At 35.1% G+C, this 278,043-nt stretch overlaps 2 protein-coding genes across 5 annotated transcripts; both read right to left on the bottom strand.

Moving 5' to 3' along the window:
* Positions 1 to 68,997: 68,997 nt before the first annotated feature.
* Positions 68,998 to 190,046, bottom strand: LOC145297683 (putative serine protease F56F10.1). Its single transcript, XM_080143877.1, has 10 exons — positions 189,077 to 190,046; positions 175,864 to 176,045; positions 170,317 to 170,453; positions 169,116 to 169,211; positions 162,662 to 162,800; positions 157,966 to 158,080; positions 155,264 to 155,465; positions 78,432 to 78,525; positions 73,758 to 73,966; positions 68,998 to 69,540 (listed from the first exon to the last, which is right to left on the bottom strand). The coding sequence occupies exons 1-10, from the start codon at positions 189,311 to 189,313 to the stop codon at positions 69,431 to 69,433; spliced, it is 1,521 nt and encodes a 506-aa protein (XP_080000003.1). The 5' UTR covers positions 189,314 to 190,046; the 3' UTR covers positions 68,998 to 69,430.
* A 33,045-nt stretch (positions 190,047 to 223,091) lies between these two features.
* Positions 223,092 to 276,809, bottom strand: LOC145297682 (inositol monophosphatase 1-like). 4 transcript variants are annotated; one of them, XR_013870308.1, is made up of 11 exons: positions 276,699 to 276,809; positions 269,915 to 270,029; positions 267,731 to 267,864; positions 267,085 to 267,189; positions 250,415 to 250,460; positions 248,433 to 248,541; positions 245,945 to 246,050; positions 238,127 to 238,278; positions 233,652 to 233,844; positions 225,575 to 225,617; positions 224,568 to 225,074 (listed from the first exon to the last, which is right to left on the bottom strand). XR_013870308.1 is itself a non-coding variant. In XM_080143876.1 (9 exons), exons 2-9 carry the CDS (start codon positions 269,990 to 269,992, stop codon positions 233,738 to 233,740), a joined length of 837 nt encoding a protein of 278 aa, XP_080000002.1. In that variant the 5' UTR covers positions 269,993 to 270,029; positions 276,699 to 276,809; the 3' UTR covers positions 233,626 to 233,737. The 4 variants fall into 4 exon arrangements, 1 of the variants encoding a protein (XP_080000002.1); XR_013870306.1 differs by lacking the exon at positions 225,575 to 225,617 and having other exon boundaries at positions 223,092 to 225,074; XR_013870307.1 differs by lacking the exon at positions 224,568 to 225,074 and having other exon boundaries at positions 225,388 to 225,617.
* Positions 276,810 to 278,043: the final 1,234 nt, after the last annotated feature.

Here is a 278,043-nt window from a genome sequence, read left to right as displayed (position 1 = left end):
TGGAGGTTGCTGCTAGTGCTTGTGCTGTGCGCTTCGGCAAGTTGTAATCTGTTGCTGCTGCTGCTGATTATGATGATCCGTATTGAATCATTAAGGGTCAGCTTGTCACAGAGTATGATGATGATGATGATGAGGAGGAGGAGGAGGAGGAGGAGGAGTATTTGGAATGTAGCAAATATAGCTTTGTTGCTGTTGCAAAGTTTTGAACTTCAAGTTTAGTTGAATCGTAAACAGAACGAACATTTTTAATTGTTAAATCATATTTTCATTAAGGGAAAATTTTACTATTTAAAATAAAAAGAACTTTATTTACAAACGTTTTGCCTCTCCACAAGGATTGATTCGACACAGGGTCGGTTTTAACCAAGGGAAATCTAGTTTCCAAAAAACGGGCACTCTGGATAGGAATGAAAATTAAAATTTGCTCAATATAGAAGGATTTTTTCCTTCACTGACTGAGGAGTAGAAAGACGAAGTGTAATATGCTTGTAAACATATGATACGACCTCCCCACACTTTCTTAAAATAAATCTTTCCCTAAATGAAAAACCTTTTTTTTTTTAATCTTTCCTCACATAAAAAACCATCATGGAGAGACAAATAAGGATAGATTTATACAAATTTGTTGTTGTTTTGTTTATTTATTAAAATGTTTTGTAAATAAAACTATGTATTTTTAAGATTTTTTGGATTATGTTTATAAATAAATATCTAATATAACCTACCTATTCTTAAAATACATCTTTTCCTACATTAGAACCGACCTTCTGTTTAACTTTGCCCTCGTGAGGAGGCAAGAAATAGCAAAGTATTTTTTATAAGATTAAAAGTTGTAAAAAGATTTCTAAATAAAATTATGTAATGTTTTTTATTTAATTGTTAGATGTTGTATATGTTTTATTTAATATTTTGGTGTTTTGATATGTTTTATTTAATTGTTAGATGTTTTGATATGTTTTATTGAATTGTTACATGTTTTGATATGTTTTATTTGATTGTTAGGTGGTTTAATGTTTTATTTTATATTAAGATCTTTTGATATGTTTTATTCAATTCTTAGATGTTTTACTCGATATGTTTTATATAATTGTTAGGTGTGTTGGTATGTTTCTATTAAATTGTTAGATGTTTTGATATGTTTTATTTAATTGTTAGGGTGTTTGATATGTTTTATTTAATTGTTAACGTTTTGACCTGTTTTATTTAATTGTTAGTTGTTTTGATGTGTTTCTATTTAATTGTTAGATGTTTTGATATGTTTTATTTAATTGTTAGATGTTTTGATATGTTTTGTTTAATTGTTAGGGTGTTTGATATGTTTTATTTAATTGTTAACGTTTTGACCTGTTTTATTTAATTGTTAGGTATTTTGATGTGTTTCTATTTAATTGTTAGATGTTTTGATATGTTTTATTTAATTGTTAGATGTTTTGATATGTTTTATTTAATTCTTTCGTGTTTTGATATGTTTTATTTAATTATTAGATGTTTTGACATGTTTTCTTTAGTTGTAAGATGTTTTGATATGTTTTATTTAATTGTTTGATTTTTTTATATGTTTTATTTAATTGTTAGGTCTTTTGATATGTTTTATATAATTGTTAGATTTTTTATATATTTTATTTAATTGTTAGATGTTTTGATATCTTTTATTTAATTGTTAGTTTGTTTGATATGTTTTATTTAATTGTTAGTTTGTTTGATATGTTTCTATTTAATTGTTAGATGTTTTTATATATTTTATTTAACTGTTAGGTGGTTTGATATGTTTTATTTAATTGTCTGTTGTTCTGATATGTTTTCTTCAATTTTTAGATTGTTTTTTGTATGTTTTATTTAATTTTTATGTGGTGTAATATGTTTTATTTAATTGTGTGATTTTTTTATGTTTTATGCAATTGTTAGATGTTTTGATATGTTTTATTTACTTGTTAATGTTTTGACCTGTTTTATTTAATTGTTAGGTATTTTGATGTGTTTCTATTTAATTGTTAGATGTTTTGATATGTTTTCTTTAATTGTTTATGACTTTTGATATGTTTTATGCAATATTTTTGTGGTTTATATATATTATTTAATTGTTAGATGTTTTGATATGTTTATTTAATTGTTTGATATTTTGATATGTTTTATTTGGTTGTTAGATGTTTTGATATGCTTTATTTAATTATTAGATATTTTGATATGTTTTATTTAATTGTTACGTTTTAGATATGTTTTATTTAATTGTTATCTGTTTTGATATGCTTTGTTTTATTGTTTTATATTTTGATATGTTTTATTTAATTGTAAGTTTGTTTGTAATGTTTTATTTAGTTGTATGATGTTTGATAGGTGTTTTGATATGTTTCTAGTTAATTGTTAGATGTTTTGATATATTTTATTTAATTGTGAGATGTTTTGATAGGTTTTATTAAACTTTTAGAACTTTTGGTATATTTTATTTAATTGTTAGATGTTTTTATATGTTTTATTAAATTGTTAGATGTTTTGATACGTCTTATTTAATTGTTAGTTTGTTTGATATGTTTTCTCCATTTGTTGGAGTTATTCATATGCTTTATTTAGTTGTTAGATGTGTTGCTATGTTTTATTTAATTCTTTCGTGTTTTGATATGTTTTATTTAATTGTTAGATTTTCTTATATGTTTTATTTAATTGTTTGATTTTTTTATATGTTTTATTTAATTGTTAGATGTTTTGATATGTTTTATTTAATTGTTAGTTTGTTTGATATGTTTTATTTAATTGTTAGTTTGTTTGATATGTTTTATTTAATTGTTAGATGTTTTGATATATTTTATTTAATTGTTAGATGTTTTGATATATTTTATTTAACTGTTAGGTGGTTTGATATGTTTTATTTAATTGTCTGTTGTTCTGATATGTTTTCTTTAATTTTTAGATTGTGTTTTGTATGTTTTATTTAATTTTTATGTGGTGTAATATGTTTTATTTAATTGTGTGATTTTTTATATGTTTTATGCAATTGTTAGATGTTTTGATATGTTTTATTTAATTGTTAGGTTGTTTTGATGTGTTTTCTTCAGTTGTTAGATGTTTTAAGATATTTTATTTAATTGTTAGATGTTGTATACGTTTTATTTAATTCTTTCGTGTTGTGAGATGTTTTATTTAATTATTAGATGTTTTGATATGTTTTATTCAATTGTTGCTGTTTTGATATGTTATGTTTTATTTGATTGTTAGATGGTTTCATGTTTTATTTAATTGTTAGGTGTTTTGATATGTTTTATTAACTTCTTAGATGTTTATATATGTTTTATATAATTGTTAGATGTTTTGATATGTTTTATTTAATTGTTAGATGTTTTGATATGTTTTATTTAATTGTTTGATGTTTTTATATGTTTTATTTAATTGTTAGATGTTTTGATATGTTTTATTTAATTGTTAGATGTTTTGACATATTTCATTTAATTGTTAGATGTTTTGATATGTTTTATTTAATTGTTTGATGTTTTGATATGTTTTATTTAATTGTTGGATTTTTGATATGTTTCTATTTAATTGTTAGATATTTTGATATGTTTTATTTAATTGTTAGGGGTTTGATATGTTTTATGTAATTGTTAGATGTTTTGATATGTTTTCTGTAATTGTTAGATGTTTTTATATGTTTTATTTAATTGTTTAATGTTTTGATATGTTTTATTAAATTTTACGTTGTTTGATATGTTTTATTTAATTGTTAATGTTTTAATACGTTTTATTTAATTGTTAGGTGCTTTAATATGTTTCTATTTGATTGTTAGATGTTTTGATATGTTTCTATTTTATTGTTAGATCTTTTGATATGTTTTATGCAATTGTTTGGTTGTTTGATATGTTTTATTTAATTGTTATGTTGTTTGATATGTTTTATTTAATTGTTAGTTCTTTTAATGTATTTTATTTAATTTTTAGATGTTTTGACATGTTTTATTTAATTGTTTGGTGGTTTGATATGATTTATCAAATTATCAAGATTTTTATACGTTTTTATGGTTAGGTCAAAGTACAGAATATTAAAAAAAACGGTTCATATTCAGCATACGTACCTTCAAAATAATATTTATGAAGACCCTGAAAAAGTCACTTCTGGTTAATGTAAAATACGTAAAATATGCAGACGAACTTGGTTGTGTTTTTAAAATAATGATATATTTTCAAACTAGTGAATAATAATTAGAAGTGACTTTTCTAGGGCATTCAGCTGACGGAGAATATCAACAAAGATGAACGGAACATAATTATAATAAAAAAATATCACTAGTGTTAAAGGTACGTACAAATACAGACTGTTTGTTTTTTTTTAAATATTCTGTATTTTCACCTAATAATTTTATAAAAACATAGTGGGCGCCGTGGAATACATTTCATGCTCAGCATATTTTTTTTATTAAACTTGTGAATATGGATTATCTCCTCTTTTATAATCCAAGCTATAAAAGCTGTATATTTCCACTTGTAAAGTAGACGAGTAGTAAGATTTTTAATTGAATAAAAGATTACTAGCTGGAATCCCTTGTCCTGTTTTCATTACAATTTATTCAATTAAGAATGGAACAATTTATGTGATCAAAGCGACTTACCGTAAATCCAGAAATTGATTCAGCTGATAATTGCTGGAAACATTGGCAGAAGACATTTACAAATTTCGTCAAAGTTCTACATTCAGAAAGACTAGGACGTCCCATCAATAAGTGTGCACTCCTACCCAACTATCTGTCTCACACAGTCAACGAAATTATCTCAGATTGCATTACCTACGAAAAAGCAATTGATGTACTGAACGCTACATACATAAATCCCAAAAAGAGATATTTCTAGACGCCTACTTGCGACTCGCCAACAAGAATCAGGCGAAACATTGGACTATTTCCTTAAGAGCTTTCACACGCTGGGCAATGCTCGGGTAAGACCCTTACACTTCGAACAGCTTACAAGCAAGCCTATATTTTCGAATGTGCTCTAGTTCTTATTTACAGCCAGACACTATGGGCGCCACGCTAAACCCACCTGTTCCTACTGCCCGCCCCCAAGATGATAGTTAGATGAAGCTTCAAGAACAATCGGTCACTGCCACTTTAAAAAGGGACACCTGCTATTTTTGTGGCTTATCTAAACATCAACGAGTTTCATGCCCTGTTAGAGATACTCGTTGTCATAAATGTGGAAAACTTAGTCATTTTTCAAAGGAATGCAAGTCTTCTAAAACCCTATACAAAGCCACTTGTCAAAATACATTTGCAACTTTAGCCGCCTTCCCTGACTACCTTTCAAAAACTGTTGTAAAAGTGAAAAACTGGAGACCTATGAATGCTCTGCTCGATCCCGGGAGCTCAGAAAATTTTATCAAAGAAAGCTTGGTAAAAACCAACAAATTGTATTTTGTCCCCTCTCCCAGCAGGGTAACAATGGCACATGCATCATTGTCTACACAAGTAAGTGGTTATTGTTTGGTGGACTTACTATTCAATGATGTTTCCTATAAAACCACTAAAATATCAGTAATTAAAAACCTTTGTTACGAAATAATACTGGGACACGATTTTTGCAGCAATACTCACAAATTGAAATTCCATTTGGTGGTTTAATGCCCGCATTGAAAATTTGTGGATTGGTGACAGCAAAAATCCAGTAACCGTCCCTTTTCGAAAACCTAACTGAAAACTGCAAATCGGTAGTAATGAGAAGCACACGTTTTTCTTATAATAATAAAAAATTCATTGACTCTAAGATAAAAAGGCTACTCCAGGAGGGTATAATGTGTCCTAACAAATCACTCTGGAGGGTTCAGCTAATTATAACTACTTCTGAAAACCATAAAAAGAGAATAATTACAGATTACTCCCAAGCCATAAATAGATTTACTCTTTTGGACGTCTTCCCACTACTCAGGATAAATGAAATGATAGGCGAAATAGCCAAATATCGTATGTTTAGCACTCTGGACTTGAAACGGTGTGCCATCAGATCGCCATTAGACCTAGAGACAACCTATACACAGTTTTCAAAATGAACAGTCGATTTTATCAATTTCGCAGAATTCCTTTTGGCGTTATGAATGGGATAGCCAGATTCCAAAGGATAGTCGACCAAATCAAAGCAGATGAGAAACTGGAAGGCACATTTGCGTACATTGACAATATCACAGTATGTGACCATAATAAAAAGAAACACGACAAAAATCTCAAACAGTTCATGTCCACTGTCAACAAATACAACCTTACTCTAAACAATGACAAATACCAGTTTGGACTGGACAAAATAAACCTACTGGAGTATACCATAAGCAAAGGTTTTATAGCACTGGACGCAGATCGATTGAAAACTTTACTTCAAATGCCCGTCCCCCACAATCGGCCTTACCTTCGACGTGCTATGGGCATGTTTGCTCACTACTCCCAATGGATTGCATCGTTCTCAGAAAAGATACATCGATTGATACAAGTAGAGACATTTCCTTTGTCCCGTCAAGCTGTTGAGGCATTTAAGGGACTGAAAAAGGATATTGCAAAATCAGCAATTACAACAATAGACCAAAATATTCCTCTGGTTGCTGAAACAGATGTGTCAGACTGTGCTATTGCTGCTTCTTTGAGACAAGCTTTAGCTTTTTTTTCATGGATCCTCTCACTGGCTGAACGATGACACCTCGCAATTGAAAAGGAACCTACGCCATAGTCAAGACATTAAGAAAATGGTGACACTACCTGATTGGACGCCACTTTAAACTCATTACTGACCAAAAATTAGTTGCTTTTATATTCAACTCTAAGACTGCAAGCAAAATAAAGAATGAGAAAATAGTGAGGTGGAGAATTGAATTATCTTGTTTCTCTTTTGATGTCAACTACTGACCCGGCAAGGAGAACTTAACAGCTGATACATGGTCAAGAGTATGCTGCATGGCATCAAGCAGGGATGAACTCCGAACACTACATAACAGTCTCTGTCACCCAGGCATTACTCAAATGGTTCATTCTGTGAGGTGTAGAAACTTGCCTTTCTCAGTGGAGGACGTAAAAAGAATTACAAATTCTTGCCGAACGTGTGCTAAAATAAAGCCTCGGTTTTATAAATCCAAAATTAGCGTTTTAATAAAAGCAACACAACCATTTGAAAAACTCAATCTTGATTTTAAAGGATCGCTACCAAGCAAAACAAGGAACTAATATATATTAACTGTTGTCAACGAATATTTATGGTTTCTTTTTGCCTTCCCTTACTCAGACATATCGGCTACTGTAATTATACAATGCTTATGCTCACTATTCACCACCTTTGGAGTTCTTGCCTATAGACGTTCGGACTGAGGGGTTTCTTTCATATCAGAGTAAATTTGGCAATTTCTACAGGAATGAAGAGTAGCTATAAGCTGGACAACTCTCTACAACCCTAAATGTAATGGCCAATGTGAAAGATATAACAGTATTATTTGGAAGACTGTTTGATTGGCTGAATAAAATAACAGATGTTCGATTGATAATTGGGAAAATCTCCTTTGTCACATTATACGTCATTCAATCCCTATTGTGTACCATCATGAATGCCACTCCACACGAAAGGTTTTTACCTTTTCAGCGATGGAGTTCAGCAAGAACTTCACTTGGTTCTGTTGACCCAGTATTGTGTTTCTGAGATGACATGCACGTTATACCAAGAACAATCCATTGGTGGAAGAGGTAGAGCTCGTAGAGACGAACGCTCCAGTACGACATGCAGATAGTAGAGAGTCTAATGTGTTTCTCAGAGACCTAGCACTTGCCAGAGATGTACCAGGACCATGGACACCCCCTGAGGATAGACCAATTCCCACTGACACTGAAGCCCCTCTTCCAAAGGGGCTGAAATTGCTCCTGATATGTCATCTAATGACACTGTCTGCATTGGGGCTCAGTTAGACATTTCGGATGGGCCAACAACTGATAAATGAAGGACTAGCACCAAAAAAAACGTGTTCATCCAGAGACTGACTCTGTTGTGGAACGGCCTGCTCTTCTGAGAAGGAAGCATTTTGGAGGGAGGAATTTTAGAGCCCACAGACAGCCTCGCACTAAAGAGCCACCCTGTTTGAGTACTCCAACCCCAAATCATGGACTGCCGAGGCGGCCACTGCGAGCTCGTAGGGAGCCTGGACATTTAAGGGACTTTCTTCCCTATTAGCGAGAAATTTGGTGGGGTAGAATGTTGTGAATATGAATTATCTCCTCTTTGATAATCCCAGCAATAAAAACTGTACATTTCCGCTTGTCAAGTAGAGGAGTAGTAAGATTTTTAATTGAATAAAAGATTACTAGGCGGAATCTCTTGTCATATTTTCATTACAAAACTATTAGGTATTTAGGATAAATTATGAGATGAAAGTACGAAATAGTTTTTTTTTAAATCTCGGCTCATACTCTGCATAAGTATTTTCAGCATAAATGAAACTGTTAATCACTTACATAAAAATACAAAAAAATAGTGACACAGCAGTAATAATAGAATTAGTAGTAGTAGTAGTAGTAGTAGTAGTAGTAGTAGAAATCAACGATTAAACTTGCCCCAAAATATCTTACAGTAAGTCAATTGAGTATTTTTTTTGCACGAATGCCAGTAAGAGGCACAAAATTCTGTTTTATATAAAGAAAGAAATGTAGATTTATTTTGTTGAGGGCCTCCATTCGTTTTAGAATGTCATGAAAATGAATGGTGGAAAGGATTCACATGATAATTATTATAAAAACATACGGGTTATAGGCTATTTAAGAATGCGATTCCTATTTGAGTCATTTGTAATGGTGCAAATGTTTTCCTATAAACAAAGAATTATAAAAGAGAATGATACCATGTTGAATGTATCAAAATTATTTTGTCAAATGTTCGGTAAATCTAATGAATTAGTGAAATGCAAGCAGCCATCCAATGAAATTGCTGGAAAAGTAAGGAGTGAAAGAGTAAGAGAGCGGTTATTATTATGAATTGTATGAATATGAAATAATAGTGGTCGGTAACAACAAGTTCATACAAAAAATAGTTACACTGGTGAATTATGGGAGATTGAGAGGAGAAAATAATAATGAAGTTATCTTCCTACCTCCTGTTACTATGACTTGTTTGGGAGAAGTAAGCACGGCACTTTCTATCTATAATCTACCCATGGGTCGTGCATTCTAAGTAAAGGATTTCATTTCTCAATATCACTTACTAGTTGATACAGATGTTGCATACAGCATTTAGCCCCTTAAATGTTTTAAAGACAAATCTCCTGCTTTAGCGGTTGTACTCCAGGTTGAAAACTTATACCAATGTTTGGTCAAGTTACTGAATCATTATAGTTGCAACTACACATAAATTTTATGTGGATCTATAGGACAGGGACAAAAAAAGAGAATTTCTTTCTTTGTGGGTGCCTGAAAGCACTCTGCCTGCCTTGCAATTCTTTAATGGCATGTTTGTAACTCTCCAAAGATCCATTTGATGTTGCTATAGTCAGATTAGTGATCATGTGACCAAACAAACTCACTATGTTAGAGGAAAGAAATGTCAATGTTTATGATTGCTACAGAATTTTGATGAAGTCTAGCTAGTTGTTGATGATGATGATGTTGTTGCTGCTGCTGCTGATGATGATGACGATGATGATAATGATGATGATATTTTATAGTTTTAAATTGGATAAACTGTTTACTCCTACTGTTTACTGTATCATTTCACTATAGAGTTTAATTTTATAATCATTCATGTAATGATGTAAATTATCCACCACAATATTTTCTGTTTTTCTGATATTTTTTATGAACTTTTATGAATCAGAAGTCGGTCTTGGTGCATATTACAACCGGCACCTGACATCAACCACCGGAATATGCTGAGCACTGTGCAAATCTAAAAAATGCTAGAAAACAGAAAATAACATTTATCGGATACTAATTAAAATTTTAAAAAAATGGAAAACTAATAAATTAAATATAACACCAACCTACCGAAGCTTTATAAATAAATATTATTTTTTTGTGTGTGTAAATAAGTAAAAATATGTTTTTGTGTGTGTGTGATTAAAAGTTAAGGTACTTTTACACCTTACATGCTAGTTATTTGGGGAAGTGGAGGTTTAGGGGTTAAAGCTTTGCTTTTTTATTAGGGTTATGGCTTTTTTTGTTTTGAGGTTGGGGTTTAGGAATTGCTCTGGTGTCTGTAATATTTTATCTAGGCTAGCTAAATTCATTGTCATGTGCGCCATTGTTATAGCTGATTAAAATTAAAGAAGTTAATTTTTTTACTTCCAATTTATCAAAGTCGTTTGCTTCGCTCTGTATTGGCTAACCACATCTGTTATCGCTTTCTGATTAGCTTATCAGCAATGTGAGCAGTTTCCCGTCCAGCCATACCATGCATTTATGAGAAATCTGGTTCATAATATGCACTAGTACTCCTTTTAATCTGGTTCATAATATGCACGAGTACTCCTTTTAATATGGTTAGTAATATGCACGAGTACTCCTTTTAATATGGTTCGTAATATGCACTAGTACTCCTTTTAATATGGTTCATAATATGCACGAGTACTCCTTTTAATCTGGTTCATGATATGCACGAGTACTCCTTTTAATATGGTTCATAATATGCACGAGTACTCCTTTTAATCTGGTTCATAATATGCACGAGTACTCCTTTTAATATGGTTAGTAATATGCACGAGTACTCCTTTTAATATGGTTCATCATATGCACGAGTACTCCTTTTAATATGGTTCATCATATGCACGAGTACTCCTTTTAATATGGTTCGTAATATGCACGAGTACTCCTTTTAATATGGTTCGTAATATGCACGAGTACTCCTTTTAATCTGGTTCATCATATGCACGAGTACTCCTTTTAATATGGTTCATAATATGCACGAGTACTCCTTTTAATCTGGTTCGTAATATGCACGAGTACTCCTTTTAATATGGTTCGTAATATGCACGAGTACTCCTTTTAATATGGTTCGTAATATGCACGAGTACTCCTTTTAATATGGTTCGTAATATGCACGAGTACTCCTTTTAATATGGTTCGTAATATGCACGAGTACTCCTTTTAATATGGTTCATAATATGCACGAGTACTCCTTTTAATCTGGTTCGTAATATGCACGAGTACTCCTTTTAATATGGTTCATAATATGCACGAGTACTCCTTTTAATCTGGTTCATAATATGCACGAGTACTCCTTTTAATCTGGTTCATCATATGCACGAGTACTCCTTTTAATATGGTTCATAATATGCACGAGTACTCCTTTTAATCTGGTTCATAATATGCACGAGTACTCCTTTTAATCTGGTTCATGATATGCACGAGTACTCCTTTTAATATGGTTCATAATATGCACGAGTACTCCTTTTAATCTGGTTCATAATATGCACGAGTACTCCTTTTAATATGGTTAGTAATATGCACGAGTACTCCTTTTAATATGGTTCATCATATGCACGAGTACTCCTTTTAATATGGTTCATCATATGCACGAGTACTCCTTTTAATATGGTTCGTAATATGCACGAGTACTCCTTTTAATATGGTTCGTAATATGCACGAGTACTCCTTTTAATCTGGTTCATCATATGCACGAGTACTCCTTTTAATATGGTTCATAATATGCACGAGTACTCCTTTTAATCTGGTTCGTAATATGCACGAGTACTCCTTTTAATATGGTTCGTAATATGCACGAGTACTCCTTTTAATATGGTTCGTAATATGCACGAGTACTCCTTTTAATATGGTTCGTAATATGCACGAGTACTCCTTTTAATATGGTTCGTAATATGCACGAGTACTCCTTTTAATATGGTTCATAATATGCACGAGTACTCCTTTTAATCTGGTTCGTAATATGCACGAGTACTCCTTTTAATATGGTTCATAATATGCACGAGTACTCCTTTTAATCTGGTTCATAATATGCACGAGTACTCCTTTTAATCTGGTTCATCATATGCACGAGTACTCCTTTTAATATGGTTCATAATATGCACGAGTACTCCTTTTAATCTGGTTCATAATATGCACGAGTACTCCTTTTAATCTGGTTCATAATATGCACGAGTACTCCTTTTAATATGGTTCGTAATATGCACGAGTACTCCTTTTAATATGGTTCGTAATATGCACTAGTACTCCCACGAACTTCCGGTTCATACAATCAACCACTACTTCTTTTTTCATATTTCCTGTCTGTAAGGTTTTCATATCTATGACAAAAAATGTTTAATTATTACTCTGTAAGTAAATACTTAATATGAAAAAAATAATGAATATTGGTGAAAAATATTGTTTTATAAAAAGTATTAAAAATACTAAATTGTTAAGAATTCGTATAATGTTTACAGATCATCGAGGATGTGTATCTATTTCTCATACAATAAGGACAAGTTTTTTTTTATTTTTTACAAAGCTGTGGAGTAAATCCACTTTCTTCTGTTAATGATAATGAAATTTGCAGCAAAAATGTCCGTTTTCTGCGACCATGTAATTCTTATTGTTCTGAATAGTTGTTCCTATGAACACAGCTTTTAAATGTGTTATAACATCTAAATAAGCTTGATAGATAAACTAGCACAAAAAAGGCCGGGGCGGGGTAGAGCTCATGGACGCCATGAGAAAAGGAGAAAAGTTGAAGACAAGCTTGCAAATTCAATTGAAAAAGATTATTTTTAAGTGAATAAGACTGAATTGAGAATCACCATTCACTATGTTATTTAAGATGCATGAGAAATGAGAAGACAAACAAGGTATTACAATTGGTCACCCCTTGGGACTAATGAAAGTTAAAGAACATAAAAAGAAAAGTTTCTCCATACAATTAAAAAAAGCAAAATAGAAAAAAAAGTAACTGTGAATTGAATAAGGCTTCTTTGAAAAGTATTATTCAATGCATCCTATTAAACATATTAGAAGTGCAGAAAGGCTTCACAATGGAGCACAGGATGTGAGAAGAATAAAGAGAACCCATAAAGGTTAAGATTAAAAGAAAGTCTGTATCTAATATATAAAGTTATCCTATCAGATTTTTCATATTGAACTTGAATAACAATAAATCTGACAAATCAGTATTTGATTCTAACTGGCCATTTCTTCTCTTTTTATTCTTGCAGCATGTTCTTTACAGTAAAATATGTTATTCAATTCAGTTTCTTTCTGAAAATAATTATTCTAGAAAAAAAATGATTACAATTGAAACAATTTTAAATAATGATCTTAAGTGCTCAAAAGGAGATAATTCGTATTTTAACTTAAAGTTAAAAATATGAGTGATCTCCCTTACCTTTTGAGCTTTTTTCCATCCCTCCCTGACATACACGTTATCGTTTTTTTTTAAATTTAATTTTAAATAACTGACATTAACGGATCCCAAATTATGCCAGATATATACAACTAGTATTCAATCAACAAGATTGGACATTTTTAAGATGCGTCCATTCAAGATGCATGTTTAGTTATGAAAGCGATCTTTCAAATTTAAACAACCAATGAACAGAGTCATTTATATAAATGCTTCGATAAAAAGGATTGTTCAAACTGAAACATGACAGACTAACTGACAAAATTTCTCATAAAAATGTGACGATGAATCCCAACTAGTAAAAAAGAAATGTGCATAACATAAATAAAACCCATCTTTTAATGCATTATATATGATAATATAATATATAAAATAAAGTTAGTGCTTTTTATTTTTTGTCATCAATAGTTTTCTTCCTGTAAAATCATTATTTGATTTTGCTTTATCAGTTTTCCTCGTAGATCGTAGCAGCATCTTGTTAAGAAGAATAAAATGTAATTTGATTCAATTCTTTCCAGAAAATAGATGACATGATCTTTCAAAAGAGTTGTCATATAGAGTTATTTCCCTTTGATTGAAAGAACCAGCATAGTTAAAAAATGAATAAATAAATATTGCAAGTAAATACACTACTGGGCAATGCCAAGTCGGGACAGCTAGAGACGAATAAGATGGAGCTGATGTATCTGAATCAGAATCAGAGGACCAGAGGTCAGGCCAAGGTGAAAATGGATTAATTGACCGAATTATTTCAAGCTCTTCTATGTTGATACTGACAACCTTGTATCTTAAAAACGATATCCTCTGTAACGGTGCCTGCATGATGCACAGTGCATAGCGAAGCAAGTGTTGTATAATTTTCAAACTAATGACTCATATGTGCTAGTTAAAGTTTATATCATTTAATGTTTACATTTCTAAATTGTTTACTCATTAAATTTTATTTTAGTTCTTAGTTAATATTTAATCATTAATTGCTTAATCCTTAGTTATATTACACGACAGACCAAGTAGCACTTGACTTGAGCAAATTTTATAGTTTGTGTGGAAGACAGCCTTGAAGTTTATTACAAACAATAATGGAAAAAATAAATCCTCTAAAAAATTGTAGCCTGTGTCATAAGCGGTAATCTCTTGAACTTTTGAATTGAACCGTTTGTTAAATTAACTGGGGTCAATTGCTGTCATTCTGCATCCCATGTTTTTAAAGATATTTTGTATGTTTTATTAAGTTCCCTCATCAGATATTCCAACGTTTGTTTTGTTTTAATAAAATGTTACCGTGAAAAGCAAATTTATATCATTTTTTCTAACAACACTGAGTCAAGCAAGAGAGACAAATGCAAAACATGCCAGGATGAATGAAGAAGAATTTGTGTTAATTCTGAGTTTTCCTTCACGTAAGCTAGTTTCTCTGCGAGTTTGTCTACCTTATTATTTCACCTAGAACAAGGAGGAGGGATGGATTTTTAATGGAAATAATGAATGGAGTAAATAAGTTTCCATCTTTATTATAATTAAAGTTTAGTTGTGATCGATGCTTCATCTGATTCCATGAAATAATTAGATAGAATGTCAATTTGATTAAATAAGTAGACGATGACATTAAAGATTAACAGAAAATATCTTTTAATTTGTCAGTGCTGAAAAAGTACTAAAAACTGTCTATAGTCAATCTCTCTCTAAAAAAAAAAAAAAAAAAAAAAAAAAACCAGGTGGGGAGCAGATTGTAGATTTCATCCTGTGCTGGTGAGAGAAAAGCCAGTCACAGAAACTTGGGATCATATATATCTTAAATTCCAACCGCTTCAAAAACCGAAAAAGAAACAAATTGTGCTGCAAATAGTCCAATAAATTGTAGTCCTATATTAAGACATCTGATTGGTCAATGGGTCAATTACTCAGTTGTATTTGTCTATTTACATCAAGAGAAAATATTTCTCCATATGTCATTCAAAAAAAGACAACAGTAACAGAATACTCACAGTTGAAACTTTACAATTACAAATATATTTTTGAAGAGGAAATTGTCTCGTGTGTATATTTTTAAGTTTGTTCAAAAGTTATTATTCGCAGACGGTAAGTATTTTTAAAGGAATTCTTTTATTACGGAAATCTTGCATGACTGAAAACAAAAATTCAAAGAAAACTGTCCTTAATTAAAAAGTTACTTGGAGTCTCGGGCAAACATCGGTTTCATGCATTTATTCTTCTCTTTTCTTGTTTCTTCTTTTCTCTCAAGTCGATACGTCCCTTCAGTCTCAAATAGCCAATTTCTACCAATAAATTTTGATTGAATATTAATCTTGATCTTAATTTTTGTAACGTGACATAAAAGTGGTGCAAAACTGTTTGCATGCAATAACCATTATCCCCGAGTGGCTTCTGGGCCTTGATAAGTGGTGACTTCCATATGGAAAAATAAATAAATTTTCGCAATCCTGGGACGGGTATTCGTACAGAATATATTATCAAAAAATGCTGAAATCTTTATGTTTGGATAATTTTCTAAAAAAATATAAATACATTGATTTGTTTTGTTTACAAAGATTCCTTTCCTAAGGACATGAATACCAAACGCTAGCATTGTGGTTTCAGCCATTTGTTAATTTGGATGATTCAATGTAAACCGGTGTTTAAACGTGATATAATTACTTTTGACATGAAAATACAGTAAAATGATATCATCAGATCTTATACAGTAAGTACGTGATATACCATTGATCAAGATATGATCTTACAGCATAACAATGTGCGTGTTTTCTTTTGTGGGTTAGGATACAAGATAGCGTTTTAGTATATGTGAGTGGTTAGAATAGAAGAAATGAACGCGAGTCAATATCCAAGACAACCAACCAGCAAAAGTTATTTTTGTAGAGGCTGACGACTCTGTCCATTCTATGTTAGAAACAGTTCAATAAAATGTCCTTATTAGTTGAAGAAGAAACAGTAACATCAAGAAAACTGATTAATAAATTATAACCCTAATAAAAATAAACAATAAATAATAACCCCAATAAAACTGAATGATAAATTATCAATCCTAATAAAACTATATAAACTGATTAATAAATCACAACACTAATAAAAAGGAACAATAAATAATTGTCCCAATAAAACTAAATAATAAATACTAACCTCAATAAAAATGAAAAATAATTTGTAACTCTAATCAAACTGAATAATAAATAATAACCCCAATAAAACTAAATAATAATGTTGCAATATTTTTTATGCATTATGATCCCTCACAGTTGGGATATTCTATTTATAAACGATGTTGCTAGGAACTGACGAATCAAATTAATTCACGTTCTGCTACCAACCAATCAGAAACCAGAATTACTCCATAAAAATTAAACCTTTTCTTTAGCAAACTTGTGTCAACACGGGATAAATCTTTTGCTGTGTGGCTTCCAACTCAAGAACTGTCTACTGAAAACCAGTCACCTCCAGGACTTGTATAGAACAACTAACCATTGGAAACTGTTCTGAAACTAAACTGTGGCTTCCAACACAAGAACTGTCTACTGAGAACCAGTCACCACCAGGACTTGTATAGAACAACTAACCATCAGAAACTGTTTTAAAACTAAACTGTGTCTTTCAACTCAAGAACTGTCTCCTGAGAAACAGTCACCTCCAGGATTTGTATAGAACACCTAACCATCAGAAACTGTTCTGAAACTAAACATGGCTTATAACTGAAGATGTTATGGGCCCAGCGTGAAGCTTTATTTCAATGGTTCTGAATCAAAATTCGAATTGTGGCAAGTGAAATTTTTTAGGATATCTATGAATCCAAAAGCTACACAAAGTACTTCAGGCACAACCTGAAAACAGAAACGACCCCGACTTTATTGAAAAGAATGCAACTGTCTTTGCGGAATTAATACAGTGTTTAGATGACAAATATGAACAGGTAAAATTATAGAAGAATAAAAGGCCAATAAAATGAAGTATAGTTTGTTTAAACATTTACATTAAATTTAGCTTAAATTTGCAGATTTTTTTAAAATTACAAGTGCGGATTTTCTTTCTGCTGTCTGTTTATATATAATCTGAGGTTATTGTTTTCCATAGGTTAAGTAACCAATGAAGTTTAACATGGTTATTACAAAAGTGCTCAATCCCGAAGTAGAGCAAGGTATATACTTTAATTGTTTTTACATAAGCAGTAATATGTTGCTACACAGTCATGAGCATCTTTCAGTCAGCTAGTTACTAGTAACTAGAGCTCTTCAGGCGATAAAGCTTATACAAAAGCAAATCTTGCAATAAAAACATCAGGCCTCCTTTGCCACAGGAAGTTAACATCAAATGTTATGAAAAATAAGATTTGGTTGTATGTAAATAAGACACAATAGATTTGAGTCTGTGTTTGTATAAGAGTGAATGAGAAAGGATGGGAGTTTTAAGAATTGAGATAGAGGTAATGGATGAGTAGATAGAATAGTATTCGTATCTGTGTGTGATGGTCACCCTAAATCCTAAATATACTAGTGTGTATATATACTAGTGTTCAATCAGTAGGGGAATGTGAAATGTGAATTTGACACATCTATGTTAAAAGGGGTTTCAGATTTAATAGGAGTTATTCAATTATAAAAATGCTTTTAATTTGACTAGAAGTTTTTATGTAGTCAGAAAATGTACAATTTACGTTGCCCTCTTCTATATCCCCACTCCCACCACTATCATCCTTACATACATTAGTGAAGAAGTTTAGAGATAAAGAAGAAAAGGAAAAGACGCAAAGGGAGAAAAGAAGAAAAGAAAAAGAAAGAAAGGGAGAATGGAAAAAAAGGGAAAGAGGAAGAATGAGAAGGGGAAACCATAAATAATTTATTGGTGGTGATTCTAAGGCATGACTTTCTCCTTCCTACTACCAGTAACTAGCTGACCGAAACATGTTCATGACTGTATAATTAACATATTATTGCTTATGCAAAAATATATAAAGTGTTATGTATATAATGGTTTAATTCTACTTGTGCAGCTGCCATTGCACAAAGGCAGCATGCATACTACAGATTTAACAGACATAAGTCCCATTCAAACAGACAGAAGTATATAGAAGCCAGAAGTAACTGTAAGAAAGAAATAGCGACAGCTAAGAGAGAATTTGCTGAAACCACTAAAAACCGCATCAAAGCACAGAAATTAGGAACCCGTGACTTCTGAAAAATCTACAACAGTGTAGTAAATAATGGGCAATCAACAATTACCCCACTATCCAACAATCATGAGGTTGTTTGCTCAGCAACCGAAAAGGCTAACATGCTTGCCAGTCGGTTTGCCTCCAACTCCACACTGGACCCTACTAATCACACCCTCCCTAACTTTCCTTTGCAGACAAACGCCACACTAGACGATCTGAAAATAACCCCTTCTAAGGTGCATGCTATCATAAAAAATCTTGACACTTCAAAAGCATGTTGACCTGTCTCATCTCGGCCGTGCTATTAAAAAAGTGCTCCACCAAAGTAGCTCCTGTTCTCTCCAAACGTTACAACAAATGCCTTAAGGAATCTTGCTTTCCTGCCTGCTGGAAAACTGCTTCTGTGGTACCGGTTTTCAAGAATTCTGGGGAAAGAACCGACCCAGTAAATTACCGCCTCATTAGCCTCTTTCCATTTTTTGCCAAAATATTTGAGTCCATAATTAACCAGGCTTTGGTCCATCACCTTACAGATACTAAACTTCTGATCGACCAACAATATGGATTTAGGTAGGCCCGTTCAACAGCAGACATCCTAACTGTAATCTCTGAACGTATATACAATTCACTGGACAAAGCAGGGGAGGGTAGAGCGGTGGCTCTAGATATATCTAAGGCTTTTGATAGGGTATGGCATGAAGGTCTTCCCAGGAAAATCAGATCATACAGTATCACTGGAAAAATACTTAACATAATTAAATCCTTCTTAGATAAGAGAAAAATCCAGGTTGTTCTCGATGGTCGTACATCTAAATAATATGATATAAATGCAGGAGTGCCTCAGGGGTCTATCCTTGGACCTCTATTATTCCTAATAATCATAAATGACCTCCCTGACAAAATTGTTTGTAAGATGGGTATATATGCTGATGACACCATGCTCTATAACAGACACGACAGGAAAACAAATGAACACATATCTAAAGAATTGGCAGAAACATTAGAAGATGACCTCCAATCTGTATTGGAATGGGGACAAAAATGGATGGTCATATTCAATGCTGCCTAAACTTCGTCTTTCCTCCGACGGACGTACTGCCTAACATCACTGCCTAGCCCATTGAACTTGCTTTTCGCTAAATGCTAAGACTAAACTTGTTTCTTTCAATAATTACAAGAAACCTTCTCTACCACCAATAGCAATGGCCAAAGACTCTTTATCTGAAAGTACATCTTTTAAACTTCTCGGCCTAACGTTCCCAGAAAACATGAGTTGGAACAATTACATTGAGAGTATTGCCAGGACTGCTGCGAAGAAGGTAGATTCTCTCTACCGTGCTAGAAAGCTACTAACGCCCGAAAGTATCCTGTACCTCTATAAGGCCACCATTCACCCATGTATGGAGTATTGTTCTCATATTTGGGCTGGTGCATCTGCTACTAGTCTCTTGCGCCTGAGTAAGGTCCAAAAGAGAGTCGTCAACCTGATAGGTCCTAAACTGTCATTTAAGCTTCAGCCTCTGTCCCACCAACGAATTGTAGCATCCCTCTGCCTGTTTTACAAGTACTTTTACGGTGAATGTTCTGACGAACTACAAGCACTTGTACCCCCTCGATGTAAATACCCCCGACAGACCCGACAAGCAGCTAAATCCCAGCCTTTCACAGTAGAGATCCCTAGATGTAAGAGAGCCTTCTACTCCAACAGTTTCTTCCCCAGAACCGCTAGACTTTGGAACTCCCATCTTGGACCCTGCTTCCCCAACTGTACTGACATGCAGAAGTTCTAGTGTAACGTGAACCGACGTCTTGCTGCCCACCTCCCTACATAGTACCCCTGTAGCTTATGCCCCTGATAGTAGCCCCCTACATCAATGTGGCGATGTGCCTTGTTTGGGGTGAAAATGTTAATATATATATATATATATATATATATATATATATATATATATATATATATATATATATATATACATAGAGAGAGAGAGAGAGAGAGAGAAAAGTCAGAGATAGATTCCATATTGTTATAGAGTTCTTTTGTACGTGTCTTTAAGCAGATTGCATACACACACTTACACACACACACATGCACGCACGCACACACACACTCGCGTGCACACACACACACACACACACATTTTCAGCAATTCTAACTGTCAGCTCGCTATGCCTCGACCTTGTAAATTTCAGATAAACAAAAAATGCGTCATTGTGTCATTGTCGTATACAATACAGAAATTCAAAATGACATTCAATTTTGAGCCATATTTCAAAACATTCGTCACGGCTAAGTTAGTGAAGAGGAGGTGACTTTCAGCAGAAAAATCCATTCATCGTTGGCATAACCGTGTTTTTAAGAAAAACATCTACAGTATTGTTTAAAATCTATTTTATCACTAAACATTGTTTGTCTGATGGTGGTCTATAAACCTCACAGAATTGTGTCATATTTGTTAAGAAATCTCCTTGAGATACCATGTGAATTGTGGGGATGGGTGGGGGTAAAGATGTTAATATTACTACTTTTAATATTACTATTACTACTACTTCTGCTATTTAAAAGAAATCTACTCAATAGAATTGCACCATTTCTGGCCTGACGCACACACATTTAACCGGATGTATGCATCATAGAGTGGTCAAAATTGTGCTACTAATTCTATCTGTAATAATAATAAACACTTAAAACATTAAAAAATATTGGGCAGAATTACACAAAATTTAGCATGCAAACCCTCGGCATGTCGAGTGCGTCAAGAGTGCCAAAATGTCTGTTTGTTCACTAAGACAAACGGTTTCATTTCAACGAAATTTCGTATGCAAATAGTCTATGATCTTGAGAGTGGCGTAGCCTATGACTTAGTTCAACTCTGTAGATTATAATAGATCAAACATAAGATCAAAGAGGATATCATTTATTATAGAAATCGGTCTCCAATCAAAAAGATTTATTGATTTAAAAAACAAAAGGATCATCAATAAGTTTACTTAATTAGATGTATATTCTTGACAATGTATGGATAACACAATAGGCGAAATTGCTAATCTAATGTATAAACGGCTATATGTGTCTGTCTGTCTGTCTGTCTGTCTGTCTCCATATTTTCAAACTCCCCGAAACTAAAAGTCGCAGAGCGTTACTAGGGGCCTCAAATGATTGGATTTTTTGCGGATCATTCTTTCATGGGTCTTTAATCGGTTAAAATTGCTTTTAAGGGTCAAAAATGGGTCAAAATTGAAAAAAAAAACGTTAAACATTCATCTTAGTTTATTTTTAATTTTTAATTTTTAATCAGATTATACGTTGGTACATTTGTAACGTCACCAGCTTTGAATGCTACAGTTTCGGTTTCGATTCTAACTGATGGCACCCAAATACATTTTTTTTATTTTCGAAATCACGACTCTATAATAATAATACAAAATCTGGACAAATTAAAATATCATATTTAAGCATATTATATGCCCGGCAAAGCCGCGCTCCCTCTACCCCCTGCTAGTTATATAAAATATTTTTTAAATATACATTCTGTATTCGAATATATTAGAACCCTTTGTCGTTTCTGAAAATATATGGCAAAATATCTTCTCAGGTTTATATTCATAGCTGTGATATTTGTTGATTTGCGTTTATTTATTAGAAACCTATCTATCTATCTATCTGTTTATCTATCTATTTATCGTTTTTTTGTTTTTTACATAGACGTCACCACTTATCAAGGCCGATAGGCCACTCAAGGATAAGGGTTAAAGAGTGTAGAGTAGTCAAAAGGACAATATAGTAATCGATAGTAATGGAAGTTCGGTAAATTTGTTAACTTAAGTGGAACGGCTCATCAGAAACTTGTTCACGTTGGACTTGAAGACAACCATATTATAGAAAGCTGGAAAGCAGGAAAACGGAAGACAATTCCACAGGCGTGCAGTTCTAAGAAAGAAGCTTTGATCATGGAATCTATGTTTAGGTTTAGGTACAGATAAAGAGTGGGGAAAATTATTGATAATGTTTTCAGCTAGTCTAGTGTTTCTTGTGAAAGCTTGGCGAGGGGGGACCATAGATTAAAGCTCAGTTGAACACTTTCCATGAAAATAACGATAAAGCAGAGACAAACTCGCAACATCTCTTCTGTGAGACAGACGTTGCAGCGAAGAGAAAAGGACATCTCCCACCAGGCCACAAAGTCTATTTTGAACCCTATCAAGGCAGGACAAGTCTTTTCTAGCAGCTCCTGCCCATATGTGGCAACAGTATTCCATCCTTGGACGTATCTGGCTCTTATATAGATAGAGAATTGCATCAGCAGTGAGATATCTACTGGATCGATAGAAGGATCCCGCCATTTTTCCAGCGGCCTTGGCAACAGATTTGATGTACGTATTCCATTTAAGATCAGGAGTAAAGGTTAAGCCCAGAAGCCTGTCAAAACTTGAGGCCTCCCCAAGACGAGAGCCATTCATTTTAATTGATGCCAGATGGGGATCGGGACGTTGATGATGTAAAGATAGAAGCTTGGTTTTAGATGCATTAAAAGTAACCAGCCACTCCTTTCCCCATTGTACAACGTGATCAAGATCAGAGGAGAGAGAATCGGAGAGAACTTGGTCGTTTACTGTCTTAGATGTGCTACCATAGATGGTAGTGTCATCAGCAAAAATATCTACGAATGATGTAAGGATGTGATTTGGAAGATCATTAATGTAGATCAGGAAAAGAGTTGGGCCCAGGATCGACCCCTGAGGGACTCCAGCATTTATACTGTGAGCTTCTGATTTTTGCCCATCAACTACTACTCTTATGAACCTATCAAAGAGAAATGATTTAATAATTGAGAAGACATTTCCAGCAATACCATAGCTGGATATCTTGTGAAGTAAACCTTTATGCCATACCCTATCAAAGGCCTTTGATATGTCAAGAGCAATTGCCCTAGAAAGGTTGCCTTTGTCGAGAGATTCGCTAATCCTATGAGATATAACTGTAAGCACATCTGCTGTAGATCTAGCAGAACGGAAACCATATTGTGTGTCACTAAGAAGGTTATTTTTGCTGAGATGGTTGATTACTTCTCTATTTAACACAGATTCCAGCAACTTACTCATGACGCACAGGAGACTTATTGGCCTGTACTGAGAGGGGGATGAGCGATCACCTGAATTCTTAAATACAGGGCATACTGATGAGATTTTCCAGGGTGATGGGAAGCAATTTTCCTTAAGACAACGTTTAAACAGTTTTGTAAGTATGGGTGCTAGTTCTGGTTGAAGTTTTTTGAGTACTATAATTGGAATATCGTCAGGGCCGGTTGCTTTTCTGGAATCAAGGTTTTTGATTAGCTTGGCAACATCACATACAGATATTTGTATATCACATAGTGTGTTTTCTGATACAGGAGGAAATATTGGGGGTTGGCGGCCTTGGTCGCAAAGGGTAGAATTGGCTGAAAAGTTCTTGGCAAAGAGTTTGGCTTTGTCTGATGCTGACGAGATTAACTCAGGTCCATTGATGATAGTTGGGATGGAGCACACACTTCTGTTCAAGATTCTGTTTGCAATTTGCCAAAACTGGTGCTGCTCAGCTACTTTGAACTTGACGAACTGAGCATACAACTCTCTTGTTTTCTTTATTACTTTCTTACAATGGTTGCTGGCAGTCCTGAAAACGGCTTTAGTTTCCATACATCTATTACGTTGGAAGCAGCGGAAAAAGTGATTTCTGTGCGCAATAGCAGCAGCACATTCTGGAGAAAACCATGGCTGGCTGTTAGGTTTTTGCTGAAACTTTTTCGAGGGTATGAAATTATCTATACCTACAATTAACCATTCTGTCAGATCTGATACTATAGATGACACATCCTTTTTAAACATGGAACACAGAGGAAGATCCGATATAAATGTATGGAAACTATCCCAGTCAGCCATAATGTATCGATATACTGTACGATGGAGAGGTACGTCTGAGGACTTATTACATTTCATTTTTATCTTAATTAATACAACTGAGTGATCGGAAGATCCAAGAGGAGACAGAACGGAAACTGAACATAGTTCAGGGTAAGTTGTGAGAAAAAGGTCTAGGAGACTTGCATACTGGCCGTCATTGTCGGGCACACGGGTGGGTTCGTGAACAATCTGAGTGAGGTCATAAGCAATGGAGAAATCATGACAGAATCTCCCCTCATCATCAGTCTTGTTTGAGTGGGTCAACCATTCCACATTGTGAACATTGAAGTCTCCACATACGTGAATGTTAGCTGAAGGATATGCTGATAGAACTTGGTCAATTGTCTCATATATGCTTTTAAAGATAATAACTCCGCTGTTATAGGGGCGATAGAGAGTAAATATAAATGCCATAGTGTGAGCTAGTGCTACTCGGAAGCACATATAGGGTAAGTTAAGATCTTCTCTGGAGATGTCCCTACCACATGGAAAGCCATCTTTTATATAGGCACATATTCCATGCCCATGGCGATCTTGGGGGTCAGTTTTGGAAGTTAGGTTAGAGTATCCTTTAATTACAAACTCATTTAGGGAAATAGTCTGTCCAATTCCAGTTTCACTTAAAAAGAAAAGGTCTGGTTTAGTCTCCTGTAATTGGGCTTCAACCTCTGGAAGGTTAGAACATAGACCCCTGATGTTGGATCTATCTATAATAATAATATCAGTCAGTTAATCTTAGTAGTGAAAGGTGTCTTTGCATTAAGAAGTTTTTAGTGAAATAAAATCTTGTGCAATTCCCAACTAAGTCAAGTGGTAAGAAGAAAGTCAAGATAACCAGAAATAATGTCGGAATATGTCGGAAAATTTTGAGTTATTTTGAAATTTTTCCTTCTGGACTAGTTACTCTCCAAAGACTTAGGAATTTGGTCTTCTCTATTATTTCAGCAACTGTTTGAGATGGAAAATGCAGTTTCATATATATCATAGAGAAAGTGACTTTAGAGTTACTCCTATGTGCAAATCTATAATATCTCTAAACGACAATCCATTTACTAACCAGGGTCAACGTTGCTTAACTTTGGTGATTAGATGAGGACAAGCGCTTCAATAAGATTCAGCTGTAATTTCCTCAGCTGATTATTTCGTGACACAACACTTTTTTTTTTTTAATGATATGCGATCAAGTTAATGTTCCATTTTCTGATGAAATGAACTTTCTTATGTTTTGTCTTCCCAGGTCGTCGTTTTGAAGGTGGACAGAGGAGAGAGGGAGTAATGCGATCCCTCTTGTTCATGTTGTGAATAGCCAACTTAGGAAACGTTTTACCCATTTATCTAGCATCGGTGACAAACAAAGAGATCTTTAGAAAGATGAGTAGATCGTCTTTCTGGATGTGAACGCAAAGGCCGACTCAACAATAGATGCTAGGATCATTGATGAAAGGAAAAATGAGTGGGAAAGAAACTAAAACAGCACCTTAAGATGCGTCCACTCAATCTGTACGTTTTGTGATGGAAACAGTATTTCAAACTTAAGTGTTGAACAAAGATATTCTAAATTTATGTGCAACAAATCAGGATAGATGCTATGTGTGATCGACGAACGTTAATTGAACAGATCAAAGTGAACGGTATTTTAAATTTAACCATGACAGACCAACGTAAATGCTATGTATGATACACCTACAGAAATGATATTGCAGACTTAAGCATGGCCGACCAATGTAAATGCTACGTTTAACAGATCGATAAAAATATGACAAATCACACATAAATATGACAGATCAATGTAACTCTTCCGTGTCACAAACTAAAAAGAAATGACGTAAATGCTATGTGTGACAGGTCAACAAAAATGGTATTTTAAGATTAAGCATGACGGACCAACGTATGACAAACCAACGGAAATGACATTTCAAACAAATACTAGATATCCCTAACCAGCTATGCCCGGTTGTATTTTTATTTTATTTTGTTTTGCTTGAATTTTTTTTTAACTATGCAGTTTTTTTTTTATTTTAGCAATGTTTTAAAATAAAGTATGAAAGCTAAATAATTGAGGTATCGTCAGGTCACTAAATTATTAATTGAAACAAATTATTATAAAACTCAAACTAATTTTGTCAATTGGATCTTTATTCGATATAAATTGTTTCCAAAACTTTCAATCTTTTAATAAATGAGGATTTGCTAGGAATTTAAAAACTTACAAATATCATTCAAAATTCGTAAGGTCACAAAGTAATTTATTCTATTTTTTCTTTCAACAATTAACAAAATATTAAATGGTTAACTTGCTTACAAATAAACCGAAGTGGATTCGGATGGATTTCATTTTGTAATTAAATTTCCAACTCGTTTCCCTGACCAGCAAGAACAACATGCATCACTGTTAGATCTGTTCCTGACCACAGTCCCTGATGATTGCGTTACGAATGCCCACAGCCCACTTGGAAATGCTGATCATGTAGTGATAATAGTTGAAATCGCACTAAACTCTAGAGCCAAAACAGTAGAGCTATTACTCAAAACAACGAGATATTATAAAAAGGCTGACTGGGAAGCCATCAGGGATCTCATTAGAGACGCCCCATGGCGAAATATCTTCTCACTTCCTGCTGAACAGTGCGCACATGAGACCACTGAATGGCTCAAAACAGCAATTGAAGCACATGTTTTCATGTGGAAGTTTTAAAGCAAGCCCCACTCTCCGCAGATTTAACCGACATAAGTCCAGTTCAAAGAGACAGAAGTATATAGAAGCCAGAAGTAACTAAGAAAGAAATAGCAACAGCTAAGAGAGAATTTACTAAAACCATCAAAAAACGCATCAAAGCACAGAAATTAGGAACCCATGACTTTTGGAAAATCTACAAAAGTGTAGTAAATAATGGGCAATCAACAATTCCCCCTACTATCCAACAATCATGAGGTTGTTTGCTCAGCAACCGAAAAGGCTAACATGCTTGCCAGTCGGTTTGCCTCCAGCTCCACACTGGACCCTGCAAACCGCCCCCCCCTCCTTGACTTTCCTTTGCGGACAAACGCCACACTAGACAATCTGGAAATAACCCCATCTCAGGTGCATGCCGTCATAAAAAAATCTTGACACTTCAAAAGCATGTGGACTTGATCTCATCCCGGCCGTGCTATTAAAAAAGTGCTCCGCCGAAGTAGCACCGATTCTCTCCAAACTTTACAACAAATTCCTTCAGGAATCTTGCTTTCCTGCCTGCTGGAAAACTGCTTCTGTGGTACCGGTTTTCAAGAATTCTGGTGAAAGAACCGACCCAGTAAATTACCGCCTCATTAGCCTCCTTCCATTTTTTGCCAAAATATTTGAGTCCATAATTAACCAGGCTTTGGTCCATCACCTTACAGATACTAAACTTCTGATCGACCAACAATATGGATTTAGGTAGGCCCGTTCAACAGCAGACATCCTAACTGTAATCTCTGAACGTATATACCATTCATTGGACAAAGCGGGGAAGGGCAGAGTGGTAGCTCTAGATATATCTAAGGCTTTTGAAAGGGTATGGCATGAGGGTCTTCTCAGGAAAATCAGATCATACAGTATCACTGGAAAAATACTTAACATAATTAAATCTTTCTTAGAAAAGAGAAAAATCCAGGTGGTCCTCGATGATCGTACATCTAAATAATATGATATAAATGTGGGAATGCCTCAGGGGTCTATCCTTGGACCTCTATTATTCCTAATATTCATAAATGACCTCCCTGACAAAATTGTCTGTGAGATGAGTATATATGCTGATGACACCACTCTCTATAAGAAACACGACAGGAAAACAAATGAACACATATCTAGAGAAATGGCAGAGACACTAGAGGATGACCTCCAATCTGTATTGGAATGGGGACAAAAATGGATGGTCATATTCAATGCTGCCAAGACTAAACTTGTTTCTTTCAATAATTACAAGAAACCTTCTCTACCACCAATAGCAATGGCCAAAGACTCTTTATCTGAAAATACATCTTTTAAACTCCTCGGCCTAATGTTCACAGGAAACATGAGTTGGAACAATTATATTGAGAGTATTGCCAGGACCGCTGCGAAGAAGGTAGTTTCTCTCTACTGTGCTAGAAAGCTACTAACGCCCAAAAGTATCCTGTACCTCTATAAGGCCACCATTCGCCCATGTATGGAGTATTGTTGTCATATTTGGGCTGGTGCATCTGCTACTAGTCTCTTGCTCCTGGGTAAGGTCCAAAAGAGAGTCGCCAACCTGATAGGTCCTAAACTGTCATTTAAGCTTCAGCCTCTGTCCCATCGACGAAATGTAGCATTCCTCTGGCTGTTTTACAAGTATTTTAACGGTGAATGCTCTGACGAACTACAAGCACTTGTACACCCTCGACGTAAATACCCCCAACAGACCCGACAAGCAGCTAAATCCCAGCCTTTCACAGTTGAGATCCCTAGATGTAAGAGAGTCTTCTACTCCAGTAGTTTCTTCCCCAGAACCGCTGGACTTTGGTATTCCCTTCCGAATTCCTGCTTCCCCGACTGTACTGACATGCAGAAGTTCAAGTGTAATGTGAACCGACGTCTTGCTGCCCAACTCCCCATATAGTACCCCTGTAGATTATGTCCCTGATAGTAGCCCCCTACAGCAAAGTGGCAATGTGCCTTGTTTGGGCTCAAATTGCAATAAAAAAATGAAAAAAAAATATTTTTCAATAATTTTATTTTAATCTGTTTTATTATTACTATTGCATTTTTGATTTCAATTAATATTCAATTAATAGTAAATACTAAAATCATAATCTAATGTGTAATTATCAAAGTTACGTTGATGTGAGAACTACACATACACACACATGAATCATATTATTTAATATATGATATAATAATATAATTAATATAAAGACGAATATACAATTAAAATTCTATTAATATCTCATCAAATAAACTCCAAAAATATGCTTTTAAATTCATTCTCACTTTTATTTCTGAATTGATGAAGTGAATTTTTCATAATATAACACTCCACATTTACAATCCAATAAAATTTATTGTCGCACACAAACTTTATCGGTTTATTTATGCGCTGCACTTTCTTATACTTTGTTACCATGTTAACGCAATGTGGATTTTCAAAATATAACACATTTTTGCATGACAGCAATGCCTAATAAATATGTCATTTATTTACTCATGCATTCAAGACAACATTCTTTATAAGCATCCTACCTCTCTCCCTTATTATTATGGCTATTACTACCATCAACTCTCATACATGTCCTTTACATCTCTTCCTCCTTCCCCCCTCTCTCTCTTTCTTTCTTGATATATATATATATATATATATATATATATATATATATATATATATATATATATATATATATATATATATAAGAGCAAATAGTTAATAAAACACGTTAAAAACACTTTGAAAAAGAGTTAAAAAACATATTTAATCTGAAAAGGAAACACTTAATAAGTGGATAGTCCTTAATCCACGGAGTTTCAAAGAAATACTTTTCTTCTCATCAGAGGATAGGAATTAGCAAAATGCGGGATCGGATTTTGCATACAAAGTATTTGATGAAACTACAAGTAAGTCAAAGATCTTACTTGATGACAAAAAGTGAAGCAGAGGGAATTTGGTGGAGAAAAGGGTTATTACACGTGAATGGATAGTCTGGTGAAAGTAAATTATCCAATGACGGTAAAATCCAAAAATATAAATCCAAGAATGTTAATTGAATTTCCATTCGCACAAGTAAAATCCAAGGAAATCACGTAATTGGAAGATGGTCCAAAATAATCCAAAAGGCCGAAATCCATGGAATAATTCACAAATATGTACAAGGAAAACGGTGAAAATTCCAATAATATTAATAAAAGAAAAATAAGACACAGCTGCTGAGACATAATGTAATTAAGAAAAATCAGGGAAGAAGAAGAGAAAAAAATCAATGAAGAAGAAGAGAGTAAAAAATTAAATGGTGATAGAATTAAATAGAAAATAGAAAAGCAAATGTCAAAATGGCCCAGAGAAAATGATGTTAAAAGGCGCGAAAAATATAGGGCAAAAAAATAGGTCAACTGAAATGTGCAGGTTATTACTTAAGAAAATGTCAGCAAGAGTTTTTAAAAGACACTAAACGAAATAAATAAATAAATAATTAAAAAATAAATAATAAATAAAAAATATAAAATAAAAAATAAATTTTAAGGGGAGAGAATGGCCGGTATCTGCAAATTCCAGATAAAGCAAATAAGTATGTAAGTAAATGCATATAAAAAATATAAAATAAAAAATAAAAAATAAATTTTAAGGGGAGAGAATGGCCGGTATCTGCAAATTCCAGATAAAGCAAATAAGTATGTAAGTAAAAGCATATAGTAAAATATAAGTAAATTACATATATGAATGTCTGGGTAGATTGATATATTAGATAGATAGGAATATTTAAAGACTAAAACGGAAATTGCAGATAAAAAACCGGCCAAGCAAAGAAGAAATAAAGAATTAAAATAAAAGATTATTAAGTTATAAAGTATTAAGAAAGTATGTAGAAAAAACGATGATGTTAAAGAAAAAATATATGTCTATCTAAAAGTTTAAAGTAATAACTATGTAATTTCAAATTTACCATAATTAAATTTAGACTTATGTTTACAGAAAGAGATCAGTTCTTTTTTAGAATTTATTATATTGTTACTTTGAGGGGAAGTAATTATAGTTATAGCTTCGGTTGTGCAGAGGCGACATGACTTAGAGCCTGGAGTATAAGACTTAACTTTTTTATTATAGTCCATTTGATTGAGAAGGGGGTATTGTTAGAGTTAAGTTTTTTAATTAAAGTGGTTAGAGAAGTTCCTTGGTTATTATTAGAATTATGATTGTTAAAAGAAGAAATGTGGTTTGATATTCTTTTCTTAATTAATGTTGAAGTAGTGCCGATATATGTATGTACATTATTAAAAGCTAGAGATCTGATATTAATATTAATTTGCTGATTTGTATTAGTTAAATAGTTTGAATTTTGTTCATAGTGTTTAACAAAGGGTGGGACAATGATTGTACGAGGACTATTTTGGAGGGGATAATGAGTGTTGTTAGTGTTAGAATGGTTGTTAGGAGAAATATTATTATTCTTATTAATATTATTATTATTATTATTATTATTATTGCTAGTTGTATGATTGTAGATGGAGGGGCTGCTCGAATGGTATATTGGATTAGTAACTATATCAGATGGAGGATGGGAAGAAGGATAACTTGAAGACGAAATATTAGTGTCTGTTATGGGAGGATTGCGTGGGAGCTCAGTAATTGTGCAAGAATATATAACATCTTTATGGATGCAATCATTATTGAGTGGGCAAAGATGTTTGTTATTACAATTACAGTTAGCTTTAGGTTTAATTGGGAAAGGGATTTGTTGGGCTGATTTAATTTTTTTGATGTTAAGATTGGGCTGTTTAATTTTTATTAGATGTTAAGATTCTTTGTGCTAAATTAGACATTGTTGAATAAGAAATCCTGATTGAGTTTTTATTGAAAATAGATATCTGTGTGGGTATTTGAAAGAGTTTTGTACAATGTTGTTTATTATATATATATATAGAGAGAGAGAGAGAGAGAAATAAAAAGGAACAAACTGTATTATGTGCTCATCAACGTTTCGTCTTTATTTCGAGTATTTCGAGACTTCCTCTGAATGAAATAAACACAAAACGTTGATGAACACATAATACGGTTTATTCCTTTTTATTTCTCTATTTTGTCGGAATACTATTTCAATATTTCTCAATATATATATATATATATATATATATATATATATATATATATATATATATATATAAAGGAACTTTGTCTGTATGCACGTCTCTGTGTGTTTATGGACTCTGAAATGGCTGAGCTGATTTTTTTTAATTTCACAAAAATTTACTGTGCCTGGAAGTGTTCTGAGATGACTTTTATATCGGAATGCCTCCTATAAGTATCGATAATCGAAAAATCTAATTAAAGAAGGAACAGTCCGAATAAAAAAGGAACACTGCACATGCAGAATGGCCTGGTGTAAAATCAACAGAGGTTATTTGATAAGACAGGGGTGCATTTAAAATTAATGTTTCTGTTTAGAGCATAATTGAACCATGATACTTGATTTTTACATTTGAAACATTAATTCAAGCCATTATATCAAAAATAATTTTATGAAATCAACAGCAGGTTCTCTGTAATGCAATCTAGAATGCAATGTATTGTGACACAGCTTATAAGAGACATGTCTATTGAAAGAAGAAAAACATCAAAATCAAGACTTGAAAGACTTCATAAAATAATTATGCAACATATCATGGTTTAAATTTATTGAAATTCTTTTATGGTTAACTGAGATTTTTTTTAATTCTCTTTTATATATATTAAATATTTATCTGGTATGCCATTTGCATGTTTCTATAATAATGTTGTATGATAGTCGGATATGATGAACAATTTGTCATTGAGTGTTTGTTTAATGACGTACAAAGATGAAATGGAGATACATAATTAAATCTATAATATAAAGCTGAATGTGTGTGTGTGTGTGTGTGTGTTTGTGTGTGTGTGTGTGTGTGTGTGTGTGTGTGTGTGTGTGTGTGTGTGTGTGGTCACGAATAGGCTCCTATATGGTTGACTATTTCAAAAAACTGATCACATATAATGGTAGAAGATGTCTCAAGACACAGGAATGTTTGATCTGGCAGAACGGTGGTTCATAAAAATTGTGGGGGTCTGCTTTCGCACCTGGTCCACAAAGTATGGAAATAAAAAATTGAAAAATTAAAAAAAAACGTTTACAAGTGTTTTTGATATAGATGTACATAAGAATACTTTGATAAGTATGTTTAAACTTAAATAGGGATGGTATAATAAAATTGTGGGGTCTGCGTTCGCACCTGGCCTCCATAGAATGGAAATAGGCACAAACTTTAATAAAGACTTTTCATATCTATCTGGGTAAGTATACTTTGATAATTATGTTTCAGTTTGAAGAAATATGGTATAATAAAATTATGGGGTGTTCGTTCGCACCTGACCTCCATAGAATGGAGATATGTCACAAAGTTTAACAAGGTTTTTTATATAGATCCACAGAATATTGTGATAAGTGTTTCAGTGTGAACAGGTATGATATAATAAATTATGGGGTTTATCTATTTTATTTGTACTTTCATCTTATTTTGCTTTTATTTTGATACCCCTGAATTCGAAGCTATCTCTTTACAACCTTTCTTTTTCATAACCGGGCATTTTTGCTAGTATATATATATATATATATATATATATATATATATATGTTTTTATATATGGGGTTTATCTATTTTATTTTTACTTTCACCATATTTTGCTTTAGTTTTGATACCCCCAAATTCAACCCAAATTTACAACCCTTCCTTTTCATAACCTATCATACTTTCATAAATCATAGTCCATTTTCTGTAGGCTGTTTTTGAACCCAGTCAACGACGGGTACTTTTGCTAGTAAATATATAACTAAACATGGTGTATGCACTTATCGAAATTGTTTTATTGATTGTTAAAATTGTTAAAATTGCTAAAAAAAAAAAATGGAGATAATGAAATAAATATATAACTAAACATGGTGTATGCATTTATCGAAATTGTTTTATTGATTGTTAAAATTGTTAAAATTGCTAAAAAAAAAAATGGAGATAATGAAATAAATATATAACTAAACATGGTGTATGCATTTATCGAAATTGCTTTATTGATTGTTAAAATTGCTAAAAAAAAATGGAGATAATGAAATAAATATATAACTAAACATGGTGTATGCACTTATCGAAATTGTTTTATTGATTGTTAAAATTGTTAAAATTGCTAAAAAAATGGAGATAATGAAATAAATATATAACTAAACATGGTGTATGCATTTATCGAAATTGTTTTATTGATTGTTAAAATTGTTAAAATTGCTAAAAAAATGGAGATAATGAAATAAATATATAACTAAACATGGTGTATGCATTTATCGAAATTGTTTTATTGATTGTTAAAATTGTTAAAATTGCTAAAAAAATGGAGATAATGAAATAAATATATAACTAAACATGGTGTATGCATTTATCGAAATTGCTTTATTGATTGTTAAAATTGCTAAAAAAAATGGAGATAATGAAATAAATATATAACTAAACATGGTGTATGCACTTATCGAAATTGTTTTATTGATTGTTAAAATTGTTAAAATTGCTAAAAAAAAAAATGGAGATAATGAAATAAATATATAACTAAACATGGTGTATGCATTTATCGAAATTGTTTTATTGATTGTTAAAATTGTTAAAATTGCTAAAAAAAAAAATGGAGATAATGAAATAAATATATAACTAAACATGGTGTATGCATTTATCGAAATTGCTTTATTGATTGTTAAAATTGCTAAAAAAAAATGGAGATAATGAAATAAATATATAACTAAACATGGTGTATGCACTTATCGAAATTGTTTTATTGATTGTTAAAATTGTTAAAATTGCTAAAAAAAAAAATGGAGATAATGAAATAAATATATAACTAAACATGGTGTATGCACTTATCGAAATTGTTTTATTGATTGTTAAAATTGTTAAAATTGCTAAAAAAAAATGGAGATAATGAAATAAATATATAACTAAACATGGTGTATGCACTTATCGAAATTGTTTTATTGATAACTGAATAAAAAAAACAATATTCTTGTTGGTCCCCCGACAAATGGAGGGTGGACCTGTACATTCACCTTTATCTGTTCGTCCGTTTGTTCGTTTGTCTGTCCGCACTTTTCTCAATAACTTCGCCTTGGAATTTTTTGAAACAGAACATGTTTAACATGTTAAAGATGATATGAGTAAAAAAAGTAACGGATTTTGCAGGAAAAATTTACGGTTGCCCCACTAGGAGTGCCTTTCGGGTTAAAATGGCTAAAATTGATACTTTGAGCTTATTTAAAAAACTGATGCCTTGGATTTTTATAAAACTTTCTGAAAAGTTGTAACTAACTGATTTCTATATAATTTTTTTTGTCTATACTTCGCAATCACCTTTGGGTGTTCTCCTGGGGCTCTTTTAGGACTAATAAAAACACTCCATTTTTGGGATTATTTTACCATATTTGTCCAAAGTTTTCTGTGTATATCTATTTAGCCGTTTTGCATGGTGCTGAACTCAAATTTAAATATGTTAAGGCGTTGAGGACTTTGGGGGCTAAATAGGGGGGGGGGGGGCAAATGATAGACTTAGTCATTTCTTTTTTTTTTTTGAATGGTGCAAAACACAAATTTACATATGTTAAGGCCTAAAACTGCACTGTTTGTTCATTTTCACCAGAATTTGAAGTCCCCTGGGAACTTTGGGGGCTAAATGAGGGGGGAAAATGCTGAACTTAGTCATTTTTTTATGCCTCGTTCACTGTGCACTCATGGGGGACCAGGCATGCTTCACTTGTTACAATTAAATACAGCCAAAATATGTTGGACGCGATTTGCATTTTCTCATAATAATTCAATATGTTCAGATATCGGTTATTTAAATTAAGAACATATTACCAAATTATATCATAAAATAATCAGTCTCTTATACGTCTTAGCAAGTGAATGAGACAAACGAAAAAAAACTAAAAACCCTTATTATGAAAATATAACAGGATTTACTTGTGTTTAAAAATAATTCACAAACTATTTGTGCCTATCAAAGCATCCTAATACGTGGGTATAATGAAAGACGAACTTACCAAGCATTTGTTGAAATCTGGTCTTAAAATATACATCAACAGAACTGATATGATTTAAGAAATGACTGACTGCATATTGTGTTAGAAACACGTCCGACAGAATTGATCTGGTTGTTAAGTATCAATTTTTCCCTTTTTATTAACAACTTAAATTTCTTACAAGCATCTAAACCAGCACCAATATCTTTCAACATACATTAGCAATCATTAGCGATCGTTAGTTGACTTGACCATCATATATAATTACGAATTTATCAACATTATGGGAAGTAACATATGTTGAGATTTGGTCTCAAAAAGCAAGCCCACAAAATTGATTTGGATAGAAAAGAGACTGACCTTATGTTGTCTCAAACATGAGATGTGGACAAATGATGTGGTCACTCCAAAAAGGGGCAACTCGAGGAAGTGAAATTTTGAGTTATGCCTTTTATTTGTATTATTTGGACAATAGTTCTCATCTTGAATGTTATTCGCACAATGTTGCCTTTTATTTGTATTATTTGGACAATAGTTCTCATCTTGAGTGTTATTCGCACAATGTTGCAGACAATGTAACCTCCAATCTTCTTCAGGTTAATTTTTCTGTCAAGCTCGAGAATCTACTCAGAATTTTGTACAGAACCCTTTATTTAATCCACGGAGGTAACATGCTCTTGTCCCCTTAGCCATGATTGGGTAGAAGTCTTAAGTAATTTGCAATTGTATTCATGTCGTCTGTGCTGGGGATTGTGAAAATAAAACTCAAGATAAGAACAGTCGTTCAAATAATGTAAATCATCCAAATTATCCTCATCTCTAAAATTCAGAAATGAGTTTTATATTTAAGACCATGTAGCTCAATCAGTCAATGGTTGACCAATGAAATCTAAGACTTAACGTATGAGGAAAAAACATAACAATGTTAAAAATAGCAAATTGTTAAATATAAATTGTTGTAAGAATGTAGTGGATGAATTAAAAAAATAATTGTAAAAGAGATTTCAGCAATGCAGGATATATTTTTGTTCCCGAATCTAAAATTCACCAGACAAATATGGAGCAGCCAACACTCGCTACAATCACAGGCAGGAGCAAATTCACGATTCGAGATTTGAAATCCATTTCCTCCCTGCTTGTCTAATCACAAGCCAGCTCTCAATCACGTGACCGAGTACATAAAAGGTGAAATCACAAACCTTTCTTCCTCTTTCCTCCTGGCTTCAGCTGGCTGCACACGTTCAGCCTGAGGCAAAAGCCCCAGAACATTCTTTATCATGCTAAAGAACACACACACACACACACCCACAACAACACGTGAACACACTACCCTTTCTTTCTCCTTTAATCGGCTTTCTTCGTCTTAACGACTACTAGCTATATAAACACGTGTGGACTGAGCTGTTCTCTCCTCAACAAGCCGGCAATATATTAATTCTATCTTTACACAAGAACACTTCAACCTACGAACCCTTTCTCTCTTCTAATAAAGCTACTAACGAGGATGACAAATAAAGTTGTTTTTTAAATGTTAAAATGAGACTTCCTTTCGTTGTCTTCAATTTTTAACTAAAAATACTGGGGATTTTTTCCTTTACCTTTGCAAAACTCAATCATCTTCTGCAAAATCAGAAACAAAAACATGTATGGTTATAGTTTCCTATGATACAGTAAAAAAAAAATGACTGGAATTTTAGACATTTACTAATAACGAAATAATTCAATTGTTGTCGTCTGACAATATGTAAATAAATACACACAGAAAATTGTTAAAACTGTCACGGAAACAAGCCACCAACGGTGACGTGTGCGGCGCTCAAAATTCAAAACCCGACCGATAAGACACAAAAAGGTTACATATGCTCAAATTCGACCGTATCTTAATTTGCATATGTGGAATTCAAGCATACAAAAAGTCTGTATTTCTTTGATTGGAGAGAAATTTTTTTTTTTTTGCTCACTTAGAGTTATTTTGTACATATTTCGTATGTCAGTGGGAAAAAAAACAAATTATTTTTTTTGTACGGTTAATTCGCATGGCAGATGGAGAAAAGAACAGATTTTTTTGTACATGAAACGGTATTCGGCAGATTAAAAACTTAAATTTCAACACTTTAAGCTATTTCGGCTGTTATCATGGTGAAAATATGACTAAGAAGCGACATGATGAAGCCATTTACTGGCAAGGGAGACATAGTAGCATAATAACTGAATAAGTTAAGGTTGGTTGCGAAACTCCAAAAGATAGAGGATGTGGCAAGCCTATATCTGGAGGGGGATACATTGGCCGGGCTCCCCCTCCCCCTGCTAGTTATACAAAATATTTTTAAAATATACATTCTGTATTCGAAAATATATTAGAACCCTTTGTTGTTTCTGAAAATATATGGCAAAATATCTTCTCAGGTTTATATTCATAGATGTGATATTTGTTGATTTGCGTTTATTTATTAGAAACCTATCTATCTATCTATTTATCTATCTATCTATTTATCTATCTATAATAATAATATCAGTCAGATAATCTTAGTAGTAAAAGGTGTCTTTGCACTAAGAAGTTTTTAGTGAAAAAAAAAAATTTGTGGAATCCCCAACTAAGTCAAGTGGTAAGGAGAAAGTCAAGATAACCAGAAATAATGTCCGAATATGTCGGAAAAATTTGAGTTATTTTGAAATTTTTCCTTCTGGACTAGTTACTCTCCAAAGACTTAGGAATTTGGTCTTCTCTATTATTTTAGCAACTGTTTGAGATGGAAAATGCAGTTTCATATATATCATAGAGAAAGTGACTTTAGAGTTACTCCTATGTGCAAATCTATAATATCTCTAAACGACAATCCATTTACTAACCAGGGTCAACGTTGCTTACCTTTGGTGATTAGATGAGAACAAGCGCTTCAATAGGATTCAGCTGTAATTTCCTCAGCTGATTATTTCGTGACACAACACGTTTTTTTAATGATATGCGATCAAGTTAATGTTTAATTAGAAATGAGCGAGATTGATCAACTGGACATCAAGCGGATAGAGACTCGATTAAAGGAGGCATTCGCTGATGATGCATTCACAGCCTACAGGAAATTAACCATGGTGAAATGGGTTGGCGAGAAGGTGGACGTGTATGCAAACAATATCAGATGTTTGGTTGGACTGGCTGGTTTTGTGGGAGTCAGACTAGAACAACTTGCTAAACTGGTGTTTGTCACAGGATTCCCTGATGCCATTTCCATCAAACTCCAGCAGGCACCAAAAATTGAAACCCTAACCATGGGAGACCTAATAGCAAGAGCAAGGGTGTTTACATTAACCAGGGACCAAATCCTTCACATCATTGCACCTGTGAGTCCATCAAATGGTAAATCTGTTGTTCCTACCGAGGATAGCCCTGGCACAGGAGTAAATGGCTTTAAATGTGGCTGCAAGAGTCACAGTGAGAAATTGCCAAAGACTTGGAACCCATTGCTACCAACATGGCAAGATTGGTCACTAAGATCAGAATGTTTGGGAAACAAACAAGGGGACGAGGCATAAGCACCAGCCTACTTTCCTATCAAAATGTAAATGCAGCGCTCCCAGAATTGTCAACTATGTTGATGGAATGCTGTGTTCAGCATTAATTAACACCAGATGCTCACATACAATAATAGATGCGAATCGATGTAGATACCGGAAGACAGTAAAAGTGGACATCCTTACTATTGGTGGCTCGTCCCATGTATGCTGTGAAAGAGGAGAAGTCACTATTTCAACAAACGATAGTGACTATATTAAGATCGATGCTCTGGTAGTGTGTGGTGAACCACTGGGATTTGATCTGTTGTTGGGGATCGATGCGATAAAAGCACCAGGAGGCATCACTGTTGAACCTACGAGTGGAGTTTGGATCAGTGTCGGGAAAGTTTCTATGTGTGCGGCAATCTCCATCAGTGAACTAAACTTTATTGTTACATTTGATCATCAGAATGCTAACCTGAAAGACTGCATAATATCGAGTGGCTGTGGAGCTTCGACCAGAGTATGATCAAGAACTCTGAGCATGGATAGACAAGGATTGGTTTGTACTATACCCGGAAGACAGACTCGGACCTCTTAAGGGATTAATTCCATTGATGGCTGTGATGCAGTAGAATAAGGCAAAGGTGCGACCAGGAATGAACTACCACAAACTCAATCTTATAGATGCATTCATGGCAAATGCAGATGTTTGTGCTGCCAAGGTGTGCAAGTGGCACCAAAAGGTCACTGCTTGACCTTCGAAGAGCGTATCTCCAAGTATGAGTCCAAAAGACACTTTGGCCATACCAGACAATAGAGGTTGGTGGAAATAGATACTGTCTGACACATTTAGGGTTTGGTTTGAACGTTGCTCTCCTCATAATGAAGGCTATCACATAGCATAATGGATACTATCACAGGAGGAAGCTGTAGACCACGCAACATACATTATCGATGATATCCATCGCACAGTGAAATGGATCACGGCTAGGATGCACTACTCCATACCAGAAGCGGTATACTGTTACAATGTGACTCCAAAAGATGACAATTCATCTTTGACCTCACCAGCCAATACTGGTACAAGGTCCGGGGTGAAAGGAATTGATGTTATGCCACCAGTAGCAGGCCCCGAGCAGAGTCCATACCAAATTGGAAACAATGTATGGGTGAAGGCACCAGAGAGTCGTTGTACCACAAGATTTGGCTAGGGTCGGGTCACAAAGATAATCAGCCCACAGTATGTCTTGGCAGATAGAATGCCCCGATATGTGAAGGACCTGCGCCCCCAATACCATGTACTCTCCTCAGAAGAAGATTCCAATAGGACAACATCCTCAGAGAGCAGGTCAGAAAGTCTGATACCCATGACAAAACAGACTCAGACGATGCTCATAAAGCAGGTTTGGAAAATGCACGTGTCCCTGATGAATCCCACAGTTCTAAAGAGGTCCCACAATTGTGAAGAACCCCCGACAAAGACAATCGCTACCGAGATGCAGCCTATGTGATCATGAGATCAAGGAAGAGTGTGAAAACAGTCACAGAAGCAAGCAGCCAATGGTGGTGTGTGCGATGCTCAAAACTCAAAACCTGACCGATGTCAAATGTGAGCATATAAAAAGCCCGTATTTCTTTGCTTGAAGAGAAGATTTTTGCTCACTCAAAGTCATTTTGTATGTATTTCATGTGTCAGAGGGAGAAAAGAACGACGGATTTTTTTTTTTTTTTGTGCATGAAACGGTATTAGGCAGTTAAATTTCAACACTTCAAAAATAACACTTCAGAAACGATCGTTTTCTATCGAGTGCTATAGAAAAACAGATTCATATTGTGCACTTTTATTTTCCACGTTTAAAAGTAGTCTGAATATTAGTTGATTGGAAGAACATAATTGTGGCCATAGGTCATGTTTGGAATTAGTTACATGCACTTTGGATGTGACAAACAGCAAACAAAAAATAGGATCAAAAAGCAACATATTTAACATATGACGCACAAAATATTGAGATCGGGCTACTTTTAAGTGGTCCAACTTCAGCAATAGAAATATTGTTATTACATCCCAACTCTTGATTGGACAAAATCACTAATCAGCTAATCACAACATCCCAACATGAACAAGTTTTTCTTCCACTTTTCTTTCAGTCATAGCACTGGTGTATACACACAATCCAGTCATAGCACAGGTGTATACACACAATCCAGTCATAGCATAGGTGTATACACACAATCCAGTCATAGCATAGGTGTATACACACAATCCAGTCATAGCACAGGTGTATACACACAATCCAGTGTGAGAGTGAATGACACTTGACAAGCAACAGACACATAACAAGAAGCTTTCATGGACTTCTAAAGACAATACTTTGTGAAGCATACACACACCACTCAATGAATGCACATGTGTACAAGTTCATAGATATATATTGTTATGTGGACATAGGTAACCAACCCGGAAAATTCTACATAAGGAACCGAGTCACCAGATTCACCGGCCCTTTTTGAACAGAGACTTCTCCCTAAACGTTAACATGCTTTATTTGTCTCTATGTAAATACGTAAATAAACATTCTACATAAGGACCGAGTCACCGGATTCACCGGACGTTTTTGAGTAGAGACTGCTCCCTGAACGTTAACACGCTGTATTTGTCTCTATGTAAATACGTAAATAAACTTCTCTTTCAGTATTCAAACCACAGTGTATATTTATTTATTCCTTTCCCAGAATACTTTATCTTTGATTGTCCGTATAATAAGCCACCTTAGGACATATCACATATACTATCTTACTAAATACACTTTACTAAACGAATACATGTACACATTAGTCTATACATGCACTCCTCATGAAGAAACACTAATACACACACATACCTTCATGACTATTTACACACACGTTAACTTACACATTATGATCAGGAGAAGATTATAATGACTGCTAAAGATCAAGGATTGATGACTAATGCTTTAAATGGTCTCAGCAATGACAATAAGTGCAGGTTCTGCCAAACAGAAATAGAGAATGTGAGATGTGACATCTAGCTGTAAGGTTTTGTTGCGGGACAGCTACTATACAATATGACACAATGGAGTGTGTAAACTTCTCCACTGGACGATCTGTAAACAGGTGAATACCGAAATGCAGCAGCAAGTCCTCGGAACATATACCAGAAAGAACAGTTGAAAATAAGTCATGCACCATCCACTATGACTATGCAATTCCTACAGTTACGTACTTAGAAAACAGAACTATTAAATGTGACATATGGGACAAAAAGGAGCAACAAGAAGGAGTAAGATGTCCCAACCCCAGTCAGAACAAGATGTTAATAAAATTAACAAAACAAACCACCAAATGAAATGAGCATATGTAATTAATTTCTCCTTGCAGACAAACACCTTCCTTTCATCTGAAAATTCTTGGACTTTTGGAACTCTTCTCCTTTGCAAACACATATTTTACATTGTCAATAAAATTGAAGCAATTTTGTACAGAATTTATCACTCTTCCATTTGATATTGCCTTGCCCTCGAGAAATACATTTCTAAAACACTGAGAAATCAGATGATAAAATAAAGAAAATTTAAAATCTAGAATCCGACTATAAAATCATATTTTAATTGGAAGCAACAAAAAAAAAAAAAAAAAAAAAAACAATAGGCATGATTTTAGCTTGCAACACTTTTCATCAATTTGTTTGTGAGATTCATTCATATTTATTATTTGTATTCAACTTTGCGATTATGTGGGTTTGTACTTGTTTATAATCTTCTTATAGACAAAGAAGAGGCTTAGTAAAAGTGATGGAAAGTCGTTTGTAAGTGAACAATGCAGATTAGATGCATTGGAAACGATTTAGAATAGAATTAATTGCACAAGGCGATTTAGAAAAGAATTCTAAAGCATCATTTTTAATCGAGCAGCATATAAATATTTATAATGCAGAACATTCGTAAACAGACATTTTTTTTTATTAACGGCTAATTCAGACATACAGATTGTCTGTGTCTGCTAAGCCGACTGCTTTGAGGATACACAACAGAAAACCTTGAAAGTTCGTGGCTAACATGTCAAAGCTTGAATAGTTGCTGCTTATACCAGTTGAGGATATGTCCTCGACAATCAGTCTGACAATAGTCTTGCTTCTATCAGGCTGCTTCAGTTCAAGGAGATTTACCTTCTAAGGCTTTATCTTTTTTCTTTGAGTCTTGGGGTTAGTTAATGTCAATTGCCTGAGGCGCCCCTAACAAGGCATTTGGCGGGGAGTACATTTTCTCTAGTATCCATGTTTTTCAAAACCCCACCTGACTTTGTGTCTAAACTACTGACCAAGAGGTAAATAAAAGGTATGATCATCTACCTATGCAGTAATGCGAAGAAGTCTGGTGTCCTGAGGATGGTCAGAGCCAACTTCTTGATTGTACGCACCAAACACTCAAATATATAGGAAGAAATATTATGAGAAAGTTTGAATATGATTGAATGCCCTTCCACTCAAATTAGGATGCCTAAGATAACGGCCCTGTCACCTCCTTTCCCTTTGAATGTCACTGTAATTATGTATGTATATATATATCTTTTCCCCTCAAAAGGAAACTTTGGGGTGGGTGGAACCATCCAATGAAAAGTTTTTTACATCTCATGTCAACCAGAGTTAAAATGGAACAGATTCTGAAAATTTCAATTATTTTAAGACTTTCTTATGGCAGATAAACTCAACAAAATGAACACTTTTCTGGGCTCATAACTTCAGTCTGTTAATCGATGATTAAAAACCACCCGCAAAGGTTACGTCATCCAAAAATGTTAGCTCGCAGATTAAAATACCTTGTTGCTAAATAACTATCCTAGAGGTGTGACTACATTGACAGCAAAGGCAACATTTCAGAATTAGCATTTACAGGTGAATGTGTGGGTGTCACAAGTTATTATATAAACTAAAATTGAGATTGATAGTAAGCTGACGACTGAGTATAAGGAAACCACTCAGTCAATTTGTGTGCATCCTCTTTTCTCACTAACCTGCAGTCATTCACCACCACAACAATAATGAGATATATCATAATATTCTTACACGTCAGTAGTTGGCGTCATTCTTTAAGTGCAACAGAAGTACAACACTTGGAGATCATCGTCATTCATTGTCATTCATCATTTCACTGCCACTTGAAAGAGATGAAAAATATATTATATTAATGTATATAATTATATAATATACAAGGTGCCTTCAATAATTACATAATATACGAGGTGCCTTCAATAAGTTTCCTGACTTTTTCATATGTGCACACTTTTATTGATAGTACAAACATTAAACTTTAGTTCCCTTCAAAGTAATTTCCTCCGGCTTTAATGCACTTGTTGTACCATTCCAACAATTTCTGGAAAGCCCATGGAAGTTCTTTTGTATGAGCATCTCAATGACTCTCATCACAGCTTCTTTCATCTTCTAAATTTTCTTTGATTTTAGTGAATAACCAAAAGTCACAAAGCAAGGTTTGGACTATACGGAGGGAACTGTCCTGATACTCATGACAACGTCTTCCCTTCTGATCTTCTCTGAACATCCTTGGAACAATAATTGTGTGTACAGTTCCCACACTGACATCAAACTATGCAATTATTGTCTCTATAGACACATGACGGTTCTTATCCATTAAATTTTATATTTAGCCAACCAACTCTGGTTTTCTGACTTCTTTACTCCTCCCACACCTCTAATTATGACTTATAGACTCCCTGCTTTCCTTGAATCTCTTATGCCACTCAAAAACGTATGCTCGATTCATGCAAGATGGTCTGGAAGCAGTCTGAAGCATTCCATACGTTTATGTGGCATTTTTACCAAGTTTAAAACAGAATTTTATTGCATATTGTTCTTCTAAAGTGTCCTTCCACCCAGATTGCATTTTTGAAATTCACCAGCTGTGACAATCAGGGTGTATTCCAATTCCTGCTGTAGCTGTTCATTTGAACCTAAAATCATCAAAAATGGTCAGTCAACCCTGATACTCCTCCTCATCGTGTTATGTAATATTAAAAATGGTCAGTCATCTTATAAGATGTATAGCAATAACATACTGAATTTTCAAGAGCCTTTTACAACTTAAAATACTTGTACAAAAATGTTTGGAAACTTATTGAAGGCACCTCATATATAATAAGACTTAACCCTGATACTCCTCCTCATCGTGTTATGTAATATTAACAATAACATTCTACTGTTTGATGAATCAAATCGTTTGGTTTTATGTCTTTCCCACTTTTTTCCACTTAGAAGAATTTTTGTTTGCTTTAGGCATTTTATCATATTTAAATGTTAATAAAAATAAAAATTAAAAGTGAACAAATAAAAGCAATAAATAAAGCACAAATTGCTAAAAAATGACAACAAAGAAAACTTGTCACAAATTCACAAGAACTGCAAAAAATCTTCTTTTTTTCCTTGCATGCCTAGCATCAAACAGAATTTCCATGAACAGAGTTTCTTTCAAAATTTTCCAACCATGGAACACTTTACCATAGAGTTGCTTCCTGGTAGGCTATTACATGGTCGTTTTCAAAGCAAATATCAATAAATATGTGTTATAAAAGTGTGTTTATAATAAATATCAGTAAATGTGTGTTATAAAAGTGTGTTTATAATAAATATCAATAAATGTGTGTTATAAAAGTGTGTTTATAATAAATATCAATAAATGTGTGTTATAAAAGTATGTTTATAATAAATATCAATAAATATGTGTTATAAAAGTTTGTTTATACCAAATATCAATAAATATGTGTTATAAAAGTGTGTTTATAATAAATATCAATAAATATGTGTTATAAAAGTGTGTTTATAACAAATATCAATAAATATGTGTTATAAAAGTGTGTTTATAATAAATATCAATAAATATGTGTTATAAAAGTGTGTTTATGATAAATATCAATAAATATGTGTTATAAAAGTGTGTTTATAATAAATATCAATAAATATGTGTTATAAAAGCTTGTTTATGATAAATATCAATAAATATGTGTTATAAAAGTGTGTTTATAATAAATATCAATAAATATGTGTTATAAAAGTGTGTTTATAATAAATATCAATAAATATGTGTTATAAAAGTGTGTTTATAATAAATATCAATAAATGTGTGTTATAAAAGTGTGTTTATAATAAATATCAATAAATATGTGTTATAAAAGTGTGTTTATAATAAATATCAATAAATATGTGTTATAAATGTGGGTTTATAATAAATATCCATAAATGTGTGTTATAAAAGTGTGTTTATAACAAATATCAATAAATATGTGTTATAAAAGTGTGTTTATACCAAATATCAATAAATATGTGTTATAAAAGTTTGTTTATAATAAATATCAATAAATATGTGTTATAAAAATGTGTTTATAACAAATATCAATAAATATGTGTTATAAAAGTGTGTTTATAACAAATATCAATAAATATGTGTTACAAAAGTGTGTTTATAATAAATATCAATAAATGCGTGTTATAAAAGTGTGTTTATAATAAATATCAATAAATATGTGTTATAAAAGTGTGTTTATAATAAATATCAATATATATGTGTTATAAAAGTATGTTTATAATAAATATCAATAAATATGTGTTATAAAAGTGTGTTTATAACAAATATCAATAAATATGTGTTATAAAAGTATGTTTATAACAAATATCAATAAATATGTGTTATAAAAGTGTGTTTATAATAAATATCAATATATATGTGTTATAAAAGTGTGTTTATAATAAATATCAATATATATGTGTTATAAAAGTATGTTTACAATAAATATCAATAAATATGTGTTATAAAAGTGTGTTTATAATAAATATCAATAAATATGTGTTATAAAAGTATGTTTATAATAAATATCAATAAATATGTGTTATAAAAGTGTGTTTATAATAAATATCAATAAATATGTGTTATAAAAGTGTGTTTATAATAAATATCAATAAATATGTGTTATAAAAGTGTGTTTATAATAAATATCAATATATATGTGTTATAAAAGTATGTTTATAATAAATATCAATATATATGTGTTATAAAAGTGTGTTTATAATAAATATCAATAAATATGTGTTATAAAAGTGTGTTTATAATAAATATCAATAAATATGTGTTATAAAAGTGTGTTTTTAATAAATATCAATAAATATGTGTTATAAAAGTGTGTTTATAATAAATATCAATAAATATGTGTTATAAAAGTGTGTTTATAATAAATATCAATAAATATGTGTTATAAAAGTGTGTTTATAAGTCATCAAGCTTTGTTAATTCCATTCATCATTTTCAATCCGCCTTCATCATTCAACTGACATTTTATTCTTGAATAGCTTTTAGCCTTGATTAGTCGTGACTTACTAGTAAAAAATATCCATGTGTGTACGTTCAAGTATGAAAATACAACAAAAAGAACAAGTCATAAAATATAAATTCCTTCCTTTCCTTAAAAAGTAAAGTGCAGTATGTTTTCTGACGCTTCATTTAGTCCTTTTAGTCCTTAGTCTATGACGGCAATTCCTTCTAGACTAAGGCAATTAAAATTTTTGTTAAATCCAGATTAACTCTTTTTGGAGGTGTTGGATTTTTATCCATATTAAAAAATGACCTTGTGTCTCTCTCTGCCCTCGTAGGGAGGTACATAAACAGGAATTTAAAACGAAATCTCACTCGTTTGCAAATAAATTTACTGATGAATCCTAACCTTTTGTAAAAACAGTATTTTCATAACAGAAAACAATTTATGATTGGTTAGAATGGATGAGGCAAGAATTTGCATATTCAGCCTCTCTAAACATTTTCCCTATCCTCAGTGTTATCTTTCTTTTTTTCTGCAGAACGTTAGAATATTATGTGTGTTATTTACACAACAAAAAAGTAACATCAAGGACTTTTTGCTTGTTTTTTTATTTGGTTTCTTTTTTTTACAATGGAGTCATCATTTATCAGGGCCCAGGGGCCACTCGAGGATAAGGGTTACTGAGTGTACAGTGGTCAAAGGGAACATGTATCGTTAGTAGTAGAAATTTGATAAATTGGATTACTTAAGGGGATAGCTCGTTAAGAATTTGTTCACATTGGACTTGAAGACAACCATATTGTAGTCAGCTGGAAAGCAAGAAAACAGAACAGAGTTAAACAGACGTGTAGTTCTAAGAAAGAAGCTTTGTTTATGTAATCTACATTTAGGTTTAGGCACAGATAAAGAGTGGGGGAAATTATTGGTAATGATTTCAGCTAGACAAGTATTTTTCATGAAAGTCAGGACAAGGGTTACCATAGATTAAAGCTCAGACGAAGTACTTGCCATGAAAATAACGATAAAACAGAGACAGGCTTGCAATGTCTCTTCTGTAGGAAAGAGGTTGCAGGGAAGAGAAAAGGATATCCCTCACTAGGCTACAAAGTCTATTTTGAACTCTATCAAGGCAGGATAAGCAGCTTCTAGCAGCTCCTCCCAAATGTGGCAACAATACTCCATCATTGGATGTACTTGGCTCTTATACAGGTAGAGAATTGCATCAGCAGTGAGATATCTACTGGAGTGGCAGAACGATCCCACCATTTTTCCAACAGACTTGGCTAACGGATTTGATGTGCATGTTCCATCTCAAATCAGAAATAAAGGTCAGACTTAGAAGTTTGTCAAAACATGGAGCCTCCTCAAGACGAAAGATTTGGAGCAAAATGTAGTATCTCTCCTGATACTACATTTCATTTTATTAGTCAGTGAAGGAAAATCCTTTTAGATTGAAGCAATTTAAACTTTTGTCTGAATTCAACAAGTTTCTTTTTGAGGAGCTGGATTATACCCACACTAAAAACTGACTTTGTATCCAACTCTGCCCCCATAGAGAGGCAAGTAAATAGGAACAAAGGACAGAATTTGGTTGGTTGTTTTATTTTATGGCATATCAACCCTTTTATGGTTATTTAATGCCGAATTCAGTTATTTTGTAAAAAGTTTTATGCTTCAAGTTTTTTATATCTTCAAATATTTAGTCACGGAGGAACAGCTGTTACAACACATAAAGAAGTGTACTGGCAAGAATTCCACTCTGTAGGATAGAAGGAGGGGGAATCGATTACGGACTTCGTGGCACGACCAGTCACAAAATTCTGCGACTTTTCAGTGACTTATCCGAACACGATAACATGCGGTCGGAAAGTAAGCTACTCCAACGATATGGTAACAGAACAAATGGTGGCAGGGCTGGCAAACCTGGAGCATCAAAGTAAGGCGCTCTTGGAGGTTGTGACACTTACGACACTGGAAGTAAAATTCAACAGGCTTGTCAGCCTAGAGACCACAGACAAATCTATCTTTCATCTCCACAGTAGTGTATACCCTATTACAACAAGCATACAGAGGTCGGGCCGCAAGCAGTGGCCTCGGGAAAACCAGACTGTATCAACCCCGAGAGACACTGAACCCTGTAAATGGTGTGGGAAGAGCTCACACCCTGATGGCTCAGCAGCAAAGGTCACAATTGCGGCTTGACTGGACATTTAAAAAGGGTCTGACAAAAACCGAAGCAGGGGTCCAGCAACAGATCTACAGCGGGAGTGGTCGGAGTAGAATCCAGAACTCTCACCACCCAAAGACACAAAAAGGGTTGTAACTGGATGGACAAATAAAAAGGAGAGGTGAAGCCAACCTGACAAAACCAAAGCCATGCCGCACCTTATTTGGAACAAAAATAAGTTCCGAAGGGGTACTCCTGATCTAGCACCAACCCTGACAGTAGAGATAACTCCAATCCCAGAGGCCCATGAGGAATTCAGGCGCATCTCCATAGGACCAGCTGGCCTCCATACTCACCGGATTGATGTGATCGCAGATACTGGGGCACAGACATGCTCTAGCAAACCAGAAATCCAAAAAATTCTGAAGTTTCCAGAAAAATATCAAGTACCGACCAGTCACTAAATTCGGGGAATCACAGAAAACCTACTAAACATAAAAGGTGTGATATTTGCTAAAATCAGTGTAGGAGCACAGGAAATATATCAGATTATATATGGATCAAAAAATACATTAGATTTCTGCCTGTCCAAGTCAGCCCTAAAAAACCTTGTTCTGGTACCAGAGAACTTTCCAGACCCAACATCACAGCAGGACATGGCAACTAGCGGCGGCAGAAAGGCACCATGTGCATGCCCACAAAGAACTAATGTCCTACCTAAGCCGGACAGCATCATTTTTGCCCCTACGGAAGAAAACAGATCCCGATTGGAACGATAGATGAAGGAGCATTTTGAGCCGAGTGCATTCAATGTATGCCCACATCAACGGCTGCAGGCAATGAAAGGAAAACACATGGACATCATACATAAATAACTGCATCAAAAATGGTATTGTATTCAACCGCCAGAAATTTCACTTTGCAGAAAAAGAAGTGGAATTTGCCAGTTTCTTGATAACGGAAAACGGGATAAAACCCACCAAAAAAATGACTGAAGCAATACAGAATTTTTCGACACCAAAAAATATAACTGACATAAGATCCTGGTTTGGAATGGCATTCCAGGTATCTTACGCTTTTCCTCAGGCCAAAATAATGGACCTATTCTGGGAGCTGCCGAAGACAAAAAATCGAAAGTTCTACTGGGACAGCACACTCGATCGAATCTTCAAAGAGTCGAAAAGAAGGATCACAGAAGAGACTGAGAATGGTGTAAGAACCTTCGAAGTGAAGAGACCAACTTGTTTGTCAACGGACTTCAGTAGAACAGGCTTGGTATATTTTCTTTTCCAGAAGCACTGCAACTGTGTCACTGAAGCTGGATCGAAGTGTGGTAGGAACCACTGGAGATTAATCCTGGCTGGCTCCCGATTCACTAATGACGCAGAGTCAGATATGCATCAGTTGAAGGAGAGGCATTGGCATTAGTCTACAGACTGGAAGTATGAGGATGTTTGTTTTTGGGAATATTACCCTCAAAGCAATGGGAGAGCAGAATTGGCCATTAAAACAACTAAAAGGATACTTATTGATAGCACAGACACTTGCGATCGCCTATGCCATGACCGGGCAGCTAGGTCCCTACTGACTCATCACAATACCCCGGTACAAGACCTACATATGTCTCCAGCGATGATGATCTATGGGCGCATGCTCCAGGACCGATATCGATTGCATAAATGCTGGAGAGAAATCAGTTATTATAGGGAAACAGCGATGGCAAAAAGACACTAATGGAATGAAAGGGATTACAATCTAAAAAGTCACTCACTTCAGGAACAGAAAATTGGGGAAATGGTGCAGATCCAAAACCAAGTTGGTCTACACTCACGCCGATGGGCAAAGACGGGAAAAGTCGTGGAAACACTGGGTAACCAGCAGTATAATATACGCATTGATGGGAGTAATTGGGTAACCCATCGCAATCGCAGATTTCTTGGAAGAATAAACCTAGTGGTAGATACCCCTGGTCACTCGATACCTGAGAAGCCCCCGAGGAATGTTGAATACCATAGACAACCTAACAGGGTCCAAAATACAGGGAGAATGGTCCACCACAGAATATGGATCAACACCAGTCCAAGACATCTCACACTCTGCCAGAACAGATAGAGGTGGATGACACAGCATCCCCAGGGATGATAGAGGTTAAGGAAGACCAACCAGTGCATCGTAGCAAAAGGGTGATGTGACTACCCAGGAACCTGTCCCCACAGACATGGGGCACGTCGCACGAATACTCCAGAGCCTCAAAACATTAGACCACAACGCAAGTATCTTGAGGCCTGGAAGGAGGAGGGCGTGTAGATGTGGAATCAAACCCAAGATGCCCAGTTACAAGACTGGAGTGGTCTTTGCATCACACCCTCATAGAAGCAGACTCGCCTGCTTATATGAGAGGCAAGAGTGGGCTACTTAAACAAGACATTCACGGCAATGAGGGTGCTTTCAAATATACGTCGTCTTGCCGACACTTTACAGATTGGAGTGAAAGGTGAAGGAAAAATAGTAGCATCAATGTTTGGTGCATTAAAAATGGTCAGTAAAAATTGGACATGGAAATTTTTAGAGATGTAAAATATACTAATTTTAAACCAAATGTTAAATAGTGTCAAATCATCAAAAAGTGTCACTTCCACTGGCTCACTGGAGATATCATGTTATAAAACCACAAAAACAAGTTATTAGAGCTTAATTTGCACAATGGTTTCTTTGTTGCTTTGTTTAACTGCTGATGCATTGCAAGAGTCCCACTGCACAAGTGGAGTTTATTTTTTGTGATCGCACGCAAATTATAAATAAGCTTCACATTCTTGATCAAATCAACTCCGATAAAAACATGTGACAAATTAGTAATTCAATCACTGAAGGAAAGTTAAAAAGCATCAGGAGCAAATCTTTGCACTGACTGTAAGATCAAATCCTATAATATTTTCTAACAAAATGAATAGTCAAATGAAAGAAAAATAAAGTGGTTTTATAAACTACAATAATTTATTTGCGTGATCGACATGCAAATTCTTACTTCATCCCATCCACCCTAACCAATCATGAATTGCTTTCTGTTACAGAAAAAAACTGTTTTGACAAGAGGTTAGAATTCATCAGTAATTTGGTTGTGAAACAAGTGAAATTTCGTTGCCAGTTTCTATTTACTTGCCTCCCTACGAGGGCAGAGTGAGACAAAAGGTCATTTTTTAATGTGGGGAAGGTCCAGCTCATGCTCAATAAGTCACTCTGGATTAGGACAAAAATAAATTTGCCTCAGTTTAGAAGGACTTTTCTACTGACTGAGGACAGAAAAGACTAAGTGCGGCATCAGAACAGATACTTTACTTTTTTCCTAGACAAGGGTGTAAGGTGCGGAAAGTTAAGACAGTATCACAGTGATGGAAATAAGAAATTATGACTGCCAAAAGTATTTTCTTTGAACAGTATTGTGATACTATTGACATTCCCTCCACCCCAAGTGTTAGGAAATAAAAAAACGAGTTGTTCACCGAGTAACACAAAAGAAAGTTAAAATAGGATTGTTAATCAAAGTGCTGCAGTAACAGGAACAAAAGATCTGTCAATATATTTTAGAGTTAGTTTTACGAATGAGTTTGTGACAGTTGAGGAGATATTCCAGTTTTTTTTTTGTAGTCACCACTTATCAAGGCCTGGAAGCCACTCGAGGATAAGGGTTATTGCGTGTACAGTAATCAATGGGATAACATTGTGTTAATCGTTAGTAATGGAGATTTGATAAAGTGTCTTACTTAAGGGGGAGGTTTATCAGGAATTTGTTTATGTTAGACTTGAAGACATCCAAGTTGAAGTCAGGTGGGAAACAGGCAAATGAAAGAGAGTTCCACAGGCGTGCACTTCTAAGAAAGAAGCTTTGTTCATGGAATCTACGTTTTGATTTATGCACAAATAACGAGTGAGGAAAATTATTGACAGTGGTTTCAGCTAGACGGGTGTTTTTCGTGAAAGATTGGTGAGGCGGGACCAGAGATTGGAGCTCAGACGAGCACTTGCCATGAAAAATAAAACAACGACAAGCTCGCAACGTCTTTCCTGCGGAAGAGAGGTTGCAGGGAAGAGAAAAGGGCATCCCCCACTAAGACACAAAGTCTATTTTGTACTCTGTCAAGGCAGGATAGGCTGTTTTTAGCAGCTCCTACCCAGATGTGGAAGCAGTACTCCATCCTTGGACGTACTTGGCTTTTATACAGATAGAGAATTGCATCAGCAGTGAGATATCTTCTGGAGCGGTAGAAGGATCCCACCATTTTCCCAGCATCCCTGGCAACAGAGCTGATGTATGTGTTTCATTTCAGATCAGGAGTAAAATTCAAACCCAGAAGCTTGTCAAAACATGAACCTCCCCAAGACGAGAGCCATCCATTTCAATTGATGCAAGATGGGGATCAGAGCGTTGATGATGTAAAGATAGGAGCTTGGTTTTGGATGCATTAAAAGTAACCAGCCACCTCTTCCCCCACTGTACCACGCGCTCAAGATCAGAGGTGAGAGAATCAGAGAGAACTTTGTCATTTATGGCCTTTGATGTATTGCCATAGATGGTCATGTCATCAGCATATATGTCAACGAATGATTTAAGTATGTGTTTTGGGATGTAGATCAGGAAGAGGGTTTGGCCCAGGATGGACCCCTGAGGGGCTCCAGCATTAATACTGTGGGCCTCTGATTTCTGGCCATCAACCACTACTCTTATGAGCCTATCAGAGAGAAATGATTTATTGAGAAAACATTTCCAGTTATACCATAGCTGGAAATCTTGTGAAGTAGGCCTTTGTGTCATACCTTATTAAAGGCCTTTGATATGTCAAGAGCAATTGCCCTAGAAAGAAAGCCTTTGTCAAGAGATTCACTAATCCTATGAGATATAACTGTTAGCACATCTGCTGTAGATCTAGCAGAATGGAAACCATATTACATGTCACTAAGAAGGTTATTTCTGCTGAGGTGGTTAACTACTTTTTTATTTAATATGGATTCCAGCAACTTACCCATCATACATAGGAGACTTATTGGTCTGTACTGAGAAGGAGATAATTTATCACCTAAATTCTTAAATACAGGGCATACTGATGAGGTTTTCCAGGGTGTTGGGAAGCACTTCTCCTTAAGGCAATGCTTAAACAATTTTGTAAGTATGGGGGCAAGTTCTGGTTGAATCTTTTTCAACACTATAATTGGAATGCCATCAGGGCCAGTTGCTTTAATGGATTCAAGGTTCTTGATTAGCTTGGCGACCTCATGCACAGATATTTGTATGTTACATAGCGTGTTGTCTGTTATAGGAGGAAATATGGAGAGTTGATGGCTTTCATCATATAAGGTAGAATTAGCTGCAAAGTTCTTGGCGAATAGTTTGGCCTTGTCTGATGCTGATGAAATGACCATTGATGATGGTTGGGATAGAATGCATGGTTCTGTTTAGGATCCTGTTTGCTATTTGCCAAAACTGATGGGAACCAAACCGCAGCTCAGCTACTTTGAATTTAACGGACTGAGCATATAGCTAACAGTTGCGAGTTTAACACAATGGAATGCATGTCCTGGCTTAGAGCAGATCGAGATGAGTTGATGTCAACTAGTGAACAAGGCAACTATGGATCTTAGCGTGTAGAGAGCTGAATGTCTAGAATGCAATTGATATTTGTAGAGCATGTCGGAGTTTGTGCTTTGTTTTATTTTAGTTTTCATACTTGTATATGAAACTGTGTGCATTCCCCTGTGTGCATTCCATCTCAGTGTGAGATATGGCCAGAAGAGAAGATGACAGAGTAGACTACAGAAACAACTGTCGAGTATTGGAAACACATGGTATACCAGTATGTCCTCGTGAGGAAATAGCCTTGTTTGGTTTTCCACTGAACAGAGGCAGAGGAGATGTCTTTTTTGGTTGGTGCCTGGAAGTTCTTTGTTGACTGCTGTCTAAATCCTTCGGGATTTGGAAGTAATTCTTTAAAGGTCCTAAACAATTAATACACTGTGGAGTGTCATTGGTTGGTGTGTGACCAAATAACCTTGCATGGGCTACTCTCCACAAGAAGAAAGAAATGTTAACATTTAAATGCTAAATGGCGAGCATACACAAAAGCAGATCTTATCATCAAAAATGCAAGAATTTAGTTATGCATTGCATCTTTTCAGTGATGCCAAAGTTGCTCACTTGCAGCAAAATCTTTCCTGTTATTCTCTGCTAGTGACGCTGTTTGTTGAATGAAGTGTATTCGATCCACGATTTTTGTTGAATACACTTGTAGAATTACAAGAGCTAGGCATAATTATCAACATCATTATCATCAACATTATTTAGATACAATCAGAAATCTAACAAAGTGCCAGAGTCTCCACATAAAGCAAGACATTTATTTCCTGCCAACAGGATCTCGGAATGTGTGGAAATAATACCTCTTTATTTGCCACACAAATGAAACAGCTATTATATATTCACAAAAAAAACGACAAAGATAACGTGGAAATGTTTTGTTTCTAATTTAAAGCATATTATCAAGAAGCATAAAAACAAGACATTATAATATATATATATATATATATATATATATATATATATATATATATATATATATATATATATATATTCCAACAACTATATATTTATCCTCCAGTAAAAAGACAATTTTAATAGCTGTTTCTTCAATTGTTCAAAAAATCAAATTTCATTTCTTAATATTTGAAATGAGGAATGATTATTTGGATTCTTTGGACATCTATTCTCATCTTGAGTTTTATTTTCACAACATTTCAATGTAACCTTTGACCTTCTTCAGATGTATCTTGTCAAACTCGGGAATCTTTCTGTTGAACTCGGGAATCTGCACAGAATTTTGAACGGAACCTTTATTTAATCTACGGAAGTAACATGTTGTCATTCTATCAATCATGACTGAGTAGAAGTTTTAAATGATTGGTATGAATTTTAGAAGCCTTGAACCTATTTTGTTCTGTAGATGTACATCTTATTACTTAGCATCATATATCACTATTTATTGCTACACACACACATATACACACACGTATATATACACACACACACATATATATATACACACACACACACACACACACACACACATATACACAGTGCCTTCAATAAGTTTCTTGACTTTTTTCTATAAACACTTTTATTGATAGTACACACATGAAGTCCCCTTCAAAGTAATCTACTCTGGCTGCAATGCATTTGTTGTACCGTTCTAACAACTTCTGAAAAGAACCATGGAAGTCCTCTTGTGTGAGAATATTAATGATCCTCATCACAGCCTCTTTCATCTCCTCAATTGTTTCATAGCAACAGCCTCTTTCATCTCAATTGTTTCATAGCAACAGCTTCGAAAGTTTTCTTTGAGCTTAGGAAATAACCAAAAGTGACAGGGAGTAAGGTTTGGACTATAGGGAGAATGAGGAACAGTCTTGATGCCCACCTTTGGCAAATAGTCTATAGCAAACTTCGCACAAATCTTCTGCATCTTCAGTTCTTTGCAAATAATTGTGTACACCGTTCCTACACTGACATCAAACTGTGCTCTTATTGTCTCTATAGACACACCACAGTTCTTATCCATGAAATACTTTATTTGGCCAATTAACTCTGTTATGACTTTTTTTACTCCTCCCATATCTCATCATCCTTCACAGACTCCCTGTCTTTTTTTAATCTCTTATGCTACTCACAAAATGGATGCTCGATTCATGCAAGATGGTCCAAAAGCAGTCTGAAGCATTCCATACATTGCTCTGGCATTTTTACCAAGTTTAAAACAGAATTTTATTGCATATCTAAAGTGTCCTTATGTCCAGATTGCATTTTTTAAATTTACCAACTGTAACAATCATGCATATTCTAATTCCTGCCGTGGTCGTTAATTTGAACCTGAAATCATAAATTGGTTAGTCATCTCATAAGATGTATTGCAATAACATACTGAAATTTCAAGAGTCTACAACAATTCAAAATGGTTGTCCAAAAACATCTGGAAACTTATTGAAGGCACCTTGTATATTATTTATAATTAATGTGACAATCATGCTTTAGTAGGGCATATTCTAATTCCTGCCGTGGTCGTTAATTTGAACCTGAAACCATAAATTGGTTAGTCATCTCATAAGATGTATCGCAATAACATACTGAAATTTCAAGAGTCTACAACAATTTAAAATGGTTGTCCAAAAACGTCTGGAAACTTATTGAAGGCACCTTGTATATAATTTATAATTAATGGTTCCCATATTTTGTTGAATTCTATACTAGGTCTGCTTAGCAGTTGATTGTTGGCCAGCATATGTGCTGCTTCTTTGAGTCGTCTTACAGTCTACTGTTCTTCTGTCTATAATTTTTACTTCATTCCATAAGAGTAGATGGTTTCCCTTTATATGTGGTCAGCCATTCCCGACTTTTCCATTTCTACATAGAGGGCTTGACTCGCTCCAGAAGCATCCCTATTAATCCCTAACTGTGTATTTCCATAGATGGTTTCAGCCATACCCGACTTTTCCATTTCTACATGTATTATAGCTTACTTTTAGTGGACGACATGTCTCGCTTTTATAGTTTTCCACATTTACATGAAATCTCATGCTCATAGTCATGACTTTTTCCATAGAGGGCTTCACTCGCTCCAGAAGCATCCCTATTAATCCCTAACTGTGTATTAGTTCACTACACTTTATCATAACAAAGGCCTACACAAAATTTCAGTCAGATGGGCTCAGTAGTTTCCAAGAAAAAAGGAGAACGGACAGAGAGATAAAGAGAAATATCCTTCTTAGACAGGAGAAAAATCCAGGTTGTCCTCGACGGTCAAACATCTAAACAGTGTGATATAAATGCGGGAGTGCCTCAGGGGTCTATTCTTGGACCTCTATTGTTCCTGATATTTATTAATGACCTCCCCGACAAAACTGCCTCTGAGATGGGTATATATGCTGATGACACTACACTCTATAAAAGGCATGACAGGAAAACAAATGAACACATATCTAAAGAAATGGCAAAAACACTAGAGGATGACCTCCAATCTGTAGTGGAATGGGGACATAAATGGATGGTCACATTCAATGCTGCCAAAACCAAACTGGTTTCCTTCAATAACTACAAGAAACCTTCTCTGCCACCAATAGCAATGGCCAGTGACTCCCTGTCTGAGAGTACATCTTTCAAACTGCTTGGCCTAACGTTCACAGGAAACATGAGCTGGAACAATTATATTGAAAACATTGCCAGGGCCGCTACAAAAAAGGTAGGCTCTCTCTACCGTGCTAGAAAACTACTGACACCTGAAAGTATCCTGTATCTCTATAAGGCCACCATTCGCCCATGTATGGAGTATTGTTGTCACATCTGGGCTGGTGCGTCTACTACTAGTCTCTCGCTCCTAGACAAGGTTCAAAAAAGAGTCGCCAATCTGATAGGCCCTGAACTGGCATCTAAGCTTCAGCCTCTGTCCCATCAACGAAACGTTGCATCCCTCTGCTTGTTCTACAAGTATTTTAATGGTGAGTGCTCTGACGAACTGCAGACACTTGTGTCCCCACGTTGCAGACACCCTCGACAAACCCGACAGGCAGCTAAATCCCACCCCCACACAGTAGAGATCCCTAGATGCAAAAGATCCTTCTACTCCAGTAGTTTCTTCCCCAGAACCACTAGACTCTGGAATTCCATTCCAGGATCATGCTTCCCTAACTGTACTGACATGCAGAAGTTCAAGTGCAACGTGAACCGACATCTTGCTGTCCAAATCCCTACATAGTGCCCCCGTAGTTGCTGACCCTGATAGTAGCCCCTACACCTGAGTGGCAATGTGCCTTGTTTGGGGTTAAAATGTAATAAAAAAAAAAAAAAAAAAAGTAGGCAACTTTAGCATTAAAAATGAACACTGTTGTTGGAAAGTCCTAATGGACTTAAGCAATATAATATTCTCCCCTCTTGGATGAATTGGACAATCACTCAGTGAACAATGGAAGATGGAATCCCGATCTTTGCAGCAATTTGTTGCTCATTAACCTATAAAATGTCTGTTCAGAAACTTTGACAATTCTAATGATTCTTTTACTTGTGCTACATTTCAAATAATGATATCTGATAGATGCATATATTGATATAGATGTATATATTTATATAGATGTATATATTGATATAGATGTATATATTGATATAGATGCATATATTGATATAGATGTATATATTGGTATAGATGCATATATTGATATAGATGTATATATTGGTATAGATGCATATATTGGTACAGATGCATAAATTGGTATAGATGCATATATTGGTATAGATGTATATATTGGTATAGATGCATATATTGATATAGATGCATATATTGGTATAGATGCATATATTGATATAGATGTATATATTGATATAGATGCATATATTGATATAGATGTATATATTGGTATAGATGCATATATTTATATAGATGTATATATTGGTATAGATGCATATATTGGTATAAATGTATATATTGGTATAGATGCATATATTGATATAGATGCATATATTGGTATAGATGCATATATTGATATAGATGCATATATTGATATAGATGTATATATATTGATATAGATTTATATATTGGTATAGATGCATATATTGGTATAGATGTATATATTGATATAGATGCATATATTTGTATAGATGCATATATTGATATAGATGTATATATTGGTATAGATGCATATATTGATATAGATGCATATATTGGTATAGATGTATATATTGATATAGATGCATGTATTGATATAGATGTATATATTGATATAGACGTATATATTGATATAGATGTATATATTGATATAGATGTATATATTGATATAGATGCATGTATTGATATAGATGTATATATTGATATAGATGCATATATTGATATAGATGTATATATTGATATAGATGTATATATTGATATAGATGCATATATTGATATAGATGTATATATTGATATAGACGCATATATTGATATAGATGCATATATTGATATAGATGCATATATTGATATAGATGTATATATTGATATAGATGTATATATTGATATAGATGCATACATTGATATAGATGCATGTATTGATATAGATGTATATATTGATATAGATGCATATATTGATATAGATGTATATATTGATATAGATGCATATATTGATAGCTGAAAAAAAAACAATTGAAGGTCAATTCGTGTAAACTATTGAGGTTTCAAAATTTTATTGCTGCCTTGTATGGCTCCAAATGTTGGCAGAGTAAGTAGAAAGTATTTTTGTGACGTGTTTAATTACTTCTTTTGTGCTTATGTATTTATTTGAATGCAGAAATTTGTTTCATTTATTGCATTGTCACGTGTTTATAGTAAGCTTATGAATTCATATTATTTGGATTTTTTTTACTCGAACATAATAAACTTATGAAATCTTTTTTGGTCCCCCAACAAAAGGAGGATGGACTTGTAAATTCACCTTTGTCCGTTCATCTGTCTGCACTTTTTTCAATAACTATGACTTGGAATTTTTTTAAATTTTGCACAAACATTAAACATGATATGAGTAAAAAGTAACAGAACAGATTTTCTGGGAAAACTCCAGTTGCCTCCTTAGGGATGCCTTTTGGGTTAAAATCATTCGTTGACATTTTATGCTGATGACACGACCATCTATGGCAACACATCAAAGGCCGTAAATGACAAAGTTCTCTCTAATTCTCTCTCCTCTGATCTTGAGCATGTGGTACAATGGGGGAAGAGGTGGCTGGTCACTTTTAATGCATCCAAAAACCAAGCTTCTATCTTTACATCATCAACGCTCTGATCCCCATCTGGCATCAATTGAAATGGATGGCTCTCGTCTTGGGGAGGCTCCATGTTTTGACAAGCTTCTGGGTTTGAATTTTACTCCTGATCTGAAATGAAACACATACATCAGCTCTGTTGCCAGGGATGCTGGGAAAATGGTGGGATCCTTCTACCGCTCCAGAAGATATCTCACTACTGATGCAATTCTCTATCTGTATAAAAGCCAAGTACGTTCAAGGATGGAGTACTGCTGCCACATCTGGGCAGGAGCTGCTAAAAACAGCCTATCCTGCATTGACAGAGTACAAAATAACTTCGTGGTTTAGTGAGGGAGGCCCTTTTATTTTCCCTGCAACCTCTCTCCCACAGAAGAGACGTTGCGAGCCTGTCTTTGTTTTATCGTTATTTCCATGGCAGGTGCTCGTCTGAGCTCCAATCCCTCGTCCCCCCCCCTTGCCAATATTACACGAGAAACACCTGTTGTGCTGAAACTACTGTCAATAATTTTCCCCACTTTCTGTGCGTAAATCCAAACGTAGATTCCATGAGCAAAGCTTCTTTCTTAGAACTGCACGCCAGTGGAACTCTCTGCCACTTGCCTATTTCCCACCTGACTACAACTTGGATGTCTTCAAGTCCAACATAAACAAACTCCTGACAAACCGCCCCCTTAAGTAAGACACTATCAAAACCTCCAATACTAATGATTACTACAATACTATCTCATTGATTACTGTACACGCAATAACCCTTATCCCTGAGTGGCCTTCGGGCCTTGATAAGTGGTGACCCCCATGTAAAAAAAAAAAATAAAAAAAAAGGCTAAAATTGACACTTGTGCTTATTAAAAAAAATTGATGCCTTGAATTTTTATAAAACTTTCCGAAAAGTAGTAACTAACTGATTTCTATATAATTTTGTTTGTCTATACTTCACGATAACTCTTGGGTGTGCCCCAAGGGCTCTTTTAGGGCTAATAAAAGACTCCATTTTTCAGACTATTTTACCATATTTGTCCAAAATTTTCTGTGTATGTCTATTTAGCAGTTTTGCATGGTGCTGAACTCAAATGTAAATATGTTAAGGCCTTGGGACTTTTGGACTAAATGGGGCGGGGGCGGCAAATGATACACTTAGTCATTTCTTTTTTTGCATTGTGCAGAATCAAATTTAAATATGTTAAGGCTTAAAATTGCACCGTTTGTTCATTTTCACCAGGATTTGACGTTCTGGAGACTTCTGGGGCTAAATTGGGAGGGTGGGGGCAAATGCTGAACTTTTTTTATGCCTCGTTCAACGAGCACTCACGGGAGACCATGCATGCTTTACTTGTTGTTTTAATATTTTTGTTTCAAATATTTCAAATTATACGAAGTGATACAAACTGGCAAACCCAACTAATTTTGAAATAAACCAGTAAAGTTCAATTATCAGACTATTTTTTAAATTTTATTTACATTTAAAATTTATTTTCATTTAAATTTCTGCATGTTAGTAGAGTCGGGGAAACAAGAAGCAGGAATGGAATTCCAAAGTTAAGTGCTCTGAGGAAAGAAACTATTAGAGTAGAAAGTTTCCAGCATCTGTGGATCTCTACAGTGAAAGGGTGGAAGTACTTGTAAACAAGTGAAACATGCAACACGATGGTGATGGAACAGAGATTAGAGCTTTGTAGACAGTGCAAGACCTTTTAAGTTAGGTTAGACTCTTTTTTTGCACTTTGTCCAAGAGGGAGAGACTCTAAATGTGGCAACAACATTCCATGCATAGGCAAATGGTGGTTTTATAGATATAGAATACTGACAGGTATGAAAAGTTTTCTAGCCTGGTAGAAGGAGTTCATCTTCTTTGCACCAGATTTGGCAGTATCTTCTATATATTTCAATTAATGCTGACTGAGGAGTTTGAATGCTGGGCTTTCGAGAAGAGTGCTCTTTTCTTTCAATGTATTTATCTGTTATTTTCATTGGCAGAGCACGCACTCAGAATATTTGCCCCTCTTCTAAAAATCAGCTGCTTGTTCCACTACTCACACAAAGTTCATATATTTTGATTTAAAAAAGCAGACAAGCCTAGTCTGACACAAGGCTATTTACTATTTTACCAATGTAATCACATTAAAAGGCAAAACATTTTAAAATGTTTAATATTTTGGTGAGTACGTAAATAAAAAGTAAAACTTATCAAGAATTAAAAAAATATTTTGAAAAATAGACAAACAAATATTGAAAAATAAACAAACAAATTTTTAAAAAAATTTATTATCAAAAATAATTGTTAGAATCAATATTAAAAAATTTTATTTGAAATCTTTGTAATTCATTCTTTAAGAAATTAACAAAATTTATTAGTGTTTGAACAAAAAAAAAAGAAATGTTTTTAATAAGATCATTTAAATGTAGTTTTCATTGTAATGATCAAAAGAATTTGGAATTCATAATGGATATTCTCTCTTTCACTCTCACTCATACACAAATTGTTGCCAAAAATAATATTAGTTGTTTGAAAATGCATAATATCACTTTTTTGTTTGTTCACCTGAAATCAACTTTTGGAATGATATAATTATTGTACTTAATACTTGAGATAAAGAATAAAGAAAATTATTATTAAAACGTTTAATGGGCATCATTAGGTAAGGAGGATATCTGGCAGGTGGACTTGTATGATTTGAAGAATTTGATTTTTCTTGTTTGCAAATATGAAACTACAGCCAACATTAGAATTACACATTTACAAAATCACTTAAATTGGTTGATTTGACTAATAAAACTTATGTTTTGTATTATCATTATTATTGTACATTAATTTCTTTTTTTTTTTACGACTGCCATGAAAAATTAAAGCACTCAATTTTTATTACATCCCAACAATTTTTATAACAATGAAAATCATTTGGAAAAGCAGTTATCACCTTTTTTACATTACAAATAATACTAATGCTGCAATCAACTGATGCTCATGTTTGCATTGTTTTAATATATGCTGAATTACCTCCCTTAATATTACATATGAAGGAATAACAATTTAGTATATTACAGCTTAGTGGATAAAAGGGTAAATTAATTTATTTTTACAATTTTTTAATTAGAGTTATACAATATTTTAGTATTATTTGTGTTTAATTCTCTAATGTTAATGTGGCTATTTAGTGATTGAACTCGCCAATGTGGGTCGATGACACAGCAGTTGCCTGCTTGCAACTAAAGAGAAAGAAGAGTGGCAAAAATCCCATAAAAGATAATGACTATTTCAGCAAATTTTTTTTTTTTTTTTCATTTATTTTCTGTCTACCAAATATGCATTTGCAAAGATTGAACTTAATATTTATCTACAATCACATTTATAAGAATAATTACCTCCCTTGGATTTTAATGCAATGCTATTATTTTTATTTTAGTTTTTACAGTTATTCTACAAGTTTTTTTCTTTTAATTTGTTTTATATGTATACGTGCGTTTCTAATTAAGTTTTCTTAATAAATATATAAAAGTTGTCTTCTAAGGCGTATTCTGTTTGCAACATTGATACTTTGGGGACATTTTTTACAGTCTACATTATTTGTTCATAGTCGCATAAATTATGTATTCGTTTCAATGTCTGATTGTCTTATTCTAATTCAGCTATGAATTATCTCCCTTAAATTTGGATTGAATGTTTTTGATGAAAACCGTAGGAAAGGAATCATAAAAATTAAGATACCTCTGGTTTTTGTAAAATTTTAATATGCATTAGACATTTAAGTTTTTGGGGTATTCTAAAGAGTTATGAGAGAGCATAATATGGCCAAAATTTCCCATTTGAAAATTCAAATATTTCGGATTTATATTAAAATTTAGCTCACATAGTCATTAGACACTAATTAAGCAAAATTTTTTTGTAAGATCCCTTAAGCTTAAGTCTTAAATTTTAGACATCTTCTAGAATCAAAATCATGTAATGAATTTTGTTCAGAATTGGAATAAGGATTCACGATTTAGTAGAATTTTAATCTTCATAAAGGGACAAAAAAGTGTTACAAAACTGATCTGTTTTGAGAATTTACCTGAGTTTTCATGAATGGCTTACACACCCGTCTTTACATAAAAGTAAACATAGCTGACATTATCCACCCTTATATTTAGAGGCTATGTTCCAAAATTCATAATGATCGATTTGTTTAAGATATATTTATGATATATTTCCTAAAGTATAGTTGAGTGAGAAGAATCATATTTGTATAATTTTCTTCTTTCTAATGAAAATCATTTCAAAATATATCAATTAGCCATACCAGGTCACTCGGTGCTGTGGCTCAGTTTGTTTAAATGGACTCCCACCACAAAAAAAAGACAAAATGTATGTTTTTTATAAGAAGGAATTAGTGTGGCAAACTGTTTTGTTTTTTTTTTCATTATAAAAAAATATCCTTAAGTTAATTAATAAAGAAAATAATTTATTTAGTTATTTATTTGTGGACTGTTATCCTCATCTTTTATAGTTGTTTTTTTCGACAATCTGTGAATACATAAACAAATGCTGAATGTAAATTAGGTGGATGAATTTTTTTGCTTTTGTGATAGCAATTTATCATAGTGAGTCGAACACACAGACACAGAAACACGCAAGAGAAATAATAATCAGAGTGAGAGAAGAGCAAACGAGTGAGAGAGAGTGTGTAAATTAAAACATTTTAGATAGTGTTGATGCCAGAACATGTAATGAATCGCTGTGTCAAAGTAAATGTAAACAGCGTAAATTCACATAAAAACAAAAAGGGATGAAGTAATTAAGGGAAATTAGCTGGTAAATAAACGGAATAAAATGTCCATTAGGGTTGGCATAATAATGAAAAAGACCACAGCAATTTACTCTGAATGTAGAATATTTCGTTTAAAAAAATAATGTGTTGTTTTTCTTTCTGCATAAAAAGAATTGAAAATAAATTAGGTAGATGAATTCTTTTTTCTTTTAGCAATTTATCGTAGCGAGCCACCTGCTAAAATGAACACACCAACACAGAAACACGTAAGAGAAATAATAATCGGAGTGAGAGAAGAACAAGTGAAAGAAGAGAGAGTGAGAGAGTGAGAAAGAGATAGTTGGGAAGAAAATATTATATATATATATGTGTATAGAGAGAGAGAAAGAGAGTTGGAAAGAATATATATATATTGTTACAGATGCCCACCTTGATGTTATACATTTTCTCCCAATTCACCAGCAATAGGCTAAATATTAATATTTGTTTTGAACTGAGCGAGAGTCCACTAATCTATTCTTCCCTTAAAACCTAAAATCAAAGTCAGTCTTTGAGAATGAGAACGGATACTACATTGTGACCCGGTCTGGAAAACCAAGGGTTCAACCGGCAGATATTTCATCAGCTAGAAATATTTCATCAGCCAAGCAGCGAGGAAAAAAAGATTTCGTCAAATCTATTTTTAGACCGGAATATGAAGCAGAGAAGAGGAAAGGGGTCGGAAGTGATACTGCCCTCCCCTTCCCACATTTAAGACTTGGATACTAGCTGAATTCAGTCTCTTTTGGCTTCAACTGCGGACTGGGCAAGAAGAAGTCACTCTCCTCATGAGAGGAAGGGGGGATGACTTCTCCCCCTCATGAGAGAGATACAGATATACAAAATGCGGACAATAAAAAAAGGAGAAAATGGAATACCCGTGGATTTATCATTTGAATTTTCTTTCCCCACATACGGATTCTCTCACCCTGCATGCATCACTAGCGAGTTGTGAAAACCTGTAATTTACTATTTGAACTCTTTTCCCCACCAAAAGGATTATTTGAACTGACTACATCGCTAGCAAGTTGTGAAAACAAAAAGAAAAAGAAACAAAAAGGAGAGAAAAAAAAGGAAAAAACTGTGAGTGTAAAAACTTAGTTTCCCCCTCTCCCAGGCTGAAAGTTTAATTTTTCTTCGTGGTATCGCATAAATTTCTAATTATGCTGTTAGGTCCCCTTCCAAAGACTTTCACTCAGTTCACACATTAAGATACCCCTTCCACACACTCATAATTTGTTTTTTTTAATTTTATTTACCCCCACCCACCCCCACCGTAGTTTAAATTTTAATATTATCACTGGTATCCATGTTCGTTCTTTCTTGCATGCTGTTGTATTCGTCCTCATGTCTCCTTTTATTTTTACTCTTGTCACATGTGCAATAAATATTTGTTTTTCAGAAATTCCTTTTTATTCCTTCCCTCCTGTCACCATTATCACCATATTTGTACAATATATATATATGTGCATATATATATATATATATATATATATATATATATATATATGTATACATATACATATATATATATATGTATACATATATATAGATATATGTATACATATACAAGAGAGAAATGTTAGATATGTTAGATAGTGTTGACACTGCAACATGTAAGGAATCGCCATGTTACAGTAAATGTAAATAACAAAAAATCATGTATAAACAAAAAGGTACATAGGTGGTTTTGTTTAGTAAACGTCCGGTGTGTTTTGTCGGCATAATATAAGAAAAAAAACACACCAATTTACTGAGAGGGGAGAAATAGGTATCATTGTGCTGCCATATTTGAATGGTAAATTAGCGTTTGTTTATGATGTGAATACCATTAATCTGGAATATAAGAATGGTCAGAGTTCAGCCAATCAGAATGGCCAGAATCTGGCTAGGGAGACTTTATTATTTGTGAATCGGAAAATGGAAAGATTATGTTATGTGTATGTATGTAATAACCAGTTAATATCGGTGCAAGCAGAATAGGAAAATTTAGAATTTATCCCGGTGTCAACTGGTAGCGATGGGAGAAAGAAAATAGGAACGCTTTCCTCTGCAAATGGTGCAATTGTGATGATGTTGCTCATCAGATGCAATGCAGCATTTTATCATCATGAGTGAATGAAAATGTGTCAGAATTGGTGGTCGTGAGAGACATAAAATCGTGGCTATTAGGGTAGATGTATTGAATTTGTATGTGGTATCTGTTGTTGCAAACCTACAATACTTTGGTCCAGAGGGGAATTTCTGCAGTCTTTTTATTGTATAGGAAATACAGAGAATAGAATATAGAGAATTTTTTTAATCATTGTGATTAAGAATTTGATGAGTGGCATATACTTTGGTGAAGAAAATACAATTTCTTAGATGAGGAAAATTGTTACCAAAGTTGTACAGCTAGTGGCACCAAGAAATAATTGATTTTTTTTCCATTTGATTTTAAAGAAAACGTTTTTCAAGATTTTGGGATTTTTTAGAAAACAAAATACATTTTAATTACACATTTTGATTTTAAGCATCCATTGTTTTCATTTTTGTTTAATTTCTTTTTTGATGTTTTTAATAATCTTTTTTAGTCAAAGTTAGCCAATGTTTACACGCTTTTAGTGCAATGAATTTTCTGTTGCTACCTCCATATATTTATTCGTTGATGAAGCCTACTAACTGCAACACCATTTTCCAATCAGCTGAGAGATCTGTTTTCTAGCCAATGTCAAATTTGGATTGTCATCTGGGGTGGATGGATACATATTGGCACAATGGGCAGTACCTAGGAGGGAAGAAGAAACAAAAAAAATGTCACAATAATAAAGCAATAATAAAACAATGGAATTATTGAATTAACAATATTGAAACACAGGAATTAAGAGAAGACACATGATGTTCATTTCATTTTATATGTTCATGATTATAAAGATGATGAATATCAATTCTATTTCTGAAAAAAAGTAAAAGAAATAATTTAAAATACAAAAGGGTAAAAGTAGGAGAAGGAAAAAAAAAGACTACATGACAATGTAAGGATGGGTCAAAGTCTTATTTGGACTTTACTTCTTACAATATGAGCCAAGAAATGAGTCTTTACAATAGACAAAATCAAAGTTATTTCCAAAAGTGTTGTTACAGTCACAATAAAATAAAAGATTTATCTTCTCCCACAAATCAATGCTCCCACCAAGCAATTCGTTCACATACTGACCAATCAGCTTGCAGAGTGCATTCATATCTTCTCTCCCATAAGAAACTTCTTTAGCCCCTTTGGGAATCATGCTTACTGATAAGCAGAGAGAAATGGCAAGTATCAAGGAAATACCTCTCTCATCTCTCTCTCCTGTCCCCATCCACTGGACACTCCAGCATAGACAGTTTTTGCTGAATATAACTGCTGGCTGACACACGACACCCAAAGAACTTTCTACTCTTCCTGTTCTTCACTCGAGCACAGTCTAACTCTCTTCCGTTGAGATAAACCTTTTCGTTGTTTTTAAAGATGTTTTGTTTTTCAGTCCATCCTATGTATTCGACTACTAATTAATTTATAGGTTTGCAATCTTACATACCTAAAATAGTGACCCAACTTTAAGAACACAAACCTTCTGAATAATGAAATATGAAAAAGCACAAAATAAACCTTCTTAAAGTATTTTTAAAAAAACACAGAAAAATGGTGAGAACATTTTTTTTTAATACAAAGACTTTTCAAGGGAGTTTTATCTCCTTCACTGTGCACATACACGCACACACAAAATACAGTTGTCATCACCATGGCATCGGAGAAATTAGCGCAATTTCTTTTTTCATCTTAACATGCAAAAAATTTTTTTGACAAAGAAAGACTTTCTTTTAGAAAATGATGGTAAAAGAAAGTCATTTTTTTAATTAATTAATAAGATGCACACACCACTCTTTCTTCCTCAAAATATCTTTCCTCGATAACAATCCACAAGGACATTCATAGTGAGAACCTAGACATTCAACTCATTCACACTGGTACCTTCTTACGACAACAACTCTCCAGAAAACACTACTAATACACCTGAAACTTGCTTCATGATCGATTGCCCATTTTCTAATTTAGGATTATGTCTACACATCAATGTTGTCCATCATCTACAATGTGCTAAGTGTAATAACTCTTACATAGGTAGCACCACCAGACATTTACACCTATGCATCTAGAAACATTTGAACACATGTATCTCCTCCATCTACAAACACATCACCTCATGCAACAATACTCATCGGAACATCCAGATCAGCATCTTTGCTTCAGATAAGAGCTTTGATAACCTAAATATTTTAAAATCACTCTTGCACTGTTGGTCAAACTCCAACATCTGTCTCATCACCAAAATGTGGCATCCCTGTGCCTGTTTTCAAGTACTTTAATGGTAAGTGTCCAGACAGACTCAAAGCACTAGTATCCCCTTAACATAAATAACCCTGACAAAAAAATTATACATGCACATGTAGCAACTTATATACGATCGGCACATCACCAGAATTTTTATTAGATTATATCAGAAACAATATAGAAAAAAAAATTGAAAAACTTGAACAAGCTGGGAATGCGTTTCTACCATAGTTACTTTGGTATGGAAACAAAGAGATGCAAAAAGCCTTGATTGTTTTCAAACTAGGGAAACTAAGGTCTGGAGAGAGCACACTCTCCACAGAATTTACATAACAACCGTGCCTATTTGATTACAGACTCCCAATCCCTAGCACATTGTTGGGTTGACGCAGGAGCAGCTTGCAGTATTTGGCCACTGAATCTCCTTATCGCTAATGTCATTTATCACTGCAATCACTTCCCTATTTCAATGTATGGCTTCTCATTCTCTTGACTTGTAATTACATAGAAACTTTATGTGGTTCTTTACTGTTGCGGATTTACCCTACCCCATTCTAGGCTCAGACTTTTTTCACCACTTCCACTTCTTAGTGGATATGCATAGACGTTGGCTGATAGATACTAATCCAAAACTTTTCAGCCTGGGTTTGAAATCAAATGCCTCATCTATCAGCTTGGTATTTTTAATTGATGCTACCAGATGTCGTTACACTTTTACCTGGAGTTAACAAACTTGAATTTTATTGTGAACAAACTAACTCACACATCAACTCAACACATTTAAACCACAGGTCTCTCTGTTCTCACACCCTCACCGCTGCAGAAAAACTAAAAGCAGTGAAGGCAGAGTTTAATCAGATGCTGAAACTGGGAATCATACACCTCTCATCCAGTCCATGGATTTCTCTTTTGCTTATGGTCTTGAAGCATCCTGGAGATTGGCGTCCAAATGGGGACTACCGACAACTGAATGCCATGACAGTATCTGATCATTACTCAATCCCACATATACAAGACTTTGCTTCCTCTGTGCATAGTTGTAAAACCTTTTCCAAACTAGATTTGATTAAGGTTAATCATCAGATACCTGTGAGTTCAGCCAACATACCCAAAAGTCGAACTTGTTTATGGAGTACCTTTATCATTGTTGGGTGAGATATTGACTCTGCTAGATTTAACAGCAACAGATTCAGCTCTGTACATAAACAGACTGCAAGCTTATTTTAGTAAATTCCCACCAATGCACCCTAAGAAACAGAGTATCAAATCTTCAGTCCTGAAAGACATTTCATTGTAGACTCATTTTTTTTTGAGAAAGGACGCCATGAAAGGCTCTCTCACTCTACCTTGTACTGGTCCTTATCATGTGCTTTTACGCACTGACAAACTTTTCACTCTAGACATTAGTGGTAAAAAGGAGACTGTATCTAGTGATAGGGTGAAAAGACTAAGAAACGCAAGACTCACATATTTCCCCTACACATCAACATACTCATACACTAGTAGAAGTGAATATACTACCAAAAGACAATAAGGTCACCACATGTATCGGTCAATCAGTACATTGGCTCAAAAAACTATGTAAGACTATAAATATATATATAATGAGCTTTATTGAGTCTTAGTACTCTTTTGTACAATTGCTGCTTGCTTTTTTCCAAGATTTTTTCTCTCTCTCTCTCTTTTCCCCATCCACTAGACACTTCAATATCAGCAATCTTCGCTGAAGTTAACTGCTGACCAACCACAGACAGCCTAACTAACTTTCAATTCTTTCTTTTTTTTACTCAGATTCTGTCCAACTTTCAACTGCTGAAATAAACTTTTTTGTTGTTTTTAAAAGAGATTTACTTTTATTATTCCATGTTACATGTTCAACTACAAATTAATATACAGGGGTGCAACTATAAATTAATTTATAGAAGCTCAACCACGTATCCTTAAAGTGTAACAAACTTTTCCTTGCCCTGTACCTTTGACTTAGATATCCAAAAATCAGTTTAAATTTAGACTGATATTTTAATTAACTTTAGTGATAACTGGTTAAGTGATAGTGATAAACTCAGCCGAAAACATAATCTTTACATTGGAAGTGAAAAAAAAAATTAGGGGAACCTATGATTTTATTTTAAGTCATGTATGTCATGCTGCTAAATAGCATGACATACATGATACGAACCATTGAAAATAAATTCTTTAAATGGTTTGATGTAGAAAACTAAAAAAAAAGAAGATTGATTCAAAATAATAGTTAAAAAAAAAATATAAATTTAATGATTTAATTCAGAGTATTTGGAGGGGGTTGCATTCTTACTTCTCTATGAAGCTCAGTTTAAAAAAAATAATAATAAAAGATGAAAGAATGGAAGAAAATGATGTTCAACTAATAATTTTACTTCATGAGAAATCGTTTTAAAATAAATACAAATCTGCACTGGAGATTCAGTCATAGGTGCAGATGTTAAAAAATGTTTAAATTTGAACAAATAATTTAACAAACAAAAAACAGTTTCTCATAAGGAAAATGAGGACAGCTAAAAAGCAAGGAAAAAAAAGGGGAATGAAAGAACAAGGAAAAGTGAAAAATAAAAGCAAAAACAGAAAAACATCTCTTCTGGGAGAGAAAGACTTACCATTGATAAAGATGGCTACTGTATCATTTGATAAACTTTTGAGCACACCAAGTGCATGCCATGGATCAATGGATCCGTTTGGTAAAACAATTTTACTTTCAGATAGTTTTAGACCACCATAATTGGAATTTGTCCACTCAATTCCTTGTTTGATGAAACTTACATTAAATTTTTTTCCAAACACGTCCATGCAGATTTGAACTGAAAAACTAAATAAAGATTTAAATTTCCAACATTTTACATCATTTTATTTACATTTGGGCAGAGTTTTTAAATTTTTATCTTCATTTTTATCATTATAGTAGTTCTGCTGGTGTACACCCAAAAGTGAACGACTAATGATGTAAATTCATTAGGCAGTTGCCAGTTTAGTTGATGCACACAGTTGAGCTTTCTATAATTTGATTTGGTTAAGAATTTCCATTAGCAAATCTGTAATTCAGTAGAGGGAAGCAAACATCATTATACCTCCAAGAGAATAAAAGTTTCTTGCTTGTTTTATACATGCTGCAATTTTATTTGGACAGAGAATTTTTTAGTTGCAACATTGACCGAGGCCAAATTGACACTGCAACTTTGGATTGCATGACAAGCAAACAATCACAACCTGTGCACACAGACGCATATTCACATCATTCAAATATAGGTGTACCCAGCATTACCCGGTATTAAACGTAACATTAAATTCCTTTAAAAAAATGAAGTAAAAAAAACGGAAAGAAACTGAAACGTGAGCATGCAAGTATTATATATTTTTTTTAAACAATTCACTTCTTGTAAGTAAAAAAAAAGTTGAATTGAGATAGAAACCAAAACCTCACATACAATAACCATTAGGCCAGCTTAACACGTCTCCAAAGTGTTTTCAAACCTACTTATCAATAACATAAAAAAGCTGTCATGTTTCACAGCCATGCACATACATTTGTGAAACAGTTGACAAAAAAAAAAAAAAAACGAGGACTCTCAAGTAACATTTTTTTCAATTTGGAGCCCTTAGCAGCCCTTTTTTATGGATGAAAACTGATTAAAATGTTTTCCACATGTCTGAATATTCTATATATCAAATTTCAAGTCTGTAGATAAAAATTCGTTGAGTATTTACGTTAAGAAGTATCCTCACACACACACATGCACACATTCTCACTTTTATAGATATATAGATTTTAAAATGCTATAATTTCCAGTACAAGAAAACTCTCAGCAGAATAGAAATCATGAAAACAAAACAACATATGTGTGTGTGAAGTGTTACATTTTTGAGACGTTTGTTATTTCATCAAAAATAAATCGGTAATCATCAAGTCAATATTTTTTAAAGTTTAAAGATCACTATATTTTGTTGACATTTTCATACTTGTTCTTTACCTTAGTGAAACAGAAAATTAGTAAAAAAAAAAGTACAAAGTAGGAAATTATCTCCCTGCAATCACGACTAAATGTAAACAACCTTTCATTACAATTTTTGTTTGATTTGAAAAAAACAAAAAAGAGTAGTTTTAGATATTTGTGAAAAGTTGCAATTTTTGATAATTTGGAGGATATTTTTCTTAGGAAGAAAGTCAGTTTTTACTGAAAGTCACCAGCATTTGTTTCATAAATTTAAACTTTTGGTAGATTTTGAGAAAAAAAAAACTAATGAATTAAATGGTAAATATTTGCAAACAAAATTGACATTTTGTGACAAAGAGGAGAAAACACAATTTTCAAAAAAATATTTTTTGCAGTCAGTTTTTTTTTGTATATGTTGAAAATGTTGAAATAATTTTATAAAAAATGTTAAAATCAAAAGATTAACCAATTACAACAAAACAATAAGGCCTTTCCAATAATAATCAAAAACTACAACAAAAAACTCCATACAATAATCATCTTACTACATCTTTCATATTATACTACTACTACTACTACTACTACTACTGACGAAGAAGAAGAAACCATTGGATAAAATGCTCAGATACATTACAACCCATCAAAAGTGAATGTTCAGGTGTGCTTATAAATAAGGAACATCAGGTATAGTCTTAACCAGTTTTGGGAAGTTTTAAAGGATACAGTTAGGATTGAACCTTCAATCTTCAGAATGTAACTTTTACAACTGAATTTTACCAAGTATTCTATCCATTGTACCAGGGGTCCATATTATCAATCCTCAGTGTAGACAACCCAAAGATACAATTACAAATTACTTAAGACTTCTATCCAGTCATAGCTGACAGAACAAGAATATACAACTCCTGATAAATGATAAAGGGCTTCGTTTAGAATTCTGTGAAAAAAATTCCCAAGGTCAACAAACATTCCCGAGTTTGACAAGATACACCTAAAGAAGGTTGGAGGTTACATCAACCAAAACCTATTGAAAATAAAACTCAAGCTGAGAATAGTAGTCCGAAGAGTCCAAATAATATGAATCATCAATTCTCATCTTAAAAACACAGAATCGTAAGGAAATTCAAGTAATATTTTAATTGATGTTTAATTTAAATAATATTTTAATTGATGTTTAATTTAATTGAAGTAATATTTTCATTGGTGTTTAATTTAATTGAAGTAATATTTTAATTGGTTTTAATTTAATTTGCATTTCTATTAATAGATTTTGTTATTTGTTTATTGTGATGAAACTAGTAATTCTCTAAACATACATCCCATAAAAATATTTGATGGTATACAACAAAAAAGAAAATAAATAAAAACTAAAGTTTACAATCAGAAAAAAAAAGAGTGTCTCATTCTCTTTCACATGTGGCAATGGATATTTATTTTAAGCATTTCTTAAAAGTTTGCAAAATTTTATCAAAATCCTGTTATTACATAAATTTTGAGTTATTTCTAAAATGAACATATTTTATGTAAAGTTTTGATAAATTAATAACTAGGATCTTTTGTGGAAATCGCTCCAGACAAGGCATGAAATCACTTGATGTAAGGAGTTAAGAAAAAAATACTTCAAGGTCAAAAACTATCCATCATGTATGATGGATGGATTCTGACCAAGAAAACAACAATTCTTCCTCTTTTGTCAGAAACATCGCTCATAGAATGTGAGGACTAAAGGACAAAATAAGGAAAGCAGGAGCAGACAGAAATAAACCCAATGTCCACTTTCTACTCTCCTCAAATAAATAGAAATAAATATTAATGAATTAAGCCTTGGTAACGAGTCAAATGATTAGTTAACGAGAAGAACAAAATTAAATCAAAATTCAAGCATTCATGAAAATGTGATAAATAAAATGTGATAAATAAAATGTGATAAATAAAATGTGATAAATAAAATGTGATAAATAGAATGTGATGAATAAAATGTGATGAATAAAATGTGATGAATAAAACGTGATGAATAAAACGTGATAAAAAATGTGATAAATAAAATGTGATAAATAAAATGTGATAAATAAAATGTGATAACTAAAATGTGATAAAAAATGTGATAAATAAAATATGATGAATAAAATGTGATAAAAAAATATGATAAATAAAATATGATAAATAAAATATGATAAAAAATGTGATAAAAAAATGTGATAAAAAATGTGATAAAAAAATGTGATAAAAAATGTGATAAATAAAATGTGATAAATAAAATGTGATAAATAAAATATGATAAAAAAATGTGATAAATAAAATATGATAAAAAAATGTGATAAAAAATGTGATAAAAAATGTGATAAAAAATGTGATAAATAAAATGTGATAAATAAAATGTGATAAATAAAATATGATAAAAAAATGTGATAAATAAAATATGATAAAAAAATGTGATAAAAAATGTGATAAAAAATGTGATAAAAAATGTGATAAAAAAATGTGATAAAAAATGTGATAAAAATGTGATGAATAAAATGTGATAAATAAAATGTGATAAATAAAATGTGATAACTAAAATGTGATAAATAAAATGTGATAAAAACTGTGATAAATAAAATGTGATAAATAAAATATGATAAAAACTGTGATAAATAAAATGTGATAAATAAAATGTGATAAATAAAATGTGATAAAAAATGTGATAAAAAAATGTGATAAATAAAATGTGATAAATAAAATGTGATAAAAACTGTGATAACTAAAATGTGATAAATAAAATGTGATAAAAACTGTGATAAATAAAATGTGATGAATAAAATGTGATAAAAAAATGTGATAAATAAAATGTGATAAATAAAATGTGATAATAAAATGTGATAATAAAATGTGATAAATAAAATGTGATAAAAAATGTGATAAATAGAATGTGATAAATAAAATGTGATAAATAAAATGTGATAAATAGAATGTGATAAATAGAATGTGATAATAAAATGTGATAAATAAAATGTGATAAAAAAATGTGATAAAAAAATGTGATAAAAAAATGTGATAAAAAAATGTGATAAATAAAATGTGATAAATAAAATGTGATAAATAAAATGTGATAAAAAAATGTGATAAACAAAATGTGATAAAACAATGTGATAAAAAAATGTGATAAATAGAATATGATAAATAAAATGTGATAAAAAATGTCATAAAAAAATGTGATAAATAAAATGTGATAAAAAAATGTGATAAAAAAAATGTGATAATAAAATGTGATAAAAAAAATGTGATAAAAAAAATGTGATAATAAAATGTGATAATAAAATGTGATAAATAAAATATGATAAATAAAATGTGATAAATACTTACTCAACTGGAAATTTATGTCCAAATGGTTGCGTGTCTGAATCTGAGGATTGAAAATATCCAAATTCTGTACATGTCTGATATAACCATTGCCGTCCTAAAACAAACGAAACAGAAGGATTTATGCATTGCATATGCTGTGTTTATATTTGGTGTGTATGTCTGCATGAGGATGCATGTGTGCAATAGAAGTGTGTATGCAATAATGTTTCAGTTCAGTTTGACATTTTTGTCAGCAGCTAAAATGATGTCGATATCATAGGAAATGCCAAAGCTAAAATGATGTTGATATCATAGGAAATGCCAAAGCTAAAATGATGTTGATATCATAGGAAATGCCAAAGCTAAAATGATGTTGATATCATAGGAAATGCCAAAGCTAAAATGATGTTGATATCATAGGAAATGCCAAAGCTAAAATGATGTTGATATCATAGGAAATGCCAAAGCTAAAATGATGTTGATATCATAGGAAATGCCAAAGCTAAAATGATGTTGATATCATAGGAAATGCCAAAGCTAAAATTATGTCGATATCATAGGAAATGCCAAAGCTAAAATGATGTCGATATCATAGGAAATGCCAAAGCTAAAATGATGTCGATATCATAGGAAATGCCAAAGCTAAAATGATGTCGATATCATAGGAAATGCCAAAATCACAATAGACAAACACAAAGTAATGCAAACTGTATTTGGAAATTCATTAAAAAAAAAAACAATTTTTTAAAAGTTGTCAACAAATTGAGCACATTATTTTTATTTATTTAAAATGAGAAATTATGTGCATTATATTTTGAGAAAAACCTTTATGACAAAAATTGACAAGACAATTTGTTAGTTGATAGCATAAAAATTGCTGCAATATCTTTACAGATTCGTTTAGAAATGCAGTGAAAACTGCCTGTAAAAAAATACAAGGGTATATACTCTTAACAAAAATTCTCATACCAATATTAGTGTGTAATTGAACATAGTTTGGAATTGGCACCATCAACATAGCCTGTTATATATTGTAGCACTGTTGAGAAAAATAAATGATGATTTCATAATAATAATAATAATAATAATAATGTTTGGTTAAACACCTGCTTTATGTTGGACAGCTTTCAGAAATTGACTTCCAAAATCTCCGACTAGGTCGAGTTATGTCTCTCTTCTTCTGAAGCCCATCCTTATCACTTCCTCCAATATTTCCCTTGGACAATCCTTGCCAAATAACCCTGCTATCTCAACTGTTCTGCATCTACTAACTCAAGACCTCTCATTCATTTGTAGTCATACAATCAAAGCACCTGCTCCCATATACCTTGAAAAATAACTAATTGACATTATAAGTGGTTTTTCAGTGTCATACATTTACATAAAATGATATAAAAATTTATATGGCATTGAAAAACAACTAACAATATAATAAATAATTTTTTATAAAGTAAGCAGTGTATTTAAAAAACAAATTAAATTAAGCATTGAGTAAGTGATCATGTGACAACCTTCTATTGGCTGATTAAATTATGTGATCACCAATATAAAAGACTAGAAAGATAAGCTGACTTCCATTTTTTTTTCGTTAGAATGTTGATATGACATCATTGTTAATTGCTCCTCCATCCAGACTAATTTTGTTTGACATACTTTTAAGACAAAATCATTGGAGTATATTTCCATGAATGTGAGTGTCTTTCATTAAACGCATGCAGAGAAAATTTGACACAAATGCATATTTGATGTATTGTTGGTAAATGTAAACGAATCCTATCATAAGTAAGTTTTTTAGTTTTCTTTTGTTTATCAGAATGTGCTAGAATGATTGCACCACACATTGACATGTCGTAGAATGATTGCACCACACATTGACATGTAGTAGAATGATTGCACCACACATTGACATGTCGTAGAATGATTGCACCACACATTGAAATGTAGTAGAATGATTGCACCACACATTGACATGTCGTAGAATGATTGCACCACACATTGACATGTAGTAGAATGATTGCACCGCACATTGACATGTAGTAGAATGATTGCACCACACATTGACATGTAGTAGAATGATTGCACCGCACATTGACATGTCGTAGAATGATTGCACCACACATTGACATGTCGTAGAATGATTGCACCACACATTGACATGTCGTAGAATGATTGCACCACACATTGACATGTAGTAGAATGATTGCACCACACATTGACATGTCGTAGAATGATTGCACCACACATTGACATGTAGTAGAATGATTGCACCACACATTGACATGTAGTAGAATGATTGCACCACACATTGACATGTCGTAGAATGATTGCACCACACATTGACATGTCGTAGAATGATTGCACCACACATTGACATGTCGTAGAATGATTGCACAACACATTGACATGTCGTAGAATGATTGCACCACACATTGACATGTCTTAGAATGATTGCACCACACATTGACATGTAGTAGAATGATTGCACCACACATTTACATGTCGTAGAATGATTGCACCACACATTGACATGTCGTAGAATGATTGCACCACACATTGACATGTAGTAGAATGATTGCACCACACATTGACATGTAGTAGAATGATTGCACCACACATTGACATGTAGTAGAATGATTGCACCACACATTGACATGTAGTAGAATGATTGCACCACACATTGACATGTCGTAGAATGATTGCACCACACATTGACATGTCGTAGAATGATTGCACCACACATTGACATGTCGTAGAATGATTGCACCACACATTGACATGTAGTAGAATGATTGCACCACACATTGACATGTCGTAGAATGATTGCACAACACATTGACATGTCGTAGAATGATTGCACCACACATTGACATGTAGTAGAATGATTGCACCACACATTGACATGTCGTAGAATGATTGCACCACACATTGACATGTCGTAGAATGATTGCACCACACATTGACATGTCGTAGAATGATTGCACCACACATTGACATTTCGTAGAATGATTGCACCACACATTGACATATGTAGAATGATTGCACCACACATTGACATGTCGTAGAATGATTGCACCACACATTGACATGTAGTAGAATGATTGCACCACACATTGACATGTCGTAGAATGATTGCACCACACATTGACATGTCGTAGAATGATTGCACCACACATTGACATGTCGTAGAAGGATTGCACCACACATTGACATGTCGTAGAATGATTGCACCACACATTGACATGTCGTAGAATGATTGCACCACACATTGACATGTCGTAGAATGATTGCACCACACATTGACATGTCGTAGAATGATTGCACCACACATTGACATGTCGTAGAATGATTGCACCACACATTGACATGTCGTAGAATGATTGCACCACACATTGACATGTCGTAGAATGATTGCACCACACATTGAAATGTCGTAGAATGATTGCACCACACATTGACATGTCGTAGAATGATTGCACCACACATTGACATGTCGTAGAATGATTGCACCACACATTGACATGTCGTAGAATGATTGCACCACACATTGACATGTAGTAGAATGATTGCACCACACATTGACATGTAGTAGAATGATTGCACCACATATTGACATGTCGTAGAATGATTGCACCACACATTGACATGTCGTAGAATGATTGCACCACACATTGACATGTCGTAGAATGATTGCACCACACATTGACATGTCGTAGAATGATTGCACCACACATTGACATGTCGTAGAATGATTGCACCACACATTGACATGTCGTAGAATGATTGCACCACACATTGACATGTCGTAGAATGATTGCACCACACATTGACATGTCGTAGAATGATTGCACCACACATTGACATGAAGTAGAATGATTGCACCACACATTGACATGTAGTAGAATGATTGCACCACACTTTGACATGTCGTAGAATGATTGCACCACACATTGACATGTCGTAGAATGATTGCACCACACATTGACATGTCGTAGAATGATTGCACCACACATTGACATGTCGTAGAATGATTGCACCACACATTGACATGTCGTAGAATGATTGCACCACACATTGACATGTCGTAGAATGATTGCACCACACATTGACATGTCGTAGAATGATTGCACCACACATTGACATGTAGTAGAATGATTGCACCACACATTGACATGTCGTAGAATGATTGCACCACACATTGACATGTCGTAGAATGATTGCACCACACATTGACATGTCGTAGAATGATTGCACCACACATTGACATGTCGTAGAATGATTGCACCACACATTGACATGTAGTAGAATGATTGCACCACACATTGACATGTAGTAGAATGATTGCACCACACATTGACATGTAGTAGAATGATTGCACCACACATTGACATGTAGTAGAATGATTGCACCACACATTGACATGTCGTAGAATGATTGCACCACACATTGACATGTCGTAGAATGATTGCACCACACATTGACATGTCGTAGAATGATTGCACCACAGATTGACATGTAGTAGAATGATTGCACCACACATTGACATGTCGTAGAATGATTGCACCACACATTGACATGTCGTAGACTGATTGCACCACACATTGACATGTCGTAGAATGATTGCACAACACATTGACATGTCGTAGAATGATTGCACCACACATTGACATGTCGTAGAATGATTGCACCACACATTGACATGTAGTAGAATGATTGCACCACACATTGACATGTCGTAGAATGATTGCACCACACATTGACATGTAGTAGAATGATTGCACCACACATTGACATGTAGTAGAATGATTGCACCACACATTGACATGTCGTAGAATGATTGCACCACACATTGACATGTCGTAGAATGATTGCACCACACATTGACATGTAGTAGAATGATTGCACCACACATTGACATGTAGTAGAATGATTGCACCACACATTGACATGTCGTAGAATGATTGCACCACACATTGACATGTCGTAGAATGATTGCACCACACATTGACATGTCGTAGAATGATTGCACCACAGATTGACATGTAGTAGAATGATTGCACCACACATTGACATGTCGTAGAATGATTGCACCACACATTGACATGTCGTAGAATGATTGCACCACACATTGACATGTCGTAGAATGATTGCACCACACATTGACATGTCGTAGAATGATTGCACCACAGATTGACATGTAGTAGAATGATTGCACCACACATTGACATGTCGTAGAATGATTGCACCACACATTGACATGTCGTAGAATGATTGCACCACACATTGACATGTCGTAGAATGATTGCACCACACATTGACATGTGGTAGAATTATTGCACCACACATTGACATGTAGTAGAATGATTGCACCACACATTGACATGTCGTAGAATGATTGCACCACACATTGACATGTAGTAGAATGATTGCACCGCACATTGACATGTAGTAGAATGATTGCACCGCACATTGACATGTAGTAGAATGATTGCACCACACATTGACATGTAGTAGAATGATTGCACCACAGATTGACATGTAGTAGAATGATTGAACCAGACATTGACATGTCGTAGAATGATTGCACCACACATTGACATGTCGTAGAATGATTGCACCACACATTGACATGTCGTAGAATGATTGCACCACACATTGACATGTAGTAGAATGATTGCACCGCACATTGACATGTAGTAGAATGATTGCACCACACATTGACATGTAGTAGAATGATTGCACCACACATTGACATGTCGTAGAATGATTGCACCACACATTGACATGTCGTAGAATGATTGCACCACACATTGACATGTCGTAGAATGATTGCACCACACATTGACATGTAGTAGAATGATTGCACCGCACATTGACATGTAGTAGAATGATTGCACCACACATTGACATGTAGTAGAATGATTGCACCACACATTGACATGTCGTAGAATGATTGCACCGCACATTGACATGTAGTAGAATGATTGCACCGCACATTGACATGTAGTAGAATGATTGCACCGCACATTGACATGTAGTAGAATGATTGCACCACAGATTGACATGTAGTAGAATGATTGCACCACACATTGACATGTCGTAGAATGATTGCACCGCACATTGACATGTAGTAGAATGATTGCACCACACATTGACATGTAGTAGAATGATTGCACCACAGATTGACATGTAGTAGAATGATTGCACCACACATTGACATGTAGTAGAATGATTGCACCGCACATTGACATGTAGTAGAACGATTGCACCACACATTGACATGTCGTAGAATGATTGCACCACACATTGACATGTCGTAGAATGATGGCACCGCACATTGACATGTAGTAGAATGATTGCACCGCACATTGACATGTAGTAGAATGATTGCACCACACATTGAAATTTAGTAGAATGATTGCACCGCACATTGACATGTAGTAGAATGATTGCACCACACATTGACATGTCGTAGAATGATTGCACCACACATTGACATGTCGTAGAATGATTGCACCACACATTGACATGTCGTAGAATGATTGCACCACACATTGACATGTAGTAGAATGATTGCACCACATATTGACATGTCGTAGAATGATTGCACCACACATTGACATGTCGTAGAATGATTGCACCACACATTGACATGTCGTAGAATGATTGCACCACACATTGACATGTAGTAAAATGATTGCACCGCACATTGACATGTAGTAGAATGATTGCACCACACATTGACATGTAGTAGAATGATTGCACCGCACATTGACATGTCGTAGAATGATTGCACCGCACATTGACATGTAGTAGAATGATTGCACCGCACATTGACATGTAGTAGAATGATTGCACCACACATTGACATGTAGTAGAATGATTGCACCACACATTGACATGTCGTAGAATGATTGCACCACACATTGACATGTCGTAGAATGATTGCACCACACATTGACATGTCGTAGAATGATTGCACCACAGATTGACATGTAGTAGAATGATTGCACCGCACATTGACATGTAGTAGAATGATTGCACCACACATTGACATGTCGTAGAATGATTGCACCACACATTGACATGTAGTAGAATGATTGCACCACACATTGACATGTAGTAGAATGATTGCAGCACACATTGACATGTAGTAGAATGATTGCACCACACATTGACATGTCGAAGAATGATTGCACCACACATTGACATGTAGTAGAATGATTGCACCACACATTGACATGTCGTAGAATGATTGCACCACACATTGACATGTCGTAGAATGATTGCACCACACATTGACATGTAGTAGAATGATTGCACCACACATTGACATGTAGTAGAATGATTGCACCACACACTGACATGTCGTAGAATGATTGCACCACACATTGACATGTCGTAGAATGATTGCACCACACATTGACATGTCGTAGAATGATTGCACCACACATTGACATGTCGTAGAATGATTGCACCACACATTGACATGTCGTAGAATGATTGCACCACAGATTGACATGTCGTAGAATGATTGCACCACACATTGACATGTCGTAGAATGATTGCACCACACATTGACATGTCGTAGTATGATTGCACCACACATTTACATGTCGTAGAATGATTGCACCACACATTGACATGTCGTAGAATGATTGCACCACACATTGACATGTCGTAGAATGATTGAACCACACATTGACATGTCGTAGAATGATTGCACCACACATTGACATGTCGTAGAATGATTGCACCACACATTGACATGTCGTAGAATGATTGCACCACACATTGACATGTCGTAGAATGATTGCACCACACATTGACATGTAGTAGAATGATTGCACCACACATTGACATGTAGTAGAATGATTGCACCACACATTGACATGGAGTAGACTGATTGCACCACACATTGACATGTCGTAGACTGATTGCACCACACATTGACATGTCGTAGAATGATTGCACCACACATTGACATGTCGTAGAATGATTGCACCACACATTGACATGTCGTAGAATGATTGAACCAGACATTGACATGTCGTAGAATGATTGCACCACACATTGACATGTCGTAGAATGATTGCACCACACATTGACATGTCGTAGAATGATTGCACCACACATTGACATGTAGTAGAATGATTGCACCGCACATTGACATGTAGTAGAATGATTGCACCACACATTGACATGTAGTAGAATGATTGCACTGCACATTGACATGTAGTAGAATGATTGCACCACACATTGACATGTAGTAGAATGATTGCACCGCACATTGACATGTAGTAGAATGATTGCACCACACATTGACATGTCGTAGAATGATTGCACCGCACATTGACATGTAGTAGAATGATTGCACCACACATTGACATGTAGTAGAATGATTGCACCACACATTGACATGTCGTAGAATGATTGCACCGCACATTGACATGTAGTAGAATGATTGCACCACACATTGACATGTAGTAGAATGATTGCACCGCACATTGACATGTAGTAGAATGATTGCACCACAGATTGACATGTAGTAGAATGATTGCACCACACATTGACATGTCGTAGAATGATTGCACCGCACATTGACATGTAGTAGAATGATTGCACCACACATTGACATGTAGTAGAATGATTGCACCACAGATTGACATGTAGTAGAATGATTGCACCACACATTGACATGTAGTAGAATGATTGCACCACACATTGACATGTAGTAGAATGATTGCACCACACACTGACATGTCGTAGAATGATTGCACCACACATTGACATGTCGTAGAATGATTGCACCACACATTGACATGTCGTAGAATGATTGCACCACACATTGACATGTCGTAGAATGATTGCACCACACATTGACATGTCGTAGAATGATTGCACCACACATTGACATGTAGTAGAATGATTGCACCACACATTGACATGTCGTAGAATGATTGCACCACACATTGACATGTAGTAGAATGATTGCACCACACATTGACATGTCGTAGAATGATTGCACCACACATTGACATGTCGTAGAATGATTGCACCACACATTGACATGTCGTAGAATGATTGAACCACACATTGACATGTCGTAGAATGATTGCACCACACATTGACATGTCGTAGAATGATTGCACCACACATTGACATGTCGTAGAATGATTGAACCACACATTGACATGTCGTAGAATGATTGCACCACACATTGACATGTCGTAGAATGATTGCACCACACATTGACATGTAGTAGAATGATTGCACCACACATTGACATGTAGTAGAATGATTTCACCACACATTGACATGTCGTAGAATGATTGCACCACACATTGACATGTGGTAGAATTATTGCACCACACATTGACATGTAGTAGAATGATTGCACCACACATTGACCTGTCGTAGAATGATTGCACCACACATTGACATGTCGTAGAATGATTGCACCACACATTGACATGTCGTAGAATGATTGCACCACACATTTACATGTCGTAGAATGATTGCACCACACATTGACATGTCGTAGAATGATTGCACCACACATTGACATGTAGTAGAATGATTGCACCACACATTGACATGTAGTAGAATGATTGCACCACACATTGACATGTAGTAGAATGATTGCACCACACATTGACATGTAGTAGAATGATTGCACCACACATTGACATGTAGTAGAATGATTGCACCACACATTGACATGTCGTAGAATGATTGCACCACACATTGACATGTAGTAGAATGATTGCACCACACATTGACATGTAGAATGATTGCACCACAGATTGACATGTAGTAGAATGATTGCACCACACATAGACATGTAGTAGAATGATTGCACCACACATTGACATGTCGTAGAATGATTGCACCACACATTGACATGTCGTAGAATGATTGCACCACACATTGACATGTCGTAGAATGATTGCACCACACATTGACATTTCGTAGAATGATTGCACCACACATTGACATGTCGTAGAATGATTGCACCACACATTGACATGTCGTAGAATGATTGCACCACACATTGACATGTAGTAGAATGATTGCACCACACATTGACATGTCGTAGAATGATTGCACCACACATTGACATGTCGTAGAATGATTGCACCACACATTGACATGTCGTAGAAGGATTGCACCACACATTGACATGTCGTAGAATGATTGCACCACACATTGACATGTCGTAGAATGATTGCACCACACATTGACATGTCGTAGAATGATTGCACCACACATTGACATGTCGTAGAATGATTGCACCACACATTGACATGTCGTAGAATGATTGCACCACACATTGACATGTCGTAGAATGATTGCACCACACATTGACATGTCGTAGAATGATTGCACCACACATTGACATGTCGTAGAATGATTGCACCACACATTGACATGTCGTAGAATGATTGCACCACACATTGACATGTCGTAGAATGATTGCACCACACATTGACATGTAGTAGAATGATTGCACCACACATTGACATGTAGTAGAATGATTGCACCACACATTGACATGTCGTAGAATGATTGCACCACACATTGACATGTCGTAGAATGATTGCACCACACATTGACATGTCGTAGAATGATTGCACCACACATTGACATGTCGTAGAATGATTGCACCACACATTGACATGTCGTAGAATGATTGCACCACACATTGACATGTCGTAGAATGATTGCACCACACATTGACATGTCGTAGAATGATTGCACCACACATTGACATGAAGTAGAATGATTGCACCACACATTGACATGTAGTAGAATGATTGCACCACACATTGACATGTCGTAGAATGATTGCACCACACATTGACATGTAGTAGAATGATTGCACCACATATTGACATGTAGTAGAATGATTGCACCACACATTGACATGTAGTAGAATGATTGCACCACACATTGACATGTAGTAGAATGATTGCACCACACATTGACATGTAGTAGAATGATTGCACCACACATTGACATGTCGTAGAATGATTGCACCACACATTGACATGTCGTAGAATGATTGCACCACACATTGACATGTAGTAGAATGATTGCACCACACATTGACATGTCGTAGAATGATTGCACCAAACATTGACATGTCGTAGAATTATTGCACCACACATTGACATGTAGTAGAATGATTGCACCACACATTGACATGTCGTAGAATGATTGCACCACACATTGACATGTCGTAGAATGATTGCACCACACATTGACATTTCGTAGAATGATTGCACCACACATTGACATGTCGTAGAATGATTGCACCACACATTGACATGTCGTAGAATGATTGCACCACACATTGACATGTAGTAGAATGATTGCACCACACATTGACATGTCGTAGAATGATTGCACCACACATTGACATGTCGTAGAATGATTGCACCACACATTGACATGTCGTAAAAGGATTGCACCACACATTGACATGTCGTAGAATGATTGCACCACACATTGACATGTCGTAGAATGATTGCACCACACATTGACATGTCGTAGAATGATTGCACCACACATTGACATGTCGTAGAATGATTGCACCACACATTGACATGTCGTAGAATGATTGCACCACACATTGACATGTCGTAGAATGATTGCACCACACATTGACATGTCGTAGACTGATTGCACCACACATTGACATGTAGTAGAATGATTGCACCACACATTGACATGTAGTAGAATGATTGCACCACACATTGACATGTCGTAGAATGATTGCACCACACATTGACATGTCGTAGAATGATTGCACCACACATTGACATGTCGTAGAATGATTGCACCACACATTGACATGTCGTAGAATGATTGCACCACACATTGACATGTCGTAGAATGATTGCACCACACATTGACATGTCGTAGAATGATTGCACCACACATTGACATGTCGTAGAATGATTGCACCACACATTGACATGAAATAGAATGATTGCACCACACATTGACATGTAGTAGAATGATTGCACCACACATTGACATGTAGTAGAATGATTGCACCACACATTGACATGTCGTAGAATGATTGCACCACACATTGACATGTCGTAGAATGATTGCACCACACATTGACATGTCGTAGAATGATTGCACCACACATTGACATGTCGTAGAATGATTGCACCACACATTGACATGTCGTAGAATGATTGCACCACAGATTGACATGTCGTAGAATGATTGCACCACACATTGACATGTCGTAGAATGATTGCACCACACATTGACATGTCGTAGAATGATTGCACCACACATTGACATGTCGTAGAATGATTGCACCACACATTGACATGTAGTAGAATGATTGCACCACACATTGACATGTAATAGAATGATTGCACAACACATTGACATGTAGTAGAATGATTGCACCACACATTGACATGTCGTAGAATGATTGCACCACACATTGACATGTAGTAGAATGATTGCACCACACATTGACATGTCGTAGAATGATTGCACCACACATTGACATGGAGTAGAATGATTGCACCACACATTGACATGTAGTAGAATGATTGCACCACACATTGACATGTCGTAGAATGATTGCACCACACATTGACATGTCGTAGAATGATTGCACCACACATTGACATGTAGTAGAATGATTGCACCACACATTGACATGTAGTAGAATGATTGCACCACACATTGACATGTCGTAGAATGATTGCACCACACATTGACATGTCGTAGAATGATTGCACCACACATTGACATGTCGTAGAATGATTGCACCACAGATTGACATGTAGTAGAATGATTGCACCACACATTGACATGTCGTAGAATGATTGCACCACACATTGACATGTCGTAGAATGATTGCACCACACATTGACATGTCGTAGAATGATTGCACCACACATTGACATGTGGTAGAATTATTGCACCACACATTGACATGTAGTAGAATGATTGCACCACACATTGACATGTCGTAGAATGATTGCACCACACATTGACATGTCGTAGAATGATTGCACCACACATTGACATGTCGTAGAATGATTGCACCACACATTGACATGTAGTAGAATGATTGCACCGTACATTGACATGTAGTAGAATGATTGCACCACACATTGACATGTAGTAGAATGATTGCACCACAGATTGACATGTAGTAGAATGATTGAACCAGACATTGACATGTCGTAGAATGATTGCACCACACATTGACATGTCGTAGAATGATTGCACCACACATTGACATGTCGTAGAATGATTGCACCGCACATTGACATGTAGTAGAATGATTGCACCGCACATTGACATGTAGTAGAATGATTGCACCACACATTGACATGTAGTAGAATGATTGCACCACACATTGACATGTCGTAGAATGATTGCACCACACATTGACATGTCGTAGAATGATTGCACCACACATTGACATGTCGTAGAATGATTGCACCACACATTGACATGTAGTAAAATGATTGCACCGCACATTGACATGTAGTAGAATGATTGCACCACACATTGACATGTAGTAGAATGATTGCACCGCACATTGACATGTCGTAGAATGATTGCACCGCACATTGACATGTAGTAGAATGATTGCACCGCACATTGACATGTAGTAGAATGATTGCACCACACATTGACATGTCGTAGAATGATTGCACCACACATTGACATGTCGTAGAATGATTGCACCGCACATTGACATGTAGTAGAATGATTGCACTGCACATTGACATGTAGTAGAATGATTGCACCACACATTGACATGTAGTAGAATGATTGCACCGCACATTGACATGTAGTAGAATGATTGCACCACACATTGACATGTCGTAGAATGATTGCACCACACATTGACATGTAGTAGAATGATTGCACCACACATTGACATGTAGTAGAATGATTGCAGCACACATTGACATGTAGTAGAATGATTGCACCACACATTGACATGTCGAAGAATGATTGCACCACACATTGACATGTAGTAGAATGATTGCACCACACATTGACATGTAGTAGAATGATTGCACCACACATTGACATGTCGTAGAATGATTGCACCACACATTGACATGTAGTAGAATGATTGCACCACACATTGACATGTAGTAGAATGATTGCACCACACATTGACATGTCGTAGAATGATTGCACCACACATTGACATGTCGTAGAATGATTGCACCACACATTGACATGTAGTAGAATGATTGCACCACACATTGACATGTAGTAGAATGATTGCACCACACACTGACATGTCGTAGAATGATTGCACCACACATTGACATGTCGTAGAATGATTGCACCACACATTGACATGTCGTAGAATGATTGCACCACACATTGACATGTCGTAGAATGATTGCACCACACATTGACATGTCGTAGAATGATTGCACCACACATTGACATGTCGTAGAATGATTGCACCACACATTGACATGTCGTAGAATGATTGCACCACACATTGACATGTCGTAGTATGATTGCACCACACATTGACATGTCGTAGAATGATTGCACCACACATTGACATGTCGTAGAATGATTGCACCACACATTGACATGTCGTAGAATGATTGAACCACACATTGACATGTCGTAGAATGATTGCACCACACATTGACATGTCGTAGAATGATTGCACCACACATTGACATGTCGTAGAATGATTGCACCACACATTGACATGTCGTAGAATGATTGCACCACACATTGACATGTAGTAGAATGATTGCACCACACATTGACATGTAGTAGAATGATTGCACCACACATTGACATGGAGTAGACTGATTGCACCACACATTGACATGTCGTAGACTGATTGCACCACACATTGACATGTCGTAGAATGATTGCACCACACATTGACATGTCGTAGAATGATTGCACCACACATTGACATGTCGTAGAATGATTGCACCACACATTGACATGTAGTAGAATGATTGCACCACACATTGACATGTCGTAGAATGATTGCACCACACATTGACATGTAGTAGAATGATTGCACCACACATTGACATGTAGTAGAATGATTGCACCACACATTGACATGTCGTAGAATGATTGCACCACACATTGACATGTCGTAGAATGATTGCACCACACATTGACATGTCGTAGAATGATTGCACCACACATTGACATGTAGTAGAATGATTGCACCACACATTGACATGTAGTAGAATGATTGCACCACACATTGACATGTCGTAGAATGATTGCACCACACATTGACATGTCGTAGAATGATTGCACCACACATTGACATGTAGTAGAATGATTGCACCACACATTGACATGTAGTAGAATGATTGCACCACACATTGACATGTCGTAGAATGATTGCACCACACATTGACATGTCGTAGAATGATTGCACCACACATTGACATGTCGTAGAATGATTGCACCACACATTGACATGTCGTAGAATGATTGCACCACACATTGACATGTGGTAGAATTATTGCACCACACATTGACATGTAGTAGAATGATTGCACCACACATTGACATGTCGTAGAATGATTGCACCACACATTGACATGTCGTAGAATGATTGCACCACACATTGACATGTCGTAGAATGATTGCACCACACATTGACATGTAGTAGAATGATTGCACCGCACATTGACATGTAATAGAATGATTGCACCACACATTGACATGTAGTAGAATGATTGCACCACACATTGACATGTCGTAGAATGATTGCACCACACATTGACATGTCGTAGAATGATTGCACCACACATTGACATGTCGTAGAATGATTGCACCACACATTGACATGTCGTAGAATGATTGCACCACACATTGACATGTCGTAGAATGATTGCACTACACATTGACATGTCGTAGAATGATTGCACCACACATTGACATGTCGTAGAATGATTGCACCACACATTGACATGTAGTAGAATTATTGCACCACACATTGACATGTCGTAGAATGATTGCACCACACATTGACATGTCGTAGAATGATTGCACCACACATTGACATGTCGTAGAATGATTGCACCACACATTGACATGTCGTAGAATGATTGCACCGCACATTGACATGTAGTAGAATGATTGCACCGCACATTGACATGTAGTAGAATGATTGCACCACACATTGACATGTCGTAGAATGATTGCACCACACATTGACATGTAGTAGAATGATTGCACCACAGATTGACATGGAGTAGAATGATTGCACCACACATTGACATGTCGTAGAATGATTGCACCACACATTGACATGTCGTAGAATGATTGCACCACACATTGACATGTCGTAGAATGATTGCACCACACATTGACATGTCGTAGAATGATTGCACCACACATTGACATGTAGTAGAATGATTGCACCACACATTGACATGTAGTAGAATGATTGCACCACACATTGACATGTCGTAGAATGATTGCACCACACATTGACATGTCGTAGAATGATTGCACCACACATTGACATGTCGTAGAATGATTGCACCACACATTGACATGTCGTAGAATGATTGCACCACACATTGACATGTCGTAGAATGATTGCACCACACATTGACATGTCGTAGAATGATTGCACCACACATTGACATGTAGTAGAATGATTGCACCACACATTGACATGTCGTAGAATGATTGCACCACACATTGACATGTAGTAGAATGATTGCACCACACATTGACATGTAGTAGAATGATTGCACCACACATTGACATGTCGTAGAATGATTGCACCACACATTGACATGTCGTAGAATGATTGCACCACACATTGACATGTCGTAGAATGATTGCACCACACATTGACATGTAGTAGAATGATTGCACCGTACATTGACATGTAGTAGAATGATTGCACCACACATTGACATGTAGTAGAATGATTGCACCACAGATTGACATGTAGTAGAATGATTGAACCAGACATTGACATGTCGTAGAATGATTGCACCACACATTGACATGTCGTAGAATGATTGCACCACACATTGACATGTCGTAGAATGATTGCACCGCACATTGACATGTAGTAGAATGATTGCACCGCACATTGACATGTAGTAGAATGATTGCACCACACATTGACATGTAGTAGAATGATTGCACCACACATTGACATGTCGTAGAATGATTGCACCACACATTGACATGTCGTAGAATGATTGCACCACACATTGACATGTCGTAGAATGATTGCACCACACATTGACATGTAGTAAAATGATTGCACCGCACATTGACATGTAGTAGAATGATTGCACCACACATTGACATGTAGTAGAATGATTGCACCGCACATTGACATGTCGTAGAATGATTGCACCGCACATTGACATGTAGTAGAATGATTGCACCGCACATTGACATGTAGTAGAATGATTGCACCACACATTGACATGTCGTAGAATGATTGCACCACACATTGACATGTCGTAGAATGATTGCACCGCACATTGACATGTAGTAGAATGATTGCACTGCACATTGACATGTAGTAGAATGATTGCACCACACATTGACATGTAGTAGAATGATTGCACCGCACATTGACATGTAGTAGAATGATTGCACCACACATTGACATGTCGTAGAATGATTGCACCACACATTGACATGTAGTAGAATGATTGCACCACACATTGACATGTAGTAGAATGATTGCAGCACACATTGACATGTAGTAGAATGATTGCACCACACATTGACATGTCGAAGAATGATTGCACCACACATTGACATGTAGTAGAATGATTGCACCACACATTGACATGTAGTAGAATGATTGCACCACACATTGACATGTCGTAGAATGATTGCACCACACATTGACATGTAGTAGAATGATTGCACCACACATTGACATGTAGTAGAATGATTGCACCACACATTGACATGTCGTAGAATGATTGCACCACACATTGACATGTCGTAGAATGATTGCACCACACATTGACATGTAGTAGAATGATTGCACCACACATTGACATGTAGTAGAATGATTGCACCACACACTGACATGTCGTAGAATGATTGCACCACACATTGACATGTCGTAGAATGATTGCACCACACATTGACATGTCGTAGAATGATTGCACCACACATTGACATGTCGTAGAATGATTGCACCACACATTGACATGTCGTAGAATGATTGCACCACACATTGACATGTCGTAGAATGATTGCACCACACATTGACATGTCGTAGAATGATTGCACCACACATTGACATGTCGTAGTATGATTGCACCACACATTGACATGTCGTAGAATGATTGCACCACACATTGACATGTCGTAGAATGATTGCACCACACATTGACATGTCGTAGAATGATTGAACCACACATTGACATGTCGTAGAATGATTGCACCACACATTGACATGTCGTAGAATGATTGCACCACACATTGACATGTCGTAGAATGATTGCACCACACATTGACATGTCGTAGAATGATTGCACCACACATTGACATGTAGTAGAATGATTGCACCACACATTGACATGTAGTAGAATGATTGCACCACACATTGACATGGAGTAGACTGATTGCACCACACATTGACATGTCGTAGACTGATTGCACCACACATTGACATGTCGTAGAATGATTGCACCACACATTGACATGTCGTAGAATGATTGCACCACACATTGACATGTCGTAGAATGATTGCACCACACATTGACATGTAGTAGAATGATTGCACCACACATTGACATGTCGTAGAATGATTGCACCACACATTGACATGTAGTAGAATGATTGCACCACACATTGACATGTAGTAGAATGATTGCACCACACATTGACATGTCGTAGAATGATTGCACCACACATTGACATGTCGTAGAATGATTGCACCACACATTGACATGTCGTAGAATGATTGCACCACACATTGACATGTAGTAGAATGATTGCACCACACATTGACATGTAGTAGAATGATTGCACCACACATTGACATGTCGTAGAATGATTGCACCACACATTGACATGTCGTAGAATGATTGCACCACACATTGACATGTAGAATGATTGCACCACAGATTGACATGTAGTAGAATGATTGCACCACACATTGACATGTCGTAGAATGATTGCACCACACATTGACATGTCGTAGAATGATTGCACCACACATTGACATGTCGTAGAATGATTGCACCACACATTGACATGTCGTAGAATGATTGCACCACACATTGACATGTGGTAGAATTATTGCACCACACATTGACATGTAGTAGAATGATTGCACCACACATTGACATGTCGTAGAATGATTGCACCACACATTGACATGTCGTAGAATGATTGCACCACACATTGACATGTCGTAGAATGATTGCACCACACATTGACATGTAGTAGAATGATTGCACCGCACATTGACATGTAATAGAATGATTGCACCACACATTGACATGTAGTAGAATGATTGCACCACACATTGACATGTCGTAGAATGATTGCACCACACATTGACATGTCGTAGAATGATTGCACCACACATTGACATGTCGTAGAATGATTGCACCACACATTGACATGTCGTAGAATGATTGCACCACACATTGACATGTCGTAGAATGATTGCACTACACATTGACATGTCGTAGAATGATTGCACCACACATTGACATGTCGTAGAATGATTGCACCACACATTGACATGTAGTAGAATTATTGCACCACACATTGACATGTCGTAGAATGATTGCACCACACATTGACATGTCGTAGAATGATTGCACCACACATTGACATGTCGTAGAATGATTGCACCACACATTGACATGTCGTAGAATGATTGCACCGCACATTGACATGTAGTAGAATGATTGCACCGCACATTGACATGTAGTAGAATGATTGCACCACACATTGACATGTCGTAGAATGATTGCACCACACATTGACATGTAGTAGAATGATTGCACCACAGATTGACATGGAGTAGAATGATTGCACCACACATTGACATGTCGTAGAATGATTGCACCACACATTGACATGTCGTAGAATGATTGCACCACACATTGACATGTCGTAGAATGATTGCACCACACATTGACATGTCGTAGAATGATTGCACCACACATTGACATGTAGTAGAATGATTGCACCACACATTGACATGTAGTAGAATGATTGCACCACACATTGACATGTCGTAGAATGATTGCACCACACATTGACATGTCGTAGAATGATTGCACCACACATTGACATGTCGTAGAATGATTGCACCACACATTGACATGTCGTAGAATGATTGCACCACACATTGACATGTCGTAGAATGATTGCACCACACATTGACATGTCGTAGAATGATTGCACCACACATTGACATGTAGTAGAATGATTGCACCACACATTGACATGTCGTAGAATGATTGCACCACACATTGACATGTAGTAGAATGATTGCACCACACATTGACATGTAGTAGAATGATTGCACCACACATTGACATGTCGTAGAATGATTGCACCACACATTGACATGTCGTAGAATGATTGCACCACACATTGACATGTCGTAGAATGATTGCACCACACATTGACATGTCGTAGAATGATTGCACCACAGATTGACATGTAGTAGAATGATTGCACCACACATTGACATGTCGTAGAATGATTGCACCACACATTGACATGTCGTAGAATGATTGCACCACAGATTGACATGTAGTAGAATGATTGAACCAGACATTGACATGTCGTAGAATGATTGCACCACACATTGACATGTCGTAGAATGATTGCACCACACATTGACATGTCGTAGAATGATTGCACCACACATTGACATGTCGTAGAATGATTGCACCACACATTGACATGTCGTAGAATGATTGCACCACACATTGACATGTAGTAGAATGATTGCACCGCACATTGACATGTAGTAGAATGATTGCACCACACATTGACATGTAGTAGAATGATTGCACCACACATTGACATGTCGTAGAATGATTGCACCACACAGTGACATGTCGTAGAATGATTGCACCACACATTGACATGTCGTAGAATGATTGCACCACACATTGACATGTAGTAGAATGATTGCACCACACATTGACATGTAGTAGAATGATTGCACCACACATTGACATGTCGTAGAATGATTGCACCGCACATTGACATGTAGTAGAATGATTGCACCACACATTGACATGTAGTAGAATGATTGCACCACACATTGACATGTCGTAGAATGATTGCACCACACATTGACATGTCGTAGAATGATGGCACCGCACATTGACATGTAGTAGAATGATTGCACCGCACATTGACATGTAGTAGAATGATTGCACCACACATTGACATTTAGTAGAATGATTGCACCGCACATTGACATGTAGTAGAATGATTGCACCACACATTGACATGTCGTAGAATGATTGCACCACACATTGACATGTAGTAGAATGATTGCACCACACATTGACATGTAGTAGAATGATTGCACCACATTTTGACATGTAGTAGAATGATTGCACCACACATTGACATGTCGTAGAATGATTGCACCACACATTGACATGTAGTAGAATGATTGCACCACACATTGACATGTAGTAGAATGATTGCACCACACATTGACATGTCGTAGAATGATTGCACCACACATTGACATGTCGTAGAATGATTGCACCACACATTGACATGTAGTAGAATGATTGCACCACACATTGACATGTAGTAGAATGATTGCACCACACATTGACATGTCGTAGAATGATTGCACCACACATTGACATGTCGTAGAATGATTGCACCACACATTGACATGTCGTAGAATGATTGCACCACACATTGACATGTAGTAGAATGATTGCACCACACATTGACATGTAGTAGAATGATTGCACCACACATTGACATGTCGTAGAATGATTGCACCACACATTGACATGTCGTTGAATGATTGCACCACACATTGACATGTCGTAGAATGATTGCACCACACATTGACATGTCGTAGAATGATTGCACCACACATTGACATGTCGTAGAATGATTGCACCACACATTGACACGTCGTAGAATGATTGCACCACAGATTGACATGTAGTAGAATGATTGCACCACACATTGACATGTCGTAGAATGATTGCACCACACATTGACATGTCGTAGAATGATTGCACCACACATTGACATGTCGTAGAATGATTGCACCACACATTGACATGTCGTAGAATGATTGCACCACACATTGACATGTAGTAGAATGATTGCACCACACATTGACATGTAGTAGAATGATTGCACCACACATTGACATGTCGTAGAATGATTGCACCACACATTGACATGTAGTAGAATGATTGCACCACACATTGACATGGAGTAGAATGATTGCACCACACATTGACATGTCGTAGAATGATTGCACCACACATTGACATGTCGTAGAATGATTGCACCACACATTGACATGTCGTAGAATGATTGCACCACACATTGACATGTCGTAGAATTATTGCACCACACATTGACATGTCGTAGAATGATTGCACCACACATTGACATGTAGTAGAATGATTGCACCACACATTTACATGTCGTAGAATGATTGCACCACACATTGACATGTCGTAGACTGATTGCACCACACATTGACATGTCGTAGAATGATTGCACCACACATTGACATGTCGTAGAATGATTGCACCACACATTGACATGTCGTAGAATGATTGCACCACACATTGACATGTAGTAGAATGATTGCACCACACATTGACATGTCGTAGAATGATTGCACCACACATTGACATGTAGTAGAATGATTGCACCACACATTGACATGTAGTAGAATGATTGCACCACACATTGACATGTCGTAGAATGATTGCACCACACATTGACATGTCGTAGAATGATTGCACCACACATTGACATGTAGTAGAATGATTGCACCACACATTGACATGTAGTAGAATGATTGCACCACACATTGACATGTCGTAGAATGATTGCACCACACATTGACATGTCGTAGAATGATTGCACCACACATTGACATGTCGTAGAATGATTGCACCACACATTGACATGTCGTAGAATGATTGCACCACACATTGACATGTAGTAGAATGATTGCACCACACATTGACATGTCGTAGAATGATTGCACCACACATTGACATGTGGTAGAATTATTGCACCACACATTGACATGGAGTAGAATGATTGCACCACACATTGACATGTCGTAGAATGATTGCACCACACATTGACATGTCGTAGAATGATTGCACCACACATTGACATGTCGTAGAATGATTGCACCACACATTGACATGTCGTAGAATGATTGCACCACACATTGACATGTAGTAGAATGATTGCACCACACATTGACATGTAGTAGAATGATTGCACCACACATTGACATGTCGTAGAATGATTGCACCACACATTGACATGTCGTAGAATGATTGCACCACACATTGACATGTCGTAGAATGATTGCACCACACATTGACATGTAGTAGAATGATTGCACCACACATTGACATGTCGTAGAATGATTGCACCACACATTGACATGTCGTAGAATGATTGCACCACACATTGACATGTCGTAGAATGATTGCACCACACATTGACATGTGGTAGAATTATTGCACCACACATTGACATGTAGTAGAATCATTGCACCACACATTGACATGTCGTAGAATGATTGCACCACACATTGACATGTCGTAGAATGATTGCACCACACATTGACGTAGTAGAATGATTGCACCGCACATTGACATGTAGTAGAATGATTGCACCGAACATTGACATGTAGTAGAATGATTGCACCACACATTGACATGTAGTAGAATGATTGCACCACAGATTGACACGTAGTAGAATGATTGAACCACACATTGACATGTCGTAGAATGATTGCACCACACATTGACATGTCGTAGAATGATTGCACCACACATTGACATGTAGTAGAATGATTGCACCACACATTGACATGTAGTAGAATGATTTCACCACACATTGACATGTCGTAGAATGATTGCACCACACATTGACATGTCGTAGAATGATTGCACCACACATTGACATGTGGTAGAATTATTGCACCACACATTGACATGTAGTAGAATGATTGCACCACACATTGACATGTCGTAGAATGATTGCACCACACATTGACATGTAGTAGAATGATTGCACCGCACATTGACATGTAGTAGAATGATTGCACCACACATTGACATGTAGTAGAATGATTGCACCACACATTGACATGTCGTAGAATGATTGCACCACACAGTGACATGTCGTAGAATGATTGCACCACACATTGACATGTCGTAGAATGATTGCACCACACATTGACATGTAGTAGAATGATTGCACCACACATTGACATGTAGTAGAATGATTGCACCACACATTGACATGTCGTAGAATGATTGCACCGCACATTGACATGTAGTAGAATGATTGCACCACACATTGACATGTAGTAGAATGATTGCACCACACATTGACATGTCGTAGAATGATTGCACCACACATTGACATGTCGTAGAATGATGGCACCGCACATTGACATGTAGTAGAATGATTGCACCGCACATTGACATGTAGTAGAATGATTGCACCACACATTGACATTTAGTAGAATGATTGCACCACACATAGACATGTAGTAGAATGATTGCACCACACATTGACATGTCGTAGAATGATTGCACCACACATTGACATGTCGTAGAATGATTGCACCACACATTGACATGTCGTAGAATGATTGCACCACACATTGACATGTCGTAGAATGATTGCACCACACATTGACATTTCGTAGAATGATTGCACCACACATTGACATGTCGTAGAATGATTGCACCACACATTGACATGTCGTAGAATGATTGCACCACACATTGACATGTCGTAGAATGATTGCACCACACATTGACATGTAGTAGAATGATTGCACCACACATTGACATGTCGTAGAATGATTGCACCACAAATTGACATGTCGTAGAATGATTGCACCACACATTGACATGTCGTAGAAGGATTGCACCACACATTGACATGTCGTAGAATGATTGCACCACACATTGACATGTCGTAGAATGATTGCACCACACATTGACATGTCGTAGAATGATTGCACCACACATTGACATGTCGTAGAATGATTGCACCACACATTGACATGTCGTAGAATGATTGCACCACACATTGACATGTCGTAGAATGATTGCACCACACATTGACATGTCGTAGAATGATTGCACCACACATTGACATGTCGTAGAATGATTGCACCACACATTGACATGTCGTAGAATGATTGCACCACACATTGACATGTCGTAGAATGATTGCACCACACATTGACATGTCGTAGAATGATTGCACCACACATTGACATGTAGTAGAATGATTGCACCACACATTGACATGTAGTAGAATGATTGCACCACACATTGACATGTCGTAGAATGATTGCACCACACATTGACATGTCGTAGAATGATTGCACCACACATTGACATGTCGTAGAATGATTGCACCACACATTGACATGTCGTAGAATGATTGCACCACACATTGACATGTCGTAGAATGATTGCACCACACATTGACATGTCGTAGAATGATTGCACCACACATATACATGTCGTAGAATGATTGCACCACACATTGACATGAAGTAGAATGATTGCACCACACATTGACATGTAGTAGAATGATTGCACCACACATTGACATGTCGTAGAATGATTGCACCACACATTGACATGTCGTAGAATGATTGCACCACACATTGACATGTCGTAGAATGATTGCACCACACATTGACATGTCGTAGAATGATTGCACCACACATTGACATGTCGTAGAATGATTGCACCACAGATTGACATGTAGTAGAATGATTGCACCACACATTGACATGTCGTAGAATGATTGCACCACACATTGACATGTCGTAGAATGATTGCACCACATATTGACATGTCGTAGAATGATTGCACCACACATTGACATGTAGTAGAATGATTGCACCACACATTGACATGTAGTAGAATGATTGCACCACACATTGACATGTAGTAGAATGATTGCACCACACATTGACATGTCGTAGAATTATTGCACCACACATTGACATGTAGTAGAATGATTGCACCACACATTGACATGTCGTAGAATGATTGCACCACACATTGACATGTCGTAGAATGATTGCACCACACATTGACATGTCGTAGAATGATTGCACCACACATTTACATGTCGTAGAATGATTGCACCACACATTGACATGTCGTAGAATGATTGCACCACACATTGACATGTAGTAGAATGATTGCACCACACATTGACATGTAGTAGAATGATTGCACCACACATTGACATGTAGTAGAATGATTGCACCACACATTGACATGTAGTAGAATGATTGCACCACACATTGACATGTAGTAGAATGATTGCACCACACATTGACATGTCGTAGAATGATTGCACCACACATTGACATGTAGTAGAATGATTGCACCACACATTGACATGTCGTAGAATGATTGCACCACACATTGACATGTCGTAGAATGATTGCACCACACATTGACATGTCGTAGAATGATTGCACCACACATTGACATGTCGTAGAATGATTGCACCACACATTGACATGTCGTAGAATGATTGCACCACACATTGACATTTCGTAGAATGATTGCACCACACATTGACATGTCGTAGAATGATTGCACCACACATTGACATGTCGTAGAATGATTGCACCACACATTGACATGTAGTAGAATGATTGCACCACACATTGACATGTCGTAGAATGATTGCACCACACATTGACATGTCGTAGAATGATTGCACCGCACATTGACATGTAGTAGAATGATTGCACCACACATTGACATGTAGTAGAGTGATTGCACCGCACATTGACATGTCGTAGAATGATTGCACCACACATTGACATGTAGTAGAATGATTGCACCACACATTGACATGTAGTAGAATTATTGCACCACACATTGACATGTCGTAGAATGATTGCACCACACATTGACATGTAGTAGAATGATTGCACCACAGATTGACATGTCGTAGAATGATTGCACCACACATTGACATGTCGTAGAATGATTGCACCACACATTGACATGTCGTAGAATGATTGCACCACACATTGACATGTCGTAGAATGATTGCACCACACATTGACATGTCGTAGAATGATTGCACCACACATTGACATGTCGTAGAATGATTGCACCACACATTGACATGTAGTAGAATGATTGCACCACACATTGACATGTCGTAGAATGATTGCACCACACATTGACATGTAGTAGAATATTGCACCACACATTGACATGTAGTAGAATGATTGCACCACACATTGACATGTCGTAGAATGATTGCACCACACATTGACATGTCGTAGAATGATTGCACCACACATTGACATGTCGTAGAATGATTGCACCACACATTGACATGTCGTAGAATGATTGCACCACAGATTGACATGTAGTAGAATGATTGCACCACACATTGACATGTCGTAGAATGATTGCACCACACATTGACATGTCGTAGAATGATTGCACCACAGATTGACATGTAGTAGAATGATTGAACCAGACATTGACATGTCGTAGAATGATTGCACCACACATTGACATGTCGTAGAATGATTGCACCACACATTGACATGTCGTAGAATGATTGCACCACACATTGACATGTCGTAGAATGATTGCACCACACATTGACATGTAGTAGAATGATTGCACCGCACATTGACATGTAGTAGAATGATTGCACCACACATTGACATGTAGTAGAATGATTGCACCACACATTGACATGTCGTAGAATGATTGCACCACACAGTGACATGTCGTAGAATGATTGCACCACACATTGACATGTCGTAGAATGATTGCACCACACATTGACATGTAGTAGAATGATTGCACCACACATTGACATGTAGTAGAATGATTGCACCACACATTGACATGTCGTAGAATGATTGCACCGCACATTGACATGTAGTAGAATGATTGCACCACACATTGACATGTAGTAGAATGATTGCACCACACATTGACATGTCGTAGAATGATTGCACCACACATTGACATGTCGTAGAATGATGGCACCGCACATTGACATGTAGTAGAATGATTGCACCGCACATTGACATGTAGTAGAATGATTGCACCACACATTGACATTTAGTAGAATGATTGCACCACACATAGACATGTAGTAGAATGATTGCACCACACATTGACATGTCGTAGAATGATTGCACCACACATTGACATGTCGTAGAATGATTGCACCACACATTGACATGTCGTAGAATGATTGCACCACACATTGACATGTCGTAGAATGATTGCACCACACATTGACATTTCGTAGAATGATTGCACCACACATTGACATGTCGTAGAATGATTGCACCACACATTGACATGTCGTAGAATGATTGCACCACACATTGACATGTCGTAGAATGATTGCACCACACATTGACATGTAGTAGAATGATTGCACCACACATTGACATGTCGTAGAATGATTGCACCACAAATTGACATGTCGTAGAATGATTGCACCACACATTGACATGTCGTAGAAGGATTGCACCACACATTGACATGTCGTAGAATGATTGCACCACACATTGACATGTCGTAGAATGATTGCACCACACATTGACATGTCGTAGAATGATTGCACCACACATTGACATGTCGTAGAATGATTGCACCACACATTGACATGTCGTAGAATGATTGCACCACACATTGACATGTCGTAGAATGATTGCACCACACATTGACATGTCGTAGAATGATTGCACCACACATTGACATGTCGTAGAATGATTGCACCACACATTGACATGTCGTAGAATGATTGCACCACACATTGACATGTCGTAGAATGATTGCACCACACATTGACATGTCGTAGAATGATTGCACCACACATTGACATGTAGTAGAATGATTGCACCACACATTGACATGTAGTAGAATGATTGCACCACACATTGACATGTCGTAGAATGATTGCACCACACATTGACATGTCGTAGAATGATTGCACCACACATTGACATGTCGTAGAATGATTGCACCACACATTGACATGTCGTAGAATGATTGCACCACACATTGACATGTCGTAGAATGATTGCACCACACATTGACATGTCGTAGAATGATTGCACCACACATATACATGTCGTAGAATGATTGCACCACACATTGACATGAAGTAGAATGATTGCACCACACATTGACATGTAGTAGAATGATTGCACCACACATTGACATGTCGTAGAATGATTGCACCACACATTGACATGTCGTAGAATGATTGCACCACACATTGACATGTCGTAGAATGATTGCACCACACATTGACATGTCGTAGAATGATTGCACCACACATTGACATGTCGTAGAATGATTGCACCACAGATTGACATGTAGTAGAATGATTGCACCACACATTGACATGTCGTAGAATGATTGCACCACACATTGACATGTCGTAGAATGATTGCACCACATATTGACATGTCGTAGAATGATTGCACCACACATTGACATGTAGTAGAATGATTGCACCACACATTGACATGTAGTAGAATGATTGCACCACACATTGACATGTAGTAGAATGATTGCACCACACATTGACATGTCGTAGAATGATTGCACCACACATTGACATGTAGTAGAATGATTGCACCACACATTGACATGGAGTAGAATGATTGCACCACACATTGACATGTCGTAGAATGATTGCACCACACATTGACATGTCGTAGAATGATTGCACCACACATTGACATGTCGTAGAATGATTGCACCACACATTGACATGTCGTAGAATGATTGCACCACACATTGACATGTCGTAGAATGGTTGCACCACACATTGACATGTAGTAGAATGATGTCACCACACATTGACATGGAGTAGAATGATTGCACCACACATTGACATGTCGTAGAATGATTGCACCACACATTGACATGTCGTAGAATGATTGCACCACAGATTGACATGTAGTAGAATGATTGCACCACACATTGACATGTCGTAGAATGATTGCACCACAGATTGACATGTCGTAGAATGATTGCACCACACATTGACATGTCGTAGAATGATTGCACCACACATTGACATGTAGTAGAATGATTGCACCACACATTGACATGTCGTAGAATGATTGCACCACACATTGACATGTCGTAGAATGATTGCACCACACATTGACATGTCGTAGAATGATTGCACCACACATTGACATGTCGTAGAATGATTGCACCACACATTGACATGTCGTAGAATGATTGCACCACACATTGACATGTAGTAGAATGATTGCACCACACATTGACATGTCGTAGAATGATTGCACCACACATTGACATGTCGTAGAATGATTGCACCACATATTGACATGTCGTAGAATGATTGCACCACACATTGACATGTAGTAGAATGATTGCACCACACATTGACATGTAGTAGAATGATTGCACCACACATTGACATGTAGTAGAATGATTGCACCACACATTGACATGTCGTAGAATGATTGCACCACACATTGACATGTAGTAGAATGATTGCACCACACATTGACATGGAGTAGAATGATTGCACCACACATTGACATGTCGTAGAATGATTGCACCACACATTGACATGTCGTAGAATGATTGCACCACACATTGACATGTCGTAGAATGATTGCACCACACATTGACATGTCGTAGAATGATTGCACCACACATTGACATGTCGTAGAATGGTTGCACCACACATTGACATGTAGTAGAATGATGTCACCACACATTGACATGTAGTAGAATGATTGCACCACACATTGACATGTCGTAGAATGATTGCACCACACATTGACATGTCGTAGAATGATTGCACCACACATTGACATGTCGTAGAATGATTGCACCACAGATTGACATGTAGTAGAATGATTGCACCACACATTGACATGTCGTAGAATGATTGCACCACAGATTGACATGTCGTAGAATGATTGCACCACACATTGACATGTCGTAGACTGATTGCACCACACATTGACATGTCGTAGAATGATTGCACCACACATTGACATGTCGTAGAATGATTGCACCACACATTGACATGTCGTAGAATGATTGCACCACACATTGACATGTAGTAGAATGATTGCACCACACATTGACATGTCGTAGAATGATTGCACCACACATTGACATGTCGTAGAATGATTGCACCACACATTGACATGTAGTAGAATGATTGCACCACACATTGACATGTAGTAGAATGATTTCACCACACATTGACATGTCGTAGAATGATTGCACCACACATTGACATGTCGTAGAATGATTGCACCACACATTGACATGTGGTAGAATTATTGCACCACACATTGACATGTAGTAGAATGATTGCACCACACATTGACATGTCGTAGAATGATTGCACCACACATTGACATGTCGTAGAATGATTGCACCACACATTGACATGTCGTAGAATGATTGCACCACACATTTACATGTCGTAGAATGATTGCACCACACATTGACATGTCGTAGAATGATTGCACCACACATTGACATGTAGTAGAATGATTGCACCACACATTGACATGTAGTAGAATGATTGCACCACACATTGACATGTAGTAGAATGATTGCACCACACATTGACATGTAGTAGAATGATTGCACCACACATTGACATGTAGTAGAATGATTGCACCACACATTGACATGTCGTAGAATGATTGCACCACACATTGACATGTAGTAGAATGATTGCACCACACATTGACATGTCGTAGAATGATTGCACCACACATTGACATGTCGTAGAATGATTGCACCACACATTGACATGTCGTAGAATGATTGCACCACACATTGACATGTCGTAGAATGATTGCACCACACATTGACATGTCGTAGAATGATTGCACCACACATTGACATTTCGTAGAATGATTGCACCACACATTGACATGTCGTAGAATGATTGCACCACACATTGACATGTCGTAGAATGATTGCACCACACATTGACATGTAGTAGAATGATTGCACCACACATTGACATGTCGTAGAATGATTGCACCACACATTGACATGTCGTAGAATGATTGCACCGCACATTGACATGTAGTAGAATGATTGCACCACACATTGACATGTAGTAGAGTGATTGCACCGCACATTGACATGTAGTAGAATGATTGCACCACACATTGACATGTCGTAGAATGATTGCACCACACATTGACATGTCGTAGAATGATTGCACCACACATTGACATGTAGTAGAATGATTGCACCACACATTGACATGTAGTAGAATGATTGCACCACACATTGACATGTCGTAGAATGATTGCACCACACATTGACATGTCGTAGAATGATTGCACCACACATTGACATGTAGTAGAATGATTGCACCACACATTGACATGTAGTAGAATGATTGCACCACACATTGACATGTCGTAGAATGATTGCACCACACATTGACATGTAGTAGAATTATTGCACCACACATTGACATGTAGTAGAATGATTGCACCACACACTGACATGTCGTAGAATGATTGCACCACACATTGACATGTCGTAGAATGATTGCACCACACATTGACATGTCGTAGAATGATTGCACCACACATTGACATGTCGTAGAATGATTGCACCACACATTGACATGTCGTAGAATGATTGCACCACACATTGACATGTCGTAGAATGATTGCACCACACATTGACATGTCGTAGAATGATTGCACCACACATTGACATGTCGTAGAATGATTGCACCACACATTGACATGTCGTAGAATGATTGCACCACACATTGACATGTCGTAGAATGATTGCACCACACATTGACATGTAGTAGAATGATTGCACCACACATTGACATGTCGTAGAATGATTGCACCACACATTGACATGTCGTAGAATGATTGCACCACACATTGACATGTCGTAGAATGATTGCACCACACATTGACATGTCGTAGAATGATTGCACCACACATTGACATGTCGTAGAATGATTGCACCACACATTGACATGTCGTAGAATGATTGCACCACACATTGACATGTCGTAGAATGATTGCACCACACATTGACATGTAGTAGAATGATTGCACCACACATTGACATGTCGTAGAATGATTGCACCACACATTGACATGTCGTAGAATGATTGCACCACACATTGACATGTCGTAGAATGATTGCACCACACATTGACATGTCGTAGAATGATTGCACCACACATTGACATGTAGTAGAATGATTGCACCACACATTGACATGTAGTAGAATTATTGCACCACACATTGACATGTCGTAGAATGATTGCACCACACATTGACATGTAGTAGAATGATTGCACCACAGATTGACATGTCGTAGAATGATTGCACCACACATTGACATGTCGTAGAATGATTGCACCACACATTGACATGTCGTAGAATGATTGCACCACACATTGACATGTCGTAGAATGATTGCACCACACATTGACATGTTGTTGAATGATTGCACCACACATTGACATGTCGTAGAATGATTGCACCACACATTGACATGTCGTAGAATGATTGCACCACACATTGACATGTCGTAGAATGATTGCACCACACATTGACATGTAGTAGAATGATTGCACCACACATTGACATGTCGTAGAATGATTGCACCACACATTGACATGTCGTAGAATGATTGCACCACACATTGACATGTCGTAGACTGATTGCACCACACATTGACATGTCGTAGACTGATTGCACCACACATTGACATGTCGTAGAATGATTGCACCACACATTGACATGTCGTAGACTGATTGCACCACACATTGACATGTCGTAGAATGATTGCACCACACATTGACATGTCGTAGAATGATTGCACCACACATTGACATGTCGTAGAATGATTGCACCACACATTGACATGTAGTAGAATGATTGCACCACACATTGACATGTAGTAGAATGATTGCACCACACATTGACATGTAGTAGAATGATTGCACCACACATTGACATGTAGTAGAATGATTGCACCACACATTGACATGTCGTAGAATGATTGCACCACACATTGACATGTCGTAGAATGATTGCACCACACATTGACATGTAGTAGAATGATTGCACCACACATTGACATGTAGTAGAATGATTGCACCACACATTGACATGTCGTAGAATGATTGCACCACACATTGACATGTCGTAGAATGATTGCACCACACATTGACATGTCGTAGAATGATTGCACCACAGATTGACATGTAGTAGAATGATTGCACCACACATTGACATGTCGTAGAATGATTGCACCACACATTGACATGTCGTAGAATGATTGCACCACACATTGACATGTCGTAGAATGATTGCACCACACATTGACATGTGGTAGAATTATTGCACCACACATTGACATGTAGTAGAATGATTGCACCACACATTAACATGTCGTAGAATGATTGCACCACACATTGACATGTCGTAGAATGATTGCACCGCACATTGACATGTCGTAGAATGATTGCACCGCACATTGACATGTAGTAGAATGATTGCACCGCACATTGACATGTAGTAGAATGATTGCACCACAGATTGACATGTAGTAGAATGATTGCACCACAGATTGACATGTAGTAGAATGATTGAACCACACATTGACATGTCGTAGAATGATTGCACCACACATTGACATGTCGAAGAATGATTGCACCACACATTGACATGTAGTAGAATGATTGCACCACACATTGACATGTAGTAGAATGATTTCACCACACATTGACATGTCGTAGAATGATTGCACCACACATTGAAATGTCGTAGAATGATTGCACCACACATTGACATGTGGTAGAATTATTGCACCACACATTGACATGTAGTAGAATGATTGCACCACACATTGACATGTCGTAGAATGATTGCACCACACATTGACATGTCGTAGAATGATTGCACCACACATTGACATGTCGTAGAATTATTGCACCACACATTGACATGTAGTAGAATGATTGCACCGCACATTGACATGTAGTAGAATGATTGCACCACACATTGACATGTAGTAGAATGATTGCACCACAGATTGACATGTAGTAGAATGATTGAACCACACATTGACATGTCGTAGAATGATTGCACCACACATTGACATGTCGTAGAATGATTGCACCACACATTGACATGTAGTAGAATGATTGCACCACACATTGACATGTAGTAGAATGATTGCACCACACATTGACAGGTCGTAGAATGATTGCACCACACATTGACATGTAGTAGAATGATTGCACCACACATTGACATGTAGTAGAATGATTGCACCACACATTGACATGTCGTAGAATGATTGCACCACACATTGACATGTAGTAGAATGATTGCACCACACATTGACATGTAGTAGAATGATTGCACCACACATTCACATGTCGTAGAATGATTGCAGAACACATTGACATGTCGTAGAATGATTGCACCACACATTGACATGTCGTAGAATGATTGCACCACACATTGACATGTAGTAGAATGATTGCACCACACATTTACATGTCGTAGAATGATTGCACCACACATTGACATGTCGTAGAATGATTGCACCACACATTGACATGTCGTAGAATGATTGCACCACACATTGACATGTAGTAGAATGATTGCACCACACATTGACATGTAGTAGAATGATTGCACCACACATTGACATGTAGTAGAATGATTGCACCACACATTGACATGTCGTAGAATGATTGCACCACACATTGACATGTCGTAGAATGATTGCACCACACATTGACATGTCGTAGAATGATTGCACCACACATTGACATGTCGTAGAATGATTGCACCACACATTGACATGTCGTAGAATGGTTGCACCACACATTGACATGTCGTAGAATGATTGCACCAGACATTGACATGTCGTAGAATGATTGCACCACACATTGACATGTAGTAGAATGATTGCACCACACATTGACATGTAGTAGAATGATTGCACCACACATTGACATGTCGTAGAATGATTGCACCACACATTGACATGTCGTAGAATGATTGCACCACACATTGACATGTCGTAGAATGATTGCACCACACATTGACATGTCGTAGAATGATTGCACCACACATTGACATGTCGTAGAATGATTGCACCACACATTGACATGTCGTAGAATGATTGCACCACACATTGACATGTCGTAGAATGATTGCACCACACATTGACATGAAGTAGAATGATTGCACCACACATTGACATGTAGTAGAATGATTGCACCACACATTGACATGTCGTAGAATGATTGCACCACACATTGACATGTCGTAGAATGATTGCACCACACATTGACATGTCGTAGAATGATTGCACCACACATTGACATGTCGTAGAATGATTGCACCACACATTGACATGTCGTAGAATGATTGCACCACACATTGACATGTCGTAGAATGATTGCACCACACATTGACATGTAGTAGAATGATTGCACCACACATTGACATGTCGTAGAATGATTGCACCACACATTGACATGTAGTAGAATGATTGCACCACACATTGACATGTCGTAGAATGATTGCACCACACATTGACATGTCGTAGAATGATTGCACCACACATTGACATGTAGTAGAATGATTGCACCACACATTGACATGTCGTAGAATGATTGCACCACACATTGACATGTCGTAGAATGATTGCACCACACATTGACATGTCGTAGAATGATTGCACCACACATTGACATGTCGTAGAATGATTGCACCACACATTGACATGTCGTAGAATGATTGCACCACACATTGACATGTCGTAGAATGATTGCACCACACATTGACATGTCGTAGAATGATTGCACCACACATTGACATGAAGTAGAATGATTGCACCACACATTGACATGTAGTAGAATGATTGCACCACACATTGACATGTCGTAGAATGATTGCACCACACATTGACATGTCGTAGAATGATTGCACCACAGATTGACATGTAGTAGAATGATTGCACCACACATTGACATGTCGTAGAATGATTGCACCACACATTGACATGTCGTAAAATGATTGCACCACACATTGACATGTCGTAGAAAGTATTGCACCACAGATTGACATGTAGTAGAATGATTGCACCACACATTGACATGTAGTAGAATGATTGCACAACACATTGACATGTAGTAGAATGATTGCACCACACATTGACATGTCGTAGAATGATTGCACCACACATTGACATGTAGTAGAATGATTGCACCACACATTGACATGGAGTAGAATGATTGCACCACACATTGACATGGAGTAGAATGATTGCACCACACATTGACATGTCGTAGAATGATTGCACCACACATTGACATGTCGTAGAATGATTGCACCACACATTTACATGTCGTAGAATGATTGCACCACACATTGACATGTAGTAGAATGATTGCACCACACATTGACATGTCGTAGAATGATTGCACCACACATTGACATGTCGTAGAATGATTGCACCACACATTGACATGTCGTAGAATGATTGCACCACACATTGACATGTAGTAGAATGATTGCACCACACATTGACATGTCGTAGAATGATTGCACCACACATTGACATGTCGTAGAATGATTGCACCACACATTGACATGTCGTAGAATGATTGCACCACACATTGACATGTCGTAGACTGATTGCACCACACATTGACATGTCGTAGAATGATTGCACCACACATTGACATGTCGTAGAATTATTGCACCACACATTGACATGTCGTAGAATGATTGCACCACACATTGACATGTAGTAGAATGATTGCACCACACATTGACATGTCGTAGAATGATTGCACCACACATTGACATGTAGTAGAATGATTGCACCACACATTGACATGTAGTAGAATGATTGCACCACACATTGACATGTCGTAGAATGATTGCACCACACATTGACATGTAGTAGAATTATTGCACCACACATTGACATGTAGTAGAATGATTGCACCACACATTGACATGTCGTAGAATGATTGCACCACACATTGACATGTCGTAGAATGATTGCACCACACATTGACATGTCGTAGAATGATTGCACCACAGATTGACATGTAGTAGAATGATTGCACCACACATTGACATGTCGTAGAATGATTGCACCACACATTGACATGTCGTAGAATGATTGCACCACACATTGACATGTCGTAGACTGATTGCACAACACATTGACATGTCGTAGAATGATTGCACCACACATTGACATGTCGTAGAATGATTGCACCACACATTGACATGTCGTAGAATGATTGCACCACACATTGACATGTCGTAGAATGATTGCACAACACATTGACATGTCGTAGAATGATTGCACCACACATTGACATGTAGTAGAATGATTGCACCACACATTGACATGTAGTAGAATGATTGCACCACACATTGACATGTCGTAGAATGATTGCACCACACATTGACATGTCGTAGAATGATTGCACCACACATTGACATGTAGTAGAATGATTGCACCACACATTGACATGTAGTAGAATGATTGCACCACACATTGACATGTCGTAGAATGATTGCACCACACATTGACATGTCGTAGAATGATTGCACCACACATTGACATGTCGTAGAATGATTGCACCACACATTGACATGTAGTAGAATGATTGCACCACACATTGACATGTCGTAGAATGATTGCACCACACATTGACATGTCGTAGAATGATTGCACCACACATTGACATGTCGTAGAATGATTGCACCACACATTGACATGTGGTAGAATTATTGCACCACACATTGACATGTAGTAGAATGATTGCACCACACATTGACATGTCGTAGAATGATTGCACCACACATTGACATGTCGTAGAATGATTGCACCACACATTGACATGTCGTAGAATGATTGCACCACACATTGACATGTCGTAGAATGATTGCACCACACATTGACATGTGGTAGAATTATTGCACCACACATTGACATGTGGTAGAATGATTGCACCACACATTGACATGAAGTAGAATGATTGCACCACACATTGACATGTAGTAGAATGATTGCACCACACATTGACATGTCGTAGAATGATTGCACCACACATTGACATGTCGTAGAATGATTGCACCACACATTGACATGTCGTAGAATGATTGCACCACACATTGACATGTCGTAGAATGATTGCACCACACATTGACATGTCGTAGAATGATTGCACCACACATTGACATGTCGTAGAATGATTGCACCACACATTGACATGTCGTAGAATGATTGCACCACACATTGACATGTCGTAGAATGATTGCACCACACATTGACATGTCGTAGAATGATTGCACCACAGATTGACATGTAGTAGAATGATTGCACCACACATTGACATGTCGTAGAATGATTGCACCACACATTGACATGTCGTAGAATGATTGCACCACACATTGACATGTCGTAGAATGATTGCACCACACATTGACATGTAGTAGAATGATTGCACCACACATTGACATGTCGTAGAATGATTGCACCACACATTGACATGTCGTAGAATGATTGCACCACACATTGACATGTAGTAGAATGATTGCACCACACATTGACATGTCGTAGAATGATTGCACCACACATTGACATGTCGTAGAATGATTGCACCACACATTGACATGTCGTAGAATGATTGCACCACACATTGACATGTAGTAGAATGATTGCACCACACATTGACATGTAGTAGAATGATTGCACCACACATTGACATGTCGTAGAATGATTGCACCACACATTGACATGTCGTAGAATGATTGCACCACAGATTGACATGGAGTAGAATGATTGCACCACACATTGACATGTCGTAGAATGATTGCACCACACATTGACATGTAATAGAATGATTGCACCACACATTGACATGTCGTAGAATGATTGCACCACACATTGACATGTCGTAGAATGATTGCACCACACATTGACATGTCGTAGAATGATTGCACCACACATTGACATGTAGTAGAATGATTGCACCACACATTGACATGTAGTAGAATGATTGCACCACACATTGACATGTCGTAGAATGATTGCACCACACATTGACATGTCGTAGAATGATTGCACCACACATTGACATGTCGTAGAATGATTGCACCACAGATTGACATGTAGTAGAATGATTGCACCACAGATTGACATGTAGTAGAATGATTGCACCACACATTGACATGTCGTAGAATGATTGCACCACACATTGACATGTCGTAGAATGATTGCACCACACATTGACATGTCGTAGAATGATTGCACCACACATTGACATGTCGTAGACTGATTGCACCACACATTGACATGTCGTAGAATGATTGCACCACACATTGACATGTCGTAGAATGATTGCACCACACATTGACATGTAGTAGAATGATTGCACCACACATTGACATGTCGTAGAATGATTGCACCACACATTGACATGTAGTAGAATGATTGCACCACACATTGACATGTAGTAGAATGATTGCACCACACATTGACATGTCGTAGAATGATTGCACCACACATTGACATGTCGCAGAATGATTGCACCACACATTGACATGTAGTAGAATGATTGCACCACACATTGACATGTAGTAGAATGATTGCACCACACATTGACATGTCGTAGAATGATTGCACCACACATTGACATGTCGTAGAATGATTGCACCACACATTGACATGTCGTAGAATGATTGCACCACACATTGACATGTCGTAGAATGATTGCACCACAGATTGACATGTAGTAGAATGATTGCACCACACATTGACATGTCGTAGAATGATTGCACCACACATTGACATGTCGTAGAATGATTGCACCACACATTGACATGTCGTAGAATGATTGCACCACAGATTGACATGTAGTAGAATGATTGCACCACACATTGACATGTCGTAGAATGATTGCACCACACATTGACATGTCGTAGAATGATTGCACCACACATTGACATGTCGTAGAATGATTGCACCACACATTGACATGTCGTAGACTGATTGCACCACACATTGACATGTCGTAGAATGATTGCACCACACATTGACATGTCGTAGAATGATTGCACCACACATTGACATGTCGTAGAATGATTGCACCACACATTGACATGTAGTAGAATGATTGCACCACACATTGACATGTCGTAGAATGATTGCACCACACATTGACATGTAGTAGAATGATTGCACCACACATTGACATGTCGTAGAATGATTGCACCACACATTGACATGTAGTAGAATGATTGCACCACACATTGACATGTAGTAGAATGATTGCACCACACATTGACACGTCGTAGAATGATTGCACCACACATTGACATGTCGTAGAATGATTGCACCACACATTGACATGTCGTAGAATGATTGCACCACAGATTGACATGTAGTAGAATGATTGCACCACACATTGACATGTCGTAGACTGATTGCACAACACATTGACATGTCGTAGAATGATTGCACCACACATTGACATGTAGTAGAATGATTGCACCACACATTGACATGTCGTAGAATGATTGCACCACACATTGACATGTCGTAGAATGATTGCACCACACATTGACATGTCGTAGAATGATTGCACCACAGATTGACATGTAGTAGAATAGTTGCACCACACATTGACATGTCGTAGAATGATTGCACCACACATTGACATGTCGTAGAATGATTGCACCACACATTGACATGTCGTAGAATGATTGCACCACACATTGACATGTCGTAGAATTATTGCACCACACATTGACATGTAGTAGAATGATTGCACCACACATTGACATGTCGTAGAATGATTGCACCACACATTGACATGTCGTAGAATGATTGCACAACACATTGACATGTCGTAGAATGATTGCACCACACATTGACATGTCGTAGAATGATTGCACCACACATTGACATGTAGTAGAATGAGTGCACAGCACATTGACATGTAGTAGAATGATTGCACCGCACATTGACATGTAGTAGAATGATTGCACCGCACATTGACATGTAGTAGAATGATTGCACCGCACATTGACATGTAGTAGAATGATTGCACCGCACATTGACATGTAGTAGAATGATTGCACCGCACATTGACATGTAGTAGAATGATTGCACCACACATTGACATGTAGTAGAATGATTGCACCACACATTGACATGTAGTAGAATGATTGCACCACACATTGACATGTAGTAGAATGATTGCACCACACATTGACATGTCGTAAAATGATTGCACCACACATTGACATGTAGTAGAATGATTGCACCACACATTGACATGTCGTAGAATGATTGCACAACACATTGACATGTCGTAGAATGATTGCACCACACATTGACATGTCGTAGAATGATTGCACCACACATTGACATGTCGTAGAATCATTGCACCACACATTTACATGTCGTAGAATGATTGCACCACACATTGACATGTCGTAGAATGATTGCACCACACATTGACATGTCGTAGAATGATTGCACCACACATTGACATGTAGTAGAATGATTGCACCACACATTGACATGTAGTAGAATGATTGCACCACACATTGACATGTCGTAGAATGATTGCACCACACATTGACATGTAGTAGAATGATTGCACCACACATTGACATGTCGTAGAATGATTGCACCACACATTGACATGTCGTAGAATGATTGCACCACACATTGACATGTAGTAGAATGATTGCACCACACATTGACATGTCGTAGAATGATTGCACCACACATTGACATGTCGTAGAATGATTGCACCACACATTGACATGTCGTAGAATGATTGCACCACACATTGACATTTCGTAGAATGATTGCACCACACATTGACATGTCGTAGAATGATTGCACCACACATTGACATGTCGTAGAATGATTGCACCACACATTGACATGTAGTAGAATGATTGCACCACACATTGACATGTCGTAGAATGATTGCACCACACATTGACATGTCGTAGAATGATTGCACCACACATTGACATGTCGTAGAAGGATTGCACCACACATTGACATGTCGTAGAATGATTGCACCACACATTGACATGTCGTAGAATGATTGCACCACACATTGACATGTCGTAGAATGATTGCACCACACATTGACATGTCGTAGAATGATTGCACCACACATTGACATGTCGTAGAATGATTGCACCACACATTGACATGTCGTAGAATGATTGCACCACACTTTGACATGTCGTAGAATGATTGCACCACACATTGACATGTCGTAGAATGATTGCACCACACATTGACATGTAGTAGAATGATTGCACCACACGTAGACATGTAGTAGAATGATTGCACCACACATTGACATGTCGTAGAATGATTGCACCACACATTGACATGTCGTAGAATGATTGCACCACACATTGACATGTCGTAGAATGATTGCACCACACATTGACATGTCGTAGAATGATTGCACCACACATTGACATGTCGTAGAATGATTGCACCACACATTGACATGTCGTAGAATGATTGCACCACACATTGACATGTCGTAGAATGATTGCACCACACATTGACATGAAGTAGAATGATTGCACCACACATTGACATGTAGTAGAATGATTGCACCACACATTGACATGTCGTAGAATGATTGCACCACACATTGACATGTCGTAGAATGATTGCACCACACATTGACATGTCGTAGAATGATTGCACCACACATTGACATGTCGTAGAATGATTGCACCACAGATTGACATGTAGTAGAATGATTGCACCACACATTGACATGTCGTAGAATGATTGCACCACACATTGACATGTCGTAGAATGATTGCACCACACATTGACATGTAATAGAATGATTGCACCACACATTGACATGTCGTAGAATGATTGCACCACACATTGACATGTAGTAGAATGATTGCACCACACATTGACATGTAGTAGAATGATTGCACCACACATTGACATGTCGTAGAATGATTGCACCACACATTGACATGTAGTAGAATGATTGCACCACAGATTGACATGGAGTAGAATGATTGCACCACACATTGACATGGAGTAGAATTATTGCACCACACATTGACATGTCGTAGAATGATTGCACCACACATTGACATGTCGTAGAATGATTGCACCACACATTGACATGTCGTAGAATGATTGCACCACACATTGACATGTAGTAGAATGATTGCACCACACATTGACATGTAGTAGAATGATTGCACCACACATTGACATGTAGTAGAATGATTGCACCACACATTGACATGTCGTAGAATGCTTGCACCACACATTGACATGTCGTAGAATGATTGCACAACACATTGACATGTAGTAGAATGATTGCACCACAGATTGACATGGAGTAGGATTATTGCACCACACATTGACATGGAGTAGAATGATTGCACCACACATTGACATGTCGTAGAATGATTGCACCACACATTGACATGTCGTAGAATGATTGCACCACACATTGACATGTCGTAGAATGATTGCACCACACATTGACATGTCGTAGAATGATTGCACCACACATTGACATGTCGTAGAATGATTGCACCACACATTGACATGTCGTAGAATGATTGCACAACACATTGACATGTAGTAGAATGATTGCACCACAGATTGACATGGAGTAGAATGATTGCACCACACATTGACATGTAGTAGAATGATTGCACCACACATTGACATGTAGTAGAATGATTGCACAACACATTGACATGGAGTAGAATGATTGCACCACAGATTGACATGGAGTAGAATGATTGCACCACACATTGACATGTCGTAGAATGATTGCACCACACATTGACATGTCGTAGAATTATTGCACCACACATTGACATGTCGTAGAATGATTGCACAACACATTGACATGTAGTAGAATGATTGCACCACAGATTGACATGTAGTAGAATGATTGCACCACACATTGACATGTAGTAGAATGATTGCACCACACATTGACATGTCGTAGAATGATTGCACAACACATTGACATGTAGTAGAATGATTGCACCACAGATTGACATGGAGTAGAATGATTGCACCACACATTGACATGGAGTAGAATGATTGCACCACACATTGACATGTCGTAGAATGATTGCACAATACATTGACATGTAGTAGAATGATTGCACCACAGATTGACATGGAGTAGAATGATTGCACCACACATTGACATGGAGTAGAATGATTGCACCACACATTGACATGTCGTAGAATGATTGCACCACACATTGACATGTCGTAGAATGATTGCACCACACATTGACATGTCGTAGAAGGATTGCACCACACATTGACATGTCGTAGAATGATTGCACCACACATTGACATGTCGTAGAATGATTGCACCACACATTGACATGTCGTAGAATGATTGCACCACACATTGACATGTCGTAGAATGATTGCACCACACATTGACATGTCGTAGAATGATTGCACCACACATTGACATGTCGTAGAATGATTGCACCACACTTTGACATGTCGTAGAATGATTGCACCACACATTGACATGTCGTAGAATGATTGCACCACACATTGACATGTAGTAGAATGATTGCACCACACGTAGACATGTAGTAGAATGATTGCACCACACATTGACATGTCGTAGAATGATTGCACCACACATTGACATGTCGTAGAATGATTGCACCACACATTGACATGTCGTAGAATGATTGCACCACACATTGACATGTCGTAGAATGATTGCACCACACATTGACATGTCGTAGAATGATTGCACCACACATTGACATGTCGTAGAATGATTGCACCACACATTGACATGTCGTAGAATGATTGCACCACACATTGACATGAAGTAGAATGATTGCACCACACATTGACATGTAGTAGAATGATTGCACCACACATTGACATGTCGTAGAATGATTGCACCACACATTGACATGTCGTAGAATGATTGCACCACACATTGACATGTCGTAGAATGATTGCACCACACATTGACATGTCGTAGAATGATTGCACCACAGATTGACATGTAGTAGAATGATTGCACCACACATTGACATGTCGTAGAATGATTGCACCACACATTGACATGTCGTAGAATGATTGCACCACACATTGACATGTAATAGAATGATTGCACCACACATTGACATGTCGTAGAATGATTGCACCACACATTGACATGTAGTAGAATGATTGCACCACACATTGACATGTAGTAGAATGATTGCACCACACATTGACATGTCGTAGAATGATTGCACCACACATTGACATGTAGTAGAATGATTGCACCACAGATTGACATGGAGTAGAATGATTGCACCACACATTGACATGGAGTAGAATTATTGCACCACACATTGACATGTCGTAGAATGATTGCACCACACATTGACATGTCGTAGAATGATTGCACCACACATTGACATGTCGTAGAATGATTGCACCACACATTGACATGTAGTAGAATGATTGCACCACACATTGACATGTAGTAGAATGATTGCACCACACATTGACATGTAGTAGAATGATTGCACCACACATTGACATGTCGTAGAATGCTTGCACCACACATTGACATGTCGTAGAATGATTGCACAACACATTGACATGTAGTAGAATGATTGCACCACAGATTGACATGGAGTAGGATTATTGCACCACACATTGACATGGAGTAGAATGATTGCACCACACATTGACATGTCGTAGAATGATTGCACCACACATTGACATGTCGTAGAATGATTGCACCACACATTGACATGTCGTAGAATGATTGCACCACACATTGACATGTCGTAGAATGATTGCACCACACATTGACATGTCGTAGAATGATTGCACCACACATTGACATGTCGTAGAATGATTGCACAACACATTGACATGTAGTAGAATGATTGCACCACAGATTGACATGGAGTAGAATGATTGCACCACACATTGACATGTAGTAGAATGATTGCACCACACATTGACATGTAGTAGAATGATTGCACAACACATTGACATGGAGTAGAATGATTGCACCACAGATTGACATGGAGTAGAATGATTGCACCACACATTGACATGTCGTAGAATGATTGCACCACACATTGACATGTCGTAGAATTATTGCACCACACATTGACATGTCGTAGAATGATTGCACAACACATTGACATGTAGTAGAATGATTGCACCACAGATTGACATGTAGTAGAATGATTGCACCACACATTGACATGTAGTAGAATGATTGCACCACACATTGACATGTCGTAGAATGATTGCACAACACATTGACATGTAGTAGAATGATTGCACCACAGATTGACATGGAGTAGAATGATTGCACCACACATTGACATGGAGTAGAATGATTGCACCACACATTGACATGTCGTAGAATGATTGCACAATACATTGACATGTAGTAGAATGATTGCACCACAGATTGACATGGAGTAGAATGATTGCACCACACATTGACATGGAGTAGAATGATTGCACCACACATTGACATGTCGTAGAATGATTGCACCACACATTGACATGTCGTAGAATGATTGCACCACACATTGACATGTCGTAGAATGATTGCACCACACATTGACATGTCGTAGAATGATTGCACCACACATTGACATGTAGTAGAATGATTGCACCACACATTGACATGTAGTAGAATGATTGCACCACACATTGACATGTCGTAGAATGATTGCACCACACATTGACATGTCGTAGAATGATTGCACCACACATTGACATGTCGTAGAATGATTGCACCACAGATTGACATGTAGTAGAATGATTGCACCACAGATTGACATGTAGTAGAATGATTGCACCACACATTGACATGTCGTAGAATCGTTGCACCACACATTGACATGTCGTAGAATGATTGCACCACACATTGACATGTCGTAGACTGATTGCACCACACATTGACATGTCGTAGAATGATTGCACCACACATTGACATGTCGTAGAATGATTGCACCACACATTGACATTTAGTAGAATGATTGCACCACACATTGACATGTCGTAGAATGATTGCACCACACATTGCCATGTAGTAGAATGATTGCACCACACATTGACATGTAGTAGAATGATTGCACCACACATTGACATGTCGTAGAATGATTGCACCACACATTGACATGTCGTAGAATGATTGCACCACACATTGACATGTAGTAGAATGATTGCACCACACATTGACATGTAGTAGAATGATTGCACCACACATTGACATGTAGTAGAATGATTGCACCACACATTGACATGTCGTAGAATGATTGCACCACACATTGACATGTCGTAGAATGATTGCACCACACATTGACATGTCGTAGAATGATTGCACCACACATTGACATGTCGTAGAATGATTGCACCACAGATTGACATGTAGTAGAATGATTGCACCACACATTGACATGTCGTAGAATGATTGCACCACACATTGACATGTCGTAGAATGATTGCACCACACATTGACATGTCGTAGAATGATTGCACCACACATTGACATGTGGTAGAATTATTGCACCACACATTGACATGTAGTAGAATGATTGCACCACACATTGACATGTCGTAGAATGATTGCACCACACATTGACATGTCGTAGAATGATTGGACCACACATTGACATGTCGTAGAATGATTGCACCACACATTGACATGTAGTAGAATGATTGCACCGCACATTGACATGTAGTAGAATGATTGCACCACACATTGACATGTAGTAGAATGATTGCACCACAGATTGACATGTAGTAGAATGATTGAACCAGACATTGACATGTCGTAGAATGATTGCACCACACATTGACATGTCGTAGAATGATTGCACCGCACATTGACATGTAGTAGAATGATTGCACCGCACATTGACATGTAGTAGAATGATTGCACCACACATTGACATGTAGTAGAATGATTGCACCGCACATTGACATGTAGTAGAATGATTGCACCACACATTGACATGTCGTAGAATGATTGCACCACACATTGACATGTAGTAGAATGATTGCACCACACATTGACATGTCGTAGAATGATTGCACCACACATTGACATGTCGTAGAATGATTGCACCACACATTGACATGTCGTAGAATGATTGCACCACACATTGACATGTCGTAGAATGATTGCACCACAGATTGACATGTAGTAGAATGATTGCACCACACATTGACATGTCGTAGAATGATTGCACCACACATTGACATGTCGTAGAATGATTGCACCACACATTGACATGTCGTAGAATGATTGCACCACACATTGACATGTCGTAGAATGATTGCACCACACATTGACATGTCGTAGAATGATTGAACCACACATTGACATGTAGTAGAATGATTGCACCACACATTGACATGTAGTAGAATGATTGCACCACACATTGACATGTAGTAGAATGATTGCACCACACATTGACATGTAGTAGAATGATTGCACCACACATTGACATGTCGTAGAATGATTGCACAACACATTGACATGTAGTAGAATGATTGCACCACACATTGACATGTCGTAGAATGATTGCACCACACATTGACATGTCGTAGAATGATTGCACCACACATTGACATGTAGTAGAATGATTGCACCACACATTGACATGTCGTAGAATGATTGCACCACACATTGACATGTCGTAGAATGATTGCACCACACATTGACATGTCGTAGAATGATTGCACCACACATTGACATTTCGTAGAATGATTGCACCACACATTGACATGTCGTAGAATGATTGCACCACACATTGACATGTCGTAGAATGATTGCACCACACATTGACATGTAGTAGAATGATTGCACCACACATTGACATGTAGTAGAATGATTGCACCACACATTGACATGTCGTAGAATGATTGCACCACACATTGACATGTCGTAGAATGATTGCACCACACATTGACATGTAGTAGAATGATTGCACCACACATTGACATGTAGTAGAATGATTGCACCACACATTGACATGTCGTAGAATGATTGCACCACACATTGACATGTCGTAGAATGATTGCACCACACATTGACATGTCGTAGAATGATTGCACCACACATTGACATGTCGTAGAATGATTGCACCACACATTGACATGTCGTAGAATGATTGCACCACACATTGACATGTCGTAGAATGATTGCACCACACATTGACATGTCGTAGAATGATTGCACGACACATTGACATGAAGTAGAATGATTGCACCACACATTGACATGTAGTAGAATGATTGCACCACACATTGACATGTCGTAGAATGATTGCACCACACATTGACATGTCGTAGAATGATTGCACCACACATTGACATGTAGTAGAATGATTGCTACGCACATTGACATGTAGTAGAATGATTGCACCGCACATTGACATGTAGTAGAATGATTGCACCGCACATTGACATGTAGTAGAATGATTGCACCACACATTGACATGTAGTAGAATGATTGCTACGCACATTGACATGTAGTAGAATGATTGCTACGCACATTGACATGTAGTAGAATGATTGCACCACACATTGACATGTCGTAGAATGATTGCACCACACATTGACATGTCGTAGAATGATTGCACCACACATTTACATGTCGTAGAATGATTGCACCACACATTGACATGTCGTAGAATGATTGCACCACACATTGACATGTCGTAGAATGATTGCACCACACATTGACATGAAGTAGAATGATTGCACCACACATTGACATGTAGTAGAATGATTGCACCACACATTGACATGTCGTAGAATGATTGCACCACACATTGACATGTCGTAGAATGATTGCACCACACATTGACATGTCGTAGAATGATTGCACCACACATTGACATGTGGTAGAATGATTGCACCACACATTGACATGTCGTAGAATGATTGCACCACACATTGACATGACGTAGAATGATTGCACCACAGATTGACATGTAGTAGAATGATTGCACCACACATTGACATGTCGTAGAATGATTGCACCACACATTGACATGTCGTAGAATGATTGCACCGCACATTGACATGTCGTAGAATGATTGCACCACACATTGACATGTCGTAGAATGATTGCACCACACATTGACATGTAGTAGAATGATTGCACCACACATTGACATGTAGTAGAATGATTGCACCACACATTGACATGTCGTAGAATGACTGCACCACACATTGACATGTAGTAGAATGATTGCACCACAGATTGACATGGAGTAGAATGATTGCACCACACATTGACATGTCGTAGAATGATTGCACCACACATTGACATGTCGTAGAATGATTGCACCACACATTGACATGTCGTAGAATGATTGCACCACACATTGACATGTCGTAGAATGATTGCACCACACATTGACATGTAGTAGAATGAATGCACCACACATTGACATGTCGTAGAATGATTGCACCACACATTGACATGTCGTAGACTGATTGCACCACACATTGACATGTCGTAGAATGATTGCACCACACATTGACATGTCGTAGAATGATTGCACCACACATTGACATGTCGTAGAATGATTGCACCACACATTGACATGTAGTAGAATGATTGCACCACACATTGACATGTCGTAGAATGATTGCACCACACATTGACATGTAGTAGAATGATTGCACCACACATTGACATGTAGTAGAATGATTGCACCACACATTGACATGTCGTAGAATGATTGCACCACACATTGACATGTCGTAGAATGATTGCACCACACATTGACATGTAGTAGAATGATTGCACCACACATTGACATGTAGTAGAATGATTGCACCACACATTGACATGTCGTAGAATGATTGCACCACACATTGACATGTCGTAGAATGATTGCACCACACATTGACATGTCGTAGAATGATTGCACCACAGATTGACATGTAGTAGAATGATTGCACCACACATTGACATGTCGTAGAATGATTGCACCAAACATTGACATGTCGTAGAATGATTGCACCACACATTGACATGTCGTAGAATGATTGCACCACACATTGACATGTGGTAGAATTATTGCACCACACATTGACATGTAGTAGAATGATTGCACCACAGATTGACATGTAGTAGAATGATTGCACCACACATTGACATGTCGAAGAATGATTGCACCACACATTGACATGTCGTAGAATGATTGCACCACACATTGACATGTCGTAGAATGATTGCACCACACATTGACATGTCGTAGAATTATTGCACCACACATTGACATGTAGTAGAATGATTGCACCACACATTGACATGTCGTAGAATGATTGCACCACACATTGACATGTAGTAGAATGATTGCACCACACATTGACATGTAGTAGAATGATTGCACCACACATTGACATGTAGTAGAATGATTGCACCACACATTGACATGTAGTAGAATGATTGCACCACACATTGACATGTCGTAGAATGATTGCACAACACATTGACATGTAGTAGAATGATTGCACCACACATTGACATGTCGTAGAATGATTGCACCACACATTGACATGTCGTAGAATGATTGCACCACACATTGACATGTAGTAGAATGATTGCACCACACATTGACATGTAGTAGAATGATTGCACCACACATTGACATGTCGTAGAATGATTGCACCACACATTGACATGTCGTAGAATGATTGCACCACACATTGACATGTCGTAGAATGATTGCACCACACATTGACATGTCGTAGACTGATTGCACCACACATTGACATGTCGTAGAATGATTGCACCACACATTGACATGTCGTAGAATGATTGCACCACACATTGACATGTGGTAGAATGATTGCACCACACATTGACATGTCGTAGAATGATTGCACCACACATTGACATGTCGTAGAATGATTGCACCACACATTGACATGTCGTAGAATGATTGCACCACACATTGACATGTGGTAGAATGATTGCACCACACATTGACATGTCGTAGAATGATTGCACCACACATTGACATGTCGTAGAATGATTGCACCACAGATTGACATGTAGTAGAATGATTGCACCACACATTGACATGTCGTAGAATGATTGCACCACACATTGACATGTCGTAGAATGATTGCACCGCACATTGACATGTCGTAGAATGATTGCACCACACATTGACATGTCGTAGAATGATTGCACCACACATTGACATGTAGTAGAATGATTGCACCACACATTGACATGTAGTAGAATGATTGCACCACACATTGACATGTCGTAGAATGACTGCACCACACATTGACATGTAGTAGAATGATTGCACCACAGATTGACATGGAGTAGAATGATTGCACCACACATTGACATGTCGTAGAATGATTGCACCACACATTGACATGTCGTAGAATGATTGCACCACACATTGACATGTCGTAGAATGATTGCACCACACATTGACATGTCGTAGAATGATTGCACCACACATTGACATGTAGTAGAATGAATGCACCACACATTGACATGTCGTAGAATGATTGCACCACACATTGACATGTCGTAGACTGATTGCACCACACATTGACATGTCGTAGAATGATTGCACCACACATTGACATGTCGTAGAATGATTGCACCACACATTGACATGTCGTAGAATGATTGCACCACACATTGACATGTAGTAGAATGATTGCACCACACATTGACATGTCGTAGAATGATTGCACCACACATTGACATGTAGTAGAATGATTGCACCACACATTGACATGTAGTAGAATGATTGCACCACACATTGACATGTCGTAGAATGATTGCACCACACATTGACATGTCGTAGAATGATTGCACCACACATTGACATGTAGTAGAATGATTGCACCACACATTGACATGTAGTAGAATGATTGCACCACACATTGACATGTCGTAGAATGATTGCACCACACATTGACATGTCGTAGAATGATTGCACCACACATTGACATGTCGTAGAATGATTGCACCACAGATTGACATGTAGTAGAATGATTGCACCACACATTGACATGTCGTAGAATGATTGCACCACACATTGACATGTCGTAGAATGATTGCACCACACATTGACATGTCGTAGAATGATTGCACCACACATTGACATGTGGTAGAATTATTGCACCACACATTGACATGTAGTAGAATGATTGCACCACAGATTGACATGTAGTAGAATGATTGCACCACACATTGACATGTCGAAGAATGATTGCACCACACATTGACATGTCGTAGAATGATTGCACCACACATTGACATGTCGTAGAATGATTGCACCACACATTGACATGTCGTAGAATTATTGCACCACACATTGACATGTAGTAGAATGATTGCACCACACATTGACATGTCGTAGAATGATTGCACCACACATTGACATGTAGTAGAATGATTGCACCACACATTGACATGTAGTAGAATGATTGCACCACACATTGACATGTAGTAGAATGATTGCACCACACATTGACATGTAGTAGAATGATTGCACCACACATTGACATGTCGTAGAATGATTGCACAACACATTGACATGTAGTAGAATGATTGCACCACACATTGACATGTCGTAGAATGATTGCACCACACATTGACATGTCGTAGAATGATTGCACCACACATTGACATGTAGTAGAATGATTGCACCACACATTGACATGTCGTAGAATGATTGCACCACACATTGACATGTCGTAGAATGATTGCACCACACATTGACATGTCGTAGAATGATTGCACCACACATTGACATGTCGTAGACTGATTGCACCACACATTGACATGTCGTAGAATGATTGCACCACACATTGACATGTCGTAGAATGATTGCACCACACATTGACATGTGGTAGAATGATTGCACCACACATTGACATGTCGTAGAATGATTGCACCACACATTGACATGTCGTAGAATGATTGCACCACACATTGACATGTCGTAGAATGATTGCACCACACATTGACATGTGGTAGAATGATTGCACCACACATTGACATGTCGTAGAATGATTGCACCACACATTGACATGTCGTAGAATGATTGCACCACAGATTGACATGTAGTAGAATGATTGCACCACACATTGACATGTCGTAGAATGATTGCACCACACATTGACATGTCGTAGAATGATTGCACCGCACATTGACATGTCGTAGAATGATTGCACCACACATTGACATGTCGTAGAATGATTGCACCACACATTGACATGTAGTAGAATGATTGCACCACACATTGACATGTAGTAGAATGATTGCACCACACATTGACATGTCGTAGAATGACTGCACCACACATTGACATGTAGTAGAATGATTGCACCACAGATTGACATGGAGTAGAATGATTGCACCACACATTGACATGTCGTAGAATGATTGCACCACACATTGACATGTCGTAGAATGATTGCACCACACATTGACATGTCGTAGAATGATTGCACCACACATTGACATGTCGTAGAATGATTGCACCACACATTGACATGTAGTAGAATGAATGCACCACACATTGACATGTCGTAGAATGATTGCACCACACATTGACATGTCGTAGACTGATTGCACCACACATTGACATGTCGTAGAATGATTGCACCACACATTGACATGTCGTAGAATGATTGCACCACACATTGACATGTCGTAGAATGATTGCACCACACATTGACATGTAGTAGAATGATTGCACCACACATTGACATGTCGTAGAATGATTGCACCACACATTGACATGTAGTAGAATGATTGCACCACACATTGACATGTAGTAGAATGATTGCACCACACATTGACATGTCGTAGAATGATTGCACCACACATTGACATGTCGTAGAATGATTGCACCACACATTGACATGTAGTAGAATGATTGCACCACACATTGACATGTAGTAGAATGATTGCACCACACATTGACATGTCGTAGAATGATTGCACCACACATTGACATGTCGTAGAATGATTGCACCACACATTGACATGTCGTAGAATGATTGCACCACAGATTGACATGTAGTAGAATGATTGCACCACACATTGACATGTCGTAGAATGATTGCACCACACATTGACATGTCGTAGAATGATTGCACCACACATTGACATGTCGTAGAATGATTGCACCACACATTGACATGTGGTAGAATTATTGCACCACACATTGACATGTAGTAGAATGATTGCACCACAGATTGACATGTAGTAGAATGATTGCACCACACATTGACATGTCGAAGAATGATTGCACCACACATTGACATGTCGTAGAATGATTGCACCACACATTGACATGTCGTAGAATGATTGCACCACACATTGACATGTCGTAGAATTATTGCACCACACATTGACATGTAGTAGAATGATTGCACCACACATTGACATGTCGTAGAATGATTGCACCACACATTGACATGTAGTAGAATGATTGCACCACACATTGACATGTAGTAGAATGATTGCACCACACATTGACATGTAGTAGAATGATTGCACCACACATTGACATGTAGTAGAATGATTGCACCACACATTGACATGTCGTAGAATGATTGCACAACACATTGACATGTAGTAGAATGATTGCACCACACATTTACATGTCGTAGAATGATTGCACCACACATTGACATGTCGTAGAATGATTGCACCACACATTGACATGTAGTAGAATGATTGCACCACACATTGACATGTCGTAGAATGATTGCACCACACATTGACATGTCGTAGAATGATTGCACCACACATTGACATGTCGTAGAATGATTGCACCACACATTGACATGTCGTAGACTGATTGCACCACACATTGACATGTCGTAGAATGATTGCACCACACATTGACATGTCGTAGAATGATTGCACCACACATTGACATGTCGTAGAATGATTGCACCACACATTGACATGTAGTAGAATGATTGCACCACACATTGACATGTCGTAGAATGATTGCACCACACATTGACATGTAGTAGAATGATTGCACCACACATTGACATGTAGTAGAATGATTGCACCACACATTGACATGTCGTAGAATGATTGCACCACACATTGACATGTCGTAGAATGATTGCACCACACATTGACATGTAGTAGAATGATTGCACCACACATTGACATGTAGTAGAATGATTGCACCACACATTGACATGTCGTAGAATGATTGCACCACACATTGACATGTCGTAGAATGATTGCACCACACATTGACATGTCGTAGAATGATTGCACCACAGATTGACATGTAGTAGAATGATTGCACCACACATTGACATGTCGTAGAATGATTGCACCACACATTGACATGTCGTAGAATGATTGCACCACACATTGACATGTCGTAGAATGATTGCACCACACATTGACATGTGGTAGAATTATTGCACCACACATTGACATGTAGTAGAATGATTGCACCACAGATTGACATGTAGTAGAATGATTGCACCACACATTGACATGTCGAAGAATGATTGCACCACACATTGACATGTCGTAGAATGATTGCACCACACATTGACATGTCGTAGAATGATTGCACCACACATTGACATGTCGTAGAATTATTGCACCACACATTGACATGTAGTAGAATGATTGCACCACACATTGACATGTCGTAGAATGATTGCACCACACATTGACATGTAGTAGAATGATTGCACCACACATTGACATGTAGTAGAATGATTGCACCACACATTGACATGTAGTAGAATGATTGCACCACACATTGACATGTAGTAGAATGATTGCACCACACATTGACATGTCGTAGAATGATTGCACAACACATTGACATGTAGTAGAATGATTGCACCACACATTGACATGTCGTAGAATGATTGCACCACACATTGACATGTCGTAGAATGATTGCACCACACATTGACATGTAGTACAATGATTGCACCACACATTGACATGTCGTAGAATGATTGCACCACACATTGACATGTCGTAGAATGATTGCACCACACATTGACATGTCGTAGAATGATTGCACCACACATTGACATTTCGTAGAATGATTGCACCACACATTGACATGTCGTAGAATGATTGCACCACACATTGACATGTCGTAGAATGATTGCACCACACATTGACATGTAGTAGAATGATTGCACCACACATTGACATGTAGTAGAATGATTGCACCACACATTGACATGTCGTAGAATGATTGCACCACACATTGACATGTCGTAGAATGATTGCACCACACATTGACATGTAGTAGAATGATTGCACCACACATTGACATGTAGTAGAATGATTGCACCACACATTGACATGTCGTAGAATGATTGCACCACACATTGACATGTCGTAGAATGATTGCACCACACATTGACATGTCGTAGAATGATTGCACCACACATTGACATGTCGTAGAATGATTGCACCACACATTGACATGTCGTAGAATGATTGCACCACACATTGACATGTCGTAGAATGATTGCACCACACATTGACATGTCGTAGAATGATTGCACCACACATTGACATGTCGTAGAATGATTGCACCACACATTGACATGTAGTAGAATGATTGCACCACACATTGACATGTCGTAGAATGATTGCACCACACATTGACATGTCGTAGAATGATTGCACCACACATTGACATGTAGTAGAATGATTGCTACGCACATTGACATGTAGTAGAATGATTGCACCGCACATTGACATGTAGTAGAATGATTGCACCGCACATTGACATGTAGTAGAATGATTGCACCACACATTGACATGTAGTAGAATGATTGCTACGCACATTGACATGTAGTAGAATGATTGCTACGCACATTGACATGTAGTAGAATGATTGCACCACACATTGACATGTCGTAGAATGATTGCACCACACATTGACATGTCGTAGAATGATTGCACCACACATTTACATGTCGTAGAATGATTGCACCACACATTGACATGTCGTAGAATGATTGCACCACACATTGACATGTCGTAGAATGATTGCACCACACATTGACATGAAGTAGAATGATTGCACCACACATTGACATGTAGTAGAATGATTGCACCACACATTGACATGTCGTAGAATGATTGCACCACACATTGACATGTCGTAGAATGATTGCACCACACATTGACATGTCGTAGAATGATTGCACCACACATTGACATGTCGTAGAATGATTGCACCACACATTGACATGTCGTAGAATGATTGCACCACACATTGACATGTCGTAGAATGATTGCACCACAGATTGACATGTAGTAGAATGATTGCACCACACATTGACATGTCGTAGAATGATTGCACCACACATTGACATGTCGTAGAATGATTGCACCACACATTGACATGTCGTAGAATGATTGCACCACACATTGACATGTCGTAGAATGATTGCACCACACATTGACATGTAGTAGAATGATTGCACCACACATTGACATGTAGTAGAATGATTGCACCACACATTGACATGTCGTAGAATGACTGCACCACACATTGACATGTAGTAGAATGATTGCACCACAGATTGACATGGAGTAGAATGATTGCACCACACATTGACATGTCGTAGAATGATTGCACCACACATTGACATGTCGTAGAATGATTGCACCACACATTGACATGTCGTAGAATGATTGCACCACACATTGACATGTCGTAGAATGATTGCACCACACATTGACATGTCGTAGAATGATTGCACCACACATTGACATGTAGTAGAATGAATGCACCACACATTGACATGTCGTAGAATGATTGCACCACACATTGACATGTCGTAGACTGATTGCACCACACATTGACATGTCGTAGAATGATTGCACCACACATTGACATGTCGTAGAATGATTGCACCACACATTGACATGTCGTAGAATGATTGCACCACACATTGACATGTAGTAGAATGATTGCACCACACATTGACATGTCGTAGAATGATTGCACCACACATTGACATGTAGTAGAATGATTGCACCACACATTGACATGTAGTAGAATGATTGCACCACACATTGACATGTCGTAGAATGATTGCACCACACATTGACATGTCGTAGAATGATTGCACCACACATTGACATGTAGTAGAATGATTGCACCACACATTGACATGTAGTAGAATGATTGCACCACACATTGACATGTCGTAGAATGATTGCACCACACATTGACATGTCGTAGAATGATTGCACCACACATTGACATGTCGTAGAATGATTGCACCACAGATTGACATGTAGTAGAATGATTGCACCACACATTGACATGTCGTAGAATGATTGCACCACACATTGACATGTCGTAGAATGATTGCACCACACATTGACATGTGGTAGAATTATTGCACCACACATTGACATGTAGTAGAATGATTGCACCACACATTGACATGTCGTAGAATGATTGCACCACACATGGACATGTCGTAGAATGATTGCACCGCACATTGACATGTAGTAGAATGATTGCACCGCACATTGACATGTAGTAGAATGATTGCACCACACATTGACATGTAGTAGAATGATTGCACCACAGATTGACTTGTAGTAGAATGATTGAACCACACATTGACATGTCGTAGAATGATTGCACCACACATTGACATGTCGTAGAATGATTGCACCACACATTGACATGTAGTAGAATGATTGCACCACACATTGACATGTAGTAGAATGATTTCACCACACATTGACATGTCGTAGAATGATTGCACCACACATTGACATGTCGTAGAATGATTGCACCACACATTGACATGTGGTAGAATTATTGCACCACACATTGACATGTAGTAGAATGATTGCACCACACATTGACATGTCGTAGAATGATTGCACCACACATTGACATGTCGTAGAATGATTGCACCACACATTGACATGTCGTAGAATGATTGCACCGCACATTGATATGTAGTAGAATGATTGCACCGCACATTGACATGTAGTAGAATGATTGCACCACACATTGACATGTAGTAGAATGATTGCACCACAGATTGACATGTAGTAGAATGATTGAACCACACATTGACATGTCGTAGAATGATTGCACCACACATTGACATGTCGTAGAATGATTGCACCACACATTGACATGTAGTAGAATGATTGCACCACACATTGACATGTCGTAGAATGATTGCACCACACATTGACATGTCGTAGAATGATTGCACCACACATTGACATGTAGTAGAATGATTGCACCACACATTGACATGTAGTAGAATGATTGCACCACACATTGACATGTCGTAGAATGATTGCACCACACATTGACATGTAGTAGAATGATTGCACCACACATTGACATGTAGTAGAATGATTGCACCACACATTGACATGTAGTAGAATGATTGCACCACACATTGACATGTCGTAGAATGATTGCACAACACATTGACATGTCGTAGAATGATTGCACCACACATTGACATGTCGTAGAATGATTGCACCACACATTGACATGTCGTAGAATGATTGCACCACACATTTACATGTCGTAGAATGATTGCACCACACATTGACATGTCGTAGAATGATTGCACCACACATTGACATGTCGTAGAATGATTGCACCACACATTGACATGTCGTAGAATGATTGCACCACACATTGACATGTAGTAGAATGATTGCACCACACATTGACATGTCGTAGAATGATTGCACCACACATTGACATGTCGTAGAATGATTGCACCACACATTGACATGTCGTAGAATGATTGCACCACACATTGACATGTCGTAGAATGATTGCACCACACATTGACATGAAGTAGAATGATTGCACCACACATTGACATGTAGTAGAATGATTGCACCACACATTGACATGTCGTAGAATGATTGCACCACACATTGACATGTCGTAGAATGATTGCACCACACATTGACATGTCGTAGAATGATTGCACCACAGATTGACATGTAGTAGAATGATTGCACCACACATTGACATGTCGTAGAATGATTGCACCACACATTGACATGTCGTAGAATGATTGCACCACACATTGACATGTCGTAGAATGATTGCACCACACATTGACATGTGGTAGAATTATTGCACCACACATTGACATGTAGTAGAATGATTGCACCACACATTGACATGTCGTAGAATGATTGCACCACACATTGACATGTCGTAGAATGATTGCACCACACATTGACATGTCGTAGAATGATTGCACCACACATTGACATGTAGTAGAATGATTGCACCGCACATTGACATGTAGTAGAATGATTGCACCACAGATTGACATGTAGTAGAATGATTGCACCACAGATTGACATGTAGTAGAATGATTGAACCACACATTGACATGTCGTAGAATGATTGCACCACACATTGACATGTCGTAGAATGATTGCACCACACATTGACATGTAGTAGAATGATTGCACCACACATTGACATGTAGTAGAATGATTTCACCACACATTGACATGTCGTAGAATGATTGCACCACACATTGACATGTCGTAGAATGATTGCACCACACATTGACATGTGGTAGAATTATTGCACCACACATTGACATGTAGTAGAATGATTGCACCACACATTGACATGTCGTAGAATGATTGCACCACACATTGACATGTCGTAGAATGATTGCACCACACATTGACATGTCGTAGAATGATTGCACCACACATTGACATGTAGTAGAATGATTGCACCGCACATTGACATGTAGTAGAATGATTGCACCACACATTGACATGTAGTAGAATGATTGCACCACAGATTGACATGTAGTAGAATGATTGAACCACACATTGACATGTCGTAGAATGATTGCACCACACATTGACATGTCGTAGAATGATTGCACCACACATTGACATGTAGTAGAATGATTGCACCACACATTGACATGTCGTAGAATGATTGCACCACACATTGACATGTCGTAGAATGATTGCACCACACATTGACATGTAGTAGAATGATTGCACCACACATTGACATGTAGTAGAATGATTGCACCACACATTGACATGTCGTAGAATGATTGCACCACACATTGACATGTAGTAGAATGATTGCACCACACATTGACATGTAGTAGAATGATTGCACCACACATTGACATGTCGTAGAATGATTGCACAACACATTGACATGTCGTAGAATGATTGCACCACACATTGACATGTCGTAGAATGATTGCACCACACATTGACATGTCGTAGAATGATTGCACCACACATTGACATGTCGTAGAATGATTGCACCACACATTGACATGTCGTAGAATGATTGCACCACACATTGACATGTCGTAGAATGATTGCACCACACATTGACATTTCGTAGAATGATTGCACCACACATTGACATGTCGTAGAATGATTGCAATACACATTGACATGTAGTAGAATGATTGCACCACACATTGACATGTCGTAGAATGATTGCACCACACATTGACATGTCGTAGAATGATTGCACCACACATTGACATGTCGTAGAATGATTGCACCACACATTGACATGTCGTAGAATGATTGCACCACACATTGACATGAAGTAGAATTATTGCACCACACATTGACATGTAGTAGAATTATTGCACCACACATTGACATGTCGTAGAATGATTGCACCACACATTGACATGTCGTAGAATGATTGCACCACACATTGACATGTCGTAGAATGATTGCACCACACATTGACATGTCATAGAATGATTGCACCACACATTGACATGTCGTAGAATGATTGCACCACACATTGACATGTCGTAGAATGATTGCACCACAGATTGACATGTAGTAGAATGATTGCACCACACATTGACATGTCGTAGAATGATTGCACCACACATTGACATGTCGTAGAATGATTGCACCACACATTGACATGTCGTAGAATGATTGCACCACACATTGACATGTCGTAGAATGATTGCACCACACATTGACATGTAGTAGAATGATTGCACCACACATTGACATGTAGTAGAATGATTGCACCACACATTGACATGTCGTAGAATGACTGCACCACACATTGACATGTAGTAGAATTATTGCACCACAGATTGACATGGAGTAGAATGATTGCACCACACATTGACATGTCGTAGAATGATTGCACCACACATTGACATGTCGTAGAATGATTGCACCACACATTGACATGTCGTAGAATGATTGCACCACACATTGACATGTCGTAGAATGATTGCACCACACATTGACATGTCGTAGAATGATTGCACCACACATTGACATGTAGTAGAATGATTGCACCACACATTGACATGTCGTAGAATGATTGCACCACACATTGACATGTCGTAGACTGATTGCACCACACATTGACATGTCGTAGAATGATTGCACCACACATTGACATGTCGTAGAATGATTGCACCACACATTGACATGTCGTAGAATGATTGCACCACACATTGACATGTCGTAGAATGATTGCACCACACATTGACATGTAGTAGAATGAATGCACCACACATTGACATGTCGTAGAATGATTGCACCACACATTGACATGTCGTAGACTGATTGCACCACACATTGACATGTCGTAGAATGATTGCACCACACATTGACATGTCGTAGAATGATTGCACCACACATTGACATGTCGTAGAATGATTGCACCACACATTGACATGTAGTAGAATGATTGCACCACACATTGACATGTCGTAGAATGATTGCACCACACATTGACATGTAGTAGAATGATTGCACCACACATTGACATGTAGTAGAATGATTGCACCACACATTGACATGTCGTAGAATGATTGCACCACACATTGACATGTCGTAGAATGATTGCACCACACATTGACATGTAGTAGAATGATTGCACCACACATTGACATGTAGTAGAATGATTGCACCACACATTGACATGTCGTAGAATGATTGCACCACACATTGACATGTCGTAGAATGATTGCACCACACATTGACATGTCGTAGAATGATTGCACCACAGATTGACATGTAGTAGAATGATTGCACCACACATTGACATGTCGTAGAATGATTGCACCACACATTGACATGTCGTAGAATGATTGCACCACACATTGACATGTCGTAGAATGATTGCACCACACATTGACATGTGGTAGAATTATTGCACCACACATTGACATGTAGTAGAATGATTGCACCACAGATTGACATGTAGTAGAATGATTGCACCACACATTGACATGTCGAAGAATGATTGCACCACACATTGACATGTCGTAGAATGATTGCACCACACATTGACATGTCGTAGAATGATTGCACCACACATTGACATGTCGTAGAATTATTGCACCACACATTGACATGTAGTAGAATGATTGCACCACACATTGACATGTCGTAGAATGATTGCACCACACATTGACATGTAGTAGAATGATTGCACCACACATTGACATGTAGTAGAATGATTGCACCACACATTGACATGTAGTAGAATGATTGCACCACACATTGACATGTAGTAGAATGATTGCACCACACATTGACATGTCGTAGAATGATTGCACAACACATTGACATGTAGTAGAATGATTGCACCACACATTGACATGTCGTAGAATGATTGCACCACACATTGACATGTCGTAGAATGATTGCACCACACATTGACATGTAGTAGAATGATTGCACCACACATTGACATGTCGTAGAATGATTGCACCACACATTGACATGTCGTAGAATGATTGCACCACACATTGACATGTCGTAGAATGATTGCACCACACATTGACATGTCGTAGACTGATTGCACCACACATTGACATGTCGTAGAATGATTGCACCACACATTGACATGTCGTAGAATGATTGCACCACACATTGACATGTCGTAGAATGATTGCACCACACATTGACATGTAGTAGAATGATTGCACCACACATTGACATGTCGTAGAATGATTGCACCACACATTGACATGTAGTAGAATGATTGCACCACACATTGACATGTAGTAGAATGATTGCACCACACATTGACATGTCGTAGAATGATTGCACCACACATTGACATGTCGTAGAATGATTGCACCACACATTGACATGTAGTAGAATGATTGCACCACACATTGACATGTAGTAGAATGATTGCACCACACATTGACATGTCGTAGAATGATTGCACCACACATTGACATGTCGTAGAATGATTGCACCACACATTGACATGTCGTAGAATGATTGCACCACAGATTGACATGTAGTAGAATGATTGCACCACACATTGACATGTCGTAGAATGATTGCACCACACATTGACATGTCGTAGAATGATTGCACCACACATTGACATGTCGTAGAATGATTGCACCACACATTGACATGTGGTAGAATTATTGCACCACACATTGACATGTAGTAGAATGATTGCACCACAGATTGACATGTAGTAGAATGATTGCACCACACATTGACATGTCGAAGAATGATTGCACCACACATTGACATGTCGTAGAATGATTGCACCACACATTGACATGTCGTAGAATGATTGCACCACACATTGACATGTCGTAGAATTATTGCACCACACATTGACATGTAGTAGAATGATTGCACCACACATTGACATGTCGTAGAATGATTGCACCACACATTGACATGTAGTAGAATGATTGCACCACACATTGACATGTAGTAGAATGATTGCACCACACATTGACATGTAGTAGAATGATTGCACCACACATTGACATGTAGTAGAATGATTGCACCACACATTGACATGTCGTAGAATGATTGCACAACACATTGACATGTAGTAGAATGATTGCACCACACATTGACATGTCGTAGAATGATTGCACCACACATTGACATGTCGTAGAATGATTGCACCACACATTGACATGTAGTAGAATGATTGCACCACACATTGACATGTCGTAGAATGATTGCACCACACATTGACATGTCGTAGAATGATTGCACCACACATTGACATGTCGTAGAATGATTGCACCACACATTGACATTTCGTAGAATGATTGCACCACACATTGACATGTCGTAGAATGATTGCACCACACATTGACATGTCGTAGAATGATTGCACCACACATTGACATGTAGTAGAATGATTGCACCACACATTGACATGTAGTAGAATGATTGCACCACACATTGACATGTCGTAGAATGATTGCACCACACATTGACATGTCGTAGAATGATTGCACCACACATTGACATGTAGTAGAATGATTGCACCACACATTGACATGTAGTAGAATGATTGCACCACACATTGACATGTCGTAGAATGATTGCACCACACATTGACATGTCGTAGAATGATTGCACCACACATTGACATGTCGTAGAATGATTGCACCACACATTGACATGTCGTAGAATGATTGCACCACACATTGACATGTCGTAGAATGATTGCACCACACATTGACATGTCGTAGAATGATTGCACCACACATTGACATGTCGTAGAATGATTGCACCACACATTGACATGTCGTAGAATGATTGCACCACACATTGACATGTAGTAGAATGATTGCACCACACATTGACATGTCGTAGAATGATTGCACCACACATTGACATGTCGTAGAATGATTGCACCACACATTGACATGTAGTAGAATGATTGCTACGCACATTGACATGTAGTAGAATGATTGCACCGCACATTGACATGTAGTAGAATGATTGCACCGCACATTGACATGTAGTAGAATGATTGCACCACACATTGACATGTAGTAGAATGATTGCTACGCACATTGACATGTAGTAGAATGATTGCTACGCACATTGACATGTAGTAGAATGATTGCACCACACATTGACATGTCGTAGAATGATTGCACCACACATTGACATGTCGTAGAATGATTGCACCACACATTTACATGTCGTAGAATGATTGCACCACACATTGACATGTCGTAGAATGATTGCACCACACATTGACATGTCGTAGAATGATTGCACCACACATTGACATGTCGTAGAATGATTGCACCACACATTGACATGAAGTAGAATGATTGCACCACACATTGACATGTAGTAGAATGATTGCACCACACATTGACATGTCGTAGAATGATTGCACCACACATTGACATGTCGTAGAATGATTGCACCACACATTGACATGTCGTAGAATGATTGCACCACACATTGACATGTCGTAGAATGATTGCACCACACATTGACATGTCGTAGAATGATTGCACCACACATTGACATGTCGTAGAATGATTGCACCACAGATTGACATGTAGTAGAATGATTGCACCACACATTGACATGTCGTAGAATGATTGCACCACACATTGACATGTCGTAGAATGATTGCACCACACATTGACATGTCGTAGAATGATTGCACCACACATTGACATGTCGTAGAATGATTGCACCACACATTGACATGTAGTAGAATGATTGCACCACACATTGACATGTAGTAGAATGATTGCACCACACATTGACATGTCGTAGAATGACTGCACCACACATTGACATGTAGTAGAATGATTGCACCACAGATTGACATGGAGTAGAATGATTGCACCACACATTGACATGTCGTAGAATGATTGCACCACACATTGACATGTCGTAGAATGATTGCACCACACATTGACATGTCGTAGAATGATTGCACCACACATTGACATGTCGTAGAATGATTGCACCACACATTGACATGTCGTAGAATGATTGCACCACACATTGACATGTAGTAGAATGAATGCACCACACATTGACATGTCGTAGAATGATTGCACCACACATTGACATGTCGTAGACTGATTGCACCACACATTGACATGTCGTAGAATGATTGCACCACACATTGACATGTCGTAGAATGATTGCACCACACATTGACATGTCGTAGAATGATTGCACCACACATTGACATGTAGTAGAATGATTGCACCACACATTGACATGTCGTAGAATGATTGCACCACACATTGACATGTAGTAGAATGATTGCACCACACATTGACATGTAGTAGAATGATTGCACCACACATTGACATGTCGTAGAATGATTGCACCACACATTGACATGTCGTAGAATGATTGCACCACACATTGACATGTAGTAGAATGATTGCACCACACATTGACATGTAGTAGAATGATTGCACCACACATTGACATGTCGTAGAATGATTGCACCACACATTGACATGTCGTAGAATGATTGCACCACAGATTGACATGTAGTAGAATGATTGCACCACACATTGACATGTCGTAGAATGATTGCACCACACATTGACATGTCGTAGAATGATTGCACCACACATTGACATGTCGTAGAATGATTGCACCACACATTGACATGTGGTAGAATTATTGCACCACACATTGACATGTAGTAGAATGATTGCACCACACATTGACATGTCGTAGAATGATTGCACCACACATGGACATGTCGTAGAATGATTGCACCGCACATTGACATGTAGTAGAATGATTGCACCGCACATTGACATGTAGTAGAATGATTGCACCACACATTGACATGTAGTAGAATGATTGCACCACAGATTGACTTGTAGTAGAATGATTGAACCACACATTGACATGTCGTAGAATGATTGCACCACACATTGACATGTCGTAGAATGATTGCACCACACATTGACATGTAGTAGAATGATTGCACCACACATTGACATGTAGTAGAATGATTTCACCACACATTGACATGTCGTAGAATGATTGCACCACACATTGACATGTCGTAGAATGATTGCACCACACATTGACATGTGGTAGAATTATTGCACCACACATTGACATGTAGTAGAATGATTGCACCACACATTGACATGTCGTAGAATGATTGCACCACACATTGACATGTCGTAGAATGATTGCACCACACATTGACATGTCGTAGAATGATTGCACCGCACATTGATATGTAGTAGAATGATTGCACCGCACATTGACATGTAGTAGAATGATTGCACCACACATTGACATGTAGTAGAATGATTGCACCACAGATTGACATGTAGTAGAATGATTGAACCACACATTGACATGTCGTAGAATGATTGCACCACACATTGACATGTCGTAGAATGATTGCACCACACATTGACATGTAGTAGAATGATTGCACCACACATTGACATGTCGTAGAATGATTGCACCACACATTGACATGTCGTAGAATGATTGCACCACACATTGACATGTAGTAGAATGATTGCACCACACATTGACATGTAGTAGAATGATTGCACCACACATTGACATGTCGTAGAATGATTGCACCACACATTGACATGTAGTAGAATGATTGCACCACACATTGACATGTAGTAGAATGATTGCACCACACATTGACATGTAGTAGAATGATTGCACCACACATTGACATGTCGTAGAATGATTGCACAACACATTGACATGTCGTAGAATGATTGCACCACACATTGACATGTCGTAGAATGATTGCACCACACATTGACATGTCGTAGAATGATTGCACCACACATTTACATGTCGTAGAATGATTGCACCACACATTGACATGTCGTAGAATGATTGCACCACACATTGACATGTCGTAGAATGATTGCACCACACATTGACATGTCGTAGAATGATTGCACCACACATTGACATGTAGTAGAATGATTGCACCACACATTGACATGTCGTAGAATGATTGCACCACACATTGACATGTCGTAGAATGATTGCACCACACATTGACATGTCGTAGAATGATTGCACCACACATTGACATGTCGTAGAATGATTGCACCACACATTGACATGAAGTAGAATGATTGCACCACACATTGACATGTAGTAGAATGATTGCACCACACATTGACATGTCGTAGAATGATTGCACCACACATTGACATGTCGTAGAATGATTGCACCACACATTGACATGTCGTAGAATGATTGCACCACAGATTGACATGTAGTAGAATGATTGCACCACACATTGACATGTCGTAGAATGATTGCACCACACATTGACATGTCGTAGAATGATTGCACCACACATTGACATGTCGTAGAATGATTGCACCACACATTGACATGTGGTAGAATTATTGCACCACACATTGACATGTAGTAGAATGATTGCACCACACATTGACATGTCGTAGAATGATTGCACCACACATTGACATGTCGTAGAATGATTGCACCACACATTGACATGTCGTAGAATGATTGCACCACACATTGACATGTAGTAGAATGATTGCACCGCACATTGACATGTAGTAGAATGATTGCACCACAGATTGACATGTAGTAGAATGATTGCACCACAGATTGACATGTAGTAGAATGATTGAACCACACATTGACATGTCGTAGAATGATTGCACCACACATTGACATGTCGTAGAATGATTGCACCACACATTGACATGTAGTAGAATGATTGCACCACACATTGACATGTAGTAGAATGATTTCACCACACATTGAGTGGCCGTAGAATGATTGCACCACACATTGACATGTCGTAGAATGATTGCACCACACATTGACATGTGGTAGAATTATTGCACCACACATTGACATGTAGTAGAATGATTGCACCACACATTGACATGTCGTAGAATGATTGCACCACACATTGACATGTCGTAGAATGATTGCACCACACATTGACATGTCGTAGAATGATTGCACCACACATTGACATGTAGTAGAATGATTGCACCGCACATTGACATGTAGTAGAATGATTGCACCACACATTGACATGTAGTAGAATGATTGCACCACAGATTGACATGTAGTAGAATGATTGAACCACACATTGACATGTCGTAGAATGATTGCACCACACATTGACATGTCGTAGAATGATTGCACCACACATTGACATGTAGTAGAATGATTGCACCACACATTGACATGTCGTAGAATGATTGCACCACACATTGACATGTCGTAGAATGATTGCACCACACATTGACATGTAGTAGAATGATTGCACCACACATTGACATGTAGTAGAATGATTGCACCACACATTGACATGTCGTAGAATGATTGCACCACACATTGACATGTAGTAGAATGATTGCACCACACATTGACATGTAGTAGAATGATTGCACCACACATTGACATGTCGTAGAATGATTGCACAACACATTGACATGTCGTAGAATGATTGCACCACACATTGACATGTCGTAGAATGATTGCACCACACATTGACATGTCGTAGAATGATTGCACCACACATTGACATGTCGTAGAATGATTGCACCACACATTGACATGTCGTAGAATGATTGCACCACACATTGACATGTCGTAGAATGATTGCACCACACATTGACATGTCGTAGAATGATTGCACCACACATTGACATGTCGTAGAATGATTGCACCACACATTGACATGTAGTAGAATGATTGCACCACACATTGACATGTCGTAGAATGATTGCACCACACATTGACATGTCGTAGAATGATTGCACCACACATTGACATGTCGTAGAATGATTGCACCACACATTGACATGTCGTAGAATGATTGCACCACACATTGACATGAAGTAGAATTATTGCACCACACATTGACATGTAGTAGAATTATTGCACCACACATTGACATGTCGTAGAATGATTGCACCACACATTGACATGTCGTAGAATGATTGCACCACACATTGACATGTCGTAGAATGATTGCACCACACATTGACATGTCATAGAATGATTGCACCACACATTGACATGTCGTAGAATGATTGCACCACACATTGACATGTCGTAGAATGATTGCACCACAGATTGACATGTAGTAGAATGATTGCACCACACATTGACATGTCGTAGAATGATTGCACCACACATTGACATGTCGTAGAATGATTGCACCACACATTGACATGTCGTAGAATGATTGCACCACACATTGACATGTCGTAGAATGATTGCACCACACATTGACATGTAGTAGAATGATTGCACCACACATTGACATGTAGTAGAATGATTGCACCACACATTGACATGTCGTAGAATGACTGCACCACACATTGACATGTAGTAGAATTATTGCACCACAGATTGACATGGAGTAGAATGATTGCACCACACATTGACATGTCGTAGAATGATTGCACCACACATTGACATGTCGTAGAATGATTGCACCACACATTGACATGTCGTAGAATGATTGCACCACACATTGACATGTCGTAGAATGATTGCACCACACATTGACATGTCGTAGAATGATTGCACCACACATTGACATGTAGTAGAATGATTGCACCACACATTGACATGTCGTAGAATGATTGCACCACACATTGACATGTCGTAGACTGATTGCACCACACATTGACATGTCGTAGAATGATTGCACCACACATTGACATGTCGTAGAATGATTGCACCACACATTGACATGTCGTAGAATGATTGCACCACACATTGACATGTAGTAGAATGATTGCACCACACATTGACATGTCGTAGAATGATTGCACCACACATTGACATGTAGTAGAATGATTGCACCACACATTGACATGTAGTAGAATGATTGCACCACACATTGACATGTCGTAGAATGATTGCACCACACATTGACATGTCGTAGAATGATTGCACCACACATTGACATGTAGTAGAATGATTGCACCACACATTGACATGTAGTAGAATGATTGCACCACACATTGACATGTCGTAGAATGATTGCACCACACATTGACATGTCGTAGAATGATTGCACCACACATTGACATGTCGTAGAATGATTGCACCACAGATTGACATGTAGTGGAATTATTGCACCACACATTGACATGTCGTAGAATGATTGCACCACACATTGACATGTCGTAGAATGATTGCACCACACATTGACATTTCGTAGAATGATTGCACCACACATTGACATGTGGTAGAATTATTGCACCACACATTGACATGTAGTAGAATGATTGCACCACACATTGACATGTCGTAGAATGATTGCACCACACATTGACATGTCGTAGAATGATTGCACCACACATTGACATGTCGTAGAATGATTGCACCACACATTGACATGTAGTAGAATGATTGCACCGCACATTGACATGTAGTAGAATGATTGCACCACACATTGACATGTAGTAGAATGATTGCACCACAGATTGACATGTAGTAGAATGATTGAACCACACATTGACATGTCGTAGAATGATTGCACCACACATTGACATGTCGTAGAATGATTGCACCACACATTGACATGTAGTAGAATGATTGCACCACACATTGACATGTCGTAGAATGATTGCACCACACATTGACATGTGGTAGAATTATTGCACCACACATTGACATGTCGTAGAATGATTGCACCGCACATTGACATGTCGTAGAATGATTGCACCACACATTGACATGTAGTAGAATGATTGCACTGCACATTGACATGTCGTAGAATGATTGCACCACACATTGACATGTAGTAGAATGATTGCACCGCACATTGACATGTCGTAGAATCATTGCACCGCACATTGACATGTCGTAGAATGATTGCACCACACATTGACATGTCGTAGAATGATTGCACCACAGATTGACATGTAGTAGAATGATTGCACCACACATTGACATGTCGTAGAATGATTGCACCACACATTGACATGTCGTAGAATGATTGCACCACACATTGACATGTCGTAGAATGATTGCACCACACATTGACATGTCGTAGAATGATTGCACCACACATTGACATGTAGTAGAATGATTGCACCACACATTGACATGTCGTAGAATGATTGCACCACACATTGACATGTCGTAGAATGATTGCACCACACATTGACATGTGGTAGAATTATTGCACCACACATTGACATGTCGTAGAATGATTGCACCACACATTGACATGTCGTAGAATGATTGCACCACACATTGACATGTCGTAGAATGATTGCACCACAAATTGACATGTAGTAGAATGATTGCACCACACATTGACATGTCGTAGAATGATTGCACCACACATTGACATGTCGTAGAATGATTGCACCACACATTGACATGTCGTAGAATGATTGCACCACACATTGACATGTGGTAGAATTATTGCACCACACATTGACATGTAGTAGAATGATTGCACCACACATTAACATGTAGTAGAATGATTGCACCACACATTGACATGTCGTAGAATGATTGCACCGCACATTGACATGTCGTAGAATGATTGCACCGCACATTGACATGTCGTAGAATGATTTCAATACATATTAACATGTATTAGAATGATTGCACCACACATTGACATGTATTAGAATGATTGCATTAAATATTAGAATGATTGCATCTAATATTAACACCTGAACATTTTGATTAAGCTTGGGCACTTTGTTAAACTTGAGAATAATACCATTAGAGGTGCAAACCAAGGGCAATCAACTCAACAAGATCTTAGGTGAGGAATCAGATGAAGGTCAATGGAACAACAAGTCCTAACAGAGTTCTTGGGTAGAAGAATCTAATGAAGCGAACAATCAATTCAGCAGACAAGGTTTTCAACTTATGCATCTTCATCAGTTGTCTAGGATCTCCATGACATTATAACACATGGATTTGTGAAGGAAAATTTGTGGTTTGGATTGCAACATTGCATACACAAATGCACAGCGTTGGTACATTTGCAGAATAGTGAGATTTTAAACAGATGCGTTTCAGGTAAAAACATTTTACATACTTATTTGTCATGGCGAAATTAGTATAAATTCCAAATATTATAAAAAAATGATTCTGCAGAAAAATAATTACAAGTAAAAAAAGACTTTATCAGGTCTTATTGCATGTTTTAATGTGGAACAGTTATGCAACCAATTCAGTATGACAAACTGACTTATCTCCCTTGCTTTTCTTGAAATTTGTACTGAAAAAATAGAAAATGTCCAATCACTAGTGACTATGATTTTTTGTGAAAAATAGATCTAGCACTGAATTATTTTCAAAATTTTTTGAATTCATAATTTTCACATTACATATAAGTACAAAATAGTTTTACATGAAGTGTTTTTGTTTCATATAAAACCAATATTCTGCAGAAGCATCTAAGAAGCATTCAAACTAGAATACAACCATCATCCTCATCGATAAGTGACAACCGTGATGATGATGATTGTTAAAATAAACAGAAACTAATAATACTATCATCATCATCATCTAGTCATGTCATGGATCCTCCAGACTCTCATGCCATCTCACTATCCTCCATCACACTTGGTAGGTCTTCAAACTATAACATGAATCTGTTAAAATTTTCATTTTGTAGAAGTACTTACCTCCTTCTGCAGAAGTAGCATTCCAATTTATATTTCTAAAATCTTTAATCATGCTCTCATATTTGAAATCCAAGCAATCTTGTCTGTATGTGGTCAGCATCATTTGATTTATTTTGGCATATCTTTCAATAGGGCTGTGAACCGTATCATTCAGCATAATATCACAAAGAGTATCAGTAGTTATGTTGGTACCAACTGCTCCCTGAGGGAAGAAAATACAGTAATATATATATTTCTTAATTAAATAAAAACAAATTCATTCAGATAAGTTAAATCTGTTTATAAGAAAATGCAGCATCAACCATTTCTTTTTTTTCAAAGAAAACACCATCATACTAAAAGTTTTTTTTATTACTAGTTGATCTCAAATTGCAAATATTATTTTTAACTTTACTTTCAAGACAAAAATTGTAAACATTCTTTAAATTATTTATTTTCAACCAGCATTATATATTTACATGGCCAACACCGAGATGTGAATATCAACATTTCAGTGTGGATATGATAATTCCAAAACCTTTTAATGTATGAAAAGGTTTTATTCAGTTCATTTGATGTTTCACTATACCATCTTCAGTTATGTAAAAGCGAAGATATTTCTAGATTGTAAATAAAGAGTTTCATTTCCTCCAACTGACCTCATTACTCCAAATATATGTGCTGTGGTTCTTCTTATTGTCAGTGTCAGGATTCTAGTTTAGTTAGTGGCTGGGGCACAACGCCAGATTTCACAATTTACATCTATATATATAAAAGTGAAAATGTGTGTATGTATGTTTGTATGTATATATGTGTGTTTGTGTGTTCACTAAAAACTTTCGACAGACAGAACAAAAATTGACAAACTCAGTATCATATTGAAGTTCCATCCTTCGCCCGAAAAATTGGCCAAAAACGTTAATTTTTTCACCCCGAAATCGACAATTTTCTACAGGTGGGGGGGTGGGGGGTCAACAAAAACCGTCCTCTCAAGATGACGACCGGTTCTATGCATGCGCAGATGACGTCATGACCTGATTTAGTTTAAATAGTTGAAGAACTGACTGAATTTCATATATGTCGTGTTATCTCAGTTGGTTAGCACGTTGGTTCATTATCTAAACGTTTTGGGTTCGAATCGTGGTGTGAGAGGTCTTCTTTTTTTTTTTTTTTCAATTTTTTAAATTTAAATATTGAACCAGTGTTATTTAAACCATTTTTCACGTAACGTTCGTTTTTCTGTTGTTTTTTTACTTCGCTTATTCTTAGGTTTTCATTAACACCCCCGACAGACCACAAACACCCAAAAACACCCAGGTACCTACCGATTTTTGAAATCGAAACAGGCTTATTTAAGCCATTTTTCACATGTTTTTTTTTGGTTTTTAGTTTTAACATTCGTTTTTCTGTTTTCTTTTTTCGATTTTTACATTTAACATCGTTCGTTTGCCTTACGTTAGTTGTTTTTGTGTTTTTTTCGATGTTTTGATTACCCCTTCGTGTTTTTTTTTTTTTTTTACCTTGCTTATTCTTAGGTTTTCATTAACGACCACACACACCTACTGGGGAGCTGGTTTTCCCCTACCCAACATCTTGGGGAAACAACCAGTCTGCAGCAAAAGTTAACTCCGCAACTTCTATTTGACCTCATTAATGAGGTCAAATAAAAGTAGCAGAGTTAACTTTTATTGCAGACACATGTCAATTCTGTTTTTAATACTTAAATAAATAAATTCAAACATGTTTTATCTACTCCTTGTTGCTGGCCGAGCGGATAACGTGCCAGGTTTTTTGCACACTTTATCTAAAGGTTGTGAGTTCGAATCGTGGTGTGAGATGTCTTTTTTTTTTTTAAAGGTTTAATATTGACACAGGGTTATTTAAGCTATTTTTCACGTTCTATGTTTTTTTTTGTTTTTATTTTTCAGATTTTTTAAAGAAGTTTTAACGTTCGTTTTTCTGGGGGGTTTTTTCCATCACATCGCGTTTTCATTTTTTGTTTTTGTTTTTTTCGATTTTAAGAAATTTTAACATCGTTCGTTTGCCTTACGTTAGTTTTTTTTTTCCGATTTTTTAAAGCTTTAACATTTTTTTAAATAATATTTAAACAGGGTGATTACTTCGCTTATTCTTTTGTTTTGATTTAAGCACACGCACCTCTAAACACCCGGGCAACACCGGGTACCCCCGCTAGTACATAATAAAACAACACATGGATACAGATTGTATACAAGCAACTTGTCAGACAGGGATGTAAGTTTATCATTGGATTTCATGTACGTTTGAATTAAATTCCCCATCCTTCAACCCTTGAAACTCAGCTAAGATTAACTTTCGTTTGACCCTTCTCCATCTCTTGCCAAGATTAGGCCTTGTTACCATTCACCCTTCAACAGCCCGTTTCACCAAATTTATTTACTTTGCAACAGAAATCAGACATTTCTTCTGTTTACTTTCACCAGAAACTAGAAATGCCATTTTCTCATCCTTCCAAATTCTCTATTTGGACCTTTCAGCTGTTAATGGGTGCCTACCACATAGCTTTGTCTGTAAAATTCAATAGATCAGTTTTTTGTTGTCATACTTTGTTTCGTGTCACCTTCAGCAAGAGTCATGAAACACTATTAATTTTCACCATGAAATAATGTACATCAATCTTCAGAAATAACAAAAACACATTCGAATCGATGAAGCACATTCTTAGCATAAGAAAATCAACATACCTCAAACTTGCGATTGTCTTTGTTGTATTGTACGACACCTTCAAAATTGCCAGAGAGAATAGAGAAGAGATTTGCCACATCTAAAGTATTTGTTGCATCAAGAGGATCGCAGAGGCTGAAAAAGTTTTAAAAATATAACAAAAACTTCTAAAATCAATTCCATTAAACCAGCTCAACAATGAACCACAAAACAATAGCCATCAATTCATAATCATAACAGTGAGATTTTTTAATAAAATTTTATATGAACTAGTCTTTCTCTACTCTATCGTTATTTTCATAATACGTATTCAACTGAGCGCCATTCTCACCTTTTGTAAAACATTCACAGAAAAAACTTCTATAACCATTAACAAAAACTTTCCGTTCTCCCCTAAATGTCTAAAACCAAATGAAACTTGCATGAACAGGGTTTCTTTTCAAGAATTTCCCATCTGTGGAACACATTACTGTGGGACTTCTTCCAAGCTGACTACAACAAATATTTTCAAGTCCAATTGTAACAAATACTTGTCTAATCACCCACTTATCATCTAATTGATAAGTGATGGTAAGTGATGATTTATTAGTATAAAAACTAATAGTGTCGTTTTTCACATGAAAGCAATTTTAATCTATTTTATTCAGTTCTACCTGACCCTGGTATAGGAAATGGTTATTTATAACTTTATCTGCATTTGTCCCTTTCTTCTTCCACCACTTTCAACTTTGGCAAACTTTAAATTGACAACTCTATTTTCTTTAATTGCAGAGTTGGCAACTACTGATTATTTTGAGTTCAGTTTGGTTTGGCAAGTTATTATAAAGAGACTGACACCCAAGCAGCATTTGCAAATCATACAAATTTACTTAGAAAAATTACTGTCCAGTTTGAGCAACATATTGTTTTATGGTGCTCATAATCAACCATCAAAATTATTAATTTGATAAACTGTGAATCGTTTTCGTATGATGTTCACTCTAAATGGTAATAATCATTTTGTAAGACATCATTCAGTGCACACACAACAAGCAATTGCTGCTCTATAGCATAGCACGTTGATGATGATACAAATGTGTCAACTCATCAACATGCTCAACAATTAAGCTCGAACCCTTTGATTTTATGGAAAATTTTGTGTATAGATCTTGGTTTGCGTGCTTACAAGATTCAACTTGTGAAGCCAAACGATCATCATTCACATCATACATTTGAATGAGCCGAAGGAAACATTACCATTGAGCCACAATTTCTTTTCATAATTTTCTTCAGTGATGCAGCACATTTTTGTTTAGATGGCTACATCAATAAACAGAATTGCTGAATTTGGAGCAATGATAATCCACAAACTACAGTCAAAACACTATTACATCCAGAATAGTCACTGCATGTATTATGCTTTATTGGCTGGTGAAATCATCGGTCCATATGCCTTCAAAAGTGATGATGATCGGAATGTAAAAATCAATGGTGAGCAATACAGAAAAATGATTACCAACTTCTTTGTGCCTTAACTGAAAAGCATTAATGCTGCAGACATATGGTTTCAGCAGGACAGAGCCATATACCATACAGCACATGATACAATCTATTTACTTTGAAATATTTAATGAACAAATAATTTCACAAAATGGATCTGTCAGATGATCACTGTATCCATGCAATTTAATCTCATTAAATTATTTTCTTTAGGAAAATGTAAAGTCCCATGTCTATGCTGATAAAACAATAAAAAAAGACAGCCACAATAAACCACTTGGAAGACAACATTCAACATATTATTGCCAAAATATAGTCTAATTTAATGCATAGAGTTTGTGAAAATTGGACTTCTAGATTATGCCATAAATGTGTGAGCTGCAGAGACCATATGCCCAAAACTGTATTTGCCAAAAATTAATCTTTGGAATAAACCACATCTTTGTATGATAAAAATATTTTTCTCAGATTCATTTTCTTGACAAAGTTCAATAAATATTTTGATAGATATTTTGTTTCAATTATCAAAATGAAATAAGATTCCATGTTAATTCTTCTTTCTATTTAGTTTGCTTGATTATTCTTTTCCCGATTTATACATTCTGTTGGATGTTTATCCTTTTAACATACCTTTCATATATCCAAACATGTTTGATTGAAAAAATTTTATTGATTCCTATTACTTGCTTTTTTATAGATTACAAATTATTTCTAAAGTAAACAAAAATTATCCAACATTTTTGTTACTTTGCATTTTACATTTTAAGCTCTCAAGAATTCTCATCAGTAGTTAGGAAGCATTATTTAAAAATGGTAATTTTATTAGTTTAATGTTGTGTGGTGTTTAAAAATATTTAAAATACTTTAATGTTGAGACAAGATTTGGAAGGTTGAAAAGATTGACTGCTAAGGTAATTGCTCCGATTGCTATTAGATGGAGTGAAGATTTTTGTATTTTCAATGTGAAGATTTTACATAGATTTACCTAAAAAGTATCAAATATGTGTGAATGTAAAAAATCTAAAAATATATATGTTGTAAATTCTTTTATTTTAATAGAACAGATATATAAAATGGTTGCTTCAAGTCCAATGTAAACAAGTTTTTGACGAGCCATTCCATATGAGTTCACAAATTTATCGAATTTCCATTACTAATAATTACTTAGTTGTCCAATTGTCTACTGTACACTCTTTGACCCTTATCCTCGAGTGGCCTCTTGGCCTTGATAAGTGGTGATGCCTTTGTAAAATATATATATATAAAATTTTCCGAGGGGCACAGAATTTTATAACAGCTAAATAGAGACCAAAAAGCATAATGAATTTAAAAAATAAAACAATGAAAATAAAGGTTAGGTAACCAGGTTTCGTTCGTAACTTATCAAAGCTAAATCGAGGGAAATACGATTTAAAACAAACAAAAAAAGTCATGAATATTGCGGGGGTAGGAAAAAAACAAAAAAAAAAAAAACAGAAATAAACGGGGGAAAATTACATAGAGACTAAATTAAGTCCTAGAAGATTTTTTTTGCTTGCAAAGAGAAGGTCTCAAAGACTTAATATAAAGAGTCTCTAAAATTTTCAAATGATAGGGAGAGTGCGACTTACTAAGGATCGTAAACATGTCAGCACTGAAATTCGTGGCACATGCATGGTTATTTATAAGATGGTCGCAGAACCATACCTATTACTCAGAACATCCGAGGGTGAAAAATTTGCATAACGAATCTTTGAAGGCACATGCTGTTTTAAACGAAAATCTAATCTTTGCGATGTTCGCCCAACATAGTGCGCACTGCAACTATATTTAAATAAATAAATAATAGAATTATTATGGGGGGGGGGGAGAACATCTATGCGAATAGACGGCAACATAGACCTAGTTGAACAAAACAACATGCGGGTTTGATGCAAAATAACACCATTGCACAGACAAAGAAATTTGCTTAGCAAATCGGTCAACTGATGTTACCTAGTCAAGGTAGATGTAGGTACACAGACATCTATTAGCTATAATTTCTTTGGGTTTATGAAAATTGGAAACTTTCTTATTGATAGTAGTTTCAAAAATATCCAAGGGGTAACCATTATTACAAAGGGTCTTAGTGATAAATTTGAGTTTGTCATCCAAATTAACTTCAGAACAAATCATCAAGGCCCTATATGCTAAAGTTTTTATTAAATTATATTTTTGGTGTATGGGGCAAAAAGAGCCCCAACACGTATAGAGAACCGTAAAAGTTGGTTTACGATAAACAGAAGTAAGAAAACGCGAAGATGTCTTGGACACAAAAACATTCAAAAACGGAAGAGTAGAATTTGTTTCCTTGTCTACCGTAAACTTAAGGGCTGGATGAACGTTATTAAGGGACACAAAAAAAGCATCCACATTCGTCTCATCTCAATATATAAAATGTAAATTAAGGAGTTTTAAGAAGCAACTGAATTCAAGAAATTTAGCATAATTGGTGTCAAATTTTATGCAAATCGAAAAAAAAAATATTCAAGTGTACAGTTTTACCACAAAAAACTTTTAAAATATGCCAAACAAACTGAAATTTATAAAAATATTTATTAATTAATGTTTAATACCTACTGTTAAAATTTTCCTCCAAATCAAAGGTATCTGAATTTTCATAAAAGGCTTCCATCCCTCACTTTCTATAAAACTAAATCTTATTAAATATATCCTACATTTTTACACCTAATGCTGGGCAACTGTGTTTCCAAATTCATAATGATTGGTTAATTAGTTTTATCCTGTATATATGAATATATAAACATACCTAACTTTATATAAATAGAGATATTATATATACTTCACCATCTATAGCTCATTTTATATTTTCTATGCCAGCAGCAAATGAGTTTGTCGTTGCATCTTGTCTTTGTGGCTTGTTTGCAACAAATGACTCACATTCACATGATGATTGCAAGAGAAGCATCAAACGAATCATGTTGACATGACACACACACACACACACGCACGCACACACACACACACACACAATGTGAGAGAGACCTACTTGATCAAAGGAGCTGTATCAGAATGTTCCTTTTTTTTTTTTTAAACTTGTTCTACAGATTTTAAAGAGTCTAGTCTATTTCACCCATTGTTGGGGGGGGGGGGCAGAGTAAAAATGTTATCATACCTTCCTAAAAGTATTAATAAAAATTATATACACTATGTTGTATACATAACAATACTAAACTTTCTTTTAAAAGAAAGACTCACTTAAACATTTTTTGAATTTTGCTTCGTCCTATGTCAGTTAACAACAATTCGTTCAGCTTCAAAATTGCTTCATTAATTTTTTTATTGCACTGAGGACCTCCTGCAACATTTAGGGCAGACGTGACAACATTCAAATAATCTGAAAACAAAGAAATTAATGAGATCAATAAATAATTCTTTGACAATTCTCCATATTTAATAATTAACAAAGAAGTTTTAGGGATATATATATATATATATATATATATATATATATATATATATATATATATGCAAATTCAATTCAATCTGTTTTTTACAATTCAATTAATTTGACAAAAATTAAAACAAGCACACTTTAGTTACCATATAGAGAATGAGTGGTATAATTTTAGACAGAAGAGGATACAGGAACTCAGCACCTGTCAAAATTCGTCCTGGATATGACCTTAAACTATATTCAATGGTGAGGCCCCTGCTTACGAGCTTTGGGGAGTTTGAAGTGTGGAGCCACCCTTTAATTGCCATTGCTCCCAGGTCCACTCTGACCCGGACTGGTAGTACCTGTTAGGGTCCCAACTATGGGTTAAATAGAAACCGACTTGAAAAAAACAAAACAAATATACTCTATTAAAAAATTGTTCTTCAAAATCACTAGATCCAGCATGAAATAACCTGAAAAGGGTTGATATGCCGTAAAACAAAAACAACCAACCAAACTGTCAAAATTAATCCTGGATTGCTGCATTGTTGATGCATTTATTACCTCTCTTGGTAGTTTATTCCACAAAGTCCAGAGATTTTGATTGAGAAATGCTCCTCCTCTTGTTTAATCGAAATCAGCTAAGAAATTATTTTTTGCAGTATCCATACAGACTACTTTCTAGTGCAGAAGTGAATAATAAGTTCTGAATTATAATGTAATGGATGCTGAGGAGATTGTAGGCCAAAATGAGATCACTGCATAATCGTCAGCACACAAAGAAGAAAAGGATAAGCTTCTTGAGTCGGCTTTCATAGGGCAGCTCCCATACACCCTACACCATTTGAATAGCCAGTCTTTGAAATCTCTCCGGATACTGGATATCACATACTAGATATAGGACAGTGGTTTGACAAGAGAGACAAAAATATTTCAAGAGTGAATTTGCAGAAAGAACGTCAAATAAGAAATAGTGTGTTCCTTGCTTTTTTTTTTTTTTTTGTGCATATTGAACACAGAATTCTGGCATTTATTATCTGCCTATTAAAAATGTAAGTCATTTTATGGATATTAGAGTTTTTATGAATATTAGAGTTTTTATGAATATTAGAATTTATGAATATTAGAATTTTGGTTTGTTTACTAAGTTTTATAGAATATCAACTCTTTTGGAGTTATTTAATTCAAACTAGTTGAGTTCTAGAGCGATGGCAATAGGGACATCAATCATCAGAGTGTACGGAATTCAATTTTTTTAATTACTGATTCCATAATTAATTTAACTTGATTAATCAATTAATATTGCACCAGCAAACAACTTATTATGTCACAAGATGATGACAGTGTGGCAGTTGAAATTAAAAGAAATATTAAGGACAGAACTGCTCAGACAGACATGGTTAACAGCATTAATGCTGGAACACAATATCTACTGGAAAAAATCCATTGACTGCAAATCACTATATTAACATTAAATGAGGAAATTGTACATGTATTCTGTACTTTCAGGTATTCATTTTGTGTGAATAGATAGAACAGATCTAAGGTACGATTTGAGCCTGTCACAGCTGATTTCATCGTCCATGAATCCATAACATCAGTCATTTCATAATATTCAGCAGGAAATCCATCTCATTAACTCTTGTTCTTGAATGGTTTTTAGCCATGGTAAGTGGTGATATAAGTAAAAAAAAAAAAATCTTTTCAACTCTTGTGATAGTCAATGAGAGTTAACTCCCCTTCATCAACCTGCTAATTAATTGTTTGAAATGAATGGTTGATGAACACATTTCACATTCAATAAATTTTCATGCAATGAAATTTGGGGTTTGTACACATAGATTCGAAAAAGTTGTCAAAAGCAAATATATAACAAATAAATGTTATCAAAAGCAAGATAAGTTACTTTTCTACCAAACTGGATATATTTTTCGTGTTTTTATTCAATGTAACATGTTTATTCAGCTTGAAAAACATACATTGTTTACCGATGTATTGGAAAATTCAAAATGGCGCCCGACTCATTCTTTAACACGGTAAGTTCATGAAAAGGTGTTATAAATAATAAACTAGACAAAATACTATTAAAAAACCACCGAATATATGTCAACCTATGTCACGGTAATATATATTGAGCGAGTTTCTAACAGTATTTTGTCTAGTTTTATATTTATAGCACCTTTTCCCAAACTTACCGTGTTAAAGAGAGAGTCGGGCGCCATTTTGAATTTTCCAATACATCGGTAAACAATGTATGTTTTTCAAGCTGAATAAACATGTTACATCAAATAAAAACACTGAAAACATATCCAGTTAGGTAGAAACGTAACTTATCTTGCCTTTGATAACATTTATTTGCTATATATTTGTTTTTTGACAACTTTTTCGAATCTATGTGTACAGTAATACAAACCCGAAAATTGAATTATAAGATTTTTTTTTTTTAAACCTATGTCCAGAGACATGCATATCTACTAAAAAGATGCATGTGAGGTTAGAGTTAATGGTAAAAAAAAACAAGAACAAGGGTTACATAATGCCTTCCTAGTTTGGAGCCTGTATTCAGTAGCAAGAAGAAATCCCAGATGAACAGAAACAATGTTGGAATAAGCAGAAAAGGACTGGTGTTATTCCAGAATTTTCCTTCTTCCATTTACTCTATCACAGCTCAAAAGTCTAGTTTATCCTACTGCTTCAGCTATAGTTTAAAGGGATTCATACTGTTGATCAAGGGTATTAGAAAAATACATTTTAGAACCACTTCAAAAATTGAGATGTGTAATTTCCAAATGGTCACTCATTATTTTTCTCATCTTCTTGTCTCCTGAAGTTAAACGTTTCGTGAATGACTCCCAACTTGTTGTCATTTTACTTGTGAAGACCAAAATCAGGTTGTCAGAAACTGATTCACGACATGATCTTCGTGGACAGCATAAACAAAATAATCATCATCCAATAAACTGAAAATCATCAATATACTAACTATGATCAATATACTAACTAGGATCAATATACTAACTAGGATCAATATACTAACTATGATCAATATACTAACTAGGATCAATATACTAACTAGGTTCAATGTGATTACACACTGTTTCAACAGTTGAACATTTCTTTTATGTAAGTAAATTTATGTTCATGATTGTTAGTTTAATTATCCCATGATGAGTTGATATACTTTTAAAAAATTATGGGATTTTTATTTATTTTTCTATATTTAGCACTAAATAAAAATCACATTAACGTCTAACATTTTATTTAAGTGTGTGAACTATGACAATTATTTATTAATGGCGCCATCTATTTATCAGGCCCATGACTTAATGAGTAATGTATTATGTAAGTGTGATTATCAACTCTTAGATTATAAAAAGTATAATGATACAAGGGAGATAATCCCAATACGTTCTATTCGCTTATTAATTGAGAAGTAGCCTCCCTTGAATTGTTTTTTTTTTTTTTTTTGGCTTTTGTTTGTTTTCTGATAGGAGAGAAGTAAAAACGGAGCAAATACGTTATTATTTGTGTAGAGTCTTTTCTCAAGTGTATTTATTATATGTAAAACAAAATATAATCCGGTGTTGTTTTTCATTTAATTCTTTTAACAAGTCATAGATGTATGCGTTCATGTGTGTGTGTTACTCTTCAACTACCTTCTTTTCTTTGGTTGTATGTGCGCCAGCCTTTTCTAGTCTCACACAAAAACACGCGTTCACATTTCAAGCTATATTACTTGTTATATACATACGCGCACACAAACATACGCGCCCACGTCCACACACATACATATATTCACGTTCGCGTACATACACTCACATTCACGTGTATACACACACGCGCTAACGTACGCACATGTATACACACATGGACAACGTCACTTCCCTTTTCAAAGGAAATCCACACATGTGCAAAAGACCACTGGAAACAACTATAAAAGCAAGAGACAAGCTGTTTCCAGCCCTTTTTCAGACCAGCTTCCTAGCTGGGCGGTCTACGGACCGACAGCGTGCCTTTTCGGAAGGCGCGCGCACACGCGTGCCTCACGCAACTTGCTACTATGTGGGACAAAAGGCTACCAAACAGTACATACACTTTATATCTCCATAACCTGGATTGACTTTCTTTCTCTCTCTCTCTCTCTCTCTCTATCTACAACTTGTCCCTGAGAACACCACCGCATAGCTGATGCCTAACATGGCGCACAGTTTAACTGATGTCAACCTTCTATCCTTTTCTTTGTCTACACGCTGGACTATCATTCCCATTTTACACTACATTACTCACTTCTCTTCCCACGTGCGAACAAACGACAGTGACCCGAACGTGAGATGAACACACATTTCCTTTTTCCTTCTATACTACCAATCCCGCAACAAACGATGGTTACACCCGCACGGACATGAACACATGTTATATCTAAAACATTCATTCTTTCAACAGTAAATAAACGACACGTTTATCTTATCCATCAATTGAGTTTTTGTTTCCTTCATTCCATTCGTTTCATTATTTTTCTTTTGTAATGGGATTAGGATTTATATATCCTAGTCCTCTACATATGTGTAATCCCCCAGAGTTTCTGTTCATATCTTCTTGTCTGTTATTCTTGTTCATATTTATCAAGCAAACGTTTATGTCAGACATATGCAATGATCTGCAGAGGTCTGATAATGCACAGGACCAACTCTTTGACTGCATGCTACAAAGATTCAAGTATAAGTCCTAGTACTGAAAAACATTGAGGAAAATAGATCATTTGAATATGATTGGATCTCCTCCACACCACCACCCCCGCCATTTGGATGCCCAGGATTACTGCCCTCATCCTTTCTCTGCATGGTGGATAACATTGTTTCTTTTATTTCCAACTTTGATAGAATATTATTCCGAATATAAATGATTTGACCAACTTTATAGAATCGTTTGATTAGCAGTTCTTTTATTGATTGAAGTCGTATAGAAAAAAAAATTTCCATCAATCGCATTTTACAAATTCTCATTTCAAATAATCTTTCAACTTTTAATATCTTTTCCATTTCATAGTTTGGAGTAGAGATGCTGTCATCCATGTTTTTATCTTAAACTCTGTCCTTCCTTGTCTCAACTTATCACAGAAGGCTCTATTACTAACTTATAATCTTGTATGTTTCTTCAGCTCTCCTGAGCACTAGCCTAGTCTAATATTACACTGAATGTTCTATCCTAATTTCCTTTTCATGCCATTTCTATCCTCATTCCATCTCTGATGACTTCTCATTATTCTCTGCATTTTTTATGCATTTTATACAACACACTAGAAGGGAAACCCGAAGTTGCCCGGGATTTAATGAGGATCAACAAATGTTTCACACTTCTATTGTCATCGAAATCGGTGAAATCGTGAATTTTTCAATCAAATCGATTGATTGCCTTCTCTAGTTGGAGACACACTGCGGTGCACTGGGAGGAAACTTCACATGCCTCTCCACAGTGAATCACTCCATAATACGTTGTAGTCTACATTGCACTGTAGAGAACCTACTGTTAATTTTATAAAATTATTTTTATACAATGGCTTGAATTAAAGTTTAAAATGCAAAGGTCAAGTATCATCATTCAATTTTGCTCTAAACAGAAACATTCATTTCAAACGCGCTCTTGTCTTATCAAAGAACCTACTGTTGTTTTTATATGCCAGGTCCTTCTGTTTATGCAGTGATAAAATTTCTCAAATGCACTTGTCATGTTAGGTTTTATAAGGACATTAACTTTGGTCAATTTAGTTAAAATTGGACTGATTCATTGTTTAATTAGATTTTTCTGATTATCAATTTCAGACATTTATCGGGGACAATCCAATATAAAACCTATCTAAGAACACTCCCAGATGCATAAAGTACATTTCCATGAAATTTAAAAAAAATAAATTGGCCTAGCCGTTTTGGAATACATAAGGAATGAACTCGCACACACACAAAGTGCGTTTCATGTTTAAGTAGAGATTTATAGAAACTCATCTTTACCTCAAAAAATCTATACTTTATACTTTTCCCGCCACCCCCATCCCCTCATTGCCGACTTGGTATTATTATACTTAGTTTATATTCAAGAAAATTGCAGGTTATTTTGACCATCCATAACTAGAAAAGTGTAATTTCCATAAAAAAAAAATGTGTAATGATATAAACAATGTGGATTTATCATTAATATTTATTATAAAATCATGTTTCATAGATACATAATAACAAAGAACTTTAAAAATATATCAATTTTTTTAAATAAATAAAATACCTTTAAAATTTAAGACCGAGTAGACTGGTGCACTGGATGCTACAGCTCCATCCACAAGATGAGGATATTTTAAACGAAACCATGCAGATAATGAGCCTTTAAGTATAAAAAGTGAGAAATTAAAAGAAACAAAAAAAAACATTTACGTTACATAACATTTTTAAATTAGAACAATAAATCAAAACTGAAACTCTAGAAGTCAAAAAGTTGAAAGAAATACTTATGAATTTGTGTAGTATAACATCGTAAGGACAATTACTTTGAGTTATCTCCACGTTACTAATACTCATTAACATATCTTCTCTATGACATTGGCAACATGTGTCTTTGTATTTGGACATTAATATATTCGGTCTTTAATACTGATTTCATTCTTTCGTTTATGTATCATACAAAGTATCACATTACATGTCTCATATCTCCTTTTACACTTGTCATTGACGATGTATTTATGTAAGAACAAACATTAAGGTTAACTTAAAACACTGGAAATATGTTACGTACATCACAATAAAAACAATGAATTAAACATTAAATTCAAAACAAAAACGATAATAAAAATGCATTCGGGTGTGGAAATGTAAACAATGGAATTTATTGAATGTTTTTCCAGTAACAAAGAAAGCAAAAAAAAGACATTAAAATGCAAATTGAAAATATTCCAATAAAAATTAGAGCACAATTTCTCTCTCTCTCTCTCTCATATATATATATATATATATATATATATATATATATATATATATATATATATATCATGTGTATCTATAAAGGAAATCTAAAACATGTTTCTTAACCTTTGTTAGATTAACGTAGTGAATGAATTTCAATTCCCAGATACTTTTTATTGTTTCTTGACTATTATTGACTATTATAGAATGTTATATTTTGTATCAAAATAAGTAATCATAAAATTACTTTCACTTTTAAATGAGAATTCGATTATTATACAGTGAACACATCATGTAAAAAAAATTTGGAAGAAAAACGAAAGAGAAAATATGGACATGAAAGTTTGGAAAAAAAAAATTATATTTAACAAATCAGAAAATATGGACATGAAAGTTTAGAAAAAAAAAATTATATTTAACAAATCAGAATATATTTCAAAAGAAATAAAGCAAATGCGAATGGATTGTATAATAAATTCTAAAAACATCTGGGAAAACAAAAAACAAACAACATGAAACCTGCCATTTACCTGGATAAGATCCTCCAAAAGAGATCCATTTATTATTGGTAAAACCATATTGATTTGTGATGAATTTACGAAAATTAGCCAAATCTGCTAAAGCCTGCATACTGCTTAAATATCTCAAGTTTTCTGTACTCATGTCCCTGGGATGAAAATAAAGACAAAAAATACATGTTTTAAATTATTTGAATCAATTAAAGCACAGGAAGGATTGGTGCTAGTGCATTTGAAAGAATTAAGAGTTAATGGGGTTAAGTACAGGGACATTCTACCATTACTAATGAGTAAAGTGTTAGCATTCTGTCAGACAAATGTGATTATATATAGAAATGATACCAGGTCTATGAAGGCTGAAGATATGTGTTGCATGGAGAGAAATGATATGAGAATTGATCTGTAAAAGTCTGAAGGATAGGCTTGATGACTTCAGAGGAAGGGAAAGATTAAGGAAAATATGGAACAAAGTGAGACTGAGAGAAAGACTATGGTAGAGATATTTTTTGTAAGTTTAGTAAACATTAAAATCAATTGTATAAAATATGAGAAATATTGAAAATGTTTGTAAAAGTTGCAAAGAATAAATACGCCGTCGGTGTTAGTGTAGATTTATACCCTCTAACCCCCCCCCCCATCTAAAAAAATGAGATTCTGCTTTTTAAGCGATTACAGGTGAATAGTCTGGAAAATTGATTGCAAGTAAAATTCAATTAGGTTCCAAAGTGCATGATCGGTTTCAAATATGTATTTAATGTACAATACATTTTTTTTTAGTGTTTTATGGCAGTGCTTTTTTCTTTTTTTTTAACTTAAAAGATAACTCCAGTGCGTTTTATATATTTGGGTGTCAGAAGGGTCTATTTTTCATGTAATTATGACTGGTTTAACGGCTTTGTGACTGGGGTTCAGAGCTAAATAAATAACTTTGTTTATTGCTCTTCAAAAAATGTACTATAATGGTCTGGAAAAGAGGATCATTTTACGTTAAAGTTATGTTCGAATAGAATCGCTCATTAAATAATAATATTTTTTTTTTAATGATTTTTTTTTCGGTGATTTTTTTTGTTGTTTGTTTTTCAGGTCGTATTTATTTGGGATTTTAACTTATTGTTCTAGAGGAGGTAACTTTATTTTACTAAAGTAGTTGAAAAAAATTTCTTTACAATTACTCGAATGGTTGGTTCAAGAAAAAGTTACAATATCGTCATATTTTATTTATTTGTTCATATTACAAAATTTTATTACATTTAGTTGAAAAAGAAAATTCTTACAATCGTTAGTATAATAAAATTGACTTCCATTGGAGGAATAGGTTAGGAATAGGTTAAAACTTCAAATAACCCAGGCTGTTCACACATAATCTAGCAAAAAAAAAAATCATCTCGATTCTGAGTGTATATGGAGGAAAGATCATTGTATTTTAGGATTTATCTGAATTTCTTGTGTCTAAATAATCATGTTCGTCTACTAGAAATATGAATAAACTCTTTTTTTATAAAGCGAATGAAATATGTTCCATGGGAAGTGCTCGTCTGAGCTCCAATCTCTGGTCTCCCCTCACCAATCTTTCATGAAAAACACCCGTCTAGCTGAAACCACTATCAGTAATTTTCCCCACTCTTTACCTGTGCCTAAATCAAAATGTAGATTCCATGAACAAAGCTTCTTTCTTAGAAGTGCACGTTTGCCTGTTTCCCATCTGACTACAACTTAGATGTCTTCAAGTCCAACATAAACAAATTCCTGATGAATCGCCCCCTTAAGTAAGACACTTTATCAGATCGCCATTACTAGCAACTATTACGATATTGTCCCATTGATTACTGTACACGCAATAACCTTTATCCCCAAGTGGCCTCCAGGCCTTGATAAGTGGTAACTTCCTTGTAAAAAAAAAAGTAAATTTCTCAAAACCATCCAATACATGCCAACATATAAAACAGATGCTAAGCCAAATATGATGATGATGATGATGATTACTACTATTCATCTTGAATTATTACACCAGCCACCATTACATCAGTGATCATCACTAAAAGTTAATAGCTTTCCCTGCAATCAGACTGATAATATGTCTCTCAGATTTCCAGTACTCTTTTCTTAAAGTTTATTTGGTGTTTTTGTGCCAACTATTACCAGTGATTTCTCATTAATATAGCTTGTGGTTGCCCAGTATACTAGTACCCTCAGTTCCTTTCCAGTAATGACCTTCATAATGCCACCAATTCTTGTTTTTTTTTAGGGAGGGTTCAACTCTGAAATATCATCAAGTAATTTCAGCTCTCTTGAGTGTGACATCATAACTACTACTACTACTACTACTACTACTACTACTACGGTATCCATGTGATCAAAAATGACAGAAAAATGTCACATTTTTTTTCGAGCTTGGAAAAAATAGGCAACATTTTTATGACACAATCACATTTAGTGATGTTCAAACAATGAACAATTCAAAAAGAGTTCAGGATGAATTTAATCTTTTATTCATTTCAGAATCATTTGAAGTATTTTATATGGACAGCTGTTTCTGTGTACTACTTGTGAGTTTGACAGCTGAAGTACATGGACGAATGCAAAGCACCAAAAAGTGAGTGACCTATATCATAATTTTTGCTGGATTCAAACATTTGAAAATCTTAGCTACAACTCAGTCCTTCATGAATACCTTGATGACCATAAGATGAAGATGTGGAAGCAGTGATTAGAAAGAAAAAAAAATCGGTGCTTGTGCAGTATAATGAATTTTTAATAAATGCATTTTAGGCAAAAACATTATTACATACTTGTGTGTCATGTCGAAATTAGTCAAAATTCCAAAAATTATGACAAATGATTACAAGTATAAATTAAAATTCATAAAATTATAATTTTATCAGAATTGTTGCTAAAAGTTATTAAAACCCAGAGGAGGGAACTGCAGTCTATGATTTTAATAAAATAATTATTTTCCTTTGCTTTCATGTTTCAAAATGGAGAATGGTGGATTACTAATATCTATGATGTTTTGGGGGTTTTTTTGTCTAAAAATAATTTTAGCAGATCTTTTAGTTGATTATTTTTTATAATTTTTGAAATTTTTACTTCATCACTACATAAGTGGAAAACTTCATCAGTATTTAAAAATTCCAGTGATTGGTCATCTACCTCTCAATACAGACCAATCAGTCTCCTGTGCACCATGAGTAAGTTGCTGGAATCTGTGATAAAAAGAGAAGTGGTCTACTACCTCAGCAAAAATAACCTGCTCAGTGACATGCAATATGGTTTCTATTCTGTGAAATCTACAGCTGATGTACTAACTGTTATATCACACAGGATTAGTGAATCTCTTGATGGGGGGCTTTGTTTCTAGAGCAACAGTTCCTGACATATCAAAGGTTTTTGACAGAGTATTACATAAAGGTCTATTTTACAAGATCACCACCTATGGAATAGTCGGAAATGTCTTCTCAGTTATTAAATCCTTTCTCTCTGATAGTTTTATAAGAGTAGTCATTGTTGGGCAGAAATCAGAAACTCATAGTATTAACGCTGGCGTCCCTCAAGGTTCCATGCTGAGCCCAACTCTCTTTCTAATCTTCATCAATAATCTCCCAAATCACATTCTTAGATCATTCATAGTTCCATGTTTCAAAAGGATGTGTCCTTTATAGTATCAGACCTGACAGAATGGTTAATTGTAGGTATAGACCGTTTCATACCCTCAAATAAATTCCAGAAAAACCTAACAGCCAGCCGTGGTTCTCTCCAGAATGTGCTGCTGCCATTGCACACAGAAATCATTTTTTCCATTGCTTCCAACGTAATAGATGTACTGAGACTAAAGCCACTTTCAGGACTGTAAAAAAGTAATAAAGAACACAAGAGAGTTGTATGCTCAGCCCATCAAGTCCAAAGTAGCTGAGCAGCCGCTTGGTTCCCACGAGTTTTGGCAAATAGAAAACAGAATCCTGAACAGAAGCGTGTGTTCTATCCCAACTATTATAAATGAGGTAATCTCGTCAGCATCAGACAAAGCCAAACTCTTTGCCTAATTCTACCTTTTGTGACCAAGGCCGCCAACCTCCAATATTTCCTCCTGTATCAGAAAACACGCTATGTGATATACAAATATATGTGCGTGATGTTGCCAAGCTAATCAAAACCTTGTAAAATGGAGTACTGTTGCTACAACTGGGCAGGGGTTGCTCAGCATGTCATATTCTAACTCGATAGAGTTCAAAACTGGCTTCAAAATTCAGCAGGTGATACCCTTTTCTCTTCCCTGCAACTTCTTTCCCACAGAAAAGACGTGAGTCTGTCTATGCTCTATTGTTATTTTCATGGCAAGTGCTTGACTGAGCTCCAATCTATGGTCCCTCCTTGCCAAACTTTCACAAAAAACACCCGACTAGCTACAACCACTATATAAGATTTTCCCCACTCTCTATCTGTGCCGAAATCTAAATGTAGATTTCATGAATTGCCTGCCTGTAGAAGACTGTTTCGCTGGCCTGCTTCCCAGTTAAATACAACATAGCAGCCTTCAAATCCAATGTAAACAAGTTCTTGTTGAACTGTCCCCATAATCAAAACCCAATTTACACCATTAATGATTACTACGCTACCACGTTACATTCATTAACGCTTATCCTTGAGTGACGTTCAGGTCTTGATAAATGGTGACTCCCAAGTAAAAATAAACAAAAAAACAAAGTGAATTTATTTGAAATTGAAATATACTGCACAAGCACCAAAAAATCATAGCAGATATTCTGTGCCTGAACAGCAAAATTCATCAAGAAGCTGCATAAAAAAAACAAAAACAAAAAAAATGCTGCACAAGGTAAATGTCAGAGTGGCACATATGAAGAAAGTACTGAACGTGTCACATGGACCAACTACTCAACTCTCCAATAAGATAAAACACCCAATTGATCCAGGGATGTTCTCATTCTTCGCACACTCAGAACAACAGGTGTTTAGATTGCAGTCAGCACAAAGTTTCATGTATTATGAAGATCAAATGTTTTTTGGCTAAAAAAGATTATTATAATCTAGTTTAGTCAATATGACATTCATATGTACTTGGGAATCTTTAATCGAGATTTTTATGTATTTTGATGTAGACTTTAATTTTTAGTTGATGTTAATTACAGAGACTTTTATGAGGAAGATTTTTCTTATAAATTGAGTTTGTTTTTGATGGAATTTTGAACTTTTTGAAACATGAATGTGTTTTGCACTTATGTTTCTTATTTGAAAATAGATTGCTATGTTCTAGGAACAATCAGCATTTATAATTTTAGGATTCAAAGTTAGTACTTCAAATAAAACTGTTGCATTGAAACAGCTATAAACAATCATAATATTTTAGTGTATTTCAAACTTGATTTTTAAAAACTTTAAAATTGACAAAATCTCTTTATATCAACTGCGCCTCATTTGAGTAGAAAAAAATCAACCAAAGTGTTCAATTGTAAAACAATACAAGCACAGAATATTTATAATTTATGCAAATAAATAACACATACACATATATATTGGTGTATATATTAGTTAAGACTAACTTACGGTGTAGGATGACTTTTTCCATAATATCGATGTTCTACTTGAATACAGAATGCATTGTATTTTTTGGCATTTTCTATCCAATCTCCATGCGTCATCCAAATTGGATCTGCTTCTCCTTCACCTCCAATCATCAAAAATATTGGGCCACCAGGTTTGTAAAAGGCAGTGTTAATAAAATAGCGCTATAAAAAAAAGTCAATGATAAAAATTTTGATTTTATTATATTTTTTAATTTAAAACATCAAAACAAACCGTACATTTAATTTAATCATCAAAGGAAAATACATTATAAATTCAGATTCATTTAATTATTTTCTAAATACGTGAATTATCCTTCCAAATGAAATAAAAATTAAAAAAAAAAAAAAAAGAGAATTTTGAATTAATGAAAATAAAAACTGACAAAATATGGAATTAAAAAAAAAAAACTAACACATAGTAAGTATCATATTAGTAACTAGCTGGTGCTATCCAGCGTTGCTTAAGAGATGTTTTAATTTCATTAATATTTTATGTGTCTGGAAAAGAATTTCTTTGACTGAAAATAAAAAACAAAAGAAATAGTATTTTGTATCTTTTTTGCAAAAGAGGAAAAACGTTAATCATTTTTTTTTTCACTTTAAATTAAAAGTTCGCTGTGATTTGCATCCTCAACCAGGAATAAAACTTGGAACCACGTCTTAGTAGCCATCTTATCAATTTGCGATGGTGCCAGTATTATTACTAACCAGATTATAAAGCATATTGTGGAAACTTAGACAATAGATCAAATAATGTTCATCAGACGGAAACTGCTTATCAATAAAAGAGAGAAAGGGAGATTATTAGAAGTGAAATTTGAAAATTGACTAGTTAGATTTCTTCATGGTGTCATTGGTAGCAGGAAGAGGACATAGAACTGTGAGAGGAATAACTCCTCTCACTTCTTCTATGTAATCAAATTAAAAACTTGATCAGATTAAACATGACATTTGCTAAAATAGATTGAAAATGTCATTTTGTTAAGAACACATACCAATATTTGCCAAAAATAATTGCCTTAACAGATTTATTTATGTATCTTTTGTTAGCAAAGCTATTGATGTTAAAGAAATAGGGAAAATTCTTCTAATATAAAAGATGATACGTTATGTTTGACAATGCTGATTTCACATCTATATATATAAAAGGCAAATGTGCACGCACATTTTTTGTATGTCTCGAAAAGGCTTTTTTCGCTGACGGTCCCGGGGGTTACTATCGCTTAGAACTGTTTATATAGCCCCTAGATCATAATATATATGATTTGCGAACGCGCGTTGCGTCTAGATTTATTTACAGTGATTTTTACAAAATTATTTCTATTTCAGCCCGTCTTGTGTTCGTTCAGCTTTTTGGTATAAAACCGAAACTAATTCAAAGCTAAGGCACCGTTCCCAGCCCTCCATGGCCTGGGTGACAAGATAGTCCAAAGCGTTCGATAGGGTCGACCATCGTTTCCTAGCATCTGTCTTAGAAGCCACCAGTTTTAAACTGGGCTTCTGCAAGTGGATCTCTGTGATGTATCGACAGCCCACGGCTGTCATGCCAACGGAAAGCACTTGAAACCCTTTGTTATCTCTCGATCGGTTCGTCAGAGTTGTCTGCTGTCGCCCCTGCTTTACATCCTGGCCTTGGAGTCCCTGCTCTGCAAACTGAGACGTGGGGAAGCAAATTCGGCCCTGCGTGGAATGGCTCTGCATGGTGGCTCAGCTTCCAAGGTATTCGCGTTCGCCAATAATATCACAGTCTTCGTGTTGAGCTTCAGAGACATCGAGATCGTCTCGGAGGCGCTTGCACAGTATGAAAGAATCATGGGGGGGGGCCAAGATAAACCGCAGTAAGTCTGTCAGACTGCGGTTGGGCACCTGAAGTGGCAACACAAACCTCCCAGCGCTCTTCAGCTGGGCGGATGGCCCGGTTCAGATCCTTGGCGTGTGGTTCGGACCGGGTCTCCAGCTTGATAAGAATTGGTCGGAGGTACGGTCAAAGGTGGAGGTTGCGGTCAGCGTGTGACTTCCTAGGAAACTTTCCTTAAAGAGTAGAGCTGAGGCATGAGCCACATACGTTTTCCCTCTCATCCTTTGCCGACTGGCGGTATGTCCTCTGCCTGCACAACACCTAAAAGCTCTTGTTGAACTCTTGTTCTCACTCCTTTGGGACAAAGAAAGACACTCTGTGTGAGCAGACAGGTCTGCTTCCAATGTTCGTGTGAAGGAGGTTTGGGAATGTCGGACTTGAAGTGTCATCGAGACACCGAGAGGCTGGCCTTCCTAAGCCACCACCTTCAAGAAGATCAACCGTGGCACCCCGCGATTACTGCCGCCTTTCCCGACCTCATTCTCGACCCCGCTATTGAGAGTCGTCGCAGGCCGCGGGGAGACTCAGCCTTCCTGAAAGAGTGCTGAGCCACGCTAAAACGACTACTAAGGTCCAGCGACCTTGTGACTGCTACCCATAGGGAGCTCCACAGTGAGGGGGGGGCCGCCGACGACCCGCTATGCGCGTGTTTGAGTTGTCAGCAGAGTGAGATCCGCTCCGCGTGGAGTTGGGCGCCAGGTTTGAGTCATCTGAACAATTTGGAGTTCTCTCTGACCTGGCGATTGGCCCGAAATGCACTTCCACTTAACAACATACAATGCAGTTCTGGGTTTTTTGAGTTGCCTACTTGTTCCCGTTGCAGGACAATGGCCGTAGAAACGACTGATCGCGCTTTCTTCGATTGCCGCGAACTCCGTCAGTACTGGTCATATGTCAGCAAGGCGACAGCTCGCATCGATCCCGAGCATCTTCGCCCGATTACCGTATCCAATGTCGTTGACAATCGTGAGACCGCCGTGGGACCGGGAAAGACAAATGGTCTACATTACGATCCTGGCATGGCAAGAATGGTGATTTGGACGTCGCGTCTGCAGGGTGGCCGGGGGGTGTTGTCTTTCTGATCAGGATCTGATCGCTTTCTTTAAACTCCAACTACAGGTGAAGATCAGATGTCATAGAAGAAGGCTGCATCGTGCGGCATTTGACAGAAGATGGATACAGTCTATGTGTACGAAAAGGAGCCAAGTTTGAATATGTGTTCCCTGCCTAGGTGTGGAACGCGCAGTTCCGTCAAGCATAATCCAGTTTCAGCCTCTTAGCTAGCCGAGTGAATGCTTCATTCCTCCCCAACTAGGAAGCCTCCAAGATCCCCATCCCCTCCTATCTGCCATTTTTCTTTTCACCCCTCACTCTAAATTTCACCCATCTTGGAGAGAAAGAAATCAATCACTAACTCCCCATCCCCCACCCACAAAATTTTCTTTTCTCCATTTCGTCCCATCTATAGAGCATCCCCACTTAGAGACCAGCCTGCAGGAGCTCAGGTTCCTTTACAAATCAAAGTGGAACAGACGGTCTATCAACTAGATGGGGTTGGGAGGGTCCTACTAACCACTTTTCTATTTTTTCTTCCCCTGCCCTCAACACAAATGAATTATCATATCATCATTGTTGTTATCTTCTTTGTTTTTACATGGAAATAAAAAATATTTTAAACAATTGGGTGCCAAGCAGGACGTCCCCAAGTACGAAAGGGCGAATGTGGTATTATGGTGAAAGAAGATTCTAGCTAGAAACTTTTGTTTAGTTCTAAAGTGACAAGGATGACCAACGACCCACATCTGCCCCCCTTTTGAGTTGGCCTTGTGCCTAAGTTTTTTGTTCATGTTCATTTTTTGCCTGAATAAAAGATTTAATATCTCAAAGCGTAGTATCTGTTCTGACAGATACTGCAAGCAAAGAACATATGTGGGGGTAAGCCCACATATCAGACCTTAGTCAATGTAGGGGCAACCCTTCATACCAATTGTCACTATCCAGCCCCCATTTCCCACCCATCGGGAGCTGGTCCCCTTTTCCCTCCCCCCTTCCTTTCTCTCCACATTAAAAAACGGCCTTGTGCCTAATTTGCTCAGTGGGGAAGCAAATAAATACACACCGTTCCCGGCCGTCCATGGCCCGGGTGACAGGATCGCGGTGTGGTGTCTGTTCTGACAGGTGCTACAGGCGGGGACCATATGTGGGGGCAGTCCCACATGTAAGACCTTGATCAATGTGAGGCAGCCCTTCATGCCAGTTGTCGCTGTCCGGCTCCCCTACTCCCCGAGGAGCTGGTCCCCATTTCCTCTTCACTCCTCACATTAAAAATCGGCCTTGTGCCTAATTTGCTCAGTGGGGGAGCAAATGAATACACAATGTTCCGGTCCCTTCATGGCCCAGTGACAAGATCAAAGTGTAGTATCTGTTTACATAGATACTGCAAGCAAAGACCATATGTGGGAGCAACCCCACATATAAGACCTTGGTCAACGTAGGGGCAACCCTTCATACCAATTGTCATTATCACGCTCCCCTACTCCCCGAGGAGTTGGTCCCCATTTCCCCTTCGGTCAATGTAGGGGCAACCCTTCATACCAATTGTCACTATCCAGCTCCCCTACTCTCCGGGGAGTTGGTCCCCATTTCCCCTTCACCCCTCCCATTAGAAATCGGCCTTGTGCCTTATTTACTCGGTGAGGGAGCAAATATACACACAATGTTCCCGGTCCTCTGTGGCCCAGGTGACAAGATCAAAGTGTAGTATTTGATTCGGCAGATACTGAAAGCAAAGATCTTATATGTGGGGGCAACCCCACATATAAGATCTTGGTCAATGTAGGGGTAACCCTTCATACCAAATTCTTTTCGATTGTCTAGCCTTAATTTAAACCTATGTCACTTCCGGTTTGGCGATGGATACAACAGCTAGGACGTCACATTTTTTTGCTTTTTGTCATATTCTTTACCTCCTTCGTGGTACGAGTTCAAATCTGCCTGCCAATGCCAACTTCCATTTTTTTTTTTGTTCTCAAAACACACCTCCAAACACCCGGGCAACCAGGCTAGTCTATAATATAAATCTCATCTGTCTGTTTAAATGTATGTATGTATGTATGTATGTATGTATGTCTAAAACTTTCGACAGAGGCGACGGATTTTCACAAGATTGGTATCATTTTGAAGTTCGACTCTTCGGACAGCAAATATGAAAACATTGGCTAAAAACATTAATTCCTTCACCCTTAACTGTCCACTTTTCTACAAGGAGGGGTCGCTTTTTTTCGCCAATATTTTTGAAAGTCATCCCCTCTTTTTGATTGACTAATTTAAACCTTCGCCACTTCCGGTTTGGCGATGGGCGCAACAGCAAAGACATCACGTTTTTTTTACATTCTTTTCCTCCTTCGCATTTCGAGCCTGCCTGCCTACTACCACTTTTTTTTTTTTTGCTGAGCATACACCTCCAAACACTCGGGCAACGCCAGTCACCAGTATTACAATAAAATCAAAATTAATATACATGATAATAAAAAATTTATTTCTAGAGATTTCAAAGAAATATATCTCTGGAATATAAAATATACTTGCAGAGGCATCCATTATTTTCTGGGAATTCAATTACAAATGACAAAAACAAAACACATAATTTAATCATATGTTATTTCAAATAGTTTCAAGTGAAAAATATGCCTTTTTTTTTCATTATTCTCGATATTAAAACACTTATTTTCTCCATAAATTTTATCACAAATTTCCCAAAACTCAGGCACAATCATTGAATGCTTCTTAGTTGTGTCTAATTTGTTATAAATAAAAACATTTTAAAAATACTTTCGTTTTTTTTCTTCAGTTTTTGAATGTCCAGCATGCATATAAATTCCACAATATTATTGTAAAAAAAATGATGCAAACCCACTTGTTAATTTACTGAATTATTAAAACTTATATAATTTTAGAATTAACATTCAGGGTGGGGGAGGGGTAATGAATGAAACACAAATGAAAGTAATTTGTATGCACACACACACACACACACACACACACACACACACACACTAACAATTGTATAATAGTAATTATTAACACCACGGTTGGATATTCTCAGTTTGTTTATAAAAACTGACAAAAACTTGACTGGTCAAAGTAGGAAATATGCTCCAAAAATATTGTTTTTGCAACTGAAATTAGTTGTTAAATAATAAAGTTTTTACTCTTTGTTTTTCTTTTGCTTTTTTACTTCCAACTTCGTAAAACTATTTCAAATAATTGAAAAAAAAAAAAAAAAAAAATTTACCAATTCATCATTTCCAGATGTGATAAATTATAGAATTTTTATTACAAATTGATTTTTTTTTATTTACATAAAATTCTTTATTGTTTTATCTTTCTAAAAATATGACAATTTTATTAACAAGTCAGAGTCGAGGTGGAAGTGGGTTCAATAAGTAAAAAAATTAGTGTAAAGATTCCTGGGAAATGCCGGGAAGCAAGTATGTCATAAAGGTATTATCTTTATTTATTTAAGGTCAGTTTCCATTGGCCGAGAAGTCAGACGTTTTTAAAAAAATATATGCATTTTTGCACAGAGTCTTCAAACAAAAACAAAAAATGTTTTCAGATAAAAAGAATGCAACAACCCGATGGTAGCACAGTCAAACAGGAGCATTCACAGAAAATCAAAAGAAATGATGCAAATCGCCTTCGACAGAGATCTCCTTTCCACTATGTAATTGAAGGAAGAAAATAATGAAAACTTATCTTCCTTACATAGATGCCACACATACACACAAAAGAAAGCAAACATATAACCACACATGCACTTTTTACATTGACTCATTTCTTTTGAGCATGACAATTTTATTTTCAAACTGACAACTAAAAACATGATTCATTCATGAATACAATCTTTCACAACTTGTAAATATGTGTTGCATCATTTCATTACTCTTGTTTTCATCTTTCTTTCACATCTTTGTTTTTCACACAAGTTATTGTACAGAAACACAAAATTTCCTCATCTTATACATACAACGGTGCACACTACATAATCTGGCCCTAGGGTTTAACTTGATCAGATTGATAACTTGCAAAAACAGTATTCATTTATACAAAGCCAATTCCATCTAAAGTCTGGTAACAAAGATGAGGGAAAAACGAAAGGTTCTGTCAATGCAATACGTCACTTTTGTTAATCAAGCCAAAGGTGTAAAAGTAACAAACGAAAGTCAATAATTGTAAAAACAGCTCAGAAACTGCAATGAACATGCTCATGTCGGATTATTTCTGTTGCTTCACTCACAACAAAGATGTTTGCTCTTAATATTAGCAGGAGCAGTACTTCTTTACACCACCAACAAGGATAAATGACAGCAGAAGAAAACATACATGAACAATGTGGTATTCAAAACAACTTCTGAGCAAAAAGAATCATCTGCAGCCATTTTGAACTCTCAGTACACACCTTAATTTACATAATCACGCTCACTTCATACTCAAATCGTTTTAGGTTCGTGTGCCACTATTTCCTTACAGCAGGTACATGCTAACTATGGCCACTTTTTTCTCTGCCCTTCCATTCTATTACCACATGAAAAAGTTGCCTTTATTAACATAAGTAGAAATGGTGTATAAGTAATTATAAAACATCAAGTTACTTTGGTTAGCCGTATGAGCTGTCTCAAATGAACTCCACAAACAAAATTACCTATACATCATGAAAGCTATAAAGAATACAATAAAATAAACAATAAGTACCCAAAAATTAAATTAATGATGATGATGATGATGCTTCGAGGTCTGTAAATATATTTTATATAAACATACCAATGTTTTGTGATACTTATAAGCATTGAGAACAACAGAAATGAAGCGGAATTGTAGGTGATGATGTAATAACAAATTTGTGTGCAAAAAAGTGTCAGACAATAAAGATGGATGAGAACTCAGGTGTGGAGAAAGTATATTTAAATGAAGCTATTAATATTGCCAAGAAATTTTACAAAATTGGTGATACCATTGGAGCACATGGTAGAGCAGATGCTAGTGTCATTGCAAGAGTTAGGAGTGGATGGAGTAAGTTCAGAGAACTTGTGTCATTACTAATCAGCAGAATGTTATTGTTGAATTGGCTGAAAAAAGTATGTGTATGCAGTGTATGGAAGTGAAACTTGGTCAGTGAGAGTTGAAGCCATGCACTACATGGATAGAAATAATATGAGAATGATACTATGGATGTGTAAATGTGAGTTTTAAAGACAAGCTTAGATCTGATGAGCTCAGAGGAATATTAAATCCAAACAGTAAACAGGAAGATGTGTGCAGAACAAGGAACTTTCATGGTGTGACCACACCGAAAGAATGGATGGGAGTTCTTGGGTTAGTAGATATTGAACAATCGAGGTAGTTGCATCAACTCTTAGGAGAAAGCCGAGGAAACCAAAAATTAAAACAAAGTGGCACTAACTCGAGGTGGGTTGAACCGGTTTTCCCTGAAGTTTCATGGAAATATCAAATTCACAAGCGATCCCCAGTCACTTGTATATCCTTGTCAAGGGAGATGACGGTGTTTTTTTTTTTTTAGTTTTGCAGTTCTTGCATAGAGGTGTCTACGTCCTCTTACATACAGCACCTGTTATTCCCAAATAGTCACCCATCTAATACCGACCAGGTTCAATGTTGCTTAAATTTAGTGATCTAATGAGAACCAGTGTGATTTTTATATATAAGAAGTGATAAGGATGGATATGAGAGAAAGAGGGAAAATAAAGACCTGGCTAGAAATAGGTTATTTTAGAAGTCCATTTCTAAAAGCTGTTCAACATATGTCAACATGTAAAACAGACATTAAACCAATGATGATGATGATGATACCAATTTATTTAGACTCCATCCCATCTACTGCACTTTGAATTCTAAAGTAACATATTTAATAGCTAGCAAAGAAGTACTTGAATACATTGAATTACTGTATAAATCACAATGCAAACGTCTCCTCAACTACATTCAAAATGACTATATAGTATGAAAATGATCAGGAAAAAAGCCAGTTACAAACCATAAGAACCCCAAAATATGCTTAATGGTGGGGATGATAAGTCTTAAAAATGTAAAACATGTCACCTTGCATTTGTACTACATTGTTGCAAGGTGGATGGTGCCAATCAACCATACGTCTAATAAAGTAGACACAAGGCAAGGAAGTAACACCAATAGCAAGGAGAAATAACAAGCACAGATGATTGATCAAAGACGATGTCGATCGTGTTTTATTTTTACCAAGAAAAAAGATAAAATGAATGGCATTGGAGATCGTGTATCAGGATGAGCATAGCAAGAACAGGTATCTCGCGATGTTGGAATTATTGAATTTCTGAGGTAGGATAATATGCCTCAGGTTGATTTGAGTTGTATAGATGGGGTCTGATGCTGGAAACTGGTAGCCAGATGTCGACAGGGATATTGGACACCGACGGGCACTGGAAACGGGTAGCTGAACGTCAGTGGGCACTGGAAACGGTTTTTTTTTTATTGTATTTGAAAAATTAAAGCCTAAGGTTAATTTTCAAAAGGAAAAAAATATTTTCCACATGAAAAATAAAGTTATAATGAAAAATGTTTTTACAGCGACATTCAGAAATTGACAAGTTCAGCTAAATTTTGAAGTTAAATAAATTCACTGTAAAAATTCCTTGACAGATAAATATTAGTTTTCTGGAACTATTTCAAAGATAATTAGTAAAGTAAGGTCCTAAGCTATCGAATTAAATAATAAAAAAACCCACCTTATTTGTACAAAAAAAAAAAAAAGCTCAATTATCCCCCAAAAGTGAGAGATTCTGACTTTGCACAATCCAAACAAATGAATATTCATCTAGCATGGGTTCTACGGAAGAAAATCCAAAAGCTCTCTGAAAATGACGTCATGTGGTTGGAGGGAGTACAAAACCGCCTGCCCACCCCCACCTCAGCCTTGCATCCGTACATTTCTATCGTGAACGTTTGTATAATTTTTACCATTTTTAATCAAATTATTTCTCTGTTTTCCTACTTTTAAATTAAAAAAACATTTTTTTTAAGATTATAGAAAAATTATGTTAAGCTGAAGATTACACATCATTCAGGCAAAGAAAATATTAGAATTTTGCAAATAAAAATTACACTAAAAATGTAATCTAAAAAAAAAAAGAGGAAATATTTTTTGCAATTATAATTTTTGTGGGTGAAAATATAAACAATGCTTAATTCAATGATAATAGGTACTGCCAAACGATTGTAAAGAACGGAGCACATCAGACTTGTGTTAACTATACAAAGTATGGAACAGCAAAAGCAACTTAATGATTTTTTAAAACATTTGTTTATCTTCTTCAAACTGCAATTAATAATTGATCTTGTTTATAATTTTGTTAGGTTTTAAGATTTACACAGTTTAATGATTAATGATATTATAAACATTTGTATATTAAATATGAAATAAGGTTTTACTAAATATGTATGAGTGTTCATTTGGTTAATTATTGGTTTCTATACTTTATTTTGTAAAAAGAGAAACTAGAAATCGTAGTTTTCTATTTTTCAATCGGTTTTAATCTGGTGATAAAATAGCTGGCAATAGTCAGGTTTATATTATAACTTATTATTTAAAAAAAAATTTAAACACCATTAATTAAAAATCTATGTTGTAACGAATCAATTTTTAGGGAGTTTCTTTTTCTTGGCAATTCAACTGATAATAGTATATATTAATTAGAAAAAATGCTATTTAAAAAAAAACATAATATTAAATTTATATCAATTTTTCAATTTGCAACTTCAACGTAAGTTTTTGTTCAATACGTGTAATTAAGCTTTTAAAAACTAAATATTTTTTACTTATTTGAACTCTTCTATTTCATAATAAATAGAAATTTCGATCAATTTAAATATATTTTGTTCAAATTTCGAAAAAATAAATATTGGAAGGGGGAACACGCACTAAAACAATATTTCCCTTCATATATTTTACGGAAACTGCATTTTATATGTACTTTCATTCTAAAATGGATAAGTATAAAAAATGTTTACAAAAATCTGACCATTAGTTGATTTTTTTCTAGATTTATTAAACATAGGTATGTTTTCACATTCGGAATACTTACTACATGGGAACGTTATTTTAATTTTAATTTTTAGGTAAACACGATTTAATTTTTATGTAAACACGATTTTCGTCTCACATTTTAATTATTTTCATATGATGAAAAAATTTTTTTTAATTATTATTAGTTTATTTTACCCTTCTTTTAAATGGAACAAAAGTTATATTGGCAATATTAACTTATAATAAAGTTACATTGTGTTACATATAGGGGAGGGAGGAATTTATTCTCTGGTGAATTCTGGAGGTGCCTAATGATAATAGTGTTAGTTCGAGAAATTAATTTTTCTTTGAGTTATATCAATTTCATTAATACGGGCTTTAGAGGCTTTTTTCATAATGTTCCTGCAAAAATTATTTATTATTATTGTTACAATTTATGATGCTTTATTTTCATAAAAAAAAGCAAAAATAAATTCATACATATTTTTTACTACTGAAAACCATAACTTTAGTAAAGGTATTTTTTGTTTAAACAAAATAATACATTTCCACTAAGATTAAAATTAAAATAATGGATTCATTATATTCCGTCATCATTATTTAATAAATACTGAAATTTTCATTAAAATTGGTTAATTTCCTGATTTTTGGTGAATTTTTAAGTTTATACATTTTGAACAGCGGCTATTCATTTTGCATGTACAAAGAGACATGGGTGGAGTGAAATAACTAAAAGATCTGCCCTCCCCCTAAATAAATCACGTTAAAGATTTTTCTATTAATTAAAATTACCTATATAATATGTTCTATACACATATTACAACAATTAGATAAACATTAGTTTGTTTTTATTTAATTATATACTTAATTATCATGATATGGCGCATAACAATAACATTTAACAAGAGATGTGAGTTGTTGCTGGGATATTGCCGAAAATGTAAACATCTAAAAAGTTTAGTCTTGTCGACTATTGTTAAAAATGCCGTCTTTAATATAAAAAAGTAAAATAAAACACACACTTGTTTTTGTTTTCTTCTCGTCACGTGCATCAAGTGCTTATTCAAAGTGCCAATTTGAATAAGCAACTGCGGCGGATCGCAATCCATAGTCACATGCATGTTCAAACAAAAAAATTTCAAAATGTACTTAAACTTTTTTTTCAATATTCTTTTAAAATTTTGAATAATATATATTTTTTATATCTTTTTACATTTAAAATTATCCAAAATTTCGATTTTGCCTTATTATTTAATAAATGAATTGCTTATTTAAAAATTGCTTGTGAAATAATCTGGCTTGGTCTGGTAGTTTTTTTTTTTGTTTTTGTTTTTTTTGTTTTGTTTTTTTGCCAGTTGTAATAGCTTGAAAAATAATAGCTGGTAAAAACGTCCAAGATCCAAATTTTAAGGAAACACATATTAGCGGTCACATCATTTTTTTTTAGATTTTAAGGAAACACATATTAGCGGTCGCATCATTTTTTTTTTTAGGAGGTGTGTAAATAGAAGGGTGCTAAAAAGGCAGATTATAGTCGATTTTAAAACGCTATTATCATAAACATTACCTCCTCCCTCTGGTATAGAAGATTTGGTTATTGTCGATCGCCTGAGACCAAGTAATGCCGATGGGGTCGACCATGAAAAATTATGTTCATGTTCAGAATTTTTAGGATAGCTAGATTTACACAATAAATTGACCTTGTGTCTAACTTTTTTCCGGTGTGAGAGTCAGGTAAACATACTTTATAGCTGCTACTTAATTGCCTCCCCACGAGGACAAGATTAGACACAAAGCCCGTTTTTAATGGGGGAAATCCAGCTCTCCAACTGGGGGCACTCTGGATTGGGAGTCAGTTCAGTAAGGTTTCTCTTTCACTAAGTACAGAAAAGATGAAATCAGAACAGATACCACACTTTGTTTCTAGCCAAATAAATTTCATAGCTAATGTAACTGAAATCCCTAATTTCTAGTTAAAAGTAGCGGAAACGTTTTAATGGGTGAAAAAGGGATTTTGCACCGACTATAAATGGAACATATATTTAGCAAATCTAACCCCATTTAATGAATAAACACTTTTTTTCTTTCAATAACAGTGCTTTAAATGTTGTAATGAAGAATTATATCAAAGGTTTTGGAGTTGTTGCAGATTTGGGTGGGGATTTTAAAAAGTCGACCAAAAAAAGATGCGACCCTATTCCGTGACGCCTACAAATTTTTAAAAAATATATCAAACGATATAGAAAATGTGGTCACCTGTTTCCATGTCCGGCGATCAGAAGGTGTGAAATGGTCTAGTTTTTGGATAAACCAGAGTTCGTTTTCGACAGTATCATTGTTGAAATAGTTCCGCATGATAGGTCCTCTCAGCATCCCGCCAGTCGGGCGACCCCGAATCATCCGAGGTAGAAAAGCTTCACTTACCAAACACTGAAAAGCTAACAACATCATCGTCATCATCATCTTTTCATAAATACCCGAAGCGTTAGCCATAATTGCGACTATTTCAAATTCGCGAATGAAGTGAAGCAAATAGCGGACGTTTTATAAATACCAGAAGCAAAAAAATACCGTCACATGATCATTGCATTGTTTTAAATTTTAGCTTCAAGGGAGATAACTAATATTTCACTACTATTTTGTTTACAGTCATTCCCCCTTGATTAATTATTTAGTTTTCTGCAGACGTTTTTCTTCTTTATTTGTTGTCTATCCCAATTTATCTGCTTCCCCACAAGTGCAAAGTTAGATACACGGTCCGTTTTAAATGTGGGAAAACTCCAGCTTCCCAAAAAGGGACACTCTTAATTGGAATAAAATTTAAATTGTCACAGTCTAGAAAGAGTTCTCCTTTGCTGATCGATGATAGAAAAGATGATACTCAGTCAGTCACCTAAGCAGAAGGCTGTTCTCCATTGTGTGTAATAATGAATCTATTGTTTCTTCGATAAGTTTATGTAGTTCAATCAAGAAGGTAGGAATACTGCCAGAAAATGTAGATTCGGTTTTGGTGAATGCGTCTTCTTAAGGTGTGGATATTCCACCCATCGACAGGTTGACAGAGACGGAGCATGTTCAATAATGTAATGTTTTCTTCAGTCGATTCGGGATTCGGACAACATCTGCAGTCTGCACATGATCTGCATATCAAGCGATTTCACTTTGTGTGGTAAGATCTCTCTCATCATTTGCGCTACAACCACACTGAAACCTCCAGATTAAAATGAATAATTAGATATAATGATCCGAATTTTTTTTTTTTTTTTCTAAGTTAACTTATTCTTAGCTTCATATTCACATTTAAATCATCAATATCATTCAGCTTAACGAATTGTCAACTTCCCTCAAACTTACACCACCATAATACCACATCCACCCTCCGGATTAAACCATTTAAAATAGCCATAAATGCAAATGTAAAAATTTCTTATATAAAAATTAAAAATTCTTATCTACAAAAAAAAAAAATATATTCCTCATTTTATTATTATCCAAATGTCATTACATTATCCAATATCCTAGCATCTCCTCTTTCAAATCTCATACTATTCTGACTAATCATTTTGGAGCCTCTGTGTGCATTGAATGCTTACAGGAAAGAGCTTGGATGCCTACAAGGCACTATCCTTGAGTGTCTAAAGTCTCTCTGTACACGGGTTTGTCAAGACAACCTGGTATGAGGATACTTTTCCCTAGAAGTAAACCATGACTAAATATTTAAAGTCATATTTCGTATTCACAGCCCCAAAAATGTTCTTTGTGTGGCTAACCCACATTGGCTTTTACAAGAAACGGTGCATCTTCTCTAAATGATGTTGTAACGTCAAGTAACAACACGAAGCTGGATACTCTACCAAACTAGATGAATTCTTGTCCTGCAATTTAGTAAGATGAAGAGACCACAAAAAAGATATACAAAACATATTTAAATGGTTAATTAGAGAAAGGAAAATTAATATTCTTAACTTCATTTGAGACGTAAAGGAAATTTAATGGAATACTCAAATATCGATGCATTTAGAAATCAATTAGAGACCCTTGCTTTCGAGTGAAGTGAAACATTCTTATTTTCTCACACGAGTCATTAGCAATGATCGCTCACTGGTAAAAATAAGACGCGTTTTTCATTGGATTCTGAGTGACAATAAGTTCCCCCAGATTTCCTGTTTACATTCAATCACCATTGCAAATCACTTTGCATTCTCTCAACAGCTGTTTATCATTGAATTCTCACTTGTAATGTTAGTTGGTTTTCTCAGGAATTTGACTGACAATAAGCTTCCTCAGTATATCAGCATTCTTCATGCCTTTCCAGTGGTCTTCTCAGTTTTTCTATTCTCTTAAACCCATCAAAACAATCAACAACTGTTATTTTTAGGTGAGTGGGTAAAAGAGGATTCATATGAACAAATTTTGTTACATAACTACCCTCGCAGTTTGATCTCTCCTGCGTTCATCTTATTATGTTTTCTTTATATCTCTAGTTGTATTGTACAAAGTAGGGAATAAGGACTCCAACCAACTTCACTGTGAACAAAAAAACAAAAGAACAGATTTTGGTCAGCACTGGCTCGACCTTGACCTTTGCACACACATCACCTCTGTAGCGGATTTTTGCGACCAAGTGTGTGTTTTTTTTATATATTTACAGAACTTTAATTAAACTTTGGGACGAGGAGGAGGAGGAGGAGGAGGAGGAGGAGGATGGCATCATCATCATCATCAACAACAACAACATTACCACCACTACCACCAGTTGTCCTCAAAGAGCAGTCATTGATGATGGCTTGTGTACCTACTCCTAGTGAGTAAATAATAATAATAATAATAAAAATAATAATAATAATAATAATAATAACAACAACAACAACAATAACAATAATAATAATAATAATAACACATATTAAGTAAATGCAGCAAACTAACCCAAACATATAAAAATAGATATGATCAAGTGGGGAAGGCAGTGCATTTGCAAGTACACCAACAACTGAATCTTGAACACCCACACAAATGGTTCAAGCACAAACCGTCTGCCCTACTGGAAAGCGAAAATCACAAGATTTTATGGGACATGGATATACAAACGGATAAACCCATCCTAGAAAGAAGACGAGATGTCATAATAGTTAACAAGAAGACAAAGTCTTGCCAAATTCTAGATTTTGCCATTCCAACAGGCCACAAAGTGAAGATCAAGGAGATGGAGAAGCAGAGTTGGCCAGAGAGCTCAAATGGATCTGGAAGACGAAAAAGTCAAGATAACACAACTAATAGTAGGAACGCTAGTAACAATAGGGAAAAACTTTGAAAAAAGAATGGAAGAGATTGGAATCAGAGGAATGGTTAAGAAGATACAACAGATAAAAATAATGAAAACTGCAGAAATATTAAGCAAAACTCTTGGATATGAACACTAACACACATAAACTAAACACAAACTGCACATGCAGAAAATGCTACAGATGGAACATCACATGGAATCATGAAAAACGACATACTGCCCCTCCCCTTCCACTTTTTTTTTTTGTATGTATGTGTGTCACCATATAGCAAATAAGTGAGGAGGGTCAAGGAGGATGGAAAGAACGAGGAGAGAAAGCACTTGCCAGATCTCTGCTGGTTGAGTGTAAAGAGGACTGGTGCCTTGGGGAGGCATGTTTTTACCACCTCAAATTCCAGTGAAGATCAATGGTCACTGCCAACGAGGAATCAATGGTAAGCAGCTGTTACAATAATGCAAATTCTTTTGTAAATGTTATCAGATGAGGTGGAGAGTACAGGAATCTGGGGAGACTTGTTGTCACTCCAGAGAATACTACAAGTTGTCCTCAAAAAGCAGTCTTTGTTGATGGCTATGTAACTACTACTAATGAATAAATAAAAAATTTGATTTCGTTTGCCAACGTCTCCCTGAAAAAAGATGATATTCATTCTTAAAGGACTTCCCTCAATTTCGGCTCCAAACCAGAAGCTTCAACGATCAGATTTGCCAAAGGTACCTACAATAGCAGAACTCTGAAGGTCTCCCAAAACAACAGAGATTCGTAGTTTTTTCAAATGTCCTTCCAGGGGACTTGATACTACTCTTAGCATGCCAACTAGGATCAGGATTATTTGTGTTTTAACCTCGTGTATACATCTTATCTCCAAGGCCAACAGCGCATAATTGCTCCACTTCTCGTTTTCCTTCTCTCTCACGCCCAGATGTGGCAGCAGTATCCCATCCTTGGACGTACTTGGCTTTTATATAGATAGAGAATTGCATCAGCAGTGAGATATCTTCTGGATCGGTAGAAGGATCCTACCATTTTTCCAGCGACCTTGGCAATAGACTTGATGTACGTGTCCCATTTCAAGTCAGGAGTAAAGGTCAAGCCCAGAAGCTTATCAAAACATGGAGCCTCCCCTAGACGAGAGCCATCCATTTCAACTGTTGCCAGCTGGAGATCAGAGCGTTTATGATGTAAGGATAGAAGCTTGGTTTTAGATGCATTAAAAATAACCAGCCACCTCTTCCCCCACTGTACCATGCGCTCAAGATCAGAGGAGAGAGAATCAGAGAGAACTTTGTCATTTACAGCCTTAAATGTGTTGCCATAAATAGTCATGTCATCAGCATAGATGTCAACGAATGATTTAAGTATGTGTTTTGGGAGATCATTGATGTAGATCAGGAAGAGAGTTGGGCCCAGGATGGTCCCCTGAGAGACTCCAGCATTAATGCCGAGGGCCTCTGATTTTTGCCCATCAACCACTATTATGAGCTTATCAGAGAGAAATGATTTAATGATTGAGAAAACATTTCCAGTTATACCGTAGCTGGAAATTTTGTGAAGTAGGCCCTTGTGCCATACCTTATCAAAGGCCTTTGATATGTTAGGAGCAATTGCCCTAGAAAAGAAGCCTTTGTCAAGAGATTCACTAATCTTATGAGATATAACCGTTAGCGCATCTGCTGTAGATCTGGCAGATCGGAAACCATATTGCATGTCACTAAGAAGCAGTGGCGGCTCGTGCCTGGAGCTGTGGAACTGCAGCACCCCCAAGTCATTTCTACTCATTATTATCGATACACGTTAAAAAGAATATGTTTATTTTTTTTTTCTTTCTATGTGATAATATATCATATTAATTATATATATATATATATATATATATATATATATATATATATATATATATATATATATATATGTATATAATCCTGAAGCATAATGTCGATAACTGTCCCCATACTCATATAAGCATAAAAGCAAAACTTTGCTTGGAGCTGCGAAATTCACAGTTACACATTCTTAGTGAAGTTCGCTTGTGCGCATGCCCGATCTAGACGACTGATATGAGCCAATTTGGAACTGTAGTTTTCGCAGTTCCAAACGCGGTGTTTTCGCTTATTTTATTTATTTTTTAAGAGGCTTGTTTACAAATGTTTTCTTTTTATTATTATTAAAAAGTGTAACGTGTAAATAAAATCTCCACCTTAAAAAAAATTCCCACACTTTAAAATGCGATTTAAGGAGACAAAAATATACAATATGCCAAACTTTTTTTTAATTAAAAGTGTTCGGGCTTTTAGCCTTGAAGCTACCAACGCGACTAATGTTATTTATTTATTTATTTTTTTTACTTATATGGCTTATTTTTTTGTTTTTAAGTAGTTTGAAATCTATTTATTTTGTAGTAGTTTAACTTTACAGAAAAAAAATATTTACATTTTTTTCTATAGAAAAGCGATCTAGACGGCCGATATGAGCCAATTTGGAGCTGTAGTTTTTGCAGTTCCAAACACGGTGTTTGCGCATTTTCGCTTATTTTTTTTATTTTTTAAGAGGCTTGTTTACAAATGTTTTCTTTTTATTATTATTAAAAAGTGTAACGTGTTCTTGTAAATGAAATCTCCACCTTAAAAAAAATTCCCACACTTTAAAATGCGATTTAAGCAGACAAAAATATACAATATGCCAAACTTTTTTTTTATTAAAAGTGTTTGGGCTACCAACGCGACTAATGTTATTTTTGTTTTTTACCTATATGGCTTATTTTGTTTGTGTTTTTAAGTAGTTTGAAATCTATTTATTTTGTAGTAGTTAAACTTTACAGAATAAAAAATATTTACATTTTTTCTATAGAAAAGTGAAGAAAATTTTATTTTTAAAATACATTTTAGTTTTACCTTATATATATATATAGTGTGTATATATAAATATATATAAACATATATATATATACACATATATATACACACACACATATATACACACACACACATATATATATACACACATACACACATATATATATACACACACACATATATTGTTATATAGAGGTTTCATTAAAAGAGAGTCTTATTATAAGTGATGCTTAGAAAGAGTTTGTTGTTGTGTCTTGGAGAGAGAGTCTTTTATTAAGAGGGATGTTGTGAGAGAGATGTTGTTGAGACTCAGAGATATTGTTTGTGTTATAAAGAATGTTGTTGTTTCTGTTATGAAGTGATTCATATATTTATTAAAAGTTCATTACTTAGATGTGTTGATGGAAGCTCTTAGAGGGAGGAGATAGTGTTCAGACATTGTGTAGACAGTCTTCAGACAGTCTTAGTGTAGATATGAGATGTAGATTCACATTGTGGATATGAGATGTGTATGTTAAGACATTTTATAACACAGACATATAAACATATAATAACAATTCACTTTACCTTTTGCTGGAATCACAACACAAAGACGACGCTTACAAAAACACATGATGGTTTTATTTCTTCACGACCGGCCATGGTTTTCATCATCATGAATTCAAAGCTTCACATATTAAGTTTCAAAGTGACCGTCTCGCTTCTAGACGTTCGAATTCCAAACTCTCTCTGAGTTTCTCCCCCTGCTTCTGTCTGCTTAACTCTAAAGTTTTTCTATCTATTTCTAGAACTTTCTATTTTCCATGACGTCATACACATGTTAAAACATGTGCCTTCTTTCACGTGTTCTGGACATGTGTGTCCAAAACTTTTCCTTTTTTTACAAAAGGAATTTTAGCCTATACTCAGTAACCTATTTTTCCAATATGTTAAAAACATTATCTTATAGCTGCATTCTTTCAATTTAAATTTTCATAACAAAATTGACAGTGCACATTCTTTCCTTGTAATATTTTATCTCTATTCTAAACAATCGTTTACTTTATATTCCTTTTTCTAATTCTCACACGTAATCTTATTTCTAAACCTAAATTACGAGGTTCGAATTTCGTCTATGCTATTTCATTTTCATTTTAACCAAATCTCTCTATTTTTATACTTACATGAAAAGGGGACAGCCTTTATCATGTAACAATATATATACACACACATATATATATACACACACACACACACATATATACACACACATATATATACATACACATATATATACACATGATATATATATACACACATATATACACACATATATACGCACATATATATACACACATATATAGACACACATATATATACACACACACATATATATATACACACACACATATATATATACACATATTATATATATATATATATATATATATATATATATATATATATATACACATACACACACACATATATATATAAGCTTTAGCATTTATTTACCTCCCACGAGGACAAAGCAAGAAGTTTTACACTTTGAACAAAGTTTTTTTAATTAAAATGTGCAATAACAAGACGAGTATGTAAAACCGTTTTTATAATAAACTTAGTAAATAGCAAAGTTTGTTTTTATTTTTATATAAAAAGTTGTAAAAAGATTTGTAAATAAAATTATGTATCTTTAAATTTTTTTTGTTTGCTCATAGTACACGTATGCACGCACATACACACACACACACGCACGCATATACACATCCTCATACACACTCAAATTCATGCGCATAAACACACACACGCTAACATGCACACACACACACACCTGAGCTGTGACGTCACTTCCTTTAAAGTGAAAACCAGACATGCACACCCAGAACACTAACTGCAGTATAAAAGTCAACAAAACCTGTTAACTTCCCTTTTTTTCGTCCGGACCAGCGTTCGAGCTGCTTAGTTGACGAACCGACCACGTGCTCTAACGTCACTCTATCTCCCCTTCGCCTTTGGCCCATCAAAACAGACATGTGCATGACGCTCTACTGAGCTTAGCCCTCTCTTTCTACAGGCCGGCATGCCACTTCGCGTTTCTCTATTGCATTCCCCCTTTCCTTCCACGCACGTAGTCGTCAACGGCTGAATGAACACGTGTACACCCAAGACTTTCATTTCTCAACAGAAAATAAACGACATGTTTATTTTATTCCAACATTTGAGTTCTTTGTTTCCTTCATTATATTCGTTTCATTATTTTTTCTTGTAGCAAGTTAGGGTATTTCATATCCTGGTTCGCAACACATGTAAACTTTTTTTATTCTATATTTTATTTACAAAGTTTTGTTATAAAAACATTTTTAAATTTTAAATAAAACTGTTATCCAATAAAACCATTTTTAAATGGCAAACTACTAACTTTACCATCGTTTGCAGGCAAGTAAATTTCGAAGATTTTGTTTTTATGAAAAAATAAATTATCAAAAAATTGTAAATAAAATGTATTTAAAAAATGTTTTTCATTTGTTTGCCTGCGGAAAAAAGCCCGTAAAATTTTATTTAATCTGTAAAGTTTAAAAGAAATATATTTGTATATATTTTTTATTACTCTGTAAAGTGTACACAATTTAAAATAGTGTTTTTTAATTAAAATGTTTTTGCGTATTACTCCTTTTTCGACGGCTTATAATGGCAAAGTTAAAAATATTTGTATTAAAAAAAGCAATTTTAATGACAAGCTTATTTTGTTATACGCCTATTTTTAATTAACAACAAGCTTTTTATAAATAAAACCGTTGTTAAATAGTAAAACTTTTTTCGTTAATAAAAATCTGTGACCTAAAAGTTATAAAACTATGATTCAACTCAGTTAGAACTTCCGGTTCAGTTGAATCGCAAAAAGAGGATCACGTAAACATTGTATTTCTTCTACTCTAATTGATATTCTACTAATAGACTACCTAGTACTTACCTTTCCCAACACAATTGATATTAAAAGAATTTAACCATGGCCTCCTTGCATCCCCAAGAAATAACTTCTGCGACGGTAAATGAACTTCAACAGATTGAGTTTTCACAGCTGTCTCTCCATGATAAAGTTGAAATTAAGAAAAGAAGCCGTTCAACGCCTGATATTCAAATATCTCAGCCAGGCATTAGCAACAACAAAGTGTATATTCGTAGCTTTAATGGTACCAACGGAAAAGTTGGCTTTGCGTCTGTGAACTAAAAAAGGCATTGTTCTGCTTTCCTTGTTTGTTGTTAGGGGGTGATGTAACATAGACAAAAGATAGTTTCAGAACTATTAGCAAAATGAAAGATAGAACTGAAAAGCATGAGAAGCACGTTGACAATGTAGTTTCCCTATCAATTTTGGGGACCATAAATATTAAAGAAAAACTTAGTAAGGCCTACAGACTTTCAATCAATCATCATAACATGAATGTTAAGAAGAACCGTGAAATTTTATCTAAAATAATAGATTGTATTTTCTTTTGTGGGAACTTTGAAACTCCCTTACGAGGACATGATGAAAAAGATGATTCAGTAAATCCAAGTGTATTTAGAGGGTTTTTAAATTTTGCATCTTAATTAGATCCAGATTTAAAGAATCACTTAGAAACCAGTAGTGTCTTCAAAGGTGTTTCCAAGACCATTCAGAATGACATACTTGACTGTCTTTTACAAATATACCGTGATGAAATAAGGGCAGAAATTAGCAAAGCTTCCTTTGTAGCTGTCATTGCTGGTGATACAACAGATGTGTCTGAATATACATTGTTTTACGGTACGTCTTGGATGAAAAAATACTTGAACACATTTGGAGATTCTTTATTGGATGAAAAAATACTTGAACACATTTGGAGATTCTTTATTTCAGAAAACCAAACCGCTGATGGGATATCAAAATGTATTCTACAACAATTAGATATAATCCTTCATTATTTCTCGGGAAATTAGCATATATAAAGTCAATGAATACATAACAAATTTCAAAACTGCTATTTTAGAGATAAGAAACACCAAATACTGTGAAAATCCTTCACAAACACTCAAGGGCGAAGCTAAAGAACGGCCTGACTATATATCTGTTGATATAATGGACAGATGTTCTTCAACTAAACATTTAATACTTGCTAAATTGTTTTACAAGATAAGCTTTGCTAGTTTTAAGAAAAAAACTACCTACAGAAGAGATATCCTTGACAACTGAAGCATATCCCATGATTGACAAAGAAAAGTTTGAAACTGAGCTAGAAATATTTTATAGTAGGTCAGATATCCATTAATATTGCAAAGTAATTGATCTCCTGAAATTTATTTTGGAAAACAATTTAAACGATGTTCTTAGTGAAATCACAAAACTCATAAAAATTATCTTGACAATTCCCATGACTACATAAGAGATAGAACGTTGTTTTTCAACTCTGAAAAGAATAAAAACTTTTCTAAGGAACACCATGGGTTGCGAAAGACTAAATGAACTTGCAGTGCTTTCAATTGATAAAAAAGTTCTTCAGCAGTCATTCAGAAGTTAAGGAGAAAATTATCAATCTTTTCTCACAAATTAAAACAAGAAAAATTGGGTTTACTTTCAAATGAATGTAATAAGTAAAATATTTAAAATATTTACATCTATTTAGGATTCCTTTAAGTTATTGTATTTTTATACGTGTGCATACGTATAAATTACATATATTTTTATGTTTGTTTTATTTTTACACAATATTAAAACAATAGGTATTTTCTTTAAAACAGCACCCCCACTAATCTTAGGCACGAGTCGCCACTGCTAAGAAGGTTATTTCTGCTGAGGTGGTTGACTACTTCTCTATTTAATATGGATTCCAGTAACTTACTCATGACACACAGGAGACTTATTGGTCTATACTGGGAGGGAGATGACTTATCACCTGCATTCTTAAATACAGGCCATACTGATGAGATTTTCCAGGGTGTGGGGAAGCACTTCTCCTTAAGGCAACGCTTAAACAGTTTGTAAGTATGGGGCAAGTTCTGGTTGAAACTTTTTTAACAGTATAATTGGAATGCCGTCAGGGCCAGTTGCTTTAATGGATTCAAGGTTCTTGATTAGCTTGGCGACCTCACACACAGATATCTGTATGTTGCATAGCGTGTTGTCTGTTATAGGAGGAAATATGGGTTGATGACCTTCGTCGCATAGGGTAGAATTAGCTGCAAAGTTCTTGGCAAATAGTTTGGCCTTGTCTGATGCTGACGAGATGACCTCAGGTCCATTGATGATGGTTGGGATAGAATGCACACCTATGGTCCTCAAAATGATTAATATTTTTATTTAAAAAATAATAATAGTAATAATATACCGACCTAAAAATTGCTGCGTACTGTTTTGTTTTTAAATCTATTTTGTACCCTGCCAAGGCAGGATAGGCTATTTTTAGCAGCTCCTGCCCAGATATGGCAGCAGTATTCCATCCTTGGGCGTACTTGGCTTTTATATAGATAGAGAATTCCATCAGTAGTGAGATATCTTCTGGAGCGGTAGAAGGATCCCACCATCTTTCCAGCGACCTTGGCAACAGACTTGATGTACGTGTTCCATTTCAGACCCACCCAGAAGCTTGTCAAAACACAGAGCCTCTCCCAGACGAGAGCCATCCATCCCAATTGATGCCAGATGGGGATCAGAGCATTGATGATGTAAGGATAGGAGCTTGGTTTTAGATGCATTAAAGGTAACCAGCCACGTCTTCCCCCACTGAACCATGCGCTCGAGATCAGAGGAGAGAGAATCAGAGAGAACTTTGTCATTTACAGCCTTTGACGTGTTGCCATAGATGGTAGTGTCATCAGCATAGATGTCAACGAATGATTTAAGTATGTGTTTAGGGAGGGCATTGATGTAGATCAGGAAGAGAGTTGGGCCCAGGATTGACCCCTGAGGGACTCCAGCATTAATACTGCAGGCCTCTGATTTTTGTCCATCGACCACTACTCTTATGAGCCTATCGGAGAGAAATGATTTAATGATTGAGAAAACGTTTCCAGTTATACCGTAGCTGGAAATCTTGTGAAGTAGACCCTTATGCCATACCTTGTCGAAGGCCTTTGATATGTCAAGGTTTTTTAAATTCATTGAATCACTATAATTTAATTTATTTGCTCTATCTTGTATATCGAGTAATTCTTTTTTAGATGGGATAATACTTATAGAATATTACTGCTAATAATATTTTGTAAATCTTATAATCACAGGTTTCCATACCAGCTAATTGTTAAATAACTTTATTCTGAAGTATATATATATATATATATATATATATATATATATATATATATAAGTTTTTTTATTTATTTTTATTGTTTTAGTAGTAGTAGCAGTAGTAGTAACAACATTTCTACGCAGATATCTTAAGGATGCTTGATGGAAAATTTGGGGCAATTTTGTCAAGTAGTTTTGAAGCCTATAAATTATCAACTAACTGACAGTAGAGAATTCTGAATTATAATACATACACCCCCTCCCTCCCTCTCACAATTCAAATGCAGTTGTGATAGAAATTGCTTTGCTTATCCTCTAAGTTATGCCAATGACTAGACAATTGTTGGAATGTAAAACTTTTGAAAACCTCTATTAAATGCGTAGTGTAAATGAACGATAAAAAATGCTGATAACAACTGATAGAAAATTCATTGATGACCTTGAAAAACTTTCTTTTTTAAAACTGGTATTTTATCAATATTTATTATTTGTAAACATGACATGCGATTCTTTCTGTTGACTTTTATCAATTTGGAAATATTTTTGAAAAATGAAACAGCTGACAGTATTCTCATCATATACATACATACAAAACAAACGTAATTTTGTCTTCAAACATTTGCATCAAGATTAGAAATTATCGGCAATGAAATTGTTTTGAAATTTATTTAGATAATTATTATAGTTCATTGGGCATCTCTTAAGAATTTCCATTTTGTTTTTATTTTACTTTTGTTGGTTTGAAGAGATCAAGGGGCTCCTTCCTGGGGCTAACACTTGATTCTATTATAATTTAAATTTATATCCGAAGGCTCTTTTAAGAATAGACACTGTTCCCTTTATGGCTGCTATCTGTATTTCCTTACAGCCTGGTGTTCCAGGGATTGCCTCTAATTCCCAGCGTGTGTGTGTCTGTGTGTTGGACTAAAGTAGTAAACAAATCAAACAAAATAAAACCAGAAAAATGAACTAAAAATCATTTGATTTTTCGTTCAATTAAGAAATTTGTCATGAAATAATCATTTATTGAAAAGAAATACGACTAAATATACAAAATGTTGAAGATACTAGTGGGAAAGAGATGAAGTTGATAGTAGATATGGGTGGGTCGAACAAATGGTTAGAGATTAATTAGTAGAGGATGGGGTATTATTTTTATTATTGGAACCTTCTGAATATTTATTTGCGTCTAACCATGTTTATGGCCAACTAATTCTCTGACTGGCTTTGGGTAGGATTGAAACTTCTATATTCAGACAATACTCACCTGATTAGTTGGCTAAAAACGTAGTGAGATGGCAACAACTATGGAAGGCAGTAATTAATGCGGATACAGTTAAGAGACTCAGCATTCCTATCCTGTTGCAGTTAACCACCCGACGAAGGCCAGATAAATAGTTGGCCAAAACGTTGTGAAACAACTATAAAGAGGAACACAACAGTCTGCAAATAAATAAATATAGAGGAAAAGGGTCCGTATAGGCAAGTGAGTGAAGAAGATAGTAAAAAAGAGAAGTTATTGTAGGTGGCAATGGACAGAGGAAGAAATGAAAGAAAAAAGATGAGAAACACACACACTACCAACGACCTTATTTCTCTCCTACTATCAACACTAATGATTTGTACATTTAATATAACTCCTTTTCAATGAATTCTTATTCTATGATAAAGTTTTGTAACTGAAACGAAATATCACATGAATAGAAGAATTTTGAGTTAATTTTTTTATTTATTCTTTATTAACTCATTCATCATGTCTCTATTAATGCACTTTCACTGATATTTATACTTTTATACAAACTTTTACAGAGAGAGAGAGAGAGAGAGAGAGAGAGAGAGAGAGAGAGAGAGAGAGAGAGAGAGAGAGATACACTAATACCTATTAGTGAAAAAACAATCCTCAGCTAAAATCAAAGACTTCATAATCAAGTAACAAATATACAATAAAATTTTAAAAAAAAAGAGTGCATTCCATCAAGACTGAGAGGAATGTAATCAAAAGGGGCATAATTTTCAAAAAAGTTACCTGAAAATCCTTAAAAGGATATTAAAGGTAAATAAAAAAGTTTGGGGGCAGTTACACAGGGAGCAGCCGGTTGAAAAACTATCAATTTGTGTTCTGTTATATTTTCCTTGGATCTTGATATTCGAGCTAGGATACTCACAACATTTCTCATACCTCAGGCTATTTGTAATATTTGTAAGCTCAATACAAGTACTTAAGTAAGGAGTTGAAAACTGTAGCTTCATGCGTCATTTGTGAAGTTATTCATAGTGTAGCTCTGACAGGTGATATAAATACTGAAATGATTTCTGGTCCCATAGTATCTATAATGAAATAATTGAATCTTCTTTTATTTTGGTTTGCTTATTCATGAGTCTGGATAAAGCATCCGTATATCCAATTAAATTAGTTGAACAGTATCTGACAGCATCTTTGTAGTTGGTTAGCTGGATAAACTGGAGTACCTTCCTTAAAATAAAAAATGATAGTAAAGGGCTTAGTATCTTTGATCAACATGAAGTGACATTTATATTGTGAAATTTTTTTACGGCAAAAATTATTGCCAAATTTTCCAACTATAGTTTTGGTCAGCAAATGTCAGTGGCTTAGGCACATGCGCTGTTGCTTTTTGACTATCATCAGGAAAGCTATGTGAAATGACAGAGGAAAGCTATGTGAAATGACAGAGGAAAGCTATGTGAAATGACAGAGGAAAGCTATGTGAAATGACATGAGAAACAACAAAAGCATTGTAGTAAGCAATACGAGGAAATTAATTTATTTTCTTAAGGGCAGACTAAAACTCAGTAAACCATTTTTTTTTTTTTTTTACATTTTCACCCCAAACAAGGCGCATTGCCACTTTGGTATAGGGGGCTACTATCAGGGGCAGCAACTACTGGGGCACTATGTTGGGATTTGGGCAGCAATATGTCAGTTCACTTTGCACTTGAACTTCTGCATGTCAGTACAGTTGGGGAAGCAGGAACTTGAAATGGAATTCCAGAGTCTAGCGGTTCTGGGGAAGAAACTATTGGAGTAGAAAAATCTTTTGCATCTAGGGATCTCTACTGTGTGGGGGTGGGATTTAGCTTCCTGTCGGGTTTGTTGAGAGTGTCTACGTCGTGGGGGCACAAGTGTCTGCAGTTCGTCAGAGCATTCACCATTAAAATATTTGTAGAACAGGCAGAGGGATGCAACGTTTCATCGATGAGACAGAGGCTGAAACTTAGATGCCAGTTCAGGGCCTATCAGACTGGCGACTCTTTTTTTAACCTTGTCTAGGAGCAAGAGACTAGTAGGAGATGCACCAGCCCAAATATGACAACAATACTCCATACATGGGCGAATGGTGGCCTTATAGAGGTACAGGATACTTTCAGGTGTCAGCAGTTTTTTAGCACGGTAGAGAGAGCCTACTTTTTTCGCAGCGGCCCTGGCAATGTTTTCAATGTAATTGTTCCAACTCATGTTTCCTGTGAATGTTAGGCCAAGCAGTTTGAAAGATGTACTCTCAGACAGGGAGTCACTGGCCATTGCAATTGGTGGCAGAGAAGGTTTCTTGTAATTATTGAAGGAAACCAGTTTAGTCTTGGCAGCATTGAATGTGACCATCAATTTATGTCCCCATTCCACTACAGATTGGAGGTCATCCTCTAGTGTTTTTGCCATTTCTTTAGATATGTGTTCATTTGTTTATGCCTGCTTTAGAGTGCAGTGTCATCAGCATATATACCCATCTCAGAGGCAGTTTTGTCGGCGAGGTCATTAATAAATATTAGAAACAATAGAGGTCCAAGGATAGATCCCTGAGGCACTCCCACATTTATATCACACTGTTTAGACGTACGACCGTCGAGGACAACCTGGATTTTTCTCTTATCTAAGAAGGATTTAATTGTGTTAAGTATTCTACCTGTGATACCGTATGATTTAATTTTCCTAAGGAGACCCTTGTGCCATACCCTGTCAAAAGCCTGAGATATATCTAGAGCTACCGCTCTGCCTTCCCCCACTTTGTCCAGTGAATGGTATATACGTTCAGAGATTACAGTGAGGATGTCAGCTGTGGAACAGGCATGTCTAAATCCATATTGTTTGTCAGTCAGAAGTTTAGCATCTGTAAGGTGCCAGACTAGAGCATGGTTAATTATGGTCTCAAATATTTTGGCGAAAAGTGGGAGGAGGCTAATGGGGCGATAATTTGATGGGTCAGTTCTTTCGCCAGAATTCTTGAATATTGGTACCACATAAGCAGTTTTCCAACAGCCCGGAAAGCATGATTCATTAAGGCATTTGTTGTAGAGTTTGGAGAGAACTGGGGCTACTTTGGCTGAGCACTTTTTTAATAGCACAGCTGGGATGAGATCAGATCCACATGCTTTTGAAGTGTCAAGGTTTTTTATGATAGCGTGTACCTGAGCAGGGGTGATTTTTAGATCATCTAGCGTGGCGTCTGTCCGCAAAAGAAAGTCAGGTAGGGGGTGTTTGGTAGGGTCTAGTGTGGAGTTCAAGGCAAACCGGCTGGCAAGCATATTAGCCTTGTCGGTTGCTGAGCAAACAACCTCGTGATTGTTGGTTAGCGGGGGAATTGTTGATTGCCCATTATTTACTACACTGTTGTAGATTTTCCAGAAGTCACGATTTCCTAATTTTTGTGCTTCGATGCGTTTTTTAGTGGTTTCAGTAAATTCTCTCTTATCTGTCGCTATTTCTTTTTTAACATTACTTCTAGCTTCTATATACTTCTGTTTGTTTGATCTGGACTTATGTCGGTTAAATCTGCGGTATGCATGCTGCCTTTGAGCAATGGCAGTTGCGCAAGTCGAAGTAAACCATTGGGGAGAGTGGGGCTTTCTATAAAATTTCTGCATGGGAACATGTGCTTCCATTGCTGTTTTGAACCATTCAGTGGTCTCATTTGTGCACTGTTTAGCAGGAAGAGAAAAAATATTTCCCCATGGGGCATCTCTGATAAGATCTCTGATCGCTTCCCAGTCAGCCTTTTTATAATATCTTGTTGTTTTGAGCACTGGCTCTTCAGTTTTGGGTCTAGAATTTAGGGCGATTTCTACCATTATCACTGCATGGTCAGCGTTCCCGAGTGGGCTGTCAGCATTTGTTGTACAATCCTCGGAAACTGTAGTCAGAAACAGATCTAGAAGTGATGCTTGTTGTTCTTGCTGGTCAGGGAAATGGGTTGGAAACGTAACCATTTGTGATAGGGAGTAAGATATAGCAAAACTATGTGTTGTGCTGCCCGCTGCATCTGTGTGAGTAGAGAATCCAAGCCAGTTTTTGTGGTGAGCATTAAAGTCACCAAATACATGTACTAGTGCACTAGTGTCAAGGGAGAGTGCTGTGTCTATGCTGTCAGAGACTTTGTTTATTATGGTGCAGTCCTGGGTTGAGGGGAGGGTGTTACGAATGTAGACTCCAAGTCCATGCATATGTCTGTCAGAGTCCTTACGGCAGAGTGGGAGATAGCCAGGCATGTTAAAGTAGTTAGAGGCGATGGAGGAGTGTAGGTTAGTCTCGCTTAGTGCTAAGATATCCGGGGTATTTGTTAGGAGAAATGCTTCAACATCAGCTAAATTAGTTCTAAGCCCATGGATGTTACTGAATGCAAGCCTCAAGGAGGAGGTGAGTTGTTTTTTTTTTGTCCCTAGGCCTGGTTTAAGCTTATTTTTTTATTGTACTGTCATCATGTTTTTAAAGAGTTTCAGTTAGATGAGGGGGGGGGCTGAACAAGAGGTTATGCAGGGTAACAGACATGCAACACAAGTAGACCATTTGGTGACCTTTCTTCAACTAGGACTGTGGCCTCGGGAAAGCCCATCGGGGATGAGTGCAGGGTCATTTCCATGCGCGACATGGCACTACAAACATCTCGATATTATACAACTGTTGATGGAGCAGCTGCTCTAAGCGCTACCAAAGAGTTAGGGCTCCTGTACTACCAGTCAGAAACAGCAGCCAGGAACTGTCAATCCGGTACCCTCAGCCCATCAGAAGAAGATCACCCCAATCTAATTGCACAGGCATGCGTGGTACTCAAGCACTCCCAAGTGCCCAGTTATGAGGGGTGGGATGTGTCGGGAGTGGAGGAACGGCATTCAATGCCCTAGACAAGAAACAAGATCTACCACTAAGTGTTTTGTCGATTCACTTGTGATAGTGTCTGTGCGCCTGACTAATAGGCAAAGAAGGAGTATGGAAGCTGGCGATAGACAGAGCCTATCTACTCCTTAAGCAATTTAGGTTTGCAAACCGGTAATTTGTTTGAGTCACCAGCTCTAGGAAGGTTGTCGTCCAAGACTAGAGAGGCCTCCCTCCCCTTTGGTTTAGTTTCAGAGTTTTCCTTCTCCTAGACGGGTGATCTGGGAAGATCTACTGGGTCCATCAGCCCTGAGAGGGTTTGCTCCGCACCTGGGTCCTACTCCAGGTATTTCTGCGACCCCACGTGGTTAGTTAATGTTACAGGGTTAGTTTGTAGAGGTTATATATCTAATGAATAGTTACACTCCTCAAAGTGATTTAGGGGCATGCAGTGGAAGCAGTTTTGTGGGGAGGCTTGTTAGAAAAGGTTTAGTGCGGATTAGGACTCTTGCCTGAGGTTTCCCATTTTTTTTTTTTTTTTTAACTTTATGTTAGTTTAGGTTCAGGATAACGTTATAGTTTGAGTAGGTATTAGGAATTGAACTAAGAAATTTAGCCCAGTCACTGTATATTTAGGTTTACGAAGATTAAGGTGTAGGTGCAGTACACTTAGGGTGTAACTGGAGGTACATTTTAAGTTATGGTGTATTTCGTATGTATAATTAAGTAAATAGATATTTGGGCAAGTTTTCAGTAGGTGCAAATAGAAGTTGTGTCAGTATTTCTACTCTTGAGGAGGAGATAATTTCAGTTTTCATTTGAGAGTCATAGAGAGTTTTGCATGACAGGGAGTATCGAATTTGGTTTAGTATTGTTTGTTGCAAACCCATCTAGGAAGAGGCAGTTGTTATATACTGAAGATCGCTTTGCATCCGAGTGCATACTTTGGCTGGTAAGTACCTAACTGAATAGGAATGAACTCTCATGTATGTCAGGGGTAGAAATGTATAGATGTTTAGTGATGACTGTTAGGCGGTTAGTATGTGAAAGTTAGGAGCTGGAGGTTAGGGATTCCACTACTAAGGCGTATGTATAATGTAGGGTTTTAGTGGCAACTAGAGGGGGAGGCAGATTGTTAGCTTTCAAGGGTCAGGGTTATTTACTATTTTCAAATACAGTAAAGTTTCATTTGGATTTAGAGTTTACAGTATTGTTTTAGCTTGTGAGAAAATAAAATCTTCCTTTCTTTCCGCCTATTTTGCATGCAGGTTAGACATATGCAGTCATCTTGGAGGTAAAGAGAACCAATTATTTCGTGATTCGGAATTCATATTTTAAGGCAGTCATTAAGGTTGGGGATAAAACATTGTATCTATTCAGAAAAAGTCCTAGTGCCGCAACTAATATCACTGTAGATTTCAGTTACAATTATAGTAACAGTTAATTACAAGCTATGTCCAGTGGTTTGGTAGAGATATCAACGAGGCCTCTTTATTAATACAAGCGAGCAAAGGATAATTGTGGATATTAAGTATATTACTTAAATAAAGTTCTTCTCACTTCTACGGTAGAAAATAAATCTACGTTTGTGCTAATTTCGGAAAATTTATCAGACCTAATGCTATTTTATCTCTAGCCTTGGTACAGAGCGTGGAATTTTTTTTTTTATTTAGCTGGGAGAGAACGTGATTGAGTTTTGCTTGGGGGGGGGGGGAGTTTAAAAAGCTAACCAGAGAAAAGACAAATGCATATATAAATTAAAATACACATAATTACAAAATCAAATAAGAAATTTAAAAGAAGAAATGACAAAGTTAGTATTTTTTAGGACTAGAGTGATTTGGAAATAATACTTATCATTGCGCCACGCTCAACAGCACTTACAGTGTCCCGGCTAACCAAATTTTTTCCATGGCATGTCCCTTTGTTTTCTTTCTTTTTTGTTTAGATAACTCTTTCTCAATCTATCTCACAAAGGGCGGATAAATCTTGCTTCACAATGTTTCTTGCAAGAAAGATAATTTCAGGGTACAAAAAGTTATCTCCCTTTAACACAGATTTTTCTAGTTGGAATTATTTATTGACCTAAGACTTATTGGTGATAATTATTATTTTTTTTTAAAAATAAGTAACGCATCAGTTATCTTCGCCTATGATCATTACTACTTATATAAAGATTAATCAACCATTAATCATTTATCAAAACTTTTGTTAGATTTGCGGTAAAATCTAATGAGTTTACTTTAAGAAGTGTGGAAAACGTGTAAGTTTTATCTTATGCTTTGGTTCGTCCAACGTACTTAAGTATCCTGTCAGCAACGTCAGACTGGTATAAAGTGTTGATATTTAGATTGATTGCTTCTATTAGGTTTTGTTTTCATAGAGTTATAACTGATTTGCATACAATACTATCAGTATGATTTTCAATATACCTACAATAGAAACTTGAAAGTTTCAGGTTAAATTAAATTGATTCTTTGAAGGTACAACCTTTTATTTATTTTAATTCTGAATAAATTCACCCACAAACATTCATCCACAATCCATCCACAATCCATCCACATCAATTTGGCTATGAATAAAATTTAATTTACTGATATAATTCATCTACAGCAATTTGTATACAAATAAACTGTACCAATATATATATATCTACTAATACAATTCATCTACAAAAATTTGTCTATAAATAAAATTTAATATTTCCACTGATACAATTTACCTAAAAAAATTTTTTAGTTCCAAATCTTTTAATAGAATCTATTATATAAAGATATTTATTTATATTATTTTATATAAAAATTATTTTTATTTCATTTTATATAAAAATATTTTTTTATAATTTTATACAAAAATATTTCTCTAACAAAGAATATTTCATTTCAGATCAGAAAAAAAGTGCACACACTTCTGTTTAATAATAACTGCACTTAATAATTGCATTTTATAACAAATTATCAAAATTAATCAATGCATCACAACTTGAATTAAATTTAGGTTTACCTTAAAATTTTAGACAGCATTCTGTTGTATCCCAGCTTGCATACAATATTATGAAATAAATGGCACAAAATACCAGAATATATTAATTATTGTTTCATTTTACTTCAATCAAATTTCTCATAAATCAACCCGACTCTTCCTTGGGGCTAACACTTGATCTCTACATGCGATAAATAAATATTTTTGAGTGTTCCATTAAATTCTCTTTTTCCTATCAAACTTTGCACCAGTAAAGAAGCGAAGACCATTAATTTTCTATAATTGGTGCACAGTTTCTTGTATGAATCATAATGGATAAATGATAGCCACTTGTAGGAATAAACTTTGAGAGACTATGTGGATGTTCTGTCACATTTCCCTATCATCTGAGGTAATGTTACGTCCATTGTAATGTCATGCCACAACATCTAAGTCTTGATGAAAATAAAAAAATCGACCTCATGTGAAAACAAGAAAATATGGATTTTTTAAAATAAAATCTTTTTATCATAATAAATTAATTTATAAAATAATAAAAAAACAAACACAAAATTATTGTTTCTGAATTCTTGAGATGAGAATTAATTATTCGTATTATTTGGATTCTTCAATTCTCATCTTGAATGCTATTTTCACAACGTTTCAATGCAGGAAATACAAAAATACAAAAATACAAAAAATACAAAAAATACAAAAAATACAAAATACAAAAAATACAAAAAATACAAAAATACAAAAAATACAAAAATACAAAAATAAAAAAATACAAAAATACAAAAATACAAAAAATACAAAAATACAAAAAATACAAAAAATACAAAAATACAAAAATACAAAAAATACAAAAATACAAAAATACAAAAAATATCAAAAATACAAAAAATACAAAAATACAAAATACAAAAAATACAAAATACAAAAATACAAAATACAAAAAATACAAAAAATACAAAATACAGAAAATACAAAAAATACAAAAATACAAAAATACAAAAAATACAAAATATACAAAAAATACAAAAAATACAAAATACAAAAAATACAAAAAACACAAAAATACAAAAAACAAAAAATACAAAATACAAAAATACAAAAAATACAAAATACAAAAAATACAAAAATACAAAAAATACAAAAATACAAAAAATACAAAATACAAAAAATACAAAAATACAAAAAATACAAAATACAAAAAAATACAAGAAATAAAAATACTAAAACTTCCACCCAGTCATGGCTGACAGGATGAGACTATACTACCCTATGGATTAAAGAAAAAGTTTTGTTCGAAATTCTGTGCAAATTACCAAGCTCGAGTGAAAAATTTCCAAGTTCAATAAGATACATTTGATGAAGATTGGAGATTACATCAACCGAAATGCAAAAACACCTCAAGATGAGAACAGTAATCTGAAGAATTCATATAATATGAAACATTGTTTTCCCACTAAAATTATTCTTTTATATTTAATTAATTTTTCTCTATTTTCAAGAGACCATTCTAAAACCATTTGCAAATCTGTATCATTCATCAGCATCCACACTCTTTAATTCTTCATCTTATTTCCGCTAAACTTTTTTCTAATTCCCTCTTCCAACCATCCACCTCTACTCATTTCCTCTTCATTTAAATTGTTGCTTTGATCTCAATGTCATAATGCAGGCACTGACAAATTTCCAGCTTCATATGTCAAACAGTTGAGAACATAAGAAATATTTGGAGATTGTTTTGTTGCAGCTGTGTTCTGTTGATGATGCGTCTCATATCGGTTGTGGTTGTAAAAGTAGTTGCAGTGTTTAGAGTTTATCTACCTCTCTCTTTCTTTTGTCATCTTGATAGCAACTATTTGTCGCTCTCGCTGTAATAAAAGAGTAATGTTCTTATGGTGGTGTTCATAGTCGAAGTTATATAATAACAAACTTGATTTCGGCTTTAATATACTTCATTTTATTTTCTCCTTAAATTGCAGAGAATTCTTCATTATAAATAACATAACATTTCCTGAAGAGTGGAGAAAGAAGTGTTCGAAAAACACCTGCTCATTTTGCAAACCAAAAAAGATTTATCTTATTTACTATGTCTTACTGAAGATTTATCTTATTTACTATGTCTTACTGAAGATTTATCTTATTTACTATGTCTTACTGAAGATTTATCTTATTTACTATGCCTTACTGAAGATTTATCTTATTTACTATGTCTTACTGAAGATTTATCTTATTTACTATGTCTTACTGAAGATTTATCTTATTTACTATGTCTTACTGAAGATTTATCTTATTTACTATGTCTTACTGAAGATTTATCTTATTTACTATGTCTTACTGAAGATTTATCTTATTTACTATGTCTTACTGAAGATTTATCTTATTTACTATGTCTTACTGAAGATTTATCTTATTTACTATGTCTTACTGAAGATTTATCTTATTTACTATGCCTTACTGAAGATTTATCTTATTTACTATGTCTTACTGAAGATTTATCTTATTTACTATGTCTTACTGAAGATTTATCTTATTTACTATGCCTTACTGAAGATTTATCTTATTTACTATGTCTTACTGAAGATTTATCTTATTTACTATGTCTTACTGAAGATTTATCTTATTTACTATGCCTTACTGAAGATTTATCTTATTTACTATGTCTTACTGAAGATTTATCTTATTTACTATGTCTTACTGAAGATTTATCTTATTTACTATGTCTTACTGAAGATTTATCTTATTTACTATGTCTTACTGAAGATTTATCTTATTTACTATGTCTTACTGAAGATTTATCTTATTTACTATGTCTTACTGAAGATTTCCTTTGAAAAAACGTTGGAAATTTCCTTTCCATATCTAAACTAATTTTGTTGTGGAAATTTCCTGTTATTCATACGAACACAATAATATACAATATTATTACAATATTATTGCAATATTATTACAATATTATTGCAATATTATTACAATATTATTACAATATTATTGCAATAATATTGCAATATTACTACTAGGATTGTTCAAAAAGTAATGCATCCTATTTTTTAACGAAAAAAAAAGTTGAAAAGACAGAAAGACAGGAGTGATACCATTAAAACAAACAACATTTTGCACTCCAAAATTTATTTTTCTACATAGTCACCGTCATTCTCAATGTACTTTTTGGCGTGTTGGTTGTGCATGGGCGTCCAGAGCTTTGTCACTCACATTTCTGTCGTCACTTTTAAATCAACGAACCCATCTCCTGTGCTGACATCAACTATATAGGCTTTGTAAATGTTTAACAGGTGCCAGTGAATGTCGATCAGTTCAATTTTTCTACTTGGAGGAATTCAATGACACATCTCTGCTTCAATGACACATCTCTGCACGTCCATGAGAGGGTTTGCTTTCTCAGAGTTTCACACCGTCAATATCTGCAACAGAGATATAAGATTTTCAGGTCGTCAATGCATAACTTCAGTCATCATAACAATGCAATTTGCAATCCCCTCAGGTGCAATAAAAAATAGGAGGCATTACTTTGGGAATGCCTCTCATAAATATATAAATGTAAACACATAAGCATCATTTTTAGATTCAACAACAGTGGTGAAAAGATAGAAATTCCATTTTAGAGATGAGCTTCAAAGTGGGTTCTTACATTCCTTTCACCACATGCTCCAATTCTGATGAGAGGGATTCAACAATATCTTGGCTCATTAATATTCTTTGAAATGCTGCCGTAAATAATTGTATCATCTGCATAGATGTCAACAAATGATCTCAGAAGATTATTGATGAAGATCCAGAAGATGGTTGAGCCTAGAATCACTCTTTGAGGCATGCCAGCATTTATGTTATTGTGCTTCAATCTACTTTTTAGACATATCAGATGATTTAGGAACTTATGACTGAAAATGGAATGGAGAAAGCAATGCCGGTAGTTGACCAGGTCGATATTTGATAGGTTTGAATTGGGTATCAATATCTAGACAATGCGTGGCTGTTACCTGAAAAAAAACCAGTAAAACCATACTTACAAAACTGTTTAAGCGTTGCCTTAAGGAGAAGTGCTTTCCAACACCATGGAAAACCTCACCAGTATGCCCTGTATTTAAGAATTCAGGTGATAAATCATCTCCTTCTCAGTACAGACCAATAAGTCTCCTGTGTGTCATGAGTAAGTTGCTGGAATCCATATTAAATAGAGAAGTAGTCAACTACCTCAGAAGTACCTTCTTAGTGACACGCAATATGGTTTCCGTTCTGCTAGATCTACAGCAGATGTGCTAACGGTTATATCTCATAGGATTATTGAATCTCTCGACAAAAGCTTCCTTTCTAGGGCAATTATTCTTGACATATCAAAGGCTTTTGATAAGGTATGGCACAAGGGCCTACTTCACAAGATCTCCAGCTACAGTATAACTGGAAATGTTTTCTCAATCATTAAATCATTTCTCTCTGATATACTCATAATAGTGGTTGATGGGCAAAAACCAGAGGCCTGCAATATTAATGCTGGAGTTCTTCAGGGGTCAATCCTGGGCCCAACTCTCTTCCTGATCCACATCAATGATCTCCCAAAACACATACTTAAATCATTTATTGACATCTATGCTGATGACACGACCATCTATGGCAACACATCAAAGGCCGTAAATGACAAAGTTCTCTCTGATTCTCTCTCCTCTGATCTTGAGCGCATAGTACAGTGGGGGAAGAGGTGGCTGGTTACTTTTAATGCATCTAAAACCAAGCTCCTATCTTTACATCATCAACGCTCTGATCCCCATTTGGCATCAATTGAAATGGATGGCTCTCGTCTAGGGGAGGCTCCATGTTTTGATAAGCTTCTGGGTTTGACCTTTACTCCTGATCTGAAATGGAACACATACATACAGTCTATTGCGAAGGTTGCTGGGAAAATGGTGGGATCCTTCTACTGCTCCAGAAGATATCTCACTACTGATGCAATTCTCTATCTATATAAAAGCCAAGTACGTCCAAGGATGGAATACTGTTGCCACATCTGGGCAAGAGCTGCTAAAAACAGCCTATCCTGCCTTGACAGAGTACAAAATAAACTTCGTGGCTTAGTGGGGGGGTGCACTTTTCTCTTCCCTGCAACCTCTCTCCCACAGAAGAGACGTTGCGAGCCTATCTTTGTTTTATCGTTATTTCCATGGCAAGTGCTTGTCTGAGCTCCAATCTCTGATCCCCCTCACCAATCTTTCACGATAAACACCCGTCTAGCTGAAACCACTGTCAATAATTTTCCCCACTCTTTATCTGTGCCTAAATCAAAATGTAGATTCCATGAACAAAGCTTCTTTCTAAGAACTGCACGCCTGTTGAACTCTCTTCCGCTTGCCTGTTTCCCACCTGACTTCAATTTGGATGTCTTCAAATCCAACATAAACAAATTCCTGATGAACCGCCCCCTTAAGTAATGACACTTTATCAAATCTCCAATACCAATGAATATTACAACACTATCCCATTGATTACTGTACACGCAATAACCCTTATCCCAGAGTGGCTTCTGAGCCTTGATAGGTGGTGACCTCCTTGTAAAAAAAAAAAAAAAGGTTGACATTTGATATGTGTAAATTGGGTATCCAATATCTAGCCACTGCGTGGCGGCCACCTGAAGATCAAAGGTTATATTGCGACATGCTGGTTAAGTTGTATAAAAAAAAGGGGGTTTCTGCCAAAATGAGTCAGTCTTGATCAGCGTTCTGTCAGGAAGGAATCTTCATCAGCATGCTGCCAAGGACAGTCTAACCCAGCATGCCACTGAGGTGGTTCTTGGTTGCATGGGATGTCGCAAAAGAAAAGAGAGAAGGAAAGAGTAAAGGAGAAGCATCCAACTAAGCCAAGTTGTAAGGTCCCAATGGTGCAAAGGTGACAGACATAACCCATAAAATAAAGAAAGTACCTTGTGAAGGGGAAGCGTCCAACCAAGCCAAGTTGTAAAGTCACTGTGATGCATAGGTGACTGATGGAACCAGTGAAAGAAAGAGAGTTTCTGTGTGATATCCAACCAAGTCGAGTTGGAAAGTCGCAGTGATGCAAAAGAGACTGACATATTATTCTCATTAGTTAAGTGTTATTCTCATGTCATGTGGTTATTCTCATATGTTATGTGTTATTCTGATAAAAGAATTTGGCGTCACACAAGACATTAATTCTCGTAGGATGCAGGAAGAGGCATCCAGAAATTCAGATATTAGCAGTATGATAGTGAAACCCTATATATGGAGACTGTATCCTCCACCTAGCATAGAATCTATGATCGGTTCTAAAACTCAATGGCAGACAGAGAATGATTGAGAACAATGTCTTAAGAAATAGAGAGCAGAGATGTGTATCGTTCATCCAAAACATGGATAAATGAATAGAAGATTGGAGACTGTGTGATTGGCTGATGTCAATATTTCATCAATAAACAACAAAACTTGTTATAATTCTTGTTCAGGTAACTTTCCTATATAAATACATTCTCTTTTTATTTTTTTTTTTGTATGCGTTTTTCTTCTTGCCTTGGCATTTCGATTGTAAAATTCTTACTTTCATCTTCATTACACTATAATTTATTCAATTGAATTTGTTTTTTATAATTTCATCATGGATAAGATTATTCGACTGTACAAGTTCAATGTATTTTCTGTAGATCCTAAAGCCAGCAAGCTTTGGATACTGTGGTATCATAATTTTTCTTACTATTTGTCTACTATAGCCTCGTTAAATCCAGACAAACTCAGTCTTTTAGAGCTACTGATGCTGACATTATCAAGGGTTGTTCTGAGTTCAAACCTGCTATTGGATTACAAAAAACTGTTTACGAACAAACCTCCAAATGTTATTCATGCAAGATATTTACTTTCCATGTGGCTACAATAGGAAAATGAATCCATAGACCAGTATCTGGAGGCATTGAATGACCTTGCTGCTAACTATTGCTTCAATGTTAATGCTGCTACTTACACGGATAAATGTGTCCACAATGCATTTATGGTCTTCAGTCTTCCATGATATGTGCCAGACTATTTGAAAATTATATATCAAATCTCAAGGAAGCTACTCAAAGCTTTAGAATCGGCTTGTTGAATCATACGATTGGACCTGTCGCTGCAGCTGCTATTACTAAAAATGTGTGTTACTGATTCTGCCAATGCTGACACTGCTACTACTATTATTAGGTTTGTGCAAAATGAATGCCGATGTTCAAAATGTATAAACATTTTGAGCCCCCTCCCCTTTACTTAAAAATTCATCAAAAATCAGGAAATTAACCAAGTTTAATGAAATTTTCAGTATTTATCAAATAATGATCACGGAATATAATGAAGCCATTTTCTTTAAATTATGTTTTCAGTAACAAAAAAAAAAATGCATGAATTTATTTTTGCTTTTCTTATTAAAACAAAGCATTGTACATTATAACAATAAAAAAAAACTACTGATATTATCATTGAATTAAGCATTGTTTATTTAATATTTTCACACAAAAATTAAAATTTCAAAAAATATTTCTACCTTTTTTTTTAGATTATAGGTTTTTATATGTAAGATTCTAATAATTTCTTTGCTTGCATGAATGTGAAACTTTTGGCGTAACAATGTTTATATAATCTTGAAAAATAAAAGAAAATTTTTAAAATTTAAATGCAGGAACATAGAAAAATAATTAAATCAAAAAATTTTATAAATTATACAAACGTTCACGATAGGAATGTACAGAGGCAAGGATGGGTAAAAAAAAGAAAAACAATACCCCTACCTCCCTTTAACTAACTGACGTCTTTATCAGACAGCCTTTCGACTGTCTGAGATTTTGGGCTTCTATATAATCTATGTGAGGAGAACTTTGTTTTGTTTTAGTTGAACAAAGCGAGAATCTCTCGCTTTTGGAGGTTAATTGAGTTATATTTTTGTACAAACAAGATGGTTTTTTATTTAATTCAATATCTTAAGACTTTATTTTAGTAATTATCTTTGAAATAGACCCAGAAAACTAATATTTATCTTTCAAAGGATTTTTACAATGAATTTATTTAACTTCAAAATTTAGCTGAATTTAGTAGCTCGTCGTGAAAACATTTTTCATAACTTTTTCACGTGTACAAATATTTTTTTCTTTTTGGAAATTAACTTGAGTCTTTAATCTTTCAAATACAATTAAAAAAAATAGGCGTAAACCTTCAAAAGATTACGATAAATCGGTTTTCAAAACTATGTCCCCCTATCTTTATTCACCCATTTTTTCCCGTACCTAACTATTGCTAAAAGCGTAGTCACTGACTCCACTGATGAAGTGTTACTCTGTACAATTATCTGCTACCCTTCCTAATCATAACAAGTGTTACAATTGTGGAAGGAAACGTCACCCAAGAATGATCCTCGCCATTGTCCTGCCTGCAGTAAGGTATGTCGAAATTGGCATTTTGCTGTTCTACCAACCTTCACGTTCTGCCTCAGCTGTTTATAGTAGCCTGTGTTAAAGATGGTGATAAGTCCCCGTTCATTAATAAAATTGTAAAATTAAAAGGTGAACAATTAAAGGTTCTTATTGATAACTTTATCAGTGCTTGTATTGTTAAAACAATGAACCTGTCTACTTTGAAATGAGATTTTGTAATTTCCATGGTATCATCCATCATTTCTCACAAGCTATTCGAATATTGTACTGAGAACATCACCTTCAACGGCTACAAATATGAAGAAATTGACTTCACAGTAATTCCTAAATGGATATTATACTAAGAATGCTCATCTTTAAAATGCACCAGAGTATTATTGTTTCTTTTAGCGGGTGTAAGGATATTCTAAAAATCTTTGCTTTGATCAAGTGTGCTTCCATTAAATTATTCTGAAACTTTATCCCTAATTGCAAACCTATTGCTACGAAGTTTAGAAAAGTGCTGAAGATACTCAATTCATTGAAAAAGAAATTTTACAATTGCTTGAGGAGGATACTATTGAACCAAGTTATTCTCCGTGGCATGCTCAAATTATTGCGACTTCTTCACTTAATAAAAAGAAATGACTTATAGTCGATTTCTCTGATTCCCATACTATTCAGCCTTTCACCTTCCTTGATGCATACCGCATACCATGAATCGAAAATCTTGTAAATCAAATAGCCCAGTATCGTATCTCCAGTATAATTGACTTGTCTAAAGTGCACTATCAAATTGAAATTTACCATAAAGATCGCCTTCCATATGGCCTTTCAAGCTGGAAATTGTCTATATCAATTAAAATGAAAACCCATGGGTGTCACATGGGTTTCTGCATTTCAATGTTTCATGAATTCTTTTATTTCTGATAACAAATTATCTGGAACCTTTTTTTTTGAAAACCTTTTCACATTTAGATGACACAATTTGCAGTAAAATCCAGGAGCATGACATCAATTTGTTTTTTAAAGGCTGCTTTCACATACAACCTCGAAATAACAATGAAAAACCGATTCTAATAGCATGCTTGGTTTAAAAATTTATGATGGAATTTATTAACTCTACTCTGAACATCTGAGACCTCTTTTGCAGATGCCCCCCCCTCCCTTATGACTGAAAATGGTTAAAATGGTATCTTGGTATGTTTGTTTACTATGCAAAATGGATACCTAATTATTCATACAAAATTCGTCCACGAGTTGGAAATAAACAATTCCCAATGCCTTCCATGGCAGTAAACTCTTTCGAAAAACTCAAAGAATACATTGCCGAATCTTCTGTAAAAGTTATCAATGACAAATTACCATTTGTTATTGAAATCAATGCCTCAGAAAATGCTCTCAGAGGCACTCTCTTGCAAGCTGGGAGACCTGTAGCATTCTTTTCTCAATCGTTAAACCTTTCTGAAACGCAACTTCCTATAGTCAAAAAGTATGCCATAGTTGAATGTGTTCGTAAATGGAAAGACCTCATTGCTGAGAAACATTTTACTATTTTTACTGATCATTGAGCCACATCTTTTATGTTTGAACTTGTTAAATCGTGGAAAAATCAAAAACGATAAACTTAGACGGTGAAAAATGGAGCTTCTTTCCTTTTCATATGATATAAAACATCGTCCTGAAAATGGAAATGTTGTCGTCGATATATTATCCATGTGGTGTTGCGGCTTCTTCCTTGGAGGAACTAAAATCAATTCATCATTGTTTAATACTATGCTTTTAAAGTCACAAAATATTCCATATTCAATCGATGACGTTTCAGCATGTAACATGCAAATGCACTACTCGTGCCAAACTTAACCTCAATTTTTTAATTCCTCTCATAATATACTGATCCATTCTATTGTTTCATTTGAGCGTCTTTCTGTTGATTATAAAGAACCTATCCTCGTATCAGGTTGCCGTTACATGCTGTCATCAACACAATCGTTTTACTTTTGCTCGGTTCCCTTGTTGGGATTGCTCCTCTCAAACTGTGATCCAGTGCCTGATGACTATTTTTTCTATCTTTGGACTTCCCTCATTCATCCATTCCGATTGAAGAACTTAATTTAAATGCCATTTTTCATCAGCGCATGTTAAATTTCGAAGGGTACTTTTCCACTGGCACTGCATTACCCGTCTGGTTCTGTGAGATTGCAGAAGTCTTATTAAAACAATTTGGTAGCAGGAGCAAGTATAACCTGATCATCAAGGTAGTGAAACTCCTCAAAGCCAACCCTATATATGTGAGACAATGGACTACTGTTCTTATCTTGGATATTCTCACAATGTTTCAGTTGATGTAACCATTGACCATCTTTAAGTGTGTCTTGTCAAACTCAAGAATATGTATGGAACCCTTTATTTAATCCACAGGGGTAGCTTACTCTCATTCAATCAGCCATAACTGGATGCACGTTTTTAGTGTATAAAATTGTATTGTAGCATTGCTCATACTAATGATTGAACTGATTATACTTAGCACTTTTATCCGTTATGCCACAGTACAATTCTAGTATGAAGTTTAGGAGCTTTAAACCTCTCCTTAATTTAAATGTGTAATATTTATCACTACAGTAATTACAAGTTTTTTTTTTTAATATCATTATTCATAGATGTGTTTTGTTACATGCTTCTCCAGAGTGGATAATTATATCAAAAAAAAATATATATGCTGTTTCCCATCTGAGGCCATTAGAAAAAAATTTACATTTAAAATTTATATATATATATATATATATATATATATACACACACACACACACTAGCAGGCCGCCTGGCATTGCCAGGTCGTAAAATATGCACAAATATTATATTTCAATTCATACAAAAACTGAGACATGTGCATGAGATTATTGTCTTTTCTAAACAGTTCACTTCTTGTCAGTAAAAAAAAAAAAATACTTCAGCTGAGATGGAAACCAAAACCTAAAGACAGTGAACCAAACACGATAATCATTAGGCCAGCTTGTCACGATCTTTAAAAAGTGTTTTCAAACTACTTATTCTTAATATAAGTCATGTCATGTGAACGATTCATGCATGCCTAGTTATGAAACAGTTGACAAACAGATAACAATCCGATAATCCCCAATTATTACAGTTGATAGATCACCTTCTCAGCTATATTGTGAAAAAAATTTTCAATTTTCGCTCAGTAAAACAAGTTATGATGAATTTAGTGGTGTTCAAAATCGTAAAAAGGTGAGCGACGTTTTTTACAATTAGTTTCCATCGCAACCATGTCACTTCAGCGACTAGTGTTGCTACTAATTAGTAAAAGAAAAGTAACAAGTGAAACAGACAGAATAAAAAATGAAAAGGAGATAATTGGGGTATTTTATTGAAGGCAGACGAGTGTCGTACATTGCTATTACATATGTGGATGTTACATTTATGGGGGCAAAAAATAAGACTGAAATTAAACAAAGAACAAGTGAATTTATTGGAAGCCCAGAAAAACCATAGATTACAATAGAAAAACGCGAGCATGACAAGTAATATGGTTAAGTTTAAACATGAAAAAGTAAAGGACTAGTTATTAAAACTGGAAAAGAAAAGGACAAGATATTCTAGTAAAAAATATAATAAATTTATAACTTAAAATATTGCAGCATTAAATTTTTTTTTAAATTCAATTTAACATTATATAATTAATTCTTAAAGCTGCAATATTTTAAATTATAAATTTATTATATTTTTACTGGAACATCTTGTCCTTTTCTTTTCCAGTTTTTCACGACCTGAATTAAGTTTTAGATGATTAAAAAAATATTTATTGTTAATTTTAGATGGCAACATACTAAATGTAGCAATCTGGAAGTATCTGGCATCTACCCAAATACTGAACTAATATGTACAAGGCATGTTTGAATCAATTCCCACTTTATGCTGTTATATTCATTTATTTACAACTGAATGAATTAGTTCAAGCAGGTCATAAAGGGTTAAGCATATTTTATAACTAGGCCAAACCGGGGGGGGGGGGGAGACACTACTATATATTAGGTACAATATAATAATCATTAGAGAATTGGCTCAATAATAGTAATAATAATAATAAATACAAAATCTGTATGAATTAAAATATCATATTTAAGCATATTCTATGACTGGGCAATGTCGGACGCCCTGCTAATATATAATAATCTGAAATCAGAACCAGAGAACGACAAAAGGTAAATAAATTATAACTACAACTTATATAGAAAGATGGAGTATATGAACTTCACACCAGTTGCTCTGAATACTGTGGATATAAGATCAGCTCATTATGAGGGGATTGAGTTTGCCAGAGTTCTAATAGATTAAATGTTGGGTAAATGAATTTAATGAATTAGTATAGATTCATTTACATGTTATAAGAAAACAAGATAAAAAAAACAACCAAGGATACGATCATTTCAGAGATGAGACTGTGTTTATTTATAAAATGGAAAGGGAACAAAACAAATAAAAACAAAATGGCAGTGTCAAATTGTCCTCTTGTCAATACAACGCACAAAAGTCTTTGTTCCTTTCTTCTCTCAATCATCGTATATCCAATTTTATCTTCCACCGTTTGTTCTTATTCTAAGCTGCCCAACAAAAACACCACTCAACTGCCGTCCCATTTAACAGTTACCAATTGTGTACATATGCAAATTAATGGCATACATTCACCAATAAGCAACCTACAAAATTATGCTTTTCTTTTCTTTTCTACATTTTCTGCTGGCATTTTACAGACTAAGTAAACACGAGGTCGTTTGCGAGAGTGATGATTGCTATTACATTATTTAGACTATTATCTCCTCATTAGCACAAAAGGAGAGAAGTTGAGTTTGACACGAAAATAGCAATCAATATGCAACATTACATTCAGCATCGAATCTCTTGTGTAACTTTTTATCCTTGTTTCAGGGATATAATTAGAATTTGGAGGAATGAGATCCATATATTTGCAGACCATGGCTGGTGATCAAAATGTTGTAAAGGGATATAATTAAAATAAATTCCCTTTAACACACAAGGTCGGTTTTTAATGTGGAGAAAATCCAGCTTCTCAAAAAGTGGTACCCTTGAAATAGATAAAAGTTTTCCTCAAACTAGAAGGACGTCTCCTGATAAAGGACATGAAAAGATAATATATTTTGGTTCTTGCCCAAGAACCGAGTGTGATATTGTGTTTTTATTTTGAAATGATTAAAACAGATTTTTGTTTTATTTTAGAAGAGTAAAAACATTTAAAAACGAAGTAATTTTTAAAATCATTTTACTGTGCTTTATATAATCGTAAGTTAAACTTTTTCTTATTAATGCTATATCATCTGAAGGTTTTAATTTATAAAATATTTTAATATTTTGTTAAATTTATTTTATGCTTACATTGAAAACACACTGCATACATGTTCATTTTTAAAATGATTTTTAAAGTGATTTTTAAAATACTTAAGATAATGTTTTTTGTTTTAATTAAATATTTTAATGTCATTAGCTCTAAAAATATTTTTATGGTATAAATTTCTCCTTTTTTTTTAGCATCAAAATAGAATTGCATTTTATTGGGGAAGGGGCTTTACAGAGATGTTTACAGAAATGTAAATGAATAACACATTTTAAACTGGATATTTAAGTACACAAGTTTCAAGAATCTAAATTTGTTCATAATATATTTTTTTTAACATTTTAACATTAAAGCTGTATTTTTGTATGTCATTTTTTAGTTGATATGAAGATAGCAAGGCAATGTTAAGATATAAAATTACTTTTATAATTAAAACTTGCTGTTTTTAATTAATAAAACAATATAAACACAACCAGAAATTTTTTTTAACTGACTTTGATAAAAACAATGAATACTTGAAATTCTTTCAAATAAAACAAGACAAGTATGAATTAGGCAGCCATCGTTTTTAATTAGGTCAACTAAATGATTTTTTGAACTGTTATTAAATATTGCTTTATTAAAACAAAAGCATCACAAATCTTGATTGTAAGTAAAATACACTTATGTAAATTTAAATGAATTACAAGTTGTTTTATATCAAAAAGAGATTTTGAATAAATATTAAAAGGACAGTGTTCCATGAATTTGGTAATTTTCTAATGTATGGTTGTTCATCATTTACAATAAAATGGTTCGACATTATTTGTAAGCAATTTATTTTATATTAAAATTAGGATTTATGTCATTCTTTTGAGTATAAACAACATGTAATAAATACTATACAATTACCATATTTGAGCTCATATTCAAACAAAAAGTCAACAAGACAGTCTTGCCAAAACAATTATGTAGGGGCAGATTACTCCGGTTATTTCCGGTTTGGAACTATTACAGAGTACGCCTCTGGTTTACTAGCATGAATTCCAAATTTGTTCTGTATGGGGCATCTTAGAAATCTGGAATCAGAAATGTATAGAATAAAAAGTTATTCGAATTTGATGTTAACATTTAATAGAATGTTTCTGGTTCAGTAAAAATGGTGTCATTTTAAGCATAATCTATAAAAACAATGTTACGATGTCATTAAAACATTAATTTCAATTTCAGAAAATTTCTGTGAATCAAGACTCACGGACATTTTGTATATTTCCAAATCGAAAGTAGCTAAAATTATTTTTCCTTTACAAAATAAATGCCATCAAGTTGACTTTTTTCTTTGAATAATACAAAAATTATCGGAAACACACAATATTTTTATCTTGAAAAAAAAAAAAAAAAAAAAAAAAAAAAAAAAAAAAAAAATGGTATAAATCATGATTTTAGTACAAAATAAATTGAGAGCAATACCGAATTTCATTTCACTTTAAATAACAACTGATGATACATTAGGAAATTATATGATTTTAGATCACTAAAACATTTTCACATCAAACAAGCCAAATATCAAGTTTCATACCGTTTTTTTTTTTTCTGCACATCATTTTTCAAATTTTTGAAATCTGAAATTAAATAAAAAATAAAAAAAATAGCCTCTGCCAATTATGCTAGATTTTCTTAAAAAAAAAATATCCCAATATTTTTTACATCTGGATTTGCATCAAAATTCTGTCATGCTAAATAGAGATAAATTATTTGATAAAAAGAAAAATAAATAATCCAAAAATTTTTTCCCTAATTAATAATAATGTTAATGTTTACCAAATGAACAATTATCATTAGTACAGATACTGAAATATTCTTTATTGTAAAAAAAATAAAAATAAAAATTTTATGTTTAACTGCATAAAAAATAATAATTTTATGTTTAACTGCATAAAAAATAAAAAATTTATGTTTAACTGCATAAAAAATAAACATTTTATGTTTAACTGCATAAAAAAAACATTTTATGTTTAACTGCATAAAAAAATAAAAATTTTATGTTTAACTGCATAAAAAATAATAATTTTATGTTTAACTGCATAAAAATAATAATTTTATGTTTAACTGCATAAAAAATAATAATTTTATGTTTAACTGCATAAAAAATAATAATTTTATGTTTAACTGCATAAAAAATAAAAATTTTATGTTTAACTGCATAAAAAATAAAAATTTTATGTTTAACTCAATAATAAAATTGAAAAAAAAAAAAAGGGAAAAAATGCATTTATGGCTTCTAAGAAAAAGAGTGTATAGCTTTTTAAACCTTTTAAAATTAAACAAAAAATAATAAGTTTATAATAAGTTTAATCATACATGCAAAATATGAAAATAAATGAAAATAAGTTTGTAATATTTTTCTAGTAAAGGACAGGGTGAACAAGTTGCAATAACCCATATATAAGGAAAAATTGCAAGTTGTTTGAAAGCAATGAAATCCTGCTAAAATCTATTTCAATGTAAATAAGTGACTGTATCTATCAATACAAGCAAACGCAAATCCAATGAGAAGTTTTAATAATTTTAATTGTTTTCCTTTCTAATATTCATCTAATAAAAAAAAAAAAACTGTCCCAGTGAGCAATGGATTAGATTGTTTGAATCAGAAAAAAAAAAATGCAAAGCCAGTTAATTTAAAAAAAGAAAACAAAAAACAAAATTCCAAAACTACTTTTTCTGTTTGCCATAATTCTCTTTCTCTAAGGGTTAAATAGTATCAATATTTGTGATGATATTCGCTATTGTTTGTATAATGGACTATTTCAGACTTCTGCTTTATAGTTTTAATACCTTTGACTATTGAGAGAGAGAGAGAGAGAGACACACACACATCATAAAAGCCAGGGAGGGGTCAAACAGTGAGAGAGGGTAAGAGTAATAGACAGAAGATTAGTAAGAGATGGGTCATTTGGTGAGTAAATTTCACATTGTGGCTAATTAGAACAATTAAAATAGATTTTAATTTCAAACATAACTCAATCCCAAAACCAAATAATATTTTAATAAACTTTGATTAACTCAGCTTTAGTATAATAAATGCACAATCAATCTGTTTCCAAGCAGAGTTCGTTCAAAAAATGTTTCTACAATCAGAAAACTAGTTTCTATCATGAGAGATACAAGCACAGCACTTAATCACACTCCAAATATGTACATGCAATAAAGAATAAATGAGAAAAATTCAATATTGAAATGAGAAATTGTTGTCTTCTTTGCATGGATGAGAAGCTATTACTCACATATTTTGATTCACTAAAGATCCATAATTGTTACTGAATAATTAACGTTTAATTTATCTCTGGTTATTTTATGAGATCACTTAGTTTGCAGCAGTAGGTCAATAAATACTTATTTAATGATCAGTGTTGCTACTCTTTTAAACGCAGCAGATATACAACTAAATCATGTAAAGCATGAATGTTCCTAAAAGAAAATGAGGTAATGCTCGAGCAATTTGGCAGAAATCAGCTTTTTTTTTTGCTTTTTTTGGATAAAAAAAGTGGAAATTTGCATCTTTTATTAAGAAACTTTAGTTACAACCCATTTGAATCATCACCTGTGGATTCCAAAGATGCAGTATATCAAAAAGCTATCAGCATCACACCATCAATTAAAAAAACATGTCAACAGTTGCAAATAAAAGTGTAAAATATTGAAAAACAATAAAACCAATGTTTTTTTCTGCCATATTTTAATATTATTGTTTTACAAAAAGAAATGAAAAAAGACATCAAAATATGAAAAAAATTACAATTATGAATCAGATTTTTTGGAAAGTGATTGTAGAATATATCTTCAAACTATGAATGGAATGTAAACCGACTGATGATAATGTAGGTATGTATGTCAAAAGTTTGTAAAATGCCGTAATTATATAGCTGGTTGTGTGAACAGGAACTTGTCACAGCTGCAAATGTTTTTGACTCCCGAGTCATCATCAAGCACATGAGGAGTTACAAAATAAAAACGCCATCTTCATAATGAGCTTCGTTGATGGCGAGTTTGTTTGCTTGAATGAGTAAGGCTTTGATAATGGAGAGGTTCAAGTTGTTATGCTGTATATGTGTTCAAATGTCAAATATGAGAATGTGCCTCGACAAATAATACATATATTGGCATGACTAGGACAAGTTTCACTTGCTGCCTGTCATGTCACCTCTCCTCACAGCTTCATTTACCAATATCTGGTAGCAGGCAACATCTCCAAAAAATGATTTTATTAATAAAAAGCATGTCCATCCTTGCTGTCTGTAATTACAACCTGTGCCTTCTCCATCATCGAAGCCTTACTCATTCGAGCAAAAACATCCACCATCAACCAAGCTCAATATGAGGGGGAAGGGGAAGAGTATACTAAAATGCATTTAAAACAGTTTTAATCCACTTTCTCAATAAATTCAACAATTTTACATTATCTAACAAAGACTCACGAGAGTTGAAAATGTTTGCAGATAGGATGAGTTCCTGTTCACACTCAAGCAGGATTTGAGATCATTGGCCCACTAAATTGAAAGAATGGATCAAAAACAAAATAAAAAACACACGGGAATTGTTATTGTTGTTTAATCAAAGGTGCATCAAAGAAAAAATGCTGCATAATTATATAAATATATACATGGTTCAGCATAAGTAATAACAATACATTTTCTTTTGTTGGTAACTTTGTTGATATTTAAACGTTTCTTTTAATTCATGCGCCATTCGAAAGTGGAAATCATTTTTTGTAGCATTGTTGAACTTAAAAACAAATCTGAGCTGCCATTGCTCAAGTGCCATTAGAACAGCAAAGCCTGCCGCTCAGTCTTTGGAAGATTAGCAAAGTGCATTGCGCTCAATGGAGAGTACATGCACTTTAATGAATGTTTTAATAAAGATCAGGATTTATGTTACAAAAACCTTAAGTTTTTATATTGCAATTGCATGTTTTTTCCATGTTATATTATGTCAAAATAAAATTATATAGTTACTTATGGAGGACTATATATAAGGTGTGTGATCCATCAATGAAATAGTATGAAGTAATGAAGTAATTTAATTCTACAATGACAGAAAGAGGTAATCATTTATTCAGATTGAAATAAAACATTAACCAATAAAACACAGGATATAAAATAACAATCTAAATGTGTCCAAATAAAATGCATCCATACTTTAGTTGATAACTCATTTATATCAGACTTTCAAGAACATTTCTTGCTGGCATAGTGGACAGTTCCAACTATTTCAAACTTTAATTTGTGCAATAAACTTTTTCTGGAAAAAAACCTTCAAACTTAATTCTTCAAGTACTTCTTTCAACTTGCAGTAACACTGAGATAAACATTCTTTGTTAAAAAAAATCAATATGTTTGCTAATTTCAAATTAGGTAAATTTGAAAAGTAATGAAAAATTAAATGAATTTCTGCTATTAATGTGTTTCATTTGGATACCTGTATTATACATTTGATATAATAACCAATATCAACTTCTCAAAAACGATTATTCATATATGAATTCCAAAACGGAGCTGAAACAACAAAAAAAAACAACAAAAAAAGAAAACAGACATTGTACATTTAAAGGGCTCAATGTTTTTTCAGATAAAGCTTTATAACAATAAATTTATAAATTCTTCAGGTAAGTCAACATATAAATATATATATATCCATGAATGAACTACACGATCATTCATATTCTATAACAACATGAAAAAATATTCTTCATTCGATTAAAGGATTTCTCAAATCTTTTGTAGGCTTTGAGCATTTCAGAAGTCTTATTGATGGCATAAGATTTTGAATCTGGAAGTCTGTAATTCACTATGAAACAGTCAACAGTAACATTTTTCCATTAATTTACAAAGCAATGATGTGATGTCACACTTTTTGCATATGAGTGTAGATAAAAAAAATGTAAATTATTGTGATATGGACATGTTTGTATGACACACTTTTTCAGCAAATATGGAGGTTGATGGTACAAATATACACATAACACCTTTTTTTTGTTAAAGTGTTATTTTTAGTACAAAATTTATCCTGACATATCATATATGTTAATATCAAAATATTGTAATTTAAGAAATTCTTTTCTTTTTTAACAATATATATGATAAGTTTGTGTTTTTTACTGTAGAGGCTTATTGAAGCATCACTCAAATATAATATTAATTATTATAAATTCAGCAATCAAAGGCGAAGGGATCTTTATATCAAATTTGGTGCATAGTTTTGGAACCTATAAGTGATTATAATTATTACTAACAGGACCCCATGGAAATTCCATGACTGCCTTTTTCTTATATCTGTATAAATTACTGTTAATATTTCTTTTGAAATAATAAATGTATTAAAGATTTAAGAATATTGAGAAAACATTGTCTCTTTCTCCCATAAAAATAATTGTCAGTATGGCTCAAATATTTTTTTAAATAATATGAAAGTTTCTCCTTTTTATTTATTGAAAGGTGTAACAAGTTATATTGATTTGAGACAACAAATGTCCTGTTTAAAATAAAAATAATTATCAGCTCAATATTTTTTAATAAATAAAATGTAACATTTTTAAATTAATTTATTTACTTAAATTTGTCAAATTTATTTCAAATTACATTAGAATGCAAAGAGTTTTTTGTGACAGAATTAATGAGATTTTATTTAATTTTGGTACAAATCATTTGAAAATAGGTAAAGCATAACTTTTTTGCATTTCCTCTTTGTTGATTGGAAGATCTCATTTGTTAAAATGGGTGTCTGTACATACAAACGAGGTACAAGTGTTTTATTATACAGATTAGTAGTAGTATGTTAAAAATGTGATGGTTAGTAGTAGTAGTAGTAGTAGTATCATTGTACCTCATGTACAATTTGCATGCCAAGAGTTCTTCATACCAAATTTGATGCAAGTATATCCCAACCATGTTTTTTGTCTATAATCATTTACTCTTTGGTATTATTAACATTTTAATCCTTCCTATGAAGTGCTCTGCTTCTCAAAGATACTTTATGCTAAATTAGATATAATGCTGTTAAGTAGTTTGCATGCCTATAATTAATCAACAGACAAAAATGATCAATTTTAATACTATTTCTTTACATGTACTTCTGATAAGTATCTGACCAATGATTATTTCAATAATATACAGAAGAATTTGCCATTTATTTTTATTGGATAATTAACAAAGATGATTACCCAATGAAATTACTTGATTTGTTAAAATTGTTAAATCACATTCTAATTCATTAGGCGAGTCTTGAGTCTTCCATTTTATAAACATTTTGCTTTAGTTTTCATACTTAAATTCAAACATTCATCACATAAAATTAATTATTCAAAATTTCACGTCTTATTTAATCAATTAATAAAAGAAAATAAAAATTTAAGAAACACTAATTTCTTTGCTTAATATATAAGGATCACATTCATTCCCGGACAAGACTAATTGTCTCTGCTAGATGCATATATTGATGGATGATGGGAAAAAATACTCCATGTGAAACTGCATGTTGTTGAGGCCAAAAAGATTGATAATCCTCAATTTAGATGAAGATAAAAAAATGCTAAAAAAAAGAAATTCTTTTAGCAAGATCCGGTCTATAAATCCGTCAATCAAACGATAGAAGTTTTGACTAAGTTTTTGGGATGAAAACTTATTTAATAATTTACGTTCTCTTTCTTTCCTCCATTGTCCCCATCGACATTGATACTTATGTTTTTAATATGTTTTGCTCAATGTGTCTTCATGTGTACAAGTCCTTTACTTAGAATGATGTTCTTGCTTTTAAATATCATGTTTATGGCTTATTTATGTTTGGCAATGTTTATGAAATCTTTAAATCTGATGAGTACATTAATGTTTATAGTTTTATTAATGAACACTTGTGATATCAGATTGCATGGAATGTTATACAAACCTTCTCAACTGTATTTGTTTTTTTAATTGGTTATACAACAGTTTTTTGTTACCACGTGACAAGAATAAAATAAAACTATTAAATATTTTTGTTTTATTTTTACAATGTATCTGTATCTATTCTGTAGCAGAAAAAACTTCTCAGATATAAATTATATCAAAGTCGATGAGGATGGGGACAATTGTCCGAGGAAATATAATGTAAATAAGTTTAATTCCCCAAAAAAGAGGGTTTAACAAAAAATGGACGGATTTCTACTTCCTAAAACAATGATACAGAGATGAAAATGTCTGGTAATTTGGATTGAACAACAATGGTGCAAAATCTGAAAATACTATATTTTTGCAGTGTTTTTAGTTCTACTATTCTCTTCACCTTTGATATTTTAACCATGTTGTGACTAATATAACATCTGACCTTCTTCAGTTAATACTCTTCATTCATTCAGACTTTTCTTCTAGATTCAATGTAGTTGATTAGTTGTATGTTGATGTTTCCTTCAAGTGTTTTGACGATTATAAATTCATGAATTATCACACATAACTCGACATAAACAATGGAATTTGAAATGAATATTCTTATAAACCATTGAATTTGTAGGCGTAAAAATTTGGTACTTGTACAGTTTAATCAAGACATTCAAAAATGAAAATATCGAAAAAAAAAAAAGGTTATATTGTACGTATCCGTTTTAGACTAAAGATCTCAAAAAAAAATTTCATTTAATTTGATCGAGTAGTTTTTTTTTTTTACAGTGGAAAAACAGGTTCTTATGAGAGCGCGTTGAAGTCAGCCATTATGGAATTTGTTGAATACGCCATGGGGAGATAACTCAATGTAAAGTATAAAGTGCCAACACTCCCTCCCCATCTTTAATACTAGCTTTTCTTCCTAAAGATCAAACCTTTTGCTCGGTATCAGAAATTGTTTTTTTCGCTGTAAAAAAAAACAAAAAAAAAACTACTTGATGAAATTAAGTGAAATTTTTGTTTAGAACTTTGTTCCATAACGGATACGTACAATATAACCTTTTTTCGATATTTTCATTTTTAATGTCTTGATTAAACTGTACAAGTACCAAAAATTTAAATCTAAAAACAATGACTTAAGAACATTTATGCCATGCTCTATGTGACTGATTAACTCACATCATGGACTATTGTTCATGAATATGGAATAAATGAATCGCCCATAGTTGAGGGCAACCAGATATCATTCTTTTTCTAAACTACTACAGAGAGAGAGAAAAAGAGAGAGAGAGAGAGAGAGACAGACAGACAGACAGACTCTTTTTCCCTGAATTGCTCCACTTACTCTTGACCACCACCTTATAAAATATATTAAGTGTTTTGCAAAGAGGCAACAAGTATCACATTTTAAATCTTTGGTATGAGTCAACCAAGGATTGAACCCTGGTCTCCTGACCCATTTAATTACAGTGCTTGCTACTCTAACCATTATTCCAAGTGTTCATAAATTTTAAAATTACCATAAATATAAGCAATCCACTGTATTTAAAACTGTAGGAAACACTAGCCAACATAATACACAAATAATCAGGAACATTAAATATGAAAAATTGTCAACCAGCCGAAGGTCATAAGATTCACTGTTGTTCATGAAGTAAAAAAATAAATACCAGGATGAGGACAATAGTGTGAAGAAAAACAATGCAAATAAATTATTATCCAATAAAATTATAATTTTTTGCTATTTACCATAATTTATTGAAACCAACCAGTGGTAAGCAGGGGAAAGAGAAACCAGTTGCTTTTGTAACCGGTCTTACCATGACACTGTTTATCTAGTCTCTCTCAAACCCTGGATCTTCAATCAAAGAGGAGATCTTCATGCCAAGAGGTAAACTGGCAGCAGCAAGACATCTACGACTCATCAGATCAAATTTTCGTCCTGGAAAAAATACAAAATTGTAATTAGGATTTGGTTTATGCATATAAATACTTGCCAAACCAATGTACACAAAATGCAGACGTACTTGAGTGACAATGTTTTTGTTGGATCATGCTTATAAGATGTACTGAGCACATCATCAATTTTGAGCTTCATTAACTGACGCGATTATCAATTGAAGGAGATGTATAGAAGAGACACATGCAATGATTTTGATGCCCAACACATCGGTTGCCAGGAATCTGGATAAAGGACAGCACTGACAGTGCATTGCTCCTTTCCGAGTAAAACAAACTAACCACTTTGAGATTTGACTTGGAAAGAATCACCAGAAAAACAATTTGTGGGATATACTGAGATTTATCTCAGTATAGAGTAATCCATGATGCTGATAAGTCATTGGAAATAACCAGCTCAACCTACCAACTATTATTACTACTAATTATCAATTATTATTATTAATACTACTACTACTTCTTTATCCTGACATGGCGTACCAAGAGGGGAATGCACATTTTTTTGTTAAGATTTCTTTTTATGCTTTCCTTAATTGAAGTTTAATTTTTCATCAAAAGAAAACAAAAAATTAAAACACCATAATATTTCAAATTTCGACTCCAAGGAACTCAATCAAGCTAAGAAACCAATCGATCAAGTAACTGCATTCTGTTTGTTTTTGTTTGTTTTCACATAAATATGGATTACTGTTCATTAATAAATATGGATTACTGTTCATTAATAAATATGGATTACTGTTCATTAATAAATATGGATTACTGTTCATTAATAAATATGGATTACTGTTCATTAAGTCTACTTCATGTTTTATTTGTTCTAAATATTTTAGATATATTATCATTTTTTTCTAATGTCACACAAGGAAGATTATTATTTTTGTACACTTGTTGCTAATACAAGTTTTATCTACATGCCGCCCTACGAGGAGAGAAAAACCGCAAGTATTAATAACAATCTAAAATTAGTGTCAGAAATGGGATATGAACCCACATGATAATTTTGAATGCTATTTGAATCAATGGGTGAGCATGGAGAAGGAGGGGGGAAGCAAATTTTTTGGGGGGGGTCATTAAAATTTCTTTTTACTAGCGGGGATTTCAATTCTTAACTTACCAACCACTTTCTAAAAACAAAACAAAACAAAATTGTCAGTTTAGAAGGATTTCTCCTTCAAGGGAAGACTCCAGAAGCCAATGGTTTCAAGATTGATTAAATTATTTATTCAAATATTTTTTATTCATTACTTTCAGTTATGGGGGAGGGGGAAGGTTCTCATGCACATTTTTACTGTTACGCACACTTTTTAAGCATTAATTAACATGCTTTTTTACATTTCTTTTTACTAGTGGGCACCTCACCTTATAAAAATAAAATTACCTCAGGCAAGAAGGATTTCTTTTACATGGACAAACTTGACATAGTCTTCATTTTCTTCTAAAACTCCACCTTATTATTGCTGTTACCATTACTACCACTATTATCATCATCATATTTTTTCCTTCCTGTCATGGGCTAACAAACCAGCTTTGCAAGTTTTGATTCCAGGTTAGCAACACATTGCTTTTATTTTTTTTTAGGGGGAAAGAATGCATGTTTTCTTTTAATCCTTTATGCACAACTTTTTCAACATTAACTAACATGCTTTTCAAGATTTCTTTTTATTAGCAGTGATCTCAATTCTTTACTTACCAATCACTTCATAAAAACAAAACAAAATTAAGCCAATCTACAAGGATTTCTCCTTTATTGAAATCATTTCAAGATTGATTAAAATGTTTCTTCATAAACTTCTTTTATTCATTACTTTCCTTTACTGAAAGGGATCGTGCACATTTTTTTGCTGTTACACACATTTTTACATTAACTAATGTGTTTTTTAACATTTCTTTTTATTTGTGAGGACCTCAATTCTTTATTTACTGACCACTTCATAAAATAAAACAAAATAAATTTATCTCAGTCCATGATAATCGACTAGATAATCATACTTGAATTTGCTCTGAGGGCAGGTCTTTTAACAAATCTGTTCTGGCTTTATATTATCTTTCCACGAGGCAATGCCAGTAAACATACATATAGATATATATGAGGGATGTTTAAAAAGTAATGCCTCCTATTTTTTATTCCATCTGAATGGATCAGAGGGATTGCAAATTGCATTGTTATGATGACTAACCTAATGCATTTATGACCTGAGTTTCATCTCTGTTGCAGATATTAACAGTGTGAGTCTCTAAGAAGGCAACCCATGTGTCAGAAGTCAAGGTGTGTTATTGAATTTCTGATAATACAATTAGATTTTTAAAATCTTGATAATTTATTTGGTTAGCTTGGTTTTATTTTTATGTGGTTTCTACATTGGAGTTTACTATTTTCCTCACTTCTGGGAAGGATAAATTTTTCTTGTATCTCACTTCCGCAATTTCTTTTTCCTTTTTAAAGATTACGCATTATCTAGAGTAAGCTGGGTAGCTTTCAAAGTAATTTGGCCACCTAGTTTCATTAGAGTATTTGTGTTTAGTGTGATTGGGTTTCATTAGATCACATTTTCCACATGTTCTGTACTCTGTGCAATTTTCCTTGTTGTGTTCAAATTTATGGCACCTAAAACATCTCAGAGGACTGGTATATGGAAGTTGACTTTCAATTGTTTATCCAATGTTCTTTCGGAGTTCTACAGGTATTGAATGTTAGGATATAAGTATTTGTATGTGTGGATTGACCATTCATTTTTATGCCAATTCAGACATGATCAATTACTCCTTATTTTCCTAGATCAATGTTGGTTCTTTGGTTATAGCTAGGGTTTGTTCATGGCTTCTTATGATGCTTTTTTATGCATTTAATGTTTTTGTGGGCAAAGATCTTACATAACTAGATTTCCATTTTTCATTTTCAGTTTGGAGTTTACTATTTGGGAATAGAGCTTTTTCAATTAGAAATGGAGATAATTTGCTGATCTGTTTTCCTTCTACAATTTCAATAACTATGAATCTTGGGAAGTTTTTTTTATATATATTCAGAAGAATTGTCTTTCCCAGGATTGGATTCTTGTTCAGTGTCCAAGTTGGAGATCTTGGAAAGGTCAGAGTGCATTTTTTTAGTTTTTCCATTGTTGTTAATTTGGTTTCTGAATTTTTTATTAAGGCTTATTATATCCATGTAAATATGTTGGTTTCTTTTTTATCTTCCTTACTTCCCACCCTCCTCGGAGCCCAAATGGAAACCCATTCACTATTTCATCCCAGGGGTACAAGAAAAGTATTCTCAATTAGTTGAGCTTCTGCCATCATTTATTGATTCTTCATTCGGTTTCGTCTTCCTAGTTTTATAAAAATGTCAAATAAGAACAATTATGTGGTTTTCACCCCAATATTGATTGACCCATGCCACTGTCTTCTAACACTTACTTGGTTTACCTAGTTTAATGGTAAGAATAAAAAGAAACTGTAGCATCCTTGAATTTTATTCTTAGGTGAAGTAGTCAGCATTTCTAAGTGTAAATGCTAGGGTTTCATGTGACTGGCCAATTGATCAGATCGGATTTCCCAACCACCTGTCTAGCCAAAGTAAGACCCAAGGTGCTGCAAGGCCACATTCTCTTTGTCCTTGGGTCATAATTAACTCAATCACCAAGATCCTATTCCAAAGCATTACAAGTCGCCACCCACAGTCAACAGGTAGCCCCACTGAGGTACTTTCTGCAGAGAGATAGCTGGTATATTCTAGTGCCCTAACAACTGGGCAATCATTGTGTCTGTGTTCATCCATTACTCCTAAGGCAGCTTCCAGCAGAGAGAACCAAATGATAATGTAGTTCATCACAAAGGTTCAGATACCAAATAAAACATAAAATCTCCAGAGGAAGGATATAACAATATAATGCAAAAAAAAATCACTGACCAGCTAATTGCTTCAAAAGTTCTTCATAAGAACTTTACACTATCTCCTTTTCCAGCTACTCTATGAAATCCACCTTCATGGTAGCTTCTCTCTATTTTAACACAACTGATTATTTCAAAATTACAGTCATTATATGATTATTATTATTATTATTATTACATTATCATATATTACATTATATGATATGTTTCACCAATCACAGTTCAGTATTTCTCTGTCTCTAACATAAAACTTGGCAGCGATAATAATACACGATGTGTGCCAGCAAATAGAGATTTTATTTATTTTGTTTACTCAACTAAAGTAACAGCCAAAAAAAAACAACAAAAAAAACAATAAAACAAGAAAATCACGCAATTACCTGATGGATCAAGGACAACACCACCAGCTTCCCTGACAATGACAGCTCCAGCAACAACATCCCAACAATGAATACCATATTCAACATACCCGTCACCACGGCCTTGTGCAACTGCACACATATTCAAAGCTGCTGAGCCATACGCTCGGATTCTGAAACAAGCAATTATTTGATATTTCCGAGATGAAGAATTTATTGTAATCATTTACATCATTCAGATTGTTATACCCACCTTGGCTGTTGCTATGTCCATAATCATTCAGCCAGATCTGCAGGGTCAGCTAAAAAAAAGTCTATATCTGCAAAAATTACCAAGTCTCTACTTTAAAGATAGAAATGAAAAATTTAACCTCTGGAATTAGTTTAATGGAAAAAAAAAATACTGACACCATCTTCTACAAAAATTGGTGACAGACTTCTCAGTTATGGTCTCATCCATTGTATAACTGGATAAATGATCAACTCCTTTATCCATTAAGATAAACAATATCCTAGAATTTGTGGAATCCTGTTACAGCAGTAGTAACAACAGCAGCAGAGAAACGATTTCTGTAAAATATTCACTGTTTATTGGTTGCAATACTTAATACTGATTGGTCAATTCTATCAAAATATTCAATCTTAATTGGTCACTTATACGAGACTTCAACCTATTGGAAAGAGTTTGTCCTGTTTTGCAAGGGTCCAAATACAGCAGTCAGTAAGTCTCAATGTGGCACAGGAATGTATGTCAGTCACCAAAGTGTTATTAACTACAACACAGACTAGTTGCACAGGATTACCTAAGAGTGTGGAAGATCTGCTCCGTGCCTCATCCCAAGTGGACGAGATGGACATATCGGAAGTATTGGCGCGGGCACGAGCAATACTAAAGAAAAGCCCTAACACTATAGACCAAGCTACAACCTGCTATAAGTGTGGAGGACCCAACCATTTGGCCCGTGATTGTCTTTCGTCACGTCAACCAACTCAGAAACTTGACGGGCCGCAGTGCTACAAGTGCAAAAAACGCGGACACCTGGCCCGCACCTGTGCGGGAAACGGGCAAGGGGAAGAAGCTACAGCGCCAGTCTTCTCCCCAGATCGTCATTGAGCAGGGCGCTACCCACTGTAAGCATACACATTAATGGAAGCGAGCGCCTCGCACTTGTGGACACTGGGTGCACCCAGACTCTTGTAAGCAAGATATGCTGTGCCACTTGGAAAGCAGAGAGAATTCCGGTACTAACTGTAGGTGGAGGTTCACTAGCCTCTTGTGGGGTGAGCATTATCCGCGCAAGCATCAACGACGGGCCTGCAGTAGCCGTGCGAGCCCTGGTTGTGGAGTGAGAGCTTCTCGGGTACGACCTACTCCTGGGTATGGACTTGATTACACAACTGGGTGGAATTACTGTGGACAGAACCGGTAAGGTACAGTTTGTGCTGCCATAACTCTCAACGAGCCTGACTTTCATGCAGAGTATGATAGAAACACCAATGCATGGACGGCGTCTTGGAAGTGGTCAAACGATCAGCCACCAATATCCTTGCGGAACCGGTTATCGGAATATCCCCCACCCATGTGGCTAAGGGAACAGTATGAGGAAGAACTGCAAACGTGGATCGACAATGGCTGGCTTCTTCCATACCCAGAGGATGAGCTTGGCCCCCCGCGAGGGTTGATTCCCTTGATGGCTGTCGTACAAGAGACCAAACAAAAGGTCCGCCCCGTCCTAGACTACCGTGAGCTCAATGAGCATGTCGACCCATATACAGCAAGGGCTAATGTGTGTGCACTCAAATTAAGGGAGTGGCGACAGCAGGGATCGAACGTGGCAACTCTTGACCTACGCAGGGCCTATCTGCAAATACGCATTGAGAAGAAATTGTGGCCATTTCAGACTGTAGAAATTGGAGGAAGCCGATATTGTCTAACCAGGCTAGGGTTCGGTCTAAATGTGGCACCAGGCATTATGACAGCAATCATGCATGCTATCCGGCAGCAAGATGAGGCAGTGCAACAGGCAACATCCTCATACATCGATGATATATTCGTCAATGAGAGCCTCATGTCCGCGCAATTGGTTAGAATGCACTTTGAGAGCTTTGGACTGACATGTAAGGAACCAGAGCATCTGTGCGATGGAGCAAAAGTTCTCGGCCTGCACGTGCGCAATAGCAAGGAGGGACTTTGCTGAAGAAGAGGAAGTCACGTCCCCAAGGTCCCATCAAACATCACTTGACGAACAGTGTTTTCGCTTTGTGGAAAGACGGTAGGCCATTTCCCTGTGTGCGGTTGGCTCAGGGTGGTCGTGGCGGCCATAAAAAGACGTGCAACAGCCGTGTCGTCGGGATGGGACGATGTAGTACACGATGTCACCCTAAGGAGCATGCTGACAGAGACTGTGTCCAGGGTGACCAGTGATGACCCCGTTCAGAGAAAGTGGTGCGTCAGCGGGAATGAGTTTACGGTCTGGGTGGATGCTAGTTCACTGGCCCTTGGAGTTGCCCTTGCAGTTAATGATTCCATTATTGAAGATGCCTGTTGGCTTCAGCCAGAGAATGATTCGAGGCACATGAACCTGGCCGAACTTGATGCCACGTTAAAGGGCGTTAACCTGGCGCTTCAATGGCAAGCCAAGGTTCTACATATCATGACTGACTCAGTATGCACTCATCGGTGGATAACCAATGCATTAAGTGGAAGAGTACGGCTGACGACACGAGCATCAAGTGAGATGTTAATTCGAAGACGGCTTGCCACCTTGGTCGACACCATCGCAGAATACGACCTGACCGTGGACGTAGTGTTGATCAGGTCTGCGCTTAACAGAGCAGATGCGCTGACAAGAGTCCCTCAACGATGGCTTCTGGCTGGTGCTCGGAGAGATACTGATAATCTGCAAAACATATGTGCAGCAGTTGTGTGTAATGTGGATGCAGCGCGCATCATGGAGATTCATCGACAGTGTGGACATCCTGGCATCAAGCGGACACTGTACTTTGTCAAGATGATTGATCCAGGAGTAGAAAAAAAAGATATCCGAAGAGTGGTGGAAAGTTGCTAGGCCTGCCAATCCATCGACCCAGCTCCAGCACGATGGAAGAAAGGGGAGTTGGAAGTGAGTGGTAAGTGGCAGAGAGTGGGCATGGACATCACACACTATGGTGGCAACCACTTCCTTACCCTCATCGATTGTGGGCCTACACGTTTCGCAGTCTGGTGACTCCTCGGGCGCCAGGACTCTTGCAACATTATTCGCCAGCTGTCATCCGTGTTCTGTGAAAGAGGTGCTCCCAATGAAGTGCTGACGGACAACGACCCAGCCTTTTGCAGCCATCAAATGAGGTAGTTCTTACAAGAATGGGGTGTGCGGCTGCGGCTTAGATGCGCTTATGTGCCTTCTGGCAATGGTATAGCTGAGAGAAGCCATCGCAGCATCAAAACAATTCCAGCCAGGAAGCAGTGCACCATCGCAGAAGCTGTGTACTGGTATAATCTCATGCCGAAGGATGGCGTCTCTCCAGGAACGGCGCCTGCAAACGCAATCTATCAGTACCGTGTCCGAGAAAAAGGAATCCACCCCGATACAACTGTGACCACGGAGATAGAACGGAATCAATATGCCAAAGGGGATGCTGTCTGGGTGAAGCCGCCAGGAAACCGATGTACTGACAAGTATAAACGGGGCACAGTGACTGATGTGGTGAGTCAGCAGTGTGCCCAGGTTGCTGGCGTACCCCGTCACGTTAGGGACCTACGGCTGCGATACATGTACCACCTCCAGTGAACGATGAGAGTGACTCTGACTCTGAGACGAGTGGGCCATCGCTTTGGTTTGCACCATCCCTATCAAGCAGTGACTCTGATATCAGTAGCCTCCACGGAGATGAAGCCTTCCCCGACCATCAGGCGGTGGATGAGAGCGCACGCAAAGACGAGAGCAGCACTGCCCTCCTTCGCAAAAGCACCCGACGGCGGCGATCGCCACCCCCCTGCCGTCTCTGTGATCATGAGATCAGGAGGGAGTGTGGAGAAAGAAGTGGCTTACCGTTAAAGCGGCTGCGCGTTTGTGCCTGCAGAGCACAAATTGAGAGTCAAGATGGCGCCCGCATGCTTTTATGTGGAAAAAAGTCTCGTGGAATCTGGGAGAATCTTGTATCCTGGTTCCATAAATAACGAGGAAAGGAAAGCGGGAGGAGGGACAATTTTTAGTCACTAAAGCGAACAGACGTGTGTAAAAGAAGAGGTAGAAGAAAAGAGTGTGGTGAACGAAACAAACAACGATTCGGTTGAAAGTAGAGTTGTAACGAACACAGTTAAATCTAGCCATGTCTGCTTGGATACTGGCATCTTGGCAAACAACACAAGACAAGTCATGAACTATTAAATATAACAACAATTCACACAGTCACTCAAAATCATAAGTCCATACACATTTGGGCAAAAACAGCAGTTTCTTCATCTGGATCCTTTGAACTTTTCCTATTTTCTTCTTAATTCTTTACTTTTAGTTGTTCAATAAGTGTGAGGGAGTGTGTTTGCTTAACAGCATTTCAACCTCTAAGGCTCATTTAATGCCAAGGAAACGTTTATTGACATAGAAAATTTTAAATTTCTTTAAAAAGTTTGTTTATCTTTAGAAGCAAGATGCTTTAAATTTTCCGAAAAGTTTGTTTTCAAATGTAAAGAGTTTGTTTTTCTAGAATAGAATCTTACTAGATTAGTTTACAGAAGTTTAAATAAATTTGTTTCTTTTAAGTACTTTAAAATTTGTTAAGGCGGCCATTTCTTGGAATACTTTTCCAATACTTGCTGCTCCGAAATATTTCTTCTAAGTGTGTTTGTATCTTCTACACTGTCAGTAAATGTTTGTTATTTGTTGCAGAGTTTGCAGTTTGGTGCTTCCTCTGCTTTGATCGAGTTAGTTTTGCGTGTCCTATTCATATTCAGTTCAGTACAATCTCATCCTTTCTTCCCTTCAAGGCTTTTTGTTTTTCATTTTTGTTTCTAGACTGATACTCATGCAGTTTTTTTTCTGTGCACCTATTCCACTCTTCTTGCCACTTGTTTTCTATATGTTCGTTGTTCAATGAAACGTAAAGTTGATATGTCATGTACAGATCAACTTGGTCATTATTTTGAATAATCTATTATGCTTTACATTATCGAGAAGTTGTGAGTTCAATCTCTGGTGAAGGAATCAAAGACAAATTCATCAAACATCTAAAAGACATGAAGATCATTAGTTATTAGGTAATGGTTTTATCCCAATTAAGCAATGTTGAGCAACTGGTCAGTACTAAAATGGGTGACCATTTGGGAATTCCAGATGCTGCATGTGCTCGCCACTTATCTCAGCATTATTTCCAGTCATCCTGGACTTCTCCTTGCCACTGGACTCAAACAGTGCCAATTCAGAACAGGTGTGGTTAGAGATTGTGTAAACCTTGCCTCGTAATTACACATGTATTATAAGGGGTATCGATTGTCTTCCCAGATTGAACAGAGGCATCAGTTTCATCCCAAAATTTCTGCAAGTTAATCATTTACAACAAAAATCACCTGAGAGTTGAAGAGTACAAAAGCTGAAATGTTATGAACATAACGGTTTGAAACATGTAAATTATTTTAAATTTATCACAGATTTTGTCATTCAAAAATAATTTCTTTTAAAAAATGTATATCTAGAATGAAATTTTTACACTTTTCATCTACCATATTTTATTTATTTTTTATTAAATATCTCAAAATGGAACACAGCTAAATATAAAATGTGCTTTCATGAGTTATTCTCATGAAAGCACATTTAAAGCATTAAAATTTTCATAAATTTATAACTTACACATTGCATAATTTTATATCCACATACAAATTACACATTTCATAATTTTATATCCACATACAAATTACACATTTCATAATTTTATATCCACATACAAATTACACATTTCATAATTTTATATTCACATACAAATTACACATTTCATAATTTTATATCCACATACAAATTACACATTTCATAATTTTATATCCACATACAAATTACACATTTCATAATTTTATATCCACATACAAATTACACATTTCATAATTTTATATCCACATACAAATTACATATTTCATAATTTTATATCCACATACAAATTACACATTTCATAATTTTATATCCACATACAAATTACACATTTCATAATTTTATATCCACATACAAATTACACATTTCATAATTTTATATCCACATACAAATTACACATTTCATAATTTATATCCACATACAAATTGCACATATCAACTTAATAAAATAAATTATGCTTATACTCAACATTCATTCAAAATTCTAGATTATAATAAAGAATATACTACAATATAAAAATGTGGTAAACTTTAATTTTAGAGGAATCTAAATAAAGAACACTGAGCATTTAGAAATGAGAAATAAATGGAGCAATCTTATCAAACTTTATTTTGTTTTCAAATGTTATAAAATCGAATTTATTTTCTATTTCTATTTTATGCCTTATTGTATTATAGGAAAATTTTTTTTTTAAACATGCTAATCATTTAATCTATATAATAAAGTCGATTTTTTTTAAAAATCAGACATAGGTTTAGAATCAAAAGCTTCATATGCTAATCTGTTCTATCAGCCACTTAGTCATCATGTGTATTTTGAGTACATATGTGTTCATTTCATTTTCTTTAAAAATTTATATTTTCTCTGGGTAGGCTGTTTCTATAAATTTAAATCTTACAAAGAGAAAGTTTTGTCCATTTTTCACATGTATTATCTACTACTCCTGCTCCCATTTTCACTGGAGGCAAATGGTTGCAAAATAATGTCATGAACACCATTTGTGTTTCAATTTTTATTCTTTTTGCTTGTTACATTTTTGATCAAAATAATGACTTCCCCTTCTTCTTTTCACATTTCAGAATACTAACAGATTCAGTTCATTATCGACATTTATACATATCAACTTATTTTCACATTCATTTTCCATTATTCTCATCATATGATTTATGCAACAACAAAATAACATTACTGGGTCACTCCAGAAAAACGAAGCTAATTTAGAACTCAGATTTTATTTGAGAAAAGACGAATATACTTCTAGATTCTATTTTTGAATGGTTCACATTCATTTTCCGGCAAAAATAACAAATGTTAGCAAACACTTTAGTTGTATGTTTTGGTAAATTTTATGATTTTTGTTTTTGTTGAGGACAGCATTAGGCTGTAAAACTATAGAGAGCCTGGTCCACCAAATCTATTTTATTTGCTTGAAAACAGTACTTATTATACAACTCTGTCAACATTTCCAAGTAAAAATGCCTCAAACAATTTAGCAACAGTTTTTTTTCAACTATAAGCATAATTATTTAAGTTCAAGTGTATTTATACCTTTTCTACTGTATGTTTACAAAAAAAAACTCCTACCAATTTAACTCATTGGACCTTGAAGATTTTTTATAGCTAATCAAAATCGAAACAAATACCTTTCCAATTGCGACTGACTGATTTTCATTTTAACACAATCTTTTGAAGTACACAATGCATTAAAATTTTTTTAACATATACTCGATTTTTCACATTAAAATTTATGAGTTAATGCATGCTTCAATTTGATAGTCTCAAAAACATAAAACGAAACAAAACTTAATAAATGTTGTTCATTTATATAATTGATGTTCAAAACCTGCTCTGATCACTTTCATAATCAAAAAACTTTAAGTTTAAGAAAATCTGAGATACACAGCACAAACAGGTACTTCAATTATTGTAGATAAAAGAAAACAAAAAAAATAGATAAAGAGCAGAGATAATAAGTAATTACCCATGAGATGCTTTGTTGATTGTAAAAAGGTTTTTAAATTTTACAGCCATCTTCTCAGGGTTGCGGTTGGATCCAAATTCCATAATGAACATAGCTTTTTCAATATCTAATCCAAAGAAAAAAAAAGTGTTTTTTTTAACAAAAGAGTTACAACTTATCAAGACCCAGAGGCTATTCAAGGATAAGGGTATGCATTACATATTTCAATACTATGTAAGAAAAAAAGTGTTTTATATATATATATTCCAATATTATGTAAGAAAACTAATCAAGATAACTAACATTATTTATTGCTTATTAAATCCATTTGGATTCGAACATCTTTATCTTTATTAACCAAGTAACAGACATGCAAGAAGAAAAATCAAACAGTTAAAATCATTATTTTTTAATGAATGCAACTTAATCTGTGCATTTTCTAAATACCTATGATATATCTACCGTACTTTTGCATTTTGTATTTGTTATAAAGAAGATAAAGAGATTCAACAGGAAAAGAAAAAAATATGTATTTAACAAATACATATAAACCATGCTTCCTAAAATCGTCCCACAATGTACTAGACACATGTTTAATAAACAAAACAGCAATTATTTGTAATTAACATGTTTTTGTCATTTATTTTCTACAATAAGACCTAATGAAAGAGCATACCTAGACATGCATTATAAAATATATTTCAATATAATATATTAAAATATTATGGGTATTTTTTCAAGTATTTACTACCAAAGTGCTCAATATAAAGTAGAGCTTTATAATAAGTTTGAATGGAATTGTGTTTCTTCAGACAATTGTAGAAATCTGAGGAAGAAACATGATTACATCTGCACAATCATTTAAATTTCTTTATCTCAATTTATAGAAAGTTAGACATGTATTAACAAATTAAATGAATTTGAGGACATAGCTGCCGATGTAAGGGTAGGTAATGTGGGCTATATTCAGCTTCATTTAGTTTTTCAAAGTGAGTAAAGAGAGGGATTTGAAAGCCTTTTGGCAAAATTTAAATATATCCAATTTTAACAATAAGTAATAAGAGGAAGAAACATGATTACATCTGCGCAATCATTTAAATTTCTTTATCTCAATTTATAGAAAGTTAGACATGTATTAACAAATTAAATGAATTTGAGGACATAGCTGCCGATGTAAGGGTAGGTAATGTGGGCTATATTCAGCTTCATTTAGTTTTTCAAAGTTAGTAAAGAGAGGGATTTGAAAGCCTTTTGGCAAAATTTAAATACATCCAATTTTAACAATAAGTATTAGACATCAATATTTATTAATATTCCCCAAACATCAGTTTCTTTGGAGTATTTTAAAGGCTTTTAGAGAGCATAATGTGAGCAAAGCTTCCTATTTGAAAATTTCAGATTTGCATTAAAGTTTAACTATAGTCAATAGAAATGAATCAAGCAAAATTTTCTGAATTTAAATTTTTTAAATTTTAGGCGTTTTCAAGAATTAAAATAATGTAATGGATTTTTGCTCTGACTTGGAATAAGGATTTTAGATTTATTAGCATTATATCTTGATTTTAATTTTTGCTAAAAGTGGTGCAAAACTGTTCTGTTTAGGGAATCCATTTTACTCATCCTGGGACGGGTATTCTTCTAGTTATAAAAAAAAAGTTATGAAAAAAGAAGGAAAACATAATAATATAGAATAGAAAAAGTAGTCCTATAAAAAGAAACCTGGAAAAGATGTCCCTTTTTTTCTCAATGGAAAATGAACAAAAATATCATCCAAGGAAAGAGAAGACTGAAGAGAAGAGAATAAAGAGTACATGTTAACATTTTTAGACATAATTAATCACAAATATATACACACACAGACACATACTTAAATATTAGGTAATACAGGAGTGTGGTCTTCTGATTCATGATCTACGGCCATTAAGAGAATTCGTATAAATTGGGAGGTCATTTCCACTAAATCTCACATTCTGTATAAAATTTAACCAACTCCAATATTTGTAATAGTTGAACAGCTGGTATTTTATTTTGAGATTTACTCACGTTTTGGTAGTGCAACTAGTCTAGGAGAAGGAAAAGTCTGAAACAAAACCTTCCTCTGGTAATCCCAGCATTGTTTCCAGTTGTCTTGAACTTACTTCATATGAGAATCAAGTTCTAATGCTAGTTCAGAAGAACTGAACTAGCATTAGAACATGAACTAGAAGAATTGAAGTTATGAATTGCACCACCGTGCTTTATCATAAATACCCAAATTAATCACTCTTACAGAGGATATTCATTTTCTTGAGGTTGAAAGTATAGCTTTTTGATAAAAAGAGAAAGAAAAGTATCTTAGTATTCTGATATTCAGATTGATGAAAATTGTAATATTTTTTTGCATGATATCTTTGCGATTAAGATCTTTAACAAGAAAACTAATAGAACAAAAATTTGGTTACAGGATCACTTGCTATTAAATGTATAATAAAAAAATTTTTAGAATTTAATTAAAATTGTCAAGACTCACCTTCAAGTCCGGTTACAGAGATTTTTTCACCATTACAAAATGAACCATGTCCCTTTCTGGCTTCAAAAAATTCATCAGTAATTGGGTTAAAAACAATACCAATGATTTCCTATGTAGAAAAAAATTATTGAAAAATATTTTTAAAAAATGTTCAAACAAATACATATTGCTACTGGTGATCTACCTACCTACATCACACTGTAAAGTGGTACAAATAAAAATGCTGGACAATCATGATAGTAGCTAAAATGAACAGATTTAGCATAACACTATATATAACACCACTTAAAAACACCTTTCCAAAAGTAAACAAGACACATATTTTCAAACAGATTTACTCTCAAAATCATATTTTTCCATACATATATATGTATGGGTAATTCCAGGTCAAATCATCCAGTTCTTGACACCCATGTCCTCAGATTTTGTTGTAACTTACACTACAGATGGACATCATAAAAACTAAAAAATCCTGAAAATTTAAACATGTAACTCTAAGCAGTTGCGAATTTAGAGCAATTTCATTTTGCATAAATCACCCAAGATGTCACCAGGGCGACATTTTAATAATCACATTTTCTTGAATACTTTCAGTCAGTTTGGAACATTATGTGATGCTAAAAATTCACTCAGGTAAGTTTTTTGACTCAAAGAGTCCAAAAATGGCATCAGATTTGCTCAGAAAGTATGTGATTTTACCAGATTTAAAAAATTTTCACATGTGCCCCAATATGTGAAAAAAAATGATGTGGCAGAGATGGCACTGATGTTTTTTTTTTCTTTTGGACATTCATGCAATCACTATGAAGTACCTCTGGACTAGAAATGATAAAAAGTTCTTTCGTTCACTCACGGTGCCTACTCGAAGTCTTTTTTCCAAGGGTTCAGAAATACATTGTTGGGGGGAAGTAACTCTGATGAAGTTGGGCTGACAATCTCAATTTATATAAAATTCAGATTGAAATAAATTTAAGAAAGTCTAAATAGTAAAATAGTAAACGGTAAAATAAGTTAACAGTGATCAGATATTTACTATAAAAGTGGACTTCACAAAAATCAGCATATGACAACATTATCTACATGGATTATTCTCATTAATTTTAACTGAGAATAAATTTTGAATAGTTTTACTTATAACATGAATGAAGTTAGCAGTTGGTATTTATTTAATAATTGCATAGCGGTTCTTACTGAAGTAAAGTTTGGGGCTGTTAATACCATCCATTGAAAAATAACTGAGGAGAACATTGTAAGAATATTTTATAAGCAACTGCACTTTGGTCCAATGTAATTAGAATTATGTAGAATTACATTGTGTTCCAATGAATATGCCAATTGTGGCTACTGAACCACAATAGCTGATTAAATTTTGATCATATTTCTTTTAATATGTTGTATGACAGTCTTTCTTGGCATTTTATTCCTGCATTAGTTGGTTAATTTTTTCAGTAAAATATGTTCCATATGCAATAGAGCTGAATTAGTGCATCATAATGGACTGCAACAACACTATAATAATTGTTAAGGCTGTAATGTTAGATACAAAATAAAAGAAACAGTTTATTATTTATAAAAATATTTTCCTAATTACTTTTTTGTTTACTGTTGATTCCATGCTTCAATTTATTTATTTTTTTAATTCGCCTTTTGCCAATCTTTGTTGTTTCAGATGTTTTTAAATTTTAGTATTTTTTGTTTCCATTTCACCATAAACAAAATTTTTGTTCAAACTTGATTATTTTAAATTCTAAAAAATTCTTGAGAGACTTGTAACCTACCATCATTCATCCGAAGTGCTTAAAAGTATGTCTTACGTTGATGTTGATGACTCAAAACCATGTGGGAAGTTAATTTAATAAAAATGTTTAAATCAAGAGTTAAATATTTGTAAAATTTAAAGTATCAAAAGTTTTGCTTCACTCAAATATTTGTTATCGATCATTTCAAAATGTTTGCGATTCAACCAAATGCAAATAACTTACTTCCTTGTTGATTGTTAATCCAATGGAAACGCATGTGTATGGAAGCCTGAAAAGATATTTCAACCAAAATGTTAGCAAAGTGGAATAAAGTATTTAACAAGTAGAGATACTCATACAAAATTCGATTTTAGCTTAGGATAACATGCTTTTAGAAAATTACTGTTTTTCTTTGTTTTTTGTACAACAAAAGAACCCTAATTCTTGAATACTATAAAGTTTGTAGCAAAGATCGATATTAAAAGGCTAAAATTTGAATTCCAGAAGGTCAATATTTAAAGCATATTTATTACACAGGTGTCAATATTTAAAGCATATTTATTACACACGTGTTAATATTTAGTTGATGATTGATGACGGACTACTTTTCACATTTTTTTATAAAAGAGAATACTATTAAGTTTTCATTTTCATATTTTGTTTTGGTAAGATGCCATTTTGTCTACAATAATACAATAATCAGTTTCCAAGTTTAATTCAACAGTTTAAAAAGTCTGTTCCTAATAGCAGAGTGACACAAAATAGTAAAACCAAAAAAAAAGTCATTTTAGGTATGAAAAGTAAAAATAGAATCGTCCATTCAGTTACTAATTTTTCTAGGTAAATTATTTCTGGGAAGAGGTTTCATTTTTAATCAAATATTTTATTCAATTAAAATGGAAAATGTTGAGTGGAAACTGAAAAATGAGAAAAAGAAAAAGGCTGCCACTGTTTGCTATCAGATTTATAAAATTCTGGTGATATCATGTTATCAGTTCATTTTATAACAAGTATTTTTCTGAGACATACATCTGGTAACCTGACCCTATTCAAAAGAAAAGAAATCTGGAAAAAAATCTGTGAAGACGGTTAATAGAAGTGTCCTTAAAGTAAGGTTTAAAATCTGTTAGTTACATTTTTACTGAAAAAAAAAGTAAATAAATAATGATCCAATTACAAATTAGGAAATACATTAGTGTAAAAAAATGGCTGATACTACGATCTACGTAAATATAGATTCAGGTCCCTGCACTGAAAAATGACGTCATGTCTGTAGTCCTAGCAAGCAAGATCTGTTGAACAGTGAGACTATACATAATAAAAGTTTTTTTTTTGTTTTTTTTTACAGATTTTTAGCTATTACTAGCATGATTACATTTATAGCCATTTTTTTCTTTTTTCTTTTTTATCAATGTCAATCTTTTCTCAAATTTTATAAATTATTTTTATAAATGTAATAAAAAAACCCTCAAAAAACCTTTCATTCATGACTTTTGTGTTAAAACTAAAAAGAGCATGTTTTACTAATAAAATAGACGTCAATTTTTTTTCCTCATGAAAATATTGTTTTCAATTTAAGAACAAAGCATAATATTTTGTAAATATATAAGCTTTTGTATGTATATATGTAATAGCGTCAAAATACATACTTATAGCAAGTAAGCAACACAAATGTTTGTTTCTTTCTACTATAAGAATTTGTCAGGTTAACTGTTAGTCTGAAGAATTAATTTGATGTGATAAAAGTATATTTTATACAACTGCAAAGCTTCAGAGTATTGAGCAGTTATACATTATATAAATACATGTATATTACATACACGAGGGGTTTTACATTATATAAATACATGTATATTACATACACGAGCAGTTATACATTATATAAATACATTTATATTACATACACGAGCAGTTATACATTATATAAATAAATTTATATTACATACACGAGCAGTTATACATTATATAAATACATGTATATTACATACACGAGGGGTTTTACATTATATAAATACATGTATATTACATACACGAGCAGTAATACATTATATAAATACATGTATATTACATACACAAGGGGTTTTACATTATATAAATACATGTATATTACATACACGAGCAGTTATACATTATATAAATACATGTATATTAAATACACGAGGGGTCTTACATTATATAAATACATGTATATTACATACACGAGCAGTTATACATTATATAAATACATGTATATTACATACACGAGGGGTTATACATTATATAAATACATGTATATTACATACATGAGCAGTTATACATTATATAAATACATGTATATTACATACACGAGCAGTTATACATTATATAAATACATGTATATTACATACACGAGGGGTTATACATTATATAAATACATGTATATTACATATACAAACAGTTATACATTATATAAATACATGTATATTACATACACGAGCAGTTTTACATTATATAAATACATGTATATTACATACACGAGGGGTCTTACATTATATAAATACATGTATATTACATACAGGAGGGGTCTTACATTATATAAATACATTTATATTACATACACGAGGGGTTTTACATTATATAAATACATGTATATTACTTACACGAGCAGTTATACATTATATAAATACATGTATATTACATACACGAGGGGTTTTACATTATATAAATACATGTATATTACATACACAAGGGGTTATACATTATATAAATACATGTATATTACATACACGAACAGTAATACATTATATAAATACATGTATATTACATACACGAGGGGTTATACATTATATAAATACATGTATATTACATACACGAGCAGTTATACATTATATAAATACATGTATATTACATACACGAGGGGTTATATATTATATGAATACATGTATATTACATACACGAGCAGTTATACATTATATAAATACATGTATATTACATACACGAGGGGTTATATATTATATAAATACATGTATATTACATACACGAGCAGTTATACATTATATAAATACATGTATATTACATACACGAGGGGTTTTACATTATATAAATACATGTATATTACATACACGAGGGGTTATATATTATATAAATACATGTATATTACATACACGAGCAGTTATACATTATATAAATACATGTATATTAAATACACGAGGGGTTATACATTATATAAATACATGTATATTACATACACGAGGGGTTATATATTATATAAATACATGTATATTATATACACGAGCAGTTATACATTATATAAATACATGTATATTACATACACGAGGGGTTTTACATTATATAAATACATGTATATTACATACACGAGGGGTTTTACATTATATAAATACATGTATATTACATACACGAGCAGTTATACATTATATAAATACATGTATATTAAATACACAAGCAGTTATACATTATATAAATACATGTATATTACATACACGAGCAGTTATACATTAAATAAATACATGTATGTTACACACACGAGGGGTTTTAAAACATGGAATGAGATTTTAACCAAAATATAAGCTCAGTTTTCTTTTCAATAAAGCTTATTCACACCATTCAAAGCTCATTAAATTACATATTACTGAAATCAATATGCTTTTGTAGATATAATTTGTAAGAAATGATTAACATGGTCAATTTTTGGTGTTAAACTGCTCTCTATGCCTATATATAAGTTTCTCATTGGTTGATTTATAACACTTTGATAGGTATCGTCTGATGAATGCCAGTGTTTGAAATATCTCAGGATGTCAACCTGTCCACAAAGGTTAAAAGTTCACACTTACATCATACAAGTTATCTTATCGGTTTTTGAAGTCTAAATTCATTTGTTATTGGCAATGTAATAATATACTTTGCTACAATTTATTTAAAAACTTATTCTGACTCAGATGACTAATAATTTAAATATTCACCCAGGAGTGTAGGGGGCAAAATGTGGTCTGCCAACACCACTAGTGAGCCACAACAAATATGAAGATCACAACATATCTGTCAAACTATATCCACATTCACTTCAACAACGTCTTTTCACATAGCAAATACCCATCTAATCTCAAATACCAAGACAACATCACTTTACATGGGTCCTACACAATCACTTCAGCATTGACGCCAACTTCCCCTATGTAATGAAAACAAACTCCGACAACTACAACTTAAGTTTGATGAGTTAAGATATCAGAGTAGCAGTGGTTTATGTGGATCCCTCCTTCTGTTAACAGAGGTGGACATTGTCTGGTTACTGTATTTTCTAGCATTGGCTAATATTTAAACTATCAGCCATCTACCATGCCGAACATTGACTTCACTGTGAAGAAGATAGGCAATTACTAGAAAAAAAGAGCAAATGAAAAAGTGATGAGAGGATTATCCATGTGAAGACAGATGCATTTGTTCAAACTATATTGGTCTGTTGCAAAATCAGATGGGATGAGTGGACCACTGCTATTCAAAGCCGGATCAAATATTCATATATTTGGTGATCTTCATGCAGCAGACTGTGTTTACCACAAGTCATGTAACGTCAACTTCTGACAATGCGGAATATTGACAATTCATGTCAGCTGAATCCACCAAACAGCAAAAAAGTGGAAGGCCAAAGGATAGCAATCAGGAAAAGGCATTTGAACGTGTTTGTGTGTTCCTAAAGGAAAACGATGAAGAACAGCTAATAATATCAGACCTTGTCCCTGAAATGGAAGAATACTTACATGGTAGAAAAATCCACAGTGTACAGAAATCAATACCACAAAGAAAAGCTGCTATGTCAATATGGGAATTCTATATTTGTGACTGACGGTTGTAGTGGCATCAAAAACATTGTGACATTTAGGGAAAAAAACTGACATTCTTTGTGAATTCACTCGGGAGGATGGTGGGGAAGCACAGAAATGAGCAATTCTCCAAACCACATCAAAACTGATATCAAGACAATAGTTGAGTCAGTGGAGGATACATATCCAACAACTCCAGAACTGAAACTAGCAGCAGCATTAGATTTTATCCCAGCCAGTTTGCAGTTCTTGTTGGAGCATCTGTTTGTTGGGAAGGACATGTCCAGAAAAGTTGTAGGCATCGTTCGCAGTGCAAATGCACCACTTATATAGATCACGATTCTTGACTGAAAGTCTTTCAACCATGGGACTTTCTTCATCATATCCAGAGATACAAAGGCTTGAATTGAATGCGGCATGTTCACTTGCTCTGAATGTGTTAGGCAGTGACATGGAGATTCTTAGTCAGTTCCTGTTGTTTGAAGGAGACAACATGGATATTATAACATTGGATGGAAAGCGTACCTTCCATAGGATGGGAATGATTGCAGCTATCACACCAAGGAAGAAAGTCATGGTATACCACGACAAATGACATCAGACTTGAAACTTGTTGAAATGACGAAAATTGATATTAAAAGCATGTCAATTGTTGTTTAGAATTTCTGCCAGTTCTATGCACACCTTGATATCTGTGATTGCAAAGTGGACATTTTTGGGGAAATGTCTTTGCTTCCACAAGAGTACGCCCAGTTGGCAACGCATGATGCACCTGCTGCATAAGGATGGCAAATATCTGGGAAAATCTTGGGTACAATTTCTTCCAATGAACTCAGAAGATAAAACATGTATCCTCTCCACCCTAGATTACCTCTGCAGTTTATTGTCAAAATATGCTATCATAACTTTGGATCAACTGCTATTTTGGAAGGTGTCTGAAATCGTGAATACTGTTACAGATGATAGTCCACTTAGGAGTGATACTGTTGCTTGTGTCACACATGTGATAGTAAAAAGCAAAGGGGGTATGAATAAAAATTTACGAAAAGCGAACGTTTATCGCAGGCAGACAAATTTTCTCCATAGGGGTATCGTCAAGGTCCCAGTAAGATTCACATTTCCTTTTTATTACAAAAAAGGTTGAAACAAGAAATGGCAATTGGTTCCTATGTGAAAGGCAGGATGCAAAATAAACACAAGAATCGAACACGACAAAATGCGAGAAAGAACGAAGCAAACACTTCCAAATAATATAAAATAAATTTATTAAAGATAGGGAAAGAAAGATTTAATGAGAAAAAAAAATATATATTCAAAATTTATGGGGTTTGGGAATATTTCTAAACACGTAAACCGAGTGAAAATCCTGCAAAAGAAAGAAAAGGGAGAAAAGGGATTAACGGCGTAACTAGACTCCACGCGACAACAAGGAAAGATTTAATCTTCAGTTCTACAGAAAGACAAACAAAATTTACACTCACAATTCTTTTTTTTCTTTGTTTTATCGTTTTTCTTTTCATAACTTATGAGCGACACATTTAGTCCGAGAGGGTTCTCTTGTGGGGAAAGAAAGTTCCAAATAATAAATTCACAGTTTTTCAATACTTTTTTTTCCATCCCCTTTTTCATATCATATCTGTCAGCATTCGTTTTCGGTTTTCCAAATAGCTTTTCCATGGTGTTAATTAAGATATTTCCTACTTCGGGAAAACAGGTAGCTAAGCATTCCAATACGCCCTTTGGTCGGGATATTTTTTTCTTCGGCATTTCCATATTTGAAAATGCGTCATAACGCTTAAGGGTGCCAAAGAAGAATGAGACTGGACTCTAGTCGGAATGGGTGGGGGAAGGGGTTTCGTCTCCTGCTTTTTCTTTCTTTGTTTCGCATCTCGGTCTAAAAATAGAATTGACAAAATCATTTTTTTTCTTTTTCCGTGGCTGATGAAATATTTCTAGCTGGTTGAATCTTTGGTTTTCGAGATCGGATCATAGTGTAATAACTGTTCTGCTGTTATACTTCACCTTTTCTGTCCTCGGTCAGTGGAAGAGAATTCCTTCAGACTGACTATAATACCAGGTTTAAAAAGGATAAGGAATTAGTGGATTCTCGCTCAGTTCAAACATACAATTAGATGTTTATCCTATCGCTAGCAGAACATCCCCCCGCTAATTTTTGAAATAGGAACACCCGTGTTTCTATTTCATGAAAATTTAAATAGCTTAGGTATAAAACCTTTACCTTCGCAATTACATCTGAAGGGATGTGTTCAAACATCAGCATCTCCCGTCTATTCCAATGACCATGCCGGCCGAAATCAAAATTCCGTTTCGTGACGGCTGTCGTTAAAGCTTTCGACTTTTGTAAAGTCTTTTGTTGCTTGGGTTGGGGGATTGTTTATTTCAACATCATCGTTGATGCGTAAAGTCCTGTGAACGTCATTCACTTCTCCAACCCTCCTTCCAACACAGGAAAGTTTTGCCTCACTGGCTTTCTTCATAAACTTCTTTCTCACATATAGTCTTCTACTATCATTATCAGCATAAATGGTGGCATTATCAGCAATAGTGGTACTAACAATGTCATTAGTCACAAAGTTATAATCTTGTATGTTTCCCGTGCTACCTAAATGGATTTCTTTCCATTCACCATTACCGTCATAACTGCCTTCATTAAACTTATTATTGCATCTGTTGTCGTCATTATGGGCTAACTTATTTTTAACGATCTCAGAGCAGTAAACTCTAGCGATAGTAGTATCAGCAGCCACGTCAATTCTCTGCGTATTCCTTTTGCCATTTGGCGCAACTCCTCGTGTCTTATCACATAGGGATCTCTCATTGATATGACCCTCAGCCATATCACTCCAACGAAAATACTCTGACTTTCTTTCAGAATTAATAATACTATTCATGCCCGCAGCATAAACATTTCTAAAACTTCGAGTGTTATTCTCGATAACTTCAGGACGACCAGCCTTGTGAGTGCCTGCAATGTTAACTTTTTCAAAGCTTCGAGTGCTATCCTCGACAACTTCAGGAGAATCAGCCCTGTGAATACCTGCAGTGCAAACTTTTTCAAAGTTTTGAGTACTACTCTCTTTAATGACGCTTATATTACTCTCAGTTGTAACTGCTAGACTATCACCGCTACTTTCACCTGACGGGATCTCACCACCTGTCAGCTCTAACAGATTGCGCTTCTCATCTAATGCTTTGAAGGGCCCATTTCTGATCAACTCATCTTGGGTTGCAATTAGTAGTGGGACGATTAATCAGAATTGGAATCGTTAATCGTAAGAATTGTGTATTTTGGCGAGGAATCGGAATCACATCGTTAAAAACTACCTTAGATTTACGATTCTTTCATTACGATTAGTGTTGGGACGATTCCTAATTTTTATACGATTCCGATTCCAGGAAAATATTGATTAACGATTCCGATACCAAGTACGATTCCGATTCCGATTCCTAGGGAATTATTGTTTTGAAATATACCAGGTAGTTTTATACTTATGGTCGGTAGTTCCCAAATATGTTCCCTAACTTTGGAAGAGATATTTTATGTCTACACCGTCGTGTTTTGGTTTAAATAAAATTATTATATAGTAAACTAAACGGAAAAATTAGCAAAATTTATTTTAGAGAAAATTTATTTTAATTAATTGGAATACAGAAAGAAAAAAAACTCAAAGAAAATAGAATTAATCCTTCAAAGCAAAAACAAATAAAATAGAATTTATATAACAGAACAAAAACAAGAAAATTAGAGAATAAATTAACACGATTCATTATTTTGGTCCTAATAATTTACAGATTTAATGAATTAAATAAAAAATATATAGCGGAAAAGAAAGAAAATATATACTAATTAAATATAAAAAAAGATAAATATTTAATTTAATAATTTATAAATGAACGTGTGTAATGAAAAAAACAATGTGACATGGCGCCGTAGATACAAAATAACCCTTCCAAAGTTAACGACCATATTTGAGAAATACCATTAATCGAAAGTTTTTGTGTTTTATACCAAAAGGTAGGTATAGCGAAAAGTTACAAGTAAAGGAATTTCAAAAACGATTTTTTGTTTGGCTATTGATAGTTGTATTTGTGATGGCAGTTCTTCAGACCTCCATAATTCACAAAGAGTAGTTAACACCTATTGTTTTTTCTTTTTCATTACTTTTACATGTTGTTTCTAACGTGAAGAATAAGTTTAGCCAAACTAATTTTGAAATAGGGTATATCAAAGGAACACATATAAAAATTATACCACTATAAAAAACAAATGAAATACTAGATAAAATTGAGCAAAAATAGTTACCAAAATTACAGAAAAAGATAAAACAAAACAAAAAATGGTGAAGTTTGTTGAGTGAAATGAATTATCGAAAGAATATTAATTGAACTAATAGAAATGTTAAATAAAAAAAATGTCACATTTCAATATTTTTTTAATAATTAAATTCTCAGGGTTGTCGAAATTAAAAATTAAGTGATTTTTTTTAATTAGACTTATTTCGAAGCTTGTTACCTTGAAAAATACATTTTAAACCCTGTTTTTTTTTTTTTATAAATAAATTGAACAAAAAAACGCAATTAAAAAATTTACTTGATAATTGAAACTTTAAAAACATTAAACATTGAAAAATTACTTATCTCACAAATTAACGTCCAATAAAGTAGATCCAGTCTTCATACAGGAATTCGGTTATAATAAATATATCTTTCCCAAACTTAAAAATTAAATCTTTTTTTTTTTTTTTGAGAGAGAGAGTGCTTTAAAATCGCCCGGGAATGCCGCCTAAAATTTTAAAGAAGTAAATTTTAGGAGTTTAGTGCCTTTCAAAGACGGTTATCATAATTTATTATCATCCTTTAATTTCCTTTTTTCCTCCCCCACACCTTTCCATGTGGTTCAGTAGTTAACCAGTGCTCCTCCTGTTGCTGTCAGTCAGCTATCTTTACCTAAGTTTTAATTTCTAGTTAAAAGAATTTTTCATGAATAGAATCAGCATTTTTAAAAATTATTTTTTTAGTTGTATATATTGTATTTACTCTTTGAAGTTAAGGAAGGTTAAAAAAATTGGTGACATAGGCAAAAAAAAAAAAAAAGACACTGCGATTTCGACCCTAACTAATAAAACTGCTCTGAGTGACTAGTTGGTAATTTTTTTGTTCCTTTTCTTTTTTATTTTGCTCCTCCAATCCATTTGGATGCTTCTGCTTCATGGTTAAATGTTTTAACATGTTGGTTGTGGTCATGTTAGATGGTTTTGTTCCTCGCGATATGTTAATTTGACAAACTTTGCAAATGGCTTTCACTCATGATCTTCATCAACTTCAAAAAGTTTCCATGCAAGACTTTTTTTTGGACTTTGAGGCCATATTAGAAAATTCAGTTTATCTGTAAACAAATAAATTACTATTAAATTTTGTTTTAAAGCTAGTCACTTATTTGGATAATTAATTGAAAATAATCCGCTAAAAAAGACAAAAAGAAAAAAATATAAAGGGATGGAGCGGTAAATTGTACCAACCAGTAGTTAACAAAAAAAAAAAAAACTTATAGAATTTAATTTTTGGGTTATGGTTAACTTTCGTAACCCGTTGTTTACAAAGCCATTTGCCGGAAGTGACTTTTTATCTACGGATGGTCAAAACCGTATAGAATGAACCTTTTTTTTATATAAGTTTTATTCAAACAGGCTTTATTGGACTTTTTTTTGTATTTATTAACTGTTTTATTCTTTTTATCAAACAAAAATAGAATTTTTATATTGACATATTATGGACTGTTTTTCAAACATCGAAATTTTAAAATTAGTTTTATTTAAAAAAAAAAAAGAAAGACGGTGTTTTTTTTTTAAATTAAATTCTAAACTTTATTTGAATTTTTCAACAAACTTTTACAGAGATAAAAAATAGACTTTATAGATATTAACGAAAAGTCTTTGTTTATTTTAACTCTTTAACAAATTTTTACAGACATAAAAAATAGACTTTATAGATATTTTATAATTTATTTTAAATATATTTAATGAAAAGTCTTTGTTTATTTTAACTCTTTAACAAATTTTTGCCTTCATATAAAAAAATAGACTTTATAGATCTTTTCTAACATAAAATTTAAAAAATTTTTAAAGAAAAAGTTTTTTTTTTTCATTGTTCATGTAGTTAACTCATTACATCATAAAAAAATCGTGTCCAATACATTATATTCCCAAAATAATTGCTTTTGATTCGCCGCCGCCAAAGGAATTCTTGTAGATGACTATTAAAATTTGCATCAGGTCCATGAGGGGGACTAGCGTTGCTAGTCCCCCTCATGGACCTGAATTTATTTTTGCAAAGACTCCACACCGTCTTTCTTTCTTTTTTTTTTTTTTAAATAAAACTAATTTTTAAATTTCGATGTTCAAAAAACAGTCCATAATATGTCAATATAAAAATTCTATTTTTGTTTGATAAAAAGAATAAAACAGTTAATAAATACAAAAAAAAAGTCCATTAAGTTCAAATACAGCCTGTTTGAATAAAACTTATATAAAAAAAAAGTTAATTCTATACGGTTTTGATCATCCGTAGATAAAACGTCACTTCCGGCAAATGGCTTTGTAAACAACGGGTTACGAAAGTTAACCATAACCAATTTTTGAAACCAATGTATAAAAGTTTACACAATGAAATGAAAATATGCATTTCTTTTGAATTTTTTTTTTTTTTTTTTTGGTTGACTGTGTTCAATTCACAAATGGTTGATGCGGTTCAATATTGCTGAACTATAAGTCCTTAGTAAAATTCTATTTATAAATACTTTTTAAAATGAAATTATTTAATTAATCGTAAATATTATTTAGACATAAAAATTAATTGATTACAACACCTTTTAAAAAATATATATTAATTTCTTTTTCGTTCGGCAAAAAACTGCGTCAAACACTTTTTTTTTAATTTTCAATTTAAAATTCTAGAAAAAAAGATTATATTATTCTGCTTTTAATATAATCAAATTCAGGGTTTTATCTTTCTGGAGAAAAAAATAAAAAAAATAATGGATTTTATTTCAATGAAATTAAAAAAAAAACAACTTGACTGAATTGAATTAATTACCCTTAAATTAACGAAGGGGTTATTTAATAACTTTAGGTTTGGAAGAGATAGGTATGGGGTCGATTTTTTTGAAACTTCAAAAGAAACCGACTACTGTCAAAATTTTGCGAAATAATACAACGTGATCAATTTCATTTTAGAGATATTTCTTTCAAAAGTCTTCTTTTAAAAAAAGAAAAAAAAGTATATTGTTCTATTAAACCTTTTACTGTTTAAATAATTTGACTTTGATCGTTTTAAGAAAATATAAGTTGAAAAAGCATTTTCATTCACTATTAGAAGATTTGTCAGTAAAAAAAAACAGTCGCCAAAAAGATAAGCGTTTTTTTTTTTTTTTTTTTTTACTCGCAATGTAGAGCCCTGCATACTTCTTTTCAAGTTAACTCTTTTGTAGTTTTGATCACAATAGATCTGAATGAATGAACCTTGTAAGGGAAGGGCACTAAGCATTGCCCTGTTAATAATGAATTTCTTTGGTTTCTTTTTATAACATGCTACATTTCTCTCTTGCCGTTAGAAATATCAGGACATTTTTTTTAACATCAGGATAAAAGAATCGTAATGAAGGAATCGGAAAATTAAGGTATTTTTTAACGATGCGATTCCGATTCCGATACCTCCCAAAATACACGATTCTTACGATTAACGATTCCGATTCCGATTAATCGTCCCACCACTAATTACGATTCTCTTATATTTTTAAGTTGAACTGTTTGTTTGAAGTGAGATTAATGCTGTCAAAAATTTATGATAAAAACGTCATAGAACTTTTCATAACATATTAATATGATATACAAGAATTTTATTAACTATTTTAAAAGTAATCTTTATTTATCTTAATGAGTTTTCTTATTCCATCACATACATAGCCACTGTCTGTCTGTTTCGAAACTTCGAGGCCCATGATTAGTTATCTGTTTGCACTGTGCAAAACTTTAGTGGCCGTGACGTAACATTGTTTTCATTTGTGAGTGAAGTTTATTCACCGATGCCTGGTATCACAGTCGTGATGTGAGCAAAGTTAAATGTTTCCAAACAAAAAATAAAAAAGTTGTCAGAAACAACATTAAGGCAGAGGCGATTTCGAAAGTTCAATAAATGATTTTTATTTACAATAGAAATAAACAATTACCAAAAATTTACTTTTTTATATAGAAATAAAGTAAATTAAGACATTAAATAAGAATAAATATTAAAGGACGATAAGTATATAATTATATCATAAAAAAATATAGAAATAAACCAAATTATTTAGATTTAAAAAATAACATTATTATTGTTAAAAATATTTTTAAAAAGTCAAATAAATAAATAGGAATAATTTGAGATGATTGAATATAAAAAGCTAAAATTTTAATCAAAGATTTAGTTCTTTTTAAATTTCATTTAGAAATAAGAATATGCTAGAAAGTTAGCGATTGAGGCTGCAAAAAAAGAAATGTTAAATTTTAAAGAGTTATCGAAGATAAAGAAAAAATAAAAGAAAAAAATTGATATCAAAAGATAAAGAAAACATATTATTCCCCTTGAAATTTGATGTTATTGTATTTTTATTGAATTAATCATGACTTATTTTTTCTTTATATTTTTTAATATATAAAATAACTCCTAATATTAATTGTTATTAATTTCATGGTGCATGTTTAATTCATGGTTAAAATATTTGTTTTGACTTTTATCTTCAATGAAAGAAATTTTACGAAAAAAATCAAATCGTTTTCAAAATTCCCTTAATTGTATTTCCACTTTTTCGCTGTACCAAATTTTTTCGCTACACAAAAACTTTTGATTATATAATGGTATATTTCAAAACAACAATTCCACCGTAAAAGGAATCGTACTTGGTATCAGAATCATTAATCAACATTTTCCTGGAATCAGAAAAAATTTAGGAATCGTCCCAACACTAGTTGCGATATTTATATTGGGTGCACTGTTGCAACACGTGATACATGACTTTTCACATAAAGCTTCCACTGCTGCCATGAATACTTTCTCAATTTCTAGCAGAGTAGTTTCATCTCCAGATTCACCCACGGTCGATGCCTGTGGCATGGAACTGCTAATGACGGTTTCACTGACACTATGCGCGCTTGTTGCTACCTCGAGTGGGAACATTTCCTCCACCTTGGTATTCTTGCATGACTGAGGCAGGTTGAGCATCTCATTCTCCTCACATTTCTCACTCACATCCGCAGTCGACAAGCATGCTGCGAAATCTTTAGATTGTCCGCCCCTTTGGCTACAGTCTACTACTACACAACACGGAGCATCTGCCTCCGTTTTGGCATCTATGCCTGACCAGGATGGGCAAACTGCCTCATCTGTTTTTACCCTACACTTGATATTATGCTTGTGGGATTCCTCGTGACTTTTTTGATCGTCTTTGTCGATCATGCAGTTCTTAAAAAGATATTCTGCTATCATCCCAACTAAATCATATGTTCCCGTGTCTGGTGTCACATTCAATCTGTAGTGTTTTTCTACCCTAACTAAATCATCTTTGGCTAGCTTACATAGTTCATCAATTGTTGGAGATTCTATAAAACTATTTGTTTCTATCCCTTGACTTTTAAAATATTCCGCTACTACGGGAATTAACTGTGCTTTCCGAAGAACAGGCAATGCAATGAGCATTTGGTGGCAACCTACTGATGGATCAGTGTCTCACACGTCAGATTGTTGCTAGGATCATGGAAGATGAACCTGGTTTTCAGGACCAACTGAATAAACTTGGGCGATTGTACATGTTGATGGAGATTGGCGAGTTTGATTTAGATTCATGAATGAAATCAGATTGCATAGACAGAGTTCACAACACTTTAACTGAGAAAAAGGATGAATTAGCAAGGACGTCCAAGACCACCAAACTATGGAAACATTATCAGCACATGCTAAGTATAGCTAGGACACTTGTTTCAGCTGATCAAATGGAGTCTTGGTAGATACATCTCAGTGCTATTTCAGCTTGCTTGCCAATATTCACAGTTTTTTTTTTTTTTTTTTTTTTTTGTTACATGGTAGTCACCACTTATCAAGGCCCAGAAGCCACTCGGGGATAAGGGTTATTGTGTGTACAGTAATCAGTGGGATAATATCGTAGTAATCGTTAGTAATGGAGATTTGATAAAGTGTCTTACTTAAGGGGGCGGTTTATCAGGAATTTTTTTTTGTTGGACTTGAAGACATCCAAGTTGTAGTCAGGTGGGAAACAGGCAAACGGAAGAGAGTTCCACAGGTGTGCACTTCTAAGAAAGAAGCGTTGTTCATGGAATCTACGTCTTGATTTAGGCACAGATAAAGAGTGGGGAAAATTATTGACAGTGGTTTCAGCTAAACGGGTGTTTTTCATGAAAGATTGGCGAGGGGGGACCAGAGATTGGAACTCTGGCAAGCACTTGCCATGGAAATAACGATAAAACAAAGACAGGCTCGCAACGTAAAGATATTAAGAACATTAAGCATAAAATTTAACAAACTGACTGGATTCAGCAGTAAATAACCTAAAATGGCTGACGTGCGATAAAAGACAAAAGATTTAATTTGAACAGGTTTTGCTTATTCAGTAGATGATAACTATAATGATTACTCAACTCTCAAAGTTGAATTTTGTTGATTTTGGGGTTGTTTAATGGCAAATCACAATAAATAATATATGGTGCAAATGATATATTGTACATAATTGATTAAACACAAGTAACTATTTTTGATCAACTTCTGAGGAAAAATTGTGGGTTCATTTCTTTCAACAGTATTAGTGTAGAAATAACTATAATATAATGATAGAATTTGAATTTAACACAGCCAATTCCATAGTCCATGGTTGTACCTATTATTAGGTATCACAAAGCAGTCTAGTTTTGAGTGCGAAAACAGGAATATACAGTGAAATTCCCTTCAATTTCAACATACAATATCTCATTTACTTTTGAGAATTATTTTGTTAAGGTTTAGATATAAACAAAATTTAATCCTTTTCTTTATAAATGTACAATTCTTTCTTTTGTCTCTCAAAAAACTTTTTTTACAAGTTACAAGTCCCATTTTGAGCAATGATTGATCATCATTTCTAATGTTTGAGTCATAGATTCTCAAACACTGGTCTGTTGCTATCTGGACGGGTAGTACAGTTGCTGTATGGCGTCATTAATGCTCTCCCAAGTATTAATTATTATGATATTTATTGATTACTAGATTACAATATTTATCGATTGCTATTCTCAGTAATGGGTTATTTATTTTCTAATACTAATGTTATCAAATTTTGTGAGTGCAACATTGTCTATCTCAATGCATACAAGGATAGTATCATTCTAAAATAAAACGGTTACTTGTGAATATTGTGAGCTTTAAGTTATCTTTAACAAAAAAATTAAAGTTGCAAACTTTAGTGAATTAAATTTTTGCCTTATCAAATTATGTTTCTGTCTATTTTTACGTGGTCGAAATCTGAGCTTTTTTTTTTTGATTTACTATGAAAAGAAAAATCTAGTTTCTTCTTTAATGTGGTGTGAATCATATTAAGATTCAATGCATTAAGTGTTGAAATAAATCTTATATGAGAATTTTGCTTCTATGTCGCTTTTGCATGTTCTTTAAAGGAGTAATAGGATTTGTCACACAATGTTATTGACTCAATCTAATAATTATTTTTTCCATTGTAACTAATGTTCACTTAACACAAAATATTAAATGTGTAAAGAACTTTCACTTGTTCAAACACTGTATTGTTTTAGTTATACATTTTATACATTATGAAAATTGGTTTATGAATAGATAGCACAAAAAAAGGCAAATGTTCTTATTTTCAATAAACTTTGAATGGTCATAACTCGGTGTCTAATCACGCTACCAAAATGAATTTGGTAACATTGTTCATACTTTGTGGAGATTTATGCGTCCATAATAGAAATTTTTATAAGGAAAAAAAGATTTTGTTTTGGATACTTGCTTATCATGCATCACTGCTAAAGCTGGAAGATTGATATGATTATTTACCTGTGGATGAAATTAGATGTCCCATCAATTGGATCAATGATCCATGTTGGGTCATCCGTATAGTTGATCTTACAACCACCGGCAACTGTTTCCTCTCCAATGACCCTGTTAAAGAAAAGAAAATATGTACATCAATTAAACGAGAAAATAAATTAAACAAAGAAAATGTGTTAAAGAAAAGAAATTAAAGAAAAGAAAATATGTACATCAATTAAACGAGAAAATAAATTAAACAAAGAAAATGTGTTACAGAAAAGAAAATATGTTAAAGAAAAGAAATTAAAGAAAAGAAAATATGTACATCAATTAAACAAGAAGAAATTTGGTTTATTTATTATAAGATTTTACCTCAGCGCATACTTGTGCTGAGAGACAGCGCAACGATGCAGACACACCAAGATACATTCCCACATGTACGTCCTGTTCACATAATATCATAATACTAATATTCAAATGTAGTAATAAGATTAGCTTACAGATATTCTCTAAATATAAGATACAATTTTTTTTAAATGTGACAATTTTCGTTAAAATCAAACACAAAATCTCCATGATAGCAAAATATATAATTAGTTGTAGTAAGAAAATTGTAGCTGAAGAAAGTTGTAGAAAGAAGAACTTTATAATTTAAAAAAAAAAACCTTACTTATGTCCCGGATATTTTTTATGAATTTCTTTTGTAAAGAATTTTTCAACAGCTTGATCAGTTTCTGTGACCAAATCAGCAAAAGATGATTTCTGGGTCACTTTTTTGTCTTTGTAAAAACAATCCTTGATCATCTAAAAAAAATAAGCCAATAAACAAATAAGCAATAAATTGGTTCAAACAAATAAAATATTGAGGATTAATTTACTTATTAAAATATCTGTTTCATCAAAAATGACAGAAGAATGTTTCAAACTAATAAATTTTTATATCACAAAAATGTAATCTTGTGGATTTCCTGTCAACCTTGATAGAATTGAATTTACCAAATTGATATTTGATTATATTTGAGGAGAGTTGTACAGAATTTTTCAATCCACATTATTCGCATAATTAAACAAAAATTCAAACCGTTTTCATTGATTATATATTGCCCACATATATACTTTGTTAAGAGAAACTTCCAGATAAACACTATTTTCCAAAGCCAACAAAGTTAAGCATTTTCTAAATAACCTCCCTACATTACATAAACTAGCTCCCCTATATTTCATAAACATTTGTTTCTTTTTGATTTGTTGATTAAAGCATGGGAACATTTTGTTGAAGTTAAAATAATGGCAACATTATTATCAACAATATATTCAATCATTACTTGACAATTGCTTGTGAGGTCAGCCTACTAAACAAAAATTTTATATATTCCAAACACCAGTTAAGTATAGCAACAGATAAATAGGAACTGGTCAAAATAGGTTTACTATAATCTATATCATATTTTTCTTAGTTTGTCTATACATTCTACCTTTTCTCGGAAACTACTGCATTGATCTGGCTGAAATGTTGTATGAACTTTTGCTATAATAATGTGCAACAAACTAAGTAATTTAATGCTTAACTAAGGATTAATAGCATTTGATGCAAAAAATTAGCACAAATTTAACCATATTCAATCATAAATTTGGCATAAAAGATTCATCCTAAGTGAACAGGCTATAACTTTTGCCCATTTTTAATAGGCAAAAACATCTAGCAAATATATATTTCTTATATAACCTTGATGTCACCTTTTTTCTCTGCAAAGTATATATGGAATGCTTTTTTCTCTGCAAAGTATATATGGAATGCTTTGTTTAAATGCCCTTAGTTTTGTCATTATTTGCTCGATGATTGTGATAAAGTTGCAAGTATTTTAAGTCTTTAGACTGATGCTTATAAAAATCTGTACATAAAAGTAGCTATTCTGGTGATATTTTGCTTATAATCGTATTCCATTATCACAAAAGAAAAAAAAAATGCTTTAAGACTACACACATTCTATACATATTTTTTGCCTTGGTAACCAGTGTTAATGTATAGAAATCTCCAATTTTACACAGTAAATAAAATGTTTTTATACTAATTATATTTACTCAAGGTGATCCTTAATTAATACAGACCTGTATAGTGTACACACTTATTCTCTGACTGAGAGCGAGTGTTTTTTGTTGTTGTTTTTGCTTACTGTCAATTACAGTTAATTACTGTCAATTACAGTTAATTACTGTCAATTACAGTTAATTACTGTCAATTACAGTTAATGTTAATACAGCTAGATAAAATTGAATCTTTAAAAAAATACTTTTTTGCCTTTCATTACGGAAATTCTATTTAACCATATCGAAGTAAGTATAAATGCTAATTTATATAAATTTGCAATATTTTATCTTTAGTGTAAAAAGTATAAACAATATTTTTATTGCAAAATATTCACAAATATTTAAGAAATTTAGCACAAAATAAAATTGTTTATAATAATAAATATCTTTATTATAAAAATAACAAGGTTTTCAAAAGAGTTTATAATATCAGTTAAATTGTAAAACAATTATTGGAGTTGGTTTGATATTCACCTAGATAAAATCTTTCATTTAAATGACGTTTTTTTGTCAAAACATTTATTGAATTTTCATGTTAAATTCTGATATGTCTTTTAAAAGTGGCAGCATTTTTGTTATTAAATGCTGATTTTATTTTCTTCACTTTTGCTTTTTGTTAAATCTGTAAAAACTTTTGTGCGTGTAAGAAAAAGTCCGCAGTTTATTTTTTGTCAAAAATTTGTTTTTGTGTGTAATAAAATTAAAAAATATTCAAAATATTTTGGATTCAAGAAATAAAGAATAAAATATAAAGCAAACTACTTACATGGCCGCATTCTTTTGCCAGTTGTATTCCGGTTTCATACCATTCAGACAGTTCTCGTTCACTGACTTCAACTGGCATTTTTTTTTTTTTTTTTTAACTTTCTTCTATTTTTATTCTGACAAAAATAAAATAATGAAAAAAATTATATCAAAAGATGAGATAGTGATTGTTACAAAAACATGAAATAACTCTCACATGAAGAAAGCCTATGAACATATTTCTGACAGATCTCTTCCCTTCCACTCGAAATTTAAGTCGGCTCGTCTGTATCTCCAAAAGATGTATGCCTTAAAAGACAACAATCCCGAAGTACATCAGAAGTTCCACTCCAGGTATTATGTAATCCAACTTATTAATTCCTTCTTCGCTGGGAGATAAACCTGGATAGAGAACATTTATACCACTGCTTTGTGATGTTGACAGGATATGAAAATGCAACATTATGATTGAGTTTTTCGTGCATATGCATGATAGAGCCAGGTGTAAAAGATGCTAAACCATCATATATCAATGTAAATTTCAGATTATTCAATCCGTCAAATGTTTATTGGAAAAGTTCTACAACTACCTACAGCTAATCCTAAAAAAATTTTTTTTTAAAAATGTAAATAATTGAACAATAAATATATCAAGTTCTCTTATGCATTTTGGTTTAGGAAAATTCATTTTACTTGCAGGTCTTGGAATATTTAATTTTTTTTCTGCAGAAGTGTGTTGGTGATTAATGATGACATAAAATTGTAATACATAAAAACAAGTACTTTTCTTCTCAATTGAAGGTTTGTATGGTGGGAACCATTCATTGAAATTTTGTAAAAGGGGAGGGGCGCAGATCAAAGTTGAGGGTGAGACCTTAGCTCTTATCAGTAGGCAAGAGAGTTGTATGCTCAATCTGTTAAGTCCAAAGTAGCTGAGCAGCGGCTTGGTTCCCACCAGTTTTGGCAAATAGCAAACAGAATCCTGAACAGAAGCGTGTGCTCCATCCCAACTATTATCAATGGACCTGAGGTAATCTCGTCAGCATCAGACAAAGCCAAACTCTTTGTCAAGAACTTTGCAGCAAATTCTACCCTTTGCGACCAAGACCGCCAACCCCCAATATTTCCTCCTGTATCAGAAAACACGCTATGTGATATACGTATATCTGTACGTGATGTTGCGAAGCTAATCAAAAACCTTGATTCGAGTAAAGCAACTGGCCCTGATGGTATTCCAATTATAGTACTCAAAAAACTTCAACCTGAATTAGCGCCCATACTTACAAAACTGTTTAAACGTTGTCTTAAGAAGAATAGTTTCCCATCTCCCTGGAAAACCTCATCAGTATGCCCTGTATTTAAGAATTCAGGTGATCGCTCATCCCCCTCTCAGTACAGGCCAATAAGTCTCCTGTGCGTCATGAGTAAGTTGCTAGAATCTGTGTTAAATACAGAAGTAATCAAACATCTCAACAAAAATAACCTTCTTAGTGACACTCAATATGGTTTCCGTTCTGCTAGATCTACAGCAGATGTCATTACAGTTATATCGCATAGGATTAGCAAATCTCTCGACGGTGGCAATCTTTCTAGAGCAATTGCTCTTGACATATCTAAAGCCTTTGATAGGGTATGGCATAAAGGTTTACTTCATAAGATCGCTAGCTATGGTATAGCTGGAAAAGTCTTCTCAATTATTAAATCATTTCTTTCTGATAGGTTCATAAGAGTAGTAGTTGAGGGGCAAAAATCAGAAGCTCACAGTATTAATGCCGGTGTCCCTCAGGGATCCATCCTGGGCCCAACTCTTTTCCTGATCTACATTAATGATCTTCCAAATCATATCCTTACATCATTTGTAGACATTTATGCTGACGACACTACCATTTATGGTACCACATCTAAGACAGTAAACGAGCAAGTTCTCTCCAATTCTCTCTCCTCTGATCTTGAGCACGTAGTACAATGGGGAAAGGAGTGGCTGGTTACTTTTAATGCATCTAAAACCAAGCTTCTCTCTTTACATCATCAACGTTCTGATCCCCATCTGGTATCAGTTGAAATGAATGGCTCTCATCTTGAGGAGGCCTCAAGTTTTGACAAGCTTCTGGGCTTGACCTTTACTCCTGATCTTAAATGGAACAGGTACATCAAATCTGTTGCCAAGGCCACTGGAAAAATGGTGGGATCTTTCTATCGATCCAGTAGATATCTCACTGCTGATGCTATTCTCTACCTATATAAGAGCCAGGTACGTCCAAGGATGGAATACTGTTGCCACATCTGGGCAGGAGCTGCTAGAAAGGACTTGTCCTGCCTTGATAGAGTTCAAAATAGACTTCGTAGCCTCGTAGGAGATGTCCTTTTCTCCTCCTTGCAACCTCTATCTCACAGAAGAGATGTTGCGAGTTTGTCTCTGATGTATCGTTATTTTCATGGAAAGTGTTCAACTGAGCTTCAATCTTTGGTCCCCCCTCGCCAAACTTTCACAAGAAACACTCGTCTAGCTGTAAACACTATCAATAATTTCCCCCACTCTTTATCTGTGGCTAAACCTAAACGTAGATTCCATGAACAAAGCTTCTTTCTTAGAACTGCACGCCTGTGGAATTGTCTTCCGTTTTCCTGCTTTCCGGCTGACTACAATATGGTTGTGTTCAAGTCTAAAGTAAATAAGTTCTTGATGAGCCGTTCCATATAAGTTATTAAATTTACCAAATTTTCATTACTAATGATTACTATATTGACCAATTTCTACTGTACACTCTTTAACCCTTATCCTTGAGTGGCCTCTGGGCCTTGATAATGTGGTGATGCCTTTGTAAAAAAAAAAAAAAAAAAAAAAAAAAAAAAAAAAAAAAAAAAAAGCTGTAACCCCAACTGATATAAAGAACGATTGACCGAAAGCAAAGTGTATTAAATGTATAAATGGTGCCATTGTTGTACGCACATATTTTTGCCATGCTCGCTTTTGCATACAACAATTGCCACCACTTATAATAAAGTATTACATTGCTTGATATCCGGAAAACTACTGGTTTATGGAAAATTTAAATGTGATGTTCGTTTTCAGCACACCCGAAAACCCCAACTTTCGTGTTTACAAAATAGGAAAAAAATTAACAGTGCTTTAGGCACCTCCAAAATTCACCACACAATTACCCCCCCCTATATGTAACATGATGCAACTTTAATATAAGTTAATATTATCAATATAACTTTTGTACCATTTAAAAGAAGGGCAAAATAAACTAATAATAATTTTAAAAATTTTTTTCATCATACGAAAATAATGAAATTGCAAGAAATCTTGTTACATCTGGTTTACATAATTGACTCTTTAAAATAACGTTCCCATGTAGTAAGCATTTCGAATGTGAAAACATACCTGTGTTTAATAAATCTAGCAAAAATCAACTAATTTTCATGGAATTCTCAATACTTATTAATTTTAGAATGAAATTACATATAAAATGCAGTTAACATTGTAACAACTCCAAAATTTGCTCATGCTTGTCAAATCCATGCTGAAGGGGTTTTAGGGTTAGGGTAATTTTCTGCCTCGACACCACTTTTCCCCGAACTCAGAACGTCGGGACCCTATCCGTACAGTTTAACCAAAGTTGCAATTAAAAAAATTGATATGAATTTTATATTGTTTTTTTTTTTTAAATAGCGTTTTTTTCTAATTAATATATACTATTATCAGTTGAATTGCCAAGAAAAAGAAACTTTGTAAAAATTAATTAATTTTTAAAAGATTAAAACTATTAAAATTCCATTATTTCAAATGTTCCGTTACAACAGATTTTTAATTAATTGTTTACATTTTTTTAAATATTAAATTTTAATATAAACATGGGCAAATGTGTAGTTTAATGGCGTAAATTATGACAGGCATGAAAGTTATAAAAACTATTTATTTTTAAAAATTCATTTTTATTATTTTTTCATCATTTTTATTAGACCAAATGTACAACAGTCGAAGCCACCATATAGTTTTTTAAATTTAGCCTTTCTAAGGTTTGACAGATTGGCCTTTTTAAGGCCAAATTTATCCTTTTTTATGCGCTTTGAACTGTTTTGGACGCAATTTTTGTAATAAAAGCGCATAAAATAGGCCAAGCTATCAAACCATAAAAAGGACAAATTTTAAAAACAATATGGTGGCCTCGATTGTCGTAAAAAATGTTCAAAAAATGAATTTTTTTTCTGGTTTAATTTCAGCCTTTGGGTCTAATGTGTTTTATATAAAAATAGTTGGTGCTAAATGCACTTACTGATCCGCGCTATTTTTTAAATCGTATTTCCAAGTTCAATTAAAGTTTTATATGTTTTTTATTCAATTGTAAGGTTAAAGTACAGAATAGGTACAAAACCCCCTCCCCTCCCCATTTTAAGAATGGCTTTTTAAATAATAACGTTATTATTTCAGCACGAATCAATAAATGCATGATTTTTTTTTTTTTTTACATAGGCATCGCCACTTATCAAGACCAAGAGGCCAAAGGGTTAAAAAGTGTACAGTAGAAATTGGACAATATAGTAATCGTTAGTAATGGAAATTTGGTAAATTTGTTAACAAGTGGGATGGCTCATCAAGAACTTGTTTGCATTAGACTTGAAGACAACCATATTGTAGTCAGCTGGAAAGCAGGAAAATGGAAGACAATTCCACAGGCGTGCAGTTCTAAGAAAGAAGCTTTGTTCATGGAATCTACGTTTAGGTTTAGGCACAGATAACGAGTGGGGGGAATTATTGATAGTGTTTTCAGCTAGACGAGTGTTTCTTGTGAAAGTTTGGCAAGGGGGGACCATAGACTGAAGCTCAATCGAATACTTTCCATGAAAATAACGATACAGCAGAGACAAATTCGCAACATCTCTTCTGTGAGATAGAGGTTGCAGGGAAGAGAAAAGGATATATCCTACGAGACTACAAAGTCTATTTTGAACTCTATCAAGGCAGGACAAATCCTTTCTAGCAGATGTGGCAACAGTATTCCATCCTTGGAGGTACCTGGCTCTTATATAGATAGAGAATGAAATAGCTACTAGATCGCTAGAAGGATCCCACCATTTTTCCAGTGGCCTTGGCAACAGATTTGATGTACCTGTTCCATTTAAGATCAGGAGTAAAGGTCAAGCCCAGAAGCTTGTCAAAACTTGAGGCCTCCTCAAGATGAGAGCCATTCATTTCAACTGATACCAGATGGGGATCAGAACGTTGATGATGTAAAGAGAGAAGCTTGGTTTTAGATGCATTAAAAGTAATCAGCCACTCCTTTCCCCATTGTACCATGTGCTCAAGATCAGAGGAGAGAGAATCAGAGAGAACTTGGTCGGTTACTGACTTAGATGTGCTACCATAGATGGTAGTGTCATTAGCAGAAATGTCTACAAATGATGTAAGGATGTGATTTGGAAGATCATTAATGTAGATCAGGAAAAGAGTTGGGCCTAGGATGGACCCCTGAGGGACTCCAGCATTAATACTGTGAGCTTCTGATTTTTGCTCATCAACTACTACTCTTATGAACCTGTCAGAAAGAAATGAGGAGTACCAAATAGTTTTTTTATAAGTTTTGTCTGTCAAATAATTTACGCTGCTAAACTACACATTTGCCAAATCTATCAAAATATAATTGTAAAAGACATTTATTGAAAAGTCTGCGTAAGAAAATATAATTTTAATAAAACAATTTTGTAATTTTTTTGTTATTTATTTCCTACTTCGGTCATAGTTTAAAATACTGATTTCAACAACAGGTGCCCGAAAAAAATGGCGTTTCCATTTTCGGTGATAAACTGTAGAAGTACTCCACAATCAATAATAAGTTACTGAAAAAATTTAAAAATATATATATATAGGAGGGGGGTGACGCCCTTTCAGGTCCATCAAACATTCTTTTAAAAATTGTTTAGCATGATTTAGTAATTTTATAGGTGCTAGTGCAGAGAGTGATCCAATCGTATTTCCAAGTTTAATTAAAGTTTTATGATGTTTTTTTTTTATTCAATTATAAGGTTGAAGTATAGAATAGTTACAAAACACCCTCCTCTCCCCATGTTAAGAATGGCTTTTTAAATAATAACGTTATTATTTACGTCCGGATCACTCTCTGTACTAGTACCATTTTATAATATTTTGTTAGTTACGATTAAGTAATAAAAAAAAAAGAAAAAAATGAAATTTACGTTTGTTTAGGCGGTGTCACTGACATTTTTCCTTTTTTTTTATAATTCAAGGGTTAAAGGCAATTTTGCAAAAATACACATCTGTCAATAATGCGGTCTTTAAATGGACTTTATTGATATATTCTAACGTGATTGTATCTCGCATTCTTTAAAGGTGATGTTTTATCCTAATTTTAAATAAAGATTTCGCTTGCTCGCTTTCTTATTTCAACAATTCCTTAGTTTTCGCATTTATTAATGTCATTTTCTTCTTTATTGGGGAGGGGTAACTTTTGGCTTTCATTCTTCGATGAATAAATAATTAAAAAAAAAAAATTAAAATATTACTAACATATTACAGAATTTACTTCATAATAAAACTTTCACAATTGCTGACAAACAAACGAATTTTGAAAGTAGTTTGACAGTGAACGTATAGAAGATGACCTTGACATTTATTATACGAATGAAATCGTTGAGGAAGATAATACTGCCGTAATTATAACAATAAATAAAAACAGGGGTCATATATACGTCAGTGAATGGTAGAATGATAATTGTGTTAAAATGAAACGATTGTCGAAATTAATTATTTTGATAAAATTGTTAAATTCAATTTGTTGACAAACCTTTTTGGAGAATGGGTTGACGGAATGTCCTTATGAGTAGAACAATTCTAAGTGCAACCGGTGTAATATCTTTCAGTTACCTTGTCTTCCCATTTCCATGTAAAATATAATTATCCCCCCTTTCGACTGTTAAAATTTTTGCTTACATTGAAGTTGTTAGCTTAAAGAATAGCTACCGTATTTTATGGATTAGGTTTATCTGATTTTCAAGGCAGTGACATGGCAAATTAATCCATCCTATTAATATTTTGCAAATATTTATTTGTTTTGATTTTTTACAGCTTATTTTGTAAATAATTTAATTTTTATGATAAAAACAAGAATAAGAACTCCAAGCAAAAAAATTGAATGTGCATGCGCAAAAACAAACATGGCGACAAATGAAAACAATAAGGAGTATATTGGATAATAAAGGTCTTGGTACTCCTTGAGCGTTGAGTTCCATGGCGACCAGCAGAAAAATTTAATGAGTAAATGTTTACTTTAACTACAACAGAACACCGACCAATAAATTAAAATTTTTTTTTTTTTTAGGTTTTCGGGGTCGCTGACAACGAATCTGATATTCAAACCCGTCGCAAATTTACTGTTTGTGTGGTATTAACCCCTGAAACCTCGCACTATTTTGTGCCAAACCACCGCCATCGTTTATGCTATTCTTACATGATGCGTTCGCGCATAGACGCCCTACCTCCCAATGTAAACAGAATTTTTGTGAAAAATTAAACAGTTCTTCTGCTCGGTGTATGTTGGCGCATTACTTACGGAAAAACGGTAAATTAAACTGCAGAAGCACCTGTTAAATGTTGTACAAGTTTTATAATTGAAAAAAAAAACTCCAAAAAAATAAAAAAACGAAAAATAAAAATGCTTTTGTAGACCGCTCATGAAAACTTAATTTTTTAGATCAATTAAAAAAGCATCAAAAACTATGTAACACAGAAAAATGAACCACATTTTGTTTTTGAAAACTTTCTTGTTATTTTAAATGTCTGCTAAAAAATTCTTCCGCGATGTGACAAGTCACCTTACTAGGCGCGTCCATGCGCGAATGCATCATGTAAGAATATCATAAACGATGGTAGTGAGTTGACACAAAATAGTGCGAGGTTTGTATTGAATAATACATAGCTCACCTGGGTGTAGCTGCCAGAGGTGAGGATGCTCTTCCAACAGTCAAGAAGAACAATAGCCTTGTGGTTATTTATACTAATTGTTATAAAACCTTCCTCCTTTATGAAGAGTCACTTATTCCTTTATTTTATGTTACTGTGGTTGCAAGACCTGAGAAGAAGGTTGCGAAGAAGATTGTATTTTTTTCGCAACTTCACTTCAGGTTAGCTAC

This window comes from Euprymna scolopes, chromosome 18 (assembly GCF_053919585.1).
Source record: "Euprymna scolopes isolate OS-2025 chromosome 18, ASM5391958v1, whole genome shotgun sequence".
Lineage (NCBI taxonomy): Eukaryota > Metazoa > Mollusca > Cephalopoda > Sepiida > Sepiolidae > Euprymna > Euprymna scolopes.
Note: the sequence above shows the minus strand (reverse complement) of the source record. Positions and strands in the feature narration are given on the sequence as shown.

Bases quoted from the DNA above. Each gene is read 5' to 3' on its own strand.
- LOC145297682 (XM_080143876.1), bottom strand. From the start codon at position 269,992: ATGCCAGTTGAAGTCAGTGAACGAGAACTGTCTGAATGGTATGAAACC. The intron at 267,190-267,730 runs GTAAGGTTTTTT...TTTCTTTAACAG, and splicing joins AAAAAATATCCGGGACATAA to GGTCATTGGAGAGGAAACAG. The intron at 248,542-250,414 runs GTAAGTTATTTG...TTTTCTACATAG, and splicing joins GATTAACAATCAACAAGGAA to GAAATCATTGGTATTGTTTT.
- LOC145297683 (XM_080143877.1), bottom strand. From the start codon at position 189,313: ATGGCTAACGCTTCGGGTATTTATGAAAAGATGATGATGACGATGATG. The intron at 176,046-189,076 runs GTGACCACATTT...TTTTTTTTATAG, and splicing joins ATCGCCGGACATGGAAACAG to CGCTATTTTATTAACACTGC. The intron at 69,541-73,757 runs GTAAGTCTTTCT...CTTCCCTCCTAG, and splicing joins AGTAGCCATCTTTATCAATG to GTACTGCCCATTGTGCCAAT.